The sequence below is a fragment of the Arvicanthis niloticus genome, chromosome 13 (assembly GCF_011762505.2).
Source record: "Arvicanthis niloticus isolate mArvNil1 chromosome 13, mArvNil1.pat.X, whole genome shotgun sequence".
NCBI classification, from domain to species: Eukaryota; Metazoa; Chordata; class Mammalia; order Rodentia; family Muridae; genus Arvicanthis; species Arvicanthis niloticus.
The window spans coordinates 70,560,963-70,838,458 of record NC_047670.1 but is presented as its reverse complement, the minus strand read 5'-3'; the positions used below and the strand labels follow the sequence as shown (position 1 = coordinate 70,838,458).

Sequence of the window (277,496 nt, the reverse complement as noted above, 5' to 3'; positions counted from 1 at the left end):
TAAATTTTTAGTTTTAAAAGACAAATGAGTTACCTTGAAGACTAAATATTCTCTCTCTCTTTAAAGACAAAGGCACAGAGTAAGTTCCTTAGGAATGACGTAAGATCCAGTTAGCTAAATAAAGTGATTTTCCTTTCTGTTCTGGATTGAGATGGCATGTCTTGAAAGACAACACACAAAAAAGATAACACATAAAAGAGAATCTCCTTAGTTTTCTAACCCAGATGTACGACAGGCTTCAAAGGAGGCTTTCCAAAATACGCTCATACTCTGGGGTTCCCAGATCTTAAACTGTATTGCTCAAAACCTTAAATAAATAAATAAATAAATAAATAAATAAATAAATAAATGAATGCAAGCTAGTTTAGCACACATAAAGGGCACACAACAATATTGTGAGTGGGATGTAAATTAAGGGCATCACAGATATAAAATAATGCATCGAATTAAAAGAATGTTCCTGCGAATAAACTCGGATTCCATACGGAAAGGCTTTGCCCTTGTTTTATTAAGGCTGTCTTGTGCTATCAGGGTTATTGAAGAAAATAATGGCTCCAGTGAGTGGGGAGTAATCTGCTGCCACCTACTGGCAACTGAAAGAAAAGACAGCTCAGGACATTTCATTACTGAAAACCTTGTAGAGAGCCTTAGGCACTTAGATGATCTCGTTTGAAACATAGACATTTTGCACCTGAGCGATTCTTCCTCAGGAGTAACATCATCAAACAAGTTGATGGAAAAATAATCTGCCAGCTATCGTGAACCTATTTATGTGCTCTCGGCTTGTAAACTCACAGGAAGTTTAACTAGAGGCTTCATCTGAGGACTGAAGAAACTTCTGATCAGTTCATTAAGAACCAGCAACAAGAGGGCAGGAGCAGTCCCAAGCTGAGGAAGCCAGAGACTCAGTCATTACTACTGTAGAGAGGATCTCTTGTAAGAATCTCCTGTCAATAAAAAAGCCAATGGGCAGTGAGCTAGGGCAAGAAATAGAAGGTGGGAGACTGGCAGGAAGAGAGGATTCTGGGAAATAGTAAGTGTGTAAATGAGAGACTTGAGAGACGTGCAGGGAGTTGGGATATAAACCATCAGGTAGATGAACTCAGGAAGATCCCGAGGGAGATGCAGAGAAGACACAAAGTTGGGACTGAAGGAGAGGTAACTAGCCAAATGGAAGCCATAGTTTGAATGGGTTAAATAAGTTACAAGCTAGTTAGGGGAGGAGCTAAAGTTTATGGCCAAGGTATTTAATAATAAACAGTCTCAGAGTTGGCACTTCGGGAGCCGGAGCTGGGAAAGGAAAACATGGAATTTAATATATACATTTTTAAAAAATAATACTGTCTATGGATGAGGGATGTGGTTTGCATGCTGCTCCTCCCAGGAATAGAGACCTGTTCTGAGGCTCTGTCTCCCGGGCAGCCATTTTTCATGTGGCTACTGAACAGATCCAAGCCTTTGCTTCTTAAACTTGGAGCCTTGATCAGAACCTTGTCTTGGCTTCATCCTTCTATCTCCCCGCCACCCATCCCAGTCTCTTTTTCATTTCCAGTCCCCCATTTGGGTGAACCCAGTTCATCCTTGGCGGCTGACTGGCTACGGCCACACAGACTGGCTGACAACCACATCAGCTCTGGAGGATCTGGTGCTTTTGGCCTCCATTGACACTGGCATACATGTGCACATGCAGCCACATGCATGAATAATAAAATAAATCTTTTTAAAGTTTGATTGGAGGTAACCTTCATGGCGTATCCGTGGACTTTCCACCCCTGCCACTTTGTCCCCAGAATAATGACTGTGAGTCTAATGATTTATTAGTAAATGCTTAGGCCATAAGCTTTGGCTCATTCCCCAATAGCTCATTATGTATATAACCTGTTCAAACTAGTGTTCAAACTAGTCTATGGTTATATGGGATCGTATATGGTTAGCTAGCTCTCCTCAGGTTTATCCGACAGTCTTTTTTTAGAGTTCAAAGTGAATCTCTTCCACACCTGATTCTTTCCCAGAATCCCCCCCCTCCTCTCTCTCTGTCTCTGTCTCTCTGTCTCTGTCTCTCTGTCTCTCTCTGTCTCTCTCTGTCTCTCTCTGTCTCTGTCTCTGTCTCTGTCTGTCTCTGTCTCTCTCTCTCTCTCTCTCTCTCTCTCTCTCTCTGCTGGGTGTCTCACCTTCTAATCCTGCCTCAGTTCTTTGGCTATAGGATTTTTAATTGACAGGTGATGCTTCCACACAGGTCACAAGAGATTCTCTCTACACATGGGTGGATAAGAGTGCTCCCCTCTGTGAATTGTTAGTCAGGGATGATCTCAGAGCCCTCCCCCAACAATACAAGGTGTTTCCATTGCTCATGGTTCCTCACTATGCTAGAGGTGAAGACCTACGGAAAAAAATACAGACCAAGATAAAATACACATGCCTGTCTCCGAGTTATTTCTTTCTCTACCTAGGCCCAACCTCTGAAATCCTCGGGCACCTCCTAAAGTAGTGACAACCATCTAGGGACTCAACTTTAAACACATGAACTGGGGACATGAAGGGGACATTTCCTACGCAAGCCATAACCAGTATGTATGTGGGATTGGAAGATATCGAATGCTTGTGGGCAGGGTGCACTTAACGTGGCTAGTCCAGAACACGTACTATTGAAACAGAGTCAGGAGAGAATTATTTTGTGCCTGAGGAGAGACTCCACATAGCTCTTGCTAGCTCCACCTTAGGATTTTCTTTCCTTCTTCCACGTCAGGGATATAGGTGTGCATCACCATACCCAACTAAACATTATTCTTTTAACTCCCTCATGAATTCTCTCATTTTGCATTTTGTCTTTCATAAAAATTCTCATCCCTGCCAGGCAGTGTTGACACATACCTTTAATCCCAGCACTTGGGAGGCAGAGGCAGGTAGATTTCTGAGTTCGAGTCCAGCCTGGTCTACAGAGTGAGTTCCAGGACAGCCAAGGCTATACAGAGAAACCCTGTCTCGAAAAGCCAAAAAGAAGAAGAAGAAGAAGAAGAAGAAGAAGAAGAAGAAGAAGAAGAAGAAGAAGAAGAAGAAGAAGAAGAAGAAAGAGGAGGAGGAGGAAGAGGAGGAGGAGGAGGAGGAGGAGAAGGAGGAGAAGAAGGAGAAGAAGGAGAAGAAGGAGAAGAGGAGGAGGAGGAAGAAAAAGAAGAAAGAGAAAGAAAGAAAGAAAGAAAGAAAAGAAAGAAAAATTCTCATCCCTAAGTGACATCTAATCTCAATGTATTAGTCCCAACTATATAATGGCTACCTGTTAAGCCACTCGCCCAAATACAGTTAGCATTCCTTATACCCCAACACACATACTCTTATACGCTCATACATACAAACACACATGGACATGCACAGACATACACACACAGATACACACAGACATACTCACACACAAACACACTCTCACATACACATAAACATAAGTACAGACACACACACTCACTTATGCACAGACACACACACTCACATATCCACTCACACATACACTCACACACACACAAACACACACTCTCACAATACTCACAAACACACAGGCATGCACAGACACACATACACACACAACATACTCTCACATACACACAAATTCAATACACACATAAACAAAAACACAACCACACATACTTATGCACAGACACACACACACACACACACACTTAATGCACAGACACACTCATACACACTTATGCACTCACACACAGAGACATACTTACACAAACACATATTCTCACATACTCACAAACACACATGCACATGCAGACAGACACACATACACACACAACACACTCTCACATACACACAAATACAATGCACACAGACACACACAACCACACACTCTCACAGCCACACTAACACACACAAACTCATACACACACACACACACACACACACACACACACACTTTTTGCCCTCTCAGAACAAAAGCTATTGACCTCCCCCCTGGAGGAAAGCCTCTAATGACTGTGCATGAGGCAGCTGGCTACTGGGCCAGCTCCCTCTCCACAAGCCTACAACACACTGTAAGCAAGTGGGTTTGGGTTTTCAGTCCGCCTAATTTCATGTGATTGACCCTAAGCCCCCATAAAACATATGATTTCTACTTGCGAGACAGCTCAGTAGGTGCCTCCGTGCCGACCGTGAATTGCTCTGCACTGGGGTGACTGTCGGTTTCCAGGAAAGCCAGAATGCTCCTTCTGTACTCTTCCAGCAGTCATCTGTAATTTGAGGATCGTTTGCAGCCTATATTTTGGTTTTCCTGCCCATTCATTAGCCTGACAAACGCTTGTTATCACCCGAAGTATTTACATTCCAGGCCTACCCTCAGTTTTCAGTGAGCATCTTTCTGCCCTCTGGAACTCACTCCCCCCTGGGTCCTCCTAATGTATTTTTCTAGAAAAAAACAGCACTAGAAAGTATCCAGTTCAGTAGAGTCCCAGGTTCTAATGCAGACTTCAACAACAGCATTGAAGGTGGGCCTTGGCACTTATCCTACACTATACTGTAGGCAATAACGTATGCACTGGGTACCCAGGATGTACCTTGTGCTACAGGCTATGATGTGATTCCAAGTAGACATAAAGACCATCTGTTTTTGTTATTATTGAGGCAAGGTTTCACTATGCAGCTCTGGCTGGCTAAAAGTCTCTATATAGATCAGGCTGGCCTCAAACCCAGAGATCCAGGCTCTGCCTCCGGAGTGCTGAGGTCAAAGGCATGGTGCTCCACTACACTTGGGGTCATCTGTTTTGAGTATTAATATATGGGGCACCTAAGTCTATGATCTGGCTCATAAGAGAACATAAAAACCAATAGATACTATGGACTAAGGCACCAGAGCTGAGAAAGCAAACAGGAGAAGCTACAGAGAATGACTCTGGTTGCATTATGGTTAAGGACATTCTTAGTGGTGGCACCATCCAAGGAGGCTCTGGTCCTGTTTCTCCACCCGCCTGGCCACCCATCTCTCCACTTCTCAACCCTAACCATCTGAACTTACCTGTTGTGTGTAGTTTTGTCTACACCGCTTTAAGTTTCCGGCAAGTCGCACACACGCACCGGCCCAGGATCTATCTCAAGTCTTCGGATGAAAGACACACACACATTAGCTCATTCTTAGGCTAATGTATGGGCTCTGTGGCTGGGCTCTTCTAAGCCTACTGAGGCTATCACGCCCTTACCTTCACTCTTAACACCTCTAACTCTGCCCTCAGCTTAGCTGCCTAGTTACCTTCTGTGCAGCCCACGGGCCGCTTTCCCTTTCTGCTTACATTTTGGAAGATGTCCCCTGCAGCTCCGTCTGAGTCTGTTCCATCTCTCTCCCCTACTATCTCCTCTCCCTCTCCCCCCAGTCTCTTCCTGTCTTTTAGCCAGCGGGAACCTAGAAGTCACGCCTCTTTCCTCCCAGACATTGGCCACTGGAATCTTTATTGAATAGATCAAAAACCAACTGGGGGTGAAAACCTTCAGCATCTGTAAACAGATTCCTGATTCAGCGGTTAAAAGAACTGACTGCTCTTCCAGAGGTCCTGAGTTCAATTCCCAGCAACCACATGGTGGCTCACAACCATCTGTAGTGGAGATCCGATGCCCTCTTCTGGTGTGTCTGAAGACTGGGACAGTGTACTCACATACATTGTGGGGAGCCGACAGAAGGCAGCTATCATCCTTGCAGCCATCTTGAGCCATATACCATGACAAGAGACTTGATTACAATAGCCTACAACAGCTGAGCAAACTCTGATAACATCTTGTTTTAGATACCCAGGATTTTCCCTTGGGTGTGTGAGACTTAAAGGTGTGTGACTTAAGGGCATGACTTAGAGATCAGATTTAGACACAAGACCTAAGGGCATGACTTAAAGTCGTGACTTAGAGGCGTGTCTTAGAAGTGAGACATATAAAAGGCAAGAGGCAGACAGAAGTAATTGTTATTAAGTATTAGGCACTTGGAGTAGGCACTTGAGACTCGAGACAGGAACTAGGAATTAGATACTTGTACTTGGATGAGACATGAGACTAGAACTTGGAACTTGGAACTTGGAGGCACTAGGGACTAGGAACTCAAGACTTGGGATTTGGACTAGGAAGAGAGACTGAAGAATAAACAGGACTGAATCACACTTTGTCTGGTCTCCATTCTTCACGTCCATCCTCACTCTCTCTCTTGCTGAACCCTGACCTGTGGACTGGAGCAGCTTGGGGAAGTGCGGGCTCTAACAGTTTAGCCCCCAAGGCTTTTGGCAGTGCGGGTTCCAACACTGATAGCTCGGTCCCCAACATTTTGGCCCTCAAACGTGGGGCAGAGCAGCTCGAAACAATACATTAAAATAAATAAATAAATAAATAAATAAATAGGCATCTGGGCTCATGGTAGGAGTCCATCATGCCTAGGTGGCAGGCATGGTGGCCAGAGCAGAAAGCTGGGTGCTCATGTCTTCAACCTCAACTCAAAAAGTTCAGAGGAGCTTTCATTAGGTAAAACAAGTCTACAAATTATAATCCAGTTGCTAAGCAGTCTTCATACATATAATGTATATTTTTCCTCTCTTCATGAGAGGACTGTATGCATGTCTACCGTTGTATACTTACTTAGCGTGTCTTTCTTTCTTGGGAGAGTTTTGGTTTCTACCAGCCTCTCAGAAGAATGTTACTCAATCCATGTGTGTTCGAGGCACAACCCAGCAACCCATAAAGCAGTATTTAGTGATGTTTCAAAAGCACCCAACCCTCTCCTCCAAGGGAGCAAGAGGTTGCTTATTTTAGAGCCAAATATGAGTGACTACAGACGGGGAACAGATATTCAGGTTGTTCCAAATACCACATTCCTAGACAGTTACAGTTTAATGATGTTTTATGAAATAAAAAAAAGCAAAAATGATTATAAATCAAGGCTTTTTTTCAAACATATTGGTTACAGCAAAGCATAGATGTCTTTGCTATTAGCTTCAGATGCTGTCCAATGACATTCTTAGCCACTTGAAGCTTAGTGGAAGCAAGGCGTGTGTATATGCATTCAAAGAAACTTTATTCAATATTCATACTTCTGCCAGCACGTAGGTATAAGTTTTTGCAACCTACTTTTAATAAGGGTTCAACCTCTCCTCTAGCCCACCACCTAGCCTAGGTAGTGAAAGAGAAAGGTTATCAGGATGTGGTGAATTGTTCAGCAATAGTTCTTTGGGGGCAAGCTTCATCTTCTTTGACAGCAGTTTAGTCTTGTAGTGAACACCAAATCTGACTCAGCAGCTGCAGACCAGTCCCCTAGGCAGACAGACACGAGACAGGAACCAGCAGCTACAGTCCAGTCCTCTCAGCAAGCAGACACCAGGCAGCTACAGGTCAATCCTGAAGAAACTGGCAGCGGTGAGGACACAAAGGCAGCAAGCTCCTGCAGGAACTTCCCCAGAAGTTCTTAGTCAAGTTTCTCTCAGTGGCGGAGTTAGCACAAGTTGAACTCAACAATGCTATGTAAGGCGAACCAATACATTGTTAGCAAAGAATAGCGAGGCAGAGCAAATCAAACCGAGGCTCAGTGCTCCTCTCCCGCTGTCTGGGGGATCATATTTATATTCCTCCATCAAATGTCCCAGCACTTATGACAGTAGGGCTGGACATAAGGATGAAGACAGTATGGACTGATGTCTTAAAAAAAAAAAACAGATAATAAACAACAACAACAACAACAAAAAAAAAAAAAGGTTAAGAAACTTGACAGTATTCCTCAGTACACCCGCAGCTACACTTTTGTGTGTCTTCCTTCTCTATAAAATTACCTGCATGTCTTATAATTGTATTTATATTTGAGACAGTCTTACATAGCCCAGGCTGACCTTGAACTTGTTTGGTTAAGGATTATCTTGAACTCCTGCCTCCACAGCCTAAGTGCTAGAATTACAGGAGGATGTCAGTGACCTACGAGTCTCTCTCTGTTTTTACTAAATTAAAAACAGTAACAAGAATGGCAGCATTGCTGGTAGATTTAAGAACGTTTTGGTTTTTTTTTTTTTTTCAGTGTTTTAAAGCACATTACATGAAAATGCAAGATTTGGTAAGATGTCCCCTAAGTTGATGTTTGTCTGGAAATACCTCACTTCTGACTCGTGTGTGTGTGTGTGTGTGTGTGTGTGTGTGTGTGTGTGTGTTGTGTACACCATGATACAAGCATAGAGGTCAGAGAACACCTTGTAAGATTCGGGTCTCTTTCCCCCATGTGGGTTCTAGGGATCAAACTCAGCTCATTAAGTTTGGTGGCAACTTTTCTTACTGCTAAGCCATCTCCCCAGCCCCACTATGATCTTTAAGCACACCTTCTTTATTATTATTATTAAACACTTTTTATAAGGTAGTTTATGTTTTGCTGCATAAAAGACGTTCCTTGTTATAGTAGTAACTACTCATTTTCCTCATCTGTCTTTGCATTTTAAACCTTAATTCACCAGTATTTTGGAGGCAAGTAAAGACATCAGGCTAAGAAACAAGGACACTCCCCTCTCTAGACATTTAAGAAACAAGTCAGCATCTGAGGATGAGAGAAAGGGTCAAGAGTGCAGATTCCAGGTGCAGAAATGAAGCAAGAACTAAACATTAAGTCAGTAATTACAGGAGCCTTTCTGAGATGGTCTGGGGACTAGTCATTAGTCAATGACTCTCTCTCTGTCTTCACTCCTCAAGGAATGATTCCTTTGCATCTCTGTGAGCTAGAAATCTCTGCATAAAAATAGGAGTCTCAGAGTTACCTCTAAGTGGAAGTGCACTTTAGAAAGACAGGAAGTAGACAAGGAAGGCTTTTGTCTGGTGACAAGAATATGTCACTGAGATCAAGCACCTGGTCCTACGCCTGCGCAGGCTCAAGACTCTCAGAGCCTAAGAATTCCTGTCTGTGAGGTGGGACCATGGCAAGTGCTTCCCTGTTTGCTTAGCCCACAAAACCACTTTAGACAGACTGTCTCACAGCACAAGCTGCATGTGATTACCTAAGAACAGTCCGAAGTCCAGCCAAAGCTAAACACACACCGCTGAACCCCCAGATGGCTCAACAGATAAAGATGCTCACTGTATAAGCCCGAGTTTGACTCTCTGACCCCATGTACATGTAGATGGGGAGAACAAAGTTGCCTTCTGACGCCCACATGTCACACGCACACGGATATCACACACAGCAACAGCGACAATGAGCCAGATCCCCTTCTGAACTCAGAAAAAGGCTGTGGACTAAGCTCTGTTGGATCCATGGAAGCCATTGTGTTTGGACTCAGCTCTTTCTACTAAATTCCCCCAACAGGCTGGTTTCACAGCGTTACAGCTGTGAAAGAAGTTCTCTGCTTCTGTTGTGTTTTATAAAAAGATACAAGGTGAGAGAATATGTTTGGTGGAAGTGTGGTAAGCTGTGGGGAAAGGTGTAAGACCCCCCCCCCCAAGCCTCAGGAATTCGAGGCCATTCTTGATGCAACAGAAAGAGGTATATTTCGGGGTCAGTCGACTGAGGCCGAAACTCATAACCCACGCGGGGGAGAGGAGTGTTGACCCTGTAGGCTGGGAGTGGAGGGCTTATATAGGAAAGAACCACAAACCAAGGGGGGTGGTGTGAAGGGGTAACCAAGGAAACATAAAAACAGCAGAAAGTCAGCTAGTTTCTGGAACCACCCAGATGACTTGCATCTTTCTTTGTGGTCAGGAATGTGTCTTCCTGCTTTGGGTCTTCCCCACCCGCAGATGGGTTCTCTTCCCTGAGGTCTGAGGAATGCTAATCCAGCAAGTGTCCTCTGACTCAGGAATAATGTACCCCTCTCAGAATGTAGAATGTATCCCGGGCAGCGAAGGCCTAAAATCTTATATCTAGTTCTACATTCTTGGAACTAGTGAACCTGCACTCTTTTGCACAGGTCTAAGGGTCATAAAAACTTTCTATATTTTTCATAAGTTTTCTATATCTTTCAAAAGGTGTGCCTCCTCGGACCAATGCTAAGGCATCCCTTCCCCCTGAAGGACCAGGCACACAGATAGTACAGAATAGAGTTTATTTAGAGCACGGGGAGGGGAGCTGAGAGGGTAATAGAGACAGAGGAAGGGAGAGTAGAGGAGTAGAGGCCGGCAGTGAGCACTTGGAGAGATAGGAAGAAGGGGAATTGGGGGAGGGAAGCAGAGAAAGAGCAAGAGAGGAACAAAAAAGAGAGGGGCCAAGCAGCCCTTTTGCAGTGAGTCAGGCACACCAGGCTGTTGCCAGGTAACTGTGGGGCGGAGCCTAGAAGGAATGCTGACAATTTCAGTCCTCACAGCAGGAAAATGACACCTTGACTTTGGTCCCTCATCTCCTGCTGGTTTTTGACCCTGCAGGGAAAGTGACTTAAGCCAGGCCACGTTCTTGTTTCTGCTTTTTTCATGACCTAAATTACCTCTAAAGCCAACCTATTTGACCTGACTTTTCAGAGCATCCATTTCATTTTATAAAACCAACTGTTGTCCAGTCTAATAATAAAGCTAAAAAACAAACTTTAAACTAAATGGACATGGTGGTATACATCTGTAACCTAGGCATTGGGAGGCTGAGGATGGAGTGTCACTGTGTATTTGAAGTCAGATTGGCCTACCTAGTGCATTCAAGGGTATCCTGGGCTACAGAGTAAAATCCTATCTCAAAAACAAAACAAACAAACAAAACCAAAACAACCTCCCCCCAAAACCAAAAACCAAACAAAAGCAAAACATTTAAAATTCATAAGGATTTTATAATTACTCAATTATGAAAAAAATAAAATAGGAGAAAAAAATTCCAGACTTTACAAAATCTAAATAGAACTTTTATGAATAAAAAATATTTTTATATCTATAATTCATATTTTTACACCTATAATTCATTTTATATCTAAAATTCTACCAAAATGAATGCAAAGAGATAGCAACGTAAGAATTCAAGGCCGAGACAAGGGAAAGAGGATAATACATGCCAGCAAGTCTCTGCAAGCCGGAACTTGGCTCTGCACTTGACACAGTAAGTTGCAGAAAGTGAAAATCCAAGCCTTTGAGTGATAATGAGTAGAAAACTAGTGTTGAATAAAAGAAGCTACAAAGAACTTAGGTAATTGCTTTGGTTTGAATATGAAATTCCCCAGAGGATCAGATGTTGAATATAGGCCTCTGGCTACTAATGCATCTTAGCGTGGTGGAGGTGGGCCTGGTGGAGGCGGGCTTTTGGTAAGGTATTTACCCTGAGCGCAGGCTTCCCCTACAGCTGCTGGATAATGAGAGTCTTTCCTCTAGTGAGATGTTTCTACATTGCCACAGGCTGAAAAGCAGCAAAGCCAGGCAACTATGAGCTGAAAAGCTCATGACCAAGAACCTTGATGGCTTTTGTCTGTAAGCTGATTTGCTCAGTTATGTTGCCACAGTGACCAAAGTGACCAAGAGAATTCAGGCAGCTGGACAGTGTGGATTCCAGGAAGGGAGAGCCCCAGGATCTCAGAAGACAAAAACAGCAGTCAGGATAGAAGAAGGGAAATTATCCCAGAGTAAATTCCAGAAACATGCTTCTAACACCCAGTAACCAACAGGCTTCCCCTATTCCTCCAGAGAGAAGAGTAGTAACTAAACCCAGATGTTACTAAACACAAACAAACAAACAACGGCAAAACATAAGAATTCAAAGAAATTTCACATATCGAACCATTAGATATATCTTCCTTTTAGCCCCGCCCCTTCCCTCAGCCCACTTCCTAGCATCAATGCAATATACGCAGAGAGAGAGAGAGAGAGAGAGAGAGAGAGAGAGAGAGAGAGAGAGAGAGAGAGAGAGAACAATATTTTTCAGTGTCAATGGAATTGAAGGCAAAGGCTCAGGCAGCACGGGCTGGTTCTGAATACATATGCCGGTTAGCTGAAGATAACCTTGAACTCTGGATCATTGTACTCAAGTGCTGGGATTACAAGTATAACAGTCCCTGTTCAAACAAAATCTCTTAACAGAAAAACCAACCAGAAAAATACAGACTACTTATGCAATCAGTCTAAATTCAGAAACTACAGAAGTAAAAGGAAGTCTTTGGAGTTGTGAAAGAAGACCCAGGTTCACACGGCTCCGAATCAATGTTGAAGAGAAATCACAAGAGCTGGACCACGGAATGCTAAAAAGCTTCAGAGATCACGCAAGACAAAGAGTGTGCCCACAGACTTAAAAGCCCCTTGAAACAAGAGTCCTGTAACCTCTCGATTAGCATCTAGAGCCTCTGGACGTAAAGTAATTATTCTGTTGCTTGAGCAGTCCCAGAGACGGCCAGAGTCCACCTTCCGGACAGCAGCAGGAGCTGTAATAAAGCTGTGTGGCTTCCGACTCCATCTTGAAAAACTTTCGCTGTGGCCTTCATCTTAATTTTCCTTCTTATTTCTACACTTAGGAAAAAAAAAAGAATAATCACACATTAGATTGATCTACAGTAATATTCACAGTAAGACAGTCATTCCTGTTTGCAGGGCCCTATCTCCGCGACCTTTTTGGTGCTTCAGCAAGGAAAACCTTTACGAGCTAGGATGGGTCGGTTATTCTGAGCCGAAGTCAGAAGACAAGGAAAGTGACTTAGAAGTGTCCATGGAGAAGAATAGTTATGTGTAATTATCATCCCTTCACTGGGAAGCTAAGCTGCGCGTCAATGGAGAAGAATAGTACGCGTAATTACAGTCTCTTCCCCACTGGGAAGCTAAGCTACTCCAGATAACCACTCTCTAAGTAAGAGGGATTTTGCTAAAGAGCTAGCGAAGGAGATAGTGTAGAAAGCTGGGCGCTGAACCCAAAAGGGTGAGGTGGAAATCAAAATACGATTACAAACAAATTGTTAAACATCTAGCTAACCACAACAGTCACCAACTGCGTACAATACTAATTCGAGAAATATAAAATGGTGAAAATACATTAAAAACCAAAGGGGAGTAATGAAAACCTTCTTATCTCTCCGGGAACTGGATAAACACGCAATTATATCAGACACTACGACAGCATGCTAAAATTTTAGAATTGATTAACAAAACACTAGATACAGAGTGTAAAACTTCCTTATCAGTGGTGGGGGATGGGCGTCTAGAGGAATGGGAGTTGAAGAAGAGTGGGGGTGGAGTCAGTGATGTGTGATGGAGCCAGGGATGTGTGGTGGAGCCAGGGATGTGGGGTGGAGCCAGGGATGTGGGGTGGAGTCAGGGATGTGGGGGTGGAGGTCAGGGATGTGGGGTGGAGCCAGGGATGTGGGGGTGGAGCCAGGGATGTGGGAGTGGAGTCAGGGATGTGGGGTGGAGTCAGGGATGTGGGGTGGAGCCAGGGATGTGGGGTGGAGCCAGGGATGTGGGGTGGAGTCAGGGATGTGGGGTGGAGTCAGGGATGTGGGGTGGAGTCAGGGATGTGGGGTGGAGCCAGGGATGTATGGGTGGAGCCAGAGATTTAGGGGTGGAGTCAGGGCAAATAAGGGAACTCATTTCAATAGAGTGATGAAATAATAGAGAAAAGCAAGAAAAAAATCACATATGGGAGGTGAAATTAAGATAGAAGAAATTAAATTCATCTTTCCCATAGTCAAAATAAACACAAATAGACTACACTTTCAATCAAAATATAGATTGTAGCAGTTGATTATAAGAGTATATAGCTATTGAAGGGTAAGGGGGGAGGGTAGCATAGAATTGGCTTATAGTATGTGAGTTAAAGAGAAGAATCAGAAAAAAAAACCAACAGAGTTGAGAGGATGGCTCAGCAGGTAAAGCGCTTACCCTGCAAGTGTAAAGACAGGAGTTCAGGTCCCCAGCACCCATGTACTTGCTGGCTGGGCATGGAGGTCACGGGAGAGTTAGAGACAGGGAATGCCAGAGCAGGTTGACCAGCAAGATAAACTGAAAGGGGACTGTGGGTTCAGGGAGATTTCCTCCTTCAATATGTCAGGAAGAAAGAAATCATGAAAGATACCTGAAGTGAAAATTTCTGAGTTTTTTGGAAAATCAGTTATGTCAAATGATGTTTTACTGGGGCACACAGGTGAAAAGGATGTTTTGTTAAAGCAGACATATAAAAGAATATTTTGTTGAAGCAGACTCAGGTGAAAGGACACGTGATGTTTAGAAGAAATATAAACATAGCCCAACAGACAGTGGGCAGTGCTGGATGGTATTGGTCATCGTTTGTCTGGATGCTATTGGTCATCGTTTGTCATGACTCCATAGAGAGGAATGCATCCAAACACTTCTGGTGGCGTGCTGGTGGCTGCTTGCTGCTTTTTCAGGCGAGCTCGGGCCATTTGGCAGAGTGAAGTGGAGTTTTGCTAAGACAGGTTCAGGAGATGTTTTGCTGAGGCAAGACCTGTGGAGGACAGGTGATGTTTGGAGGGAGTATAAACAGAACTTAACAGACAGTGATGGTGGGCTTCCATAGCTAGCTTTGCGATGCTTTGTTGGTCTTGTGTCTCTGTCTTCACTGATCTTTACTTTGTTGAGAGAGGCATGGCAGAGAACTTTTCCTGGTGTCCCTGATGGTCCTGGTCGCTCCTGCTGACTCATGAGGATTTGATGGAGGCCTGGCTATTTCTGCTGATTCATGTTTATTATCCTAACACTACTGAATCAGACTCCTGGTATCCTGAGGATTGGAGATTTAAATCACCCCAAGGAACTACTACTTTTAAATCCTTACAGCAGAACCCCTTGGCTTCTCTTGGATCATGCTGCTGCTGCTGATTCATATGAACTTGTCCAGTCCAGCTGGATAATCAAGTGGGACCCTCAGAGCCTGTGGAGAGAACTGAGATGTACAAGAAAATAAAAAGGCACAGCAAGTCAAGAAGTCTGATCAAGCTGGCAAAGATTTTATTGTTCACACAGGTTATATACTCTGAAAACGGAATATGGGGAGGGGTAGGAAAGGAAAGAGGGCTTTGCAGGTGGAGGAAGCTAGCTGCAGCTGTGAGGTCTAACTAAGTTATTCTCACAAAGCCTTTCCATTACCAGGGGTTCTAAAAACATCTACCTAGCAGGATGTTGACTAAATCTAGAGATCAGAAGGAAGGGTTTCTAAGGTTGCTATGAGGCCTTGTTTGAAGTGAATCATGGAAGGTAAGCAGAAAGAAGAACAGTAGATAGGAGAGCCAAGGGTGAGTGTTTGCCAAGAGTAAGGCCTTGCCATGGCTTCCCACATGAACTGAACTGCTTATATCCTGACAACAAAGATTGGATTTGCTCCAAAGAACTATTTCTAAACAGGTCCTCGTCCTCTGTATCCTAATAACCTTTCTTTTCCACTCCCTCTGATGGGTGGTGGGTTAGAAGGGGGTTAAAGCATTTAAGAATCCTTATTAAAAATAAGTTTTGAAAATTTTAAGCCCACAGACACCCAACATCAACCTTGGACCTATGTATATACATACACAAACACACAGACATACACACTCACAACTCACACATGCACACTCACATACACACACATGCACAGGCCCATGCACATACACATGCATTTGGAAAAGAGAGAACAATACAAAAAAAAAAAAAAACAGTTAAAGTGAATTGCAGACATAGTTAAAATGCGAAGTGCAGAAGCTTCTAAGGAAAGTATGAGGAAAGCCCTGCAAAATGCTCTCAACAGGACTCTAGCAGCCTGTGGAACACCCACAAAATAACAATGAGATTGCATAAAATCAAGAAGCACAGCAAGATAACAATGGAAGGGCAGGCAACCTGCAGAGGGAGAGAAAATCTTTATTGTCTGTACTTCAGGGGTTAATATCTAGAAGAAGTCTGAGGACCCTGACCACTGCCTGAGTTTAGTATCTGAGATCAGCGAGTTAGAAGGAGAGAACCAACTCCTGCAGGTCGTCCTCTGACCTCCTCATTCTCTCTCTTCTTTCATTTATTTGAATTTGTTTTGGGGGGCCAGAGAGATGCCTCAGTCGCTAAGGACACATATAATTCTTACAGAGGCCCGGAGTTCAAGTCTCAGTGGCCACATGGCAGCTCACTATCGCCTGTAACTCCGGCTCCAGAGGATCTGATGCCTCTGGCCTCCTCAGGCAACTGCATTTATGTGCATATACCTCCACACTGTTATAAATGTACTTAAATACCATTCACCAATATTTAAAAGTAATGAGGTATTTTATGTATTTCGGGTGCCAGGTTTACAATGATTTGGGTGTATCTTATAACGGGAGCACTCAGTGGTCAGCCAGCCATATTTCAGTGGCTCAGTAGTCACATGTAACTGATGTCTCCAGATCATAAAGTGGGGGTCCTGGAGAAATTCTGACACCTATATCAAATGAGAGACAAGATTTGCTGACAGTGTTTCTCTGTGTAGCCCTGGCTGTCCTGGAACTCCCTTTGTAGACCAGACTGGCCTTGAACTCACAGAGATCCATCAGCCTCTGCCTCCTAGTGCTGGAATTAAAGGCATGTGACACCACTGCCTGGATATGAAACATTTTTCCAATAAAGAGAAAATGTCTGATGTTAAAAGGAACAGAAAAACAAACGAAGGCTTCTTTGTGCGGAGTAATACTATCCAAACGTCAAAATGAAAGAACCAATAGCCATGTGTACACATACGGGTAAGTTAGGTTCAGTGTGAGCCACAAATCGTCATATGTATGGATTTAAAACATACAAAACTGTGTGTAACCTGTGCCATCTATGTCTGGGTGAATTTGGCAGCAATGGCCGGGATTGCAGTGCTAATAACTTCAAGATCTTTACGCTGGGGAAGAGAACCAAAAGTCAGGAAAATGTGTTGGAGGACGGAGTACCTCAAATTCAAGGTCGGTGTGGACTACTAAGTGAGACCTTATCAGCAATAAGTAAAGCATGAAAGAAAAAGCCTTGTCGAGCAACGGAACAGCTGCACCGCATAACCATGTGCCTCTAACCCAAATCTTGGTAACAGACAGAGACTTTCTACCCCCTGCACCTTTATATGATAACATTATTTCTCTCAAGGCCATCACCCGAGGCTTGTAAGGGATGGAAAAGGCCAAAGGGACCTTGCCTGTTTCAAGAGCTGGCTTCTAGCCAGTGCTCCAGGCAAGAATAACAGATAATGCCTGGCAGCCTGGTCTACAAAGTGAGTTCCAGGAAAGCTGGAGCTGTTAGCATTCTCTCTAAGCTCCGCCCCACAGTAACCTGGCAACAGCCAGGTAGGCCTGACTCACTATAAAAGGGGCTGTTTAGCTGGGCGGTGGTGGTGCACGCCTTTAATCCCCACTTGGGAGGCAGAGGCAGGTGGATTTCTGAGTTCGAGGCCAGCCTGGTTTACAGAGTGAGTTCCAGGACAGCCAGGACTACACAGAGAAACCCTGTCTCAAAAAAACCAAAAAAAAAAAAAAAAAAAAAAAAAGGGGGGGGGCTGTTTGCCCCCTCCTCCCTCTCTTGCTCCTCTCTTTGCTCTCTTGATCTTTCTCTGCTTTCCTTCCCCCCCCCCATGGCCTGCCTCTACTTCTTGACTCTCTCTCTCCTCTTTCTCCTCTCTCCTCTTTCTCCTCTCTCCTCTCTCCTCTTTCTCCTCTCTCCTCTCTCCTCTCTCCTCTCTCCTCTCTCCTCTCTCCTCTCTCCTCTCTCCTCTCTCCTCTCTCCTCTCTCCTCTCTCCTCTCTCCTCTCTCCCTTTCTCAGCCTCTACTACCCTCTTTTATATTTTTGGTTGTGAGCCTAGCCTTTAACGGCTGAGCCATCTCTCCAGCCCTCTACTACCCTCTTAACTCCCCCTCCCCATGCCCTGAATAAACTCTATTCTATACTATACAGTCCTGTGGCTGGTCCCTTAGGGGGAAGGGATGGCTTCTCATGGGCCCACTGAGGAACCCCCTTCCCCCATACCTCACCACACCCCAATAGAACATATCCCCCCTCTTTATCTTTTTATAAATACCACAGGAGCTACACAGAGAAACCCTGTCTCAAACAAAACCAGACATTCTCTGGCATGTGGGCACAGAACAGCACTTAAACACACTGGATTACAGCTGTGCAAAGCTGAGTTTTTCTTTTCTCTTTTCTGCCCCTTTTTAATATTTATTTATGTGCTTGCTTGTGTGTGGAATGCATGCTGCGGTGCGCATCTGGAAGTCAGGAGACAACTTACAGGAGTGAGTTCTACTATTATGAGTTCTGGAGATTGATTTCCCCGTCTGGCTTGGCCACAAGGGCCTTTACCCACCGAGCCATTCTGCCCTTCTAGAAATTGTGCTTTTCATATTAGAACACTGAAAATGAGTCTCAGGGCCAGTGTTTAGAAAAGTTCAAAACCAGGCACTCAAAAAAAAAAAAAAAAAAAATCTGCCAAACAATTCTACCTGAAGACAATTGCTTATCAGCCAATGCAAAGGAAATCCACACCCTTCTCAACGACAGAGCCGCTGCTTATTAACGAGGAAAAAAAAAAAAAAAAAAAAAAAAAAGGAAGAGACCCCAGGAACCGAGACAAGCGCCATTTTGCAGACAACAATTCAGAGCCATTTGTGTTATGAGGCTCTTAGACCCTGAGCCTCCCACGCTCAGTCCCGCTGTTTGCCTGCAGGGCTCTGGAAGACACGTCCCTGCCACCCTCTGCTCGCGCGAGAGAGTAAAAGTCAGTTTTCCAGTTGCTCAATTATGTATGAGCTCAGCTGCCGTTTGGATATTTTATGGAATATTTTCTAAATAAATATTTTACGAGCGGCCAGAGGCTATTTGGTATTTGGCGCCCTTCAGACAAATCCAGGACGGAGTTTAAAGTGCCGCATATAAAGACAAAAAAAAAAAAAAAAAAAAAAGTCCTTGTTGTCGAAGCAAGCATTGTACACCCTGGATAATTCCTGGATAATTTAGACATCGTTTAAACAGGCTGCTCACCAAACCATGGGTTTGGGATTTAGATAGATTGCCTTTAATAGAGAGATACAACGATGCTGTTTCCCTCTTTGATGAACTGCTTTCAGAGTCAGATGTAGAGCCTGAGTTTTAATATGCATCTTATATTTTCGGGAGTTTGCATTTTAAAAGATATATTTAGTCCTAGTTAATTTGTATAAGTGTTTTGTCCACATGTGTGTCTGTGTGGGGCATGCATACAGTGCCTGGGGAGGCCAGAAGAAGGTATTGGATCCCCTGGACCGAGTTATCTATGGATGGCTACTGGGAACTGAACTGTAATCCTGTGTTAGAACAGCCAATACTCCTAACCACTGGGCCATCTCCTCAGCCCCTGAAGAGGTCAGCTTATAGCCTTTGGAAAATTCCACCAGGCCCCCTCCCCTCCCAGAAGGGAGAAGTCCTTAGAGCACATAGGTACCCCTTACCACCTGGAAGGGAGATGTCTTAGAACACGTAGGCACCTCTCCCCTCTGGAAGGAAGAGGCTGAATTACATCTCTCAGGAAGACCATATGGGGGCGGGGCAGGGAACACTGACCGTTGACCACCTGCAGATAAGGGAAGCCCCAGAGCAGTAGACACATTCCTCAGGGTCAATCAGTTTAAAAGTCACACTGTTCTGCCAATCATAGTGTGCCTCGCTGCACTTTCTCTATTCTGCCCCTGGAAACTGTATAAAAGCTCACTGGGGTCGCCTCTCCTTTTGAATGCCGGATGACCCCAGCATGCTGGAACAGTAAACTCCTCTTGCTTTTGCATTAATTTCTGGGTCCGTGTGGTTCACTCAGGGGGTCCCTGGTAGTTAAGGCTCGTCAGAGTCTTACACCCCTAGTTTGCATGGCTCCCAAAAACCATCAGCGTAGTAGTAATAGTTTTTAGCAATAGTAAGTTGGATATTACTTTCCAAATTCACTCCACTGTTGTGTTTTATAAAAAGATAAGGAGAGAAGGAACATGTTTGGTGGATGTGTAGTCAGGTGTGGGGGAGGGGGTGCCTCTGTGGGCCCATGCTGAGGCATCCCTTCCCCCTGAGGGTCCAGCCATGACCGTATAATATAGAATAGTTTATTCAGGACATGGGGAGGGGTGTAAGACTGTGAAAGGACAGGATGGTTTCTGGTAGAGCGCTGGCTAGAAATCACTGGAGACCCCACGTGGTCCTAAGGGACTGCATGCATTTCTCCACGCTCCCAGACTCCAGGCTCCTGACAGGACGCTGAAGACCTCCATAGAGTGGGGTCCTCAGTCACATAGGACAATGCCCCTAGCCCCTTCACAGGTAGAGGGCATGACTACAGCCCACATTGCCTCAAGACAGATCTCCATATTAATGAGGTACCTAAAGGCCAGAGGGGCGTAGCCAATTAAACTTTCCTTCCCAAACCCCACTCCTTGCAAAAGGTATTTAACCTCAGGCCTGCCCTGAAAATACCAGGGTATCCTTTTCATCCATTTTCCACCATGAAAATAAATATCTTAAGACCATGGGCTGTTTTTCTTCTTTGGGGTCTGCCATGGGGAACAGTGGAGAAGAGCTCAATTCACAGAGCAGGCGTCTAATGTCTCGCTAACGACCTCTCTATGTTCTCAGCCTCGGAGACCACCAGTCACCCAAGCCAAGCGAGCAGTCATGGCCCAGCCAAGAGAGCCGCACCGACCAAGCCCAGAACTCTCATTCCTTTTCCTTCCTGACACAGCCAGAGCTCATCCCTCCCCCTTCTCCCCTTCCGCTGCAGGCCGATCCAGCCTGTATGTCCCCACTTTTCTCTGCCCTTCTACAGCCCCCAGCGGCATATGAGCCGGGGCCCAAGGCCCGAGAGCTAGCCGGTTCCTGGCCACCTTTTGGCTCCGGGACTTCCAAGCCAAGAGCCCTGGCTTCCCACGGGACCTCAGACTGTGCTCCCTCACCCGAGGCACCTGCATGGAAAGAACACAATCAAACTTCCCATGCCTCTGCCTCTCTGAGCCATGGCCCTAGCCCCTTGGTGGGAGGTGGGGATGGAGACACAATTCAACCCAACAACAGGACCCAGGCATACTTACAACCCAACAGAGGGGAATTGAGAGGGTAGGAGAGAGAGAGAGAGAGAGAGAGAGAGAGAGGAGGCTGGTCATGAGCACATGAAGAGAGAGGGGAGAGGGGAATGGGGAGAGAGGGGGAAGGGTCGAGAGGACAGAGCAGGGAAAGCAAGAAGGCAAGAGAGGGCAGAGGGGCCAAGTAGCCCCTTTTATAGTGAGTCAGGCACACCTGGCTGTTGCCAGGTAACTGTGGGGCGGAGCCTAGACAAAAATACTAACATCTACTTTTTTTCAGTTCAAACGGAAAATTTCAGTTATTTTCTGGATATGAATGTGGTGTTTTCTCTCCAAAACGCTGAAGATTCTGAACTTAAGCACCTTTTAAAAGATGACAAAAAAGAGGGACCAGTCAAACCCAAGCGTTCCCTAGCTCTGTGTCGCAGAGTGTCCAGGATAGGCAGAGGTGCCATGAGAGGGAGGAGACAGCAAGGGCAGCTGGAACTTGGACTGCCATGTTCACATTTCCGGTCTACGGAAGTCTCCCTTGTTGCCTATTAGTTACTCAGGATTCAAGGTCTCTGTGATGACCACGGAATTTCCAAGATGACCCAACTGAAGTCTTCCCTGCCTCAATAGCCAAGTCCACAGGACTGTGCTGTGTGTACACTCTGATGTCATACCTCTGTCAATTTATTACCCTGACCTTTAACCTACTGCCCGAGGGATATTCAGATGCAAGTCTCCATGCTCTGGCCTGTTGTCATTTCTGTGGACCCCAGGAAGACTGACCCCTACGGCATACAGTAAGTGCCCCATAAATGCACACTAAAAACCACTTTGTCTCTGAGATGAGTTCTATGTTACTCAGGCTAACCTCAAATTGTTGGACTCCAGTGGTCCTCGAGATTCAGACCTCAGAGCAGCTAGGAGTACCTAAGCCAAAGGATTTCACCACTCAGAGCAAGGTTCTGTAGCAGTGACTAGTCACAGCGTGGTTCTTTAGTACTAACTAGTCACAGAGTGGTTCTGTAGCAGTGACTAGTCACAGCGTGGTTCTGTAGCACTGACTAGTCACAGAGTGGTCCTCTAGCAGTTACTAGTCACAGCGTGATTCTGTAGCAGTGACTAGTCACAGTGTGGTTCTGTAGCAGTGACTAGTCACAGCATGGTTCTGTAGCACTGACTAGTCACAGAGTGGTTCTGTAGCAGTGACTAGTCACAGCGTGGTCCTCTAACACTGACTAGTCACAGTATGGTTCTGTAGCAGTGACTAGTCACAGTGTGGTTCTGTAGCACTGACTAGTCACAGAGTGGTCCTCTAACACTGACTAGTCACAGTATGGTTCTGTAGCAGTGACTAGTCACAGCGTGGTTCTGTAGCACTGACTAGTCACAGCGTGGCTCTCTAGTACTGACTAGTTACATTTGTTCTCTATTAGAATCTGCTCTCTCCTGATATCTCTAGTAGCTTTTCCTACCAATATAATCTGCCTGCCTACATTTTCCCTAACACAGGACCTGAATTCATCAAATTCAAAAAAGTAAGCTGGTGTGCTGGATTCTGGCCAGTTGCAGAGAACCTCTTACCAGCTGCTGGGAGACTCTAGGTGACAGCCTTGTAGCAGCTCTGCTTAACTGGCATCATGCATAAATGGTTTTAAAATCTTGAGTTATTCATGAAACAAGGAAGCAAGTCTTCATCTGCTTCATTGTTACTGTGAAGCTAAAGAAAATAATGTATATGAAAATGATATATATTATATATATATATATGTATATGTGACATGATATTAACATTTCAGCTAAGAGCTCATATTTCAGAAACAGGCAGAAATGTAGGAAATTAGATGGAGTGGTCCGAGATGAAGTCGTGCACATAATCTCCAGAACAGGAGATTGCCATGCCTAGGTCATAAACCTCTTCACTGAAGTTGGGTTGAAAATTTGCATCAAAAAAGCAGTCTGAACACTGCATGGACCTGTAAGGCAGAAGAGCACTGGTAACAGAACTTTCATTGAGTTCTCTTAAGTAACTCACTCCAGGGAAGCAAATGGAATCTGGTCTCTCCAGAGCCTCCCAACATGTCAGAAGTCAATGGTTTTTTATTACATGAGTGGCTTCACTGGCGACCACAGTGTGAAGCCTCAGTGCTTTGTAAACCTGCACCAATGCAACAATGTATTTGGAAGCCAAGAAGAGGAAGATTCAGCCCAGAAAGTGTGCGGTGGGCCCAGCTTGAACTTTCTCTAGCCAACACCACTGAACACCTGTTAGTGATCGTAAAGAACTTAGAGGCGCTAGAATACATTGCACTGCGTCCCAGGCCTGGCGGCTGTGATTTACTTTATGCTTAGCCCCCCGTGGCTGCACATTCTCCACCAGTTAGCCAAGAAAAAGCAGACCTTCCCCCACAGGACTCATAAAGACATTCGGAGTGTCCCAAAATTTGAAAGGAACTAGGTTCAATAAATTAGGGGATATAAAGAGGAAAAAAATGCTTAGGTAGGAACAAAAAGAATAATCTGTGGGCCAGCAAGATGGCTCAGCAGGTAAAGGTGCTTGAGGCTAAGTCCCAGGACCCGAGTTCAATCCCCAAGACCTACAAAGTGGAAGGAGAGCATCAAATGCTCACAGGTTGTCCTCTGACCTCCACAGTGATACTGTGATACACACATGCCCGACCCACCCCCCCAGTTAATAACTGTAATAAAAATGTTTTGCGTGGGAAGAAACATAGTAAGCAAAGTGAAAATAAAATAAGTCATGAGAAAAATATTTGCATCATTTGTCACAATGAAGGAGCTGATGCATAAAGAGATTCGATTCATAAGAGTTTCTAACCACAGGAAGTAAAGGTCTTGTTAGCTACCTGGAAAAAAAATGGGCACAATCAGTAAGAGATTGCAAATTAAAACGTCATCGCAGTACACATCCCACCCTTAGAAAGACAAACCGTGCAAACATCTGGCAAAGGAAATGGGAAGAAACGGTGGATCTTAGCAAAATTATAGATGAACTTTTCCCTCTACTCCGTGACACCAGAGAGGAACCCTGAGATTTCAAACGCTGGAAAAACCAGGAAACCACACACAAAAGATCCGTGATGCCGCTGTTTGAGGTAGAAAAGGGCTGAACCCACGCGGTGTTCACCTGCGAGGTGTGGAATAAGCCACAGCCCGGCGAGACTCAAACATTCAGTCCTTCACCATCACCCGAAACCTTGTTAACGGAGGCGGTGCCTGGGTCCCACGCAGCCATAGATGGCATCCTGCCTGCCTCCGTCTCCCGAGCACTAGGCTGGCAGGTGCGCACCCAGCTTGCACCTTATTTTATAGGTTTAATTTGGAAGAACACAAACATCTTACTTAGTTATAAAGAAAAAAACAACGTAAAAATGGCAGGAATAAACGAAAGCGGCAGAGCCACACGGAGCCACTGCGCCGTGGACGATCTCCAAGCACATTTGGCTGGGACGTCCCAGCAGGGAAGAGCTCACAGAAATGAGGATGAGGAGTAAAAGTCACCCTGAAGCTCTTCCAGCGAGCCTGATGCTGGCAGGGGGCCCGGCTGTGATTCTGTCGTGAGAGATGAACTAAGTGCCGAACTACGAGACAATGGTAATGACCCTCGTGTCAGTGTTTTCACAGTCGTTGGCAAACGAGACCCACGGCACGGGAAAAGAGTGAATAGAACAGAAAGTGAAAGGTTTATGCACAAACACTGTAACCTTGAATTTCAAATATTAAGATGAACTCATAATTAATTTTGTCTTTTTCAGTTTGTTTTGGAACATGACGGTCTCCTGTAGCCTAGGCTGGCATTGAACTTGCTAAATAGCCAAGTATCACCTTACATTTCTGATCCTCCTGCCTCTACCTTCCAAGTGGTGGAATTGGTGGTGTGTACCACTGCGCCAAGATAACTGTCTCTTTTAAAAGAACAGCATAAGATATAACATTTCTTAACTCTGTCTCTGAGAAAGGCCACCCAGATTGTATTCCCTAAATCCTATTTCTAGGAAAACATCTGAAACAAAACAACTCTATGATGTTTTATATTAATAGCAGCTGAGGGCAAACAAGATAGCTCAGCCGGAAAAGGGGCTTGGCACCAAGCCTGGGGACCTGAGTTCAATTCCTGGGCACCATGCTGTGGAAGGAGAGAACAGGGTCCTGCACATTTTCCTCAGATATCTATTCAAAACTTGAATGAGAATATTTATTGAATATTTTAACTCCCCGCACTGGGCGTTTTGTACATATTAGCTGACAGTCTTTTCAATAGCACTGTGGAAGAATCTGCTTTTATCCTCATTTAACAGATTAGAAAACAGGGCAAGGGGACAACACAGGTTAAGACCGTCCCATCAGTAGGCTGGAGAGATGGCTCAGAGAGCGCTGACTGCTCTTCCAGAGGTCCTCAGTTCTAATTCCCAGAAACCACATGGTGGCTCACAACCATCTGCAATGGGATCTGATGCCCTCTTCTGGTGTGTCTGAAGGCAGCGACTGTGTAGTCATAGACATTAGAAAGAAAGACTGCCCCATCAGAAACGCAAGGGTGAGAACTGAACCCTGGCAGTTGGCTGCAGACTTCTGAGTGAGGACAGAGGTTAACAAGTGTCATCATAGCCACTGTGACAGACTGGAGTGAGCCCTGAAGGAGAAGGTGATCCTCTTTCCAAATACCTGTGCCATGCTAGCTGCTCACCAAACCTCCAGGCTCAGGTTGCCTATACAATGTCGATCTCTTTAATTTTTCCACTTTGAAGTTTAACCTAACTGATTTTGGTGAGGGGTGATGTCTTTCTTAGGGATTTGTTGCTATGAAGAGACATCATGACCAGGGAAATTCTTTTAGTTGGGCTGGTATAACTTTAATTTTTTCAAACTTTATTTTTAATGATGGTTCTTTAACGCCTTAATCTCCCTTGTAGCCCACCACTCACCAGAGGTAGTGGGAAAGAAAGGATACAGGGGAAGTGGACCTGTTTAGAAAGGTTCTTTGGAGCAACTCCTGTCTGTGTTGTCTGGAAATCAGCAGTTCAGTTCACAGGTCAGCAGCAGCAGCTCAGTCCACTCATAAACACTTCATGGATACACCAGCAGTCCAGTCCAGTAGAGTCGGATAACAACCATGAATCAGCAGCTGTGGCACTACCTAGCAGAGACAGCCAAGCCTCAGCCTCGGCATGAGTCAGTAGGAGGGACTAGCAGGAATGCCCAGAGAAGTGAAGATTAGCAGACACAGTACCCACAAGTGTTGCACAGGGAGCTCTATGAACAAACCAAGCACAGCTCCCCTCCTCCCGTCATTGTGTGCCAAGCCCTATTTATACTCCCTCCAAACATCACATGTCCTCCACAGGTCTTGCCTCAGCATGTGCACCTGTCTCAGCTGACATCACTCTGCCAATCAGCCCAGAGTTCTCAGAAGCAAAAAGAAATTGCGGCACACCACGAGAAGCCTTTTGGTGCATTTCTCTTTATGGAGTTCTGACAAATGGAGCTCAACTACACAATGTAAGGCGCATGTGTGTCCTTGGCAAAGAATCCTCATCACATGTCCTTTCACATACTTGCTTTAGCAGAATATCCTCTCTCCTGTGTCTTCAGTGAAATGTTCCTTCATGAGTCAGCCTTAGTCTTTCACCTGTGTCTGCTTCAGGAAAACACTCCTTCACTGGTTTGCTCCAGCAAAACACCGTCCAACACAACTGACTCTCCAAAGAACCCTTAAGTTTCCACTTCAGGATGGTTTACAGTTGTAGAGGTTTAGTCCATTATCATTATGGTAGAAAGCATGGCAGCTTGCAGGCAGACTTGGTGCTGTAGGAATCGGGAGAGTTCTACAGGCAGCAGAATAGGACTGTTACCCTCAGGCAGCCAGGAGGAAATTATCTTCTTCACTGGCAGAGCCTGAGCATAGGAGACCCCAAAGCTCACCAACAAGGCCACACCTTCTCCAACACGGCCACACCCCTCCATAAGGCCACACCTCCTCCAACAAGGCCACACCTCCACCATTAAGGCCACACCTCCTAACAGTGCCACACTCTATGGCCAAGCATTCAAACACATGAATCTAGGGGGGCCATTTCTATTCAAACAACCACAGATGACAGTCTGGTTCACAACTTTATTCTCTTACCAGGCTACCAATAGATTTGTCAATTTTGTCTAATGTTTACAGAACCAGATACCTCAGAAGCCACCTGGACCACCTGGACCCTGTGTTCATCACGATTTATTTCCCTGTTTTTTTTTTTCCCCAAAATATTCATCTTCAATCCCATATCTTTTATATTTATTATCAGATTGCTATCAAAATAAATATTTGGTGTGTGCGTGTAGCCACTTCAGTAGGGAAGAGCACTCTTTGCACAAGTATGAGGACTGGAGTTGGAATTCCCATCACCTACATAAGACGTGAAGTATAGCCTCCTGCACGCCTGTAATCAGCACTGCAGGAGCAGAGAGAGAAGGATTGTCAGGGCTAGCTAACTGCCAGCCTAGCTCCAGGTTCAGTGACTCTGCCTCAATGGAACAAGCTGAGAGCGACAGAGCAGGACGGTCTACTGGAGCACGGGCGCACTCTCAGGAGCCACTTGACTGAGGAAAACTGACTCTGCCTCCTCCAGCAGCGAGCGACCAATTGGCAATCGCTCCTCAGGTGGGCTGGATCTTCACAAAGCCCTCCCCTGTCTAAGCTGGGATTTTATATGGCTTGGATTTTGTACAGGTGTCATGCATGCAGATGCAGCTGCTGTAAGCTCAAGGATGCAATGGCCCTGCCCTGCAAGAAAACACTATTTCTCTGCAGTCAACCACTACCTCTGGCTCTTAAAAGTCTTTCTGTCCCTTCTTCCTGGACAATCCCTGAACCTCTGTTGACATGAGCATGACCATGTCAAGGATCTAATGCTTCAGACCCACGGGACCTTGCAAAGCTGTCAGCATATAGGTCAGTCATGGAATGGCAAAACCTTCCTCTGGTCCAAGTGTGAATGTTGACAGCGTATGCAAACAACCACAGCTCAGGATGCTTACAGCCTGAGACTGCTCGTCTACAAATATCTCCTGCCAAGACTAGCTACCTCCATCCCTCTGTGTTGTACATAATAAACTCACTGACTTTTGGGTCATTTCACAGTTGGTGTGGCTCCATCAGGGTGTGCACAGCCCGCCTCAAAGAGCATCAGTTTTATCTTCATTTTTCTTCGTTCCTTGTCACCTCCAGTCAGGTCAGGTTCCGGCCATCCTGGAGGCAGCATGCTTTAAAAATCACCATCTATTGCAAGAAGAGGCTTCAAAAGTGAGGGTTGAGACATGCACTAGTCTATGTGCGTAGCGAGCAGCCTACAGGAATTGGTTTAATACAATGCACATTTGGCTGAATAGTAATATGATATAGCCAGCCATGGGTTTTTGGTCTAGTTAACCAGGCATAACTTCCATTTGTAAATTCTATTAGAAAGTGGTTGGTTAGTTCCATAATACCCCTACCACTATTGTGCAGGGACAGTCCTTTCTCTTCTGGTTCATGGTTCTCAAGGTTGATAGATAGGTAAGTCTATTGATTACTTTTACTCCCTGGTAGAATGTGTAGAAACTTCTATGAATGGTAGCCAATAGGGATGTCTTGGTAAGGGTTTACTGCTGTGAACAGACACCATAACCAAGGCAACTCTTATAAAGGACAACATTTAATTGTGGCTGGTTTATAGATTCAGACATTCAGTCCATTATCATCAAGGCAGGAGCATGGCAGCATCCAGGCAGATGTAGAGCTGGAGGAACTGAGAATTCTATATCTTTATCCAAAGATATAGATAAAGATATAGATATAAAGATAAAGCTGGCTCCAGGCAGCTAGGATGAGGGTCTTAAAGCCCATGGTCACAGTGACACACCTCCAACAAGGCCACACCTCCAAATAGTACCATCCCCTGGGCCAAGCATGTTCAAACTACCACAAGGGATACAATTCAGTTTGATTTCTCCAAGTCCAATGACTCAGGTATGTGTGGTCTTCAGCAATAGGGTCTTACATCCATTGATCTCTGGATGATAATCAAGAAAAATATCCATCATGATCCAGCTATACCACTCTTGAGTATATTTGCAAAATATATATATATATATATATATATATATATATATATATATATTTAGTACAGAGATACATGCTTGTCCATGTTTGCTTCTGCTTTATTCAAATCACCAAGATATAGAAATCACCTAGACACTCATCAACTGATGGATAACGGTGAAAAATGTGATACACTTGCACAGTGGAATATTACTCTATTTAGGAAAAGCGAAACTATGAAAATTACAGGTAAATTACAGAGCTGAAAATAGTCATTCTGAGTGAGGTAAGTCAGACCCAGAAGACAGACGTGACATACTCTCTCTCAGATGCAGATGTTCGATTTGAATCATTAAGTGTGCATGTTTAAAGTGGAGATCTCATAGTGTACTGGCTGGTTGTATGTCAACTTGACACATACTGGAGTCATCAGAGAGGAGGTAGCCTCAGTTAGAAAATGCCTCCAGAAGGCCAGGCTGTAGTCAAGCGAGTAGGGCATTTTCTTAATTAGTACTTGATGGGGAAGGGTTCAGCCATTGTGGGTGGTCCTGGGTTCTAGAAGAAAACAGGCTGAGCAAGCTATGGGGAGCAAGCCAGTAAGCAGCACCGCTTCAAGGCCTCTGCATCAGTTCTTGCCTCCAGGTTCTTGCCCTGCTTGAGTTCCTGTCCTGACCTCCTTTGAAGATAAACAGTGGTGCAGAAGTGTAAGTGGAATAAGCCCTTTCCTCCCCGAGCTTCTTTGGTTGTGGTGTTTCATCCCAGCAATGGTAAACCAAACTAAGACAACCATGGGAACTAGTAAGGCTCTGTAGGGGAAGGTTTGAGGGAAGGATATGAAAAGATAGGGGCGTAGACCACAATGGAGGAGGAGAAGGAGAAAATAATGGAACAGAAAGGGTTAAATAGGGTAGGGGGATGGGAAAGAAAGACAGAGGAGTGGGTATGGAGAGAGATAAATAATGTTTAAGACATTGGAATGGGGCTGGAGAGATGGCTCAGAGGGTAAGAGCACTGGCTGCTCTTCCAGAGGTCCTGAGTTTAATTTCTAGCAACTACATGGTGGCTCATAACTCTTCTGTAATGAGATCTGGTGCCCTCTTCTGGGCTGCAGGCACACACACAGGCAGAGCACTGTATAAATAATAAATAAATCAATCTTTAAAAACCCACACAATTAAAAAAAAAAGACATTAGAAAAACTGAACGGTGCCAAACATAGTGGTGCATGCATTTAATTCACGCACTTGGGAAGTGGAGACAGATGACGGATCTCTGCAAGTTTGAAGTTATCCTGGTCTACACAGTGAGTTCCAGGACAGCCAGAGCTGCACAGTGAGGCTCTGTCTCAGAAAAAAAGAAGAGGAAGAGGAGGGAGATGGGGAGGGGGGGGAAGAGGGAGAGGGAGAGGGGAGGGAGAAGGGGAGGGGAGGAGAGAGAATGTAATGGAAAGCTTCTACTATAGACGCTTACACACACACCACACACACACACACACACACACACACACACACACACACACAGAGAGAGAGAGAGAGAGAGAGAGAGAGAGAGAGAGAGAGAGAGAGAGAGTTATAACAAAGAGACTATGCCTTTCCTAGGCACCATATTTATTATCAAATAAAAAACCCCAAGGCCAGGTATGGGCTACCTCTTTTTGAGGTTTTAATCAGAGAGGTAACGTAGGCCCCCAAATTACAGGTTGTTGCCACTCTGTACTTTTATAGTGGATTCCCTAGTCCACTGTATTATATAATGAGGAGTTTGAATGTGGAGAGCAGCCCAGTCGCGCTCCAGTCGGAGTGTCACATGTCACCAACAGGTCCTCTACATCTGCAGATCCTCAGCCGGTTTTCACTGAACTGTTTGTGGCTGGTGCTAAAGTCCAATCTGAATTCTTTAAAGTCGCATGAGAGACTGGCCAATGATGCGATGGTGTTCAAACCTAACTGCTATCCCACAAAGGAGCGATTTCATAATTCTGTAAAAAAAAAACCACACACACACAATTGGTTTTGTCAGAAGCCTTTTTTTTTTTTTTTTTAATAGACACACTGCCTGTTTCAGATTACAATTCCCTTAGCCTTTTGATGTTTGTGTTCCCCATGTCTCTGGCACTGTCACGACACAGAAGTTAGATGACTCATTGTGGCTATCCATCAAGGCCACCAACAAAGGTCCAGCAATGACACCCTCCTCCTCTGTGTGTGAGAACAGCCGGAAGCCTAAAGGTACCGTCACTGTCCTTGTGAATGTTACATTAGAGGGTGTTTGTAAAGTATGTCTCCGCAGCCACTAGCATTTGGATGTGTGGTTTTCTCTGGAAGCTTCCTGGAGTTGACACAGAACTTGAGTCTAATCTCCAACTGTAGAAACAACGCAGTCTGTTGCTTTGGTTACTAGTAATAATCCACCAGGCTTTGATGCCCATAATGCTCTGCCTCCTGGGCCACGTGGTCTCCAGTGCTGTAATCCTGGGTGCCTCCTGTCATGTGACCTCAGCGCTGTAACCATGGGTACTGCCTGTCACCTGAACTCACTATTGTAACCATGGGTACCTCCTGTCACCTGAACTTATTATTGTAACCATGGGTGCCTCCTGTCACCTGACCTCACTGCTGTAACCATGGGTGCCTCCTGTCACCTGACCTCACTGCTGTAACCATGGGTGCCTCCTGTCACCTGACCTCACTGCTGTAACCATGGGTACCACCTGTCACCTGACCTCACTGCTGTAACCATGGGTGTCTCCTGTCACCTGACCTCACTGCTGTAACCATGGGTGCCTCCTGTCACCTGACCTCACTGCTGTAACTATGGGTGCCTCCTGTCACCTGACCTCACTGCTGTAACCATGAGTGCCTCCTGTCACCTGAACTCACTGCTGTAACCATGGGTACCACCTGTCACCTGACCTCACTGCTGTAACCATGGATGCCTCCTGTCACCTGACCTCACTGCCGTGACCATGGGTGCCTCCTGTCAGTCACCTGACCTCACTGCTGTAACCATGGATGCCTCCTGTCACCTGACCTCACTGCCGTGACCATGGGTGCCTCCTGTCAGTCACCTGACCTCACTGCTGTGACCATGGGTGCCTCCTGTCACCTGACCTCACTGCTGTGACCATGGGTGCCTCCTGTCAGTCACCTGACCTCACTGCTGTGACCATGGATGCCTCCTGTCACTTGACCTCACTGCTGTAACCATGGGTGCCTCCTGTCATTAGAATTGCTGCTGCAGTTGCTGTTCTGTCTTCACAGTTGTTCCCACTAAGAAAGGTACATGATATCTAAATTGTCTTTAAGTGTCTTTTTTTTTTTTTTTTTTTTTTTTTTTTTTTTTTTTTTTTTTTTTTTTTTGGTCCTGGTGTTTAGAGGCCCAGTTCTGTGTAGCAATAAACATTCCAAACTCTCTTTTACTTAGTCCCTCCCTCCCTCTCTTCCTCCCTCCCTCCCTTCTTCCCTCCCTCCCTCCCTCCCTCCCTCCCTCCCTCCCTCCCTCCCTCCCTCCTTCCCTCTGCTCTCTTCATTCTCTGTCTCAGGGCCAGGGCTTGAGAATGCACAGCTCCACAGGCTGCAGATTCTTGGATCTGACACTCCTAGTCAGCCCTCTGCCCTCTGCCGAGGAGCAGTTTGGGGGTTTCTCAGGGACAGTTCCAGTGGACTCCTACCTCTCTAATGGTCCTTTGCCCTCTGACCTCAGCCTTTGTTCCAGGGGATTACATGAATAGGAGCCATCATCTCTGCTGGAGACTCGTGGAGAACAGACTTTTTTTAAACCTCAGGCTAGCTCCCTTGGCCCATCACCATATAAAGCGGTTCAATTTCTATACATAAGAAGCAGACACGTCAGGGCTGCAGAGATGGCTCATGGTTTAAAGCACCGGTTACTTTTCCCGATGTCCTGAGTTCCATTCTCAACACCCACATGGTGGCTCACAACCATCTCTACCTGTAGTCTCATGGGATCCAATGACTTTTTCTGACGTACAGAGAGCAAACACACAAAACATCCATGTATATAACACGCACAGATAAGCCATAAGAAGTGCGCACATTGCCTCTCTGCCTGTACCACCTGCTGTAGCTTCTCTAAGCGCCTCTCTCTCAACCTGGTTGCTTTAAGCTAATCTGGCCAAGGCTTTTCACAATAGCACATGGACTCCCCTGATTCCAGAGATGCCAGTCAAGCTCTCCACACAGAGCTCTATTTGCCCAGCAAAGGAAAGTCCTCAGGAAGTATGAGAGAGGGCACGGCACTTCAAGGAACTCATCGGTGCCGTGTGCCAGTCTCCTATACCAACTTTGAGACTGGAGCGACTGTATCAGAATATCCCGCTGGGGGCATCCGGACTGCTGTCACAGAATGTCATAGGCCGGATCCCTTATAAAGAACAGAAATGTAATTGGCTCGTGGTTCTGAAGGCTGGAAAGTCCACGATTCTTGAATCAGCATTTGGCTGGGGTCTTCTTCCAGCTTTAACCCTGGTGAAGGGCAGAGAGCGAATGAGAGAAGCAAATTCACAGGACCCTCCCCCACAAACCACGCCCACACAAACCACACCCCACGCAACAAGCCACGCCCACAAATAAAGCCACGCCCACGATGGCAACCTTAATTCACTCCTGAGGGAGATGCCTCATGGCCTGATCAAACTCTTCAGGGCCTACTTCTTAATACTGTACATGGCCAATTCGGTGTCAGCATGAGGTGTGTGTAAGCGCAGCTTTAAGACCATAGCAACTGGGCATCGAGTACACACTGAATTGATTTTAGCATTTAGGCCTCAGTCGAACTGAGAAATGCCTGTCGCATCTGCAAGGCCACTCTTGCTTTGTGCCCTCAGTACACTTAGACATAGCTTTCCTTACCTCCATACTGTTTGCTCTATGATGTCCCTGTTACAGACAGTTGGCTTTGTTGCTGCTGTTGCTTTGTTTTTTTTGTTTTTTTTTTTTTTTTTTTTTTTTTTTTTTTTTTTTTTTTTTTTTTTTTTTTGCTACAGGGTTTCTTTGTGTAGCCCTGGCTGCCCTGGAGCTCGCTTGGTACACCAGGCTGGCCTCAAACACAGAGATCCATCTACCCCTGCCTATCGAGTGCTGGGATTAAAGATGTGCACCAACCTAAGCTAGCCCTCAGCATCCGTATTTCAATAGGGTGCATTTAACTCACGTGTCACTACAGAGACGTTCCCTTGACACCGTATTTTCTGTTCCCTTGCTTTGTCACTATTCCCCTCCTCCTCTCTCCGTAGCCCTTCTCTCCCTCCCTATCTCCCTCCCATCTCCATCTCGATCTCTCTCTCAATCTCTCCGTCCTCCATTCTTTCCTCTTGTCTTTGATGAACTCTTTGAAATGAGTTTCTTTTTAATTTTTTTAAATATTTATTTTCTTTTAATGTTTTCTATTTTTTTTTTTTTAAAAAAAGATATTCCTCTGAATCACGATTTAAAAAAAAAAGATTTATTATGTATACAGTGTTCTGCATGCAGGCCAGAAGAGGGCGCCAGATCTCATTATAGATGCTTGTGAGCCACCATGTGGTTGGGGGGAATTGAACTCAGGACCTCTGGAAGAGCAATCAGTGCTCTTAAGCACTGAGCCCCTGGAATGGGTTTTTCAAAGTTTTTTCTTAACACAATTTGAAAACTGTGTACCTTGTTTATTCATATATCGATATCTATATCATCTGTATCTAATGCAGGATCTCACTGTGTGGCTCTGGATGCTCTGAAACTCACTAAATAGACCACGCTGGCCTTGAAATTGCAGAGATATGCCTGTCTCTGTCTCCTGAGTGCTGAAATTAAATGCGTACACTACCACATGCCTGCTCAGTCATGATTTTTGTTGTTGTTTTGTTCTAATTCAAATCTAAAAGCATCATCTATGTGCTCTAAATAATTTACAAACTGCAACAAGATTTCACTCTTTTCTGTACTCAAAAAGTCTCCCATCACACATATGCATGTAAATTTTCTTGGATTGTTATATGGCTTTAATAACCCAATGTCAGCTTCCAGGCTATCAGATCAATTTTATAATAGTGTTTTCACACGACGATTCTGAGTATTCAGGCATCTTCTTTTGTACTCCACATGCTTCCTCTTCACATGCCCCACAACTAAGCCTTAGCTGCCCACCCATCATTCTCTCCATGCTATGCTTGGAAGGACATTTTTTCACCTCCCCTTGTTTCTAGAGCTGCTCTTCTCATCTGACAATGCTCCTGACCACTTTCTTTCTTTCTTTCTTTCTTTCTTTTTTTTTTTTTTTTTTTTTGGTTTTTCGAGACATGGTTTCTCTATGTAGCCCTGGCTGTCCTGGAACTCACTCTGTAGACCAGGCTGGCCTTGAACTCAGAAATCCGCCTGCCTCTGCCTCCCAAGTGCTGGGATTAAAGGCGTGCGCCACCACTGCCCGGCTCCTGACCACTTTCTTGAAGGCCCTACACCTCTCCTTCGAAGCTTACTACTTTACTGCTCAGTGCTTCTTGTTACTTATCTATCTAATAGTCAGTTGAGGTTCCTGAAAGCAGAAAGTCTATTTGTTTCATAGTTATCCATTAAGCAGTTTCCTCTCTGAACAGTCCTGAGCCCCAAGACTCAGTCATTGTCCCCGAATCAAGTAGGGAGTCACTTCGCCATTATACTCCCAGGCTGCTTGTCCCTACTCCATGACCAGTCAAGAGAGGTTCCATGTAGCCTGTTACCCATCCATGGCAGGCTATAGAAGATGGTCTTTTTGGGTTCGCCAACCTCGTGCTCTGGCACCCTCTAGTGGCGATTGTCAGACGTGCATTGTCAGCACTGAGTTCTACACCCTAAAGTGTATTATGGGCTGGAGAAGTCTGAGGGACTCAGCAGCTCCAAGGGAAGCCATCCTACATGCAGGCTGACGACTCTCCAGCGAGGCTGTTTTGGGGGTCATCTACATGTAGGTGTAGTAACCCCTCATCTACACTCTAAGTAATTCCAATAAATCCATTGGTTCTCCAGGGGGAGCTTTGTTGGAATCACTTTGCTTCTCATTGGAACCTTGAAAGAAGGCAGTAGCCATTGCCTAGTGCCCTGAAGCCTGAGAGAACATTCTACCAATAACATCACACTTTCCACAGAGACCACGGAGAGCTGGGATCTCAGAACGGCTCTTGAGCTGCATAGCGGAGCCAAGGAGTTTCCGTTTGAGGCTCTAAACAGGAAAGGTTCTAGTGAAAGGTTACTGTAGATCAGAAAGTGAAAAATATGTAATATTTTGGGCTACCTTGAGGGTACTGTAGAGACCCAATTCTACTGCAGAAGTGTAAGGTGGGAGAGCCTGTGGGTTCTGACGGGAGTGTCTGAACCTCTGCACGTACTAGCTATCTGAGCGAATAAGTATGCAGAAAGCTCCAGAAGGGTGAGGTTGAAAGAGAGAAAAAGAATGGTGCGGAGAAGGGCGTGGAGCGGGAAGGAAGGCAGCAAGGAGAAGTAGGAAAGCCACGGAGGGAGAGAGCTGGGAGTGAGAGACTGAGAGAAATCCGGAGAAGCTACGATGGCTTGTCAGAAAGCCATGCAAATGCCTTCGGGCATCGATGCTCGCAGCTGTTTCCTGTTTGTGTCTGGTTGGTTATTAATAGCGAAATCTCTAAACCTTGACCCACCGTGCTCGCTCCTCTCACCCAGTGGTCAGCAACTCTTCTGAGCTACCAGAGCCCAGACCCACAGAGGCCCCCAGAGGGTCTATCTCCTTCACCTACATCACTGTGACCGCTTGGGCCCCTAGGTGAGAAGTAAGTTCCGTCTTTAGAAATAGCTTCTTTTGGCACACTTTGAGATTTTTAGAACGTTTGCAAATCAGTACTGTCCCACACACGTTTGTGGCCAGCCTCCCTTTCGCTAACATTACACATTTGCATAGTGCACCTGGTCATAACTGGTGAACAACTACTGATATAGACTTTATAGTTAGAGTATATGAGAGTTTACATTATAATATATAAAACCTATACTAGATTGTGTAACATAGTATCTATATAACACCAGTGTGTAAATGATATATGTGTCATATATTATATAATAGTTTAAAGTACAGGGATCTATTAGAGTCTGCAGACAGAAAACCTTTCTCGGCATAGCTTACTTCACTTAACATGGTCATCCAATTTCACCTTCTTCCTGCAAGTGATATAATTTCATTCTTCTTTGTGGCTGACTAAAACTCCATTGTGTGCACACACCCTGTTCTCTTTATCTGTTCATTGGCTGACAGATGTGTTGGTTGTGCCGTATCTTGAGCTAGCTTCAGTAGTGCTGCATTAACATGGGTGTGCGAGCGTCTCTGTGCTGTGGACTTAGATTGCACCAGGAGTTTGAGGGATTTCTCGTATCTCTCGACTGTGAGAGCATGCTGTATTCTATGCTGGTTTCTTGGGAGGACTCACTCAGTGTTCACTGCAGTTAGGAGACCTCTGAGACAGTGGGACATCTGTATAAATTGTGGGCAATCTCTTTGCACAAGAAATGTGTGCATTCCCCCCAATTTACCTAATTATTCACCTTTTTATACTGGTGGATATTTGTTTTACACTTTGGGTTATCACTCAGTACAATGCTATCTATTCTGCTCCACTGTTCTAACTAGGACCGCTGAAAACTCTATCTCTTGGACCTGCTATTCCCTGACACACTCCATTATAGTCTTTATTGAAGACTATAACCTTACCTTCTGGAACCACCAGATGCTGCTGCATGTGTCCTTTAGAACCAACGGTTTCTACAAGGAACCCTAGCTCCTTCAATCAGAGAGTGACTGTCCTTAGGAACTAAGATCTGCTGTCAGGTATGCTAAGCTGTGAGGTTTTCTTCACCTCTCCGTCTTTTCTGTTGAGTGGGCGAGGAAATATCTGGGTGTGTTCCCACCGGCTCGCATGCACATACTTGTGAATATTTCCACAGGCATCCACCCGTGTGTGCATTAGCTGAAATATGAGCCCATGCAGGTGCCCCTAGCTCTCTATGGACATCTAGTGTTGCCTGCTAGTGGCTTCTACCTCCCTTTTCAACAGTAAGAAACCTGCTTCCCAGGGCTGAACATCCATTTACTTAATTCTAGGATAGATCTGAACCAATATGGGAGTTGTTTCCATAGCAGCATGAGAGGAAGCTACCAATGCGGTTACTTCTAGTCTCACTCTTCACTCATTCCAAAGTCAGGTCAATGCCTCCTTTCTCCCCGTCCCCCAAAATGTACTATACTCAGTTCTCACAGCCTGCCTTCCATCATATACCTTTCTTCTCTCCAAACCACCTTAAGTGAGTTTTAAAATTATGTCTTTTAGATTTTGAGGTCATAATCATTTGCCCTTCCCTCCTCTCCCTCCAAATTCTCACATACTCCTCCTTGCTTGCTTTCAAATTCATGGCCTTTCCCCCACTCATTGCTTTTACATATATACATATGTAAAATATATACGTATGTATATATTCCTAAATATAACCTGATAAATATAATCTGTATAAGGTTACTTGTGTGTACGTTTTCAAGGCTGACCACTTGATTTTGGATAACCAATTCGTGTGCTCTTTCCTGGCGTGAAGGTTTGTATATGTTTGGCCCAGGGAGTGGCACTATTAGAAGGGGTAGCCCTGTTGGAATAGGTGTGTCACTGTGGCTGTGGTCTATAAGACCCTATCCTAGGTTTCTGGAAGCCAGTATTCTGCTAGCAGTCTTCAGATGAAGATGTAGAACTCTCAGCTCCTCCTGCACCATGGATGCTGCCGTGCTTCCACCTTGATGATGATGGACTGAACTTCTGAACCTGTAAGCCAGCCCCAATTAAATGTTGTCCTTATAAGAGCTGCCTTGGTCATGATATCTGTCCACAGCAGTAAAACCCTAACTAAGACACCCGGGGAAGAGTATATGGTTTTAAAAATTGCTACAATAACATTCACTCTTTGCTCTAACTTTTTTTTTTTTTTTTTTTTTTTTTTTTATAATTGATTTACAGGGAGGCTAGAGAGATGGCTCAGCGGTTAAGAGCACTGACTACTTTTCCAAAGATCCTGAGTTCAATTCCCAGGAACCACATGGTGGCTCACAACCATCTGTAAAGGGATCTAATGCCCTCTTCTAGTGTGTCTGAAGATAGCTACAGTGTACTCATACATAAAATAAATAAATCTTAAAAAAAAAAAAAAGAATTGATTTACGTATGTGGTGGGGGTCAGTGTGGGCGCCCACAGAGGCCAGAGGAAGGTTTTGAATCTCCTGGAGATGGGGCTACAGGCAGCCGTGATGTGTATGGCATGTGTGTTGAGAACCTTTGGTCCTCTGAGAAGCAGCAAGGCCCGTCAGCCTCTCAGCCACGCCTCCAGGTCCGAGTCCTGTCAATTTTAAAGGACATAAAATCACACATTCAGTTATTGTTACACATATAATCATCACCGCTTTAAAAAAAAAATCCGTTATGTTTTGATTATTCAGCCCTAACTACTCCAAATCCTGTGGCAACCACTGGCCAGATCACCATCATACAGGTTCACCTTTTCAGAATGCCAGGCAGATGAACTACACATAGCGTAGTATTTTTCAAAGTTGTAACAGTGACGGTTCTTGGTAACATACATTTAAAATTTACCAGGTTTGATTAATTGATAGCACATTCATTCTGATGGTGGAAGAGCACCCCAGCACATGGATATACTATAAGTTTGTCTATGTGTCCATCTATTGAGGGACATAGTCATTGATTACACTGCTTGAAAGTTACAAAAAAAGCTGCTGTGCATAGATTTTTAGGTTCTGTGTGGACACAGGATTTCAAACCAAGATGACACACACTTAGAAAGAAGCACAGCTGCTGAACCGAATGGCAAGATCACCCTCACCTTTCCTTCTCACGACATTTTTAAAAGAAGGAAGTGTTAACCTTAGGACTGACAGGTGACAGGGACTACTCCAGGGGGGCGCCATGAATGTCAGGGAGAGGGGAGAGAGTCACGGAGAAAGAGCTTCAAAACTGACAGGAGAAAAGGAAGGTCTCCTGAGGAGAGAAGAGGGAAGGCCAGAGACACAGGCACTGGGGAAGAGACAGCAGCTACTTTCAAAATATAAGCCCCCGGGATAAGCCCAGAGGCCTTGAGGTTTTGGTGAGCCAGTGATTCTTCTCCCAGATAGGTCATCGGTGGAGATAAATCCGTGTGACTCCAAGGGCCAGGTTTCACCCTGAGAGAGAAGCTGGTGTTGCAGTCTTAGCTATCTTGGAGGCCTGAAATCACGGAGCAACCACAGATCAAGCCCCAAGCCCCAGATCAGGTTGCCACAGCTCCAGTGTGAAGGAAGGCCAGCGGGGAGGGCACCACAGAGAGCCAAGCACTCTCAGGCCAAAGGTTTGAACAGCAGAAGGCTCCAATGGAGCAAGAGTGTGGGAAGACAAGGCCCCCTGCCAGCTGGGACATACCTGGCCAACTGATAATCACTATGGAGTCTGACCACACTGAGCCTAAGAGCGCAGAGTAAATCAACCTCAGTGTTAGTCACTGACAGAGCCTAAGGGCTCCTATGCTGTAGTGGTGGAGCAACGGGTCCACCATCCCTTCATGATAAAATCCCTAAGGAAACTTGGAAGAGAAAGACATACCTCATCACAACAAAGGTGATGTGTGTGAGCTGGAGAGATGGCTCAGCGGTTAAGAGCACTGGGTGTTCTTCCAAGAGGTCCTGAGTTCAATTCCCAAAAACCACACGGTGGCTCACAACCATCTGTAATGGGATCTGATACCTTCTCCTAGCATTCCAGTGCAAATTCAGACAGAGCATTCAGATGAATTAACACATCCATATTTTAAAAAATAAAGGCTATGTTTGAATGATCCATAGCCACTGGTATTCTAAATGGTGAAATCACTGAGAGAATTGTTTCCAAAATCTAGAACAAGGCAAGGGAGCCCAATCTCTCCAGTCTTACGCAATATCATACTCAAAGTCTCAGCGAGAGCAATGAAATGAGAGAAAGAAAGGAAAGGGAGAAGCAGGAAGAGAAGAAGTCACACTATCCCTAGTTACAGGCTACACGATCCTATGCTTGACTAAAGCAGAATACTATTGGACCTGAAAACATTCTCAGAATCAGAGTAGGGTATACATTAAAATTCATAAAGGTGTGCTAACATTGCTGTCAAAAAATCAGGAGTGTGAATAACATTCATTATAACATTAATTAATTAATTAATTAATCGATTAATTAAAATACCTAGGATTCACTATCACCAAGGCAGTTAAAGAACTCAACAGCGAAATCTTCAAGGCACTGAAGAAATTGGAGAGAGCATTAGAGATGGAAAGACCTCCCACGCTCCTGGGTTGGCAGTGTTAATATCGTGGAGATGGCTACAGCCCTGAAAGCAATCTACAGATTACAGCACCATCTCCACCAAAATTCCAGTGACCTGTTTTCACTGAGATAGAGAACCGGAGTTAGAAGAACACTCTAGAATGTATATGGAAGCACAGGAAGATCCCCAAGAATCAAGGCTACGTGTAGCAAAATCAGTGTGGTGGAAGGAAGGGTCACAAGACCCATTCTCAGACTGTTTTACAGAGCCACAGTGCAAGCACAGAGTCATACACACGCCACGATAGACGCAAGAAGACCTAGAAACAGCACACAGCTACCACCCCAATACACACACACACACACACACACACACACACACACACACACGCAGGCACGCATGTGCGAGCGTTCAATGTTGGTAGTTTTTGACACAGAGTCTGTCACTGAACTTGGAACTCATTGATTTAGCTAGGCTGGCTGTCAGCAAGCGTCAGGAATCCTTTTTCTCTGCCTCCTCAGTGCTGGATTTTATATGTGACTGTTGTGGATCCAAACTAAGGTCCAGGATGGCCTAGAACTCACAGAGATCCACCTGCCTCTGTCTCTAGTGTTGATATTAAAGGTGTGTACAACCAAACTGGCCTTACAGCCACCAGTTTTTGACAAAGGTCTCAGAAACCTTTATCAGAGAAAAGACACTTCTTCAGCACAATAGTGGGGAAACTGGATTCCCACATTTAGAAGAATGGAAATGATCTGTTTCTTCCACAGAAAACAAAAATTGATACCCTGGGAACCTCCGTGACTATGTTATGTCACTCAGCACACAGCATTTCAAGGTTCGCCCATTCCAAATCATTCCTTCGTATGGCTGGGAGATTCCGCCACATCTGAACATATCACAGTGTGCCTGTCCGCTGGGGTGGCTGCTCTCGCCTGCCAACTTAACTACATCTGAAATTAAATAAAACCCAAATGTCTGGGCACCACTGTGACTGATTTTTTTTTTTTTTCATTAAATCGTTTTAAGTGGGAAGACCCACTACCCACTTGTAATCTGGATCTTTAAGGTGGGAAGATCTCTAGCTTTCTCTCCGCTATCCTGTTCCCATTCATTGGTGTATCTGTTCTTTCAGCAATAGCACACTGGTTGAGCCCTATAGCTTCTGGATTAGTCTCACAGAGAGAAGCCTCCTGTTGTGTTCACTCTTTCAGTTTTGTGAAGGTTATTTGATGTCTTGGTTCATATCTTGAACATTCTTTTGTGCAGACATACCAGAATAGAGCAGCTGCCAAGCATGGTAGACTCTAAACTATGAAAAATTAATTAGATGTGTTTCAGAAAGAGAACTGAAGACCCAATAGCTGATGAAACATGAAAAGCACTAGAAAGCTTTGTTAAAGACAGGAGAAGTGACAGAAAGCTGAAGAGGCCTCCCAGTCTATACGGTGAGTGGCCGGAAACATAACACTATTGATACTGTCTGTGAACCACTGGGCCTATACCGATACATAGTTGCCATCCCCAAAACTGGGTCAGCTACATGCTGACTAATAAAACTATTAGCTAGGCCTCTTACAATCCTCTCTCATGGCAGAGTTCTAACTTCCCTGAAATTAACACACAAACCCTTCCAAATGAGCACATTCTTCACAAATAGAATAACTTAACATATAGGATGTCAACTCAGCAATAATGTTTGTGACAAGAATCACCACGCAACAGTTTGCTTCCTTCCCCATTAGTTTCACCAGCTGAAATTTACTTAGTTGTAACGAAAAACAAAATCATGCAGTTTTCAGGAAAAAGGGATTGATCTGGAGAGTTGAATACATTTTACAATGCACTTGTTTCTAAATTGGCACTGATGTGACTGAAGGAATGTTACTTTGTCTTGATCCTACCCTGACTCCATCTGTGCCTGCTCCGTGCTTTTCAGCCTTTACTCCCTGAACAGTAGCCACCTCGGCAACACTCTCCAGACTTTTGGTGACCCTGACCAGGTGCACAGTCAAAACAATCTGCTGACTCTGTAGTCAAAGCAAATATGTTACCAGTTTCTCCTCACACCTGACATTGTGGTTTTGTGGTTCTTGTCTTTATAAACATTGTAACAATGAACTTCAATGCCAAGGGTTTTTCTGAGGCCTGCTCTTGGTCACTGGCTTATATAAAAGACCCTACTTTGGCCTTATACATATGGTGGTCTATAACTTTCTTGCCTGGATATATTGAGACCCCAGTGAGATTATCCCGTACATATATGGCACTCAGAACTCCCTGGCCAGTGGGGAAGTTGTAGGGGAGATAGCCCCTGAAAACATTCCGGGGTCCCATGCCTACCACTGAGCCCAGAGATTCTGCCATATCCTGGACACTAAAATGGAAAAATGGAAAATCCTTCTGACATTCCTAGAAGGTAAGTCTGTGTATACTGAAGTCAGTTCTTGTTAAAAGGGATTAGCCTCCCCAGCACACATGTAGCAAAGGGCTGCCTGGTCTGGCTCAGTGGGAGAGGATGAATCTAATCCTGCAGAGACTTGATCCCCAGGGAAGGGGGTTGGGGTGGGAGTGTCCTCTCAGAGGCAAAGGGGAGGAGGAGGGAGGATGAACTCTTCAAGGGGGACCAGAAGGAAGACAACATTTGGGATGTAAATAAATAAATAAATATTGGCTTCTTGAGGAAGAGGGTTTTTTGTTTGTTTGTTTTTTGTTTTTGTTTTTGTTTTTTTTTTGTTTTTTGGTGTAAGGAGGATAGGTCTCTTGAGAAGCCCTCTTAAGGTTTGGAAAGGAAACGCCTGACAAGTTGCCTTCTCATTCTACACTGGGATGCTGATAGCAGAGAGTCCAGTTGTCTGATTCTGCCTCCCAAGACTACCAAGACCAGGGTTTGAGTGGCTGGGTGGTGTTAGTAATGAATGTGGTCTGGACAGAATCTGACAGGAGAGTATCGGCTTTTGTTATTGGTGCCTTGGTCTCACCTTGTCTCAAGGAAAGGAAAGCTGGTTGTTCTCTAAGGGCTTTCTGATTTAGTGCTAACTAGAAGCCAACCCAGGGTATGCACCTCACCCTTGAGGGAGAAACACACTTCTCCTGTGTCCCATGAGTGGTGCTGATTTGGTTCTGGGATTGTACTAGGAATTCCAGTAAACTCTGATTCTGTCTGGTTTCTGTTTGTCTTTCATCTACAGATGCCACAGTTGCCTCTTCCATTTCCTGAAGTGGAAACTTAAGGGTTCTTTGGAGAGTCTGTTGCGTTGGATGGTGTTTTGCTGGGGCAAACACGTGAAGGAGTGTTTTCCTGAAGTGGACACAGGTGAAAGGCTAAGGCAGACTTGTGTGGGAATGTTTGGCTGAAGCAGACACAGGAGAACAGATGTTCTGCTAAAGCAAGCATGTGAAAGGACACGTGATGAAGGATTCTTCACTAACAACGCACTTGTATTGGTCCGCCTTGCACAGTTGAGCTGCATTTTTCAGAACTCCATAAAGAGAGATGTGCCAAAAACCTTCTGGTGATGTGCTGAGGCTTGCTGCAGCTATTTTGCCACTTCCTCAGACTGGGGCTGGTTGGCAGAGTGATGTCAGCTGAGACAGACTCACATGGAGTTTTGCTAAGTTAGATTCACATGCTGAGAGGCAAGACACATGCTGAGGCAAGACCCACGGAAGACATGTGATGTTTGGAAGGAGTATAAAAAGGACTCAAAAGGACAGTGACAGAGGCTGAGCGTGGCTTGCTAGTATAATCGCTGAAAGGGGCACAGCCGAGAACTTTTCCTAATGTTCCTGCTGGTCCCCTCCTGTTGACTTGAGCCAAGGCTGAGGCCTGCCTGTCTCTGCTAGGTAGTGCCACAGCTGCCGATTGGAGGTTGCTATCCGACTCTACCAAACTGGACTGCTGGTGTATCGGTGAAGTGTTTGTGAGTGGACCGAGCCGCTGCTGCTGACCTATGAACTGAACTGCTGATTTCCTGACAATGTAGATAGGATTTGTTCCAAAGAACCTTTCTAAACAGGTCTACTTCCCCTGTATCCTTTCTTTCTCTGGTGGGTGGTGGGATAGAAAGGAGGTTAATATACATTTAAGAACCATCATTAAAAATAGACCTTAAAGCTGGGCAGTAGTGGTGCACGCCTTTAATCCCAGCACTTGGGAGGCAGAGGCAGGCAGATTTCTGAGTTCGAGGTCATCCTGGTCTACAGAGTGAGTTCCAGGACAGCCAGGGCTACACAGAGAAACCCTGTCTGGGAAAAAAAAAATTCTGTTTCTCCCTAGGTCTCTGCCCTTCAGAGTCTCAGTCTCAACTCCTTTTATCCCTGCTGACAGTTCCACTTAGAGTCTCTCACAGAAGCTGAATCTAGTCAACTCCTGATCGTCTTCTCCCAAAGGGCTCCTCTATCTGATTGGAAGTGAGCCATAAAGGGTTTTTTGTTGTTGTTGTTGTTGTTGTTTTTGTTTTGTTTCAAGACAGGGTTTCTCTGTATAGCCCTGGCTGTCCTGGAACTTCCTCTGAAGACCAGGCTGGCTTAGAACACAGATCTGCCTGCTTTTGCCTCCCAAGTTCTGGAATTAAAGGAGTGCATGTGCTACCACTGCTTGGCTAAGCTATAAAGTCTTACCCGGCTGAGCCTTGCATGTTACTGGGCTGAGGCGTGCAGAATGAGGTCCCAGCCAGGTAGGATGGCCTGTGGCAAAGGGCTCACAATGGCCATGGAAGTCACCAGAGTAGGATCTGCAAGGTGGACAGGAGTGGAACAGCCCCTCCCTTTCTTTATCTCCACCAAAACCCCAGGTAATATAGCAGCCTTGAGGACTGGTGAGTCCAGAGACCCACCTCAAAGTGACTGAAGGGTTTGTGCCCAGAGTTTTGTACAGAAAAGTCTCTTTGTTGCACAGCCTGGGCAGGGGACTGAAGATAAAAGGTATGCAGACCTTTCTTTTGAGTTTTCATGCCTGCTTCCTCTGACTGAGATGAGATATTCTTTCTGTTCTTGGTACTACCTTATGCTATACCTGTTGTTTGAATAGATTTAGCCCCCATAAATTTATGTGTTTGAATGCTTGGCCTTAGGGAGTGGCACCATTAGGATGTGTGGTCTTACTGGAGGAGGTGTGGCCGTGTTGGAGGGTGTTAATGAATATGTGGCCTTTGAGGACTCCTATGCTCAGACTCTGCCCAGTGTAGAAGAGAGCCCCTCCTCCTGGCTGTCTGAGGAAGATGGTCGCCCCCTGGCTGCCTTTGGATGAGGATGTAGAACCCTTGGCTCCTCCAGCACCATGTCTGCCTGGACACTGCCATGCTTCCCGCCATAATGATAATGGGCTGAACCTCTGAAACTATAAGCTCGCCTCAATTAAATGTTGTCCTTTACAAGAGTCGCTGCGGTCATGATGTCTCTTCGCAGCAATAAAACCCAAACTAAGGCACCACTGAAGTTCAACTTGGTGAAGGAGTGTGTTGCATTGGGGTAATTTGCAGAAATATGGGTGGTTTACAGGAACAGAAATATTCAAAGATAGCTATGCCATCAAAGCCCACCATAATGATAACAGACGGAACCTCTGAAATTGTAAGCCACCCCTAGTTAAATGTTTTCCTTTATCAGAGTTGCCTTGGTTATGGTGTCTCTTCACAGCAATGCCACCCTACCTAAGACACCTGTGTTCTACCTTTGTTTCTGACTCACCAAGTCTGGATACTCTAGATTCTGCTTCTATTTTTCAGTTATAGAGTGTGATGGTTTGTACATGCGTGGCCCAGGGAGTGGCACTATTAGAAGGTGTGGCCTTTTTGGAGTAGGTGCAACACTATAGGTGTGGGCTTTAAGACCCTCATCCTAGCTGCCTGGGAGTCAGTCTTCCACTAGCAGCCTTCAGATGAAGATGTAGAACTCTCAGTTCCTCCTGCAGCATGCCTGCCTGGATGCTGCCATGTTCCCACCTTGATGATAATAGACTGAACCTCTGAACCGGTAAGCCAGCCCCAATTAAATGTTGTCCTTTGTAAGATTTGTCTTGGTCATGGTGTCTGTTCATAGCAGTAAACCCTCACTAGGGCATAGAGAAACAAATGCCTTTGGGGTATGGATAATATTAAAAATATATTGCCACATGAAAACCTGCTAGATATCTAGAGATAAGGTTTGGTCTTCCCACTTCGTACCCAAGCATGTTTATCTCAAAGTTTCCTCCAGATCCCCTATTCTGACTAGAATGTGGCCAGGTGTAGAGAAGGTCATACGGCTGTGGAGAAGAGTGTTCATTCCATATTTGTTGAAGAGTCTGTACATATTTGTTGAGTCCATTTGATGTATGATATAGTTTAACCTAGTAGTGTTTTTTTTTAGAAGATGCTCCATTTAGATGAATGACCTATATAAAGACGCAGATATGTATATTAAATACCTTTATGGAAATGTCATTGCCATTATCAAACGTGTGGCAAGGGTAACTTCAGGAAGAAGGGGTTTATTTAGGAATGTTGTTGAAAGAGGTATAGTTCATCATGGAGAAAGAGGGAGACAGCTGGTACATTACATCAACACTGAGCAGACAGATATGAAAACTGGTCATCTGCTCGATTTAGGACTTCAGCCCATGAAATGGTGCTTTACACATTTAGGAAGAATCTTCCCACCTTGGTTAGCCCAATTAGAACCTCCCTCATACACAAGCCCAGAGTGATTCTATGTCTGTCAAGTTGACAGTCACAATGGGGGCCTAGAATCACCTACTATCAATACACCACAATTTAGCTTTTATGTCCATTAGTGTTTGTTTTATGAAATAAGGAGCTCCAATGTTTGGTACATATATGTATTTAACACCATTGTCTTGATGAACTGTTCACTTTATTAATATGCAACAGCCAGTTTTTTCTTCAAATTTTGGTTTAAAGTTACCATAACAATTATGCCAACTTTTTAGTGTCCATTCACTTGGTAGACTGTTTCCTGCCCTTTGACACTAAGTCTGTAGGTGTTTTTTGATAGTGAGGTGTGTTTCTTGGAGACAAAAAATGGTTGCATCTAGTTTTTAAATCTAGTCTGTCTGTCTGTCTGTCTGTCTGTCTGCAGCTCTTTATAAGAATTAGAAAATATCTCTCTAAAATAACATGAAATATTCATGGCCTCAACTCACCAGTAAAGAGCTGCAGTGTCTCCTGTCCTCCATTTGTCTATTGTACGAAAATGTGCTTGCCTGAAGGTTATTATATCACTCTGTCCCTGTGTGTCTGTCCCTAACAAAGGGCTTTGCTCTGTCTTTATTGAATATTGTTATTCAGACAATGATTTCCAGACAAGGCCTGTCCTTGTGATTGTATACAGCTCGAACTCAAGTGACCTTTGCTTACGACCTTGCTTAACCCTCAGAATATATATATATATATATATATATATATATATTGTCTGTTGCTCTGAATAAAGTTGGCTATTGCATGGGACTTTAGTCCACCTCGAGGTCATGGTGCTGAGACTAAGTGGCTGTCCAGTGCTCAGCCTTAAGCAGGATACCCACATCACCCCCTGAAGGGTTTAGTGAACACTGCAGATGCAGGGGGTAGAAAGAATGTGTCAGGTGTGAAATGCTTACGTATGTGCATGTGTATGGCCTATGATATGCATGAATTCCCAAGAGCTATGGCTGCTCGCATAGATCCTGCACATGTTGAGCCTTGGGAAGCTAATGGCGGTGGAGGGCTACTGGAGAAGAAAAAGTCATTATCTTCAGTGATGCGATCACTAGCAAGATGGTTAGCTCCGTGGAGAGCATTAAACCCATGTCCGTGTGATGGCCCTGTGGGTCACAAAGAAAAAATAAAAACAAAACAAAAAGCCATGAAGTGGGGTAGCATCTGGGAAACAGGAGGTGAGGGATGATGGGAGTCCAGCAGAAGTAATAATTGTGACCAGAATGTGCTATACACATGCATCAAAAAGTTTAATAAATTGAAAAATAACACATGAACAGGCTAACTAACATCTCTCTTGCTCCTGTGAGACTGGGGGCCAGGAGTGGTGTCTGCAGTCCCAGATATCATGACTAGGAGTGACTTAAGCCACTGTGAGGCTCCCTTAGGTGAATAGTTTCATAAACTTATGGAAAGAAAGGACTTCGAGACATGAGTTGATATTATTTCCATTACATTTCTTTCCCAGATTTGCAGAAAAATGAAACTCTGGATCAACTGACTTGTCTGAGTGGAGCCAATCAGCCCAGGCATCTTCTGCCATAACCTGATGTTTTCCTCAGACTCCTTTCCTTGGAGTTCAGTTTCTATGTGTTAAAATGTCTCGCTCCTCAGATTGTGCTCATGTGCTGACTTGCCTCAAGGCCAGTGACGCGTGTCTGCACTGGAGGTGCGACAGAGTGCAGGTAGACATTTTTGTGGAAGGGCATTTCGTTCAGGATGTTTTGTACCCAAAGAGGTTTATCTGAAGGCTATTTTGAGAATGAAGCAACTGGAGGATTTAAAACCTTGGAAATCTTACCATTAACTGGACACAGTACCAGAGTAGACACTTTGATACAAAGGTGGACTTCTCTGTACTGGGTCAGGTGACTTGTCTGCCAAGCCCTGAGGTGGAAGCACAGGGAGATAATTTGCAGCATACAGGCCCACACTTGGATACAGTGAAATCTGATGGAAGCTTGTGTTAGGCAACGTTGGACAACACTGGCCTGCTGAGATGGAATTCTGGGAAGGACCCAGCATTTCCAGGGACACATGGGAATGGGAGGCAGTGTTTAACATGGACTGCAACAATGAACTGGCTATCTAGGTGAGTGACTATGCAAACTTGGCACATGGACTGGGTCACCAAGGTGGTTTTGAGGAGGTGTAGTCTTTCTTGCATCATCTAGAGAATATATGTCTCCCAGAGTGTGGAAAATATGATTAAAATTTGTCTAGTTGACAAAGAAATCAACTACCAATGCTGAAAGACTTTGTCTCTGAGGACAGAAGCGTCTGCCTGCAGCCAAGATTTCATTCTGATGCCAAATGCACCGTCTGTAGTTCAGTAGTCGGTCACTAACAGTGGAGTGTTGGTTGTTATATTCACAGGGTAATCAAGATATTCGACATAGCAAGCTGGCCTTGCTTGCCTTTGGAGATGTCTCTGCCCTGCTGTTTGACAACTGTTATCTGTACATCATAGACTAACTCACAGAACCCAGTTATTGCTAGCTTCTGTCAGAGGGTAGGACATCAAAGAGAGTACAACTTTCTGGCAGGTGATGCATCTTGCTTGGATAAATGGTAGCACAGGTGAAATGACACAGGCTTGATCATGTCAGCCATGGCTGGCCATAGTATTTGTTTGGTGTATGGGGCTGTTGGCAGGATTGACCAGCACTGATTTACAATGCAGAGCGCTAACGGGGCACACCACTGACTCCATCTGTACTTGGTTATGTTGATCACTGTTAAGAGACTGTATTTGGAAGTTCTTCTTTCTTGAGTGGAATATTGGTTTTAATAAAGCTATATTATTTTGTGAAAATTCCTGTGAAATAATTTTTCCTTGTAGCATTTATTTTTCATTCCTTATATGGACATTGCATATTTGACCACATTTTGTTCATGAGTCTTAACTGCATACCTTTTGACTTTGTAAGTTTTTATTGATGTAAACACACTATACAGATTAAATTGAAAGACCTCCTCTGTTATATAAAAACGGAAGATAAAAACATGGAGTTATTTGTTCAAAACTGCCAAGGGGTTAATTAACCCAAGGTCTTTATACCATGATTTCTTCTTCTCTTAATGTAAATTTTGTTTTGTATTTTATTCATAAAAGACAGATGATAGCAATTATTTCTGATGAACCCAAAAAGTTCTATACATTGATCACCTTTCCTTTTCAAAGCTGTCATTAGGGATGACACCGTGAAAGGATAGTTGCCTGGGAAACAGCAACACAATTGTGAGTTTTGAGGAAGGTATTTTTACATGCATCATTTGTAGATCTCAGCAAATCTCTCTGGGTTGGCGGTTTGCTGGAGAGATAACTCAGGCCAATTATTAGCATTTCTCTTCCAGAAGAGCTGGGTTTGAGTACCAGCAGCAACATGCTGGCTCATAACCACCTTCAAGTCCAGCCCCAGGGACTCTGTCTCCCTCTTCTGGCCTCCACGGATACTGCAAGAATGTGGTGCAGACATACATGCAAGCAAAATGCCGATATACATGAAAAATAAACTAAAAACTTGTTCGTACGTACATGTTTGTTCATGGGACACTTCTCTGTGTGAGTGAAAGTGTATGTGTCCCACAGTGCACATGTGGCGTCAGAGGACAACCTTGGGTATTGATTCTTGCCTTCTACACTCTACAGGTAGGGTCTGTTGTCATGCAGGCTGGTTGACATGCTACCTTCTGAGGTCTCTCCTATTGGCACCTCTCATTTCTCTTTGGGAGCACTAGAATTACAGATGCCTGCTATGGTGCCCACCTTTACATGGGTTCTGGGGTCAACCTCGGACCCTCATGCTTGTGTGGTGAGCCATCTCCCCAGCCTTCATTTGCTTATAAGTGAGTCTAAAAAGTAACAAGACATCTACTTTATCCATTCATGTTATAGTTACCCTCTCTTATAAATTAAAAAAATGGAAACAAAACACATTTTTATCATGAAAACACAGTAGAAAGGAAATTACTATATATAGAAATAGACAGGGTCTCTCTCCCGGGGAACAAGAGCCAGCCTATTACAATGCACCTTCTTTTCTATTAAGAGTATTGTGTGGGTGGGAGGTGGATGGGGAGGGGAGAAGATGGTCGAAGGCACGGTTTTAGTTAGGCAGGAGTCGTTTCTGGTGCTCTGTTACCCAGCACGACGGTTACAGAGTGGATTTTAAATGTTATAAACACAAAAAGTAGAGCAATACATTTTAAGTAGATCTGGAGTTTGAGGATTGGTCTGCATAGTGAGATTCTGCATTAAAAAATTAAAAAATATATACAACACATACGAAAGAATATTGCATTGTACATTTTCACCTGGAACTGCTCTTACTGATAAATTCTCTAGGGTGAATTCTGGAGCCCGAGTGTACAGAGGGAAGCTAAACTTCATCTCTGCTGGACAGTTAACAGCGCCTTTGATTTGATTCTGTCACACAACAGTTTCAACAGGTTTTTAGGTTCTCCTAATTACCAGCTTCAGTAGTCATCATTACAAGGGAAAGATCCCTCAGAAAGTCGTTTCATCAGAACAAAGTATTTTAACACTTCTAAATCACTGCAAAATACCTGCATACAGCAATACCATCAAGTTTCCAAGCCTATGAAGATAACGCACTGCAAAGCAGCCAACTTTGCGAGAGACAAGGGTGCCATTCATGCATTTCTAAAACAGTTATTTACCCAGTCCCTTGCTGGCGCTCGGCTCTGTCAAGAGCTTGGTGAGACACCATCCCAATCTTTGGTGTGATGTGACGGGCCTTGAACAGCCAAGCAGCACAGGATGAAGGTGCCAGGGAAGCGACAAGATCAGAGAGGAGGGCAGGGCAGGTTGCAGCCTGCAGGCAGGGAGAACGCGGGGATATCAGTGACCCGCTGGTCTCCAAGTGGGGAGGGAACAACCCGGGCTGTGATGGCCAGATGACAGCAAGAGGACAACTAGGAAAGGCGGGAGCCTGGGGCAGGGGGTGCACAAGCCAGCGCCTGACGAAAAGCCTGTAAAGACACCTCCGAGTTGAAACAAAAGATCCGAGGGCGCTGCAGGGCAGGACATCGCGGAGTGATTGGAAGTGGAAGCACTTAAAGCCAGCCATGCTCGGCTAGCCTGGGTGATGTGGCTTAGGGCGTGGGAGGGTGTCCGGGGCTGGCGGGCCCCCGCGCACGTGCGCCTAGGCAACTGGCTGAGTACTTCATCCGTGCCAACAACGCACGAGCTCTTCTCAGGACCGCAGCCTCTCCAAAACATCTTTATTGTCCCCACGGACCCTGCCAGGAGAAAGGCCACCAGAGAGAGCGGAGGGGCAGGTTTGAGCGTCGCGCGTGCGCGTAGCGCTCCGAGTGGCAGGAGGGCGGGGCGAGAAGAACGTTTCCCAGAAGCCCCGGCCACTCGCAGCCGCCGGAGCTCCCGCTCTCCGGCCAGGCGGCGTGCCCCGCCCACCACGTCCGTCCGTCCGTCGCAGCTTGCCGGCGCCCCCTGGAGGTCCGGTGGAGCACTGCGGCGGCCGCGAGCAGGCAGCGTGCGGCGGGTCCAGCCGCCCGCCCGCCCGCCCGCCCGCCCGCCCGCGTCGTCACCATAGCGCGCCGACCTGTGGCGGCGCGGCTGAGCCCCGCGGAGGGAGGGAGAAAGGGAGGGAGCCGCCAGACACGGCGGGGGAGGGGAGCGGCGGTGGCGCAAGCCGCGCGGAGCAGCGCTGCCCCGGTCTACTGCTGCGTGGCTGCGTGCTCCCGACCCGGCCGTCCGAGCCCGCGGGCCGCGCGCGCGCTTCCGAGCGGCCCGAGGAGTCCATGGTGCCGAACTTAGCGGCGGACTGACGGAGACCGGGCCTCCTGCGCTGGCGCGGCCGCCGGAACGACGCCCGGACCTCGGCCTGAGGTAAACACGCCCGGCCGGGGAGAGCGGACGGGCCGCCCGGGGCGCAGCGCGGCGCGGCGCGGCGGGGGCGCGGGCCTGGCGGGCAAAGTTTGGGGCTCGCGCGCGGCTCGGGCGGCGTCTTTCGCTGCGAGCAAAGTTGGAGCGGCGGCCCCGGGCGGCGCGGGGCGGAGGTCCGGTTTCGGCGCGCGCGGGGCCTAGGAGCGGGGCGGCGCGGGCTGCGGGGCCTCGGCCGAGGCAGGAAGGGGCTCCAGGCCCGGCCCGCAGCTCCCCCACCCTCAGTGGAAACGTGTCGGCCGGGCTTCCGGGCGCTCCCAGGCGCTCCCAGGCTGGCTGCTTTCCCCTGGAGTTCGCGTTCGGCTCCGAGCCTCCCGGCCCCGCTGGTGAAACCAAACTTCACTAGGCTGTGACCTCTCCAGCGCCTGATTGAGGAAGCCGGCGCCTGGCCTCGGTCGGCCTTTCCCTCGGCGGCCGCCTCCCCACCCCCGCCTCATTTTTTAAAACCCGCTGTCTGGGCTGACAACGGTCTAACCGGTCAGGAGACCGACCGAAACTCAGGCCGAGACCCGGGGATTGTGTACCATTTAGAAGGTTTACAGATACATGCTCGTCTTGCACGGATCTCGAAGAATTAATTTAAAAGACATCTGCTTGCAATTTGAGGGAAAGGTTCCCAGATTGAAACGGTGAACTACAGTCCCCTTGCGTTAATATGTATAATACCGTATTACAGCAGGGCACTCAATCATCTTCATGTGCGATATAGTAAACAATACGTAGTGTGAGTTTTACATGCTGGTTGTACTATGTAAAAGTACCGTCTTACAGTGTTGATCACTGCTTTTTTTTTTTTTTTTTCATTCATTTTGATACCGTTTTTATACTAGCAGCGAACTAGCGTATTTAGGCAAAACTGACCAAAAAAGTTTTTAGTGTGCCTTGACTAATAAATGGTAGTAGTAAAATTTCCCCCAGTTTGGGCAGTTTTCTCTGAATTTTGGGAAAACCATATCAATAAATTCGTTTTCTCATTTCCAAGGAAAAGATAACTCATGTTGATTTATTTGCCGCAGCTTCATAACAGTGAAGGCAATAGATTCTTAGCCCTTGTATTTAACCAATATTTTTTAGTAAAATTTTATTGTGTAATCCTGTCTCACGACACCATGTTTCCCCCCCACCCCCTTAGCCATTTTACTATTATTTAAAAACCAGAAGGAAAGGGTTGGTAGGGTTTTGTTGTTGCTTACCCAATTAGACAGAAAAAAACAAAATTTTAAAATATCTTTAGATGTGAATTAATTTGCGTTTTGTTTATGCAGTCATTTTTTTTTTCTTTATTGTTTTTTAAGACAGGGTTTATCTCTGTAGCCCTATCCATCCTGGAATCCGCTCTGTAGAACAGGCTGGCCTCTGCCTCTAGAGTGCTGGCATTAAAGGCGTACACCACCATTGCCCCACTTGTGGTCAGTTTGTCAAAGCTTAGCAGTTCTTACTGTAGCTTCACTTTAGTAATAGTTTTTTCTTCTCCCGGTGCTTGTAAATAGTAAACAAATATTCAGTTTTACTATAGTGGAGTTTACCTTTCAAATTGAAGCACATTTTAAGGTTTTTGGTTGGGTTAAACTTGAATGCTGCTGCTCTTCTGTAAATACACTTAAAAGGCAGTCTTCAGTATGACAAAGGAGAAAAATAACAAAAGAAACTAAATTAGGTTACTTAAAAGTGTGATACAAAGAAAATTTTAAGAATTTTCTTCCTGGAATTCCTTCATGTAGTTATGGGTCTTTTATTAGATATTCTCAATTTTTCCATCTGCCTTAGAGCACTGATCAGTTTATGAGCTGTTTTCATGGAAACATACCTAACATGTTGTCAGATTATCATTGGCAGATACCTTTAGTAATGAGGTATAATGGTAACTACCCATCAGCCTAGTGACTGCGAATTTTAGGTACTTCAATGCAAGATAGTAAAACCACCATTCTTAAGAGGGCAATGTGCCTCAAAGTAGTAAAAGCTAGTTATAAAATTATGTGCACTGTGTATCCCAGCATCTGCTCTTGCCCTTTAGATGTAAATGGTGTTTTGCCTTAACTTGCCTACTGAAAATCAGATGAGTTTTATATATCATATAGCTCATGGTGGCCTTGAACTTCTGATCCTCCTGCCTCCACCTCCTAAGTGCTGGGAATTACAGTTGTACTAGCTTTAAAACCCAGGTCATTTGTTTTTTTTAAACATTTACTTTATTATTTACTTATATATGTCCATGGAGGTTAGAAAAAGGTGTGTGATCTCCTGGAGCTAGAGTTACAGATAGTTGTGAACCACCAGATACGGGTATTGGGAACTGAATTCCGATTCTCTCGAAGAGCAGCAAGTGTTCTTCTTAATTGCTGAGCCATCTTTCTAGTCTCCAAACCTAAATTCTTAAACTTCTGTTCCTCACTTTGCACTTTGTTTCACATCTGAGCAGTGGTGACTGTAGCAATCGGAAGAACCTAGAGTTAAAGTAGCCAGTATCATGGTCTCGTAGTAGGGGCTTTTGTGGTCCTGAGATGATTCACTGGGTAAAGGCCTCCTGAGTGTCCAGTCCTGGAACTCATACAAAGATGAAAGTTGTTCTCTGGTCTCACTATGTATGCCATGTTGTACACCCCTACCACTAGCACAATAGTAATAAATTAATTGAAAAATATATCTTGAATTTTATTCCTAAGAATTACCTTTGAATTTTGTCCTTTTTAAAAATTAAAATCATGGCACAATAAAATTTCAATGTGAGAATTTTAAAGCACTATTCTCTCTTGCTTAGAAAATAACTTCCTAAAAAGACAAACATGACAACACCATTTTTTTTTTTTTTCTTTCTCAAGACAGGGTTTCTCTGAGTAGCCCTGGCTGTCCTGGAACTCACTCTGTAGACCAGGCTGGCCTGGAACTCAGAAATCTGCCTGCCTCTGCCTCCCAAGTGCTGGGATTAAAGGCGTGCGCCACCACTGCCCAGCGCCATTTGTCTTTGTTAACTTTTAACACTCTCCAGCCAGAATGAGCTGATTATGTTAGATTATGTTACTTACCTTCTCAAATGGCTTTCTTTCTCAGTCCCAGTAAATCCATAGTTCTCACTGTGGCCTTTACAGAACTCTGAAGTTACTTAGGTTTCTTCTCTGACTCCATCTTTTTACCTTTTCTCTGACCATATTTCTCCAGTGCTACCGATGTGTTCTCTAACTGTTGCATCTGAAACAGCATCCCTGTCTTCCACTCTCCTATTCCATTTTATGTCAGTTTTTTTCCCCACAGCATTTTATTTCTAACATACTACTGTTAATCTAACAAGTTTATTATGTTTCTTCAGTCTAATGCAACTTCCATGAGAACAGGTTTTGTCCTAGTTTTTTCTTTCTTATTACATTTACTTATATTGCAAGCGTATGTGCATGTGTACATACAACACATGAATGGAGTTCAGAGGACAGCTTGGGGAAGTGGGTTCTCTTATGGACGTTAGGGATCAGACTAAATCACCAGACTTTGTATCAAGTGCCTTTACCTGCTGAGTCATCTCACTGGCCCAAGGTTTGTCATTTTGTCAATGTTTTACTCCTAAAAATGTGAACAATGCATAGCATTGTAGTAGGTAAATGACAACTATTTCATGGATTCATATGCTTTCTGTTGTAACTATTAAAGCTAGTATTATAGTTTTTTAAAGTTTATTATAGGTTTTTAAAGTTGAATAATCCAACTCTTGAATAATTTGCTAAATTATTTAAATTCATGCATATAGACCATGTTCAAAGAGAGTCCACATTTTTTTTATGTGTGCACACATGTATGTGTTTCTTGAGTATCTGTTCACATGTGCATTTGGGTGCTTGCAGAGGCCAAAACTTGCAATTACAGCTGTTTGTGAACCACTTGACTGTTGGGATTCAAACTCTGGTCCTCAGGTCCTCATTATTGAACAGCAAGGGGGTTTTTTTTTTTGTTTGTTTGTTTGTTTGTTTGTCTTTTTTTTTTTCTCTGCTGTGCTACCTACCCCTCTAGCCCAGGAGTCCTTTTAAAAGGAAGAGTGGCAGTTTATGGCCTTAAATCTGTCATTTGTCAAAACATAGAAATCCAGGAAGTACTGAGCTAAAAGCAAACCTTTTTGTTTTTAAAACCTGTCTTTTTGTTTTTAAAAAAGTTCCTTTAGAAGCTGTGTTGGGCTGGGCAGTGGTAGCACACGCCTTTAGTGCCAGCCCTTGGGAGGTAGAGGCAGGTGGATTTCTGAGTTTGAGGCCAGCCTGGTCTACAGAGTGAGTTCTAGGACAGCCAGGGCTACACAGAGAAACCCTGTCTCAAAAAGTGTGTGTGTGTGTGTGTGTGTGTGTGTGTGTGTGTAACTGTGTTGGATGTATTTTTGGTAGTTTGGTAGGATAGATAGAACTGACTGGCATTATGGTGCTAGGTCTTGAAGGAGAGGCAGCACTAGTGCATATGGGAAGATGTGTGTGGAGGCTTTTAGCAGTAGTCAGGGGAGATGCAAAACATTGAATAGGTAATTGAAACAATAGATATAGGTGAAATTGCCCTGGGAGGGAATATAACTAGGAAGAAAAATAGAGATGATGCCTTAGAATGGAAACACAGTGGCCTTAAAAGGTTTACTGGAAGAATGTGAGCTCCCAGAGAACACTGTGAAGGTCAGAGAAGTTGAATGTGTTGTTACAGAAGCCACAAAGTGTCTCAAGGGGAGTGTAGTTAGTAAGGTCGAATGTGGGTGAATATTGGATAAGAATTACAGTTTTGTTAGATATAACAGTAAAACACATTGGCTTATTGAACAAGTAGGACCTAATTTTTTTTTTTAAATTGGTGTTTGTGTAATTGCTTGACTAGTTCTAAAAGTGCTGAAATCAGTTTAAGAAATTATTAACCCAGAGTATAGAAGACACCTAATGTTAATTAATAATTACTGCTAGCTAATCTGCTGTAGATATTTACCTTTTACTTGCAACAGCTTTGTAATATTAGATATATGCTTTACAGAAATGACTTGAGCCTTTAGAGCGATTAAATGATTTAAGTGTTAGAGTTTCTGCTGCATATCTATATGTAGGGTTATCTGATGTTGGCTTATAGATAGGCCTTACATCAGTTGTCCTTCCAACCTTTACATCATTGCTGTCCAGTAGACATTTCTGTGATGTAAATACCGTGTGTCTATCTCCCTTTCTGATAACAACAAGAAATCTGGCTGGTGTAATTGGGGAACTGGAGAGTGTGGTTACCTATGGTTGGTTACATGACTGAACCGTGGTGGTTATAGAATAGAAGTCATTGAGGATCTCCTAAACATGAAAAATCTTATAAAAACTAGAAGTGAAGGAGTTTGTGATTTAGTTCAGTGGTGGAACATTGTTTAACAGGTACAGGGATTCTATCTCTAATCCTCCCAAAAGGGAAAATGTTCACTTTAAAACAGTTTTTTTTTTTTGTTTGTTTGTTGTTTGTTTTTTTGCCATCCTAATGCTGTGACCTTTAATATAGTTTCTCATGTTGTGGTGACCCCAAACTATAAAATTGTTTTTGTTACTACTGTTATGAATTGTAATGTATGGTTTTTTTGGAGTTAGAAGTTTGCTGTAAGGGTCATGACCCAGAGGTTGAGAACCACTGCTCTAAACATGCGGCTTTGATTATATATGACTTTTAGGTGTTGTAAGTTTTGTAGGTTGCAAACTTTTGAAGAGTTGTAAGTCTAAGCATTTTTTAAAATCCCTAAGTATTTGATTCAGTTGTAGATGCAGTCTTAATAATTTTAAATGAGTATATTTCTGTTCTGTTGTTGTTTTTTCAACACAGGGTCTTACTGTGTAGCTCTGGTTATCCTGGAACTCACTATGTAGATCAGACTCAAACTCACAGAAATCCATCTGCCTCTGCCTCCCAAGTGCTGGGATTAATGGCATACAGTTCTGTTATGTAATTATAGTGTAAGTATCAAGGTCAAATAATTAATCTTGGTATAGTACCACTATCTAACCTCAGACCTCATAGTGTTGTCAATTTCCTTAGTAATTTTGTAACAAAGCATTCTGGTTTACATTTCATTCTAATGTTTCTTTAGACTGTTAACCTGGAAAAATCTTAAGGTCTTAGTAACTAATAGGAAGTATTCTGAGATTAAAGGCCCATTTGTTAATGAACTTGAAACTTATTTATCTTCACTTGTCCAGATTTGGTCAGTGAAAGAGTCCTTTAGTGAAGTTTCTGTTAGGCCTTTCTTTTCAGTTGCTTTGAATATGTTGAGAACTTAATTTTTGGGGAGTAGGTTGAGATGAGTGGGTGTTGAATGTGAGATAGAGAATAAGAGCAAAAAAAGTTGGGGATCTTGCATACCAGGAACTAGCTCCACAAGTTGTCTTTCCCCCCAACAGTGAGGTTAGACTTTTATTGTCTTTTATTTAGTACTTTTAGTGTTATTTAGTGTCTTTTATTTTAAAAGTATTTTATTGTATATGTTCTGAACTTTCAACTGTGAGCAAACAAAACTTAAGGACTTACCATATGGGAAAGGGTGTTGTGTTTGTGTTTAATACCAGGGGAAAGAATCCTCAGAAACATTCAAACAGTTCTTGCTTAATGCAATTCATTCACTCAGCATACAAATCTGAGAATCAAACTCAGGTTGCTTGTAAGGCAAGTACTTTGACAGTTCAGACATCTTATTGCTCATTGCAGCTGTTTTCAACCTGTGGGTCATGCTTCTTGGTGGGGGGTCATATATCAGATATCCTGCACATCAGATATTTTACATTACAATTTATAATAGCAAAGTTACAGTTGTGATGTAGTAATGAAGTAATTTTATGATTGGAGGGTTACCACAACATGAAGTGCATCAAAGGGTTCCAGCAGTGGTTGAGAACCAGTGCATTCATTAATGCAGTCTCTTAAAGACCGGTGGTGGTACTATTTGTATTGACTATTAGGTATAGGACAAAGCATGATTCTTAGATTATTAAATGGAGCTTAGTTTTAATCAGGATCTCTTACTGACATCCAGAAACTAGTACTCTTCATTATCTCTCTTTTTTTCTGGCCCAGACCTTCTGCCTTCTTAGCAAATTTGAATTAGCCTTGAAAATGTTTTTAAACAGTTTTTTTCTTTACTGTAAGTAGCAGTAGTTATCCCTTCTGAATTTCTTAGACACTCCTTACCTGTATCAAACATTTGTCTTTTTGTATGTCCAGTTTTGTTCATTTTTTATCTTATTTCTCTAACTATGTATATGAAAGGATACAATATCTTTTTTTACAATCAGTGAAACTTACATTAAATATTGTAGAAAAACAAAAGTAATTTTAACTTGACAATTGAAAGAGCTTTAATACATGTGCTAACATCTGTTTGAAATTCAGATCCTGTCCCAACTTTATCTCTTGCTAACATAACATCATAGAGAACTGCAGCTAACTTCCAAATATGTCTAGAACCAGACTTCCAAATGAAAACTGTTATTTCCAATATTGGATTGATTTCTAGATCAGTACATGATTGAGTCCAATAACTGGTCACATTTAAGAACAATACAAGCATCATTATAACTTCTCGTTTTGATTCTCTGTCCCACAAGGTCTAAAAACTTGAGGCAAGACAGCTTGTCTCATCAGGGATATAGGCAAGCAAAAGTAGGTCAGGAACATATGTCCAATACAGCTTCCCAGTCACCATTGTCAGGGCACTCAGCAAGCTCACAGGTCAACATCATTCTTTGTCCTGGCATCAGCATGTCTCACCCATCACTCTGGCCTCCACCATGCTCCTTCAGCATCCTGCAGAAAAAGCTTAAACATTCCCTCTTCCCCATATTAAATACTTGATTGGGATCATGCCTTCTGCCAGTGGATCCTTCCCTTTCACCTATGCATAAGTATGCCTAGTTGTAGAATACCATAGACACTCAGCAGAAAGTTCCTTGGCATTCCAATTTTTTTTAATTAATTTTTAAATTTATTGGATATTTTATTTACATTTCAGATGTTATCCCCTTTCCCCATTTCCCCCCCACCCAGGAACCCTCTATTTTATCTCCCCTCCTCCTGCTTCTATGAGGGTGTGCCTCCACCTACCCACCCACTCCCACCTCAGGTTACAATATTTTAATTTACATTGTCTTTATATTCCTATGTCAAGCCCCATAACACAGTAGTTATTCAACAGTATAAAATAAATGAAAACATTAAGACAACATGTACTTTTGAAAATTCCTAGAGCAATGTATCTTTCAAATTATATATGGTATTCTATTGTATTCCTGATAACCTGTAAGAAAACATTCTGTAATGCTAGTGCTCTATTGGAGAATAATTAATAATGATGTTATTAACTTAAAGAAAAATTGTAAGCTATCATTCACTTGAAAGCCTGATTATGAAAGAACTTTTTAGGTAGGGTGACTTCAGTGTAATACTGTATTTTTGTAGGAACAGTTAATTAGACAATAACATAAGAATGATATATATGAAACAGTAATTGTCTTTATTGCTTCAGAACTGCTACAAATGATAGGAGAGATGACTGAGCTCTTAAGGCCACAGGCTGCTTTTTCAGAGGACCTGGGTTCAATTCTCAGCACCCACATGTGAATCACAGCCAGCTATAACTCCAGTTCCAGGGGTGCTTGTGGGCACTAGGCATATGATAACACAGACTTGTTATGTGATATGATAACTAGGCATATGTGATAACACAGACTTAAACAAGACAAAACATCCATACATATTTTAAAAGTCTTAAACTGCCACAAAAGTCATAAAGTTGAAATTATTGGGGAAGCCAATATAAGTAAGCTTTAAAGTAAGTTTAAAATATATTTCATATTAACAACATAGCTATTCCAGCTTTCTTGATTATTTGTGTGGCATGTTTTTCCCTATTTTATAAAAAGAGACCTATACTTTTATGTTGGTACATAAGTCAGTTTCTGTGTGTGTGTGTGTGTGTGTGCGCGCGCGCGCGCGTGGGCATATATATGCCACAGCATGTATAGAGGTCAGAGGGCAATCTCTGATTTTGGTCTTCACTTTTTCCTGTGTTTGAGACAGATAGGGGAATGGGGAGATGAGAGGTGAAGGAGAAGGAACACCATGATGACATCTTCAGGGGTCATGGGTAGGAAAGAACACCAGGGAAACTGTTCAACATCTCTTATAGGGTGATAGAAATATTTTTAAACTTGAAGTGGAAACTTAAGGGTTCTTTGGAAAGTCATTTGTGTTGGGTGCTGTTTTGTTGGGGTAAACATGTGAAAGAGTGTTTTTCTGGGGCAGACACAGGAGAAAGGATGTTGTGCTAAAGTGAGCATGTGAAAGGACACGATGCTAACGACACACTTGTATTGGTTTGCCTTACATTGCATAGTTGAGCTCCATTTGTCAGGACTCCATAGAGAGGAACTCACCAAGAAACTTCTGGTGTTGTGCCTCGGCTCCTTGCTTCCGTGGACTCAAGCTTATTGGCAGAGTGATGTCAGCTGAGACAGATGCACATGCTAGGCATGTGGAGGACTTGTGATGGTTGGAGAGTATAAAAAGGACTTGATGGACAGTGATGGAGGTTGAGGTTGGCTTCTAGAGCTAGCTGTGCAATGCTTGTGGGTCTTGCATCTTTGCTGATCTTCACTTTGCTGAGAGAGGCACAGCTGAAAACTTCTGGCATTTCTCTGGGTCCCTCCTGCTGACTCGTGCTGAGGCTGAGGCCTAGCTATGTCTGCTAGGTAGTGACATGGCTGCTGATTTCTATTTGCTATCCCAACTCTACCAAACTGGATTTCGGCTGTATCTGTGAAGTGTTTGCAAATGGATCAAGCTGACTACATGCTAACCTGTGAACTGAACTGCTGATTTCCAGACAACACAGATGGGAGTTACTCCAAAAACCATTTCTAAACAGGTTCACTTGCCTGTATCCTTTCTTTTCTGCTACTTCTGGTGGGTGGTAGGCCACAAGGGAGATTAAAGCATTTAAGAGCCATCATTAAAATAAGTTTGGAAAAATTAAAGTTACACTTAATAGAGATATGTTCCTTTTTATTTTATATATTGCTGGGCTTGGAAATAATCTTATTTTTTAAGGTTACATACAAAATACTATGTTTTATCGTGGCACGTGTGGCATGTGTTTGTCTGTCTTATACCTTGTTCTCACTGATTACTCTTTGTAACATTTTTCTCTTACCTGGTTCCCTTTCTTCTATAGGTTTCCTTTTGTTTTCCTGTCACATCTTTTTTATTACCTTATTTCCTGCTTCCTTGAGATCTCCTTTCTCAGTAAATAAGAGATCTGCTTTTTCTGAAACCTGGCCAGTGTTTGTTATTTATTTCCAAAATGACATTTTGTTTTGATTGCCAAGGATAGCAGACACTTTCTCAAGCATTCATTGGTCACTTGGGTTTCTTTTAAGAACTGTCTTATTTATTATTTGTTTCTTGTCCCATTAGGTTGATTTGGATGTTTTGGTGTTTTAAACTTTGCAGTTTTTTTATGTATCCTGGATATAATCCACCATGTAGTTGGCCAAGATTTTCCCCTCTTTTCTGGAGGCTTTCTTTTTATTTCAGTGATTGTTTCATTTGCTGTGCAGACACTTCTTTCAGGTGACCCTGTTTACCAAATTTATTTCTAGTGCTGTTGGAGGCATTTTCAGAGCAATCCTGGCCCATGCCTGTGTTTTGACATATGTTTTCCTGAAGCACAGTGGTTCTCAACCTGTGGGTCACAACCCCATTGGGAGTCAGATGACCCTTTTACAGGGGTTGCATATCAGATATCTTGCATATTAGATACAAAGTAGCAACAAAAATAATTTTATGATTGAGTGTCACTGCAAGATGAGGAAACTATATTAAAGGGTTGCAGCATTAGGAAGGTTGAGACCCACTTGTATTAAGGTCCGTTTTGATTCTTTGATCCATTTTGAGATGATTTTGTAAAGGGTAAAAGATCTAGTTTTTTTTTTTTTTTTACACATGCAAAACTAGTTTTTTTAGTTTCATTGGTTGAAAAGGTTAACATAGCAAAGCCCCATCTCAATATAAAATACATATATATATATACATATATATATGAAAGGTACTTCTGATTTGTGGGGTATGGATTTCTGAACATTAAGGGACTATTTATTTAGGGTTTGCTTTGATACACCTTTAAGGTACTTGAATTAATATATGGGCTATTATTTTAACATAGATTTGTAGAATGTTGTGTGAATAATCCCATTATTTAGAATATTTTGTTCTAGAAATGAATTCATTCAGCTTTTACTATTCTCTCCTGTTCCTTTTGCTACTAACATATTTTATTGACATATCTTACAATGTCAACTATTACATATCACTTTTTACTGAAGGCTATAGGAGTCATAATGAATATAGCAGACTGTCTGACTAGTTAGAGATTCAATTTGAGAACCCCTTTTACAATTTGTAATATTGATAGTAAGATTACATTTAGTAGAGAATCTCAATATTTTGTGATTTCTAAAAACTTTATGATCTGTATTGGACTTTTCAAAAAATAAACTATTAGTATATTTTAGGATTACCCAAGTTGGTCTTGAACTTGTTATGTAACTGAGGGTAACCTGGAACTTAGATTTTTCTGCCTTTACCTCTCAAGTGCTAAGATTACAGGCATGCAGTACTGTGCATAGTATGTGGTTTTGGGAAGGGAACCCAGGGCTCCATGCATGCTAGGCAAGCACCCTACTAAAAAAAACTGTATCCCTAGTCAAGTATATAATTTATTCATTTTGTTAATTTATAAATGACTGAGCCAGGGCTAGGGGAGAGGAGAGGCTTAATGGATGCCAAGACCTTATTAGACTTGCAGCACACCTTCCAAACCAGAACATAAGACACCCCTCCCCCATTACCATCTTTCATCCCCCTCCCCCATGGCTTTTGTGAGCCCTGGATTGGTGGCCCTCTCACTTCATCCTGCCAGTGCTGGGATATTAGAGACATATTCCACCCAACTTGGTGCTTTTTTTTTTTAAATTAAAAATTTTTTTCTATGTCAAAGATATATTGCAAACTAAACTTTTCTCTTCCACTTTACTCCCTCTTTGTTCTCTCTGCATGCTAAGCAGGTACTAGAGTAGACCAACCACCTAACTTCATTGTAGCCCAGTACCTGGGATTTTATCATTATTGATTCAGTTTGTTCTGTTGTGGTTTGAGGGATGAAAATACTTGTACTATGCTGGAATTTGGTGGAAAAGGACTGTTTTGACTCAAGTTATTGTATTTTCAGAATATTTTTGAACTAAAAGGGTTTGAAGTCAACAAAATAAAACTAAGGGAATGGGATAAGAGACAGAATTAGCTATTATAATCATCATTGTATTAATTTAATATACGTATGTGAAATGGTGGTTTAATATAGGTACCTAAATGCTATAAAGAGTATTATTCTGAGTTGCTGGATATTTATTAGTTCATCTTCTGTTACTATAATGAAATACCTGAGCTGGGTACTTAATTAACAAAAAAAATTTACTTAGTTCACAGCTAGTTTTCTGTATCTTTGACATAGAAAAATGTTTTCAATAATAATAATAAAAAGCCAAGTTTGGTAGACCATGTCTATAATATCCCAGCATGGGGAGGCTGTTCAAAGACATGGTACTAACATCTGATCTGCTTTGTTAGTTACTTAATCTCATGTACAGTGGAGATGCCTTCTTGACAGTATCTATATATGACTAGTACTAATGTTTTAAGTGGTTGTTTTTTTTGTTTATGTAGTATGCAATATAATTATATCTGGGTTAGAATAATTATATTTTCTAGTATTGTCAGATACTATTGTCAAATGCTTATTTAAGAAATGTGAAATATTGATTTAAGGGCAATTTATTTAATCAGAAATAAAATACATTTAGTTTGAGATAACTAGGAAGAGGAATTCACCATAGCCTACAAAGAAGTGCAAGTCTTATTTACACTGTACAATAAGATGACTGTTTCTAAAACATTGTAGCAATGTGTATTAAATTGTAAGGGATTGCTACAAAGGTGATTATGTGTCAAGAGAACTTACAAAAATAACTTTGTTTAAAAAGAGAGTTGCAAGCAAAAGGAAATTATAACATAGTATAACAAAAGTTATATTTTATCATGCTTAGGGTGATATACAAGGCTCACACACTATATGCCTAACTGCAGTCCAAAGCCTGTCTCCCCAAAGCTGCTTACCTGTGCTATGTATCTTAATTGAAGATCAGGTCCAGGTCCAGTCTCGAACAGAAGTTTCTTATTTGAAGGTCAGGATCCTGGAGGAGACTGTCCGGCTGCAGGGCAGATCAAGGTGGCATCGTTCTAGAAGTGCAGAGCTGAGTGGTACTCTGGATTGTGTCTGGTTATCTTGAGTGAGTGATTTCACTGAGTTCTGATTATCAGGTGCAGCCTTGGGTGTAGTGGGAATCCTGACTAAGATATTTTTTTACATGTCTAAAAGACATTTTTACCATGGTCATTACCGAGAAAGACTAATTCTGGAATTAAAACTCAAAGATTTAAAAGTTGTTTGAAAAGAATAAAGTGCAATTCAGAAACATGTTGAACATTTTCTTTTTCCTCCTTACTGTAGATAAAGTCTATTCTCTTTCTTTATAATAATTGTATTTGATCATTTGTTTTCATTAATTTTAACCTTGAACTCTTGGATTTAGTTATAGTTTAAATATGTGTGTTCCTTCAGATTTCATGTTGAATCTTTTGTTCCTAGTGTAGTGAGGTGGACACTTGGGGAGGTTAGTCTGCGTGTGCTCTGCCCTTTGGATCGGTTTAGTCACTTCCTTTTAAGGGCAGTAGGGGCCTGACAAGCTGGGCCACTTTCCCCTCTGTCCATTAGGCATGTGAGGTCACTACAATAAAGCACCCTCTTAGAAAGCAGAGACCAGTCCTTCACTAACTAAAGCCTGTCAGTGCGGTACTGTGAAGAGTCGTCTCAGTTATTCATGGAGAACACAGTGTCAAGTATTTTGCAGCACAAATGAAATAAGACAGAGTTGTTTATTTTCTTTGCCTTTTTTTCTATTCTTTTGAAGGTTGGTGTAGTGGGAGGAATTGTTCAGTGTCCTGTTTTGGTTAGGAGAGAAGGATTTAACAACAGCAACAACAACAAAAATAATCAAATCTACACCTATACTTGTAACTAATTTTTCCCAAACTTATTTTAATGATAGTTCTAAAATGCTTTAACCTCCCTTGTAGCTCACCACCCACCAAAGGTAGTGGAAAAGAAACGATGGGGGTGGGGGAAGTGGACCTGTTCAGAAAGGTTCTTTGCAGCAGCTCCCATCTGTGTTGTCTGGAAATCAGCAGTTCAGTTCACAGGTCAGCAGTGGCAGCTCAGTCTACTCGCAAACACTTCATGGATACAACTTCAGTCTAGTTTGGTAAAGTCAGGAGAGCAAACATGAGTCAGCAGCAATGGTGCTACCTAGCCAAGACAGCCAGGCCTCAGCAGGAGTCAGCAGGACAGACCAGCAGGAACACCAGGAGAAGTTCTCAGCTGTGCCTATCTCAGCAAAGCAAAGATCAGCAAAGATCCGAGACCAACAAGAGTTACACAGCTAGTTGTACCAGCAAGCCAAGCTCTGTCTCCATTCTCTCCGTGGAGTCTGATTTATCCCCTTCAAACATCATCTACAGGTCTTGCTCACCAAGTGTCTTGCCTCAACACTGGAGTTGGACTTAGCAAAACTCCACTGAGTTTGTCTCAGCTGACAGTACTCTGCCAATTGGCCTGAGTCTACCACCAGAAGCTTTTTGGCGCCTTTCTCTCTGTGGAGTCCTGACAAATGGAGCTCAACTACACAATGTAAGGCGCAATACATGGGTGTCATTAACAAAGAATACTTCATCACATGTCCTTTCATGTACTTGCTTTAGCAGAACATCCTCTTTCCCATGTCTGCTTCAGTAAAACATTCCTTCACAAGTCTGCCTTAGCCTTTCACCTGTGTCTGCTTCAGGAAACCACTCCTCCACTGGTTTGCTCCAGCAAAACACCGTCCAACACAACAAAGAACCCTTAAGTTTCCACTTAATATACTGCTATTCATAATTCCTTCTTTGAGTTCTTTTGCTTGCCAGATGTGAGGGTATACTGCTCCTGATTTGTGTTTTGTGGGCCTGTAGGTTGTATGTGTGGGTGTAGTGTAGTTGTGCTGTGTGTGGTGTTTGGTTAGGAAATAAGCTTGTAACATCTCAATGGTCTTTTTGTTTGTTTTTAATAGACATAAGGCTTAATCTGCTAACTGTAAATTCTTTTCTATACATATAGTTTTTCTCTTCAGGTAATATAATAAGCATTATGGAATTACTGATTTAAAAAAATACAATTTAAGGCTTTTAGATTTGATTGTCATTTAGGTGATGGTAACAAAAAAATGAAATTATGGCATTTTCAGGAAAAATGGATGGAACTAGAAGTCATGTTAACTGAGAAAAGCCAGGTTCAGGCAAGTGTCACGTTTTCATTTATCTGTGTTTAGAAAAGGTGGTGGTGGGGGGAGCAGATATAAAGCCAGAAGGAGACTATTAGAGAGATCATAGGGGTTAGTGGGAAGATCCAGGGCAGAATGGAGGAGGATGGATATGATCATGATCATGGTTTTAAATAGGCATATAGGAATATACCACATCAAAACTTGGTGTTTCATACAAGTAATATATGCTAAGAAAAAGAGAACCTCAGTGCATGTGTTACTACAAGAAACAATTGAAAAAAAAAGGATATAAGCTATGATTCTAACCAGATAATGTTCTCGAAAGGGCAGAACTCTGGGGACAGCTAAGATGATGAATAGTTGTCAGGGATTTGGTATAAGAAAGCAGGAATAGGCAGAACACAGATGGGTTGTAGGACATTGAAGCTATTTAGACACAGCAGCTGTAAATGGTTACTAGAAGTCTTATATTTGTCAAAACACTCGGAGTGTACAACACCCAGAGTGTACGCTATAGAAACTATGGACTTTGATAATACTCTGTGAAACTTACAAGGTTCATTGATTGGGACAAATACACTGTCTGGTTGTGGGCAGTGGGCTGTGAGAGGCAGCTGGGTGCCTGGTCAAGTAGGCCTTGAACCCCAGAGACACTCCAGGGATGGTAAGCCTTGCTCCTAGTTCCTTTCACATAGCTACAGCCCCTCCCACAGAGAGGTTTGTGGCCATAAGTCAGTAGCACAGGTAGAGGGTGTCACTACAGGCCACAGAGCCTCAAGACAGATCTCCATATTCATGAGATTAGGCCAGAAGGTGTAGCCAATTAAGCATTCCTTCCCAGACCCTCTTTCTTGCAAAAGGTATTTAACCTCAGACCTGCTCTGAGAATGTGGGATATAGCTTCATCCATTTTCTGCCATGATAATAAAGATCTTAAGACCTGGACTACCTCTCTTCTTTGGGGCCCTCTGTGGGGAACTGTGGAGAAGGTCTTCAACTACTGAGCCATAGTTTAATCTCCTGCTGATGACTTCCAACGTTTCCAGCCACCCAGCCACGGAGGCCACCAACTCAAGCAAGCAAACTGAGCCAGCCGTGACCCAGCCAAGCAACTCACCATGACCAGGAGTCTCATCTCTCCTCAGGCACAGCTGGAGCTTTACCTTCCTCACCCTGCTTCGGCTGCGGGTCGATCCAGCCCGTATGCCCCCGTATACCCCCGTATACCCCCAGTGTCTCCGTCTTTCCGCGGCTTCTCGCCAGCGCCTGGGAGCCCAAGGGCTGAGAACCAGTCGGTTCTGGCCGCCTTGGCCCGTTGACACCCAAACCAAGAGCTCTGGTCCCTGTGGGACCTCAGACTATGTTCACTCCACCCACGAAAGGGAGCCCTGCGGCTTCTCACAGCCCAATATCCGCCTGGTGCAGCGTGGAGTGAACACAGTCAAATTCCCGTGTCTCTGCTTCCTTGAGCAGTTGCCCCAGCCCCTTGGGCCAACAGATCCGGGACACACAACCCACAGGACCCACGCCCACATGCGTATGCCACAGCCCAGCATCTGGTGTGGGATGATGATAGCAGGGGAGGTTGAATGTGGTTAGAGATGTCACATGGGCATTTTCTGTGAACCTCTCCATATTTTGTTGTTTCTTGAATATTTTAAGTTCTACATATAACCTCATAATTATTTACCAAATAATTTCATTTGAAGTTGATCTCTTTTCCATAGCCTTAGGTCTGTGTTGTGGAATTTATCATTTAACTTGCTAATTAATAATTAATAAAGCTTCTTATATTAGTTACATACTTTTCTTGTTTTTGTTAAAAAAAAAATCTGAGAAGAAGCAATTGAAGGAAGGGGTTATTTTGCCTTAGAATTCAAAGGGATAATATGATCATGGTGGGGAAGGTTAAGTGGCAGGAAAAATCTGAGAAGAAGCAATTGAAGGAAGGGGTTATTTTGCCTTAGAATTCAAAGGGATAATATGATCATGGTGGGGAAGGTTAAGGAGGCCAGCTGCTCACATTGATTCCACAGTCAGGAGGCAGGAATCAGCGCATCCTCTTTTATGTAATTCAGAGCATGCTACTGCACGCATTTATTTAGGGTGATCTTCCCACTTTAAGCTAATCTAGATAATCCTTGTCAGACATACCTAGAGATTTGTTTCCAAGGTGATTCTAGGTCTTGTCAATTAGGCAACTCTTTGTTTCTTGATGTGTAAGTACTATGAAAGAGTACTGGATTATTGAGGAGAGGAGGTGGCTTAATCAAATAAAGGCATGGCAGCAAGCTAGCTACCTGAATTTAATCCCCAGAACCCATCTACTTGTTCTCTGCCAGCTGCGTGAACTGTGATGCTCACCCCTCCACACACATGATAATAATAGATAAATAAATTTTAATAAGAGACTGAGATGTCTACAAACTGGTTTGGTTCATTCTTTATAGTTTTTTATGGTTCAAAACTTTAAAAAATTCATATGATCAGGAGAGGGCAAGCATAAACATTCTCTTATGATTTATCCTATAGGAAACTCCTTCACAAGGAGAGATGAAGAAGAAATCTGTACATCATCAGAATGTGGGTGATCAGGAGTCTGAAGATATGGAAGGTAACTGGGTATAAAGCTTATTTGGAAATCAATTAGTGTCATTAGACTTTAAAATTAAGGATTCTACAATTTTGTCATTTTTTTTTAATATCCTGAAACAAATGACATAAGAATTAAGAATTGCACACTTTTTCTTCTCATGTTTTCATTGAGCATTTTTACTTGAATTGCTAATTTTTTTGTTTTATTTTTTGTTGTTGGAATTTCTGGGTTAGTTGTGTGTGTTCCTGTGTAGGTATGTAGGTGTGTGTGTATATGTGTGTGGGGGGGGGCACATGCGTACATGTGCATGTATGTATGTGGAGGCCAGAGGACAAGCTTGGTTGGGTGTTTGGGGTGTTGTTCCTCAGGCACCATTCACTTCTTTTTGTTTTTGAGACAAGGTCTCTTACTGGCTGGGAATTTCCAAGTTGGCTGGCTAGCAAGCCTCAGCAGTTGGCCTGTCTCTGTCTCCTCAGCCCAGGAATCACATGTGTGCACTACTTAGCTAGCCTTTACATGTGTTTTCTGGGAATTAGCAAGCCCATTATTGACTGATCATTCTTCCTTTTTAAAATTATAATAGTGTTAATATTTTCTTCTCCCTGTAAGGTTAATGGTTTTTATTTGCTCATTTTATTTATATGGGTATTTTACCTCCACTGTGTGTCTGTGTGCCATGTGTGTATCTAATATTAGTTTGTATTTGTTAAGTTTAATCTGAAACCCTAAATGCCTAATTCAGGTATTCTTTATAGAATTTGTATTTCCTTCATTCCAAACTCATACTGGAACCATGTGAGCTCTATTTGAGTGTTTTGGCTTAATACTGATCTCTTAGATTAATGTGTCCCCCTAGCTGGGAAGGTTCCAGGTTGTATTGAATTACAGTTCTTATTGCTTGCTTACACGATTTTGTGTAAGTTGATTACTGTTAGGAATTTAAGTTGGTACAGAGACACATTTGGCATATCTATTCCTGTGTTATGAATATACATATTGACCCTGCATTGCTCCTGTTGTTGGTTTTTTGAAACAGGGTTTCTCTGTGTAGCCTTGGCTGTCCTGGAACTTGCTCTGTAGAGGCTGGTCTCGCCTGCCTCTGCCATCCAAGTGCTGGAATTAGGGCATGCACCACCACCACCTGTAGATAAACTTTGTGAAATGTGAGATAATTATGTTGTGACATTAGCTCATTGACAGAGTATTTATTGCCTAACATGTGGAACTCTAGGTTCTATCCTCAGCCTTTGTTGTCATAGCCAATGGCTGAAAACACATGAATATCCATCAATAAGTTGTTTTAAGAAGCAGATATGGAAGAATGTATATTTGGGTTTATCCTGGCTTGTTGGCTCACCCCTGTGCTCCTAGTACCTGGGAGGCTGAGATAGAAATATCCTGAGTTTAAAGCCAACCTACTTAATAGAGAAACAAAATAATTCTTTGAGATTCTCTTTTTATCCCTGGCTGTCCTGGAATGCACTCTGTAGAACAAGCTGGTCTTGAACTGAGACATCTACCTGCCTCTGCCTCCCAAATGCTGGTATTAAAGGAGTGCACCATTACCACCTGGCTGAGAAACCTTGTTTTAACTGAGGGGAGGTCAATGCTTTTCTATGCATTCAAAAATAATGGTGTAACAAAAGAAACTTAAGTTATTGTTGGATATTGTAGAAGTAAATGGGTATATGGCTAGGTTTGTCACTATAGTCATTTCTACTTAAAAATTTTGAACCAGGTAAATAACATTTAAAATTAAATCATGCTCCATGTGTGTCCTCCTTCCCTACTGAAATATATAAAAATTTGATTGAGAATGTAGCTAAGTGGTAGGGCATGTGTGTAGTATATACAAGGTCTGGGTTCCTAGACTCTCACTACACACTCACACACATATACACACACCACCTATCCACACATACAGCACATATACAAAGACACAGACAGATACACAGATCACCCACATACTATCCACACACACACACAGCACACACACAGACACACAGAGTACACGAATAGTAAATGCTGGTGCTGTTGAAATAAAAAGTGTGTTTGTCATTTGACATCCAAGATCTAGTTGCAAAGAAGCAGGGCTGGCCCTTTGAGGGCGTAGGCAGCGATATTGCTTAAGCATAAATCATTGGTTTTGGGGCCTTTGAAAACATGACTGTCATTTTTTTTTGCAGGTGAAGAAAACAGAAATAATGCTGATACCTCTGGCTTACTGTACAGTGAAGCAGACAGATGTCCAATATGTCTTAGTTGCCTTTTAGGGAAAGAAGTTGGTTTTCCAGAAAGTTGTAATCATGTCTTCTGTATGGCCTGTATTCTTAAATGGGCAGAGGTAAGTCTGAGAATGAGCATTAACCATAGGTAATACATTTCTGCATTTAATTTCCTATTATTTTATTTCACTTATTCTTACTGCCTTTTATAAATTATTTCATACTAAGTTCTTTCTCTTCTGCTTTAATCAGATTTTCGTTTGAGTTCTATCTGCATATTTTCTTCCAGTTGTTTTTTTTACTCAGTCTTTTTATCCTTTTATAGTTAATTTTAATTTATACTTTGAAGAAAACCTTATAGAAGAGCAGGCCAAACAGTCTTTTGACCCTTACAGGATATTATCTGCTTGCTACTAATAACATCCCTGTCTGCTTTTTATATAAATGTTTTTCAGAGCATTTTCACACAGGTTATTTGATTTCTTTCTGTCAACCTCTGGGATAATCACAATAGTGTTTTTTCACTTTAAAGTTTAGGGATCTTTAGTGTAAACTAATTTCAGAGTCTGAGTTAGAGATTTTACTTAAGATTTTTTATAAAAATAATTAAGAAGCTATTTGGGCTTTGACTATATTATAGTGAGTTAATTTGGACCAAATAAATAGAAGTATATATTAACCTTAAGCCCTGTTATTATAAATTATAAAATCAAGCATTTACTGCTTTTTATATTATGTTTTCTGATTTACTATTTTGTCAGTGTATATAAATTAGTAAAGAGTTAGGTGTATCTCAGAGTTATTTTTTTCTTGTATTTATATTATGTTTCTTAATATTGTTGAAAGAACTAACTTTGTATATAGTGAATGCTGTCTTTATGGTTAACTTTGGTAAGAGATTTGTTATGCTTGTTGAATTAATAAGAGTACAAGAAGAAACATAATTTAGATTAAAAACCTAATTAATCTTTAACAAAAAGAGACTAAGGATAGGTGAAAATGTATTTTGAGAAAAATATTGTGAGTTTGGGCAGAATACTGTTTGTAAATCTCCATATGTAACTGTAGTACAGATTAATGCCATTTTGTCTTTCATTCAACTATAGATCTAGTGCATCTGTGATATGTATGTATAATATATCATGTGTCAAACCCTGTTTCTGCATGAGTTGGAGGTTTTGGTCTTTTCCTGATTGTATTCAGTGACTACATAATTATGAACTTCAAACAAAATAAGATGTGTGTGTGTATTTTTTTTAAAGACAATTATAATGTGTAGACATTCTTCTTCCTTACCACCTCAAGGGTATTTTTCAACATGAGCTTTATCATGATGTAAATGAAACAGGTTTCTTTGGTGTACATCTTTGAGAAGTAATTGCTAGATTATAGACTGTACATATTTAATGCATAAACAGTTGTAAACTTAACTATATTTTAGCTCATTTATTTTAAATTTGAAAATACCTGGCAGTATATATAAAAGTCAACACATTTTTTTTACATACACTGTATTCCTTGTTTTTTGTTACTTTATAAGAAATACTTGTGTGTGTGTGTGTGTGTGAGAGAGAGAGAGAGAGAGAGAGAGACAGAGAGAGACAGACAGACAGAGACAGACAGACAGACAGACAGACACACACACACACACACTATGACTATGTGCCTACAAAGACCAGCAGAGGATGTCTGAGCCCTTAGAGTTGGAATTACAGGCTCTTATGCGCTGCCAACATGGGTGCTGGGAACCAAACTTGAATCCTCTCCAAGAGAGCAGTACAGGTTTCTAATTGCTCAGCCATCTCTCCAACCCCTAATGTTCTTTTGAAAATAAATAATTTATTGAAGTAAAATTGTTTTGCTTTTCAAAAGCAAGTTCTGTGTACTATTGTTTGTACTGCTGTCTTAAGTTGTGATTACAGGGTAATGTGGAGTCATTGTTCAATGAAGTAATTAACCTTGAAAGGGGAGAAGAGAGAATATTTGGAACTATTTCATTGTTTCTAGTGGAGATAGTAGCCATCAGTAAGTCATTAAGTCGTCAGCTTTCAACATACGGATTATGACAGAAGTCATCAAAGACCACCTGAAAACACAGATATTTACATTATGATTCGTAACATTAGCAAAATTTGAGCTATAAAGAAGCAGTGAAAATAATTCTCATGTCACCACAAGATGAGAAATGAACTAGATTAAAGGGTTGCAACATTAGGAAGGTTGACAACCTTTGCATTAAGTTGACCAGTAGCAATGGGACACTCATATTGTTCATTATAAATCATGAATAAATGTATGCTTACAGAGTTACTTAGGTTTCTCAGTTTTCATTCAGTCTTGTTGTGATAATAGCTAGATGGTTTAGAGTATATAAATGCTTTGGAAAATAGAGTCAGATGTCAATGTCTTTTTTTTTTTTTTTCATTGTCATCATTAGAAGAATTGCTCTCCTTCTTTTCACCTCCTGTTAAAGAGGTGTGCAGTTTCAGATTCAGTACTAGAAATAATTGTGTATATGTAGAGACTCTTGGCAGGTTATAGTCAACATTCTTTCATTTAATCCACTATTTTAATGTTTATTTGATGTACAAAATAAGGGCTCTGAATTCTAGTAGTAATTCCAGATATTTCAAGAGTAGCCTAAAGTTAAAATAAATTTAAGACTACAGTTTAAAAGTTTACTGATACCCATTTCTAGGAGTGTAGGGATCAAAGAGAGATTTTACTTGTAAATCTATATAATAAGAAAAAGTATAGACTGAATTCTGGATCATTTTTCTAGATTTTTTTGTCTTTCAGAGATTTAGCTCTGCTGCAATTTGTACTTGAGGTTCACTAAAGTATGATTAAAAAAGGATGTCAAGCACAGCCTCTCCTTGCCTTCTTATTTTAGTCATTGAAGAAATTTTATCACAAGAAACTGGTGTTTCAAAGGTTTGAATGCACTTTAGTCTGGTGACTTTATATTGCACACACTCCTGAAAATTTTCATGTCCCCAAAGTACCTATTCCTCAAATAAAAATTAGTTTGAATTTCTCCATGCTCTAAGGTCTTGTTTCTGTAGTTTTTTTTTTTTTTTTTTTTTTAAACAAATAAGCAAATTTGAAGTGTTAAAGTAAATGACCATCTGGTCTCTAGATATGTCATAGAATCCACTTTACTTAGGAAAAAGCTTTCAGCATGATATTCTGTATACCAATGTTGGCGGCTCCAGAACCTAATGTCCCACCATAAGTACACTAGAACACATTGAGTCTCTTATAACGGTCGTCAGTTACAAGATTCATAGGTGGCTAGCTTCTTAGCTTAAAAGTATGGCCAGAATATATAGAGTTCTGAAAAGCCAGTATGGTGCTGTACACCTGCAATCTCGATACATATGAAGCTGAGACAGGAGGATTTTAGAAGGTAGGCAGCTTGGGCTACATAGCCAGTACCAGGCTAGCTAGGTCTGTGTACCAGGATTCTGCCTGAAATAAAAGAGGAATGGGGAATAGAAGAAAGACATAGGATATTTAACAAAAATGTAATTGGCAGGAATGCCCTGTTGACAATTTTATTAAGCCATTACTATTGGAGCTAAGAATCTTGAAATTGAGAAGGCCTTTCTTTCTTTGTACTGCTAAGTATACTAGAGGCAGTGTGCTAACGTTCACCACACTAAGGGATTTCTTTATCTCACACAGTGCACTTCTGAGCTAGAAATATGGCTCAGTAATTATGAACATTGGCCATTGTTGCAGAGAACCTGGTTCACTTCCCAGCATCCACACGGTGGCTCACAATAGTCTATAATTCCAGATCCATGGGATCTGACAGCGTTTTTAGACTTCTGGGACTCCTGCACTGACATGATGCACAGATATACTCTTATGTACATGTGTCTGAAGGCTAGAAAAGTCTGATGCATCAATAGAAATAGGACACCTTGTCATATTTATGATCCTCTACAGGCAAAATATCCCACCTGTATGTACTGAATATGAGAATAGTTTTATTTTTTACCTTGGCACAGTCACCAGAAGCTAGTTAAAAGTTTGGTGTTTAGAGAGTTATGACTTGAGAATTTAGAAGCATTCCATGTTTAAAGGATCTAATAGTTGTTACTATATTTTTGGTGCTGAGGATTAAGCTAAGACCTCAAGTGTTGAATATGCTGAGCACATGCTCAGATGTGCTGCATTACAGGGCATGCACTGTTTATGCTGTGCAGAACTACTACAGTCTTGTACTGAGGTCCTTCACTTTATTTTTTTAAACATTTATTTATTATGTACAATATCCTGCTTGCATGCATACCTGCATGCCAGAAGAGGCTCTAGATCTCATTACAGATGGTTGTGAGGCACTGTGTGGTTGCTGGGAATTGAAATCAGGACCTCTGGAAGAGCAGTCAGTGCACTCAATCTCTGAACCATCTCTCCAGCCCCGATTCTTCTTGCATACTTCTTTTAAAGTATTTTCAGCACTTAAAAAATGTAATTTGTTTCTCTACATAAAGTGATCGACCTTCCTTTATACCTATGGAATGCTGACAGCTTCAGCCTGAGAATGAGATGTTAATGAAGTCAGACTGGACAGTTAGCAAAGGCAGTCTCCTGAGAAGAGAAATGAAGATGTTCACAAGGTGACCTAGAGCTCCTGAAGGGCAGTGTTGAGTACAGGCAGGTGCAGGTATGTTTTTACATGGATTAAACAGCAAAGGTCAAAATCTCAGAGCAGTTGACATTTGTTATCTAAAGAATATAAGAATACTTGAGAGGATCTTTAACATTTTTTTCACCCATCAGGTAAATTAAAATACACACACACACACACACACACACACACACACACACACACACACACACACACACACACGTACGTTTCTATATAGGCCAGTAGTAAATGTCAGAATATTTAAAATTATTTATACAGGTAATTTCCTGAATTTTCTGTTTGTATAGTAAGAAAAAAGCCTTAATCATTAGATGTCAGAAGACATTAAGAGAACATGTAAGTCTACCCTAGTGTTACAGTATATTTTGGGAAATATGAAAACATTCCTTTTGAGTGGGTATACTGAATATATTCTTAGTGTTAGTTTTATCACTGACAGCTGTTAATGTTATGGATATGCTTTTGAAAGCTGCTGTAAAGAACCACATGTGCATTAACAAAGGCTGTTTGGAATGAATGTTTAGAAGTGGTAGGGAACATGTAGCTTGTTTCCAGGCAAGCCCTTTGGAGAGTCATGGCTAGCTGTGTTGGAACTATAACTGAGGAAGGGATAATGGTCAACAGTTTTAAAGTAAGCACCGACCTCCAATGGTTTGCATCCCTAAATAATCTTTGATTTTGAGCTCTAAGTTTGTGCATAATATGCTTTATTTCTTAGTGGTAGAGATAGGTGGTGTAGATCCCCGTGAATAGGAACACTTACCTGTAAGCATAGGTGTTGAAACACTTCCTTTAACACTTGCTTCTCTCTCTCTAGGAGGGGCTTTCTGTAGGCAGCCTTTGTGATTGAGGATAGAGCAGCATCAGGAAGCAAGAAATATTAGAAACCAAGAATCCTGAATTCTCAAATAAGGAAGGTTTCCTGTTCTTATATTTAAATATGAGTTTGTCTGAACTGGGAATTTACAACGCTTCAGAATACTAGGGTATGTTTTACTGAAATCATTAGGAAAGTTTTTTTCTATCAAATTTTTCTCCTTACATAACAGTAACAGTAGTACAGAGCACTTGCTGTAAGGTATTTGCTCTGTTTTTAATATACATTATACGTACAACAGCGAGCAAGTTCTGTTAACTTTGTAGTTGTATCATAAAGTTGAATGGTGTTCTTAGATACTTTGATTATGGAACTAATAGATATCTTTAAATCTTAAAAATAACTTAAGTCACATTACTTAAAGTCACATTAAACAGGTGAATAATGATATTTTTGTGTATAAGTAATCAAAATGATGAACATTAAAAATAAAAAAGTTTGATAGTCTTTAAAGCTAAACTCATTTAAAATATTAAATTTTCTCTACATTAGCTTTAAGTAGGAGCTCTTAAAACTTTGCAGCTTAAAAATTCAGTCAGTATTTCTAGCCAAACAAACTTTATTTTGGGATTGTCTCACTATCTGCTAAATGTAGGGATGAGAATCCCCTGTAAATGCCTTAAAATAGCCAATCTAAGCCATTTCAAAACAAAACAAAGCAAAAAAAAAAAAAAAAAAAAAAAAAAAAAAAGAAAATCACATTTGTAAAGTTTTCTGCATGATGTGTGTATTGATGTTTGTACATATTAATGAACTTTGATGCATAAAGGGTACATTAAGGAAAATTGTATTTCTTAATTTTAAAAACATGTTTTGATTTTTCCATTGACTTCTGTAATTACTTTATACTATGAAAATAGAGAATAATGGGTTTCTGTTTCCTCTTTGATATATTCTTCTACAATATATGTTTTTAAAATTACATATGGGCAGCATTGTTTCTTAGCACCAGTGAAGGCATTTTATCTACTTCTCTGGGTTTATTTCTTTATTTAAACTTTTCATACCCGGAGAAGAAAATGTAATTTTAGGATATTTCTTTTTTTCTACTTGGTAAGATTGGTTGGGTTAAAGTAAATTAGATTATTTTCTAATGTTAATTCAGTCATCGTTATGAGGGTTGTTAAGTGTATCTAGATTATAATACTTAGAGTTTCTCATTACTGCCAACTTGTCCTCCTGTTTTGCTTTGTTTGTATGTATGTTTTTGTTATAGCAGTGGAGATCCTGATTCACTGAGCCTAGTCAGACACAAACCAGGTAATCATAGTGGGGGAAAAAGATGGAGGTCCTGCCCAGAACCCACATGTTTGGAACGTGTCAAAGCACGAAGTACCAGGTTAAAATTTTGGTACTTTAAAAAGTACAAAGAAAGAAATGATGGCTAGTTGATGTCAAGAGGAAATTTAATAAGAAACACAATGAGACTATATAACTTCAGGTACCAGCTGATTTGATATATCTATTTCTTTGGGTCATAAGTTTATTATAGGTAGTCCAATAAAGTAAGGACCTGCGTTTCATATATCACATTGTAGATTGTCTTTTTGTTGATGTTTTTGTCAGTGTAGTTAAACTGGATCTTATGTAGGAACTAGTATATACTACATGTTCCTCTAAGAATTGCTAACAGTTACCATAAATTAACCTTAAAGTTCTTATTCCTGTTTTCACAAATTAAGTAAATGAAGCACAAAGAGTTTATGTAACAGGGCCAGAGTTTGGACAAAGAGAACATGTGAAAGACAGTGAAGACAGAACTGCCGTGCATTGTAGTTTTCAACACAGGTTGAAAACCTAATTTTAATTTTTTAACTGTTTAACCTTTAAAAATTACCTTTAAAATGTAAATAAATATATTTGAAAACTTTGGGAAAATAGAAACTACTTTAGATATTTTCAACATGAGTGTAAAACTGTAACCTCTAAGAAAGTTTATAGTTTTGCTGACTAGCAGTTTCATTGTTAGGACATCCAGTTAGTTAAATTAAAATTGCCATTTGAAATGCTTTATGGGTAAGATGTAAAGTACTTTGTTTTTGCTCTTTTAAAACACATTTTTGGTAGCAAATTTATAGCATCCTAAATCCTGAGAATTTGGAAGTACATTAAGGTATTGTCTTGTCTGTACTGATTTATTGTAGTAACCCCTCATCTTCTCTTTTCCCAGTGGTAAAACATTTTCATGGCAGAACCTACTTACTAACAATAAGAAAGTACACATTTTACTCAAGTAGTAGAAAGTAACTCAGTTTATATTTTAGTTGGTTTTTAAGAATTCCATGAGTTTTGTAGAAATGTGTTATATAATGAGGTCCCACACAGAGTCTGTTCTATAAACATATTTAAATATGGGCAAAAATTACAACATTTTCCAGGAAGGAATAGTATAAAGTGAATTACCTAAAATTCCAGAACTTATCTTCAATCTTTCAGATGATTGCTATTAAGTTGCTAGTATTCTTTTTTTTTAAATTTGTGCCACTATAGGGATTAGTAATGTCATTAAATTGCGGTCTTTCCTCCTATTCTAGTACAAAACAGTCTATCTTCAATGACTTAAAAATTTAAATGCATTCTAAATACATTTAATAATAAAATTATATTTGATACATATAAAGTTTTGAAAGCACAGGTACATATATCAAAATTAGGTTGATTTATAATTGTAAAATAATTGAAGAAAATTTCCTTATAAAGAACACATAATTCAATTTGAAAAAAGTAGAAACATAATAAAATTAGGTAAACAGTATAGATGAATAAAAAGAAACTTTTGAGTATGTTCTTAAAAATATGCTCACCCTTACAAGTCTTTTAAAGAAAATGAAAACTAAAAATACTGTGACCTGCCCTGCTGTTAGGAAAAGTTATTGTGAACCAACATGATCATTAATTTACAAGACAAAATAAAAATGGAATCAGCATATGAATTGTAATATTAAAAAGATAAGTGTAGGTAGCTGCAAAAGGTCCAAGGGCACTGGACGAATGCTTCATATTTTAAATATAGTTTCATTGCTAACACAGCTGTTCAGTCAAAATAATTACTAGTGCAGTAATGTTCAGTCATAGAGTACTAAACTATGGAGGTGGCTGGCTCCAGCACTGTTTTTTATAGCAGTAGAGCCAGCTGTACATGACAGCAGGAGGTGTGAGGCTCAGCCTTGGTTTTCCCAGGAGTTCTCACTGGAGCAGCATGTCCTCATGGGGTCTGAGGAGTGAGTGCTTCCCTTATGTTCACTGCACTCCAGATCAGTGAACAATCGAAAGAATCATGCAGACTTAAGGTGTCTTTTCCTTTGTGGTATGGTACAGTTTGAGAGTATTTCCTCTCCTTCATTTTGAAATTAGAAAAATATATTTCTATGGTAATAGGAAATTAATGATTGTATTTGTGTAGCTTAATTGCGATCTCTTCTAAAGACACATTTGTAATTATTTCTCAGATATTGGCTTCTTGTCCAATCGATCGGAAACCTTTTCAGGCAGTGTTTGAACTCAGTGCATTTGAAGGTTGTGCTAAGGTAAGCCTTTGATTTCACTTTGAGTTTATGACTCAAGATATTAACTGCAGCTTCTTTGTTTCCATAGATTTCTAGCTAATGTGATTTTAAAAATTATTCACTTTTAGGTTTAATTTGTGTCATCAGTTCCTTTGACCATGGCAAGCTCACAGCTTTTAGTGCCAGTAACTAATACTGGACAGCTTTCCCTTGTCTTCTAAAGCAGGCATACTATAGTGGTCACCTAATATTGTACAGATATAATAGATTAATGATATTATCAGCATGATTGTATTTCAAAACATCTTAGTTGGACAATACTTTGAATATAATTTTTCATCAAAATGTTTTAATTGAAGTATTGGATTCAAAGATGAACTTTTATAAAACTTAAGCTTCAAATATCTAAAAATTGTTTTTATGGGTGCTGGAGAGATGGCTTAGGTCTGGTCTAGCACTGGCTGGTCTTCCAGAGGTTCTGAGTTCAGTTCCCAGCAACTGCATGGTGGCTCACCACCATCTGTAATGAGATTTAGCGCCCTCTTTTGGCCTGCAGGTGTACATTCAGGCAGTATTATGTATACATACTAAATAAGTAAATCTTTAAAAACTGTTATAAAAACATAATTTGGAGATTAGATAAAATAAAACTAAACAAAAATTGACATCTTTGTTTTTACATGGTGTTGATGTTATTTAGTCTGAATCATGATTATAATTTTAAAACATTTTAATTTTTCAGATTAAAATAAAATTAGATCATTTTACCCATTCCTCCTTCCAGGTATTTCTCTTGTCTTCCTAGCTTTCAAATTTATGGCCTCTGGCCTCTTTCTTTAAAATTATTGTTACATAGGTAGTGTGTTTGTGTGTGCATGTGTGTGTGTGTTCCTAAATGTAAAAACAGTTTACTCAGTCTGTATAATGTTACTTGTACGTATGATTTCGGGGCTGACCCCTTGGTATTGGATAGCCAACTTGGGGGCTGTTTCGTAGGGAACACCATCTCTTAGATGGCTGTAGTTCTTCATTTAGGGTTTAAGGCCCATGAGATTACCCATCTCCACGTTAGAATGTTTGATGGTGTCGTCTTTGCTCAGGTCTTGTTTAAGTAGCCATGCTGATCAGTGAGCCTCTGACATTTCTAGGTGATTTGATCTCATAGCACACATCCTGTTCTCTGGCCCTTACAAATGATTAATATTTTATTGTTGATTTTTTTGCTTGTTAAAAAGAAGAAAATAAATAGAAACGTTGCTGAGTTCATAAGCAAAAGAGGAAGATAGGACAGTAGTGAGTAAGTAAGATATATGAAAAACAACAAATACGTGAAAATAAATGATAAATAGCTTAAGAACAATGACAGACAACACATATGCATGTGTATACATGGTACCTCTAAGGGAGGCATTGACTTAAGTCTGTGACCGCTTGCTTGTAGAAAAACAAAAACTAAAAACGTTTTAGTTTTCAGTTTAGGCATTCTAACTTGCTTTGATTTTTTTTTTTTTTCTTTTTCTGTGAGTCCTGATATAAAGTACAGTGTTGCTCAGTGAAGTATTTGCCACAGAAGCATGAGTCCTTGAGGTCCATCCCTGTGTTTACAGAATAGCTGGAATAAAAGGTCTCACTGGCCAGCAGTGTAGCTTAGTTACTACTTTCAGGGCAAACAAAAATGTGGATGGTGCCTGAGGAAAACCGCCAGAAGTCTTCCTCTGGCCTACACAAGCACGCCCATGCTTGGACATGAACATGTGCACACAAAACAAAAGGATCTGCCTGTCATGATTGCCTGTCTTCAGCACCTATGTGAATTATCATATATTTGACAAAATATACTTAGATGTTAATACAATAAAAGTCAAAATAGATTCTCTGGAAGACAAACTATTTTCCAACTATCTTTATAAAATTATATTGTTAAAGGTCTTCTGCCTTGGCTATCTTGAATTCTTGATTGCATTTTGAGTTTTGAGTGCTGTGATTAAAAGTGTACACCATAGTGTCAGGCTGAGACTCCACTTTTCAGTTTTATTAAAAGCTATTTTCAGTGTTGGTATACTTATTTAACAGATAGTTTTGCTTTTCTTATAGATTCAAGTAAAAAGATGGCTGAGAGAAATAGACAACAAGGAAAATGAAAGGTCTTTTAAGAAACAACTTTTTTATCATGACAGTTCCAAAAGCGACAAAAGGTTAGTGATTAACTTTACAGTGGGATTCAGTGTGACCATACATAAGTGTGAAAAGTAATGTGGGGGCGTTCCTGCAGATGGGTAGGATATTGGGATGAGACTATCCCTCCCCACTCCTAAGGAAAGGATTGCAGCTCTGTTGTTGCATATATAAAGCTCCTGTTGAAGTCATTAGAGGGGAGAAGGCTAAATGGATGACAAGTGGCTCGTGCATACCTTATTTTGCTAGATGTTTCCAATCTCTCCTTTAAACAAGTAATAACCTCTGTTCTGCATGTCTCAGTAGCCAGTCATGGAAGCCAGTAAGATTATTGTTTAAATACTAACATACATAATAGAATTCATTGTATATTAAAACCTAGTTTAGCCTATTATTATTTGATCTGAGTATATGAGAATATTTCATGTGATGGCCAGTGGATTAAAAAAAACTGAACAGAATTTTAGTTTTTTAAATTTTTTTAAACTCTTATTCATATTTACAGAAAAAGAAACACCATAAGAGAAGATCTATCATGTGAAAGGTCTGATGACTTGAAGGTGTTGTATAGTAAGTAACTCTGCTTGTGTGTCCTTTTTGTTTGTGTTGTAACTCAGTGTTAGTGCCATATTTCTTAGTAATATTTTTATTTTGAAAATAGTTGATAATGGGACTTCTTAGATCTCTCCACAATATACTATATGTGCTACATTGGTTTGCTTACATTGAGGTCACTTTTACTGTTCCCTGTTCCTTTTTTTTTTTCTCGAGACAGGGTCTCTCTGTGTAGCTCTGGCTGTCCTGGAACTCACTCTGTAGACCAGGCTGGCCTCGAACTCAGAAATCCGCCTGCCTCTGCCTACCAAGTGCTGGGATTAAAGGCGTGCGCCACCACTGCCCGGTCTGTTCCCTGTTCTTTTTTTAGCTTGAAGGGAGAAGGAAGGAAAGGAAGTATGTGTTGAGAGAAAGAACATTTTCTGATTACTTGGTGTTAAGTAGCCTGTATTGTAGCTTCATTACACATATCTTCATTACACATATCTTCATTACACATATCTTCATTACACATATCTTCATTACACATATCTTCATTACACATATCTTGGAGGTGATAGAGTATCTGGGTCTCAGACATTTTGGGTTTGGAAGATTGGCTAAGCATCGTCTCAGAGATGTTCCCTGTATTTTGTCTTTAAGGTTGAACTTTGGTTTGTGTTTATTTATAGTAAATTCAGTCTACAAAAAAGTCTTTCAGGTATCTCCCTTTTCCTTTTGGGGGGAGAATATATGTATATGGCACATGCATGAGGGGGAGAGGAAAGGGAAGAGATAGCATGTGTTTCAGAGTACCTTTAAAAAGAAAAGGTTAAATAAACTAAAACTTCCCCAGCTGTTGATTTATTAATAAAATGAGAAATAAGATTTAATACCAAGAGTGATAGTCACGTGATTCTGTTTCTGACACTGAGAGGATCATGCTGATACACATTAGGGTTTTATACTAATCGGTTACAAATGTGCCTGTATGTGTATTTGTCCTTGCACTTGGAGGCTAGAGGTTGATGTTGGGTGTCTTCTTTAATCACTCCCAACCTTAGTTTTTGAGATAGGGTTTCTCAGTAAACCTGTAGCTTGATTATCAGTTCAGTTCCACTGGCCAGCTGCTAATCCCTCGGGCTCCTCCTCTCTACCTTCTCAGCTCTGGAATTACAGTCATCTACTCCCATACTCACTTTTTATGGGGGTTCTAGGGATTCAAATGCGAGTCCCTGTGCTTGCCCAGCAGACACTTTACTGCCTGAGCCGTCTCTGCTACTTCTTTCAGATGTTTCTTAAAGGCATGCTACCTCTATTTAATTACAAATTTGTTGTTTGGTATTAGTCAGACTTTGAATGCCTGCTTAGCGTTAAGCTCAGAGTATTTATTATCTAAATTTATACTGTACACAAGAATTTTTTCTACATTTGCCCAGAAGTGCTTGGGATTGAACCCCAGGAAGTCCTATAGTCTGGGTGAGAACTTTACCACTGAGCTCTACCCTAGTCTATAGAAAGATGTTTTCACAAAATGTCTTCCGGCTCACTGAAATGTGCCTGAGAGATATAATGGGACTATCTCTGTCCCGCCAGTGATGCAAATAATGACACTGAGGCTTATTAGTATTTTAAAGCTTAGGCCTCTCATTGGGCTGTCTGCTGACTGCTCTAACCTTACTGATTCTGCACTATGTCCTGCTACGTGGCCAGGTCTACCTCTCTCTGCTTTCATCTTGTCTGTACATTCACTCCTGTGTTTACTGGTTCCCTAGTTTGTTTCTGTAGAAGTTGGGTATGGTTTGTCCTCCTAGCTGCATGGTCTCAAAATACTCAAGACTCGAAATATATTTATAAATACATTGGCCATATAGCTAGACTCTTCTGACTAGATCATAACTTAGATAACCTAAGTATTTTAACCTACCTTCTGCCATGTGGCTGGTTGCTTGTGTTCAGGTACCATATGTTCATCTCCTCACATCTCCCAGTCTGATCTTCCCCTCCCGGATGTCTCGTCTTCTATTTCCTGCCTAAACCATAGGCTGTCAGATTTATTATTGACAGATGCTACATCTATACAGACACAGATACTCTGTCTACACATTTCTTCTCCCATAGTCCCCTCTCTACCCTAAAGATCTGCCTTTCACTTCCTACCCAGATATTGGCCATCAGCTCTTTATTAAAGCCACTTAGATACAACTCAAGATTGCTTTAGGCAGAGACGGAAGAATGAATATTTACAAACTGTGAGAACTGGGACGGGCCTTTAGCTCTCTTCCGTAATTAACAGCTGAATATGCAGAGACACACCTTCACACTGTGTACCCTAACAGGGAAATACTGAAATAAAAACAAGCCATGCTTCCAGCTTAGCATAGCTGATTGAGCACTTATTTAAGCCATACAGAGAAGTAGGAAAGGAAGAGCACAAGAAGAGATGACCTTAAAATAGAAGCTTGAACATGGTTTTCTAAGAGGGATGGAAAATCATCTTAGCAGAAGCTTTAGCCTTTCATAGGGACAGTGGAGTTAACAGTGAGAGTCAGTTCACAGGTGTAGAGGCCTCTGTTGTATCTGAGGACAGATAAGAGGTGTAGTAACAAACACTTTTGTTTTGCTTTTTTGTTTGTTTTGTTTGAGATAAGGCTTCTCTTGTAGCTATGGCTATCTTGGAACTCATTTTGTAGACCAGGCTAGCCTCAAACTCAGAGATGCACCTGTTTCTGCCTCAAAAGGGCTGCGATTAAAGGCCTCTGCTATATCACTGCCTGGCTGAAGAAGAAACAGTTTTTTACGTTATTTTATTATTATTATTATTATTATTTTTTAAAAAAACAAAACAGTCTCATTAGGTAGTCCTAGCTGTCCTGAGCTCATTTTGTAGAGCTGTCTGGTCTGGAACTCAGAGAGACCTAGTTGTCACTGCTTCCCAAGTGTTGGTGTCAGGTGAGTGCCATTATGCTTTGCTTGTTGAATAGATTTTAAAGGTACAGTTCCTCCAGTAGATTCTTCTCTCGACAGAGTAGAGAAAGGGGATTATCCAGTTAGACTGTGGAATTTCTAGGTGAAATTCTAGACAGAAAGAGACAGAGGAAATAGTGGTAAAGAAGGAAATTTAAATCAAATGTTGACGTGACTGGTCATCTTCTATCTATGATCATTTTTAAAGTGTTGATTCTTTTTTTTATATTACTCAGAATAGGAGATAGGAAGCATCCGTGGACATGTGTTCAGGGTTGATGGCTTTTAGGAGTCTTCCAGTGAACAGCTGCCTCTCTTTCTTTTTTTCAAGGTCTGATTATTTCTTGACACAGCTGACTGCCTAGGAGGCGTCACAAAACAGAGCGCTGCCTCTCTTTCTCTTTGGATGAAACACTAGGCCACAGTCCCCTGTGCCCTAATCACTATTTTCTGTTCATATTTTAGTGTCCCAGAAACACTTGAGGATTTCCACATTATTGAGGGAAATAAAAGTACACAAATAAGAATAGACATGATCAGAGAGAGAGACTCAATATTGGGAGTTGAAAAACTTTAGAAATTAATATTCTGAAAGATGAAGCCACCAATCTCTTAAGAAGAAAGAAGGGTGGAGACCAAGGCCAGGGTCTTATCCCTGCTAGGTACATAAACTACCACTGACTTAGATCCCAACCTGAAGATTAAAAACGTTTAGAGATTTAAATTTTCAATAAGGAGAGACAGTAAATATCTAAGAGAGTGGACTCAATAGTCAGAGGTAGTGTTTATGTAGGAGATTAAATACTAGATAATAAAGCTCCACAGAGGAACTCCAAAAAAGTAAAATGCTAAACGTTATTTTTTAAAGTTATTCAAAAGGAAATTTCTTATACACATGGACATACACACGTGCATACACACATAAACACACACAAACACACACATAAACACACACCCTAGAATAAGGAAAAAACTGTGTATACAAGTGTTTTTAAAAATATTACCTGTCTTAAGTAAGGAGAAAAAGACAGCAGGTCACATGTAAAACGTTAGTGGTAGGAGTATCAGTAATGATTAGAGTGATGGAGGTATACCTCGAAAATACTGAGGAAAAGAATTAGTTGTTTAGTGGTTATTTGTAAGCTGCAGCTGAATATTTAATTAGAATTTTTACTGTTGGCTTTTAAAGAAACTTAAAAATCATTGTTTCAGCTGGACAATGATGGCATATTCCTTTAATCCTACCACTCTGGAGGTGAAGGCAGAGGCAGGTGGATCTTTGAGTTGGAGGCTAGCCTATTCTACAGAGCAAGTTCCAGGAAAGGACAGCCATGGCTACACAGTAAAACACTGACTTGGGGGGAAAAAAAGATAAAAATAAAAATCATTATTTCATCTTTAGCTATATATCACAGTGCATAACAACAGTAAGTTGCCAAATCTTAGTCAGCTCCCTTGGTCCCATCTCCATATTATATTTGTTATACCATTAGTATTATGGCATGTTGGCAGCAATCAAAAAGGAAATTATTATGCTATTAAGTAGAAAATATGCTTTAATCAGCAGTATTAACATAAGAAAACTGAGGATATATGGCTTTGAGTAACAGGAAAGATGTCTCCTATTTTGTGTGCTTTTGTTTGCTTGTTTTTGTTTTTTAGTGATGGGATGATCAGTAGATCTTTTGTGAAGCAAGCAAACCTGAGACTGCAGTTGCTGTTTGCAATGTTGATGTTTCCTAGAACTATTAGGAAATACCACTGATTATATCAGCAACAGTTTATGATAAACCATAAATACATTGATTGACCTCTTGGGATGGGGAGATAGCTCAGTGGGTCAGATACTTGCTGTGCAAATGAGGAAACCTGAGTTTGTGTGTCCAGCACCCATGTAAGTTCAATAATACAAGTAGTGCCACTTGTATTCCTGGTTGTGTGGGTAGATATAGGTGAGTCCTGGGAAGTCTTCATGGTCACTGAGTGATCCTGATTCAAGGGAAGAAGTGGGAGAGGAAGACACCTGATCTGCTTCTCTAGTCTCTCCATGCATGATGCACATGTTCATGAACATGTGCACACACGCACACATATGTGAAGCTAAGTAGTAAACAGAAACTTAGTAAGCTATAAAGATGTTAATATAATTTATCTTTCTAGGAGAATTTATCTTTTTTTTTAAAAGGTTTATTTATTATTTTATATATATATGAGTACACCATAGCCTCTTCAGGCACACCAGAAGAGGGCGCTGGATCCTACTACAGATGGTTGTGAGCCACCATGTGGTTGCTGGGAATTGAACTCAGGACCCCTGGAAGAGCAGTCAATGCTCTTAACCGCTGAGACATCTCCAGCCCTGAATTTATCTTTTATAAAGGACTAAAGAGATGGTTCAGCAGTTCAGATCATGCAGAGGACCAGCTCACTGCCTGTGTAATTCTGGCTCTGGGGAGTCTGATGCCTCTGGACTCCGGCACCAGCACTCACATACAGACACTCCACCCATACGTATTTAAAAATAATAAAACAAATCTTTAAACAACAAGAATGTATATGCTTTACATTACCAAATTTGAAATTACACAGAAAGAATTTCCTGATAAGATTAACCAAAAAGAAAAAGAACAGAAAAGGAAAGGTGATAAGCAACACGCAGCATGGCTGCAGCAGATGCACCAGTCAGCACCTTGTGTTCAGTAAGGGTTGAAGAATGAGGTGCTTGCTCTGAAGGCGTAGTGGCTGAAGGTGACCTGACTCAGCAGGCCCTCAGGAAGCTCCTACTTGAGGTGATCTTGTAACTAACTATCTTAAGTAATAGGTATATAAGAAACCCTAAATGTAATTAATTGCACTTACAGTTTAAAGACTTGTATGTCACATTTTTTGCTTAAGGTGATAAAAAAATGTTGATTAGAATCATACCCATAATGCTGTGGGTATAATGGTTCTGTTTATTGTAACTGTATTTTCCTTTTGTGTGAGTTCTCATAAGATGTGACTAATATTTGCAAAGTTTTTAATACAAATATTATCAGAGATTCAATACATGTAGACACTTTGACATTCTTTATCAATGTCAATGGTGTACAGACTTCTGAAATAAAATTTGAGGCGAGTAACCAGGTTCTGTTTTCTTTGTTTGCTTGTTTTATAGGAAACTTTTCAAACAGTAAAATGGGTGGAAAGAAAAATGCTACAGCAAAGACAAATAAGGTTTGTTGAAAGAAAGGAAAAGTTTTTTCTTCATAGTAGTTATTTAGTAAGTTAGTGCTTAAGGTGCATACAAATCCTTTTTTTTTTTCTGGTTTCATTAATAACTTGTTATATTTTTAGGTTCAAAGATCAAATCAGTGTACAGAGTCTTGTATCAAAAATGACATGTCCGGTGTGTTTTCATGTGGCAGCCACAGTTGGGGACCTCACACCGACAGAGCTTCCTGGTTAGTGCTTGCTGTCCTTGGTTTGTAGTTATTACACATTGTGTTTTAGTCATTGACTTTTGGTAGAAATTTAAACTGGGCTCAATAAAAGTGCTGGAACTCAAAATTTTGTTATTGTTCCTTTTAGAAAACAAACTAGTACTAGCAAAGTGAGAGCTTGCTATTTTTGTGAGTTATTCAGTGTTGGACAGTGTTTGCCTACGTTAGTAAATTGTTGAGTATAGTTTTGATATATGCTGGGGAATCAAGGCATGTGTGCAGTCATTAGTGTAGCACCTATTAAAACAACTGTGTTAGAGCTGACTCTGTAATCTTTGGATATATAGTGATATATAGTGACAGGTAGATGTTGGGTATATATTTGTGTGATTTAAATACTGAAGTTTTAAAATCACACAAACTTAATTGAGCCAATAAAGTAGAACAGAATTGTGATATTTTTAGGACTTGGCTGAGTACACTAGAAACAATTACATCTGATTCCCTTTATGAAAAGTGGAGTTAAATCTATTTTTGATCAAGATAACGACACCCATTTGTATTTTCTTCTTTTGGGCTAGAGTAGACCATGATTGTCCCAGCTAAGTGTTTTCTCTGAGCAGTTGGAGTTAATGTCTGATGTGAAGTTTGTCTGAATAACTCCTTGATCAAGTGCCCAGGCTGCCCTGCTGCTTGTGGCTTTCTGTCAGTCCTCGTCAGAACTAGTACATGATGGAAGTTTGAGGCCAGCCTAGACTTTGTATCTAGGCAGACTCTCAAAGGCAGACAACATCCTGCCTTTCATACAGAATTCTCAGCAGTTCTTTGTTGTATGCATTTAAATACAGTTTTGTATCGTAAAGTAAAAGTTCTGCTTATGGAAGGGTTGTTCTTATTCTGGAAGTGTCTATCTATGATGCTGGCTGTGGAAACTATTACTATTTGTGTCATAATTCAGTTTTTTCTCTAAACTTTTTAATTTGGGGAATTCTAATGAAACTTTAAATTTTTCTTTTTTTTTTTTTTTTTTAGTACAGAATCTATAGAAGTCAATGAAATCAGTGCATTGATGAGGCAGAAACGACAGGAACTGGAGTTGTCATGGTTTCCTAATACATTACCTGGAAATGGAAGGTAAAAATTATTCACTAAAATTTATATCTAATACAAATACCAAAATAACATAAAACTCTTCAGTATAGGTTCCATCTGTGCTTCTTAAGGAGGGTCTGTATAAATTAAACTTGGTGTTATAAATACCTAATAAAGATCACCTATGTGCTATCTGCTGAAGCATTGTTTCTGTATTTCTGTTTTCAAACATATTCTAAATAATGATTTGGTCCTGTGCTTGCTCTGCCCTTGCCTTCAGGACTTTCTATAATCCAGTTTTTCCTTTTAATAGTCCCAGAGCTGGTACAAGTCCAAATACACACTGCTGAGTTACGCTCCTGCCTGCATTGATGGGATTCCTGAGCTTTATACTCACTCCTTACATTACAGATTTTATCTGTAACTGTGATGGAGTTCTGTATGTAATTACCTCATGCAGTAGAAATGGTGGAATGTAAATATAAATGAGCTTGATTTACAGATACTTATAGTTTGAACCATTTTTTACAGTTGTCTGGTTTTGTACTTACACAAGTTAAATATTCTTTTTTTTTTTTTTGGTTTTTCGAGACAGGGTTTCTCTGTGTAGCTCTGGCTGTCCTGGCACTCACTCTGTAGACCAGGCTGGCCTCGAACTCAGAAATCCACCTGCCTCTGCCTCCCAAGTGCTGGGATTAAAGGCGTGCGCCACCACCGCCCGGCCAAGTTAAATATTCTTTTTCAAGTCTTATTTCTTCTAGAATCTCATCTGGTACTGACTGAAGTGGTCTTTTGTTAGGAGACATAAGTTTATTTAGAAAATGCTTGAGAAGTGAGTTGGACTTGAGGGGACTTTACTTGCTCGACACCATTCCTCAGAACTGAAAAGACATCACTCTCAGTCTAAGGACTTTTAAAGCATAAACTTAGTATAAAGAATCCTTTAGTAGTTGACCTAATGGAGAGAGAAGGGTTCAAAAAAGTGAGTGAGAGGAAGCTTATTGAGAAACGAAAATGTTCTGGATGTGGTGTGTGTGTGTGTGTTTAAAAGTCATCAAATTAGCCGGGCGGGCCTGCCTGGTCTACAGAGTGAGTTCCAGGACAGCCAAGGCTACACAGAGAAACCCTGTCTCAAAAAAACAAAAACAAAACCCAAAATAAACAAACAAACAAAAAAAGTCATCAAATTATATACTTAAATGAACTTATATTTTACATCAACTATACCTCAGAGTTGGTGTTTTTTATAGTAGCAGAAAAGAATAAAAGTTAAAACAATATCTGTTTTTAAAGACTGAATTATTTTTTTTGACGATATATTATTATGGTCTAAGTATGTGTGTGTCTATGTGTGAGTATATGCACATTTGTATAAGTGCATTTGGAGGCCTGGAGAGGGCATCAGTCTCCTGAATCTGGAGTTACAGGCAGCTGTGAGCCACACAGTCTGGATGCTGGGAACTGAAAGAGTAGTAAGGCTCTGAACCATTAAGCCATCATTCCACTCCCCCCTCCCCCTCCCCCACCCCAGGCCCCGGGGAAAAAAAAATCTGTGTAAAATATGTCATTATTTAAAAGAGAAATGTTTGCTTTTATTTTAACACAAAGATACACCTTTAAAGTTTGTTTTTGTTTTGTTTCTTTACTTGCAAACAGTTTGTAGCCATGTTTGGGTAATGAATAACCTTGAGCTTACATGTTTAGTTAGTGGGCCAGAAAAGTGTAAGGACTTTTTTTTAATGTTACTAACTAATCTAATTTGGAGAATGTAGTAATTTTTAATTCCTAGCTCAGGGTTTTAGACCACATAACTAAAGAAATCTTTGCTTACATTTTTCAGAATTGGCTCTGTACCTTTGAGTGTGGAGACAGCAGTTCTTCCTCTGGTTTCCTCAGTGTTGCCAAGGATGATTTTTCCAGCAAGTACCATGTCACTAGAAAATTTTGGTAAAGTTTGTGAATTTACTTTTTTGTTATAATATTATTAGCTCCATTCACAAACACATGAGTGTCGACGATTTAGAATAACTGAAAGAGTGACTTTTGGGAAGTTCTTTAACTATTTGGGCAGTGTGTAACTTTAAAATCATTACAACCAGAGTACATTTGCACAATGGATTATTTATAGTCATTTAAAAGAAGGGAATCCCATCCATTGAAATGGATGAACCTGGGAATGTTATGGTGAGTGATATAATCGTGCCATGAAATGACAAGAAACCTAAGTACACTCATGTGGAATTGAGATTACTATGGTAGTTACCATGAAGTGCAGTGGGTTGTGGTTGAGTAAGGATAAGGATAAGGGATCTAGTGTTACAAGTGGTGTTTATAGTTAATAATATTATCTTGTGAAATGTCCACACTATACATACAAAGATAACTGTGGATTGGAGTGTATGTTAATTAGATAGATTTTGTTGTTTCACAGTGTGTTCTTTAAAACATGATGTACAATGGCAAATACATACAGCTTCATGAGTTACTTTAATTTTCTAACTAGAAAGTCTGTTCTACATTTTTAAGACTTAGAGAAACTGACTAGAAATCTTTTTTTGTTTAGGGTTCTAATGTCTAAATCATAGCTCTTTAGAAATAACATCTCTGAGTTCAGTGTAGACAAGTAGTCTTTATACTCACGCATGGGTAGCATTTCCTGTTTCCTTTTGTCTAGAAAATGAGAGTTTATAAATAATTTGTACCTAAGGAAGTACATCTGTCTGTACCCTTATGTTAGTAACATTAGAAAGATACTGGTGGTGACCAGCTAGATGTGATGTGGCACATGTCTGTGATCCCAGTACTTGGGAGGTTGGAGGTAAGAGGATCCAGGAGCTCAAAGGCATCCGTGACTAAATAATGAATATAAGGCTACCCTGGGATACAAGAGAGATTCTCAATCTCTTGTCCCCTAGATATTGATGAAATCTCCTGTTACTCATTTGTTAGAGATACACTTAACAGTTTGATTAACAAGTATATTTTTTAATTGATTTTAGTTACTTATTATTCTGAAACTAACTATAGTCAAATTGTATGTTGAAACACATTTAGAAATCCCTTTTATTTTTCTACATTGTCAGGAACTTCTCATAAGGGATATGCATTAGCACATACCCAAGGAGGAGGAGAAAAAAAGCAAACTTCAGGCACATCAAACACCAGAGGATCAAGACGAAAACCTGCAGCAACTGCTCCTACAAGGAGGTCCACACGAAACACACGAGCTGAGACAGTCAGTCAGTCCCAGAAGTCCCCAGTGTCAAACTACTCTGAGTGTGATGCCCCAGGAAATAGTAATTCCTCTGTAAGTATTTCCTCTCCAGCTGAACCAGAAAAGCAAACAAGACAGGCTCCAAAACGAAAGTCCGTAAGGAGAGGAAGAAAACCACCTTTACTGAAAAAGAAACTTCGAAAATCTGTACCTCCTGCTGAAAAAACAACATCTAGTGATTCCGTAGAGGAAGAGACTGTGGACTCTGACACTCCACCTGTGTTGGAGAAAGAGCAACAGTCGTGTGTAGAAAGTAGTAGCATTTGCTCTGTGCAGACAGATGAAGAGAATCATTTGGCTCAGTGCAGTGAACAAACACAAGAAAATGAACAAACCAAGAATCATGAGATCGAGGAACAAACAGAAATTTTAAATTCTGAATCTTGCACTCAGTATCCTCCTGTGCTTGTTGGAGAGGATACAGGGATAGAGGCTAAGGAGTTATGTATAGACCGTGATATTTCTACTGATGCTTCTCTAAGAGGAAAGGATCCATTAGAAAATCAAGAGCAGGTGTCTGGAGGCTCAGAGTCAGAGGTACAGGCACTTGCATGTACAGAGAGTCCTCCTGAAGATTTTCCTACATGTCCACCTTCTGACATTGAAGAACACCAACCAGTGTCCAGTCCCTTGGGTGAAGTATCTGATAACACTGCACCAGTTGTTAGTGATGAAAGAACAGAGGAGAGTCTCATAGTAGAAAGTACTGATTTGAATAATTCTGCAGTAAACACAGAAGCATTTGTAGAGAGCCCCAAAATGGAATCTTCTGAAGGTGAAATTCCACACAGACTGGACAGACATTGTGTTCCCAGCTCAGACGCTGAGTTGCCTGAGCATATTCAAACAGAAAATACAGAAATAATTCCAACATGTGGCACTTCAGAAAATGAAAGTTCTGGTGTTGTTCAAGATTGTAAAGATAACTTACTAATACATAATCTTGACAATTCCCAATTGGATAAATCCTTAGAAGAAAAGACAGACTCTCTGGTTGAACATCCCATTCATGCAGAGTTACCTCACAAAGAGGTTGAACGGAGTGAGAAACATTTCAGTGAAGATAATAATGAAACAGTACCTATGGAGTGCGATTCCTTCTGTAGTGACCAGAATGAGTCTGAAGTAGAGTCATCAGCAAATACTGACTCTAAACAATTGAGTGAAAATTCTGTGACGCACAGTTCTGACAACAAGCTGTCTTCTGATCCTGTTATTGAGAAGACTGAGAGTGTAGCTCAACCAGCTGAGAACCTAGTGGATAAAGCCCCAAAGCCTCGAACTCGAAGATCTAGATTCCATTCTCCATCTACAACTTGGTCTCCCAATAAAGATGCTGCACAGGAAAAGAGGCGTGCTCAGTCTCCATCTCCAAAAAGAGAGACTGCAACAGAAGGTAAGAATTCTCAGTCACCATCACCCAAGAGAGAGTCTGCCAGAGGACGGAGAAAATCTCGTTCTCTCTCGCCGAAAAAAGATGTAGCAAGAGAAAGGAGGCAGTCTCGGTCTCCAAAAAGAGAGAATGCCAGGGAAGCTAAAAGGTCTGAGTCAGGCTCCCCAAGAAGAGATACTTCTAGAGAGAACCAGAGGTCTCAGTCCAGAGTGAAAGATTCTTCCTCAAGAGAAAAATCTAGGTCCCGGAGCAGAGAAAGAGAGAGTGATAGAGAGGCTCAGAGGAGAGATCGAGACAGAGAGAGGAGAGCCAGAAGATGGTCTCGGTCCAGATCTCGCTCCCGATCGCCATCAAGAGGGAGAACAAAAAGTAAAAGTTCATCATTTGGTAGAAATGAAAGAGATAATTACTCTCCTCGGTGGAAGGAAAGGTGGACAAATGATGGTTGGAGGTGTCCCAGAGGAAATGACCGGTACCGGAGGAATGATTCAGAGAAACAGAATGAAAATACAAGAAATGAAAAAAATGACATCACTGCAGATACTAATGATCCAAGTTCCACAGACAAGCATAGAAATGACTGTCCCAGTTGGGTAACAGAAAAAATAAACTCTGGGCCAGATCCAAGGACCAGAAATCCAGAAAAGTTAAAAGATTCCCACTGGGAAGAAAATAGAAATGAAAATTCAGGGAATTCTTGGACTAAAAACTTCGGCTCAGGCTGGATGCCCAGCCGTGGTCGAGGTAGCCGTGGGAAAGGTGCTTACAGAGGTAATTTTGCCTGTAGTGACCAGAGTGAGAACAGGTGGCAAAGCCGTACACCCCTCTCAGGGAGCGACTCTTTCAAGTCTGTGGAGCAGCAGCCCTCTAAGCGGAAAAGTGAGCAAGAACTGTCCTTTGGCACGCCAGCAGACCGGTCAGGGTGGACGTCTGCATCTAGTTGGGCAGTAAGAAAAACTCTGCCAGCAGATGTGCAGAACTATTACTCTCGGCGTGGCAGGAATTCTTCAGGTCCACAGTCTGCGTGGATGAGGCAGGAAGAGGAAACACCTGAGCAGGGTAACAGTCTTTGCTCATTCTTAATGTCTAACTTGGGGGGAAAGACACTTAACCTAACAACCTGAATCAAATGATCTTTAACTCAGTATTTGCTAAAATTATACCCAATTCCAGTTTTTGTAAGTCACTTTTAATTATATAAATACCTAATAAATCAACATTTATTTTTTATGTGTGTGTGTGTATGTGTGTATGTGTGTATGTATATTTTAAAGACAGGGTTTCATGGTGTAGCTAGCCTGGAACTGGCTATAAGAGACCATATTAGAGGAGTTTGGGGGTGTTATTATACATAATTTAACTTGTGTTTCATTTGTTCCTAAAAAACCTAGTCTTTTGAATTAGTAATTTTTAATTTTTTTTTCCCTTTTTTTAAAAAAGACAGTGTCTCCTTATGTAGACCTTGCTATGATTTTCTAAGTAGAACAGGGTGACCTCAAAACTCAGAGACCTGAGTGCTGGGATTAAAAAGTATGAGCCACCCCTTAGCTTTCTTTGCTAATTTTGATGTATGGTATATAAACTGACAGTAATTATGAGCATTTTTTGTTGTTAAAAATTGATTGCATATTTAAAATGATAAGATTAAATAAGTAGCTTTTGGCTTTGTTGTCCTGAGCCTTTTGCTCTTTGATTCTGTGTTTATAAGTATAATGTCATTTTTTGTTGTTGTTACCAAGCCTTTTTTTTTTTTTTTGACAGATTCTAACTTAAAAGACCAAACAAACCAAGTTGATGGTTCTCAGCTGCCTGTAAATATGATGCAGCCACACATGAGCGTAATACAGCCTCCAGTGAATGCCCAGCATCAGCCAATGGGTATCTTCCCATACCCAGTGGGTGTTCACGCTCCTATGATGAACATGCAGCGGAACCCATTTACCATGCACCCTCCAATGCCCCTGCATCTCCACACAGGAGTACCTCTCATGCAGGTAGCAGCCCCTGCAAGTATACCTCAGGGACCGCCACCACCACCTCCTCCGCCGCCATCCCAGCAGGTCAGCTACATCGCATCACAACCAGATGGGAAACAAGTGCAGGTATGTTTTTAGCTTGAGTTAAGTCAATAGTCCTTAGAGGAACTAGGGACAGACGTTTTAAGAAAGGGATTCCTTGCATGTAGAAACAGTGGTATATTTGGTTATATTCTGGTGAATTACTCATCATAACCCCTTTTCATTATCCTCTGCTAATCCCCATTCCCATCCCCAGAAAACTGGCCAGGACCATACAAGCTACACACTTGCCATTATTTGTATCCAAACACATCTCTGTTTTTGTTGTTTGGCTTGATCAAATTAGTGAATTCTAGTTATCAAGTTTGAGCTCACTTTAAAAATTTTCCTTCCAATTTTAAAGGCTTTTGCGAGCAAGGTGGTGAATGCTCTTGGTTAAACTTTGGATAAAGACATTATCCATTATCTGGATAAAGACATTATCCATTATCGTCTGCTGTATTTTCATTGTGAGTTTACTGCACTAAGAGAAGAGTCGCTGTGGGAGACAGATGCAGATACTTGGCAAACGTTTTGGTGCTTGTAATTTTATTGATACTGATTTTTCTACTGATTTTATTTTCTATTGCTGTATGTGTGTGAGTGTGGACATGGTGCATACTATCACGTGAAGATGTGGGTGTCAGAGGATAACTTTTAGGAACCGATTCTCTCCCTATCATGTGGGTCCCAGGGATTGAACTCAGGTCCTCAGGCTTGTGTGGCAAGCACTTTTTCTCTCTGGACCATTTTGCTGTCTCTGTCTACATAATTTAAAGGACATTTGACATTGAAATAAAGGCTGTGTTTAAGACTACATTCGATCTTCTTCAACTGGCCCTTTATGTATACATTTCCTAGAATAAGTACTTCTCTTAAGAATAAGGTTGAATCACTTTGTTTTTCTATCATTACTGATTCATGTCATAAATATTTCTTTAAATACAGTACTCTGTTGACAGATATTTAACTCTTTAAAACAGGGCCTTCCAAGTGCTTCTCATGTAAGTAATAACATGAATACACAAGTGTTGCCTGCTCCATCAGCAGCCCCAGCAAACATGGGATCAATTCAGGGACCAAGTTCTGGTAATACTTCGTCATCAAGTCACGTCCAAGCCTCTAACGCTGCTGTAAAATTGGCAGAAAGCAAAGTAAGTGTTACAGTGGAAGCCAGCGCAGATAGCTCGAGGACAGACAAGGCAAGTTCAAGGTTGAGAGCAACCACACAATTCTGTATATAGTAAAGATGGACAAACAACAGCTTGGATTTTATGAGAGGTGGAGGGGATTTGTTATTGGGAGTTTGGAATTCAAATGTTGGATTTTGTCTAGATGGTGTTGATGCTTGGTGAGTTAATTGATAATATTGCATAATCATGTTTAGAAATGTTCGATATGTGTATGCATCGTTTATGTCATTTGAAAAGTTCCTTACAGTGTCTAAGTGCATTGTTTTCAATTTCATAAATTTCTAGAAAGCATTTGAGAGTCTAAGACTGGCAGATAATAATTACACATTTTCTTCTCATTAGAAATTGCAAATTCAAGAGAAAGCAGCACAGGAGGTGAAACTGGCTATTAAGCCATTTTATCAGAATAAAGACATCACTAAGGAAGAGTACAAAGAGATCGTGCGGAAGGCAGTGGACAAAGTAAGTGTAGCTACAGCGTGGAGCATTGTAACCACCTCTGCTGTAATAAAGAACTCCTGTTCTCTGTCCCTTTACTTTGAGTCGTGAGAGGTGTGCACATGAAGACAAGCTGCTTGTCTGTCGGGTTTTCATAGTGCCATCCTTTTGGCATTGAGTGTGAAAAACATTTCCCCCTTGTCTTTTAGGTTTGTCATAGTAAGAGCGGAGAAGTCAATTCTACTAAAGTGGCAAATCTGGTTAAAGCATACGTAGACAAGTACAAATACTCACGGAAGGGAAGCCAGAAGAAAACTCTGGAAGAACCTGTGTCTACTGAAAAAAATATAGGCTGACAGGAGGAGCACTGTCAAGGACACTGTCAAGGACACTGTCGAGATGTCTGTAAAGTGCAATTCAGCGTGTACCTTACTGAGATTATACACAACTGTGATGGAGATCTGGTTTTGATAAAATTATTTTTTTTATTGTAGGATATGTTTTGTTCAAAATACAGCTGTGCACTGCAACTTCTATATCTAACCCCAAACCCCAATAAAACAAATTCAAGGGAAAACCAAGGCTGTAATGGAATGTGCGTTTTTATCAGGAGTATGCTCTGATGTGGGTACTGAAAGATGGATAGCTTTTTAGGAGAACAGTGGAAAACATAAACCAGAAACTTGTAGAAGTGATGGTTTTGGAAGAGATGTCTCTATCTCTGTATAATCTATTCTGTCAGGCTGAAACAGTGTGATGTCTAGGACCTCTTCTAACTGTAGACAGTTAAATAGTGTATAACTATAAATACATCTGATACTAACAGAACATGCTATAGTCCCAGATACGTTTCTGTGAAGCACATATCTGAGTGAGTGGCTTAGATACAAAGCAGATCATCACGAGTAGGAATTAGCCTCAGACCTGCAGGTGCTCCTTGCCTTCTTACCACCAGATAAAAGGCCACACTGTGTTGCTTTTGTGCTCTTCTCTCTTAATCTAGGAAAACAGTTAGTGGTTTGATTTGCTACATTACAACTTTGCCAGTTCAAAGCTTTGTTGAATTTAGAAGACTAATTTGGGAAAAAGCCAGTGTTTGTTTTTTTTTTTTTTTTTTTTTTTAAAACTGTGTTCTTTCTGTATACCTTCTACTTATCAGTGATGTTAAATTATTTGTGCCAACTAGAGAAATGCTTCCTTTTTGGGGGACTAGCATAGAATACAAGACCTACTTCCCTGGCTTCAGGTTGCTGCTCCTCTGTCATGGTGTCATAGTGAAATTCTTCTCACACGTAAGAAGTTCCCTAATGGTTTACAGTGAATAAAGTGTTAATCTGTTGAGTGGTAGCCATGCTGCATACTTCTAGATATCCTAACTGTCTGACAGAAAAAAGGAAAATTAAGTAATGCTATTTTTACATAGGTATAAGGGACTAGAGTCTTTTTGTGTTTTTTTTAAAGCATTGAGATATGTTAATATGTTGATGTTTATGAAAAGTAGGTTCACAGTGCTTATGGCACTGTTACTTTCATTGACATCTAGAAAGAAAAATCTGTCTATGATAAACTTTGCAGTTACAATTTTCAGTAGATATTAAATAGCTGAGATGCCGTCCCAGTAATACGGTGATGGATCAGGATAAACTCAGTGAGGCCTTCAATTCTCCAACTAGGACAGCAGTCTCTGTGAGACTGTCCTTTCCTAGTGTACAGGCAAAACTGGCTCTCAGTTCTACATAATGCTTTCCATCTAGCTTTGAAAGGAAGGCTAATTTTGAGATTTTAGCCCATAGTGAGTACACTAGGAATAAGCTTTGTTAGGTTATGGTTACAGTCCTGAGACATTTCTAAAAGGTTTTGATCTTCATTTCTACATTTCTGGGCATTAATGATGTAACATTTTACATTTTTACTTAAAGTTTGTGTTTAGATTATGATGGCAGAAGAAGTTTGGAAGACAGTTCCAATCACCAGTGGCATGCCGTGTTCTTTCAGTTCAGGGTCCCTGGACAGTGGTGCAAACTTCTGCTCCTGCTTGGAAATTTGTGTGGCAGCGCTGTCTGTCCTCATTGGTGATGCAGCACATGCTCTCCCTGCATTGTTCTACTGACACCTGGGGTTAAATAGCAACTTAAGTTTTGTTTTATACCATTTAGCTCTTGCAAAACATGTTTTAAAGTATAGGAGAAAAGTAGATGATTTGTGCAGTACTAAGGTCCCATGCTTTGGTAGAGCGCCACTATTGTTGAAATTAAACAGGTGTGTGTTCTGTATCTGGTAGGGCACTTCAGAATGGTTATTCAGAATAGTTAGCTATTCAGAATAGCTTATTATTTCTAATATATTCTAACACTAGAATATATTCTGACTGGATTAGAAATATATTAGAAATATATTCAGGCTGAAGTAGAAAATGCATGCTTTGTGTTAAAAAATAGCATTACTTTTGCATTCTTGGGCTCTCTTTTTCTCTCTCAGAAATCCACATTTGTTTTGCACGTATATGACTTAACACAGTTTGGGGGATTGCAGGTTCCTCTTGGTCGTTACTCAGTATTGACTTGGCCTTTGGAGCTGTGGACTCTAACTTGGTAGTCACATTGATCCATGTGTCAGGCTGTAGAAATGCCAGTAGTATGCACTCATCATTTAACATTCCAAAGGTTTTGTGATTGTTTGTTGCTATTCTGGTAACAACCGCTATATCTTCTCCACTATCTGCCTTCAAATGGCCATGGTGTGTTCTGCTGACCATTCCACCCAGAGACAGGGCTTCAAGCACAGTGGCTGCCCTGAGTTTGAGACAGTATGACTTGCAGTGTTGTCTGCTGAAACACTCTAAAGCCAGATTGTGGTCTGTAATATATTCTAATACTTTTTTTTTTTTTTTTGCTAAACAAAGTAGAGTCTTTAAAATTTTATTAAGTTTTCTGGGAAATGATGACTTTTATATCAACTTAAACCATTTCCAATGTGTTGAATTATTTCTTGGATTTTTACCAAAGTAATGAGCATCATGATTACATTAATATCTAGGCAATAAAAAAAGGTCAGAGTTAGCTATAAACATATATTTTAATAGTTTTCCTAATTAATCACTGTAGGAAATTTAAAACATTGAGTAATTTCTAAAGATGGAAGAGACTGGAAAGCAAAAGAAAAAAGTTATCTGTAATTCTACCAAAGTTAACTTCTTCCAAGCCTGGCTTCAATGCACATTATATGTTATGACCTATTCTTTTCAATTAATGTATTGAGAATATTCCATTTTAATAAAAATTCATTTGACAGCATGACTACTGGTGACTGTATAGTATTATGTTACACAGATGTACTTTGAAAATAGTCCCTTGATATTGGATATTTGTTTGTTTGATGTTTTGCTTTGTTTTTGTTTGTTTGTTTGTTTTGAGACAGGGTCTTACTATATAGTCCTGCCCAGCCTTGAGCTCACTTACATAGATGAGGCTGGCCTCAAAACTCACAGAGATCCTGCCTTGCCTCCAGAGTTCTGGGATTAAAGGTATACACTACATGCTTAATGTTATTTTTACAAATATTATTACATAAATTAGTGCAGTACAAAGTTTTACTTAAAAATGTTTGTGTCCAGGTGTAGGGCATGGATCTTTGATCTCAGGATTTGGGAGGCAGAGGAAGAATGGTCAGGAACTCAAGATCATCAGATAAGTTTGATGTCAGCCTGGGTTGCAAAATAATCTCAAAAACAACCCAAAGCTGTTTATAGGAGAACATTTTTGTAGATAATTTTTATATCAAATTTGCATTGTTATTTATGAATAATTTCTTGAAGAATTGACTATTCATTAATTTTTGCTAAAGATTGACAGATTTTAAATTTGTATGTTTTTATTACTAGTATTGTTTACTTAAGGTGATTTTTTTTTTTTTTTTCCCTCTTTTGGTCTGTAGAGAGACACTCGAAAAAATGTTTCTTTCCATTGTCAATCTGGTTTTATGAAGCTGTGGCAGAGTGCATTTCATATCCCTTTTCTTGGTGTGAACACTGTTCTGGATTGCTCTGTGCTTGCCTGCCTGCCTTGTAGGACAAAGATACATCTTGCAGTCAGTATGTGTATACACTATATGTTCTCTATAAGCCTGTCAGGTCACGTGTGGTTGGTTTTTAACTGTCCTAGCAAGCTCCCTTTGTGATTAACCATTATACCTTCTATTTTTGTGTACGCTGGTACATTGAATTTCAGAATATTCATATTTTAAATCTGGATAATTCATTCTCAGAGGAGTTTAATTTATTTGAACCTACCCTGTGTCTGTGTTTATAGCCTTTGTTTTTGTGCACCAATGCCGATGCTGACACAGGAAGAGAGCATCATGTTCCCCAGAACTGGAGTTACAGGGCTTGTCAACTGCCTATGGGTGCTAAGATCCCAACCCCAGTCCTGAAAGCATCTACTGCTGAGCCATCTCTCTAGCTCCTAATTCTGCTTTTGATGTTGATGATTAAGACTTCTTCATAGGGTCTTTACGAATATTCATATGTTCATCATCACATACACACCTCTTGTGTGTCAGAATTTGATTCTTCACGTTGTTAAATTTGACATTGCCATAGAACAGTAACAGCATATTTATTGACTTTTATGTTAACCTGCACCATTTGTGTTCCTTGTTTTAATTTTAAAGCCAATTCTAGTATTTTTATGAAAATTGAGGCGTATAAAGATGAACCATCATCTAATTTCATGGTTACTTGGTGATGGCACCAAATTCAGAGTTTAGACACCTGCGCCTGTGCTTGACTGGTATGTAAATCTCAAGGCAGGAAAAGGCAGAGCAGCTGAAACAAGTGAAGGAATGGAGGATGATGCAGCTCGTGTGGCACAGGTGAGTGAGTAAGGTGAGCCTGGTCTAATTGTGCCCCTTCACTTTTTCCCTTGGGTAATGTTGGACATTTAACTCAGAGCTTTGAACATATGTGCTAGGGAAGTTGTAGGCCAAGAAGCCACATCCTTTTTTTCTTTTTCCTTTTTATTAATACTCTCAGAGTATGAAACATTCAATTTTGAAGCCATTGGTTTTTTCTTTTTAAAAGCTGTAACATTTCTTTTAAAAATGTATATGAGGTACTGGAGAAATGGCTCAGCAGTTAAGGTATGTCCCACTTGAACACAAGACCTGAGTTCAGATCCCAGAATTCACATCATGAAGCTCACACCAATGTGTAACTGGCACTCACATACCCACTCTCAGAAACATGTGGAAAATTAAGAATGAGAACTTTTTTTTAAAGTTTATATGAATATCGAGTCAAAACTAACAAGTTGCCTTCCTGAAATCAACGTCTGCATGGATGCGCAGTGTACTGCTCGGCTATGCAGGTTGTCTTGTAGTCGTCTTAAAGAGTGTCTCTTACTTACCGGGTAGCACAGACACATCTGCATTTTAAGAAAGGAAAGAGAAACGGACAGAACTTCTCTAACTTATTTCTTTTTGACTACAGTGTTCTTTGTGCTTCTTTCTCCAGGTTTTAAAACCCCACCTCCCTCTTATGTTTGGCCAAACCCAGGATAACTTCATTTTCATCCAATTAACCAGTTTCCATAGTGGCTTTGGAATACCCTCTCCATTAAGGACAGCTTGTGCATAGGGCTCTTGGTTTACGTGACTGAAACTGGTTTCAGTCCTCTCAAGTGGCTGTCTCTGTGCCAAGAGTGCTGCAACAGTCCAGTTCCTTTAATGACCAGCAGCATCACCACACCTAACAGTGCTATTACAAGCTTCCCAAAGGAACTTTAAAAAAAGAAATGGGTCTGTTCGGGAGGGCAAGGACTGCCCTGCCATTAGCGATCATAACCTAGACTCCAGTTTGGATCCTGATGTGTAAGTTACCATAAACTCCTCCATGACAGTAACTTTCTATACAATAACCTCAAGTCCATTTCCAGCTACACAGTAGGAACACACGCTCAAGCACACAGGAGACAGCATGTACAGGGTCATTTATAATAGACAAAACCACCCTAAACTCCGAGTGTGTACTGTTCAGCTGTGTTAGTGTAGCCACATCAGTAGTGCCAGTGAATCACACTACTGTCTTTAAACTCAAAAAACATAGTATTTAGAGATGAATATTTAAGCTGCCCAAGCAACTGCCTTGGGGGTAGTTGTTTCTGAGGCAGAGAAGAGATATGAAACCTTGGGGGATTGCCATCCTCTATCTGAGCAGTGCTTGAATTAAGGTTTGCTGTAGAGTAGCAATACTGTATTGCATGATTTTTGTTGTGTCCTAGTTCATCTAAAATATTGATTGTAGCTGAAAACCTATAGCTGTGGCCTTAGGAAGCCGATTCCAAGTATCTGAGTGCATGAGTTTAGTCAAGTGCAGTATGAGAGTGGTTAACTAACAGCAGCTGGCTATAAATGATGCCTTCTTACTGTGTGGGAAGAGAACCAGGAACAGTGTGAGGTGGCCTGTGTAGCTCATCTTGAAGCTTTGCTTATTTCTGAGCAGCTACTCCTTTGGGGAAGAGCTTCACATTTTGTCTTCAGTACTTTAGTTATAAGATCAGGACAGAAGTCACTTATCCAAAACACTCATTTCAAAAATCAGTTTTATTGTCATTTTCTGGTTTAAAAAACATACATGGCATGGCTATAAAGTAATGAGACAAGTTTTCATGTGTGGCTTGGTTTATTGAGTCTCATTAATATATAGTCATATCCTGTCTCAAGTCGGGAGAAAAATATGCCTTCACTATATGATCATCAGTTTTGTTACTTAAAATTTATTAAGTGCCAACAGAGCACTAGGCACATATATAACACAGAATTGTACAGTCTCTATGTTGTTGACTATTATTTACATAGATTTCTCAAAGATAACATTAAAGCTTGTATTTACACAACTTTAGACAAAAATAACAATACTGGAAGTCAGCAAGTTTCTGTCTAGCAAGGAGCACCTTTTCATGACTGCGAGGGTTCTGCAGGGCCTGGACTGCAAGAGCACTTCAGCTGCATCACCCACCAAGTCCATGGTATCCATTAGTCAGGTAAAGCTGTCGGAGGGGAAGCCTAAGGGAAGCTAGAAATTGGTTTCATTAGGTCAAATACATTTAGAAAATTCTGCTGAGACCATTGCTTAAAAGCACTAAAGACACATTTATACATTTTAACACAAAATCTACAACTACAGGATGCAATTCAGTGAGGTGACAGGATGGTGACTATGGAAGTCACATTCGTAAACCCGTCGTTTCTGCTACTAAAAGTTAACCACCATGGTAATTTCCTGCTTTGAAAGGAAAAAGGTACCTTGAAGACAAGCAAACAGTGATGTTACAAAAATTATTTCAGGAAACCTCAGATTTTTAGATAAACACAGTGAATATAAATTTCTATAACTGTCTGCCCTTAGGAACCTCTAGTCTGGTAATATTTGAGGGATACAGTAAGGTATCCGGACTCAGGGTGTCTGCTGGGCAGCTCTAGTCTAAGGCCACCAACCTGAGAATACCAAGTTTAGGGTGTCAGCACACATTTTTTACAGATAGAGCTGAATGTACAGGCAGAGATGCCCCCTTGGGGAGAAATTACTTTTTTGGTACTAATTAGTGAATCAAGATATTTAAATGTATGTCCAGACTGAAGCTCTTAGCAAAAAAAAAAAAAATCTGTCGCTGAATTTAATCAAAATTGATGTTCAGACTGAAGCTCACTGCAAACAATCTGCCCCTGAATTCAAGTTAAACTGAAACCTACAGTCGAATGGTAAACAAAAGCTTTCAGTCTGATGCATGACACACAGTAAGGCAACTGAGCTCTTAACTGTCTACCACTTTCTGGGCTTACTGTTCATAATATTGTAAACAAAAAACTTGGTCTCCTGGTCTCCTTCCTACCATGACCATGGTTTCTGTCATGTGATGCACCTTCCTATTCTCTACAATATTATCACAAAGTATAAAGTAAGTAGGTGACCGTTTGACCTTGCCTTCAGCTAGACTTTAAATTTTAGAATGTCTTAAGCATACTCAGAAATAAAGGACTCAAGAAAATGTTCAGTCTTTTATTTAAAAACTATAAACAGTCACCAAAGTAAATAAAGCCATTCTATAACATAAACTGTCAGGTCTATATTTTTACTGCACATCCTAAGGACACAGCAGAAATGGTTGTTGGGAGGCCTTCCACATTTTTGGATGCTAATAGAACAGGCAATAGGCAGTTATAAGTGGATACATTTCACGCTTGGGGGGAAAAAGACAATTTAAGGAAGTGAGCAGTTTCTGAGCAGGAATGTGGTACAGTATTAAGAATGGAAGAATAATACAATAAAATTCCACACTATATTAAGATAGAAAAAGTAGTGAAGAAAATATCATACCTGCACATAATGCATATATAACACAGGAGAAAACCTGTATAAAATTCCATGTATTTAAACCAATTTACAAATACAAAAAATTATGTACAAGCTCTGAGCTTGCACATGACAAATGCTTACAGTGGATACATGTTAGGGAAAAAAAAATTCAAATAGTTTTTCTTCTACAAAAATGACATGAGATATATTATTCCATACTCTTTCAGCCAGCAAAATGAGTTCTACAAGGTGTATAATACAAAACAAAACAAAAAACCAAAAAAAACCCCCCACCAAACCCAAGGGGGGGGGGGTTCCAAGGAAACCAAAAGGGGGGGGGGGAATCACAGTTCCACAAAACTGTTTTGACTTTACAGCATCAGTACCTTTGCAGAAGTATTTACACAAATTTAAAGAATATTCATCCACTGCGTAGAATATATCACAATTACTTACAGTTGACAGGAAAGTCTAGAAAACTTTAGAGCCTACCAATAATGCTTCTAGGACACCACAGAATGTATTTCCAGTGGCTGCAGTGGTACGAACGGTGTTCATTCTATTCACAAATATTTACAAGATCTATTCAGACTGGTAAATTTTTATGATAATAAATAAGTGAAAATATATTGGCTCAAGTAAGAAAACCAAGCTACTGATTCTAAACAAAACACACAATCCACAGCTAGATACTGGTGGCCCCTCTGAAGCTGGGGGATAGGTGTGCTCAAACTTTGTCGTTATTCAAACCAGCTTAAATGGTTCTGTAAATATAAAAATGTGCTCCTTTTTGGATATAGATAAAAATATTTAATGCTTCTATTTCATCTGCTCACGTAGGTTTTACACTATTCCATGTATATTCCAATGTGGATGGTACAGAATTCTGATCACACCAGTTTCCATCAGGATTGGCAGATCCGAGACATCCTGCAGACAAGCTGGCGGACAATCCCACAGCAGTTTTGTTTTTTTTTTTTTTCCTTTTTAGATTTTTTTTTTTTTTTAACAGAAAAGAAAGGGATTCGTTCAGAGATCAGAATACGAAGCTTCCTCTCAGCATCATGGGAGGACACAAAATAATTCATTCTATGGTCTCTGCTCCATTAAGACTTGGTGCTTTCTTCAGTAACAGTATGTGAAATGTATTTGACTTTGAGCCCCCACTGTTTCAGTGGGGTAGGATTCACTACAGCATTTCTGAGTCTTTTTCTTGTTCTTTACTCTGAACTGTAAAATTAAGTTCATAAAGGCATTTGGCAAGGGTAGAGGAAGCTTCCATGTTACTAATGGCTAGCACTGATAAGTTGTTTTCATGTCTCTTTAACAATCTAGAAAACAAAACGAAATACAGATTGTCAGTCTCCAGGATCATAGTTAAGATTCCTTATCACAGATTATACAACTAAAATAAAAATATCCTACATTCTCACACTCAAGCCAACGTTCATACAGCTTTGTAGAAAGAGGCTCAAGCTACTAATGATGATTCACTCATAAGTAAAATAAGACCAACTGCTGCACCTCTAACTCAGGTGACACTTTAGCTGGTCAGGGTTTGTACCCATAGAATGTTACACAGCGGATTTCTGTATCTTCATTTGGGATTTTACGAATTTCACAAGTCAGAAAATTGTTGGCAAGCAACAAACACATTTATGAACTTGAATGTTCTACCACAAAGGTCACAGTCGATGTGGTTATGACTATGACAGTGGGAGTGAGTGTCACTAGTAAAGAGGTGCCGGCTGAGGAGGACAAGGAGGAACCAGCGGGATGGAAGAGAGAACACAGAAGGACAGGAGGGTAAGGCAAGAACACTCAACTGTCAATACTAAAGCTATGCAATGACACAGAATGTTCACTTTACAATTACTTCAAGTTGGACTTAAATGTGATAACTTTCATTTTTAACATCTGCTAAGACAAGTCACACAACAATGAGAATACCCAAGAACTTCACTATTTTCATTAAAGTCCTGAAAAAAGAAACCAGAGAAGGGTTCATTCAGTCAGATCATTCAGTGGTTAACAGCCTGATCTTGCCAAGGACCCATGTTTGGTTCCGATTACCCATGTCAAGTGGTTCACAGTTTTCTATAACTAGTCCTGGGGAATATGACCCTTTCTGACTTCTCTGTGGCATATATACATAAATGTAGGTGAAACTAAGATGATAAAAAATACCTTAGAAAAGGAACAAAAACAGGAGGAAAAGAGGTGAAGATATTACTCAAAGAAAAAAAAAAACTTGTAGAGAAGTCAATCATGGAATTCTGACTTAACACTTAATGTGGAAGGCTGGGGATAGCTTGGTGGTGGAATGCTTACACAGAATGCACAAGGGCCCCAGTTCACTCTACATGACTAGGAACAAAATGTGGATACCAAAGGAACAAACCAGTAATCCTAACTCTGTAACCCAGTAATATGAACACAGCATTGCTGCATGCAACCCCAGAAATCTCACAATTCCTGTTGTGAAAACCCCACTGTCTGATCTGACTTCTATCAAGTTAAAGTCACTTAAAATAACCTGATTAGGACAATTGTAGGTTGGGGGAGACAAGAAGGGGAAGGAAGAGGCTGGCTGGTAAGGGCGGGGCAGGGTTCTGTGGGACTAGTAGGACTTTACTGTTGTGTCTGAGGGTTACTACTTTTCAAAAACTGAAAATTTTGCTTTGTGGACTCTTTAAACATGACTTCTCAAAATTTTATTTAACAGACTTTAATATCAACTGAGAATGATATGATGTTTCTATAAAAACAAACCAAAAACCCCCCAGACTTAGCTCAGCTGAGAAGCATGTGCCTTTAATGCCACTTGGGAGGTAGAGGTAGAGGCCAGTTCTAAGTTCAAGACCAGAATGATCTATGTAGAGTTCTAGGCTAGCCAGGGTTATATAGAGAGCGACTGGTCTCAAAACACTGGGGGGTGGGGTGGGGGGCGTGGGGGTGGGGGCGGGGGGAGAACAGGGTTGTGCTGGAGATTATACTTAGGGCCCCATACATGCTTTACCTCTGGACACAGCTGTATCCAGAGCCTTCTCTTTCTATTGTATTTATATCTTAAGGTTAAAAAAATAACTATTTTTCTTAAGGTTAAAAAAATAACTCTTTTTTTTCTGGAATTTCCAATTTCACTGTTGGTCTAAGTTGTATTAACAGAAACATTTTAAAGATACAAATTACCTTTTAGGAAAACCAAACAATTTGAAAAGTTTATATCCTACTAAAAAAAGGACCAAAATTCAATAAATTTATTTTCTTGCAAAACAAAACATACAGGTTTTCGAAATGGGCAGTGGAGGAGAGTCAGTAGAAAACAGGCATAAGTGACACGAGGGACCTTCTTCCCTCTCATTTCATGGTAACTGTCCTAAAAACTGCCTTCCTATAAAAGGTGAGAAAGTCAGAGTTTCTTCATGGAGAAAACAAAAACGAACCTCCCTACAGAACTGGCTTTGGGGGACTGCTTATAAACAAGGCAGTTCACTGGAGATCACTTAAAGAGCAACCATCAGAAGCAGCGAGCCAGAACTCGGCACTCTGACACACTTTCTTTACTGCATTTTGAGAACAGGGCCTTGAAGCAGGCCCACACTGACCTCTAACCACTGACCTATTATTCTGTTACAGGTGTCTGCCACCTATAACAGAACGTTGTATTCTATCTTACATACTTTATTTATTTTTTTCGAGACAGGGTCTCTCTGTGTAGCCCTGGCTGTCCTGGAACTCACTCTGTAGACCAGACTGTCCTGGAACTCAGAAATCCGACTGTCTCTCTCAGCCTCCCTAGTGCTGGGATTAAAGGTGTGAGAAACCACTTCCCTGCTTTATTCTTAAAATAACAACTGTATAAAAGAGCAGGAAAAACTGAAAACACACAAGTATTAACATCCTCCAAAGATGACAAGACAGCTAATTAAATAGCTGGTAGCAGGTCTGCATATTGAATAAAAAAATTTTCTGAAGAGACTGGAAAAAAAAAACCCAAAGAAAGGAAAGAAACATGAAAACTTGTCATTATCAAAGTGTATGGATCCATATTCAATACACAGATTCAACTAAAATGCTCACTGAAATAAAACCCCAGAACAGGCATCCAGAACAGCACAGTACTGACACAGACATAGAAACAGAAGAACTAAAGGAACATGTGCATCACCAGCCACCCAAAGAAGATTGGAAAACAGAAACAGGAGATGGTCCACAAGTAGACTGTCAACAATCAAAACAAATTCAACTCAGCTGTAAGGTATTAAACTGTCAAGAAAAACAACAACAACAAAAAAACCCAGCACAATGCCCTGGGCTATGGGAATGGGCTTTAGGGCAAATTCCAAAAGGCACAGGAAACTAACAGCTAACCAGCTAGCTAGCTAACTACTAACTGACAAGTTTCTGACTAGCAATGTAAACAACTCTCGAGGTTGAGAAGCTAGTTGTAGAATGTGCAGCTGACAGAGGATTAATATTCAGGACATCTTGGACACCAGAATCTCAACAAGCAAAATCCAAATAACCAATTCAGGAATGGGTGACTGACCTAAACAGACATAAAAATGGCTGAGAGGTATATGGTACAGCATCATTAGTCACCAGAGAAATGCAAAAGGAAACCATGATACCCATTCACTCTAACCATGATGACTTACTACCAAAAGACAAAACCATGGAAACTGCTGGTGGGAATATAAATCACTACACATCAGAGAAACAGTACAGATACCTCAAAAAATTAAAAGCAAAACCCCTATATACTTCTCAGTACACAGAAAAGGCAACTCTTTGGTCTAGATCTCAAGAGGTATTTAAATTCTGTTTTGTGGAGGCTTTGGGAAAGTAGTTCACTTCATCAATACACTGACACTCGGATAATGTGTGTGTGTGTGTGTGTGTTTGTGTGTGTGTACTCACATATGGACACAAGGGTTGGGTGGTGTGCCCTAAGCTGGAGAAAATAAGGTCAGAAGATGAGCCAGCCTCCTGTCAAATGCTCCCAATGAGAAGATGCTTACTTCGGTTTTTCTTTCTTTTTTTTTTTTTTTTTTTGGAATTATTTTTATTTAATCTGCATCAATGTTTTACCAGCATGTATATCTCTGTGATGGTAATAGATGCCATGTAACTCCAATAGAACTGGAGTTACAGACAGTTGTGAGCTGCCATGTGGATGCTGGGAATTGAACCCATGTCCTTTGGGAATAATCTTACACTGCTGAGCTGTCTGTCCAGCCCCATTTACTACACACTAAAGGCAATCTTTTCCTTTTCCACCTGCTCCTCTTTTCTCCAAGGTCTCTGGCACTGCTTGAAACTTGTTCTATACATCTGCACTCATGAAAAGCTAACAAAATAAAACCACTCTGCCATGTTTACTACAGTACCATTCCTAAAAGCTAGAACTGGAAACATCTTAAGTGCCCATCAACTAATGAATGAATAAGACAATATGGTACACACATAAACAAAATCAAGTTCAGCAGATGGTACTTAGAGACACCAAAGGAGCATAGGGGAAGGAAAACTGGAGAAAGGTTCATATGTTGGGACAGAGGCTCTGCTGTGCTGCTGCATGGAAAGTAAGGCACACATTTCAAAGAGGTAGAAGAAAGGAATCTGAATTTTTTTTTACCATAAAGAAATAAAAAAGGATGAAGATAGGCCTTACACATTATGTAATGTGTGTATGTATCAAAACATCACAGAATACCCCATTTATATGTACAATTTTGGGGTAGCAGTTAAAATAACCTATAAAGTATCACAGTTATTAAACTTTAGAAAGCCAGAAATACATTAGAATTCTGAGTGGAAAAATAAGATCACATGTAAAAATATTTGACCCAAAATGCCACTGGACTTAGAAGCCCAGCTGGAGAAGATACCGCAGCAAAACCACTTCCTAAATTGGAATTCTTTACCTAGACAACACAGATTGGGGAATAAGAGCACAGATATATGTATCTTTAAATATTTTTATGTGTTAGAATCTTTTGACTGCATGTTTGTTTGTGTACCATGTGAATGAATGCCTGGTGACCTGATATCTCTGGGACCAGAAGAAGGTATCAGATCTCCTGGGACTAGAGTTATAGATGTTTAGGAATCACCATCTGGGTACGGGGAATTGAACCTCGATCCTCTGGAAGAGCAGCCAGCATCTTTACCACTAAGCCATCTCTCGAGCCTCACACAGGCATATTCTTAAACATTACATACCAGAAGAATCTACTCAAACTCATGAAGCTACTGGGTAGAGGCAAGAAAGGGGCATGTGACTGCCTCCATGATGGTCTCCTCAATTCTACTGAAATGCAGTTTACTGTGACATGACTTTACACACTAAAACCAACATTCATTGGTAATTGTGCAAGCATGGCTACAGTTACTTTTGAATATTTCCTTCATTCCAAATAGAAACCCAAGCACAGTAGCTGTCACCTCCCAAGACTCTCTGTTCCCAAGACTCTCTTCTTGTTTTTCATACCTTTTATGAAAATGTAACATGAAATTTCCCAACTCAATAATGTAAGTACACTGATCATACAGTGTAACTGCTGTCTCTATCTCCTGCCCTTGTCTTTATTTCAAATAGACCATTCTGTATCTATGAAACAGCAGTTTCTCACTCCTCTCTCCTACTTAATGCAGTGCTTCCCAACCTTCCTCATGCAGAGACCCCTTAATGCAGTTAGTTTTTCATGTTGTGCAGCCCCCCAACCATAACGCTTTTGTTGATATTCCACACCTCTAACTTTGCTACCATTATGAACTTTAATATTTTTTTAGAGACAGCGATTTGTCTAAAGTGTCTCAATCCACAGGTTGAGAATCACGGTTTTGATCAGTCTGTCTGTGCTTGTTCTGGTAGTAATCATATAGAAAGAACTGAGACCTGGCCCTCTCTGTGCCTGCTCTACTTTAGAGGACGTCCTCAAGGTTCATGGCCGTGGCATGCATGCATGCATCAGCACGTTTCCTTTTTAAGGCTTCGTAATGCCCCACTTTTATACTACAACTGTTTTCTCTCCTTAAGGAGCTAGCTGTTGCAGGCTTCCTCAGCAGTTAGGACTTTTGTATACAGTCTCAAGATTAACCCCTTACTAAATATGTGACTTTTCAATTACTTTTTCTCACTCAACAGGGTTGCCATTTACTGTTGGCAATGTCTTTTCATATGCATGTTTTAGTTCCGATGCAGTCCTGTTTTGCTGCATTCTGTTGGCTCTGCTTCTGATTTGGTAGAACCAAGAATCGCTGTTAAGTCCAGTGACAGGAAGCCTCTGCCTCATGCCTTCTAACTGGCTAGTAGTTTTAGCTCATTTATTGCTAAAACTCATTGATCTATTTTGAGCTAAGATATATATGGCAATAGCAGCTGTTCAGTTTCTTTCACACATACAAGTCTCGTTTTCCCATCATCATTTGCCGGAGAGACAGCTAGAGACTGAGAGGCTAGCTCCCTTATTAAATAAAGATCCCTCAGCTGTGTGGGGTGTATTCTGGGGTCTCTCTTCTGCTCTATTGGTCTGCCAGCCCAACTTTAGACCAGTGGATAGGTATGTAGCTCACAACAATGGAGGGGACCCGATGTTCTTTTCTGACCTCCACTGGCTCCAGGCATACAAATGGTGAACACAGCTGAAGGCAAAACACCCATACATATAAAATATAACAAAAATTTAAAAGAATTTTTTTAAAAAGCACTATTTGATTTTCAAATAAGATCCAAGTGTATAGTTAGCAAAAGAAGACAAATCTTGAGACTTCTCCAGAGCTGAAACTTAATCAGAAGGCATTACTTATACTGATTCTGACATCCAAACAAAACACCTTCACAAAACCCCTAGTATCCTCCATCGTGCAGGGAACTATGTGGAGGAGTAAAGGGAAGCTACTATCTACCTCTTAGCCTCATGCTATGAAAACAGAAGGATGTTTTAGTATTATTCCACTGGCAAATGGATTCCTTGCGTGCTCCTTCACATGCAGAGCTCTCCCAGATGCTCAGTGCTCTCACGCAACACACGGAATGTTCACCTGAGGGACACACATGTCTCACCAGGCATCCCAGGCTGACTTCAAACTTTCAATCCCTGTGATGTGCCCTCCACAGTCTCACCTGATGGTGGCTGACACTTTTAGGGTCCAACTATTCTAGTACCCTAAGCACTGATATGCCAGAGGACATCTGGAAGACAAGAGTTCGCACAATACAAAGTTAATCAGAGCACAAGCACAGCAGAGGATGTCTGGCTCAGTGCTTCATGGTCAGGGAAACAGGCTCTGCCATCTGAGCCCCTACCATGCAATCAAGATGTTAGGAGCAGCTCTAAGGGAAAGTTCTTTGGGAATTCTAATTCAGCGCACAAATTCCAATTAGATCTGTAGGAAAAAAGGGACTTGCTAGTCTCCTTCTGTCTGTCACACACTCACTAGGTGAGCATCATTTTCACATATATGTCTTGTGCTGAAAAGCAACAATTTAAATAAATACCTAATCTCTACCTTTAAAGAGCTCCACATGCAGTGGGGCAGTGTTCTCTGGAGCAGACGAAGGCATGGGGAAGACACCAGGAACCAGTGTGGTAACCTCAGGTGCACAATTCCTAGTCTGCATTTGGAAAGTACTCTAGTGTTCATCCTGGAGGTGGTGCAGTCTGAACATGGCTTCATAGAGAAAGATGTTAAAACTGTTTACAGAACAGACAGCCTAGAGAAACAGAACAACAACAGCAACAACAACAACAACAAATTTAAATGCCTCATGAGGAAGAACATGGACCTGGGGAGCAGGCTGAGTGGGGAAGCACACTGGCTGCTCTTCCAGAGGACCTGGATTTAATTCCCAGCAACCACACAGCACCTCACAGCTATTCTAACTCCAGTTCTAGATAGTCCAGCCCCGCCCTTCCCTTCAGGCTTCTATAGGCACACACATGATACATAGACATCCCTATAGCAAAACTACACACAAAGAGGACATGTAAAAAGGGGGAGAAGGAGGAGGAGGAAAGACAGAGAAAAGAAAAAAGAAAGAAAGGCTAGAGAAAGCAGTGCTCATTTGAGCAGAACCAGAGACAGAGAAACCCAGAAGGACACACTGACAGGAGGACAGCAGAACCCTGGAACAAAGTTCAAAGGAAGATGAAAGAGCCTAATGTGAGTAGGAGCTTGTAGACTACAATGCACATGAGACTGAGGAAGGAGGAGGAACATGTTGTGATGTACAAAAGACACCGGTTTGCTGAGGCCTGTTCTAGCCTAGCATGTTTGGGTGTTGGATCAGTCTCTAGCACCCAAAGCAAATCAAACCACCACACTCCCAACACAAAACCAACAACTTGGTATTTTTCATGTTACACATTAACAAAAAATGATTCCAGAGATATTTGCTTCCTGGGTCTGTTACCACATTCAACATACTTTCTAGTTCCAGCCACTGATCTGCTATACATGTTAATAGTATCCACAGTGAAGACCACGTTTGTTTCCTCTTGTCGCCTGAAGACATTCAGGCTGTTTCCCTTTTCTAGCTATTGTGATAGGCAGAACAGCAGTGACAAGGCAGAGGAGTGTCTGGAGTACAATCTGTAGTCCTTTGGGTGTGTGCCCAGGGCGGACAGGATGATCCATTTATTTTTAGCCTTTTGAATTTTACACACTTATTTCCAGAGGGCCTTAGCAGTCTGCAATCCCACCAATAGTGAAAGAGGCCCCTCCCCCATACCCTCTCCAGCATTTGTTGTCTGCTGTTTTGTTTGATGTCTGCCATTCTTATTGGGGTGAGAAGAAACCTCAAAATTATTTGATTTGCTTTTCTCTAATTGACAGGGCAATCAACATTTTTATGAGATTTATTTAGCTATTTTTATTTTTTCTTTTGAGAAATGTATGCAGACCTACAGTTCAATTTTTAAATGGATCATTTGTTTTAGTGACTCTACAATTTTATTTTTTTGGTGAATTATTGTGAGGTTTGAGAAAATTCTTTCCTGTTCTGTAGGAGTCCTCTTCACTGGATTGCTTGTTTCTTTAGCTGTAAAGAAGCTTCTTAGTTTTATAAAGTACCACTTGTCAATTGTTGGACTTAACTCCTGAGCATACGGGGGTCCTATTTTTAAAAAGTCTTTTTCTACATTTGTATCTTATAGATTACTGTGTGTGTTTTTATTCTAACACTCACTTTGATCCACTTGGAGGTAGTTTTTATGTAAAGTGATGGATACAGGTCCAATTTCGTTCTTTGGCCTGGGACACTCAGTTTCCCCGCCACCATTGATCACACATATTTCTGTTCTCCAATGTCTTTTGGCTTCTCTGTAGTTGCATGTGCTTATGCTCGGGTCTTCCATTTTGCTTCCGTAGTCTAAATGTATGATTTGGTCCCATTACTATAAACTGCTTGTGGCTTTATTATTATAGCTCTGCAATGCATCCTGAAATCTGGAATTATAATCCCTTTAGCACTATTCTTTTGGTTCAGGTTTCTTGGGCTATCCAGGGTGCTTTGTGAGTCCATATGAATTTTAGGATAGTTTTTTTTTACTTTTGTGAAAAATGACATGAAGAATTTTGATTGGACTTGAAGATCTGAACTGGATCTGACCTAAAAGTCTCCTCCCCGGGGACTAAATTTCATAATAGCAGTAGAAGGTGCTGTGTGAGGTTACAAGACAGGGAAGCAATCCACAGTGCTCCGTGGCTGCAATGCCTATGAGCCACATAACACTGCAGCGACCAACAGCTATCTAATTAGACTTAAGGCCTACTCAAGAGAAGGAAAGCATTCCTGGTGTTGGAAACATCACAAGCTACCTGGGGCTACAGAGCTCATAGATCTTAGAAGAGGGCTACTACTGAGACTAAAACATGATTTCTAACTGTTAAATTTACAATGTTTATGCTTAACCCACAGATAAGTGTAGCTCTAGTTCCTTAGCCAAGAAATTTACCTTTGCAACAGACAGTAACCACCACAGAAAACCACAACTAATCCAAAGGTAGAGAAAAAGTGACTGTGTGTTTGTTACCAACCCAACAGATACACACATACAACACACCCCTGCAGCTAAGGCTCAGAAACACAGAAGAGGGCAGAGATATTTTAAGAGCCAGGAAATTTGCTATGAGATTGTGTCTCTGAGAAATGACAGGGAAACTATATCCATGAAGCCTAACCACAGCTGCCTAAGTAAGACCTGTACAGGCACAATACCAGTGGGCATGCTAACGTGGTAGGGAGTCCTACCACCAAACAACTACAGACAAGTTCACTTGCTGAGAGAAGAAAAAAAATTGTCTTCCCTGGGGATGAACCTCTTAACTGGTTAACTAATCCCAAGTCAACAGCCCTGAAATCATGTATACACAAGTAATGTGTGTGTGTTTGTGTGTGTCTGTGCACGTGCGTATCCACACGCATGCGCGTGAAGATGAGGCCATAAGTAGGTGAGGGAGCAGGGCTGGGGAGACGCTAGAGGAGCTGGAGGAAATAGGAGGGAGAAATGATGCAGTTGTATGTTAATTTCAAATACCATCACTCGGAAATCTAAAAGCTGATACAGTACAACTAACCTTCTTTAGTAATTAATTCCAGTTTTTATGCTTTGAAAAAATTCGACTTTAAGTATTCTAATCCCTAAAACGATGCGACTGGTATAGACAGAGGGCACTGGGTGAGATGGGTCTATTAAGTAAGAGGCACTGACAGCTTGCGGGCTGCTTAGCTGAGAGTGTGGGGGACCAAACAGGAGATGGGCTGAGGGGAGACCCTGTAGATTAGCGGTTCTCAGCCTGGGGGCTATGACCCCCCACTTGTCTATCTCCAAAACTATTTACATCAAGCTTCATAACATTAGCAAAATCACAGTTATCAAGTAGCAACGAACATAATGATGGTTGCAAGTCGCCATGACATGAGGAGCTGCACTAAAGGACTGCAGCATTCGGGAGCTGAGAGCCACGGCTGCAGAGGACAAGGGCAGGCAGATTGTCTCAAGGATAAAGACTCATTCCTTGCTTCCCAAATATATTTACAAATCACACTCTTTTTCAAGTCCACTAGAAAGAAATGATAAAACATCAACAGTATTACAGTGACACCTAATATTCACAGCTCTGACAGGCTTATATAAACACCAGCTGTCAAAGGGAGCTGGAGTGACTGCACATGACGCCAACGGCCAATCCCTCTTACGTTTCTTCCTTAGAAGAACTTTTTTTTCCGCCTGTAGATGTTAAGGGCAGGGAGAAAACTGACAATAAAACAAGTTAAAGACCTGTTTTCTGTTTTTGGCGTTGAAGAGATCATGACGGCCCAGCCTTAGCATAAGTTTTTGGACACATTCGCAAACCCACGAGGATAAACAGCAAGTGAGAGAGGCGACGTTACTCACGCACGTATGAAAATAATCAGTTTGCTTTGGTTATGGAGATGGATTACTCACCTGCGCCCACACTCTGAGTATTTACCAATATTTTTTAATATTAAGGCAGCTGTTAGTCGGATGTGTTTAGTTATTGGTCCCTCTTTTTCATCCTTAAAAAGAATGGAAAATAAACAGAAAAAGAATAAAGATCTCCATCACACAGGGCCACACCTCCATGGAGAAGGGTTTTAAGGCCACTTACTGTAAAGTCCCGGAAGACAAGGCTCCTTGAGCCTCTACGCAGAGCCATGAGCGCAGCACTGGGGTGGCTTGCAATGGCCTTCTGGGCTCTTGGAGCAGAGCCTGGGCCCCCCACAGCAGGCTGCCTAAATTATCAGACAGACAGTGTTAGCTGCACACACAGACAACTGCGCCCCACCCCCGCCCACACAAACGGCTGTTCTAGGGCTTGTGTTTTCTAGCCTAGCCCTTTTCTTTCACACAGGGTCTTAACTACAGAGCTCAGGCAGGCCTTGCCTTGTCTGCCCTACGACTGGCATTACAGGACACAGTGCTGCATACCACTCAGTCTGTCAGTTTCAGAGCAAACAATAGGTGCCCTGCATGGTCCATCTCTGATACTATGAGAGGTAAGGAGGCAATAACTGTAGCATAACACAGCATCAAAGGTGTAGAGCTCTCATCTTTGACAGTAATATGAAGAAGCAATTTTAGATCAGGAAGAAAGCTGCCCTGTGTATCAGAACCTAGACTAAGGACAGCAATCAATATTGCTTTCTTATACAGTCTTCCTTTCAACCTGTTACTGCAACAGAAAGGAGTCATAAGAAAAAGTGCCATCGTTCCCATGGAAGACACAGGACGACAGACTGCATGGATACTACAGTCCAGAACCCCAATCTCTGGCCAAGTGGACAGGCTGCATGGCCTGCTGTGCTGGAAGGTTGCGGTGGACACTGCACTGGTGTGCACATTCTAACAATTTGGGCTTCTTTTGAAATTTGTGAACCAGAGATATTTCTGATTATTTTAGACATAAATTCTGAATATTAAAAATATAATATAGAAATAATCTTCATATGTAATCCAGGATATGACTTGTCTCCAAAGTTTGGGTTTCCCTACAGATCACACAGTACAGCTGCTATGAAACAGATCCCTATGGAGAGTTATCTCTAGAGAGCAGTTATGCACTTTGGCCGAATTGCATGCTGGGTTAATACAGGCTTGGCTTTCCCATACACCGTTTCTGTGTGCTGCTCTGAGTCTCCCTCGTTTTCTACTTTTGTTTTCAATGCCAAAAACGGAAGACAGGCTCTGACCAATCCAGGGGCTATTTGTCCTTATGTGCATTAGTAAGTAAATTAATTTTCTTTACTTGGTAGAAGATTTTTGATTTGCCACTTGTCCTGGTTCATCTTGTTTTAATCCTGCAAGCAGAGCATCCTTTGAACAGTGCTTATCCTTAAGGAGAAAAAAATAAAAGATACACATCATGATCTTGCCTCTGAGCACATGAGTTACTAAGCAAGCAGCCCCCTGAGAGCGCACCTGTAAGTGGGTAATGAAGGAGAATCTCTGCCGCTGGAAAGGCTCACAGCCTTCCCAAAGACACTGCCCCGGATACACATCTTTTCCTCCATGCTCAGTAGCTGCATGATAGAACACTTGCGAGGGTGTCTGAAACCACCTACAAAAACAAAAGATAAATAGTTTGAAACTTAGATAAGTTCTTTAAATCACATTGATATAATAGATTAAAAAAAATCTTGGCTATAGCTTTTTTACAAGTAAAGATTATATTTTGATTGTGTATAAATGTGTGTGTGTGTGCAGGCACACAAGTGCATACATGAAAGTACTTTCAGAGTCCAGCAAATGACACTGGATTCTATTTTTTATGATTTTTATGTATGTCTATATTTAAACCAATTAAAATATTTTAAAGACTGGATTATTTTTCTGTGTATGAGTATTTTACCTGTACACATGCATATGTATCACCTGTGTGCCTGGTACCCCCAAAGGTCAGCAAAGGGTGTTGGATGCCATGACACTGAAGTTACATATGACTGGGAGCTGCTGGGAAGAGAGCCCGAGACTTCTGCAAAAGCAGCAAATGTTCTTAAGTGTTGAGCATCTTTCTAGACCCCAAACCAACTTTTAATGTGAATCACACATACAGTATCTCAAATCAGTATCAGCTTAGGAAATGTTGGATGTAATGAAGAATGTAATTACTGAATTATAAAAGATAATCCTAAAAAGTCACAGATTACAAATTTTATTTCTATTCATATTTATCTATATAAATACCAAGAACACTTATGAAATCTAAAATCAGGATATCCCTTTTTAATTTTAAGTACTCCAAATAATATTTCACTCACATGAAACAAAACAACTGAAATGCTATTATATACACTGTTACTATGAGGAAGATTTCTTATTCTGTTGAAATTTCACTGAGATTCTGTTACTAATTAAAAAGAATTTAGGTGTTGTACAACAATGTTTTAGTCAATGACAAATGACACACATGGCTGGATATACGGCCGGTAAAATTATGATGTGAATAAAAGCTTCCTACAACCCTAAGTGAGTAGCCAACTTGGTGCAGTAACCAGTGTAAACAAATGCAGCCAGCCACACAAAGGACAGTAGCCAATGTATAAAATAAGATACTTGGTAATGATGACATATGTGACTGCTTTATCTATTCAAATTTTCCCTTCTACTTGAAGATTTCTTGTGTAGCAGGCTCTCTATGTAGGCTTTTGTAAATATAGGCTCTATAATATCTACACAATGAAAACATCGCCTAAGTACCCAACGTGTCAGCATGTATCTTCGATAAAGGATGCTGTTTGTATGTACCTTAAATACAAATGCACCACTGATGATTTGTCAGAAAGAACTGGTAATGTCAAGCATTTTGCAGAATACAACATTAGTCAACTTTGTGATACATGAAGTTGGCATTTTGCTAATGATGGGAAAAAAAGATGGCTAATTTTTTACTTTTTCAAGACAGGTTTTCTCTGTGTAATAGCCCTTCCTATCCTGGACTTGGCTGTCCTTGAACTCACAGCCTGCCTCTGCCTAAGTGCTAGCATTAAAGGCATGTGTCACCACATCCAGCAATGCTAGCCCAAATGATTATCCTCATGCCTGTACTGTTTAGTGCTGGAGTAAAGGCACATACCACGCCTAGCCAGACAGTGCTTCCTTATATCAATCTGGCTACTCAGATATATACAATTGTTTGTCACTGGTTTGTCAGTGTTCATCACTCTGCCTGTCTGTCACTATATGTTCCTTTCTCCAGTCCATTACCTTTGACCTCCTCTCAAATCTCTTTCCTTTGTTCTTTTCTGACTAGTCTGTCCATATTAGCCACTCCTCCGCTGTGGTAGCTCAGGATGCAGTTCTAAAGTGTCTGTGCATGCAGCTGGTTTCAACAATCATTGTGCCCTCCCCCCAGCCTTGAGCAGGCCTGAAGGAGTCGTTTGCCAAAGTAGACCAAAACAATAGGGCCCAAGAGGCATTTCCAGCCTTGGTGGCCATCAGTCTGCTACAAGAGCTGAGAAGAACAGACTGCCTGCTAAGCTTGCCTTGACACCTCCAGGCTGCTATCCCCTCACCCACACTGGCTGAAGAGACTGGAGTTCTGGGGGGCGGGGGGGGGGGGGAGGGTGAGGCTTCCCCTTTATATGTGAAAGCAAAATATTAAACTTTGGGCCTTGATCATTATACGTTGTCTTGGCCCCATGTTTTCTCTCACCCTCAATTCCCCTTTCATTCCCAGCCTTCCTTTCAGGTGAATCTGGTTAACGTAGCCACAGGTGGCTACAGATCAGTGCCCAACGTGAGGCCTGAAAACGGAAGACCAGCTGAGGAACATTGTCTTGGGTGGAGCTCCACGGAAAATGGAAAAAGAAGAGTATCCCAAGCACTTGGTGAGCAACAAACAGCATTGATGCTAGCTAAGTTATGGCTGTGTTTGCAGGAAGTGTGTTTAAGGTGGATATGGTCTAGGTTGAGTAAGTGTTCACCCAACATGAGCTCACCTAGGAGGTGACAGCGAATTTTGGGATAGGAGAATACTAATAGGCATTTGCCCCTAGCCTAAGAGCTGCCTCAGGTAAAAGGAGCAGGGTTAGAAAGAATTGGAAAACTGAAAAAAGCAGGGCACTGAGTAGTAAATATCAGTAGCCACCGCCGCTACATCTCCTAAAAAAAAAGACAAATAGTCAGATCTTGAATATGAGATAAAAAGGGCTTCAGAAAAGCAGTTGTCCTCTCTGGGCTGTGTTAGCAAAAACAGAATTAAAAGGCTGTTTCAGAGCTCTCCTAGGAACAGGAGGAAATTCAAGAAACATTTTGCAATTTTCTCTGCCTTTTACATGAGAAATCCATAATTCTGCCTTCTTTGTTTATTGTTTGTCCTTGGTGCACCAATGTCCATGTGTGCCAATTGTCTTTTTTTTGATTTGTTGTCTGAATGAATGATGTTGTTTCATGTTCAAAAGACAAAAAAGGTTAAAGCTACTATGCATCCACCCCTTGATCTAGTTTAACTTGGTTTTAAAGGCAGTCTTAATGTGCATAGATAAGTTACCTTACACCTGTAGCTGAGAGTCCAGCTGAGCTAGAAAAGTACTTCCAAAAACCAACTGTCGATATAAGATGCTTTTAAAGAAACCAGCAGATTTTTGGATTCTATAAGGAAGCTAAGAGTTGTTTGTCCTAGAAAAATCTCTGTGACAAGGTGCTTTTATCTTGAAATTACAGCCAGAAAAATTTGTTTCTGATTGGTTTTAAAGGTATAAGTATGTTCTGCATGTCTTGGTTGTAGATTGCCAGCCTATAAGTTATTGGGTATGATTACAAATTTGCAGCCTTGGTGAATTCTGGTTATACTCTAATGTTGGAAAAGAAACTTAAAAATATAGTTAAACTGCCACTTTTCCATTGGCTGCAGTTGGCAGTTCAATCGTGAGTTTGAGATTTTTTTGACTTACCCATGTTTATAGGGAAAAAGATACAGCAGGTAGAGTTAAATTACAGCTAGAAAAACAAAAACAAAAAACAACAACAACAAAAAACCTGTGACAAAATATAGGCCTACAAATGATAATCTTTGGGCCAGGCCTCAGGAAACAGGCCAAGATTAAGAACATTTACATCTGGATTAAGACAATGCAGTCTGAGCTCAGCAGAAGCTTGGGTGACAAACATTCCTTTTGTCTTGGTCTCTAAGACCCCACCTCCAAGAAAGGTGTTTTAGGGAATTTGTTTTTTGCCTTGCTTGTTTCTTGCAGGGGAGGGGTGAATCTAAGACCCAAAGACATTCACAACAGTCTATGGGCCAAGAGTTATGATGATTATACTGGAGAAATTTAAATAATGGCTGCTTCCCCCATGGCATGGTAACTGTACCTGATGGCAAAAGAATTGTTCAACTTGTTTTGTTTCCTTTGCATCTGCTTCCTTCCAAATTTGTTAAGAATGAGGAAGGACAAGAGGGCTTTGGTTCCTCTAATGTATATTGGGTTCAATCTATTACTAGCAAGAGACCTAATCTTAAGTTATGTAACAATTATTAGAGGACAAGGTTGCCTTTGGCTTGGCTTTTATCTGATACTCTCACTCAGCTAAAAGATTGGTTATTCAATTAATCTGAAAGAAAGTTCAAACTTAAAATTTAAGAAACTAATGGAGCATTACAGCCTGACTTGCCTACTCCAGCTGCCATTCCAGCAAATGCATATAGAATTATTATATATCTAGAAGATTGTCTTTATACCATTCCTTTACATTTCTGGTAAAGGTGGGTGGTTTTGCATTCAGTAAATTTGTTCATAATTTTTGAGAACCCATGGAGCAATATCATTGGAAAGGTTTGCCTCAAAGAATGGTTAATTACTTTATATTATATAAAAAAAATTGTTGCTTTAATACAAGAAATTAAGAGTTTGAATCTTTTAGTGTATATTATTCATTGTATGATATTTTATTAGCTGATCTCTCTGAAGGAGTTTTTCTACAAGCCTTTGCTCTAATATAACGAGCTTTAAAATTTTGGAGTTCTTGTTGCTCCAGAAAAGATTCAAAGGCAATATCTTTTCAATATTTGACACCTCAGTTATATCCTAAGCAGATTGTGGCACAAAAAAATCCAATAATAGATAGTTGGGGCTAAAGAGGTGGCTCAGCCGTTAAATGCTAGACTCATAACTAAAAATTTAAGAGTTGAATTCCCAGCAACCACATGGTGGCTCACAACCATTTGTGGTGGGATCTAGTCCCCTCTTCTGGCTTGTAAGTAGGTGTACATGCAAAAAGAAAATGGTTTGCTTTTAACTTGACTTGTGTTTAATGATTTTCAAAAGTTGTTGAGATATTAATTGGCTAAAACCTTATCTTAAGCTTACCATAAGAGAATTCGAACCTCTGTTTGATATTCTCAAGGTGGATGCAAGTCCTAATTCCACTTGACAAATAACTAATAAAAGAGAGATAGCTTTGCTAAAAGTAGAGTAAGCTGTTAGTTATTAATAGATAAATTATATAAACTATGATAAATTGTTGGCTGTTTGTGTTATTACTACTTATATGCCCACAGCAGCCCTTTGGCAAAAGAAACCATTAATGTAGATTCATCCTTCTTCATCTACAAGTAAAGTATGAATATCCTATTATAACATTATTATTGTGTTAATATAAGATTGTAAGATAGAATCCTAAAAACATTTTGGATAAAATGTTTATTCCTTATTCCAAATAGCAATTAAATTGGTTATTGAAAAATAATATTTACCATATTACATGGCAAACTTTTTAGGCAAATTTTATGATCATTATCCAAAAGACAAGTTGTTACAGTTTTTCTCTATGCATGCTTTTATATTTCCTGAAATTTACTACACATGCAGCTCATACAAAAGATGTTTGCTGTATTTACTGTAAGTACAGATGCCTCATCTATCTTTTCAATAGATGGTATATGTAATTAGATCAGTATATATAATTAGATCACATGTTTATTTTCTTGAGTTTCCTCTGCTTTAGCACAAATTATATGGCTCATGATTTATAATTGCTTAAAATTGTTCCTTTTTTAGATATTGCTAATTCTCAAATTTTATAATTATTTATAAAAATACAGCTTAATTTAAGAAACATGTAGTGTTTCTTAATTTTATAAGACATTTAAAAACTCATATTGGATTGCCCAAACCCCAGGGCAATGCCAGAGCAGATTTGTATACTAGGCAGATTATAGGCCTTTCAAAAATAATTGGCCATACAATCTTATTCTTTACAACATCAAAATAGTAATAGCTTGAGACAATAATTTGACATTTCTAGAAAGTATGCAAGTTAAATTGCAAAAACTTGTTCTCAGTATCTTCAATTTTTTCATAATGGTGTTATAAGCCTTGAGGACTTATACACAATTTTGGCAAGTAGATGTTACTAATTTTTGATTTTAAAAATTAAAATATGTACATGTGATTTGATACCTTTTAGGCTTTCTAGTTATAACACTTTAACAAGAGAAGCAACTAAAATATAATTAGTTATTGCCTATATTATTTTCCTGTGCTTGGTGTTCCATATCAGACTAAGATAGGTAATGGAACTGGCTATTGCAGTTATTTGATTACAGTCAAACATTTGAGATGTCTTGTTGATATTTTAATATTACTGAGATTCCTTATTATCCCCAAGGACAAAAAATGAGAGAGAGAGAGATTATAAAACTTTAAAATATAATCTTCATAACTTTCTGAGTATGGGAAAAGCAACTACTGGTGCTTCTTCCCTGGTTTTACAAGGAACTCTGAAAAATTGGCTTTTTAAACTAAAAAGGGGAATTATACATCCCAAGGTCACCAAAAGCACACCTTGCTTTTTTTTTTTTTTTTTTTTTTTTTGCAAACTGATGCTAAAGGTCAGTCTGCAGTGGATTGACACTGGCATCCAGTCACTTCCAGCTCATTTGCCAGGGTCACGTGGAGAGACCCCTTAACTAATACTTGGTGTGGTCCTGATCCTGTTTTAATTTGGAGTCATTGGTCAGTCTGCATTTTTTCAGAAAAAGAAAATGGAGCACGATGGCTGCCTGAAAGACTGGTCCGTCAAGTGGACATAGATCTTGAGCCTAATAATTATGAGTCTAATGATGAAATCAGCTCAAAATCAGTCAGCTGATTTAACCTGGCATATAGTCTCTGCTCTTACTGAAGAGTGTTTTTTATCATTACTTAAAGCCACCCACTATATACCTGGTGGCCATACTTGTGTCTGATCCCTGCTAATTAACAGTTGGATTAGATACTGGAACATTTCCACTCTCAACCTTATTTTCTACATTGTGTGGATAATCATGTTGCTTTTAACCTTTGCACTTTGTATTTTAAGCAGATTTATTGCCCTCATACAGGATCGCTCTCAGCAAGCTCAGCTGTTCATCATGGCAGCTACACATCACTGTGAAAAACTGCATTTACTACTACATGTACATAGGTCCTTTGGTCTGAATGTGGTTTTGGTCTATATGGGAAAGAGTGTGCCAATGATGGCCAGTTAGTCAAAGATGGGTAAGAGTGTTCTTGAGCTCCTATAAACCTAAGGCAGAGGCATACATCAATATGCTATGTATATTTTCCTCAAAGACTGGTAATATAGGAGGAGTAATATAGACACCGACCTAAGCCAGGCACAGTTGCCCGGCCACTGGAGACACTAGACAGAATGAAATTTTGTGCCCCATCCAGATATTGGCACTGCCATCTTTAAAAAAAATTAAGGGGAGGCTGGGCAGTGGTGGCGCACGCCTTTAATCCCAGCACTTGGGAGGCAGAGGCAGGCGGATTTCTGAGTTCGAGGCCAGCCTGGTCTACCGAGTGAGTTCCAGGACAGCCAGGGCTACACAGAGAAACCCTGTCTCGGGGGAAAAAAAAAAAAAAAAAAAAAAGGGGGGAGAACTGTGCCCTCCCCCCAGCCTTGAATAGGCCTGAAGGAGTCATTTACCACAGTAGACCAAAACAATAGGGCCTTGGTGGTCTTCAGTCTGCTACAGGAGCTGAGAAGAATGGAGTGCCTGCTGAGCTTGCCTTGATACCTCTATGCTGCTGTCCCCTAACCCATGCTGGCTGAAGAGACTGGAGTTCTGGGGTTGGGGCTTCCTCTTTATATGTGAAAGCAAAATATTAAACTTTGGGCCTTGATCATTATACGTTGTCTTGGCCCCAGATTTTCTCTCGCCCTCCATTCCCCTTTCATTCGCAGCCTTCCTTTCAGGTAAACCTGGTTACCCATAGCCACAGGAAATCATGTGGGTGTGTAAACCAGTGGAGGCTTTTAAACTAATATGATAAAAGATCTGAATTTTCCAAAGATAATACTGGAGGGAGAACTGGGTGGTGCAGACTTGTAAGGCTGAGGTTCGAGGTTGCCAAACTAAGCTACTTATCAAGCTGCTGCCTCAACATGCCCTCCACCCTCCCAAATAACTAGCTGAGCAAGCAAAGAAACACGTGGGGATTCTAGCTGTTTGAGGAGGGGTCACTAAGTAGGCTGGCTGCCATTATTGCTTACTGGAAGAATTCTCACTACTTTCTTTCTAGTAATCATCTAGTCCACTCCCCAATATCACAAACGCACACTCATTTACATGTTAATAAACTTGAAAATTAAAGAGCAATCAAAGAGAAATAACACTTTCCTGTGATCTGATTTCAAGTAGCACTAAAGCCATGGGGTACTTCCTCTCAGAGTTCCTTCTTTGTATTTTTGAGAACAAGTGGAAGTGTTGCTGACTGGATGCTGGACATGGCCTACCATTCCCGAAATAGTTAACCTTGATTCAAATTGTATTAGTGTTTTCCTTAGCATAGCTCACTGCCTTCTGCAGAAAACTGTTAGTCAGCACACGTGTGAACGTGCTCCTCCTGATGGGCTTACAAGGTGACTCTTCTGGGCAGAAAACACTTTGAAAATTTCATTTACTGGAAACATAGTTTTAATGTTATTTGTAAAGTCACCTGGTGGCCATAAATAAGTGTGAGCTGTAATCATTGAGAGCACTGTGTTTGCTGATATCAGTAGTGACAGAAGCCTCTTGTATGCTCATCTGCCCATTTTGTTAACAAGGCCTTGCTGTGTAGCTCTGGCTAGCCTTGAATTCTTCAAAGTGTTGGGATTAAACACATACATCATGGCCCAGACTATCTTGCTAACCCTTAATTCTGAGATAGACTCAGGTTTCCAAGCTGACAGGCCCTATATCAGTGCCTCCATTATCATGTGATTCTCAGCAGTCACCACTCATCAGGACCAGTCAAGTCTTCTCCTGTGGAGTAGGAGTCTGAACACAGATACAATGTTCCAGTTTTACCTTTCTCTCTAAATTAGACAGTTACCCTTACTGAAAGAATGTGCAGTCTCAGTTCTTCCTCTGTGTTTGCTTTCTATCCAGACTGTCATCACCTATCCTTCCCCTTGAGTCTTAGCTGCTGTGCCCAGACTGTCCTATGATCTACTCGCTGAGTTCTATGTTGTTCCTTCAACAATAATTACCTTCTTTGTACCTTCTATCTTTGCCTTCCTACTTAGTACAATGTTTAAGAATATAGATGTGAAGGCCTGTGAGTAAAGAAAGCGCTTGTCAGCAGGCCTGATGACCCAAGTTTGAATGCTAGGACCCATGCATCATATGGTGGACTGAGAAAAGCAGACTCCCACAAGTATGCTCCTATGGCCTGGCTCCCCTCTCACCAGCTAAGATAGAAGCACATTTCCCCTCCATGCTGCTACTCTCAATATATAGGAATTAGAATTTACCAATATTTGGCAAAGCATTATAAAATTTAACATTTGATAATTTTTAGTGTATTAACCGTATCTGCTATTTTTCTCAGTCACTGGTAACTGTCAAAAGGTACACACAGTTTTCAAAAATAACAGTACAGGAGGAAACCCCAAGTCCTCTGCTCGTTAACTAAACAACTGAGAACCATCAGTTCAGGGCACACTCCTCTCCAGAGCAGTTTCCCTTTAGTTACGTTTTTCTTTCTTACCTACAGTAGACTTTGGTTCTAGTGGATATAATTAATATAACACTAAGTAAGCTTCCTAATTCCAGCGGCCCTGGTCACTAAGCAAAATACTCAAATTAGAAGAACAAAACAAAACAAGCAAACAAACAAACAAACAAACAAACAAAAAACATACCCAACAACAAAATGAAAGAAGAACAAAGCATTTAAATCTGGCTTAAACCCAGGCAGTGGGCCATCACAGCGGGTCCTAGCAGCAGCTGCCCCAGGACAAGACAAGCACACTCCCATTTCCTCAGTTTCATCCTTTAGAAGCTTGCAGTCTATTCAAAGGCCACACAGAGACACATCAATAATACATAATGTAGCATTATGTTTTAACAAACCCACCATATTCAAAAGATCAATTTTAAAAGCAAACACTGCAGTTATAAGGCACATCTCAAAGACTGAAACAACAGCTTCACTCAGATTCACTTCCTTGTCTTAGTTCTTGGTAGCCTTTTTTCTCTTAATGGTCTAAAAGTATTCCATGTCTTAATAGCCCCCCTGCTGCAAAACAAAATAACAAAATCTTCCACTTCATTTGTATGAAATATACATGCGATTTCTTCTGTAGGAAAATTCCACTATACAACACGTATGCATGAATGTAAAAAAAGCATTTAAGAGCATACATAAAAACCTACACCAAATTATTGTGGTAAAACAATTTAATTTTTACTTCAACCCTTGACATCTATTTCTTTTACATACTACTTTATAGCAAAAGAAACACCACAGTTATGCATTATTTTATAACCAAATGAGACTGCATAACTAGCTGCTAAAAACCAAGGGGTATCAATCACCTTGGTAGAGGATTACCAGGTTACATTATATTCAGATGAAAGAGTTTAAGTTAAGATAAACACTTCTAGTTTCATTATTAAAATTCCTAATTCAGAATCTGAAGAGATGGCCCATTGGTTAAGAGGACACACTACTGTGGACAAGAGTTTCAGTTCCCAGCACCCATGACAGATGGCTGACAACTGTCTACCTTCAGCCACAGGAGAATATAATGCTCCTGTCCTTGACAGGCACTTGTAGTGAAGGGCACATACCCACATACAGTATATACACTAGTACAGAATTAATCTTTCTGAAATTACAAAATTCAAGGCAGATTTATGCAAGTGGTATATACAGTGAGCAAGTTCTAGGCCAGTCATGGGTATGTAGTAGGACCCGGTCTCAAACAAACATTTAGAAACATTAAGGTATGCTTTGAAAATGTGTACCTTTCAAAAAATATTAATAGTAGGTTGAAATAATAATCCACATCTGAGAAGTACCACTGGAACAATGTGTGTATAATGTAAGTGCCAACTTATTTGTATACTGTTCACAGATTTTAAGGGGTAGATCTGTGTGCATGCTCTTAAAAAAAAAAAGCATTATTCTTTTTGAGATTGTACTATAATGATATCATTTTGCCTTTCCCGCCCTTGCTCTCTTTCAAATTCAAAGTCTCTTTTTTCATTAATAGCTTTTGTATGCCTACATGTATGTAACTATTGTCTTAGGGTTTCTATTGCTGTGATAAAACACCCTGACTGAGGAACTTGGAGGAAAGGGTTTATTTCAGCTCACACTTCTAGGTGACAGTCCATCCCATCAAAGCAGGACCTCACACAGGGAGGGATCCTGAAGGCAGGAGCTGATGCAGGCATGGAGGGACGCTGCTTACTGGCTTTCTGGTCATACCTTGCTCACCCTGCTTTCTTATAAACCCCAGGACCATCAGCCCAGGGGATGGTACCACCTGCAGTGGACTGGCTCGTCCCTCAACACTAATTACAAAAATGCTCTGCAGGCTTGTCTGTAGCCGGATCTTATGGAGGCATTTTCTTAATTGACATTCCCTCTTCTCTGATGACTTTAGTTTGTGTCCAGTTGACACAACTGACCCCTTGTTAATGTGACAAACAAACAGATCACTGTTAAACCACCTCTCCTTTCAAATCCCTAAGATCTCACATAAAAACATAAATAACTTTAAAAGTCCAATAATCTTTATAAATTCAAACACATTAAAAATTCAGTCCTGAAAACACATCCGGTCTCTTTAAAAATCCAGTCTCTTTTAAAAGTTCTAAATCTCTTAACTCTGGGTTCCTGTAAAAATAAATAAATAAATAAAAATAAAATTAAATAATCCCATATTTTAAGAGGGAAGAACTAGGGCATAGTAAAGTAACTCAATGTCCAGTGTTTGGAATCCACTCATGATTTTCTGGGCTCCTCCAAAGGGCTCTGTCATCTGCAGCACACACAGCTTGTCTTCTAAGCTTAGGCAGGCTCCACTTCACTGTTGTCCTTGGTGATCATCTCATGGGACTGACAGCTCCAAAATGTTGGGCTGCATTTTCATCAATAGCCTCTCATAGGCTCTCTTCATGGTGCCAAGGCTCAACTTCTCTGCATGACCCCTTCAAATCCCAGGCCTTCAACTGCTACTGAAGCTGTAATGTCACCAATAGTTTCTCCCAATGCCAAGCCTCAGTTGCTCTCTATGACCCCTTCATGCCTTCAAACCAGCAACACCTGGGTGACTCTTACACATTACCAAGTCCAGCTGCCAGTGTGAGGTAAAATGGTGGCTGCCTCTGGAACATAGCTTGTGAGTGCTCTCAGGCATCACTTCCCAGAAGATGTCACCTCAATGATGCTGGTCTCTTCTTAATCACCACTAATTTCACAGCCCCAGCTGACTCTGCATTCACTGTCCCAGCAAGGCAAAGGCTTCCCTTTAGTGGTTCTGGTCTCTTGTTAACACAGCTGATTCTTCATCTCCAGTTGGCCAGAGACCACAGAATCTTCACACAAATGTCCCCGAAGAGCCTTTCCTTCCGTCTGAAACTTCACAGCCAGGCCTCCATCTGCACTGCTCTCAACAGTGTCATCTTCCAAGTTCCCACAGAACCACTCACTGAGCTCTCAAGTCTCAATGGCTTTTCTAGCCCAAAGTTCCAAAGTCCTTCCACAATCCTTCCAAAGACAACATGGTCAAGTTTGCCACAGCAGTACCTCACTATCCTGGTACCAACTTGTTCGGATTTCTAGTGTTGTGATAAAACACCTTGACCAAAGCAATCTGGTGAGGAGTCAAATCAAGAAATTTCCAATACAAGTACAAGTACACGTATATATTCCTAAATATGACCAGTTTAGTCCATATTATGCTACACACACACACACACACACACACACACACACACACACTATTTGTCACTGGATAACCAAAGCTCTTCTCTGGGGAGGACGAGTTCTCTCCCTGTCAGCATCCTTAGTTGCCTATAGTTCTCTGTGTAGGGTGGAGGCCTCATGGGCTTCTTTCCTGTCCACTTTGGCATGCCTAGCATGTTCAGTTCATGTTCACATAGTCTTGTTGGGAATTTATACATGTAGCTCCCAACATTATGAAGAGACACAATTTCACAGCAAACTCTTGGGTCTTTCTGCCCCATCTTTGGCACTGTGCTCTGAGCCTTAGGTGCAGGGAGCTGTGAGCATATTAATAATGGGAAAAATGGGGCATTGAGGTGAATCTGAGTGAAATCCTAGCATGGACACTCACTTGGCTTCCCAGAAAGATCTGGCACTGTGCACATCATACTGTCCTTGAAAAATCCTCACAGGATAGAGGACTGAACATTGCTCAGTACACACAAGCACCAGGCACACTTGCAACCCCACTTTATACTAAAAATGGGCTTTCAGAAGTGCAGAGCTAAGTAGCAGATCTCAAACTAGGTCTACATGTCTGACACTAGGTCTACATGTCTGACACTAGGTCTACATGTCTGACACTAGGCGTACATGTCTGACACTAGGTGTACATGTCTGACACTAGGTGTACATGTCTGACACTAGGTGTACATGTCTGACACTAGGTGTACATGTCTGACACTAGGTGTACATGTCTGACACTAGGTGTACATGTCTGACACTAGGTGTACATGTCTGACACTAGGTGTACATGTCTGACACTAGGTCTACATGTCTGACACTAGGTGTATATGTCTGACACTAGGTGTACATGTCTGACACTAGGTCTACATGTCTGACACTAGGTCTACATGTCTGACACTAGGTCTACATGTCTGACACTAGGTCTACATGTCTGACACTAGGTCTACATGTCTGACACTAGGTCTACATGTCTGACACTAGGTGTACATGTCTGACACTAGGTCTACATGTCTGACACTAGGTCTACATGTCTGACACTAGGCGTACATGTCTGACACTAGGGCTGATGGTCTCCCCTAACATACCTTAATATGCAGAAATATATTACACGGTAAAAACTAAGGCATATTTTTATATTCAGTACTTCTAATTTTGTCATGCTGGCAAAAATTTTGAAAACAAACTAGGGTTAAGAGATTAGTAATAGCCAGACATGGTGGAGAATCCTTTAATCCCAGCAGCCGGGAGGCAGACCCAGAGCCAGTCAACAAATTAATAGCCACACAGAGAAACAAACAAACAAACAAACAAACAAAGACATAGTAATGGTTGACAATTGTCTGTAGTCTATGCATAATCTTCCAACGAATAAGTATTAGTAAATTACACCATGCTAGATTTCCAACCTCTGAAATGATCTTTTTAAACATGTTAAATATTTGATACTAAAAGGCATATTAACCTCATCAACTTATGTTATATGAATAGTCTGATATTGGTTAAATCTTAAAGTAATGGCTCTTTGGAACTCAATGTGATAGAATGGTCTTTCATCCCTTGCACATATGCAGCAATGTGCAGCTTGGTCTTCTCGTGAGTCCCTCAACAACTGGAGCAGGAGCTGTCCCTGACTGTGGTGCTTGCCTCTGGATCCCATTCTCCTAACTGAGCTGCCTTGTCTGTCCTCAGTATCCTGGAAGAGGATGCATCTAATACTGCCGTGACTTGATGTGCCAGGGTGGAGTGAGACCCAGGGTGGGCTGCCCCCTTCTTGGAGCTGTGTGTGGTGGTGGGGACTGAGAAAGGCTGATATTGGGATGTAAAGAGAATAATTAAATTAATGAAAAAAATTAATGAAAAAAAAAAAAAAAAGAACCAAACTAACCAACCAGTTAGCCAATGCGCACTGGTACCTGTGATAGTAGAGAAAGCTTCTCTTAGAAACTTTTTTCTACATGCAGAGCTAGTGAAGGATTGGGGAGTATATACTTCTCAAACTAACGCTACTCACAGTAGTAGCATCATATGAAGTCAGTCTTGCCCTCAGGAAACGAGACTAGTTCTAATTATCAGTAAACTATTAGCAAAATGTCCAGTTATTTTTACTGTTACAGATTCTTGCTTAGGCTTAGAAGCAGCACCATTTAATGAGTATTACTATAGTGAGTGATGCTAGGAAGTGTAGCTCAGAATTGCTGAGTTCAAATCAAGCCAGAGAGTCTCCTGCAGCTCAGTCAGGACGTGTGATGAAGCTTAACAGACGGTAAAACCCAAATACTTGGAGACTGAATGACATGCTTCAATATTTTGAACTAAATGAAAATACAATTTCAAAATTTGAGAAATACAGCAAAAGTAAAATTTAGAAAAACCAAATGAACTTACTTACTGATCTAAGAATCAGTAAGTTAAGCATTCATGCCAACAAACTAGAAAAACCAAATAGAAGGGGGAAAAAAAACCTCCGGAGAAAGAAATGAAATGGAACAAAGTTAGTTACAGCAAAGAGTGGCTAGAACAAGGGCTTGCTACCACCTGCAGTTTCTACTTACTGAAAAGACTAACAATTACATAAACCTCAACCAAAATAAGTAATAAAAAAGAAGATATAAACCACTAATATCAGAAATGACATTATAAAGAAGGGCCAATGAGACCGCTCAGTGGGTAAGCACTCTTGCTGCCAAGACTGAGGTCCTAAGTTCAATGCCCCAAACTGACATGATGGAGAGAACTGGCTCTTGTTAAGCTGCATTCTCGTCTCCATACTTGCTTCGTGGCATATGTGTATATGTATACACACACACACACACACACACACACACACACGTAACACGAGTATAACAAAGAATATTCTATTTCTACGCTCACAAATTGACAAATAGTTATCATTAAAGACAAACTGCCACAATTCACAGGAGGAGAAACAGCTGACCTGAATAGGCCTCTAACTACTAAAGAAACTGAGTCAATAACCAGCAAAGCAAAACCAATTAGGACAAGAGAAGCAGTTTCACTAGAGGATTCTACTATCTATCTAGCACTGCTCTATGAGCAGCAGTGCCATGGGTATCATAGTAATAACCAACCCTTTCTGCTTCAGTTTAGGTTGTGTTCCCCAGGATGAAACCTACACTGGCATCATTGTTGGCTACGAGCCTGTGGTTGGACAGGGCACAAGCTCTCGGGGAGACTATTACTAGCGGACATAGTATTTAACCGATTTCTCAATGTCTTCTCATTCCACCCACAGACTAGGGTGTCTCTAAACCCTCATCATTGAAGCTTGTACTTCTTCTTCTTCTTTTTTTTTTAATATTTATTTATTTATTTATTTAATGTATATGAGTACACTGTCACTGTCTTCAGAAACCAGAAGAGGGCATCGGATCCCATTACAAATGCTTGTGAGCCACCATGTGGTTGCTGGGAATTGAACTCAGGACCTCTGGAAGAGTAGTCAATGCTCTTAACCGCTGAGCCATCTCTCCAGCCCAAGCTTGTACTTCAATAGATGGGGATTAACACGGAGACTCCCAAACTGGCCAAAGTGCAGAGAACAAGAGACTGTGATGACTGATTCTAACTGGGACATCTGTACAATATCCTCTACTCCCATGGTTCAGGGATCATTACAGAAGATGGGCACAAATATTCTAAGAGCCAGAGGTGAGGGATGACTGCAGGGCAGTCACACCTCCAGACACACCAGGGCAGCTGAGCACATGAACCCACAGTGACTGTGATGGCATACAGAAGCCCCATGCAGTCTCAAGCAAGACCAAATCTCACCATGGAAAAGGGAGATAAGCATCTAGTTCCACCTCTAGCTGAGAGCTGCTGGGAGATGAAGAGCCAGTTGTTGCTGTTGTAAAGAATGTTGATTCCAAGTGTGAAGAGATGACTCAGTGGCTAAGAGCATTTCCTCTGTCTCAGAGGACTTGGCTTTGATTCTCAGCACCCACATGGTAGCCCAGAGTTGTCTTTACCTCCGTTTCCAGAGCATCTGATGCCCTTTTGGACACTTTGCATGCACATGCTAGACACGTCATTAATGTAAGTAAACTCTCATATGTTAAAAAAAGTTAAAAAGAATGTTGACCCTGATAAGCTGACCACACTCCGGTGGAATGCCATATCCAAGAACATATGACACAACAGAGATGCGCTGCCACACAAATCAAATGCACAACCACAATCACTTTAATCCCATAAAGGGTTGTGACTACACAGGCATCTCAACCGAAAATACTGGGCATTTACAACAATAAACCATGAACTTCAGAATTTTGGTTCTAAATACAGAAGTCTGAAAAAACAAACAAACAAACCAAAAAAAAAAAAAAAACAAAAAAAAAAAAAAAAAAACAACAACAACAAAAAACAAACCTTCTCTCCTTTCCTCCTGGCTCCCTTTTCTCCCAGCTCTTCCCAGTCTGCTCCTTCTGTAATTCCTGAGACTGCATGTCATTCATTCTGACAAAGGCAAGTCTATTCTTCAAAACCCACTAAAATACACAGTGTAATGTAAAACTTCCTAATAGTCCTTTGGCTACAGTCCCTGCCCATGAGCGGTGATGTTAACAGAACTAGAATGATCTCTTCATGGAACTTACTTAAACAATAACTTATTTGTTTTGGGGTATATATCGCCTCCAGGATTGGAAATATCTTCGTACTTATAGTCCTTACAACATGAACCCTATATTAAAATAGCTGATAAGTATTTGTAGAATCAAGTTGAACATATTATTGGGAAGTTGCAAAAAAAAAAAAAAAAGACAGCCAGAAAAATGACAAACTTTAAGAAGCATTTTTGAATATGTCTTAATTAGAACGAATACCATATATTAAAATTATGTAACATGGATCCTATTAACTAGATGAGAAGTGGGGCATAGACAGGCTCATTAAATTCTCCAGTATCTTCTGCTGTGGTGGTTGACACATTCTAAGCACTTCTTCGAAAGCAGTTACTTTTAAACCTCTTTTATTCCCCCCCCCCCCCAAGTTAAGGACTGAGCCCCAGGCCTAACACTCATTATCACCGAGTCCCGCTCTTAAATTCTTAAAAAGTCAACAAATAGCTTTAATAGACTACCTACTTTGTCAGCTACTCCTCACCACTAGAAAACAGAAAAACACAAACAAAAACTACAACAAATCAATATATAGACTTTCCAAATTAACTTACAACACAAACTAAAATAATAACAATAACAATAGAAAGAAAAGGAAGGAAGGAAGGTAGGTCGGTTGTTCTGGTGGGATAGCCCAGAGGCAGAGTCCTTCTTTTCTTTAGCCCTGACTCCCATCTCTATCTCAGCCAAAGAAACAGACAAAGAAAGATGGTCACTGTTAATAAATAAAAGAAATAATCGATCTAAAAAGTTTCTCTGGGATTTTAATTATGATCAAGTACATACACATGTACTACAGATACACAGAAGTAGAAAGAATACTTACCCTTACTAACATGGATGAATCTGTATTTTATTCATTTTTCTCATAGAAAAGAACAAAAACAAAAAAACAAAAACAAAAAAACAAAGCCACCGGTCAAGATACATGAGTTGAGATGTAAGTCTGATAAGCACTGGCTTTGCATGCTATTAACAATCCCAGCTATGAAGAAGGCTCACAATCATACCAAAACCCTGTATATGAAATTAACAAGTACAATTATCTCTAATAAAATAAAAAGCTGATGTAATTATTCTAAGGCATGAAAATGGGATCTCTGTTCTCTAAGAAATGAGAACTACTTGTTTATTAAAACCAGTGCCCAAGGCTGCGAGCTCTCAGTGACTGAAGGCAATGGGTTTGGCTCAGCTTTGTGGATGGAAAGAAACTTTTAATTCTGTCCAATATCTATAAATCAGTCCCAGCACTTGCTCAGCAAATGGAAGCCCTATGCTCCACTCAGCATCACAAAGGAACAAAGGGAATTAGTCCGGGGCTAGAAGATGGCGCAGTGTGCTAAGTGCTTGTGCTAAGTGCTTGTGGCACAGACACAAGGAGATGGACCAACCCACATAAGAGCCAGATGTAGGCCTGTATCCTCACAAGACAGCTGGCTCTCCAGGAGCTCTCTGTCAGCTAGCTTAACCCATATGGCAAGTTCCTGGTACACACATATGAACGCGTTCACACACACACACACACACACACACACACACACACACGTGTGCACGCAATAGTAAGTTCATTTCTATTTGCTATTTTTATTACTTACTAAATTATGAAATGGCATGACTTCAAGAACAATTTTCAAAATTAAGACAAAATTCATTTTCTAAATATTACTTCTAAATAATTTTACTGATTACTTAATAATTACTAAATTAGTTAAAAAAAAGTAATTGCTTTTCCAGAAATTTTACAGCTGTCACTATATTAACCTTAAAAACTATGTAATCAAATTTGGTTTTTCTTTTCTTTGAGATAGAACTCCCACTATAGAACAGGCTGGCCTCAAACCCTTGGCAATTCTACTGCCTCAGCCCTGAGTGCTGGGATTATAGGCAGGAGCGACCTCATACTGCACTCTGTAATGACCCCCTTCTCTCTTTAAAAGACAGTTTCATTATGCAGCTGTGGTTGGCCTGGAACTTGCTGTGTAGACCAGGTTGGCATCAAAGGCAGAGATCTGCCTGTTTCTGCTTCCTGAATGTTGGGATTAAGTTGTACCAGTATGCCTGGATTAAAACCAGGTTCTTAATTGATTAAAGTTCCTTACTAGCTTTAAGCAAGAGTCCTTCTGACTACTGATACAGACCTTTTAGCTGAAGCATGTTTCTTGTTCCATGTAAGTATAATTCTCAATGTAAAAGACTTTCCATTAAAAGTTACTTGTTTCAGAAAACCAAATGTTATAAACTATACACGACAGAAATTTAAATATGAAACCACTCTAAAACCAAGTACACTTTTGTATAACTAATAAAACAGCCATTTACTTTTTACAAGACTGCCACAGACACATGAAGTTCTGCCCAGGTTTTCTCACTGGATCTGCATGCTGACTGGATGCACTGACTGGAGAAGGCTGAGAACTGCCAGGCTGGCTCTGAGCTTGTACAGCTGGTGAAGGTGGCATAGGAGTGTTCTGTGGAAAAGCACAAACAGAGGTTGTAACATGACACCAGAAAACAGCACTCTATACTTTGTAAGGTCATTAATGACAGGTACACATTTTTAACAGACATCTTCTACAGTTTGTAATTTCAAGTTAATGATTAGATTTAAAAAGATGATTTTTATTAAAAAGTTAAGAAGCATGCTCTTTTTAAAATATATACGCACAGAAACAATATTATTCATTATGTTATCTCTTTACATCTGTGTGGGCTTGGTTCTAGACTTCCCAGGGATATCAAGATCTGTGTGCATTTATATAAATGGAAAGTGACTTGTCTCCAAGTGTGCATGTCTTCCTGTATATAATAATTCAAACACTGCAAGTGCATATGAATGCAAACAGCTGCTGCACTGCACTGTCCAATTCATGTTCAGTAAAGAACATTGTTTTTCTCCTATTTTTGATTCAAGTTATAAATTTATGAACATGGAACTGGCAGCCATGGACAACAGACTATATTATTCAAATTAAGAATTTTAGTAAGAAGCAACTCAATTATAGTTTGAAATGAAAACAAAGCCATATGATTTACTTGCCCCTTCAAGACAGATCAGCTGCAAATTATTGCTTTGAATAACTCTTTCCCCTTAGATTTCATCAGTGATACAGCATGAATCATCACAAACCTCAGGTCAGAGTTAGTAATGAACACAACCATGTAAGGAGAATATCAGAAACAGTGAATGATTTGGAGTAATGTGTCTACCAACTTAATCTTTGAGGATGTTGATTTATGTAAATGATCATATATTACAGTTTGCCCTGGGGATCCAAGCCAGAACTTTTCCCATGCTAGGCCAGGTCTTGTTATGCTGCTCAGGCTGGCTGGCCTTCAACTGCCATGTAGCCCAGGATAGCTTGGAACACAATCATGCTGACAGTACCTCTCAGACCACCATGCCTGGCATAGTTACAGCTTTGATGGTAACAGTCCCAATAAAGTAGACATACAGTCTTTTAATATATAACCCCTGTTATGTTCTATATCATATGCCTTTTACTTTAAAAAACACTAAAAAAGTATCCTTAAAATTTTTAGGTCATTCATTTTCTTGAAATATCTGAAAAGAAAACATGTTAAAGTTTTTACAAAAGTCAAGAACTATTTAAAAATTCGGTAAGATGAAGAATGTATTTGTTCACTTCTTGGTGACATCAGCACAGAATGGCAAGTGCTAAAACCAAATTCTTCTAAGCCAAACCAAAAACATACGAGGCTATATAATGGTAAACAAAAAATAAAAACAGAAATGAGAAGTCATGAGTTGAGTCCTGGAGCTGAGGCTGGAGCTCAGTTGGCAGAGTGCCTGACTTCACACAGGAAGCCAGGGGTGGCAGTGTGCTACCCTGGAAGGTTAGGGCTCTAACCTAGGGTATTTCCCAAGCTAGCAGTCCTCTACCATTGGGATTACATGCCTTTAACCCTAGCACTTGGGAGTAGAGGCAGCTTATCAGAAATTCAAGGTCATCTTTAGCTATGAGTTGGAGGCCAGTATGGGATACAGAAAAACTTGTCCTTAAAGACAAGAAAGAAAAAGGAAGCAAGCAGAAATGCTGCGTTCTAAGCTCAGGAGGCTTACTCTGGAATGTAGCGCAAGTTGCTTCTGTAATGAGTTATTGTCTCTGAAACGTGAGAGTGAGCAGCACAGTGACGCTGGTGTCATAGAAAGGGACAGACAGAGTTTCTCTGTGTAGCCCTGGCTGTCGTGGAACTCACTCTGTAGACCAGGCTGGCTTCGAACTCAGAAATCCGCCTGCCTCTGCCTCCCAAGTGCTGGGATTAAAGACGTGCACCACCACCGCCCGTGAAAGGGACTTTCTAGCTCAACATATCAGGACAGGACAGCAACTCTTCAGTCTGCTTTTTAAACAAAAGTTCACCAATTGTGTGTGTGTGTGCGTGCGTGCGCGTGTGTGCGTGCGCGTAGGGCAGTGCGTGTAAGGCAGTGGACAACTTGAGGGAGTCAGCTCTCTTTTCCTACCATGGGTTTCAGAAATGGTATTATGTGCTGAGGCACCCTGCCAGTCCTTAACCTTAATGTGCCCTTTTCAACAGGTTGTGTGACCTGGGCAGCCTCACTTTTCTTGGTCCTTGGTTTTCTCCCTTTGTAAGTATAGGAAATACAATCTGACTGATGAAATGAAACCATACACGAGGCGCCTAGAGTCTCATTGCATTATAAATGTTACTATTACCATTATAATAGAAAATCCAGAAGAAAAACAGTTTTTGAGCTCAGAGGTAAGATGAACCTATACATGTCTCTCAATGGGTTAACAACATAGGGTCAAATCGTTTCCTTAAAACAAGAGCTCCAAATAGGAAATTGTGAATTCAATAATTGAAAAGTAAGAAAACCTTGCCAAGTACAAATCTCAAGAGAGAAATTACAATACTAAGATTTTACTTAGAGGAAGCACCTGATGAGGTTAACGAGTTTCCCTGACTTGGATGCGACCGCCATTTAAATTGTGAGCTTTACTGACTGTCCAGTGTGTGTATAAAGGCTTATTTGACTTTCACGAATGCCAGGATTTTTATCTTTTTGATGATTCTGAAAGTCTTACTGGGTCACCAAGAACTGAGTAACAACAATCATGTGACAACAATCTCAAATGTTAATGGAAAGGATGACTAAAGTAAGTGTAAGCTGTGAATTAAGAATGAATAAAAAACATATTAATCAAATGAAGTGTGAACATTTCAGGATCCTAATTCAAACAAACTTAAGCAAAACGCATTCTCTCTTTAAAAAGAAAACTGGGGAAACCTGGACTATAAACTGGCTTGAGGGAGCATGCAGAAACCACTGCACCCTGTCAAGCACGATTTGGTATTAAAGTTTCATGTATCCATTTAAAATGATACAACTCAAATGTAGTGAACCGAAATGTTTGTTTTAAAGGGAGGGGCAGGTAGAAAAAAACAGAGGAATTCAAAATAGCAAAACATGACTGCAGCTGAACGTGGCTGGCTCTGTCTTTGCAGAAATACACACACACACACACACACACACACACACACACACACACACGTAAAGTAAATTAATGTTTTAAGAATTAGGTCTTAGGGGGTGGAGAGATGCTCTTCCAGAAGAGCAGGGTTCAATCTCTAGCATCCACAAGAAAGCTCACAACCATTCTATCTGCAGTTCCAGGGGAGCCAATATCCTCTTATGGCTTCCACGGGCACCCGGCAGAATCATGGTGCATAGACACACATGCAGGTTTTCCTCCACTTTTATAAAATAGTTAATAGTAATACTAATACTAAAATGGCTTTTGCACAAGAATGCAGAACTGGTTTCCTCTCATTTCCAGTAAACATGAAAGACTAGCCACAGCCAGGACTCAGACGCAGATGCAAGAAGGTTCAGTTAGCTCTGGTTAGCTCTGGAGGAATATTGTGTTATTATTCATTCTTGAGACAAACTAGGGTTTTTTTTTTCTTTCAAATTATGCGTTTTAAAATCAATGTGGAAAAAGCTTAGCTTGAACAACCAAGTAGCAAAATTAATACAACACAAAGAATGTAAAAAACATTGTAATTTGCTTCATAATATAAAATTAACAAAAATGTTCATGAATATGGCAGTTTTATTTCTAGAAAAAATACCTTTCACTTCATTAAACTATAATTTTGCTTCCTTTATTGTCTGCTCAAGAGCAAACTATGGCTAACAACTGTAGATACCATTGGTAATACTTTGATGTGATATTCTTAAATCCCTTCCTAATATTATTAAAACCCTTTGAGTAAGACTGACACTGAAACGTTTAATCTATGTTATAATGGAGGTGAGCAGGGTTGGCAAGAACTGAACGTGTGACAACTGAACTCTAGTGACTGCTGAAGCACACAAATGCACATGCGTGTGTGCGTGCGTGCATGTGACATATGTGTACATATAAGATGCATAAAAGGGAAATGTATTTTGTGTTTCTATTTGGTTCCTCAGGATATCTCATACATTTTTAAACTATTTCAAAATTAAAGAAGAAAAAATATGAAGTCTGTAAATGGTCTAAAGCACCTTAGATGAGGGCTTCAGCTTCCACTAAACTTTTTACGCTTAGTAAGTATAAGTCTGTATAATACCCATCAGCCCTGTGTTGTAAGAACATGTAGACAACAAAAACAAAGTGTAGGCTTCCTGGTAGAGCCTTTCTTCGTCACAGCAAATCTACACTACAAATCTGAACAAGAGTTTAACACAAACAAACATGAAAATGACATTCTGTGGCTCGTTGAAATGATTTTCTACAGTAACACTAAATGTGCTGCCCTAAAGGCTAAAGCTTACCCCTTTTAATGGGATGAGGTAACTTCTCAAGCTCCTCAGAGGAAGCAACAAGTTGAGCCTGGTAGTTTAGATTTATAAACCCCATCTATCAGGAACTTGGACAACAGGGTTCTGAGGCCAACTGAGGCTATACAGTAAGATACTGTCTCAGAAACTAAACCAAACCAAACCAAACCAAACCAGGAAGGGGCCAAAACGGTAAAGAAGTAAAAAACACTGCACTCTACCACATTAAAAATGTGCCCTGTGAGAATACGAAACTAGGACCCACACATGAGAAAGACACAAAACATGTGAAAGGCACAAAATTGTAAACTATTTTTATCTAAATCAATTTAACAAGTTACTGAAAGCTGGGCACAATGGCACACACTTCCCTGTAGGAGGGAGAAGCAAGGTAGTTACCTATGAGTTCAAAGCCAGCTTGATCTAGATAGTGAGTTCTGAGCCAGTCAGGGCTACATAGTGAGACCTTGTCTTAAAAAATAAAAACAAAACAAATAAACAAAATACAAGCTATCAGATCACAGGATTAACAGATATAGAATGAACATACAACATGTTTTGCATGATGCCAAAAAAAACCCAATATTTTTAAGTTTCTAATCTTTAGGTCATTTTTACTTGTAAATTTGTTAATATGGGTTTGTTTGTTTTGCTTCTAACAGACTTCAGTTCATAGAGAATGTAGAGGGTAGGCCATCTGGAAATAATACTCTATAAGCTGCATTTGGAACTTGCAAATATTACAGATTTTAAAAGAGCAGCTATAAATAAAGAACTCTGCCTTAAAGCAGGTACAAGTTTAAAAATTCTCTCTACATTTCCAGTTAAATATCATGTAGAAATAATCAAAGAGAAAATAAAAATGCTATTAAAAACACTCTATCTTAGACCCCTGTAGACTATTAAAAACACTCTATCTTGGACCCTGCAGACTACCATTCAAAGAGTGAACAAAGTGGCATCAAACCAAGGCCTCCTTCTAAATGCAACTACCATTGTAAATGGGGGTAAAGAACCTGGGCAAGAGGGAGTGCTTCCCTAGAAACGCGCAGACTCTTAAGATGACCCAACAACTAGAGCTACCTTCATCCCTGGCCTTTCTTGGTAAGTTTCTCCCAGATCCCTAGCCTCTGCAGGTGCTTCATCTTCTCTGTGGTGCTCAAGCAGACCTGCGCCGTTAATCTGCCCATCTGTGGCAGGCACCATGTTAACCACATGCACCGGAACCCAGTTGTAGCTGTAAGTTTGTCTTTGTATTTTCCATGTTCATAGATCTTTTGCACATTTCACCTGTTTCCTTGCAACCAAATGTCAACTTTGGAGATACGAGATGTAGCTCTGGAGCTGGGGCACTGAGAACTGAACCAGGGATTTATACAGGCAAAGCCAGCCACTCCATCCCTCTGTTATACTCTCAGCTCAGAATACAGATTGTTTCTTTTTTTTAAATGAGCTGTGTTCTCAAAGAAAATTAGTGTCAGGTTAGCACATAATTTTTCAGATTGGTACCAAAATGTATGATTTTAACCAAGCCACCTGTGTATAACTAATATATTTAGAGTTTTTGTATTTGTGCCCTTAAAATCATTTAATAACACTAACATCTTATAAACAATTGTTCTAATAATTACAATGTAAGATAAAAGACAAATTTCTAGAATTATACGGAGAAACTGATTACAACAGGAGAGCAAAGCTCACAAATTAAGAGCCAGCTTCAGATTGAACCAGGCTCCATTCTTGGCACCACCTCACGGGCGCCGATGACCCTTCAGCACAGGGTTAGCAGGCTCGTGCTGACAGGATGGATTAGTTAGGACTCAGTGAGGAGGCTTCAGTGTAGAGTCCTAACGCCAGCCACCATCACTGATCTTCTTGGCCAGCGGCTGAGCTCTCCTATGGATGCCACCCAAATGCATGATTAAGAATATATAAGCTGAGGAGAAATGAAAGAACTCCGTAACATTAGAGTTCTTCTTGAATGTAGTTTGGTTCACTATCATTTTATTTAGATTTCTAACAGACTCCAAGAGGAAAAATCAATCATACATACATAATTAAGAAGAACTGCTCGGTTCACATGTAGTAAAAATTTAAAAATTTAACTTATTGAAGGTCTACTTGTATTCATCGTTATATCATTTAAGTGAAAATGTCAAAATGTGGAAATAAAAAATGACTGGGCATTTCAGCCTGGGACATAACATCTGCTATGGAAGGTGAAACTGCATATGCAAAGCTGAAAGAACTCTTCCCCTGAACGCTAGAGCTGAAAAGTGTTTCACAGACAAAGAGCAGCAAACTCTCGAGTACCCATGGCCTGACAACACAACTGCGTAGGCTGAGACATAAACAAGCCCTTCAGCCCTCTGTCCGTGACTCACCTGTGGGCCCGCACTCTGGACATAGCTCGGTGGGTGGTGGTGGTGGTGGTGCTGCTGCTGCTGCTGCTGCTGCTGCTGCTGCTGCTGCTGCTTTTGCTGAGCAGCACTTTCTATTGCTACTTTAGCTACAGTGCTTGGATCCGCTCCTGCTGGGACCGCAACCATGGTTGCGCTACAGCCAGCATTGTTGGGGTCACTGATTGTAACAATTCTAACCCCTACTTTATTTGGAATTCCCGGGACGGTGTCCCTATCATTATCCTCTGCCGGCCTCTTTACAGTTTTGCACTCGGCTGTGCCGTTTGTAGACCGAGCATCAGATGATAGAGCAGAAGGGGTCACTCTAGGTCCTGAGTGGGGAACTGCTATGACTTGATGCCCCTGTATGACAGGGGCTGTAGAATGTGGTGAGACAACTACACTTGGGCGTTGCTGAGGCACATCTGAATTCAAACTTGAAGCTAGAGGTCCATTAGGCAAGTCAGTACCACTGAACGGCTGTATTGCCACACTCGAAGCTTCTTGCATACTGCTTGTGGTCGGTGACCCACCCAGAGTTAACACAGGTCCATTAGAAACTCTTTCTAGTTGGTCACCTTTGGCAGTATCTTGCTGAGTGGCATCCGAAGTCCCTTGCGGTTCTCCTGGAGATATCTCACCGTTTCCTACATGATTAGAAGTTTTGTGATTTGGAATGTTTTTGCTTAAATGAGAACCATCTCCTTTATCAAAATCACAGATTCCATTAACGAGGGTTTTTTTCAGATCACTTTTGATATCCTGCATGTCCACTGGTTCTGAGTTCTGTTTTCCAGATGCTCCATTCTCACCTAATTCCAACGATGGCCCATTGCTGATTAGTGAGCACTGGTTAGTCTCACTCTGAGTTTTCCCTGAGTTTGAAGGAGGTAGACTTGAGTCACTATACTTTCTCCCATTTAAAAGACTCCCCACCTGGACTTCACTTTCACTTGTGTCCCCATTGCTGGTGTTTGTGGTTCCTCGTCGGCAGGAAGGATTCTCCATGACCTCAATTTTCCGTTCATGAACATGTAGACCTGTTGCTTCCTTTGCTTCCTCCTCCTTTTGGCAAATTATCTTATCGCCTTTGAATGGGGGGGTAGCAGTGGTACACGCTGATTGTCCGGCTGGAAGCGTCTGCACCTGAAGTCCAGCTCCTGCCTGAGCTCCACTCATGCTAATACCGGCTGGAGCAATGAGCTGAGCTGCGTTTCCCTGACTCACAGTCGCAGTTGCAAAACTGGTATTTGGCACAACTGTTATAGTTACCTGGTTGCCAGAAGTCCCTTGGAAAATGGTTGCTGGGCTATTTGAGATCAGTGGACCTGGCAATATTTGTAAGTTCGAAATGGGCACGGTTTGCACTCCCCCGGTGGGTGGCATTGCACTTTGGACCAACTGAACATTTTGCTGCCCAACCAATAGCTGCTGAGCTGGAGTTTGCCCCTGCACTCCAAAACCAGCTGCTTGGTTATTGGCCACCTGATAGACCACCTGAGGGCTAGGAGCTCTTGCATTGTTAGGGGGAGGAATCTGTGGGGCTGGGAGGATAAGCTTACCCCCTGGGGTTGAAGGACCCCGCTTTGGAAGCAGCAGCTGTTTTATCAGACTAGACTCGTTGGAAGCAGGCTGAGCAACCCCTGCACTTGTCTGCTGAGGCTGAACCTGTACCTGTACTTGCTGTGGCTGCTGAACTTGTACCTGGACCTGCTGTGCTGCTGGCGGTGCTGGTGAATGCTGCTGCTGCTGCTGCCTCTTCACAGACAGCATCTGACTGACAGTAGGAGGTGGTCCCTGTGACTGAAGGGTGGAAGAAGATGACATGGCAGTAGGGACTTGGTTATTAGTAGCCGGGACAGGTGATGGCGAAGAAGATGGAGTTATATTTGGTTGTCCAGTTAGCTGAACTGTCTGACCAGCTGGGAGAGCTGCCGGGTTAGCAAGAACGATTTGGTGGATGGCTGGTGCATAAGTCTGCCCTTGTTGAGCTGGCTGGCTCACAATCACTACACTCTGCTGGGCTGGCGGCTGTGGCTGTTGAATAGGCTGCTGTCCCACTGCTGCTGACACTTGCTGAGAGGGCAGCGGCTTGGGTGCAATGTTCTGGAATCCTACCCGGGAGGGCTGTGGACTTGGAACACCAGCTATGGTAACCACCTGCCCAGCAGCTACCTGGAAATTCTGTACTGAAGTTGCTGAGACGATATTAGATGCAGAAGTTGTTACGTACTGTGGGGGGGCTATGATAACAGTGTCTTGGGGCTGGCTACCAGCTGCTGTCTGTTGAGATGAAGTGTGCATAGGTTGTGGTGATGTGGTGATTAACTGTTGACCCTGTGAAACTGTGGACGTACATGCTGGTATGTTCTGTACTCGTCCAAATATATGACTCTGTGGTACAGTCTGCTGGATCACCGTGACAGGAGTGCCTGAAGGGATCTGTCCTGGCACCACTGTGTGTAGTGGAGATGGCTGTGTCATCACAGAGGGATGGTGAAGCAATGTCTGAGAATTTACAACTGTAACAGGCTGTGGCCCTGCGCCGTGATTCTGAACCACAGAACTCTGTGCAGGTCCTCCTCCAACAGCAATACTCACAGGAACTGCTGTTTGGGGCACAGAGTTCTGGATTACTGTTGCCTTAACGACTTCACAAGGAATTGGAGCTTTATTCTGAATGACAGTCACTGGAGAATTTTGTTGCTGGTGGGTATGAACTGAAGGATTTGGTGGAATTCTAGAAACAGTCTGTGCCACAGTATGAACGCCTTGTACTGGAAAAGACATTTGTGTTGCAGTCAAATTTGAAGACTGATTGGTGACAGGAGTTCTCTGAAAATGATTTCCTACAGCTTGTGATCCGTGAGGGATTCCTGCACATATGGGAAAAGGAAAATTCCAAGTGAAATGATTGTAAGACACCGGATGTCTTATTAATTATCTTATTTAATACAAGAGAAGAGTATAAGGAAATTAATGCCAAGAAAGAAGAGACATACAAGTACTAAGTCAGCCATGAGAAACGATGTAGAAAGGACAGAACCAGGTTATCACTTAAATAGACATAAAGATTATGACAAGATTTAAAACATTGGAAAACTTGGGTATGTGGTCATTTGCCTGTAATTCTGGCTTTCAGGAGGATCCCAAGTTTGAAGCCAACATGGAGTGGTACAGCCAAGACTTGCCTCTGAATAAAATAAATGACTATTAAAATGTAAAATGAATACCTGCAGGTGAAGGAGTTGGAGACACGTCAGCGACAGCATCAACACGGACAACAGGCGTGGACAGCGGCTGCTGCTGATAGTACATCTGGATGGGGAGCGGGAGTGCCCTCCGCTTCACTCCTATGACATGGATATGTGCCTGCCCACTGTTATTGGAATCTTCCACTCTCTTCACTGTGTGATTTGGAAAAACTGTTCTGTAAAATAACACATACTCAATTATGAAAACCAGCACAAGAACACCACCCACTTCCAGGACTGCTTAGAGCACGGCTGCTGCTGCTTATGCACAGACCACTCTGCTTCACTGTCACCTTCTGTAAAAGTGAAACGCAAAATATAAGACTAATTCTCTAATTAAAAAAAACATTACTTATTACTAATATTGAGTTTTAAGAATTCCATACATAACCAGTTTAAAAGCATTTATGTATGAATTTATCAGAGTATCAAAAAGTTTTATCTTTGGCCAGGTACTTATTAATTATGCAATGGTATTCAAGACTTAAAAAAGAACATCTTCAACATGTCAAAGTAGACAGGAGGAAAAGGAGAATTTAATTTCTTACTTTTATTTCTTTGACAAACCTCAACATGCGTCCACACAGTGACTTATAAGTAGCTTTTAACCTAAGCCTCCACTGCACTAATGCCAACATGTGGGAATGGTCAAGCATTAGAGATGCAAATACCAGAAGCCTTGTGGTGTTTTCTCTAGTGTGCAAGAGCAGCTAACATAACGATTTAGACTTTGAAGAGCTATTTAATACAAGTTACCTAAGACACTTGTAAAACCCAGTTGATGTGAGGATACCACCACGAGCTAATTTACTACAAGTTGAGAGATATTCTGAATACATCTCTGCCCGAGAGACTGAACAATCTGGATTTACTTCAAAATGAGCATTTAGCCTAAAAGAGAGAGAGAAACAAAGTCATTATAGACCATAGAAAACTCTATGTTTAGCTATATTAAAAGATAATGTGTTATACTAATAATTACTTTAACTAATCAAGTTTCAGTACCTCTTATGTCAGTACAAAAAATACACAATAAGTTTTAGGCAGATTTAATGAAATAGAACAATTATTTACCAGACTTATTACAGTATTATAAACAAAGGTACAGTCACGTCTCAGAGAGAGGAAGGATTGTCTGTTAGCAGCACGTGCTCCTTCTTTCCCTGAGTGGCTGTTGCTGGTGCACCTGTCTTGCAGTAACTCCTAATCACAGGCACTGTAATGGGTACCAAAGTCAAGGAAATAATGGAAAACTAAACTCCAGCTTGGGTTGTTTGTTTGTTTGTTTGCCCTTGGATCAAATTCCCTCAGCAAGAATCACTGAATCTTTCCATTGTGCCATCAATTGATGACACACCCCACTCCACCACTCCTCTTCACAACAAACAACACATATTTCTTGTTAGAGCAACTTAGCCTTGTAAAATCTCTATTCAGAACTCATACAAAATAGGCTACCTTGGCTATTTCCTTGCACATTTAATCACAGTAACAATAAAAAATAATTTCCTTTTCTCCTTGTCAAAAGTGGCTGGAATATACTGGAATGTGAAGAAGTGTGAGCACGTGCGCACACACTCACATTTTTCATGTGGTGGCAACTTTCATAATTCTCTATATAGTCTCAGAGTTCAATAGTAGATAAAAGTATCTCATTTAAGTTGCAATGCAGGAGGCTAACAAGTCCAAGCAGCATTAGAAGAAGAGACTCGAGGACAAGGGGACGTGTAAAAGCAGAGAAGGTGAAGGAAAGCATGTCAAGATGCTTAAAGCCAGAACCTGCTCAGAGCAAAGCACAGGAGTCTGCGACACAGACGCTCTCACAGAAACAAGGCTTGGAGACAACAGACTACAGAGCAGAGTGACAGGACTCCAGCTGGGGACAATGCTGGAGACTGCAGAGGCTGCCACTGGCTTTTCAGGTGGTCTCATAGACAACACCTGCACAGAACCTCCCCAGCTCTGCAATTGCTTTGCTCACAGAGTAGCAGAGGTTTGACCACACAGTCTTCTCGAAGAAACAGTCCACTGTCCATGTGTTCATCTTCAGGTAGACATGCTGGGCTCATCTATCACATGATTCAATTTCCCTCCCTAACCATGGAGAAGAAAGCTGAACTACCTTTGAATCAAACGTTCTGCTTTAAGGCAGGTGTGCTGCTGTCTGCCTGTAGCATCTGTACTTGAGAGGCTCTGTTCCAGGCCAGCCTGGGCTACATACATAGCAAGGACCAGCCTCAAACACAAAGCCAAAAACCAAACAAAGAAAACTTTTTGCTTTAAACAGAAAATATTTTACAACAACAACAACAACAAAAAAATCCTGGTTTTACTTTCTCAACACAAGTTCAATTCAGTCTTAACAAATTTAACAGACTTTGCAAGCTGACAAATATTAATTTCTATAAAGCAAAAGATGATTTTTTTAACACAAATGTTATTCCAGAGGCATTAAATGGCATAATTTAATGACATCCAGTTAGGCTGTTTTAATTTAGAAAACTTTGATGAATTCTTTTCTTTCAAATCATGACTAATTGACACAACTCAGATCTACTCTTACTAAAGCCTCAGGGTGACTGCTCAATCTGGTTCTGCTCTTTAAAGCCTTAATAGAAACAAGGCACTTACCACTGACAAGCGAACTTCTCACTGTCTATTTCCACGATTCCTGGAGGGGGAGCAGCATGCTGTGCTACAACTGCTCTGGAAGCTGAAGAAGAAGGCACATTAGCCAGAGTACTGAGGAAACATAGTAACGGCATGCTACCTTCACGGGCCCTGAACCATTTCTTATTTATAAAGACTGCCTTCTACAAAGGCATGGGAGCACATGAGAATACACTAAGGAGAGAAAGAAGGCAAAGTGACCAGGCGCTATGTTTCACAGTCTTCCTATTTTGCTTAGCCTCATAATAATTCAATAACAATAAAATGGATAATTTATCTACTAACAATATAAGCTATTTGTCCCATCTTTAGAAATTGATTGAATACTTTATATATTTGTTGTTATTTATTTATTATTTTCCCCAATTCTTTAGTGGGTAAGCACGGGTAAAAAAAAAAGCAAGCTATATAAATTGGTCAAAACAGAGGCTGATCTGTGGAAAGCACATTTCCGTGAGAGCTCTTACGGGCTAGCGTGCTGCCTAACTAACTTAGGTGCTAGGCCTTCCATTCAACCCCACCACTGCAACCAAGAAATAAACAAGTGCAGAAACAAACAGGCTAACATCAGCTCAGTTACACAATGCACTGGAAGTAATACATTCATTTTTAAGCTTAAAAGATTAACAGTAACTCTATAGACTTTCTACATAAAATGAACAAAAAGCAGGAGGATTACCAATTCGAGGCTAGCCTTGGCCTTATGAAAAGAACCTGTCTCAAAACTAATAAATAATAAAAATTAGCTTTACAGGGTTGGCACATTCAAGGTCTGTGCTTCAGCCCTAACACCAAGCAGCATTCTCTACCCCAGCTTTATTGGTTTGGGTTTAAGGCAGACATTCTCATGTATTAAAGGAAGTAAATCTGTACCAATAAGATTTTTCTCAAGAATGATACCCATGGATGAGACACACAATACAAAGCACTTTCTAAGTAGCAGAAGCAGTGCACTGGAATCCAATACCGCTCAATACTGAGTACTACTTCAGTTCTGAGCCCAGTGCTTGTGACCAATAGCATCAGCATCTCAGGAACTTGCTCTAAATGGAAGGTCTCAGGTCCCACCTGAGTAGAAATTCAGAACACGGAACTCAGAAATCTGTGCTATTAAGTATGGCATCAGATGTCTCTGCCTCATTCCCAAGTCTCTGAACCACTATGTTAAGTAGCAAGGATGATTTATAACAGTACCTTGTAAATACCTTTTCAGAAATAATACCTACCATAAAGTGAGGCAACAAGTCAAGTATTTTATGATTCTTTGATTTTAACCAATAGGAAAGAAGAGAACAGCAGCGAGCTCTAGCTGCCACATGAGCCATAGAGACAAATTCACTGCCTAGCCGCTGCAGTGCCAACACAGGCAGCCCTCACTAGTCTACATCAAACAAAACCAAGTCTCTGAATTGGAAAAGGACTGTGGGTGAGGAGAGGGGCTGAAGGATTGGAGGGAGAAAAAAAGGGGAGGAGGAAATAATGGCAATACACTGTAGATATGGAGAAAATTGTCATCCGTTAAAAAGAGGATAGGATCAGTACTGGTTCCAGCCTAGCAATAAATAGCATGTGCTCACACATACACTATATTAATGGCTCCTGGACACTGAACATACTTCCAAGCACTTTGCTTTGTACATAGTGATTATTTAGAAGAACCCATATTTATTCTTGTCTGGTGTACTACTTATTACTAAAACTTGTAAAGATAAACCAAACTTTTAAACAGAGCATTATAAAGAAGCAAGGAGACTTCCGGTGTTTATTTTATGGCTGACAAGTACTGGTAGAGAGAAGAGGAAGGGTTTTAAGCATGGATGTATTACCTATGGTTAAGTTTTGTAAAGCTGCTGGGGTGAGGCTAAGCAAAGGGCTTTATACAGTCTCCCACACTGTGGGGTTTGGCAGGGTTGGCAGCTGGGTCTGGGGCTGTGCATGTCATTGAATGTGTTTTAACACTGACCCCAGTTTTAGTCCACATCCATTTCAAAAATGCATTATGACATAGAAATTCTACTAACTATAAAGAACATGGTATTTTTTTAAATCAGTTGAATAGTCATTAAGAAAACATACTCTTTGCAACCATTTAAATTATGATGAAATTCAGATGCTGACCTAAAAACAGATAAAAGTGTTTGTTCATAAATGAGGAAGGGAAGAACAAGGTTTAGAGCTGGTCACTCCATAAAAGAGCAGCATTAAACTCTCAGCAGAAAGAAAACGCCATCTACAAACAATAACTAGTTGAATGCTCTTCAGCTCAAAACAAGTTTGTTGGGTGTCTAGAGGCCTATATCTACCTTTGTTACTAAGACACTACCTAAGTGAAAAGCCCAGGGGTTATACTCAACTGTATCCATAGACAAATGAAAACCAAAGCCTACATCAGGGGTTAAGTTCATCTGCTGAGGTTAAAGGGAACGCTAAGGTCATTAAAGCGACTCTTGAATATACTGGGACTGCCCATGGACTTAGCGGCTCTACCACTCTTTGTTAGACAGTACCTCTCCATATGCTCACTTAAGCCTCAGTCTCTCCCTTGAGGATAAAAAGACACTCTCTTCGCCCATATAAGTGGCAATATTATTTGTTTCTTTTGATAAACTGTTAGACACTGACTAAAGCTTTCTCAATTAAACTATAAGGGGCCTGTTTATCTAGAGACTAGGCCTCACTAAGTAGCCTAGGCTAGCCTTGATTCAACAGTTTCCTGCTTCTGCCTCCCTAGTGCTGGGATGACAGGAGTCAATATACCCCATACCTCACTTGCTGTTTAATAATTACTCCCCATGGATATGGCAACACTTCCTATTACTGCCTTTTATAGCACACCTGTTCAGTTCTGGGAAAGCGCACAGAGTACGACACTACCAGACATGGAGAACACAGTGAACAATGGAATATGTAACATGTGCTATGTACTTCTCACAGACGGAATGGAGAGACAGAGACCACGACTGAATGTGAGGAGTACCAAGTCTTCAGCACTAAGGCCATCATATTTGGGAAGATGATTTAATGAACAGGTGATAACATTAACAAAACTGAGGTGCTTCTCCCACCCCATCCACACTTGGAAGCAGAATCTTACTATGTTTTGGCTGTTCTGAAACTCATTTGGTAAAATAGCCAGACTGTCCTTGAACTCACAGAGGAGACCTGCCTGCCACCATGCCTGGCCCTGAGGTGTTTTTTTTTTTCGGGGGGGGGGGGGGGGTGGGTTAGGAGAGATGAGGGAGGGTGAGAATAGAACGAAGAAGGACAAGAGACTGAAGGAACGAGAAGGAAAGAGGTTGCTATCCAGAGCACGTCAAGGGTCAGCAGCTCTCTGACAAAGAACAGGTATGCTGATGAGTTTGTAAGCAAAGAACTAAGAAAAACAGAGGACGGACAGCCACTCTGCACACCTCCACGCTAACTGTACAGATGACTATCTCTAGTCAAAAAATGGGAGAAAGGAGGAACTACCTTGGAGACAATGAGCAGACGGCAGGAAAATGGGAAATGGATATGTTGGGACAAATGAAGAGAGAGGATTGACAAAAAAAAAAAACAAAAAAAAAAAAAAAAAAAAAAAAAAAAACAAAACAAAAAACAAACAAAAACAAAACAAAAAAAACCCCCAAAACCAAACAAACAAAAAACAAAACAAAACAAAAAAACCAAAATGCAAGCTGAATGTGCTAAAATAAAAAGTGATGACTAAAATAAACCAAAAGAAAAAAGTCTAAGAGAGAAGGCTAGTTATTAGGTCTGTTTATATTAAATATATCCAAATTAAACAGAACTGACCCATGGAATGCCAAGAATGCCCACATACATGCATGTATGCTTCTGTGTACGTTCATGTGTACATACTGCACATGTGTCTATTACTGAGCTCTGTCTGATCCCATGGCCTTAGAACTGACATTTAAAAATAATGGGGGAGGAAGACTAGAAAGATGGGTCAGCATGAGTTGCTCTTCTGGAGGATTCAGGTTCAGTTCCCAGAAACCACATGATGGCTTACAAATATATGTAACTCCAGTAAAAGGGGCATTCTTTTGGCTTCTGCAATCACATGGTACATAAACATATATGCATGCAAAACACTCATACACATAAAATAGCCCATTTCTCAGAATATTAGGGGTACCAAGTACATACACCCTGATCACACAAGAGAACTAGAAGCTAATACACAATTAACATGCTTAGGTATGTAGAGGTCTCGAACTACATCAGAGTAAGCACTGACTACTTGCACATCCCTCAGATTTCTTTAATTGTATTGAACTTCATTTGTCTGCTTCATCTAATCCTCCCTGTGCTTACCTCCATCTTGGTGTATTTACAGTGTAGCCTGGCTGTGAAACCAGAAGTACAAGGCTGCTTTAGCCAAATCATCTGTAAAACATTACTTCTCGCACGGCACATCTGAACTGACCCTGCATTAAGACTTCCACATCCTTAATCATGTAGGAAAAGAACATGTGAAAACACTAACCTGGACCAGATGCTGCGTGGGTCTGGGTTTGGACCTGCTCTATAGCTTGTGGCCTAATTTCAGATAAAACTTGGTGACTGGAGCTTGGATGTTCCACAAGCTTCACTGCAGCTAGTGCGTCAGGGCCGAACATCTGAATGTCCATAGAGACCAGACACACCAGCATGTCTGAAAGGTAAGAAGAGGTGTTAGTGTCACAGCATTCAGAGTATTACAGAGCAATGCCAGGCTGGGAAACACGGTACATCAGGATTATCTGGGAGGTGGAGACTAGATGTCTCTATTTTTAAATGTTTCCAAAGCAATTCTGGTATGCATTCAGATTTGGGGATTGTTGATATGAAAAGTGACCTTTTAATTTCCCAATAACAAAATTTCCTGCTAAATCTTTATTACCTTTGATTGTAGTATTTATACATAAGAAAGGCACCACTTTAGCTGCTGAACAAAACACTAACATGACATGCTTCGGTGAGTGTACCTAAACTAGAAAGGCTATAGGGGTGACTTTTAAGGCTGTGTTACAGTAAGAATGTGTAGAGCCAGAAGGTAGCATCTCAGAAGGCTTCAGCCACTTAAGACTGACCATTTGAAAAGGAAAAGTTCCGAGAGCCAGGCACAATAGTGCTGCCAGCCTAGATCTGAAATATACCAAGAAATATGGAGAGGAACATGGACTGTGGACAGCTACAAAATCATGTGTATTACACAAGAGATGTTTCTTATCTTTAAGGATAATACAAAATTTTATGTCTGAAGGAATAGTAACTCTTTAACACCACACAAGAAAACCAAAGTTTTCACATAGTACAAAATCAGTTTTCCTCACTAACACTTGGGTGGAACATGTAGCTCAGTTGGTACAGTGTGCTTATTTGGCATGCACAAAGCCCTGGGTTCGAGCCCTGGCACTGAACCAAACAGGTGGTAGTTCCCACCTGTGATCAAAGCATTCAGGAGATGGTGGGGATGGCGGAGACTATCTTTGAATATATAGTGAATTTAAAGCCAGACCAGGTTACATAAGACCCTGTCACAAAAAAGAAACTAAAATAAAAAAAAAAAAAAACAACAACCAACCAACCAACCAAACTCGTAGAAAATGCTGCCTCTGTCTTACCTATGCTCTTTTCTACTTTTGCAATCTTGGTGCAGGCGACGTCGCCCATCTCGGTGAGCATGTACAGCACCTCTAGTGTCGAGGTTACAAGCAGCACGTCGGGCAAAGTGAGGTGACAAATGATTTCTCTGTATGAATCCTGATCCACATATTCACAAATCAAAACACCATTATCCTCTGCTTTGCAAAGATTTCCCAAAATTTCCATGCCTGCAAAAACATATATATTTTTGTGGTTGAAAGAAATGATAGTTTGTTCACATGCAATAACAAAGTATTTGAGTTCTTACCCCTCATCTTTAAAAACCTATCCCTTGACATCAGGCATTTTGTAACAGTATGAAACATTAGATGAGTGGTCTTGAAATCAACAGGGTCCAGTAAAAGCTGGAAGGAAGGAAGGAAGGAAGAAGACGGTCACTGCTTTGTGCTCTGCCAAGCCCTGCATTTCACACTTCATAGAAATGAACAAGACAATGTTGTGTTATTGGGAACAATTAACATTAAACTTGAACTATCATTTCAAATTGTTTTTCCATAAAAATATGCTTCTGCCCCACCTTTCAGCTACTATATCTAACCATTTAAAATCTGGCAAATACAGGCAGATACAGGATGCAACACTTTAAAATCACAGTAGAAAATTTTCAAGTAAATGTGCATAAAAAGAAAAGCCATGTTAAGGATCTGTCACGTGCTTACCTCAGCTGCAATATTTCCTAACGTGTCAAGGCCTAATTGCCTTAATGAAATAAAATGACTATGTGCAGAGAGTAACAGGAAACGAAGACAGGTGCGATTAGCTGCCAAGAGCTTAACATTGCTCTCTTCAAAGGAAAGGTTTCGCAAAATCACTGCAATCTGAAGAACCCGCTGTCCTTCGATGTCATTAATGCCCAGCTTTCGAGGTGGATGAAATAAAGATTCCCAAATCCATTCTCCTGGTGTATCTTCTACAACAGAAAATACAAATTTCCCTTAACTTACTAATTCATTATTCCTGTTCCTTTAAGGGTGTGCACTACAATGGCTCACACTTAACTTACCATGAGCTTTGTTTCTGTCAGAAATGAGGTCTCGCACTTCATTGTCATCAACAATGTCTTTCCAAAACTGTAATGAGAAATAACTTAAATGTCGGTAAGTAAAACAAATATCATATTACTTTGATAATCATACATTATATAAAAGTATATTTCTATGCTGTCTGTCTCAGTTTCTGGGAATATTGTTACATCTATGGTTTAAGGCTTTGGCATAATCACTCACTATTCACATGGCTTAACATAAAATTTTTATAGACAAAGGTTTTTAATCTGGGTTCGAAGAACCTTGTAAGGTACTGTGGAAATTTGGATGGGAAGAAAAATGACATCTTTATATTCATTAAATTAAGTGGAGTCAAGAATTTCCTTAGCAGTCTCACCACCGGTAGGCAGGTCGGTATTACAGATCAGGCCACAGTGAGATCGGAAGCACCTGTGATTTGTTCCCCACAGCAATCACACATATTCTCAGATTGTTTTACAACTATGGAAACTATTGTTTATGCAAACCACACATGTAAACCATGGGAGGTGCTGATCACACCTATGAATTCTATATAATCACAGTGTCTCTCTGCACAGGGATTTCTGACACACTTATATTGGTGAGGCAGATGTTTAAGTTGCTTTCCAGTATCACCCAATTGTCTTTGAACCATAAGCAAAAATTTACAAACTGTCGAAGTCTTTTTTTTTTTAAGGCTAAGAACTAAGCTTTACCCTGCTGTCTATTACAAAACTCTAGTTTGTCAATGCCTGTGATTGGAACTTAAGCATAACAGTGGGAGTGGGTCATACTTCCACTAACAGAATGAGATGCACACATCAAGATAACTGGGTTTTAGAGACAAAATTCTTTTGAATTTGGAGCTATTAGTATAAACAAATGTTTCCAGGCTGCACTAAGCCACTGAGCGTCTATTACACACACACAAAGTCCTACAGTATTTGCAAAAAACGAAAAAATTAAGTTTTAAAACAAATACAATGTCCAACAGCCAATGGGAAAAAAAGGACACAAGTACAGTAAATAATAGAGATCAGATGTGGAAGTCAGACTGATCAAGGGTAGGAGGCTGAAGAGATAAAAAACTGGACATTTTGGCAAAGAAATGGAAAACTAAAAGAAATTCTAGAACTGAAAAAAACTGAGTTTAAAGATTCAAGGGATGGGTTTAACAACTAACAATAGTCAAAATAAAAAATGGCAAGTCTGAAGTACAAAGAAACAAAAAGAGCAGGAAGCAGCATTGCGGTGGGGGCAAGGGAAATCCTAACGGGCTGCTGATCAGGGCAGAGGGCTTTCTAAATAAATTACCTGCAAACCCACAGAATTAAGAATCAAGAAACTAAATAAATGTGTAGGAACATTACAATAAAATTCATTGAAGAAAGACAAAGAGAAAAGCCATAAACAGATAGAAAAAAAGGATAGAGAATCCTAAAGTGACAGCTCACTGGAAAGAACACTGGCTGCTCTTCCAGAAGACTAAGGTTCAATTCCCAGCACCAACATGGTGGCTCACAACCATAACTTTGGTCCCAGGTCTGGCGCCTTCTCCTGGCCTTCACAGGCACTGCACAAACAGGTGTGTGTGTGACACACAGACACACAGACACACACACACACACACACACACACACACACAGAGTGAAGACATAACATTCAAGCAAATACTCATATCCATAACAATAAATCTTAATTAAAAATTTAAACTTAAAAAATCTAACTACAAATAAAAAAATCAAAAGATTGTTTCATCTTGAGAAGATAAAAATTGACAAAAATACCATCTGTAATGAAGTACACAAGGGAAAAAATTTAAAAACCAGAAGAGAACATTAGTGATGTGTGGCATTATTGTTTACTATATGTATAAATGTAGTTCAGTAAAATTGGAAGAAAATTAAAATACTTTGATAAATGAAAATAATTGTCAAACACTTTTCAAATGTCATATTCTACCATCAAACTACAGATTCAAAGCTAAATGAGCAACAGGGAAGGCATGTAATAAAAAATACAACACACATCATAACTAGACTAAAACATTAACAAACAACACATCTCTAAGGTAGACAAGGCTGACCAACTTCTCAAGGAATGTCAAAAATAAAGTGATTATCTTCAAGTCCTGAGACAAGACCCCAAAGTCTACAATCTTCATGTGTACGCACACACACAAATCTCTTAAACATGGAGGCACAATCAAAATTTTAATAAAATAAGACTTGGGAGGTCAAATGCTACTACATCATTAATTTCACAAAATGTATAGCTGAAATATGCTGATTTAAGGACAAAACTTACATTCTGTGAAGAGGAAAAAACAAGATCCAACCACAAGCTATCAAAAAGAAACACTGAATATAAGGAAGATAACTATGGTACAATGCCCTCAGGCATGGGAAAGCTGCTGTTGCTAAACTAGTACCAGACAGTGTCAACGTCAAGGCAATAGAGAGCAGCAGCAGTGCTGGGAAATACTTCCTGCTGACACAAGTGTCTTCCAGGAAAAGAGCGATCTCAAATATGGATGTGATTAATAATACAAGCTCAAATATATGAAGCAAAAGCTGACAGAAATGAAAATGGATATATCATAGTTCGCAATTTCATTACTTCATTTTTCACCAAAAACAGTTATTAATAGATACCATGTCCAACGTAGCAACATAAAAACTCTTTCAAGGCTCACAGGAACCACTAATGAACAAAGACCGTATACTGGACCATAAAAGAAATCTTTATAAATTTGAAAGGAAGCCATTGACATGCTTTGGGGACAAAGCCTAGGCTGCCCAGGCTAGCTTGCAAGCCCCAGGGGATTCTGTCTTAGCCTACTCAAGCACAGAGATTACAATAGTATACTACTAGACATCTGGCACTTTGACATGAGTTCTGAGGATTAAATCAAGTCCTCTTGCAAGTATTTTACTGATTGAGCCAAACTCCATCCCAACCCTACGTATTAGTTTAAAAATTAAATATAATCATACAATGTTTAAAGTCTGTATTCTATAACTTAATGACATGACAGATTATTTACTCAGATGATAAATAAGTATGCTATTATTTGTGTGTTGCTTTTCTTTTTTCTAAATGTCTTATCAGGGAGTCCAGGGTATTCTGGAACTTGCTCTCTGTACCCTTGGCTAGTGTCAAACTCACAGTAAACCTCATGCTTCAGTTTCTAGAGAACCTGGATGCAGGCGTGTGCTAACATCCCCGGTAGTGGTAACAACGCTGGCCTGGCAGCACAGACTCCAAGGGTCAGCATTTCGGTTTGTGAATTACCTTAACAAAGTCTCTATCAGTCTTCTCTCGCCATTCTTCTCCAAAGACAGTAGAGAATGATCCTAAAGCTAAAAGAACAAATAGCAGAAATGCAATTAATGAACCCTTAATCCTTAATATTATGTAGCTTTGAAAAATAATAAAACTACACTTCAATATATCGTGTTTGATTAAAAAGTGTTTCATATAAATCACAGTACTAGATGCTAGTAGTAAATAACAATCTTTTTAACTGAGCTTCAATCATTCTGTGTATCCTCATCAAAAATACACAACTCTAGCTAGAGATTATTTTACTGGTAAGAGCACATATGAAGCCTTAAGTTTGACACCCTAGCAACACAAAACCGAAACTTATTTTTTGGCAGCTGAAAAGAAGGCTTAGATGACAAGACAGTATCCTCCAGAGGACCCAGTTTTGGGCTCGAGTCCCCAGGCCAGGAGATCTGACTTCCTCTTGTGGGCTCTGTGGGCTCTGCTCGTGTGTGCACAGGAGCGCATGCACACACACACACACACACACACAGAGCTAAAAATAAATCTTTAAAAACATGCCCAATTTTAAAAGTTATATACATAGTTAAGAAAAAAAAATGTCCCTACACAAGCTTCCTTTTGTAGGGAAAAAACACAGTCAAGAGCTAAACAAGATGGCGGCACTATAGAGTGCCAGGCTGCCAACACAATCCCATCCTGACTTCAAAAATAACTATGTGACTAATACTTTAAAGAACAGAGCAGGACATTTGTTGTAAACAATGCTAGTAAATAAAATCCCCATAAGGAAAATTCTCCACAAGATAACTACTTAAACAAACAAACAAACAAACAAACAAACAAATCAAGTAAGCAGACTGAACCACCACTGAGTTCTGTGTGTGAGAGTAGAGTGTGTCCACACTGTGTGGCAGTCAGAGGCCAACCTTGGGGGTCATTCCCACCTTCCACTCTGGAAAACCTTTCAGTCAGGTGTGGCAGGGACCTCCAGGTTCTTCTGTCTCTGCCACAGGAGGACTGGATGGCGATGTATACTATCACACTCCAGCCTTAGGTGGGTACTGAAGGTCCTAGCTCAGGCCGTGTGCTTGGCAAGTACTGAGCCCACTGAGACACCTCCCAAGCCCTAAAGCCACTGGGGTTCTTGGTGCTCATTTTTTATTTTCACTTTTGGACACAGAGATTCATCACCATGCTGCTATTAGCTAGCCTTAAGATGAGAGAGCCACCTGCCTCTGCCTCCTCCTCAGGAGTGCCATGACATCCAGAAAAACTGTTGAGATGACAGGGTTTCATAAACATAACATTCTAGATTGCAGTACTACAAGAACAGTATGTCTAAGAAATGTGAGAGGTACACAGGACATGAGAGCACTATCAAAACAAATCAACTTACTTCTACGCTACGTATTACGAGTCATTATTTACACACCGTCCCACTCAATGGCCAGAGAGCAAGACTTCATTAATACTATTCTGATGTGAAAACAAAGTTTCCTTACAAATTCCATTCTATATTAAGTGCTCAGTTTTATTTGAAGGATCAAAACACCACACAAAAACACCCAATGAGTATGTGTAGAGAGAACCTCTTATAAGCAACAGTTGCCAATAAAATGTCAGTGGCCGATGGAGTGAGGCAAGAGATAGGAAGTAGGAGACTGGCAGGAAGAGAGAGAGGATTCTGGGAAAATATGAGAAAATAAAAGGAGAGAGATGCAGGGAGAGATTCAGGAGAGCCAGGAGGAGATGGACATAAACTGGCAAGTAGCTGAACTCAGGATAGGTCACAGAGAGATGGAGAGATGCTGAGGGGATGTGAAGGAAGAGGCTGGCTGGGACTCAGGGAGCGGGAACTGAGCATGAGTAGTGTGAATGGTTAATAAGTTATGAGTTACTCAGGGAATGAACCAAAGCTAATGGCCTAGGCATTTAATAATCAATAATTAGTCTCAGGGTTGTCATTCCAGGAGGAGGACTGGAAAGGAAAAATAGTTTAATAATTTTTTTATAAATCTGAGATAGAAATCTAACAAATTTCTACATTGAAAGTTACAACAAAACCAGAAATAACTGTCACTGTTCCTTCCTCACAGTCAGAAGTAGTTTAGGCGAGAAAGAAACTAATTTTTATGTATTCTTACACTATCCTTATTTATTTTTGTAAAAAGTCTATGACAAATTCTCAATACTCTTTGCTAGATAATCCCAAATGCAACAGTTTGTAAAGTTAACAATTTCATACAAATAGAATCAAAATATGTTAAAATGAATTCATTTGCAAATAATTGGCTTTTAAAGGTAAAAAGAAAAAAACCCTACAAACCTCTAAAATACTACAATAAACTCATACACTGTGTGCTATGAAGATTTTCCTTCTTTAAAAACCATGAAACCTTTGCTTTTGGAGTTTGCTCAAACTTACTGTCGTCAAATACCCCTGCATTAGCGAGTAACAACGTGATGATTTTGGGGTCTTTTTCCAGCTGCATGACGTGCTTGCTTTCGTTTGACAGGAGAGTGCACACATTAATAGCGAAGTCCACTTCGTTTGGGAGTCCAGACAACAGTGAAAGCACCAGTTTATTATAATCATTTGGCGAATTAAAATCCATAGATAACCCATAACTTTGACGTAGATAATCTAATAAAAGAAAAAAAAACAAAACACAAAACAACATACTGCAAGTTAATCACAGAGGAATGACTATGGTTACTCTCTGCTAAACAGACAACAGACCATGCTTTCACCTTCCACTTCTCTTTCTTCAGCGTAGACTGTAAGCTGATTAAAACTTTCCAATTTTCTCAATTTTTCTGGCTTACTAGTAGTTAAAAAATATATTTTTAAATATTAAAATACACTTACCTTCTTGGATTTCACCGATGAAGCCATAGCAAATCACTATTTCATTGGATTTACTGATAGCAGTAAAAGCCATAGTTTTTAGCATTAGAATCCTAAAAATTTTAAAAATACATACAGCTTTCTAACCACAGCCACAGTGATCCTGCTCCTTTGCTGCAATCCCACCCCCTCCCTCCCTATTGCGCTCTGCTCCTCGCTTGCTTTCTTTTGAAATATCAGATAGGTAAAATTACACAATACATCTTTCACTTAACAAAATACTTTTGAGGTCCATATTGACACCTGAATGAGCAATCCATTCCTTTCTAGACACAGTTCATCACGTCCCAGATGAAGGGATTTCCACTGCTTCTAGCTCTACCTATAAACATGACTTTAAAAACATCCCCGTGTAGGATTTTTGGGGGATACCCCCATTTTTCTTGGTTAAATATCTAGAAGTCAAAGTCCTGGGTCATATACAAATTGAATGCTTAACTTTCCAAGAAACTGTAAACACACTTTTCAAAATGGCTGCAGCATGTTCCCTCCTCTGCAGTGCACTTGAGCCCCTGCTCACACCCCGGCCAGTCTTAGCATCAGTGCTAAGTACCTTGACTGACAATCATTTATTCAACTCACTTATTCAATTCATTTTTTCCAAAACTTCCCAGTCAGTAGTTTGTATTCTTATTGTTTCAAAGAGAATTTTTGCTCACATTCCTACAATTGATTGAGGCCCCCAGATTCTAGAATTATAGGTTTGCTACCATCTGTGGCTCCACATCAGCATCTGAATAGACAGCTCTTCCATTCTAAAATACTCTAGGACACCACTAATCATGGTGGGGTACATAAGAGTGTCACAAATGACTGAGATACTGATTCTTTGCAACATTTAACACAAAACAATACTACGTGGCAGAGCTCAGTCAGGGGTTGGCTTGGCTGGTAAATGCTTATGGCACAGACATGAGGAGGGCCTCATTTCAAATCCCCAGCATCAGAACAATATAGTCATGATGTCATGGGACTGTGCTTCCAGCACTGGGAAGGCACAGACAAGAGTATCATATCATGGAGCTTGCTGGCCAACTAGTCTTGCCCACTATGAACTCAGGTTCAGTCAGAAATCCTGTCTCACCAAAAAGACGGAAAATGACTGAGGAGAACACCCAGGGCTGAACTCTGCTACACAAACAAAAGAATATACAGATTACGTTCATGATTTTGATAAATGAAAATTTTCAAATATCTAAAAAAAGCAGACAAATATCTAGGGATATGGGAACAGATTTTGATGTTTCTACATTGTAACAGTAACTGATGATGAGAAGTCAAGTCTTACCAATAGTTAAGTTTTTAGGTGTCTTTACCCAACCCTCCTGGACTGAAATAAATCTGGAACTTTAACTCCTCAAGCTAATAAGATCTTGGAATTTCTTAATCTGTTACTGAAGAATAGGAATCTCTCTATATATGTATTCTTACCAATAAGCTTTGTTACCATACAAACAACAAATACAAAGTATCTTTAATCATATTATCATATTAGGTTTTGGAAAGATTCCTAGAGAGAGTGTATGAGAAAATATAGGACATTAAGATCCAGATACAGACTGGAAAGATGACTTGGGTTTTCATTACTGGATTGCACATGATAGAGAAAACTGACTTTTTCAATTTATAATCTAATCCCCACATTTTCCATGACAGACCCCTTTCAAAGACAGTCAGATAAAATGAGTGGTGTGTACCCATAACCCCAAGTACTTGGAACACCAGAGACAGGAGGCTCATTTCATCACGTGTTTCAGATCAAGCTGGACAACTACTATACTGTAGGGTCATTATCAATTATACGCACAGGTCTTAAAGTCTTCCTTCTCCATGCCCAGAGACTATTTCAAGATAAAATCAGCAGTTTATTTTTAAGAATCTTGATTTAAAGTTTACTGAGGTGCATCAGTGTTAACATATTAAATTTGAGGCAACTATTTCTTTCCATTTTCAATTTAAAAAAAAAGAGAGGATTCCTTGGGACAGTCTTTCTATTAATATTGGCAATGACTGTAATTGCCATCCAAATATCTTGTTAGATTATGGAACATTTAGTCAACCATCAGTCTAACAGTGACTAGCTCTAAAACAGTAGAGTTCTATTAATGTTAATGAGTTGTCTCACATAGGTTTTCACACACATACGGTTAGGAACGATCTGGGTGTGCAGTCACTTAACACTTGTCTAACATGCACTAAGCCCTGGCCACATTTGTTCATCAGCAACCTTCACCCACTTATATAAACCCTTAAAATCTATGCATAATTCAAACAAACATATTGGTATCAGTGTTGAATAATCCATGCTCAAAACAGAAACTTCTCAACATTGTCTGCTATTTAAAGTCACCTGGGAAAAGAGTCAATACTCTTGGAAAAATTCAGACACCCATAGTCTCAATGTATGATAGTGATGTGTTTGTGTGCATGTAGTATTTGAAGGCCTCAGGGAGGTGGTAAAAATCACTCTCCTCATTCCTAACCACTTAGTCAGCCTAGTCACTGACAGATGTAACTTTAATTTTTTTCAAAAGTTACTTTTAATGATAATACTTTAACCTCCCTTGTAGCTCACCACCCACCAGAGGTAGTGGGAAAGAGAGGATACAGTGTATGAATATGGGGGGAGGGGTGCGGGGGAAGGAGGTTACAGGGCGAAGTGGGCCTGTTTAGAAAGTTCTTTGGAGCAACTCCCGTCTGTGTTGTCTGGGAATCAGCAGTTCAGTTCACAGGTCAGCATGCAGTGGCAGCTCGATCCACTCGCAAACACTTCATGGATACACCAGCAGTCCAGTTTGGTAGAGCTGGGTTAGTTAACACAAATCAGCAGCAGTGGCAGGACCTAGCAGAGATAGCCAGGCCTCAGCACAAGTCAGCAGGAGGCACCATGTCCAGCAGGAACATCAGGAAAAGCTCTTGGCTGTGCCTCAGGGAAACGAAGATTATCAAAGACACATGTGAGACCCAGGCGTTGCACAGCTAGCTCTATAAGCAAGCCAAGCCCAGCCTCCTTCACTGTCTGTTGAGTCCTTTTTATACTCCCTCCACGCATCTCCTCCACGGGGTCTTGTGTAAGCTTGTGTGTGTGTGTCAGCTGACATCATCCTGCCAATCAGCCCAAGTCCACAAAAGCTGCAAGGAGCCGAGGCACACCACCAGAAGTTTCTTGGTGAGTTCCTCTCTATGGAGTCCTGACAAATGGAGCTCAACTATGCAGTGTAAGGCAAACCAATACAAGTGTGTCGTTAGCAAAGAATCCTTCACTGCGTGTCCTTTCAAGTGTTTGCTTTAGCAGAACATCGTCTCTCCTGTGTCTGCTTCAGTGGAATGTTCCTTCACGAATCTGTCTTAGCCTTTTTCACCTGTGTCCACTTCAGGAAAACACTCCTTCATGTGAATTTTGACCCAGCCAAAGACCATCTGACACAACTGACTTTCCAAAGAACCCTTAAGTTTTCACTTCAGAAAGAGTCTTTCAATGAAACCCAGAGTTTATCTATACGCCTAGAGAACCCATTTGTCTCCTGGGGCTGGACTGCCATGTCTTTATGTGGGTTTCTGGGGAATCTAAGCTCTGGCCTTCATGGTTGAATGGCAAGCACTTTAACCACTGAGTTATCTTCCTGGTCCCTGACTTTTTTATTTTTAAGATAAGACCTTGTTCTGTATCACAGACAGGCTCCAAGCTCAGGGTCACCCTGACTTAGCCTGCTGGCGTTCTGGTATATGCTCCCACATCTGGGACTGATTATGTGTGTGATACTAGAAAAGGAGCCCAGGTCTTCCCCTGTGCCAAGCAATGACTCTGACCTTGAATTCTTTATTTAGGCCTCATCCCTAAATAAAATTTTTGAAATGAATCATTAGGTAATTTTTATTTTGACATAGATTTTACACACACACACACCCCAAAATAAAACACACCAGAGTTTCCTCAACTTTCCTACTGACAACTTAGAGAGTTATCAGGGAAGGGCTTTCATATTGGCGATGGCCACGATCATTGGTACAATAGTGTCATCAAGCTGCAATATATCTTGTCCTATAAAAATAAAAAGCACTTCAAAATTCCTAAACATTGCTCTGAAACACCATCTCTTTTCAGTGTGAACCACATATTCTGCAATCTGAGGAGAAAGCTGCTAGTTGCTTCTTCTCTAAGTAACCGTTGTATCGACTTTTTCAAACATGATACATTTAAGACAACTGTCTAGATTCCCATCATAATAAAGCAGATACTTTACATCAAAAATGGGATGTTCTAACAGGTTGATGGATGAGCCTTTGGCTTCTACAACACGTAGCTCTCAACCATTTTTGCTATAGGCTTCTGAGTGTATCCACCAGAATTTCAGCACAGGCTTCCAAAAATACTAAGAAAGCAGGTCATTCAAAGCCAAAATGTTTTAGTTAGACAAAGTTAATCCATGTTAATTAGACAGATCTAGGGAATATAATTTGTACAAGGAAACAGCAAGGTGTGGTGACACAATGCTATAACCTCACACCTGGGAGACTGAGGTAGGAAGAGAATAACTTTGAGTTAAGCAGGGCTGCAGAGCAAAACCCTGTCTCAAAACCAAAGCAATAAAGAGCCTTAGCTTGCTTTCCATTACTATGATAAAATTCCATGACCAAAAGCAATTTGAGAAGGAAAGGGTTTACTTCAGCTTACAGCTTGTAGCTCATCATCCAGGGAAGCCAAGGCAGGAAGCTGAAGGCAGCACTAAAGCACATTTAAAGGCTAGCTTTGCACTCACTGCTCCCGCCTCACCACAGTCAGAGTGCATTCATTCTTTGCTATATTGCTGACTCCTATCTGATTATATTTATTAAACATTTCTGTATATATGTTCACTTGAACATATATAAATATTATGTTGATGAAAATGAAAAAATAAAGATGTTAAGAAATTTTATATTTTAAAATTTTAAATAATTTATAAATTGAACAGATCTATAGAAAACTTACAGCCTTCAGGACACATAAACATTTGAAAATGTAATTATGAATGTTTAGATTTTGTACTTCTTTACAAATTTCAAAGTTATTATTTTAGAAGCTACATTTTATAAGATAATGAATTTTAAATAAATAACTTAACATGATCAATTATTACTAAAGTTATCTACCTGTAAAATAATAAAAATTCTCAAGTAATCATTGAATAAATTGTGAAATTAAAAATAAATAAATAAATAAAAAGGCATGTCATGAAGCCTCTCCAAATGGAAATCGTCGTTATTGAAGAGCCTCTATTTCTTCAGTTATTGAATCATTGTGGAAGAAACAGAGGCAAATCTAACCTGAATGAAGCTTTGGAAATAGACATGAGAATAAGAGAGAAGACACTGCACTGCTCAAGTGGAACGGCCACCACTAGAGCGCGGTACCAGGACCTATGACCACCTACAGAAATGCATCAACCACTGCAGTTCTGTAAATGCTTACAAGGTTCATAAGCATCTCCTGCTCTGAGTAGGCCAAATGCTAAAGGCGCTACACATGTAGCGCTGGCTCATCTTCCCACAGCGCTTGGGAACTAGAACCTCCAGCAGCTCTACTCCAATCTCTTTACCAGAGTTTCAAGTTCATTATTTCCTAATCTAAATTATTTCTTTACATCTACAAAATTTCTATAATGCCACTTGATTGAAACAATTCTTTTACTATCATGTTAGGAATGTCAGAATTCGGAACATTTCTGACATTCTTTTCATACTGCAGTGGTGACTTTAGGAAATGTAGCAGACTCCATGTGAAGGCTTGTGGCTTCCCTAATACTCTGTCCCTCTGAGTCCAGGGTTTCTTAATGTAGTTTATAGTCAGCTTCTCTAATCTTAAATAGACCTTCCCTCTTCTCATTTATTGGCTATTCAGAATAAACTTACTGATGATTGACTAATAGGGAAAATCAGTAAGAAATTTTACTTTAAAAAAATTCCAAATGTTCCTTCTATAATCTGTGGTGCAAAGAGCTCTAAGTGCAAGTAAAGCCAAGCTGTGAAGGCTAAGGCCTGAAGCATGCTCAAGTGCACAGCAGGGACGAACTCCCTGGATGATGGCTACTTCCCACTTCAACCCTATGGGCCTATGCCCAGCCAATCTCAAGTGGTATTTACCTGACACACTGTGTTGCTGGTAATTGTAGGAAGATGGAATTGCACCAATAGGAAGCTGTGGCTTTGGATTGCCTGGTGGTACCTCATCATCATCTTCCCCAAAATGATGAACTTTCTCGTACTTTTCTAGATAACTGAAAGAGAAAAACAGCACAGCAAAAAAATGTTTAAATATGTACACATGTTACTTTTAAACTTCTACCACATATTTCTTTTCTGGATACCCAAGAATCAGAGTACTACTCATAATCAGGACGAAGCAGAACACAAGCTTATGCCAGTAAGACAGTGACTTCAGCTCACTAGGAACACTGCTGTAAACTCAATGTCAGTTAAAATAGTCTTTCTCTTTACAGAAAGATCTTACAATTCCAGAAAAAATATTATTTATATTATAGCAAAATAAAAGTGCCTGTTGGTAAATAACAATACACTTATGTACTGTTTTTTTTTTTTTCCAAGCAAATTATACAGTTGCTCCAACAGCTGCTCTCAGTTGTAAGGTGACCATGAGCCAGGATGGTGGCACAGGTTGGCTGGAAGACTAATGGGCTGGCTAGTTTTATGTCACCTTGACACAAGCTAAAGTCATCTGAGATGGGGTGTTCTCAATTAAGAAAATGCCTCTATAAGATCAGGTTATAGGAAGCCTATAGAGCATCTTCTTAATTAGTGATTGATGGGGGAGTACCCAACCAATTGTGGATGGGGCCATTTTTGGGTTAGGCAGGTTGAGCAAGCCAAGAGAAGAAAGCCAGTAAGCAGCACCCCACCATAACCTCTGCAACAGCTCTTGCCTCAAGCTTTCTGCCCTGTTTGAGTTTCTGTCCCGAGAGTGATGAAGAAATATAAACCAAATAAAGCCTTTCCTCATCCCAACATCTCCCCAGAAAAAGAAAAAAAAATCAGAGCAATTAAAAGACAAGAATTAGGAGTTAGCAGTTATAGACATGCTAAGCCCAAACTGCATCACTTATGACAAAAAAAAAAAATCAACTAAGTTTCAGTGACCTAGTCTGAAGCCCCAGCCAGTACTAAAATTTACCTGATGAGACTGTGCTATACAAGGCTGTCAGCTCACCGCCATAGGCAATGATTGGGGCAGACTCACATGGTAGTAATGAAGTGTTTGTTGTAGGAGCAATAACTATACTCATACCAAAAAGGCTTGTGATAGTTCCAATGGCCAAATGAAAAAATTGTGGACATTGTTGTCCTATATGAAGATAACTCTGTAAGTTCTATTTTCTGCAACGATACAATGGGTTCCTATTAATAATTATGAGACTGATTTTTGATTATTTTACAACTTAACTTTTGTATTTGAAGTTAAGTCACGAGACTTTTCAACTAACTGTTAAGTTTACCAACTTTTTAGAGAAACTATGATGTAATTGGAAAGGTATTTTAGCAAGGAAATGTGGTAACCTTGACCTGGACTATATCCTTGATTCAAAGTAAGTTTTTCTATTATTGTTAAAATAAAACAAAAAAAGAGCTATTAAGTTACTATAAGCACAAATGAAAAGACAATTTCCTGACCTTGAAACGTATACACAGGTTGACTGCATACTTTAATGTTTCTGTGAATATTTTTTTTACCAACCTATGATAGTAATGGGCTATTTTACCCAATTGATAGTAATTCAGTTCTTCAGTGACACATAAGCTACTTTGTTTTACAGTTGCTATCACAAATCATGCTGCATCAACCTATTTATCTATGCATCTATCATATTATTCTAGCTATCATCTATTTCATTTATTTCTTTTATTTGTAGAGGTTCATGACCATCTGTAGACACATATGTGGTGGATAAACATGCATGCAGGCAACACACACACATAACATACAGTAAATAAACTTTAAAAAAAAAAAAACTTTTAAGAATTAACTACAAGGAAAATCATCACTAGTTCCCAGTCTCCTTCTAAGTCTTTCTGAAAGTGAGGGTGGTGCTTTCATGGGATCAGCTGGTGTGTGAGGAAGATGCTCTACCACCGTGACACACTCCCCACATGGTAAGTGACTTACATCTCACAACAGTCTCATGTTTTTAAAGTTTTTCCCATGTAATCTTGCCACACTTCTGAAATTGTGCAAAAAGGCAGAAGCAATACATAATAAAGTGTGAAACTTTAATAAAACTGTGCCATTTTATTTCAGTGAACTGTTTTTCCTTGTTATATTCCTGCATCTGAATGAAAAAAAAAAATTTAAAATGGCTGCAAAAGCAATACTAATTTATTGCCTAGAGACGGAAAAGAATTAAATGATGTCCTTTCCTTTCTCCCAAGTTCTCCATTTAAGCTCAATTGGATCAGGAAAGTCCCTAGCTTGCAACACATCTTACTGCTGTAGATTCTGCACCAAAGCTAAGATATGCAAAACCAGAACATTTCAATTTGATCCGTGGCTGTCCCAAGCAAGCAGTCTATAGTCTAAAGGAAGGAAGACTATCTGAAAATAAATAGTCCCTTTGTAGTTAAGTCCACAAAGGATTTAAGAGGCACATAAATCAAGCCTATTCTTGATCTCAGTGCAGCTACCGCAGAAGAAAGAATATACATAAATTTAGACATAACCTAGGTAGTGTGGTTAAACAAACAAACAAACAAACAAACAAACAAATAAAGGCCCCAGCTGCCGTAGCAGGAGACGGCAGAGTCATTTTTGACTAGGTTTTAGCTATTAATCAGGCTTCACAGCTAAAAGTGAACTGAGGCAAAGTAGAATATTGTCAAATGACCATTCTATCAAAAGCCACTTATAGACTCACTACAATCTAATCAAAATCCCAACCTCATTTTTCACAGAAATAGGACAAAAAGACCATTCTAAAATTGACATGGAACCACAAAAGATCCTGGACAAAGTAGACCTGGGCAAAAGGAGGAGTGCTGAGGTGAATTGCATTCCATACTTCAAAATATATTACAAAGCCACAATAATAAAACCATTATGGTACTGACACATACAAAAACAGATATACAGACTAATGGGACAAAATAGAAAACCCAGACACGAATACATGCACCTACATCCATCTGGCATTTCAAAGATGCTAAAAACATACACTGGAGAAAAGATAGCATCGTCAGCAAATGCTGCTGGGAAAACAGAATGTCCATACATAAAAGAATGAAATTAGACTTATATCTAATGTACTGCACAGAAACTAACTCCAGATGAACCAAGACCTTAATATGAAACACTGAAAGTTCTACAAAAATCCTGCCGCCCTGCCCATGTCCACTTCCCAGGGGTAGCAAGGTTCATTGCACACCAGCTGGGCCAGAGGAAGGAAAGCTTACTGGGCATGGGTGAGTGTAGTGCAGGATCTCAGTAAGTGATAAGTGGGTGGGAAAAAGAAAAGAGGGAGGGAGGGAGGGAGGGAGGGAAGGAGGGAGGGAGGGAGGGAGGGAGGGAGGGAGGGAGGGAAGGAAGGAAGGAAGGAAGGAAGGAAGGAAGGAAGGAAGGAAGGAAGGAAGGAAGGGGGAAAAAAGGAAAGGAAAAAACCTACCAGGGAACAGCTTCAGAGAACTGGTTTGTTTTAGGGAGGGGTGGGTATTTATGCCCCTGGGGAGGTGGCCAGGGTCTCTGCAGCAAGGTTTGCATGGCTGTGTACCAATGGCAGGACAGCTGTGTTGGAAGACCTTCATCTTCATACTCAAGGGCTGTAAAGTGGTGGGGAGAGGGGTATGATCTTTTAAGGTCGGACAAGGAGAGAAGGCTGACAACTGTCAGGGTAACACATTCTTACTAGAGTTGATGGTCTGGGAGCCAGTTTTAGGGCAGCAGGTTGGGATGAGGGAAGTTAGCCAACTCCTGCCATCCTCATCTGAGGTATCATTCCAGGTTGACACCCCTTGACCCTTGGTAATCCTGAGCCGTGACAGTCCCCCAACTATCAGAGGCAATACTCTATAAATTACAGGTATAGGAAAGGAGTTTCCAAATAAGACCCCATCTGCCCAATAATTAAGGCCAACAATTGACATGTGGGGCTTTATAAAACTAAACAGCTGCTGCACAGCTAAAGAAAGGAGCAATTGTGTAAAGAGGAAGCTAATCAAAATCCCAACCTCATTTTTCACAGAAATAGGATAAAAAGACCATTCTAAAATTGACATGGAACCACAAAAGATCCTGGACAAAGCAGACCTGGGCAGAAGGAGGAGTGCTGAGGTGAGCTGAATGAAGGAAGAGAATCTTTGCTAGCTATACATCTAACAGAAGATTAGTATCTGGAATACATAAGAACTCAAGAAAGCAAAAACAAACAACAAAAACCCCAATAACCCACTTAAAAGGAGGGGTGGGATCTGCACAGAGTTCTCAAAAGAAAAAAATCTCTAAGATATATCACAAAAAATGCACATCATCCTTAGCAATGAGAGAAATACAAACCCAAACAATGTTGAGCATGCTCTTACCCCAGTCAGAGTGGCAACCAGCAACACAAAGTGGACAGTATGGGAAAGGATGAGGAAGGGAAGACCTCATTCACTGCTGCTGGGATTGCAAACTAGTCCAGCTCCTCAGGAAACAAGTGTGAAAAAAATCTCAAAAAGCTAAAAATAAATCTACCATATGACCCTTCTAGACCATTCCTTGGCATATGCTCAAAGGACTTGACATCAAACTCCACAGATAGATTTTCACAGCCATATTCATTCACAATAGATAGGAAATAGAAAGAACATAAAATGCCTTCAACAGACTCATAGACAACGAAATGTGGTACATACAACACCATGGGATACCTTTATACAGTTATAAAGTAGATACAGTTAAAAAGAAAATAAATATATAATTGTATATATATATATATTATATATAACAAATTTATTACATATTATATAATATAATTATTTATTATATATTATATAATAAACTTATTATATTATATTATTATTTATTATCTTATATAATTATAAATACAGTTATAAAGAAAAGTACAGTCACAAAATCTGCAGGCAAATGGATAGAACTAAAAAAGATCATATTGAGTCAGATATTCCAGACCCAGAAACACAAATATCCCATGTTCTCTCTCACTTTTGGTTCCTAGCTCCAAATCCTCAGGTGAGCATGCAACTTGGAATAACCACAGAAACTGAATGTATAAAGTTGGGTTGGTCAGGTTTTTCTGACTTCCAAAACATTACAGGTGACTACCATTGCCCTTAGTTGCCTCCCAGAGACTGAAAGTCACTAATGCTGAAGACAGAATGTCTTTGAACACAGGACCTGGAAAATCTAAGCTGGATCTGCTCTAAAAGCCTCCTTTCTGTTGTCTAACTTTCATAGTATCAGAAGGCGCCATGCAAACTTCAAAGGAGGGAAACAACCAATAGCCATGTCTAGCTACAACAGTGGCATGTGAGTCTTGGAGGTAACCAGCAGCTCTTTGCTTGTGGCATATTTCTCTCTATGTCACAAAAACACCTCATTAATGAAAATAAATTCTACCACACACTTCAGACACAGGTTTTAGTGGAATTGAGCTGGTACTAACATGGAAGCCTCCTCCCTCAGGGTTAACTTTTATCAGAAGGTGCCATGCAAGGAATATGAAGGAAAGAAGATAAGAAACGGGAGGAGCAACGAGAACAGACAAGAGTGAGGAAGGCAGATGAGAGGAACTGCGAGTGTAGAAGAGGAAGTAGGAAAAAGGAAGGAGGGAGGAAGGAAGGAAGGAAGGCAGGCAGGCAGGCAGGCAGGCAGGCAGGCAGGCAGGTGAGTGTAGTAGAGGCATGAGGCTGACACTATATGTGAAGCCTTGTTGGAAATGCAGTAGGGAACTCTGGCAGTGCTGCAGTTAGCTGCAAGTAACAGCTGCATGAGTACAGGAGCAGGCAGGAGGTAGGGCGGTATGCAGCCAGGTGCTCTTTATAGGGCCTTTATGGAATTTTGACACTGGTATGGAAAGTGCATGAGAGAGAACTCTACAATAAAATGTACCCTGCACAAAGGTATGATTTATTTCTCAATTATTACAATGATAAAATTTGCTTACATTTCTTAAAAAAAAAAAAAAAAAAAACCCAAGAATCTAAAAAATATGTAGTAATACATTTAAAACACAAGGGAAAAAGAAAGACAGGGTAAGAACTCACAAGACAGTACATGTATGAGGGAAATGGTAAGAATGGCACTTGTAGTAACAGACTCTGGAACACCAAGCGGAGACAGGGAAATAGCACAGACAGTGGCTAAGGAAGCAGAGCGTTAGGAATCCATTTCCATCACACATGCACATTAAGTCATGACTTACCACTTTGCTTTCCGACCTAGCCAGTCAAAGTGAAGGATGGGATCAAATGCAGATAACCCTCACTGGGGAGCTGGGCTTGCTCAACTAAAGCAGACAAGACAGCACATCCACAAATGCACACAACCGCAACAACAACAAGCAAGGGTGACAGCAGCTTCTGCAACGCTATGCTTCCTAATTATTTGTTCCCTTTTTCAAATCTGCTCTACATCATCAAATAAAAATATCTTATTTATTAATATGTTAAAAATAATTTTTAACAAATAAGAAGCAAACTATAGAAGTACAACAGTGCTAAATACAAAAGTATTCTCCCATGCACATAAAATGTAACAGATTAACCAGGGACTACATGGTCAGCAAAATCTATCTAGGAAAAAAAATCACTTTTAGACTTTACTATCATATCATGTAGCTACCCTCATGATGCTTTCCTCTTGTTCTGATCTATAAACTGCTACAACTATTCCATTGCTTTAATCATATTTTGTTACACTTACTTCTGTTTTTAAGAAATCATCATATTAAGACACTTTCCAAAATCTATGTACCCAGCATGAAGTGAAAAGTAACAAGATTTCTTCAAAAGTACAATGTGAAAATTACCAAGACTATCTTTAATTTAGAAAATAACTGACAGTTATATTGGAAAGAAAAAAATGGTAGTTTTGGTTGTAATATTCAGAATGTACAATACAGAGTGAGCCATAAAACCTCAAGAACCTGGAATTTGAGTTTGTCTAAATGACTGAGCATTACAGCAGACACATGTTTAATGAACATGGTTCATGGGGAAACAAATATGATCAGACTGCTTTTGTAAACAGTTGCTGGTTCATGTGTTAGTAGCAGGAACAAAGGACACTCTTCAAGGTTATTGTTTTAGCTCCAACAGTTTGTCAAGAAACTGAATTTTTATGAGGTAACTGTTGGTCCTCTTTAAAACCAGCAGTTCCTTCTCATGCAAAACTTCCCCAAAGAGTTACTTGTTGAGAGCCTATCTAAAAGTATTTATAATATAGTACTCTACATATTGCCTAGTGATATGAAAATTTTAAAGTAAAGGGATAGTGCATTATCCAGTCATGTTTCTAAATTTTTTATTTCATTAAGCACTTGTTCCTCTTAGAGCAGAATAAAACTTACCCATGCAGAATCCTTTGCTAGAAAGTATAGATTGTAAGAGGTAAAAGAAACTGTACACATTCTACTGTATCTCCCTCGAGACTCAGGCTACCTTTGTAGAATAACGTGGAGTTTTGCAGAACAGTCTAAACTCATTATGACTTAAAAGACTTAGATATTTGGAGTGTGTGGTGAGTGGCCCAGGGAGTGGCACTATTAGGAGGTGTGGCCTTATTGGAGTAGGTGTGGCCTTGCTGGAAAAGGTATGTATGGGTGTGGGCTTTAATACCCTAGCCCTAGCTGCCAGGAAGCCAGTCTTCTGATGAAGATGTACAACTCTCAGCTCCTCCTGCACCATGCCTGCCTGGACGCTGCCATGTTCCCCCACCTTGATGATAATGGACTGAACCTCTGAACCTGTAAGCCAGCCCCAATGAGATGTTGTCTTTATGAGAGTTGCCTTGGTCATGGTGTCTGTTCACAGCAGTAAAACCCTAACTAACATAGCGAGTGAGAGATGGTTTGGTAAGTAAAGGCACACAATGCTGTGGCAGAGGACCTGAGTGTGTGTGTGTGTGTGTGTGTGTGTGTGTGTGTGTGTGTGTGTGTGTGATATATATATATATCACACAATTAAAAAACAAACACTTTAAATTTTTGAAAAAGAATGAGCCACTTAAAGCTGATCCTTGACAACTCACCTTAACACATAACCAACAGAACAAATCAGAGTTGAAGGTGACAATGGTGGAGAAGGAAGGAAAGAGCTATTCACATTCACTGATTTCCACTCCAAACACAGTGACTAAGCAGATTCATAAGCAGATCTTGGGGATGCAGAACATGCTCCAATACATGGCAAACAACTGTAAGATCTCAAGTGCCAATATTAACTGGCCAGAAAAATCAGAAGCAAAAGTAAAGGAGGTATTTCCAGTAAGGTGAGAAACATCCAATGAATATTTTATTCATTAATACTCTTTTTAAACAAAGGAAACAAAAACTCAAGAGTACAGATGCCCTGTCACCAATGAAAATAAATGTTCTAGCAAAATCAAATCATACCATGTAGAATGTGACTATATATTCTTTTATACAGATTAACATGATATAGCTACCTGAATATGTCTCTTACCCAATCCATTTACCAAACAAACAAGGCAACAAAACCAAACAAAAAAGACAAAAACCAACCAATAAACAAACAAACAAAAAAACCCAAGCCAAACCAAACAAAACAAAGAATGGAAAGGGAAAGACATTAGCTGGGAAAAATTTAAAATACTTTTAGCATTGGAGAGAATATTATTGCCATCTTGTAATTTATCACAAGGTAAATAAAAGTGGACAGCAGAGACCACCCTAGGGATTGGAGTGGCATTTCTATCAGAAACTTCATCTTCATTCCAAGCAAGCTGTAAGTAATGTCACCAAAGTTGACTTATGAATTGACTGCTGTCTACCACAGCCGAAAGAAATGACTCTGACTTTACAATGATAATCATATCTTTACGTCTAAGTCTTGAGACAGAGCCAACAGTTACCACATGCTACTCTAAATGAGGCTATCTTATTCAACTGAATGTGTACTTAAATAATTAAACAAACATTTTGAATATATTAAAAATATCATTAACTACTGATTATGTGGCTACAAAGTAGTAAAAAATTAAATGCACAGCTGGAGAGAGGGCTGAGCCATTAAGAGCTCTTGTACTCTTCCAGGATATTTTTGTTCCTAACATCATAGAGGGCAGTTGATAATCACCTATAACTCTAGTTCCAAGGGACCTAATACCCTCTCTTTTGGGACTTCAGCAGGCACCCACACATACGTAGTAAATACACACACACACGCACACGCACACGCACAAATAGTCGAAATAAATCTTGGGGCTAGAGTCTTGGTGTGGTGATTAAGGTCACTTATAATTCTTACAAAGGATCAAAGTTCAGTTGTTAGCACCCACATGGCAATTACAGTGGATTCAGCACTGTATTCTGGCCTCCACAGGCACCAAGGACATATGCAGCGCAGACAGATAAAAGGAATGAACTATCAACATTTATTTAATATACTTAAAATAATCAGAAAAGACTGTACATTGCCAGAAAACTATAAATTTCTATATCATACTGGTAAATTAATACACAATTATCTTTGTAAAAAAAGATTATTTATTTTATGTATGTGAGTACACCTTCAATGTCTTCAGACACACCAGAAAAGGGCACTGGATCCCATTATAGATGGTTGTGAACCACCATGTGGTTGCTGGAAACTTTGGAAGAGCAGTCAAGTGCTCTCAACCACTGACCCATCCTTCCAGCCCCACAATTGTCTTTAAGTATAGAAATCTAACAAGAACAAAGCAAACATACAAATCTATATGTGCACCTTCCCACCAGTGTCCTCAATTTAGGTTTTCAAGAGTGTGTAAAAGAGCAAATTCGACACCGAGTCTGGACTGCGCTCTAGTAACAGTGGGGGGTGGGGGGTGCTTACTGGAAGGACAGATGAAAAGGCATGGAAGATTTTTTTTAAGCAAGCATAAGGTCTAAAATGAATATTTTTATTTCAAGAGATGGTAGAGTAGGTCATTTCCATCTTCTTATTGGACAAAGCTAGAAATACTCATCAAATGGGTAAAACAAAAGAACTGAAATGTTTTAGTTTTGTTTTTGTTTTTTGTTGTTTGAGAGACAAATTCTCATGTAGCCCTGTTTGGCCTTGGATTATCTCTCTCTGCTAAAGATAACACTGAACTCAGTCCTTCTGCTTCTATTTTCCAAGCGTTGAGATTATTATAGCCAAGGCTTATAATGACAGTTGTCAAAAGTACTAGTGTGTCTGTGTGTATGTGTGTATGTGTCTGCCTTTCAAGAACAATATATCTTCAGGGATTTATATGCAGATAAAAATAAAGACACTTGTGACATCTATGATCTATAAGTCAGAGGCAGGGACTGTTACAAGAGTCTCAGTCTTTCAGTTCATGAAACAGGACAGAAGCACCAAGCATTTGACTTTAATAAGGATGAGTTCTATTATAATAAATTACAAACATATACTCAAGCATGGTAGAAATAAATCTCCATTTAATTTAACTGAGGCAAAGAGAGAAAAGAGAGATAAAAATTCAAAATAAAATATTAAATTTAAACCTAAATATATATTGCTAGTTGTATTAAGTATAGACTAAACTCTAGTTAAAGAACACAAATTTCCCAATTACATATTACATATGAACTGCATATTAACTATTTAGTTATATGCTATGTACCCAGGGGAGTACATTGAATAACCAAAGAAAGCTGAGAGAATTATGTTAATAGAAAACAAAGCAAAACAAAGCAGATATTAGCAAAAAGCATAATATCTGAGATAAAGTAAACTTCATAATGGTATTGTTCATATATCAACCAAAAAGATCAATGTCCTAGAAGATACAGCTGTAACTTTCACCTAACAAGAGCTTCAAAATGGAAAAAAAAAAAAAACCTGACAGAATTAAATAAGATAGAAACATAATAAAATATTTCACTGATGTCTATACTGTTAATAAAGCTGCCTACACACATGCTGTAAATATATGCTCAGTATTTAATGTAGAACATATTTAAAGTATATATACAACATATTATTCTTCCCAGACAATGGCTATTTTCTTCAAACTTAATACACTTTTAAATTAGCCTGAAAACAAACAAAAAATGTAATGCAAGAAAAAAAATGCTTTCAACTCAGTAAGAGAAAAGAGTGAAATTTTGTGAGTACCAACTAGAAGCTGCATTTAACAAATGCATAGTTTGAAAATCAAGGCTATGCTGAGGAGAAGGCTCAGTTTGTAAAATGGTTAGCATACAAACACAAGAACATGAGTTCAGATCCAAGCATCCATGTACAAGCTGGGCATACGGGCATGTACATCTGTACCCACAGTACTCAAGGGGGATGGGAAGTAGTGAGCAGAGCTCATTAGGAGGCAGCCTACATGAATTCATGAGCTCCACAGCAAGAGTGACCAAGGAAAACCTCTGATAGTTTCCTCTGGCTTCCATGTACACATATACAAAAAAGACTAAATATACTAGAAGGGAAAAAAAGAGATAAAAATGAAATACAAAACTATATATAGAAAGAAGATGAACACAGTCCAAAGTGTTTCTCAGTAAACATTTAACAAAACTGACTACTTTCTGGTAAAACCAATGGCTGGATAAACAGAGTACTGATAAGCAATATTGAAAAGGGTGCATCCGTTATAGCTCCTGTAGCCACAGTACCTGGCAACCACAACTATTTTAAAAATCTATAATTATAAGCCTCCCCACCAAGAAAATAAATTGTGTATGTTACAAATCTTTGCCAGTGAAAATCTATCTAATATATATATACATATATATTAGATAGATATATTATACATATATTTTGTATATATAATATATATTTATAAATATAAATTTATTTATTTATTTATTTATTTATTTATTTATAAAAGAGAGCATAAGAGCTCACCATAACCCTATACTTAGAGGGGAAAGGCCAAATTATCTGTAACATAAAAGTAAATAAGCTACCGACAAAAAGTGAGGACAAACACACACGCACATACGCATGAACGCACGCACACACATTAAAACAGCATGAAACTATGTGTCTAGGTGTAAACCTGAGTTTTCCTCAAATTTAATTCAGATTAAAAAGTCCAATGGGTTTGAAACCATTTTAAGAACAACGGAAGTTGAATTCATCCCATACAAAATAGTCTAATACAGCAATGAGTCCCAGAAGCACAAGGCAGGAGAAGTCCAGACGCAGTGACTTAGCTCCACCTCTACAGCAATGATGGTGGTCAGCTCAGTCATTTATCATCAGTCTTTTTCAGTCAGTAATTTCTCCAGTCAACTTTTGCCACCAAGGTTTGCAGTCTATTGATACTCTTGAGAAAAGGCAAGAAGGAACATAAATCAAATACTGAGTGAATGACATTTATTCTCTGTGTTTAGAACTTTCTCATTTGCTAAGGATGTAGCTCAGCTATGAAGTACTTGCTGAGCATGCACAATGCATACATGGATTGGGTGTAATGGTGCACAACTATAATCCCAGCATTTGAGATGTGGTAGAAAGATTAGAGGTTCAAGGCCAGCCTAAGACACAGTCTTTGACTTGTCTAGTTTCTCCTTATAAGTCATGTTATCTGAGTTTTGACTCATATGAAGTAAAATTTAAATTTTTAACATTTTAATTTGCCTCATTTTGACAATGTAGGGAGATCTGAGTTTAACTCATTGATGAGTAACAAAGGATACATTCACTTTAACTTTTGGTATTTCATTCTTCATTGAAAATTAATACTATATAGAAATCCAATATTTCTACAGGCAAAAACGTCAGAGAAATTCACTGCCTACAGATAAAATAATTAGATAAAAATGCAATGATAGTGGTTTTAAAAATTATGAATGTTTACATTTTTAAATATATTTTGAGCTTTGATTTGTCTAAGTATTGATAGCTTATACTCTCAAAATCAACAAAGGTCAAATTAAACAATAGAATATTTGAATATACTTAGTTGTTTTACAACGGAGGAATTTCCTATTAAATAATGAAACTGAACATTTGGATTAAAGTATAGCCTAATGACCGAGCACTAACCTAGCATGTACAAATACTGGATTCAATCCCATACACACTTTAAAAAAAATATCTGTATGCCCCATGAATGAGGGCTGACAGACTTCTCCCTTATGCCAGGCTACCCTATGCAGGGAATTTATAGCTACCATCACTTCAAGGAAACTCCACTCCAGCTGCAAAGACAGAGCAACAGCTGCTACCTCAGGAGGTTTTGCTCCAGGAAAGATCACTCCAGGCAACTTGGAAGAGCTTTGGATGATTCAGGCAACACAGCATCAGTGAACTCTGGGTGACCCTGTTCCCCTTGAAACTATTCTTAGGACAAATGTCTGAGGGGGTACATCTTCTCAGTGAATCAGCAAACAGCTCAAGATTGGTACAGTGTGAGACTCATGACTGGCTTATCAGCAAAGCTTGAGTGGTACATCTGAAAGGTTTTCAGTGGGGAGCAGGAGGAACTGTCAGCCATGCACATGCAGGGCTGATGGGCAGAATTACATCAGCACTGTGCTTCAGTCCCTTTCTAGCTATATAAGAAGGTGGTTACTATTCTGTGTTGGGTTTGTCTGAGATGCTCCTTTGCCCACCATGTCACAGTGTTAGGCTCAATAAGGCCCCTGACTGGTCTTTAGCTGCCTACTTGTCTTTTTCCCAGGGTGGGTGAGGTGGCAACACTGAGAGAAAACCCTGGGCTTACAGGCCCAGTCAGAAGCAGCCTCTAGAAGGCAGTTGAAAAGTGACTACCAAGACTAAATGACCACAGGACTCCAAAGGCTCGTGTGCCCTCAGCTCAGTCAGGATTAAGGGTTCCACAGAGCTTCCAGGATCAGAGTCTATACAAGCACCTAGACAGTGAGAGGTGACAGAGAGTTAATCTAAGGAAGGCAAGTGTCTGTGATGAGCCCAGCCACTGAAGAGTCCTCAGACAGCCACCAAGCAGACACAGCAAGGATCACAGCATCTGAAGCTTACAGCTACCAAACCCAGCTCCATATGTAGAGCTGTGAACTTCCAAGAGCCAAATTTGCTCTGACTCGCACAGATAGAGCTCCATAACTTTTAGAGCAGAGTGATAAGCCTTGAGCCTCCATGCTTATAAAGCCTAGCCTCTGGCCCTCAGGACGTCAGGATGACAACACTGACAACAGCTTCTTGTCTATTTGCAACTTCTAGTAGAACAGAGCAAAAGGATTTTCAGTCAGACACAAAAACAGCCCATAAGCTTTGCACATATCCATTTCCCAAAATGGAGGCAAGAGGAAGACTTAGGAGTGGAGAAGGCCAAGGCAGAAAGTTAACATGGACTCATACTGTAAAACCTGGTCTGCTTGCAATTCTTATTTTAATGGGGGTGGGAGGGTGGGGGAGGGGGAGGGGGAGGATGGTGGGGAGGGACAGAGACAGAGAGAAGAGAAATCCCAGTTTTATGGATGTTTCCTCTCCCTTTGAAGACAAACCACACCATGTGGGTAAATGGCCTCACTATTTCCTTCTCAGCACCCTGCTTTTTAAAGGTTCTCTCCTTTTCTGGTGGGCATTATTATTAGTGTGTTCTTTATATCTTAAATGATACTTAAGAATTAAGAAATCTGCCATAAAGAAGAACACAAAGAAAGCCAGAATACAGATGATTTGTAAAGCAACTGAATCTTCCTAGTAAGCTCAACTTTTTTCCTGTGCCCATGCCACCAGAATAAAAACTAAATTTAAACCTCACAAGCTCTTTGTGTGTTAAGTGTGGCCATATGACTACCTTCTGAGCACCAGTCAGTGGCAGGAACCTGCTTGTGAGATGGCTTACATCTTCCTGGATCTTGTCTTTCTCACACCACCCTCAGCGAAGCTGATAGGCACACTAAAACAGCCGTCCAAGGTTGCTTGGCAGCCTTGGCAATGGTAATATCCACAGCACAGGCTTGAGACAACGTAGCATGGACCTTGAGCATTGTACCCTTACAGCAGGACTTAGAGTCTGGAGGTCACACAGGGCCTTCCCTATGAAATGTGGAATGTGGACAAGTCACAACAAGACGTGGTTGAGTGGAGCCGGGAGACAGTGAGCTGAGCACTCACACTCCCAGGCTGAGTCACCATCAGTTCCTCAAAAGAGCCACACAGTTGCTACAGGTTGAAAAGAGAATATGAAATTTCTAAATTTGGGGACATAAAATTCAGATTTTTACTGAAATTTTATTATGTTATGGATTCAAAAGTTGAATGTTATAGTACAAAGACATTTAAGTCTATTCAGATTTTAAGAATTCACGACTGCTTAATTAAATTTGTGCCTTTTCATCATTCCCATGGTGTTTCATCATAGTCCCGATTCACAAAATTGATAATGTTATCCAGTGAAATAGAAAAATGATCCTGAAAATGGTACCAAAACTGGCCTTTCCGAGTAAGACAGCCCTGAAAGTCAAATGATTGCAGTAACAAGGAGCGTGAATACTGCTGAGGTAAACATATCTGTGGGATGATGTCACATACATCAAAAATGGAAAATGCATGTAGAAATCAAGTGTAATTATTTTCATGTATGAGGTCATCAAAACTACGCTCCATCTTGAGTACCCACTGTGTGACTGTAGTAGGTACTGACACTAAGCAGCCCCCAGTGCCACTGTGTGGCACCACAGCATGCACCATCACTTAAACAAGCTCTGACTTTTTTAAAGTCATCTTCGGAAAAGTCCTTCTTTGAAAAGTCTTATGAATTTAACAGCATTCCACCCCTTAATCCTTTATATATGAAAATAAGCACATTTTATTCAAAAGCTGAGATGAAACAAAAATACAAACGATTTCAAGTTAAACCTATTACAAAGAAGGAGGTTCTGTTTACTTAATTGCCAGAATGCTTATGAGCTATTAACAGTCTCTTAACAAATACAATGGTTGGAAGCTGCTATTGGCAACAGCCCACCTATCAAATGACATACAGTGCCCCAGAGTATCAGTTAGTGACAACTAACTAGAGGTCCAGCTTCATTAGTGCTGAACAGAACACTAATGTACAAAGCATAAGTCAGTCCACAAACATTGGCAACTATGTATGAGAGATACTAGCTCCCAGCTACTGAATTAACTCACATGACTTTGGTTACAGTGTTAGTCGAAGGACACCAAGAAGACAACACCCAAGCGCAATTCCACAATCTTCTCCCATAGGATCAAATGGAGGGAACCGATACATCACCCTTCTTTTGACCAACGTAAAATCACCTATCAGAGTATTCCCTCCTAAGAAGACAACTCAGTGGCATTTGAAACACCACTGTCTCTATCTTCGTACTATTTCCTCTCGCCCAAAGTGAAACTTTATCGTCATTAAGCAATGACTCCAACCACTGATCAGTTATACCCTGAAGAGTTTTTTCTTTTATTGATATTTAATATAAATATCAACCCCTTTTCTATGTGTGTGTGTGGTACTTAGCCTCTTTTACTTAGCATATGAGGTTTGTACATTCTGTTTTATGACTAAATAACATCCTATCGTACGTACATAGCACATTTTGGTTATTCATTCTTAAGCTGATGAGCATATGATTTAATGCTACCTTTGGCTACTGATGAACAGTCTATTTAGCATCATTTTTCAATTCTTTTGAGTACTATCTAAAAGTAGAATTAGTAGGTCACATGGCAATTCTTTTTTGGAAAGCAGTTAAAGAGTATTTTTTAAAATCATACATCACTATTGGTGAAAAAAGAAAATCTGACCAAACAGTATTAATAAAAACATCATTGTTGCTTAAAAAAGACACAAAGAAATGAAAAGTGCCATCTCTTTTGAGAAGACTCTTGCATTCTTGTCATTTCTTGTATTAGAATATACATTTCAAAGCTCAGTTAGAGACTGTGCTCAAGAACTCCTCGTCTGTACTCCTCTTCCCATGAACCCTTCTCAAGGACTCCTAAGAACAGGCAAGATTTGTCCCTTTACCAAAACTACCAAATGTACTTATTATCTTGTGTTTTCTCTAGTAATCAATTAGGAATAGAAAGCTGTATCTAGTATAGAAAAAACAAGGACATTTATAAGCATGAATTATGATAATACATAACATACTTAGGTTTTTCGAGACAGCGTTCTCCATATAGCCCTGGCTGTCCTGGAACTCACTCTGTAGACCAGGCTGGCCTCGAGCTCAGAAATCCACCTGCCTCTGACTCCCAAGTGCTGGGATTAAAGGTGTGCGCTACCACTGCCCAGCCGGATAATACATACTTAGAAAAATTATAAATTTAAGAATTTTCTAACATTCTTTCACAGAGCTATACAGCATTTGGCATTTAAAAAAGTAGGCTACAGGGCTGGAGAGATGGCTCAATGGTTAAAAACACTGACTGGCTCTTCCTGAGGTCCTGAGTTCAATTCAATTCCCAGCAACCACATGGTGGCTCACAACCATGGGTGGGAATCTGAGGCCCTCTTCTCGTGTGTCTGAAGAGAGCTACAGTGTACTCACATATATAAAATAAATAAATAAATCTTTAAAAATAAAATAAAAAGGTTACAAATAACTTTTCTTTTTACATTCTTGCATTCTTTTATTGGATCTTTACATTAGGGTATTTAAAGATAGTAAAATAAGAGGCATAGGTACCAGTAAATTATGTTAGTCTTCCTACCCACCATGCCAAGGCTCTTCTATTTAAACCATGTCAATCAGTCAGTATTCTTTCTGTTACCCGTGTTAATCTCTCTCCGTAGGTTACACAAGTTCCTATTGGCTTATCTCTCAGTTATCTTTTTCATTCATCCTTTAGTGCCACCTTCAGACTTAATGGTTCCTCCTGAGTGCCTAGGAGACAAGCAGTGAGTGAGGTGCTGTCCTACTCTCCCGGTGAGTAAGTGCTGCTGTCTGCTGAGTGGCAGCTTCTCTAAGTACACACCAAAGTCACTGCACACTTCTGCAATGCCCTTTCTCAGTCATTCACTTCCACACTCACACACGTGCACATTTATCTAGTGTGTTAACACTGAACAGATACATGGTACTGACAGCTGTCTCACTTTACTGTATAATTCACTTTTATACATGTGCATTAATTTAGCAAACACTATACAACATGTGATGGTGATAGAGTTCCTTATTCTTTTTACTTGGACCATAGTATTCTAAATCATTTTAGACATTTAAGCTACTTCTTGAGATTTTTAAAAATAACAAAACTGTCATAAATATCTATACACCTATATCTTTAGATATTTTCTACAATTTCTTTGGAGTAAATTTCCATTCTTTAATTTAAAAAGCAACTTAGTAACCTTTATGTGGACAGCACCCTTTCTATATTTACAAAAGAGTAAAGCAGCTCAGAAACTGCTAAGAAATTCTGATAGGAATTATTTTAAATGTATGAATTAAGCAAAACAACCATTATTAAAAATACTAGAACATTATAAAGTGAGTTCAAATCTAGCCTGAACTATGTAAGGAGATTTGTTCCAAAACTCCAAGGAGGGGTCAGGAGGATCTCTGTGAGTTAGAGAGCAGCCTAGTCTAGTCTACATGTCAAGTTCCAGGCTAGTCGGAGTTACAGAAAGAATCTAGGTCTCAAGAACAGAAGAACTGGGGTACAGTTCAGTGGCAGAGTCCTGGGCAAGCATGTGTAAAACCCTGAATTGATTCCCTGCCTAGAAACAGTGGGAAAACCAATGAACCTGAAAGAATTCTATAAAGTACACAGAAATAAAGGAGACAGCTTTATGTTTTATCAGAACACCCTAATCTTGCACAATGAACTCCCACTGTTATAAATGTACCTAATGTATCTTGATCATGTCCACACCCTGCTCCACATTACCCTCTTCTGCTTTTTATCTATGCTAAAACTATGATTTTTCTTTTGTACAAAAAGGATTCCATGGTCAATTAACATTGACATATACTGGTTTTCAAAGGTACCTTCAAATAGGAATTTTTGAATTTCTTAATGTACACAGTGAGTCTCTGACTACAATATGATAGCAGCTTTTCTCATATTCATAAATAGATTCTCCTGAAATTTTCTGCTCTCCCCATCTGTGAAATTCTGTGTTTAGAAATAGAAGATTTGAACAGATCAATCATCAATAAGCCTACATTATTTAATCCCCATCCCAACATAACTGTGATCTCTTTTAAATCAAGCAAAGGTCTAAAAAGCACTTCTCAGAAAACATGGCTTAGAGCAGCTGAGGTCAACGCCCTTTGTTTAAAAATAAATCTCATTATACTCTGCACTGTACTGTAATCTAGCTCTACTCTGCACTGTACTGTAATCTAGCTCTACTCTGCACTGTACGGTAATCTAGCTCTACTCTGCACTGTACTGTAATCTAGCTCTACTCTGCACTGTACAGTAATCTAGCTCTACTCTGCACTGTACAGTAATCTAGCTCTACTCTGCACTGTACGGTAATCTAGCTCTACTCTGCATTGGTAGAGACTGGTGACAATATGATATTTATTTTTAAATGTCACAACTTGTAATTTTAAGGCTTACCTATACTGAGCAAAGTGTTGACATCTCATATATTTTTCTTATAAATTTACAAATATATTCTTACATAATATATGTGCCAGTCCTTTCCTATGGACTAAGTCCTTCTATAGAAGTAGCACAAGTTAAGCTCTAATGCACTAAGAGATGCATAGAAGATGTACTGAAAATTTGAAAAATGTATAATTACACTAAAAAAATACAAAATATGGGGGACAAAGGTATCTTTACTACTGAAATTCTGTCAATGAGTTTTCTGTCATCTGATACAGACCACTTCCTCTAAAATGAGCATAATGTAGTAGTAAGTCCAGGATTCCTTCAGTTAGTAGGTTCTTGAGATTGTGCATGTGTGCACACATGTGCATGTGTATATGAATATACAAGCATCTATATTTATGGCATATGAACTATATAACTCATAAGCCCTCCCCAAGGGTCCATGTGCTAAAAGGAAGGTAGGTAGCATTATGTAAAACATAAATTTTGTTTCTGCTGATCATTTAGTTTCCAACAATAACAACTCTGAGATTAATTATTTATTAATAAATGCCTAGGCCATAACTTTGTGTTCATTCTCTGACTAGCTTGTAACTTATTTAACCCATTCAAACTATTCATGTTTTCTACATGGTTATTTACCTCTCCAACAGTCCTGGTCTGCTTATTTCTTAGTGTCTTCCTCTGTAGCTGGAAGTATTCAAAAAGAATGGCCGCTGGCTCCCAGCTGGCCCAGGGCCCATTAGACATTGGTGTGGCTGCTGGCTCCACTGGCCAGCTCCATGGCCTCCACGGCTCTAGACATGGCCCCTGAGCCAACCCTGCCACCCCCACGGCGCTCCGCTTAACCCCAGACAATAACCGCCATCCTCACAGTGGTAGATACCACAATACCCAGTACCCAGTAGAAGTAACTTAATGTTTAACCAATGGGTTTATATATCAGTAAAAACTCAAATCACAAGATGTCTACACAATTTAGATGGTTATCCCACTATTCCTAACCTTTAGATTTCATATCTACCAAATTAATTGATGCCATGGAGTCCACGGCCACAGCCATTTTACTCTCTCCCCTTGTCTCTCTGCATATTCATATTCTCTCTCTCTCTCTCTCTCTCTCTCTCTCTCTCTCTCTCTCTCTCTCCCTCCCTCCCTCCCTCCCTCCCTTCCTCCCTCCCTCCCTGTCCCACCTTTAGCTCCACCTCCCTTTTCCCCAGTCCAATCATAGGCCTCTTGCTGCAAATAGTCTCAGTGACTAGCCCTCATATCTCCCCAAGGCTCCTATTTCTGTCACTCTTCCTAGCAGTGTCCCAGCTCCTATTTCCTGGCTTAGTTCACTGGCTATCGGCTTTTTAAATGCTTATAAGAGATCCTTCTCTGCAGCAGCATGAAATAGTTGAAGCTTTAAGTGTCAGGCCTAGTGGCAAGTCTTATATTGTATTCACCCTTTTGTTTGTGATAATACAATGCCGAGGTGTGAGAGAAAGTGAGGTGAGCAATGTGAAACTGCACCACGACATTACATTAGGCTACTGTACAAGGGCTCCTGGAATACAAGCACAGCAATAGACAATACTTAGTCTGATAATTAAGGTGACTACTCTATGACTAACACTATGAATTAAGCTAGATAAAGAAATAATTCCTGTCTCTAGTGGGACAGGTACAGAACAGCACAAGACTCATGCTACTGAGAATGACCTACAACTTAAGATATACAAATGGCATATTTTACAGAATTTGCCATTTTATCTTTTGAGAGCATGGCTGAGGGCAGTTAACTCAAACTGCAGAATGGGACCCATGAACAAGAAGGAAGTCCTAAACTCCTTAGAGAACTGAAGGGTACAGGTACTAATGGCCCACAGGTTGCTCATTAAGTGTCGCAGTCCATCATTGTCCAGACAGCTCTCTTGAGCTCCGTGCAAAATGGAGGACTCCTTTACAAGCCGGGCATCTCCTTCTTTTACCTTGGCTAGGGATTGTGACCCCCAACACACTCTACCTGGGGAAGGTAAAGCAGTCTTTGCCAGACCTCCAAATTCAACTTCCTCTCTTTCCCATACTAACCAGACCCGGCAAAACAAATACCTGGGATTTCTAGAATGCTTCTCCATACAAATGAGGTAAAAGTCCACCCCAAATAAAGGTATGTGCACAAGCTAAGACTGAAGTGGAAACTTAAGGGTTCTTTGGAAAGTCAGTTGGATGGTGTTTTGCTGGTGAAACATGAAGTAATATTTCATTGAAGTGGACACAGGCTAAGGCAGACATGCAAAAAAATGTTTCGCTGAAGCAGACACAGGAGAGCAGATGTTCTGCTACAGCAAACACGTGAAAGGACACGAGATGAAGGATTCTTTGCTGACAACACACATGTATTGGTCCACCTTACATTGAGCTGTTGAGCTGCATTTGTACAGACTCCTTGGACTCAGGCTGACTGGGTGCACGTGCTGAGGCAAGGCACGTGGAGGACACGTGATAGAAATTAAACAGGATTCCCAGAGTGACAGAGACAGAGCATGGTTTGCTGATACAGCTAGCATTGCAATGTTTGTGGGTCTCCCTGATCTTCACTTCCCTGAGAGAGGCGCAACCAAGAACTTCTCCTGGGGTTTCTCCTCATCCCTCCTGCTGACTGGAGCCAAGGCTGAGGCCTGGCTATCTCTGCTAACCATTGCTAACCTGACTCTACTGAACTGGACTGCTGGTGAATCCATGAAGTGTTCGCGGGTGGATCAAGCTGCCACTGCATGCTGACCTGTGAACTGAACTGCAGATTTCTAGATAACTCAGATGGTAGTTGCTACTAAGAACCTTTCTTAAGGAAGTCCACTTCCCTCGAATCCTTTCTTTTCCACTACCTCTGGTGGGTTACAAGAAAGGTTAAAGTATTTAAGAAGCATCATTAAAGTAGGATTTTTAAAAATTAAAGTTACATAAGACCTTCCGAGTCTAAGAGCTGCTTCCTTGAAATCTGCCGGAGCTGCTTCATAAAGACTGTTGCAGAAGCTCTTCATAGAGAAAGAGCACTAAGATCCTCCAACAAGGTGTGTTCCTTTCTCCCTCCCTCCTTCCCTCCTTCCCTCCTTCCCTCCCTCCCTCCCTCCCTCCATGTGTCTGTCTGTCTGTCTATCTCCCTCCCCCCCAGCACCTGCTCCCAGGTGGACTAGAATCCTGCCTACTCCAGACCCCATTTCATCCTTTCAGCCCAGTGTATGGCGGTGTCTGGACACCCTGAATGGGAGAAAATAGAGGATGCGAAACCACAGCTGGATCCCACCACGCATATAACAGGAAACCATTATTTGAGAAACAGACTTTCACTTGCATTTCAACTGTCATATATTTGATATGACACTGGTTATCAGAGTTCAACTCTTTAGTTTTGCTATTGTCTTTACTTTTACTAAATCATCAAGATTTAATATACTGTTTCAACTATAAAATTAATATCAAAATAATGACCTAAAATAAGGTCAAATATATACTTAGATTATACTTTTTACTGTAGAAAAATAAGAGGCTTCATATTTTATCAAGTTTTAGGAGTAGCCATCCCAGCATCAACATCTTAGAATGCTATTTTGATATTACTCTTTAGTCTCCAAGATTATGCTTTTTGCAAAATGTTACAATAGACAAACTTCTAATTTAGCTGTTTCCTTATCTGCTAAATGAATATTAAAAAGGCTAGTTGGACGACTCAGTGGATAAAGGCACTTGCCAACAATCCAATGACCCGAGTTCAATCCTTAGCACCCATAGCAGGTTGGAAGGAGTGGACAACCAGCTCTCACACATTAGCTGTTGACCTCAAAATGAGTGCTCCGCTCCTCAAATAACTAAGTAAATGTAATTTAAAATTTTTTAATAAAAACTTTTTTTTTAAACAGCAAACACTTCCAAGGTGATTATTTTCTTTTTTCTTGTCCCCTCCTCTCCCTACTCAAGTCTTTCCCACATGCTGGAATTATAGGCATGTGCTGGCAGGCCTGGGATATGAGATGCTGGACACCGAACCCAGGGCTTTGTGCATGACAGGCAAGGAGTCTACTAGATGAGCCACATCCCTGGCCTCAAGTTGATAATCTCATAAATTATATTCTAATTTAAGGTGATGGAATCTAAAGATAATGTTTTAAAGTACAATCTATTTTAAGCTGTAATTATTACAACAAAATTTTTAATATTGACAATATTTGATATATAAAATACAGGGTAGTTTTTTCCCCGCTCAATTGTAAAAACCTTTTTAAATTTTCTTGTTCTAAAATATTGATAAAGAGCACTAACAAGGACAACACTTATACACATCTCACAGACGACCAAAAATAGTCAGTTGGAACAGTGTGTTGAACTGTTGTTGGTGATATACATTAACAATTATGAGAATTATGCTCTCTGAATCAGTAATATTCCCAACTATGAGTCTAAAAGGAAAAAAATCATTAAATAAAAACTTACAGATATACAAAAAAATGACATTAAAGCACATGGTAATTTAAATAGTTGATGACAGAAAAAGTGGTATAAATATAGAGATTAAGTTAGTTTAAAAGCTAGTTAATGATATGGAAAGGTTCCTGAGTATATATTAAAAAAACCCAAGTAATTCTTATCTTAAAACGTGTACTTTGAAAATGTCTAGGGGGTGGAGAGCATGCCACATTAAGCATGATTATTTCAGATTTAGAGAAGCACATGTAATTTGTAGTCTCTTCAGATTTTCCCAGGTTCTCTATAACTAACAAATACCAGCTCTATTAAGAAAAAAAATCCATTACTCCGAAGGGGTTAAATCCACGTGACCGAATAAAATATTATTTGAGAGTCAGTGCTGAAATATGAACTATGTAAATAATCATTTATCCAACTTTAAGATAATTCAAATAAAAATGCATTACATAGAATCCCAAAACAACCGATTTTTTTCACTGAGATAAACAACTACACTGAGCAATAAACTTTATACACTATAACTCCAGAGTAGTTACTAATCAATTAGGTCCTACAGGGCATTATTATTACTACTCTGATTACTGTGCACTCACCTCATAAACATATACTACTAAATAGCCCTAGTAAACCTTCAATTTATGCGTATCCTTTACTTTTTTTTTTTTTAACATAGAATGGGTTCTCTACTGAAAACTATGAGAGTATAGTGAGACGGGGAATTAACAAGTGATCCTCACTTGGCCATCGATCGATAGTCAGTCTATAAAGCATCCTCTTTAAAAGAGTGTAAACTGCCAGGCTTGGTGGTGCACACCTTTAGTGTGCCAGGCTTGGTGACGCACACCTTTAGCCCCAGTACTCAGGAGGCAAAAGCAGGAGGATCTCTGTGACTTTGAGGCCAGCCTGGTCTACAGAGTGAGTTGTAGGACAGCCAGGGTTTCACAGAGAAACCCTGTCTCATGAAATGAAACACAAAACAAACCAACCAACTAACAAACAAAAAAGGTGTTAAAGTTTTAAAAGGTCTGAGGTTTTAATCAGTGCTATTAAAAAAAAAACCACAAAATATACTATTTCAAAACCTTACTTATAAAATATCAAAACACATTTCAACATTTCATGTATATATATACACACATACATACATTATTACACACACACAAACACACACACACACATTTCATCCATCAAAGTGAATAACACATGTAAACACCTGTATTGAAAGAGAATTTGGGATCAGCTTCAAGAGTTTAGAAGAACACAGCTTGATACAAAAAACCTGTAACTCACAGGCAGAAATACTTCAATAATAATATGCTGCTTGTGTATTATGAAGCAAGTTTGGAATATAATTGCATTGTATATTTAATATTATTGTGTCTCCTATGTGTTATATATATTAAACCATTATAGATAACATTAGTCAGAGTATTAATACTTGTTACACCATAAAACAAAACAACCCTCAAATAGTCTAGTAACACTACACTAGGCATCAGATTTGAGATTCCTTTTCATTACTATTTAAATCAGTTATCTCTAGCAATCTCCACCATGAACTTTTTAGAGTACCATTTGTTACTTTTTACGATTACAAGTTTTAGCATACTTCTTAATTTTTTTGTGTGTATAGGCACACTGCACTAATACCTTCTTAATTCCAGTCAAGCCCTTTCTAGAGAAGAGCTTTCCGCATCAGAATCCGTGGCTAAGCAGTCTGCTCAGCCTTAGCCTGAGAATCCCATCTAGTATGTATACCTGAAGATCTGCATTCTAACAAACGTCAAGAAAACGCTAAAATGCTAATTCTGCTGGCAGAGGGACATCAATTAGAAAAATGCTGCTATAAAATCAACAACCACAGAGGAGCTATTCTGATGGGAGGGGGTGTTAAGTTCAAAATAAAATATATATTTACATATTCAAATATTTGTAAATAAATCCCTTTTGTCTACCAAAATATTAGTCATTGGAAGTAACTTATGAGAAAGATAGTAGGAACAGATTTTTTTTAAAAAAAGAATTTACTAACAATATTGGTTAACAGCATCCTTTTAAAGGTTAAGCCTGTCTGCTAGAAGTCAATAAAATGTCACTCAAAACAGAAAGATCACTGAGGAAGCTCTATCCTCAACCTCCTGTCCTTCTCTCTTTTTTATTATATTAATCCTGGCTTGGATCTTTAAAGAGAGACTTGGGACTAGCTATAGCCTTCAAAGTCACCCACTCCCCTAGTTATTTCAGAGTCCGTACCAACTAAAGTTTTTACCACTTTCCAAATAGTGTTGATAGCCAAGGTCTAAGAAGTTAACACATAAGCCAATGGTGGACTTATATACTCAAACAAAACGGAAAAATTAATACAGGAAAAAAAATCTCAAACCGACTATGATTCCATTTACATGGCACCTTGAAGGCAAACATGAGAGGATATAAAAAAGATGGCTGTAGACAGGCAATTAAAGCTCTGGCTGCCTGCAAGGGATAAGGGGAAATTAGAAGTCCTGGAACTTCATCTCTTCCTTCTTATGGTATTTACATGACTGAGTTTGTCAAAACTCACAGAGCAAAGCTGAAACAGTTTAAAGTGTCTAATTTGCACATAAGAAGTAAAAGTAGATTACATTGCTTAAATAAAAGGGGGAGACAAAAAACAAACAAAAACCCACCTCACTATAGGGCCAGAAAGACGGCTCAGCAGGTGAAGGCATTTGCTGCCAAGCCTGATGACCTCAGCTTGAACCCCGGGACCCACACTGCAGGAGAGGCAACTCTTTCAAGCTGTCCTCTGACCACCACATGCAAGCACACATATATACGCACATTCACATAATGTAAGTAATTTCTTTAATATCAGTTCTTCATAAAACACTGAGTATAAAGCTCACAACGACAAGGTTGGGGGATCATTTCTACTTGCTATTTTGATCTAAAACTTTGATCTATTTGCAAAATGATTTAAAATGAAATAATTCCATACAATCATCCTTTTAAAAACTATGAAAACTATAAGAGGCTCAAATTCTTTAAGAATTAACCATTTCAATATAGCATACTCCAAGTTTCCTTTTTCAATCGTTCCCTTTTTCTATAGGCAAATATTTTATGATTTTTAGGGATTTTAGTATTAAACATTTTAGATAGAAATTTTATCTGAAAGAGCCAACAGTAACCCACAACTTAAAAACCGATTAAGTAAAGCTGTCTCATGGGAGAAATCATCTTGGTCTTACCTCAGCAGGGTACTGAGGACACTGCAGACAGTAAATGGTATGTCTTACTGATCCCAATACCTTAAAAGCTAGTTACATTCCTGTCATAAAAGGTTTTCAAATACACTGTAACCTGAAGAGTAAGGTTCTGCACAAGACAAAAGGGAATGAATTGTTAAAGACGAACTGGTTTCTTCTTGCTAATGTAGCCCCAGCTGGCCTCAGGCTTTTACAGGTACACACTCTGGTGCTGGACACACAGGCACACAGCACATGCCTGGCTTACAAGAAATGTAATCATCACTACAACGACTAACTGTAAAAGTAAGGATTGTAGAACTTGAAAAGGTAAAAGAGGAGCACCATCTGCTGGTTACTGAAAATCTGCTACCAAGATGTCATTTGCAACACGGCTAGTCCTCAGTAACACTGCAGAACAGGTAACAGTCGTGTGTAGGAAGCAGATAGCACACAAATGCTACAGCTCATGTCTAGGGAGAATCGATTCAGGGATTCTAGTGGTGAGGACCTCAGTAGTCTAAACTCTCATATGCAGGCAACTGTCTTAAAGAGCAGCAGCAACAGCCTGATGCCAGCATCAAAACAGAAGTGAGGAGATGACCTACCAAAGTAAACACCATCCTAAGAAACAGCCATAGGGGAACAAACTATCCAGGAGAGGTGGGTGCAAATACAAATGAGCTCTCTATCTGGGTGATGTCTTACCCAGGATTAAAAGATGAAGGCAAAAGCAAACATGAATACACAAGAAACAGCCAATTAAAGAAGCAGTATAGAGGAAATAATTTTTATAAATTCTTATAGAAACAAGAAAAAAATAGAAACATGAAGCAAGAATAAGTAGTTAAGACTAGAATAGACAAAAACAAAAGAGAAGATCCTTCTTCCAAACCGACAGCGACCCAATGAATGGCTGAGGAGATGGCTCTGTGGGTAAAGTGCTTGCTGTAAGGACCTGAGGTCAGATTTCCTGAATCCACATAACAAGTCTAGAGAGGCTTTATCCACCTATAGTCTATGCTGTTACAGGCAGGGACAGGAGGATCATGGTCAGATCCCAAGGCCTCTCTGGACATAGAAAAGCAATTGAGGAAGACATCCTATAATCAACCGCTGTCCTCCACATACTGGCAGGAAAGCATTTGTGCACAGCATACACAAGTGTACTCACAAATTGTAACACACAAAAAGAGACAGAGGAAGGAAGAGTAAAAGAAAGCAGGTTAAGGTGATATGGATAAAGTTATACATGTTAATACCTACTCAAAAATTCTATAAGCAAAGAAAGAAATAGATTATGGAGTAGAATTAATAAAATTTCACATACGTTAACATATAAAATCAGAAGTTGAAATAACTTAAAGTACCAAGAAAATAAAAAGTACATACCTAAACAAAAGTAAAATGTAAGCTTTTTGATGAATAGAATTTAAAAGCTCTAACCAAGAAAAGGAGAAAGATCACCCATAAACAAAGAAACAAGGAAACAAACAAAATCAAGTTGTTGTCAGAGCAATCAAGAGCAACACCAGAGCAGCAAGAGAACTATGTGATCTTATCTGCAAAGTATTCAGAAGGAAAGCATGCTTATAATTTTACATTGTAGTTATTAACACATTAAATGTGAATTATTCGTATTGGAATACAGTATCTCAAAAGTTCACCACAAAAAGAACCAAATGTTTAAAAATGAACATGATATTGAAAAAAATAAAGAATATATTATCTTTCTGTTTAACTGGCCACATAATAGACTGCAGAAAAAGATCAAAGTTGGATATGGTGCCATACACTAGTAATCCCAGATTTTGTGAGGCTGAAGCAGGAAGACTGACTCAGGTTCAACCCTATCTCCCAACAAAAACAAGGAGCAGAGAGCAGATAGTGCAGTAATCCTAAAGATGATGCAGCTGAGACAATACTTACCCGATATACACAAAGGCTAGAGTTCATATCACAGCACTATCACCTCCAACAGAACTTATAAAAATAGACATCAATAAACACTCCACAAAAATCACCGAACACAGACGGTGTTCACAAAGTAAACAGAAATAGATGTAAAATCAGTAGTTGGGGCTGGGAGGAGGCTCAGCAGTTAGAACACAGCTAGTCCACCAAAGGGTCTGGGCTCAGTTACTAGAATCCAACAGCAGCTCACAGCCAGCTGTAACTCCAGATCCAGGGCATCCAACGCTCTCTTCTAGCTGCCATGGACACTGGGCAAACACTCAGATACATATCTGTGTTGTGTGTGACCAACACAGTGGTGTACACACAACAATTTTGCTACTTGAGAAGCTGAGGGAGCAGAGCATGTCTTCAACACTAGAGTTTAAGCGCCAGCCTGGACCTCCTGTGATACACCATCTCTTAAAAACCAAAACCCAAGGAGACTAGAGGTGGCTCAACAGTTACAACTCCTTGCTCTTGCAGCATATCTGAGCTCAGTTCCAGCACCACACTGTAGCTCAAAACCACCTACATCTCCAGTCCTAGTCAACCTGAGGCCCTCTTCTGACATTTGTGTGCACCAGGCATTCACACATGCTACACTTATATCATGCAGGGAAAACTCATAAAATTTGAAGGTAAATCTTTACAAAATAACAAAATAAATACAAAACTCAAAAATCTTGTACGTGAAAATTAACCTGTGGATTATAAAGCAAATTTTAAATATAATACCTAGAATTGAAGGACAAAGAAAATTAACTTCTACATATATAAATTCTAGCTAAGACCTAAAAAGAAATTTCTTTGAAAATATTTATCAAAAAATAAATAGCATTGTAAACAAACTTAGAATCTATCAAAAAATAACTACATAAAGAATATGTGTTACACTATAAATAAAACCCCTCAAATGTAAGTGTTATTTTTAAATGTTGTTAAAGCTGGGTATAGTGGCTTATACCTTTAATAAAAGCATAAGGAGAAGCACAGGTATTGTGCTTTAAGATGACCCTGAGCTACACAGAAATCCTCCCCTTTGAATAGGAGGACCATGTCTGTCGAGGAATTCAGAGCAACAATTGCCAAGTGGGACTTCATAAAACTAAAGTTTCTTCACAGCAGGGAAACAGGCAATGAGGGGGAGAGAAAGGTCCATAGAATGGGAGGGAGGGTGTGTGTGTGTGTGTGTGTGTGTGTGTGTGTGTCTGACAGAAGATTAATATCCACTCTATATAAAGAATTGAAAAAGCAAAACAAAATCAATAGCCCATTCAAAAATTGGGCTTGGGATCTAATCAGAACTCTCAAAAGAAATTACCAAACAGCTAAGAAATATCTTTTAACAAAATGTTCATTCTCCTAACATTAGTGAAATGTACGTGGAAACATCTTTGAGATTTGACCTTCCCCCAGTTAACATGGCCAAGATCAACAAAATAACAGACAACAAATGCTGGAGAGGATGCTGGGAAAGGAAGCCCTCATTCACTGTTGGTAGGACTGCAAATTCATGTAGCCAATTTGGAAATCAGTATGAAAAACCCTCAAATAGCTAAAAATAAATCTACCATGTGATCCAGCTATACCCACCACTGCTTGGCACATGTCCAAAGAGCTCAGACACTTGTCACCCATGCTCACTGCCACTCCAGTCATAGTGGCTAGGGAATGGAGACAAGCTGTGTCACTCAGCTGAGGAATGGGTAATGGAAATGCAGGTAAAGTAGATGGAACTAGAAAAGATCACACTGAGTGAGGCAACCCCGTCCCCAAAAGACAAACGTTGCATGTTCTCCACTATCTGCTATTAATAGCTACAAATCTTCAAATAATCACTAAACCCAGTAAAGTAAAAAGGGACGACGGGGAAGCAACAGAGGGTGAGATGGCATTAGTTACAAAGGGGAGAGGACCAGAAAACCAAAGAAGAGTAAGAAAACAGGAGACTAAAAGAGTCATAAGAAATCATATTATCTCTACACACACACACACACACACACACCACTAATTAAGATCTATGTCTACACATAGATGATCTATGTCTACACATAGATCTTAGGGAAAACAAGTATTTCATACATTAAATTTTGTTTACTTGCAGAGAATTTAAAAATACTATACATGTACATATGCACACATAATTGTAACGTTTTTGTACATAATGTACATGTTAATTTTTTATTAAGAGAAAAATTTTAAAAAAGAATATACTACACTTAACAGACTTTCTACCACACACCATTAATCCCTTTTATGGTAGTTCAGGGTGAACTTCAATACTGGGAAGAGACACCAGAATGATGGATGACAAAAACTGATAACTACTTGCCCATAAACTCCTGCCCCAGATATCATTGCAACGCATATATGTGTATGTCTTCTACCATGATAGTAGACATATCTATATGTGACTTCTGGAGAATTCTTTGGGGCTTATTACATGATCAGTTTTTCTGAGTGTTCCATGACATCCCAGACTCCAATTGTCAGTCTCCTGTTTGTGAGGTGACAAGGTTCTATTTGGTGGCATGGAAAAGGTCAAGGCATATACAGCTGTCATGTCTGTCTTTAACACAGAAAAAGAGCCTCTTCTCTTAGTTTCTCCCATTGGCTGAAAGGAGGGTAAGGTGGCAGGCAGTAAATCAAGTCAAGAGATGCCCACCTTGTACAGTAAGGTCCAAGGACGACTCAGAGCTATGGCAGGTCTGGGACAATTTATGAAAACATAAAATGTTAAGATAAAGAACTCTGCTGTCCTTAAGCCACTGTATTTTAGTGTCTAACAGTAGTGAAGCCAGTGTCCTACTTCAGTTTACAATAGTTCCTGTACAGGATAGCACACAGGTAAGAAGTTATGACAATTAACATAATCTCAATGGTTTTTCTTCCATATTAAAAATCATCCCGTACAGACCCCATTATTTATGTTTTTCTCAAAAAGGGGGGGAAGGAGCATGTGTTATTGCCTTTATACATCTGGTTTATTTAGATTCCTAAGAAACAATGTTATACATCTTGTTAAAGACAGTTCTTCACCAGGAATTACTCGGTGACGTTTGAAATCTCACAGTCATTTACAGGGATATTGGGAAGACACTGGAGAGCAAGCCTAGCAGCACAGCACCATAGTGCAAGAACACTAGAGCAGTAATGGACAACAGATGTAGTTCATGGGTTTAGAAAAAATTAGAGCTAATTGAATCATGTTTGCATTTTACATTTAAGGGACAAAAGCAGGAACTTACACTCAAGTGTTGAAACCTAATCCTAGCCATCAAAGACCAAGGTTCCTAAAAGTGTTTTACCAGACATCTCAAGTCATCCTGTTCTGACTAGTTCAGTAATGAGATGTGGCCAGCTTTGCTCTCCTGGTTTCATTAATCAGCAAATAACAATTTGGCTTTTCTTGCCAATAAAGCATTCTGTGATCAATCATGCTTTCCATGAACTCCAGAACTGGAAAAGCTTTTCCATGTACCTCAGTAAGCTAAGCATTTTTCAAGACTATCTCAGTTGCATACATTTTTACCTACCAAGTTTGTCTGCTGACAAAGTATTTCCTATTCACAGTAATCCTGTGAGTAGATTAATTCTAAGGGCTAGTGAGGCCAGGAGAGAGATCAGGTAATGTCTACTCCAATGTAGATGGTCAAGACACACTGCAAGCATACTATTCTCAGGAGAGGGCGCACAAAAGAACCATGTTTAACTCATATAACAACATGTTTAAATTCCAACTCAACACAAACCACTTTTTTTCCTATAGTCCAACCATTTAACAATGTGAAGATTCTGGTCCAAGGACCATTGTGAAGACAACCCAGCCAGTCAACCATCACAAATGATGCAACAAAAGAGGACTTGCTATTTCAGGAGAAGTTTAAATGTCTTTTCCTTGTAATGATCCAATACAAAGAACAGATTGAGTTTTTCTTCATTCAGAATGCACCTTGTTAAACAGCAGAAAATACAATTACACCCCTACTATCCATACAGACTTGTTTCCATGACAGCCACAAACCTAAAAACCCACAGATGCTCAAGCCCCTGACATGAAACCGCACATTATTTTTGTATGATCTCAGCACGCCCTTCCATGCATTCTAACACAACCTGTAGACTACTTAATAGCATTTAACATATGGATCCTATATAAACTCTTTATTATGATACCAAATTGTGGTGTGTCCAAAAATATCCAAGGTTTAAAAACATTATTAGAAAAGTTTACAGCTAAATATGAACATTTCTCTTTATTTAGTTCAGCCCATTTTCTATTGAGTATATACAAGTGTTCACACCGACTATCTCGTGTAGTTTTAGAATATACATGGAAAGACTGCAACATCATCTACAGTGAAATGCTGAATTCCAGAGTTTTTTTTTTTTTTTTAAAGTGGACTCAGTGAAGCTGTACAAAGTGCCTTTCAGTAGTGGACATAAAACAGTTTACCTATAATCCACAGCTTATATGGCTATAAACTCATGATGGTGAACCTACACACAAATAAATAAAAGGCACAGAAAAGAGGGTCTTATTGAACTTTCTAGGAGGCAGATAACTTTTTGACTGGCTCTTTTGTAAAACTGACATTGCAACGACAACTGGAGTTTGTGACAACTATAAGCACACTACTTTAGCACTACTAAATATGACTCCCCAGTCTAATTGTTAGTAGGTGGTAGTTGCATTTACCTTAATACTCAGTGAAATTACACAGTATTCTCTTACCAAACCAAGCAGATTTCATACGCTATCACTATTTTCTCCTACCTTAAGCCTATCCCACAAAAGTCTACTGAGATTAATGTTTCAAAACATAATTTTCCCTCAGATGTTTTGCTAAAGAACAAATACAGGCAGTTTGACATCAAGCCTCATTATACTTAAATACTTTGACTTGGTTTTTCAAAAGAAAATCTTTCACCATCTGGTACCAATCTTTACACCTGGTCTCCGGTCCACAGAGCACATGTTCACACCCACAGCCATGCTCACGTATCCTCAAAACGCAGTGTAAACATCCTCACTTCCTCCTTCCATCCACCTTTCCTTTTTCTACCTAGATCCAGTGTGCTTTCAACACCAAGCTGAGCTCAGGGGCCCCATCCATACGCTGCTGCCTTTTACTCTGAAACTAAAGTGAGTCCTCTTTTTTTTTTTTTTTTTTTTTTAAAGTTCAAATGACTTTCCAAGCATTCGTGTTGTCTCCATTAGACACAGGTCAAACAACTCCTTCAGTAATCAGAACTGCAGGAATGAATATTCTGGTGCTACAAACATACTTACAACTTAGGTCCCAACCTTTGGGCTCACCAGGTATGAAAAAGGTGGCTAATTTACAGTAATGTCTCTGCAGTGGAAATAGGAAGAGGGCAAAGTGGCCTGTGTGGAAAAAAGATCACTTGGACCAACTGGGAAAGATGGGGCTTTATACATTACAATGAGGACCTTAAGTTTAAAGATGGGTCAAGAACACCTCAAGCACAGAATGGAAAGACTCCAGGCAAGGAAAAACAGCACGTGCAAAGGCAGTGAAAGGAGACAACTGGCGTCCAGAGAACCACCACTGTCAAACAGATCAGCACAGCTAGAGCACAGAGCAGCAACCCTTAAGATAGACACATGGATCTATCCTCCAAGGACCAGCATGGACACACAGTAAAAAGTACTGAAAGTACTATCAATTTGTCTCCTTTGTGATTTCACATGCATCAGGTTTCCTTGCTTCTAATCTTGACCCAACACTACACTTGAATTTATACTTCACAAAGTGCCCAAAAATCCAACTAATGAAAATAAACTCAAAAATCCCCAACAGCTCCAGTAAGAGCCACAGACCTTCACAACCCATCCCAGAACCAACCCAGGCACAGCATGCGCCTGTCTTCCTTTGCTCTGGTTGCTGTGAGGAGACACTAAGCTAACAGTTCACAAGGATCAAAGTTATCAAAGGCAGGCAGCCAGGGCAGAGCAGCTCAAGCAGGAACCTGGAGAGAGCAGGAACTGAAGCAGAGAGGAACCAGGCTTACTGGCTCACTCCCCAAGACTTGCTTAGCCTGCTCTCTTATACAACCCAGGACCTAGGGATAGCATTATACAGTGGACTCAGTCCTCCTCCATTAATCATTAACCAAGAATATGCCCTACAGACATGCCCTCAGACGACTCTGATGGAGGCCATTCTTATATTAAGGTTCAGTCTTCCCAGGTGAGCATAGTTTCTGTCAAGTTGACAAAAACTAACCAACACAATCTCCCTAATTTTCCTAGAACACAGCATGCATGCCTCTTGCTGTCTACATTCCTAACAAGGGCATCCACCTGGACTGCTCCTTCGTCTTTTCTGTCTTTATTCAAATGATACCCCTTGGTAAGGCTTTACCTATTTAAAGATGAAACTCTCTCATCCAAAGGCTATGTCCCTTCTCTGTTTTTTTCTTCTTCCTTGTCCTATTACTTCATATAGCTGTTTTACTTTGTTTTTTCACTAATTCTAAAGATTATTGATCCATGGTCAGTGGATAGGCTAGCGCACAGCCTGTAACAGAAACCATAAACTGGCTCTCTGTCTCACCAACTAAAACCTTGGTTTCTGTACAGTAACAACTGTGCCTTTTCTTCTCTATTAGTCATTCATTCTATGACTGACTAAATAAAGAGCAATATTTTACATGGCTATTAAAAGTTTGGTCCCTGGAAGCAGACCAGCTCACTGCTTTGTATTTGTGTGCCCTTGTGTAAACTACTGACCCTTTGCTTAAACCTTAGTTTCCTATTATTGTAATAAAATAGGCTTCGATCTCATAAGATAGTGTTAAGAATTTAAATAACGCAGATGAGCACAGTACCCCATCCAGGCAAAGATCAACTGTTAGCTTGCTCTGGAGTGAAGGCAGGGAACGCTCTACCTCACAAACTGTGTCCACTAGGCTATCACATCATTCCTAGTATCCACTTCTTCTCAAAAATAGCTATTTTCAGAAAAATCCTGGATCTGCATATGCCAGGTTAACACAGTCAGCATCACTATATGCCAAATCGGATCTACATAAAATTTTATTTTCATGCTGTTAAGTTATAAACCAGACAGGGAAACATTAATGTATGTAGTTTTGCTTAACTATTTTTGAAGGCTAGGAATGTAGCTGAGTTGTACAGAGCCTGCCCTACACACACCATACCCTGGGTTTAAGCCACTCCCACCTCAGCTGGGCATGGCAGTACTTGCACTCTCTAAGGTGCTCCTGGAGAAAGCAGGACCATCTGGAGGGCAAGGTCATTCTTGGCTACGAAGAGTTCAAGCCCAGGCCTGACCACAAGATATCCCATCCCACCCTCTTAAAGGAGAGAAAAGAAAATAAATTAAGTGATAAAATTATAAAAGCCATACTTATCACATATATTAATTTATTTTCTTTGATAAAACTGAGTCTTGATGTCTGCTTCATAAAACCGCATGAAAAGGATTAATCTTAGGTCCAAATCACTAAATAAAACGTAATACTTCTAATTCTGGATTATAGTTTTGAATTCTTTAGGACTATACCAAATTAGATTTGAAAGAGCCACCATAATGACTTACATGAGTCCCTAAGAAACTGGCCAGTGACAGGATAGTCTAACAGAGTTAAGCTACAGTATACCAGGAAGTGACAGCAGAGTCTAAGAGTTAAGCTACAGTGTACCAGGAAGTGACAGCAGAGTCTAACAGAGTTAAGCTACAGTGTATCAGGAAGTGACAGGATAGTCTAACAGTTAAGCTACATTGTATCAGGAAGTGAGAGGATGGTCTAATAGTTAACTTACAGTGTACCAGGAAGTTACAGGATAGTCTAACAGTTAAGCTATATTGTATCAGGAAGTTGGGGGAGGGCTTTAAAAACATAAATACTTTTGTTTGAGAATTACTTTTGTTTGGAAAGTCCTTGACCTAAGGTTTCTGTACAAAACCAAACAAGACTAGTATACTGTAACCCATTAAGCTAAGCATCAACCCTACCTTCACAATGGTACCTGAATGCACTGTGGCACTCATCTGTAACCCCAGTGCTTGGGAGACAGGAGGACCTGGAGTTCTGGTCAATTTTTAAAGAGCTTTCTTCAGTGATCTAGAAAATAGGATAGGTCCTATCTTGTAGAGTAACTGTGGAGCTCCAGAAAGATAAACATAAGGTCAAATGTTGGGCAGCACACCCATGTTACTGAAAAGAGATGCAGTGAAACATTAGAAAACTACCAGCTCATAACCCCACAGAGACCCCAACCTCTTTACTCTCTCTGCTTATTGCTTTCAAACCAATTATTATCACATGTGTTTGGTAACAAATGCTGTGTGTGTGCACAATGCCTTATGAGTGTGTAAATGCAGGTGTGCAGATGCTGTGGCATGTATAAAAGTCAGAAAACGACTTTGGGTGGGCTTTCTACCTTGAGACTAGGTGTACTGTTTTCCAATGTTTTTGCTCAGATAGTTGGCCTGCATGCTTAAGCTTCCCCTAGTTCTGCTGCCCAGCTCCCTGTCAGGTCACCAAGATTACAGACAATCGTGCAACACATCTGGCATTTCCATTGGTGTTGGGGATCTCAACTCAGGTCCTCATGCTTATACAGTAGGTCCTTGTACATACTGAGCATCTCCCCAACTCTAGAAAACCATTATAAATGCCCAACTTCTGTGTGACCTTGAACATTTTTAAGATCCTTTGTCCTGTTTCTGGACTTACAACATCATAATAGGTTTGTTCAAAGTGGGGTATGAAGGAGAATGAGTTCATGTAAACCACTCAGGACAGAAGTTTAAACGATGCAAATTCAATGAGTTAGGTAATACACAGTCCAATGTGATATCTTAAGCCAGAAATATGCTACTGTTATAAAAACATATTTTAAAAAACCTTTCTTGAATTGAGTTTTTAAAATAAACCTTCCCACCATTCCTTTGTTTTGCTATACTATAATTTCCTATTAAAAAGAAAGAATAAAAAGAAATTGGTGGCCAGATTTAAAAAAAAAGTTTAAGATTTTCTAAACAAAGCATTTTAAGTAACTGATTAAGACTTTCCCCAGCGATTGTGTTTTCACACCTGTGTTACAAATAAAATCCTTTAGTTATAAGAAAGCAAAAAGACAATACTAAAGTGACCTGTCACCCATATGGCCACTAAAACAATGCCTATGCATAACTTCATGAGATCATCTTAGCATCAAGATAAAGCCCATGTCTTTAATAACAAAGAACTCTCTAACAATCTCCTTCCAGTAGTTCCTTAAAAAAGAATGAAGTGACTACTAAGAAACAGGCAGTTCTGAACTGTATCTTCTTGTCCCCCCACCATTCAGTAGTTAACTTCATTTAGGCACACCAGGAAGAACAGTTTGCTTCTATCACACAGCCATGAAACTGACAGTACTGTGAATTAGTAGATTCAGAAGCCATACTCAACTGCAACTATCTATATACTTCTTGCTTACATCGTTAGGACACTGAAATTTCAGACTCTGTTAGCTATTTCACTAAGGCTGCTATAAAATACTAAATGTGTATACAGCATCTAATATCCATTCCAATGCAACCCTTTAAACCAAAACTTGGTAAATTCCTACAAGTTCTACAAGTTTGATTACAATGAGTTGATCAAGAGATTACCAAGTGACCAACATGCTAGATACACACACACACACACACACACACACACGAGACAGGGTTTAGAAAGCTAAAGAAATGTTCAAGCAACTCTCAGGATAGCAACACTTTTAGATTACCAAATCCCGCCCCCTCAGGATAGCAACACTTTTGAATTACCAAATCAGGACATAATGGTGAGGGTCAAATACACAAAGTAAACAACAGCATTTAACTTAGTGATGATGAATCAAATAGATGCGCTCAAATATATAATTGATCTAGAACTGGTGAGATCAACCTGCTCCTCCGGCCTATGAGGTAGACACCTACAGTGAAACTTTTAAAATTAAAATTACCCTTGACCTTTAGCATATGAATGTCATGTAATGAGTTCCATTGCCTTATTTTGTGTATCAAGTATGGCACTGACCAACAAAGATAAAAGCAGTGAAGTTTGTTTTCTTTTTTCCATGCTGGAGATTTAAAAACCAAGGCCCTTGAGCATGCCAGCCAACTGTCTACCAATTCAGTCATTCCCAGACCTGAGGATTTTGTTTAAAAAGAATTTTTTTTTTTTAATGTGTGTAGGTTTTTTTGCTTGCCAGAAGAGGGCATCAGATTGCCTGAAACTGGAGTTACAGGTAGTTTCCAGTCCCTATGTGGGTTCTAGGAACCCAGATCTTCTGGAAGAGTAGTCAATACTCTTAATCACTGAGTCACTTCCCTGAAGACTTTTTAATGTAAATATGGAGTAAGAAAATTGTTGGAATAATCTTTTGTGTACTGTTTAAAGACTGCCTTTGTATTATTCAAATGTTGATTTTTGTACTGCAGAGACTAGAGTACAGGCTGGACTTTGGTATTCTTATTTTTATGAAGCTTCACCTATCTCAGTGTTTTGTAAACATTTTCCCCCGTCTTCTGATTGGTTTCATAAAGAGCTGAATGGCCTATAGCAAAGCAGCAGATGATAGGCAGAACTTCTAGGCAGAGATAGGACCTCTGAGAAAGAGTCAGGGGTGGGAGGATTCCCCATCCAGGTGTTTAGAAGCAGGTATCCATACTGAGGAAAGTTAATGAGCCGCATGGCAGAACATAGAATAGAATAAGAGGGTTATTATAAGTTATACAAGTTAGTTGGCAACAAGCCAGGAAAGGTTTTCATAATTAATAAAACGTCTCTGTGTCAATATATCGGAAGCTGGTAGGTTGAGACAGCCTGGCAACAGAAAATGTTCTCCAAAGTTACTGTTTAGCTGATTTTTATTTACACATTAACTTTCTAAAACATGACCAATTCAAATATAGGCTGTAAGCTGGGGTTTAATAAATATGTATCAGCTCCTCAATTTAAAAATAATAATGACTGGGTGGTCCACTCCTTTAATCCTAGATCTCAGGAAGCAGAGGCAGGTAGATCTCCAAGTTTGAGGCCAGTCTGGTCTACAGAGTGAGTTCCAGGACAGCCAGGGCTACATAGAAAAATTAAAAAAAAAAAAAAAAAAAAAAAAAAAAAAAAAAAAAAAAGTTTATGTGTACAAAAGAGTGTGTGTGTGTGTGTGTGTGTGTGTGTGTGTGTCTATCTGTCTGTCTGTGTATTTGTGTGTAAGCATGAAGGTTGGTATCAGGTATCCGCACTTTTTTTTTTATTTGAGACAAGATTTCTCACTAAATCTGGAGCTCACACTTTTTTGCCAGACAGACTAATCAACAAACTTCTAAGACCTTCCTGTCTCCCTGACTTCTTGAGCCCCATGGTGATGAATTTACAGGCCACACTACCACACTGGCTTTTACATAGATGTTGGGGATTCAAGCCTAGGTCCTTATGCTTGCCTAGCAGGTACTTTATCCACTTAGCATCTCTCCAGTCCCAACTAAAAGCAAACTCTAGGAGATAAAGTATATATAACATATCACTAAAGCTGAGTTCTAAACCCAGTACTGTTGCTCAGTCAATAAATGTACTTGTATTTTCACATGTCATGAGATGATTACATGAGGATTGCACCAAGAATACACAGCAGAAAGTAGCTTCGTGGTGAAATGCTCAGCACAGCAAGACAAAGTCAGAACTGGGGCAAGGAAGGCTCTGCTATCTCCCTACTACTTAGACTATATTGGCCAAATCAATTACAGAAAAGAAAGCAATTAAAGACATGAAAAGTAGAAAAGTAAAGTATATATTTCCAGAAGACATGCTAGTGAGAAAATCCCAAGAAGAACATTAGCAATGGTGAAACAAAGCCACAAAATATGACACTAAGACACTAAGTAAGCCTGTGGGTGGGGACACAGGAGAGTAACAAAGGTACCTCCGAAGAGCTAGGACTGTTTAAATCACATGGGAAACCCTAGCACTCTGAGCAGCACAAACAATGTCCTTGAGGGATGGACTTTCCAGGATCTAAAATAAACAGTCCTCAAATTAACATGGAAGGACAAACACAAAGAAACACAGACAAGAAAGCCTTCCACATAGTTCTTTGCATGGTCTTTCGCTGGGTCAAAATTCACATGAAGGAGTGTTTTCCTGAAGTGGACACAGGTGAAAAAGGCTAAGACAGATTCGTGAAGGAACATTCCACTGAAGCAGACACAGGAGAGACGATGTTCTGCTAAAGCAAACACTTGAAAGGACACGCAGTGAAGGATTCTTTGCTAACGACACACTTGTATTGGTTTGCCTTACACTGCATAGTTGAGCTCCATTTGTCAGGACTCCATAGAGAGGAACTCACCAAGAAACTTCTGGTGGTGTGCCTCGGCTCCTTGCAGCTTTTGTGGACTCGGGCTGATTGGCAGGATGATGTCAGCTGACACACACACACAAGCTTACACAAGACCCCGTGGAGGAGATGCGTGGAGGGAGTATAAAAAGGACTCAACAGACAGTGAAGGAGGCTGGGCTTGGCTTGCTTATAGAGCTAGCTGTGCAACGCCTGGGTCTCACATGTGTCTTTGATAATCTTCGTTTCCCTGAGGCACAGCCAAGAGCTTTTCCTGATGTTCCTGCTGGACATGGTGCCTCCTGCTGACTTGTGCTGAGGCCTGGCTGTCTCTGCTAGGTCCTGCCACTGCTGCTGATTTGTGTTAACTAACCCAGCTCTACCAAACTGGACTGCTGGTGTATCCATGAAGTGTTTGCGAGTGGATCGAGCTGCCACTGCATGCTGACCTGTGAACTGAACTGCTGATTCCCAGACAACACAGACGGGAGTTGCTCCAAAGAACTTTCTAAACAGGCCCACTTCCCCCATATCCTTTCTTTTCAACTACCTCTGGTGGATGGTGGGCTAAAAAGGAGATTAAAGTGTTAAAAAAATTGAAGTTACAGACAGGAGCAGCACCACCAAATATTACCAGACTTTGGACTATGACAGGTGAAGCACAGTGAGACGCCATTTCTTAGTCTTTCAGACTGGTGAACTGGGAAGTCTAAGAACATACGGCAGGGATATGAGAAGAATACACTTTCATCTTTTAAAAGTTCTTCTCTATTCCAAAGAGAATTAGGCAATATTTAAGAAAACTATGTACCAACTTCTGCTCTGAAGACAGCTCTACAGTACCCAGCCAGTGGGCGTGGCAAAAGACTGCACATACAGATAATAATGCAAGGACTATTACATAAGGTATTTGTTTAATAAGCCAGGACACAGTGAAACACAATGGAACACAATGCTGGTGAAAAGAAAAAACTTACTTATAAGTAATTTTCAAGATACGTATGTGTGGGGGTGTGATTTCTACATTTAAAAGAGAATTTAAAACACACAAACATATGTTCTTATTTTCACAAAAACATCAAAGATAACCTGAGCTAAGGAAACAAGTTCCAAATAAAGCATGAGAATGAGCTAGAAGATATACGAAACTCAAGTATACATGTCTCCTAAACCTTGACTTCAGAATTCTACTAGAACTGAGCAGTGAAGATGGGAGACAAGCACAGACATGGATAAGACAGGGAAACAGGAATTTTGTTATATTTCAAGTAAGTAGTAAACACCCAGAAAAAAACAGGGTTCTCATTTTGTTGCTCAGGATAGTCTACATTAACAGACTCAAATGATCTAAACTGCCTCACCTCAAAGTAGTTGGGACTGTGGGCATGTGGGACTACATCATCCCCAGTCTCATGGTGCATGCTTTAACCTAGAACTCAATAACATATCTTCAGAAAACAAAATGCATCTCTATATTGAAAAACACAAACCCCATCCTTTCACATGATAGATTTGTTTTTGTGGTATAACAGGTACAGTAGGAGGTAATATTATAATAAATGAGTCCCCACTGCCGTAGATTAAGAGATATATGGAATGAAAGAAGACAAGAAGAAATGTGTGAAGACCATAACTGCAGGTGTCAGGATAACCCCAAACCTCATGATTTATATACACATATATGTCATCATAAAGTTAGACACATGCTTTTATGTAGTTCCAGATACACAAGTGTATGTGCATATATATGTATATGTATGAAGATGTATGTGTGTGTATATATTCAGATCTCATTTCCTACATGCTACTGGACACCAGGAATTTCTCTCTAAAGGGAAAACATTGTTCTAGAGCTGAGTAAACAACATTAGGTTGGATCTAGTTGATGATTGTTGGTCAGAAAGAAAGGAAGGGTTAAATAACCTGAGACATGAAAAAGTCAAGGAACCAGCTTGAAAGGGCTCCCACTGGCTAAATCCAAGCAGCAAAAAGCACGAGAACAGATTTTGTATGAAATAAAAATCTCAAAAAAAAATTAAAAAATAGAAAAGAAAACACAAAACTTCCTTTACCCAGTGACTTATCAACACAGCTGGAATGACTGAATCACAAACTGTATATATGTATGTATCGTAGCAATAATTCAAGCTAGAACCACCAATAGTCATTAAACTCATCGGGTAAAAGGAAGACAGTGAGCAAGATCTTACATGGTCTCAAAATACGTCTCACGGGTTCCTTCATTACAAATGACAAAATACAGTGCAAAAACCAGGACACCTTAACCAAAATTAACTTCAGCAATAAAGGCTCAAAGTGACATCTAATGCCTCCTGCCCAAAATGCCTAACCTAAATCTGATCCTGAAAAACGAACACAAACCAACTTTAGAGCACATCTGGCCTACACTCTGGTTGCTGTTGTTATTTGGGGTTATTCATTTATTTGAAGCATGGCCTCACAGTATTTCTCAGGCTGACCTCAATGTGCTATGTCTACGTAGCCCAAACTGGTCTTGGCTTATGACAAGTTAGGCTTACAAGCCTGCACCAATATGCCTAGCCTTGACAGCACTATTTAAAGTGGTAATATCCTAAAAAAATGTAGAAGGGCTGAAACTGGAAAAGGGAGCGGTAAATGCAACACATGGCCACAGAGAGCAGGTACCAACGGTAACGTCTGAGTTAAGGTCACAGCACACAACAGAACCTGGGTCAAATTCTCTCTTAAATCTCTATCAAGGTGGTTGGGTTGTAATTTGTGTGCATGAAAGAGCATACATGTGACACGAATGAACATGAGACCCTCAATACCATCCACCTCCTCTGAGACCCTGCCTGCTGCTTACCAGTTAGGCTGGCAGCCAGTAGGTCCTCCATCCTGGCCTCTCCAGCACTGTCATTCCAAGCATGCACCCCTACCGCAGCTCGCATTTCTCCACCGGTTCTGGGGATCGAACACAAGTTCTTGTGTTTGAAGGGAAACTGCTTTACTACTGAACCATCTATTCTGAGACAAGCTCTCCCTCAGCAGATTAGCTGTCTCAGAACTCACTGCACTTTACACTGGTCTCAGGTCCTCTTGCCTTAGCTCCCCACATGCTGAGGTTGCAGGTGTGAACTCCAAGCCCCAGCAAGAAGACTTGTATTCTTAGGTAACATATGCTTACGTAACATAAAGAGTAAACACAGGCACTATTCCTGTCAAGACACCAAGTGATTAGACAGTAACCAGTACAATGCACAATGTATACACGCACCATCAGATGTAAAATGAAAATTATGAAGAAAATAACTAATAACCAATCTAGATAAAGTGTAAATAAGAATTTACATATTAGTAGCAAAGCACTTTAACTTTCAAAAGAGAAAGCATAGCAAAAAAAAGAAAATCAATTCACTATTTTTCAACCAGGTTACCCTAAAACCATAGACCCTTTGGTTTAATTAATGTGTACCAACATGGGGTTTCCTGGAAAGGGGAGTCAGAAATGTGATTCTCTAATGATGTAAACTAAAAAGAATATACCCAATTTCTTCATGAACACTCTTGACCAGCCATTCATTTTTAAAGAACATACCTAGGAAACACAGGCTACACAGGTACTAACTTCAATTAAAAATAATCTCAGTGGTTACAGAGACAGCTCAGTAGTTAAGAGACTTTCGGTTCTTGGAGAAGACATGAGCTGACCTCCCAGTGCCCATCTTGGGCAGCTCACAACTACCTGTAACTCCAGCTTGAGAGGATTCAACATCTTTGACCTCTGGGAGCATCTTGTACTCACGGGCATGCACAACACACACACAATTAAAAATGATAAGTCTGTTTTTTAAGTTTTAAATTTAAAAAAGCACAAGCTTAAGCATATGGAAAATCAACTTAATCCAAATTAATCAAGAAAAAAATTATCAACCCCAGGATGACTAAGACAAAACAAGTTCAACCCTTCCTCTGCAGTGCCAGGAGTCCGGCAATGGTTACATAAGGACCCCAAATCTATGTTCTCTGACATTTATTTATCTATTTGATATGTGGTGCTGGAGATAGAACCCAGGGCCTCAAGAGTGCATTTTAACAGAATGTTCCTCCTAACCTTATGCATAATTATATTAACATTTTACTTATTGAATTACTGGACTAAAAGAGGGACAAAATAGAATTTGACCCAAAAAGATTTCCTCATAAAAGGTATGCTATAATTACATGATAAGCAGTATCATTGCAAAGCAACTGGTCACCCGATACACTAAACACACATTACATATAATGGGAAGAACTCAGAAACCATCATTATGAATATTCGCCATTCTTAACAATAAGATGAACATCCAAACGACAGATTATGACACAACGTTGTTCAAACTCTGCTTCATAAGAAAACTTTCCAGCTAAGCCCCCTCCCAAGTACATGGTAATGAAATTTACTGATAAACTAAATTTAAACCTGGAACATGGGCTTGAACTATTTAGCAATAGTATAGAATGGAAAGAATGGAGAGTTATGGATAATGTTCTGTAAACGTAAAGCAGGCCCATTACTAAGGAAGGGAATAGGACAACGGGCAAAAGGGACCAAGTGTGTTCAGAACACACGTGAAATAGATTTCCTAACTGGCAATTACGGCCAGCATGTATATAATACTGGGAGCTGAGGCTGCGGAATATCACTCTATAGTAGAGTGCTTGCCTAGCAGGTGCTAAATCTTCAATTCAATCCCCAGTAAGTAAGTTACTTACTCACTACTTAAGTAACCTTCTAGCCTCTAAAAGAAAAGTCTCAGAAATATAAAAAAAAAATTTCTGATTGTTTTTTCTAAGATTAAATAACAACAATTGTTTCTAAAATTGGAAATAAATTTTGCATGTGAGCAAAGCTTTGAAAACTTGAAATACTGGGGTTTGGGAGATAAGCTCAGTCAGTGAGGTCCTCGCTGTGAAACATGAGGACATGAATTTAGATCCCGGGAATTCCTATAAAAATCAGGACACAGGATGAGAGATGGCCCAGTGGTTAAGAGCACTGGTTGTTCCACTAGAGCTCACAACCATGTGTAACTCTAGTTCTAGAGGATCCAACACCCTCTTCTGGCCTTTGTGGGCACCAGGCATGCACGCAAGTGGTACACAGACAAACATGCAGGCAAAATCACTCATATGTAGTAAAAACTGAAACAAAGCAAGCAGGATGTGGTATGCAACTGTAACCCCGATGCTGACGGGGTAGAGACTGGGGAATCCATAAAACCCATGGGCTAGTCAGCCAACCTAAATGTATGAGGTCCAAGTTTAATCACAGAGCCTCACGTCAAAGAAGAATGCAGAGAGTATACATGATGGCATCCAAAGTCAATCTATCTCAGACACCAGTGCACACTGACCACAGATGCATGCAAACATACACAGACAAGTACATTACACGTGTGGGGTACACACACACACACACACAGGAGGAAGTGGAAATACTGCATTAAACAAATATCACCTCAGTGCAGCTCCTGTTTTGTATTGGCGCTGGGATGAGGTCTCCGTGACACACACCCTGCCCTGACTTGGTAGCACTATTACTCTCACCAGTTTACACGGGAACTCTCCTGAGTGAGCAGGGAAAGAGAATATTCCTCACTAAGATGAGAAGTGCCGAGTATATTCAATAAAAGTAATCCTTTCTCACTTGGAAAGAAGAATGTGAAGTCCACACAGGAAACAACAACGACAAATACATATTAAGAAAATTCTCAAGTTAGAAAAAAAGTTGAAGGAACCCTTATTTTGGGTTGTTTAATTAAACTAAACCCAAGTTAAACAGCTGCAGTTAGGATGACAGGATCCAGCGGCTCACTGTTTCGTGCCTTCTCCCCAGTGAAGTAGAGCTCTTACCTTCTCTGAAACTCAAAGACAAAGTGCAGGGTGTGTCCAAGCTCTGCTTGGTGACAGGTGCAGCTTTAGCAGGTGCCCAGAGCAGATGTCACTTAGAGCTTTGTTCTGGATGTAACCCTGGCCAGCACGTTGGTGCCAAGTTAAGCCAGTTATCTCAGCAGCTAAATTGGTTTCACTGGCACTCAGATCAACTGTCCTCAAACTTCGGCCTACTAGCAACCTCCTGGGGCATGCTTTTTAACACCACAGTTTCAGCCTACTACTGTCAAATCCACAGTCAGTCTGAACAAAATGAACAACTAAGGACCAGGCTACCTCAGGCAGTAGAGCACCACTTACGAAGCACTCCTACACACTAAAGCTGTGTGCTGTCAACTTTTAGATCCAGCTGTTTTCAGGATAACAGGATGATGGGAGAACCAGTTAACTGACTTTAGAAGTAATCAACCAAAGCCAGAAGTTAGGACTTTCTAAAGGACAAATTAACCTCCTTACTTTAATAAAAGTACGGCATATGGGAAAAAGAAGGAAACCGACTGTTAAGAGGTAAGACCCAGCAGCTAAGACATCAAAAACATCACTTTTTTGGGGTTTTTTTTTGTTTTGTTTGGTTTGGTTTTTTTTTTTTTTTTTCCCCGAGACAGGTTTTCTCTGTGTAGTCCTGGCTGTCCTGGAACTCACTCTGTAGACCAGGCTGGCCTCGAACTCAGAAATCCGCCTGCCTCTGCCTCCCAAGTGCTGGGATTAAAGGCGTGCGCCACCACCACCCGGCAAACATCACCTTTTCAAGTCCCATCACAGCAGACTATGGGGTAAGTAAGTCGAGTCCTGCATACACTGATCCCATGTTCACACATCTACAGTTCTGTCACTGGACAACAACCCTGAATGAGGCAACTATTCCTAGACATCACCAAGAGTTTTCAGTCCCAACAACAGCTTATCACAACACACTTAGTCAAAAGAGCATGCATTTTGTAAAAAAACAAATTACCTCAATTTACAACATATTGTTTTTGCAAAAACAATAGCCTAGTGGTACCTCTATTTTGTAGCAGGAAAAAAAAAAATACACAGTTGACTTTGTTTCTTGAAAAGCAGAATGATCCCATTAACAGATAATCTAAGGCTGATAAATCCAAACACATATGGAACATGAAACATATCTGAGGATATTTAGTAACTGTAAATAATGGAGAATTATTTACGATAATGATTTGTAAAACATAAAAGGGTTAAGCTGTGTTTTGAAAAACATAAAATTTATTTCTAAACTGGCAATTATAGCAGTTACTTAAGACTGAGGGTGAAAATGTACACCTAGCTCTGTATTATAGGACACCACAAAGCTTTCTCTCTTATACGAATACACTGATAGATAGATCTTATCGAGGTACCCGGAACTCCATTTTTATTTTATTTTAACCAAATGAAATTGTCAATATCTTAGCTCAACTATGCATAAATACAATATTATACTGTTTATATAATAAATACATATATTTATTTCTTAGCTCAACAGAAACAATGTTATATCATATAATAAATACACATATTTATTTTCATTTCAAAAGCCAGTAATTTTTTATTTTTATCAAATGTGCACACAGCGTGCTGTTGAGATGGCTGAAGAGGTAAAAGCATTAGCCAACAAGCCAGATGACCCTTTGATCCCTAAAGCCCACACCAAGGGCAGACAGGACTCTCAAAAGTTGTCCTCTGACCTCAACACATTTGTTGTAACACACAACGAATACATATATACATATACACATACATATATAGATATACACATACATAGAATTTTAAATACACATAACTTCACGACATAAACTAACTAGAGATAGCTTCAATCCAAACATCTTCCTTTTAAGTTCAATAAAGTCTGGCCCTTAATCCAGTATCTACTGCTAACAGCTTTCCCCAATATTATAATTCAGGATATGACTTCCTCAGTTTTCAAAGTCACAGAACTAAACAAAACATAATATTTTGTTTAAGCAGAGCTAGTATCAAATTCAACACAAGTACTAGTCTACAAGCAGTTAACTACCACAGTTGTCCAAAGAAACTTTGTACAAATTTTTTAAAACTCAAATATACAACATATTTGTATTCAATACAAATATAACATTTTTTTCTTAAAAGGCAGTCTCTAATTAGAATAAGCAGGACTTGACTTGTAGGGACAGCTAGCTCAAATAAGAACCTAAGTATGAAGACCCAACAAAATCAAAGTTATTATAAAATCTTTTAGAAAGATGAACACAAAAATAAAATGTGTCTGAGACTCAATTTATGTGCATTATCTATTTATTTTGTATTTGTGGGTATGGATACCATAGCCATAGCACACATGGAGATTGGAGGACAACTTGTAGAAGATGATTCTCACCTTCTACCATGTAAATCCCAGGGAGAAAATCCAGGCGTGTGTGCGTGTGTGCGTGCGTGTGAATCTAAGCCAGAAGCAGTGTGTGTGTGTGTGTGTGTGAATCTAAGCCAGAAGCAGTGTGTGTGTGTGTGTGTGTGTGTGTGTGTGAATCTAAGCCAGAAGCAGTGTGTGTGTGTGTGTGTGTGTGTGTGTGTGTGTGTGTGAATCTAAGCCAGAAGCAGTGTGTGTGTGTGTGTATGAATCTAAGCCAGAAGCATTGACACACACCTGTAGTTCTATCATTCAAGAAGCTGAGGCAGGGGAATCATGAGCTATGGGCCAGTTTGAGCTACACAGTGAAACTCTGTCCCAATTTTTTTTAAGTTATATATATATAGAAACTATGTGAGTGTGTAATAGTCCACATTTTACCTGCTTGGTTTTTTTTTTTTTTTTTCCCTTCCTAATCTCATTGCTTTTAGTTCAGATTTCCCAAATTGTGTTCTAGGAAATTTAGTAAGTTTTCCTCAAACATGACGTTTCATACCATATAGCACTACTGAGGGGCTTGGAATAAGGAGAAAGGTGAGAGTGAACTTCCGCAGTGCTGGAGTTGCACACTTGCACTACAATCCCAGCCCCACGGTAAGTAGCCGGCTTCTCATCTATGACTCACAACCACCTGACCTTCTCTAAAGGCACACACTACATCTCAGGGAAACTGGTGTTTTATACAGCACAAATACAAGTGTCTGCTTTGACCATGAGTATCAGAGAGCATCAGAATGGAAGTGGAGCAGAGAGGAAATCCACCCGCCCTCACCTTATCAGGCCACAGGTCCCCTCTTAACTCCGACAAACCCATTTGATCAGTAATTTCTAGTAGGCCTGAGCAAGAGACAATAAATAGCCTTTACAAAAGAAAACACTCTTCCCGAATACTTTACTTAACACCCCTGTCAGCTGTCTGGGTGCTGATGAGCTGAGGTGTCCTTCCAGGTTCATTTAGTCTGAGCCTAGAGCAGAGCTTACAGAGCTGCAGGCTTCTCTCCATGGCATGCATCATAGTGGACCTCACAGAGAGTCACTGGGAAAATGCCTATCCTCAAGAGCAGAGGGGCTTTTACTTATACATGGTGCTTCTAATCAGAAAGGAAAGATCTGTAGTTCATAGCTGAGGCATAAGATTTAAATGGAAAAGGCGACGATGCATTTTAAATGGGCTGAGGGTGGAGCACAGTGGGAGAGTCCTCAACAAGCAGGAGGCAGGGTTGGGGGGGGGGGGGTATCATAAAATTCTCTAGCTGTGTTACCTGGGTCTGCTGTCTGTCTAGGAAAGTAAATTGATTTCTAGTTTGAGCAATGCACAATGCTTACAAATATGGATTTTAAGACCTAACCCCAAGCTGACTCTGGTTTAAACTTCCTTTATCCACTTTGTACTTTACTTTTAGTAAGTGTACAAACTCTTCAGAAATGTAACATTGGCATAAACTATCAACCAAAGGCTACACCTTATAAAATTAAAGTTACAATCTTCACATGCGTAACTCCCTAAGATGCACTCACTCCTTCTCCCTGTCCCTATTGACTTTATTTTCACTTCTTGACTAGGAGTTATTGGCTGCTTTAGCTCTGTTTAGCAATGTACAGGCTCAGCATGTTACTCTATTTACCTACTGAATAGTACAGATGAATCCTTTCACCTCACCTCAAGCCATTCAGAAAAGGCCTCCTCACTGACCTACACGGTAGCCACTAGCTCACAATCCCTAAATGCATTCATGTCATTTAACTGATCAAAGTTAACTGCTAGTAACACAAACCACTCATGTAACTAAAGGGCTTTACCTAACAAGAAAAAAAAAGTAACGCAATTCACAATGTGACTGCAAAGTCACTACTGTGAATACTTTACTCAAGTCCCTGAAGACCCCGAAAGTGAATGCAAAAAAAAAAAAAAAAAAAAAAAAAAAAAGCACTGGGGGCTTCAGATACAAGAAACACAGCACCATAGAAGCTTGAGTACAGTTTCAATGTCCAGGTTTTCTAAAGAGCACACCAAGTTGCCCTACAGCTGTAACTATGGCTAGAGTAACTATGTTCCTGCTGTCTATAGATGAAATACTGTCACATTAAATACTTCCCTAAACCTTAGAGCGAAAACTAATTTTATTTATTTTTGTTTATAGGAGATTTTTCTTGAGAAAGGTTTTTTTCTGTGTAGCCCCAACTGCCCTAGAACTTACTCTGTAAACCAGGCTGGCCTTGAGCTCAAGAGATTTGCCTGCCTTTCCCTCCCAACTGCTGGGATTAAAGGCATATATGACAATGCCCAGCTAAAACTTCAAATTTTTGTTTGTTTGTTTGTTTCTTTGTTTGGTTTTTCAAGACAGGGTTTCTCCATATAGCCCTGACTGTCCTGGAACTCACTCTGTAGACCAGGCTGGCCTCGAACTCAGAAATCCGCCTGCCTCTGCCTCCCAAGTGCTGGGATTAAAGGCGTGCGCCACCACTGCCTGGCAAGATTTCAAATTCTTAAATTCTTAACCCAAGTAATAACAAACTATCTAATTCTTAGTACAAAAGTAAGGCAATAAATAAATAAAATTTACCAAGTAAATAACGCATTGGTCGTAGATATACTTGGACATAGAATTAACCATGTGCAACTTCCAATTACACTTTATTAAAATCACTTGTGAAACCATAATATAGTAAATTTTATCAAGCACATTCAACAAACCCAACTTTTTGGTACTTGAGTTTCTTCATAAACAGAATGTGGGAAGCTACACTTTATCTTCCTTCCCTTTCTTAGACAGTCTGACAACAGCCACTGTGGCTGAGATGAATACGCCAAGAACGATGCTAGACAAAAAAAGATAAGCATTCAAGAGCTAATTAAAACGTAATGTTTTATTTTACGTATTTATTATTGGAGACAGTGTTTCTCTGTGTAACAGCCCTGGTTGTCCTGGAATCACTCTGTAGACCAGGCTGACCTCCAACTCAAGAGATTAAATTTGCCTCTGCCTCTCAAGTGCTGGGATTAAAGGCAGGTGCCTTCACCACCCAGTTTAAAATACAATTTTTTATAAATGATTTACTTTTGGAAACTGTCAGCAGGCACTTACATTTTTAAAAATTAAATACCAGGGGCCTGCAGAAGTGGCTTGGCAGTGGAGAGCACTGGCTGCACTACCAAAGGACCCAGGTTCAATTCCTAGCACCCACATGGCAATCACAACTGTCTGTAACTGCAGCTCCAAGGGATTCAACACCCACCCACAGACACACATGCAGACAAAACATCAACGTACATAAAATAAAAAATAAATCATTTAAAAATAAAACATGAAATACCAGTGTTGAATAATCAACTGGATACTCAATTTTGGGCTGAAAATTATTGTTGTAGATAATCTATAGTTGAATGAATGTATATTTGATACATTTAACCTAACTTCTGGCAGGCTACAATGTCTCTATACTTAATGACTATATTTATACCAAGAAGAACGCAGAACTGTTAAAACATGCGCATAGCTACTGTTCTTACTTGCCTGTATGTATGGTATGTAGCTATATAAAATGGTGCTAGTCTAAGAGCTGTTCATTCGATTCACTGTGTAACTACAGGGGAATGTAGACAAGTATGAAACTTGGACAGAGAGCTAACAAGAGCAATGACAGTCTTATAATATGTCCCATGAAAAAGCAGCTCACATTAAATACATTTGTGTATACATGGTCAACATGTGACTTAGAATTGATACTGCAAAGCAAAGGCAGAGTGGCACAAGCTTAGACTATCAGAACTGAGATGCTGAGGTAGGAGGATTGCCCCTTGAGCCACACTGACAGAGATTCTATCTAAACAATCAAGAAACAACAAATAACAAAACCCCACTCAATCAAAAAATACCTACCAAAATACAATGCATCAACTGCTTTATCAGAGACTATGGCATTATTAAATCTGATCTAGCAGAGAGTTAACTCACCAAGTCACTTCATTCCCACACCTTACTGAGAAGGCATTAGTTGTTGTGGCTAACTAATAAATTTACTGTTAAAAAGTTTGGCATCTGGCTTGCCAATTAGTTTTATATATATATATATATATATATATATATATATATATATATATATATATATATATATTCCCAACATAATATGTATTCTCTAACTGCAGTATGCCATCAAGGAAAATTCTATCAAGGTTGGTAATACTCAATATTTGACCATCCTATTTCTTTGCAAGCCATGCAAATCTTCACATGGTTTTATTTTCCCAAACAAATACTTCCACTCTTTCTCAGTAGCCTAGCTACAGCCATACAAAAGCAAACCAGGAGAGTGACATATGGGGAGAAAACAAGTTTAGCTAAGGACATAGTTCAAAACAGCTCTAATAAGAACATAAGGCCCAAGTTGACCCAAGAACAATGTAAATACTTAAGACAATTTTGAAAGCATCCGGTTAAAAGGAGGAGCCATCAGTACAAGTAATGTGTGACATAATCCTAAGACTGAAATGACAACAGGAAACACAATACTTAAAATTACACTTGTAAAAGAAAAGAAGTCCAGGTATTTCATTAATTATGTGAAGATTGTTAAGATGAATGCAAATTTTACAGAAAAAATATACATCTCATCAGCTATATGTACCATTTAGCACTGAACACAGATTTTTAATCTATACATTTAATGAACACTAAGCATAACTTTAAAATATACAATTAAAACATACAAAATACTACAAATATTTGTGAATGATTAGTACAAAGCCCTAACATGTATTAGCACAACCCTCTCAAATTCTCTCAGTATCCGAAATAGAAATAATCAAGTGATTATCACTTGATTGGTATTAAGCTTTTCTATTACTAACTCAACATCTTGAGAATGTTTTTTTATTTTACCTTTATATTTAAAAAGGTACTCTGACACATATGCTATCACAGACACTCACCCTGGTGTATTCTAGAGTTCCTATGGAATTCACTAACTGCCAAGTTCTGTGAATTCTTCAGCAAGAAGTCTGAAGTCAATCTAAGGCAGCCAATAGGAAGTACACCTGTGCAATTACCCTGTTTCCTATTTCAGAATCCTGATTGCTATACAGAGTGACTAGTGCATTTGAAGCAATATGAAATTCAAATTATACAGAAACTACATTACAAATATAAAACAGGCTATCTTGTAATGTCACCATTACCAAAATTTATTAAAAATATTAAGATCATTATTTTCATTTTAAGTAACTAAGGTTACTGTGGGTAATCAAAGAAAAATAAAGGTTCCCTTCAAAAAAAAAGTACAACATGTAAGTATAGAAGAAAATCTAAGAAAATAACCACTAGGTTACAAAATATATTATCTAGACTAAATCATATAAACAAAATAAGAAATTTATTTTCTTGAGTAAGGAGTCAAAACATAAAGAAATGAAAAAAATTCCAACCATAGTACCTGGTTTCAAACCATCCCCATATTCCTAAAGATACTGAATATTTTTAAGTTTCTCAAAAATTCAATTAACAACAAAAGAGTTTAAAACATCAATTCTGGTCAGCCAAGGTACCTACATTAGATTATTTATGTAAAAATATCCCATTGAAAACGCACTGAGTAACAATTCCAAGCAATAAATTTCTTGAAACAAACAAACAAACAAACAAACAACACAAAACCCAAGAAAGCCAGAATTGTGGGCGGTTAAGGAGTTTCCAAATAAAGAAGGGGGAAAAAAAAAAAATCTTCCCATAGGTTACAAAGTTTCATTAAGTATCCTAAGCCACCTTCTCTTCTGGCCCTCAGTGGCTATTGAGCAGCAATAACAATGTCACAAAAGAATGTTTACAAGATAGGATGTGGGGTGTCACCTGTAATGACTTTGTTTGAAAAATACAAATGACTGTATTTTAACCTGAGGAAAATTTCAGCCTCCTGCCATCTCACTTTATTGACAGCAAATGCTTCTCAGACTGAAATGAACAAGGGACTGGAAACTGTTCAGAGCGCAGATTTTGTTGTTGTTTAATCGCCCCTAAGTCCCTCCTTTCCAAATACTGTGGAAAAGTCACCACTACTCACCGCAAGTAATACTGTTTTAAAGCAAAGGCCGCGTTAGAACAACTTCTGGGAAAGTTGAAGTCTTCAACAATCTCTCCCCACTGATTCTTCTCAGAAACCTGTTAAAAACACAGGCACACTTGTCTGAAAGTGCCCAATCCAAGAAAAACCTACCCTAACTTGGAAGCTAAAAGCCCCTTCTGCAGAGATCTGTAATACCTAAGGATCAGTGGGTGTCTGGGCTCGATCCACAAGAGTTACTAAGCCAGGGCTGCTTGAATCACTGTGTTTTCACCAGAGAGCCCTGTATTTAGCAGCACTTGTTTTGTTTTGGGGGGGTTGGTGGGTTTGTTTTGTTTTTGAAGCCCGGACAATAACCAATCGCAAGTCCCTCTGTCGCCCCCTTTTAAATCTCAACGCGGTCCGTTTGCACTAAAGAAAAAAAAAAAAAGTTCAAAAGGATCAATACTGCTCCGGACAGCGACGTCCGCGGGCTCTGGGGGGGGCCGGGGCCGGGGCCGACTCGGATCCCTCTCCCAGATCTATCCATCTCCATAGGCCCTTCTTTGAGGCCTACAGCTTCTGCCTAGCCTTGAAGCCTAAGATGGCTATTTGCAGACAGGTCCTGCTTTCTTTTGTTAGCTGTAGAAAGCCAGGGCGAGCGGGCCGAGGCTGTGCCCCCGGCCGCCGGGATCATTTCGCAGCCGATTATCGATGTTAAACCTGCCCGCGCTAATTTTGAGTTGCACGAAAACTGCTCAGAGTCTGTGTGTCTCTGTGTCTCCGCCTGTGCTAGAGCGGCAGCCGCGGCGGCGGCGGCGGCGCTGAGTCGCGGGCGGGCGGGCGGCGCGGGGCGGGCGGGCGCGGGGCTCGGCGGGCGGGCGGGCGAGCACTCCACTCGCCCGCGCTCCCCGCCGCGCCGCTCAGACCCCGCGGGGCCGGCCGGACACCGGGCAGGGCGCTCCCCGCCGCCGGGCCGCACCGCCCGCCCAGCCCCGCGCCCGCCGCGCGCACGCGAGCCACCAGGCCGAAAACAGCCCCGCCGCCGGCCGCCTCCGTGCCACCGGCTGCGAGCGCCGAGAACGCCGTGTGCCCCGCCGACCGCCCCCCTGGCCCCGGGCGCCGGCTCCCGGGCCGGAGCAGACTTTTCCGAGCAGGCCAGCGAGAGGGAAATACAAATTAAAACTTCCACTCACCTTCGCGAATCCGCCTAAAGTAGTGACTCTGGTGTAGAGCCCGTGAAGATCCAGCTCCTTCCCACCCACCGCAGGGATCTTCTTAAACGGCGACCTGCGGGCGACAGAAAGCCCCGCACTTGTCACCGGGACCCCGCGCCCGCCGCGGGCCCCGTTCGCCCCGGCTCGCCCCGGCGCTGCCCCCCCGGTCCTGCTCTCACCCTCTGCTGTGGTGGAACTGCCGCAGCTCGTCCAGGAAAGCCAGTCCCTTCCTCCGCTCGTCCGGAGGCGCCTTCCCCGTCGAGTTTGCCATTATTTTGCCAAAGGAGGTCTCCCGAAAACCCAGATCGCGGTTCAAACGCGGCCCCCGCTCCCCGCGCTCCCTACCAGCGCCCGGAGCCCATTCCTCGGCCGGCGGTGGCGGGGCTCAGTCATGGGCCGGCGGTGGCGGCGGCGGCGGCGGCGGCGGCGGCGCAGGGAGGGAGGAGGGAGGGGGAGGAGGCGAGGAGGAGGGGAAGGAGGGAGCGGGAGGCCAGGGGGAGCGCAGGGCCGGAGGGAGGGGAATTTCTAAAAAAGTTTAAAGAAACGGGAGCGAAACTAGAGGGGCAGGCGACGGGCGGCCGGGCGCGGAGCCGCGGGGCGAACGCGGCCCCCACCCTGCCTCGCCGCCTCCCGCGGCCCGGCTCTGGCCGCCTCTCAGCGCCGCCGGCCCTGGCGGCTCGGCCCGGGGACGCGATTCAACATGGTGCTGCGGCCGAGGGCGCACGAGCCGGCCGGGGGCCGGGCGAGCGGAGGCGAGGGGCCCGGGCGGCCGCAGGCCTGGGAGTTTCGGCGGCGGCGGCGGCGGCGGCGGCGGCGGCGGCGCGGCGGGGCCGGGGCAGGCGGGGCCGCGTGGGGAGGGGGAGGTCTGTGTGGTGGCTTGTGGAGAGCGGGGTGACAGCGTGGATCCGGGCCGCGGCTCCGCGGGGCCCTCGCACACATTCACGCGCGGCGGCGGCGGCGGCGGCCCGGGCGTCCCCGGGCACAGGCTCCGGCGGCAGCCGAGCCGCTGCGCGCCGCCCGCCGGCCTGCCTGCCTGCCCGCCAGCCTCCCTTCTCTGCCGCCGCCACGGCCGGGCCGCCAGCGCCGCACAGCGCCCCCCGAGGGCCGGCCGCGGCACTGCGCCTGGCTCCACACGGTCGCGGCGGCTCCTCGCGGGGAACAATAGACTCGGCTCGCCCGGCTTAGGGTTCATCTGCAATGTGCAGCACATTTCACACGCACACAAAGCGGGCGGAAAGGGGGGCGGCGCGGGGAAACGGCCACTACCGGTTGTTCCGGGGTTAGGGGTGGAGGCGATGTTCGTGTCCCCGGCGGCGCCCGCCGGGCCTCCCGCCACACGGAGGCTCGCCCGGCGCAGCCCCGGCGGCCGGGGAGAAGTCCGCTCGCCCCCTCTGGAGACGTTTCTAGCGGGAGGCGTCGGCCTCCGGGCTTCATGCTAGAATGAAGCCGGATGAGCACATGGTCCGTGATGGGGCCGTAAACTCACTTCGCCGAACTGTGGGATCAAATACGCTGGGAACTGCCTGCCCTACTTTTGTGGAGATAGAGTAAGGCTTTTAATTCGTCCCCCCTTCTTTGGTCGGTTTGGTGCACCGACCCGGAGGTATGCAAACGGTAATCGCTCCTTTTGAGAAATAACCTCCCAACTTTGAGAATAACATTGCTTAATATTTTTCTGCACTAGTATCTGAAAAAGAGGGCAAAATGTTTCCCCTTTCAGTTTTTCTGTGGTGATGCTTTTAAAAAAAAAATGTGAAAATGGGGAATTCAATTTTTTTATATTAAAAAAGAGGTACCGCTTAAATTTGCATTTACCGGGGTGTTGGAGCCCTCCCCGATCTACAAACGTTGAGCATCACGCTTCTCCTCGGGTGTATTAAGATTCCCATTTTAGAGACAGCCACTACTGGCAAAGTCACGAGCCCAAGGTCACAGGATAGTAAGAGTCTGGATGGGTTATTTCAGGTAGTCTTTCCGATGGGAGCACCTATCGGGTGACGGGGAGGGAAAAGAAAAAAAAAAAAAAAGAATTATGTAATACAGCAGAGCGTGCTTCCGGTACTCACTCTAGGAAACGGATTTATTTCCCAAGTAAAGTTTATGTCTTCAATGGGGTCGGGGATAAGGTGTGGCTAGGAAATTCCTGGCACCCGAGGACCAGTGAGTGCCTCGCAAGCCTGTGAGGGGCGGAGACCCTGGCCGTGGAGGAGGAGAAGCCGGGTGGCCCGGCCTGAGGCGAGGCGCGCGGGTGGGGAGGGCCGGGCTGGGCCAGCAGCCCCTTCCCCCGCCGCCTCAAGGGCAGTGGCGAGCGCGGCTGGCCGACCGGCCGGGCTGTGCGGGTTCCCTGCGCGCCGCACTTGCGCACGGCCCCTTGCGTAACCGTCAGCGCCGGGGATTCCCTAGAGGGGGGTCACTCTCTTCAACCATTACACACAGCCGAGCTCCGCCGCGCCTCACAAAATGGCGGCGCCCATGGATCCCGCGGCGGCCGCTCCCCCGGCCCCATTTTGTGCGAGGCGAGAGATCTGTCAACATGGAATATACCTCCGCCGAGGATGCATCTGACCAGGGAAGCCCGGCGTCAGGGAGCGGAGCCCGCGGGGACCGCGTGGCTCGACGTCGGCGACTGCCCGCCACCCTCGGGCGCTCCGTCCTCTTCCGTCTTCTCTGGGCGCGACGGGAAGGGTAGCGGAAGGCAGAGGCGGGCTGCGGCCGGCCGCTCCGGGCACTGGCGGCGGGGTGACAGCGGGCCGGGATCCGGACGGACGAGGACCGGGAGGCCGCTGTCGTCCAGCGTGAGCCGGCCTGTCGCCCTCGCGCGTGCCCGCCGATGGCCGCCGAGGCTTCGGCTCCCGGAACGCGGAGTCGCGATGCCGGCGGTGGCGGTCCAGGCGACCCGGCAGACCCGCTCTGCAGCCGCGGGCACCGCGGGGACGGAGGCGGCACGAGCCCTGACTTTTAAGTCGTCGGAGCCCAACCTGGGACTGTATGTTGTTAATGTCTCTAGGTGGACATCGGAACGACCTTCCGTCCCACCCTTGCACTGGGCAGGCCTGCTTGGCTTTAATTTTCAGGTCCAGGAGCAGATTGGAGGGATGACATGTTGGCACTTTACGAGGGCCAGGTTGACACTTCGAAGGCAGCGAGTGCTATGAAGTGTGTACGTATCCACACACGTACCTACCAGCAAATTTGGTTTTCAGAGCAAGTATCAAAGGCTAAGGGCTTGGAGGGGATCTAACCTTTTAAAGCTTTTTCAGGAATTTTAGGATCGCTTTCTGTAGAAGAGGTGTAATCCTCAAAATGGAGGTCTAAGTATACTGATGGATAGAACTTAAATTCTTAACACTTTGACTATATACCCTGTTTAAAGTGAAAACAAACCTAAAAGTTGATGTTATCAGACCACTCAGCAGTTCAGTTTTCCTGAGATCACAGGGGAAAATATGAGACAAAAGTTAACTATCAGTGGTTATTTGCTTGAAAAGGAAAGACTTAAGGGAAGAGGGGAATTTTCTGGGTTTCTGTGTCATCTTCCAGTTGCATCAGCCATTGTGCTTGCATGGTTCTGTGGCTCGTTGAGATATTATGGTGGCACCTGCGTATTTCCGTCTGAGTACAGAACAGTAGCCTTCTTCTGCACACTGCTCCTCACTGAAATTCCACACCCCATCTTCTGCCCCGCCCCATTACTGCTGCTGTCCCATGGAACACCAACATAGTTCTTGGTCCCGTCTCTTCCTACTGATGTCTTTCATCATATTTAATAAGTTTAGTTACTACTGATCTGTCTTCATCTCTTGCAAGGATGGCCTAATCTTAGCATTCACCCAAGCAGCAGGAGAATATTTTTATGCTTTTGTACTAAAAGGAACCCCAGTGGATAGTATCACATTTCTTATTACCATACTACATTCCCAATAGTGGGCAGCATAGAGCAGGTGGAGCCTACAGACATGTTAGAGATGTGCTGACAGTTTTACAATAGCTATTCTCTAACTAATTTGATGTAAAGTACAATATAGCTCATAGCTTTCAAGCATTAATGAAAATCATTCCCTTAAACATTACAGCAAGAGCGAACATTGTCCAAACCTTAGTATAGCTTACTGTTCTGATGAGAAATGTGACAGAGACTTTATGCTAGGAGGAATGTAAAGTGTGGTTTTTAATCGTGACTGCAAGTTCTAGTCAGAGATTCCTGCTATGTGGATCTTTGTCCCATATCATCCGTTTGCTTCATCAAGAATTATAAAAATTTCTTTTTCTATGACATGTCAAAAAAAACCATACCCAATTTTAAATTAAGCATGTCAGGGTTGTGATTTCAAGGGGCAAATTAACTTTAAGTGAGGAATTGGGCATGTCGACTCAATTTTAGATTTTTGATTTCTTTAAGGTCTACAGAAATGATTTGGTTGGGTGAACAAGGCTTTTGCAGTGAAATTGGCATTTCTTTGAAGATGACATTAAGAACTCTTAGTGAGCCCTGAGAATGCTTTTGTGGCTGGCTGCTTTTGTTGGAATCTGCAGCGGTTGTACCTGTGTGCCAAGTTGTCTCTGAAAATTTGATTACAACTTCCAATAATAGAGATGTCCTTTTCCTTCTGATGGTGGGTCTTGGCAGAATTAATAACAGTTTTTTAAAGGTGAGGAAAGGTTTTATTCTACAGAGTATGACAGTTTTAATGTAGATAGACGCTCTTGAATCTTCAGTTGACATGTTTCCCAGATGATTTGACACAAAAGGCTCTGGTAAGCTCCGGGAGAATTTTGCTCATTGTCACTAACTATTAGAAGTTAGTCTTTATACAAAAACAGTGTGATTTTATTTAAAAATAAATGATCGTTTTCAATTTGGAAAATTGTAATGATTTAATTAGAATATTAAACTGTATGCATTTATAATAATACACCCTGGAGGTAGCATTCTCTTGGGCTTTGGCAGAGGGTATTGGCCTTAGATGTTTAAGTCACTTTTCTAATCCTAAATAGTTTAATGTGATACATTTATATGCATTCTTAAATATTTCTCTTTGGGTCATTGAAACTACTTAGTATGCAGTTTAGCATGTTAATACTTTGTTTAGTAATAACATCTACATTTGGGAGGGCATGTATACTAGCCAAGTAGCTCTTTATTGTCAGTGTAGATTACAAACCCACTAAGTAAACAGCTATCTAATGCCTTACTTGGTCAGGAGGTGGAGAGGGAAGAACAAGCTGACCCTCCAGAAGCCAGTGTTCCGGCACTGGGTGCTTCCTAACTGGCAGCTTTGGAGGACTGTAATGAAATATTTACACAATAGGGTTCCTAATTTTCGATACTTAAGCAGAATCTTTTAACACCGAGTTACATTCAGAATTCAGTTTCAGGCAGTGTTGGAGCTCTCAGCTGAGATCTCAGCCTAGTTCACTGAGATAGGATTGTGAGTTCCTTGACAGCCAGAGCTACATTGTGAGGCCCTGTCACAGATGGGGTAAATCAAAGATATTTTTAGGGGCAATTAGATATAATTCTGTATAAAAAAGCATCAAGGCATCATATCAACAGAGGGATCACAGTTGGGGTTAGTGTTTACTCAAATGTAATGTTCATAATAAGCACTTAAATCATACTCTTTGAAAACACAGATCCATGAGTCTAATAATTAACTTTATTTAAGGGAGCGGCGGGAACGAGTGTTCAGTGACTGTTTTACTTACACACACACTACTGAGCATTGTTCCAATGAATTTTCATCTTCTGTTTCAATTTTTTGGTACATTGACTCCCCTCTACATCGCACTTTGCTATTAATTTAAAAAATTAAATCCAAAGACATATTAATTTTGTATTTAATGCAGACTTAATTCTTGACTAGCTGTAAAGCTTAAGGAATTGGCAGTCCTGTTGGCAGAACAATAAAACAGGAATTAGGCTGAAGTGCAGAGCTGTGTAATAGGTGTCATGAAGCCTGTAGTTTTTCTTTCACTACATGAGTTAGAGTGGTGTTGACTGATAATTGAATCTTTTTAACTCTTCTGTTTCTTGGAGACCTTGATTACCTGTTCATCTGTAGCATCAAAATGGAAGCTTAGTGAAGTCTTCTGTAAACAGAAATTCAGATGTCATAGTAAGATAGCTTTTTGGTTTTTTGTTTTTGTTTGTTTGTTTGTTTGTTTTTTGAGACAGGGTTTCTCTGTGTAGCCCTGGCTGTCCTGGAACTCACTCTGTAGACCAGGCTGGCCTTGAACTCAGAAATCCGCCTGCCTCTGCCTCCCAAGTGCTGGGATTAAAGGCATGCGCCACCACCACCACCGGGCCAGACTTCCTTTTATTATCAATGTTGATAATAGTATCAGGTAGTGTTGTGTTTTATAAAAAGAAAGAAAAGCCAGGGATGTGTTTGGTGGAGGCATGCATGGTATGGTGTGGGGGAAGGGGATGCCTCAGCGGGCCCATGCTGGGGCATCCCTTCCTCCCTGAGGGACCAGCCACAGGACAGTAATAATATAGAATAGAGTTTATTCAGGGCAGGGGAAAGGGAGTTAAGAGGAAGGCAGAGCGGGGTGGTGGGAGAGAGAAGAGGAGTAGAGGCCCGGCCATAAGCATGTGTAGAGGGGGAAGAAGGTAAGAGAGCAGGAACAAGAGGAGAAAAGCAAGAGAGTGAGGAGGGGCCAAGCAGCCCCTTTTATAGTGAGTCAGGCACACCTGGCTGTTGCCAGGTAACTGTGGGGCGGAGCCTAGGCTAAATGCCAACAGGTAGCATCAGTAATTGTTGATGGGTTTTGTTCCTAGCATCTGTTCCTGCCCTATTTAAAGGCATTTTTACTCAGTCATTGGGGTTAATAAGTTGAACGATAACCCCCTTTTTCTGGAAATTAAAGAAGCTTCCCTTTCATTGGAGTATTTGAGACTTCCCTCTATTCCCATGGAAGTGACTCTGCCTTTAACAGTGACATTAGCTAATCCTGGTTGTCTTTCTGCTCTGATGAGCTCAGGCCACCAGAACTAGTAGGAGCGCCATGACTACAGCCATTGGGTCAGATTTACTACACCTAGCTCCGTCCCTCCCCAGCTCTGTTCTGTGTGGATTTCTAAAGACTTGAAAGAGCAGTATCTTCCCAGCTAACTAAGAGATTGGACGTTCGGTCTGTGTCTAAGTCGGAGGTGTGCTCCAGCCTGTGAAACAAGGTGTGGCCATTTAGAGGGCACTATAGTTAGTATGCATAAAGTTCAAGCTACTTGCTAAAGACATAAGAAGCTTAGGAGATCACTCAAGATTCTTTCTGTTAAAATGGTGTTGACCCCTGCAAAAAAAAAAAAAAAAAAAAAAAAAAAAAAAAAAGCAGTTTGAAGCTTTAGCTAAGGAAAACCACTTAGTTTACCAAGTTGAAATAATTAAAACTAGCAGACGTGTATTTGTGTGATAGTCTTGAAAGTTCATGTTAAAGGAACCTAGCTATTATTTTGGTTGTTATCTGTCTGGAAAATACATGTATAAAGGATTGCATTAATGAAAAGTGCATTTCACATTTCATTCCTTGCCTCATATGAATGTAATAACATGAGATTTTTTTTTCAAGGACAATGTATGGGTGACATTCAACAAAGTGCTCCGATCGATGCTTTGTGGCGAGTGCTGCCGCTGTTTGCTGCAGAATCTGAGGGTCATGGCACAGCATTAGCCCAGATTTGCTTCTGTAGATTTATTCACAAAATACTTTTATCTTTCAGGTTTTTGTGACTTGTCTGTGGCCCAGTGTATAGTTGAAGCCTTTTTTTTTTTTTTTTAGCATGGTCTCATATTATGTAATTCAGGCTGGCCTTGAACTCTATGATGTCATCTCAACTGCTCAATTGCTGGATTACGGGGGCATGTCCGCACAGCTGGCCGTAATTGGCAGTATAGCTGAAGTGGAGATTTCAGGGTTCTTTGGAAAGTCTATTGGTTGAGTAGGGCAAATAGTTGAAGGAAAGCTTAGTAGAAGTGGACACAGGTGAAAGACTAAGGCAGACTCGTGAAGGAACGTTTGGTTGAAGCAGACACAGGTGAGAGGATGTTCTGCTAAAACAAGCAAGGGAAAGGACATGTGATGAAGGATTCTTTGCCGACAACACGAATGTAGTGGTCCGCCTTAGTGCATAGTGGGCCTGCATTTGTCAGAACTCCATAGAGGAACACACCAAAAAAACCCTTCGGGTGGCGTGCTGCAATTTCTGGCTGCTTCCTTGGACTCTGGCTGATTGGCAGAGTGATGTCAGCTGAGACAGGTGCACATGCTGAGACAAGGCACGTGCTGAGGCAAGACCGGTGGAAGACATGTGATGTTTGAAGAGAATGTAAAAAGGGCTCCATGGACTGACAGAGACAGAGCTCGGCTTGCTGGTACAGATAGCTGTGCAACGCTTGTGGGTCTCATGTCTTCACCAATCTTCAGTTCCCTGAGAGAGACACAGCCAAGAACTTCTCCTGTTGTTCCTTTAGGTCCCTCCTGCTGACTGGAGCCGAGGCTGAGGCCTTAGCTGTCTCTGCTCAGTTGTTTCATTGCTGTCGCTATCCCGGCTCTACCAAACTGGACTGCTGGTGCACTCATGAAGTGTTTACAAATGGAACGAGCTGCTGCCTGCTGACCTGTGAACCGAACTGCTGACTTCCAGACAACACAGACAGCATCTGCTCCAAAGAATCTTTCTAAACAGGTCCACTTCCCCCGTATCCTTTCCTTTTCACTACCTCTGGTGGGTGGTGGCCTAAAGGGAGGTTAAAGCGTTTAAGAACCATCATTAAAAATAGGATTTGAAAAAAATTGAAGTTACATGTAGCTCTAGTGATGGTAGTTTGTAAAGGGACTGTTTTAGGTGTGTTTGGGGCATATGTGTTCACAAGGCTTTTTGATGCGTGACTTTGCCACTTTTGTTTTCTGTGCCACTGGGGCTTGAACTCAGAGCTTTCTGCCTGGTAGCCAAGCACTCTGCACTAATCTACAACCCTAGTGGTTTTTGTTTGGTTGGTTTTTGAGACAATTTATTTATGAATTAACACCTAGACCTTAAGCTAGGCTTGTTCCACAACTAGCCCATAACTCAATTGACCCATTTCTACTGTTCTGTGTCTGCCACATATGGTTACCTCTTCTCAGGTTCATACTGAGTGCAAGTAGTAAATCTTCCTGCACCCCACACCCCACTCTTATTCAGAGTTCCTATATTTCTGCCAGATGTTCCGCCTACCAGATGTTCCTGCCTTTGCTATAGGCCACTCAGCTCTTTATTGACAGGTGATACTTTTACGCAATGCACAAGAGATAATTATCCCTGCAGTGCTAGGCTTACAGGTGTGCACCACCATGCCATTAAAACATGCTCAAGTTCAAGTGTGTAAATTTGATATACCCTTTGGGAGTATTTAGATCCTTACATGAATAATTCTTGATGCTTAAAATCAACAACTCCATGCACGTATGGATACAGGTGGGTAGCATCTACATAGCTTATATATAGCATTAAGGTTTTCTCCTTTGACGCCAGGCAGTCTTGGTGCATGCCTTTGATGCCAGCCCTCTGGAGGCAGAGGCAGGCAGATCTCTGAGTCTGAGGCCAGCCTGCTCTGCAGATCACGTTCCAGGATGGCCAGGGTTACACAGAGAACCCCTATCTTGAAAAAACAGGAAAAAAAAAAATGTCTCCCTTGGTGCACTTCCTGCTGCAGAAAGAAAAGGGCATATTTAGAAGTAAGCATGTCCTTTTTCCCAACAATAATACTTAGACTCACACATTTGACTTAACTTAGACTTTGGGCTCATGTATAAAATGTAAATAGTTCCTAAACTAATGCTTTTTCTACTAAAGGTTCCTTCTGTCTAACTGATAAAAATCTGGTTTCTAAAATTAGATTAGCTGATAAGTAAATGTGTGTCAGTGATATATTTATCTAAAACATTTGTAATTAAAGAAAAGTGTATAAATGTTTAAGCAGAATCATCGATCCATGAAAGTGACAGAAAATTACCAAATAAACATGGGATTATGGAAAAATAGACTAAAAGATCTTTAAGGACTTATTGAATAATTTTAAAATTATTAGCTGTACAGTGCAGGATTTCTTAGCTGACAGTTTATCTTAGAATCCACATGGACATTGTTTATTAAGACTTTCTTTTCCAGTGTTCCAGAAACAACCATGCATTTTCATACTATGACTGCCACGTCCGTGCAGGTTAGCATCGTGTGCCTCTCTACAGTCCCACGCACAGTTTATAACTGCTGAGTAGTCAAAAGACAGCAGCCCATAGACCTTAAGGTCATAGCTGTAGTCCAGTGTAAGTTGAGAAAAAAAATTCAGTGGTTTGTTTGTTTGGGTTTGGTTTTGATCTTGTAGTAATTAGGGGCCTTAGCCCTTGCCTTGAGTATGTCTCCTTCCATAGCTGGCTGCACTAAAGTCTGTAAGATGGTAGTGAATTGGCTGTCCTCTCAGGAGTCAGCAGATCTAGAGAAAACAACCATATCAATCCTTTTGTTGCCTTAACTAATGTTGTTTCTTCTAACCTCGCCATAAAATGCCGATCCATGGAGCTTCCTGATCCCTACTCCCAAAGATGGCACAAAGGCCAAATGTATATTGGCTACAGTGAGCATGGACTTAGCAGTGAGATAGATAGATAGCTTTGTAAGTTACACTGCTCTGTGTCTCAGAAGACTGGAGCTGGAGTGTCACATGAGATCAGACTGCCAGCCTACTGTAGGCCGCTGAGCTCCCATGTGCACCGGACAAGAATTCAGAGACACCAAGTGCTCAGTGTAAGGCAGGTCCTTTTCATGGTTCCTATAAACATTATCTTGAGAAGCTGGTGCCGTATTCTGAGTATAAAGATTTATTCGCAGCTACTGAAGCATGACACCTGTTGAGGAAAGGCGCTGGTATGGTACCGGTTTCTCCTTTGATGGTTATTGTTTTCTGGTAAGTGATAGCAAGCCCAGCATTTACAGGACTATTGTTTTAACTTGAGATTCTGTAGCCAATAGTATAAGCAACATTTAGGTAGATAATCCTTTATGTATGTATTTATTATTTTTAATAAAGTCAGTTTCAGCCTTACTGATGCATACTAACAAGCCCAGTATGCTCAGGAAGGCCAGGGTGATGCTGTGCTCTGAATGTTTGTGTGTCCGTTCCTCCCCTGAGTCTAGATAAACTAGAGGTGATGTTATTAGGAGGCATGTAAATGTCCTGGGAGAATTTAGTTACAGGAGCAGAGCTCTCGTGACTAGTGCCTTGTCCAAGAGCCCCTGTGATGATGTTTCACCCCTGCCCTCATGAGTTACACAGCACAAAGATTCTGCCTGGTAAACTTTCTCCCTGGATGTAAGTCTATCGCTGTCCTGATCTTGGACTGGTGAGCCTCGAGCACTGGGAAGAACAAATTTCTGTTGTTTGTAAGTCTGCGGTCATTTTGTCAGAGCAGCTCCAGTAGTCTAAGGTAGGTGGCAAGAAGAAGCCTCTGTGTTTGCACAGTGCCCGTGCATGGTGGTCTACTGGTGATTGTTTGCCAGGCTCCTTCTATGAAAGAGAGCTATGGTCCTGCTTTCTCTTGTACAGTGACAGATCTCAAAAGAATTTATTTTTCAAGAAGAAAGCAACTAAGTTCTTGCAGAAAGTACTTGGTTCAGAAGGAGCCAGCCTCAGGAGTGGGTTACACTTAGTAAGAACTGTCAAATATGGCGGAGACAAGACGTTCCTGCTGAAGTTAGGCAAGTTAAAGTCCAGTCTAATTACTGAAGATGTGAATGTATGGCATGTGTGCAGTGTGTGCGTGCGTGCGTGTGTGTGGGGGGGAGGGGGGTGCGCATGTGTGCAGTAAACAATTTTTTCATTTAAAAATATCCTATTTCCATCAACTTTGGAGAAAAATAGTAGGAAAACACATTATTTAATTATAATTAATTTCAATTTCAGTAGAATCCCAACTAGATGTTACAATTTATAGCTTTTTAGACAGAGACGTGGTAAAAGCTTTGAATAAATCTGTAAGACTTCATAATCTCTTCAAACTATATTCCTGATTCTCAATAACAAAATGCTATTCCAAGCCTATAATAAAAACTTTGCCAATATCCTTGGTCAGAATCCAAGTTTGTTTCTGCCATCCTATGAAAGTACACAGGGCTACCAAAATTTCTTCTTATTAACAGTACTTAAGACATTTAAGCTGGATCTTTATGGGGGGAGGGAGCAAGTAAGGTGATTTTTATATGCTCACTGTCCTCTAGTGTTTAGCTTGGAGCCTAATTTGGAAAAAGCGTTCTATGTGGATGAGTTAGCAGAGGAAGCCAGTTGGTTAATAGAGATAAGGGCAACAACTCTGGGTTAAACAAAACATTGCTACAGCCTTAGTAAGAATAACAGTGTTGCGTAATAGAACACAGGGTATGCTAAGGATACACTGTCAGACATTTTAGCTCCTCCAAAAGTGAGTATTATTCCAGTTGCTTTTGACCAAGAACTAACCAACAGCCTGAGGAGACTCATGTGGTTTTGTGTAGGAGACAAGAATTCGTAAGTGAACACAGCAATTTCTACTGCTGAGGAAGAACAAGAAGGCTCCCTCTCACAAAGTGGTTCTCAGTCTTCCTAATGCTGCAACCCTTTCAGTTCCTAAGGTTGTGGTGACCCCCAACCATAAATTTTTCATTGCTTCTTCATGACTGTAATTTTGCTACTATTATGAATTGTAATGTAAATATCTGAAATGCAGGCTCTGAGATACAATTCCTATGAAAGGGTCTTTCAACCCCTGAAAAGGGTCATAACTCATGGGTTGAGAACCACTGCTCAATGGGTCACACATATTTTGCTTTTTTTTTTTTTATCAAAGCAGTTATTATTATCTTAAATGAGATGGTATAGTGCATAAATAAAATGGAATATTACTCAACTTTAAAGAAAAATGAAGTCACAAAATTTGCTGGGAAATGCACAGACTTACAATGTATGTTATGCAAGAACACCCAGTCTCAGAAAGAAAACCACATGTTCTGCCTCATATACGGATGCTAGCCTATAACAGATGCATGTGCACTAATGGTGGGTGTGTGTAGTGAGGAAAAGGAGGCCAGGTGTGTTAAGTGACAAGGACAGAACACAGGTAAGTGACACATGGGTTGTGCAAGAGTACAGAGCTGATTCTTTTATCTAGATGTTGCCCTGTCATGAATTTGGGGTGGTGGTTGCTTTTTCTTTGTGATGGATAAGTTCATAAAAATGTAGTCTATAGCGTAAAACTCCAAAGTAGAGTTCCACAGCTTCTGAATGCTGTTCTAACTGTATAAAAGCTCACTGAGATGCATAAACTTTGGGTTTGAACAAGTGCTTGTTTGAATGTCTGTGTTACTGTAGCTAAATGATGCCTTTTATTTGCAAGTTCTTTATAATAAAGTGATTTATAAAAAAAGAGAGATGAAATAGTCTTACGTCTTTAAATAAGAAAAAATAGAGCCAAAAATGTATGCATGTATGATCATGTATTTGTAAGAAAAGATGTATGCCGACTTTTTTCTTTCTTATTAATAAATAAGTTTGTCAAAGACACTTTCAGAAATAAGTTGATTATATTATATATCAGCATGGCCACAGAGCTGCTAAGGCAACAACCAGCATTGCAGACCTTTAAATCGTGTTATTTTCATAGGATATAACAACACCCAAATTCAGGTATTTGACAAGACTTCTTGGTTTGAAAGACTGTAGGAAGGGCTATCTTAAAGAAAATGAGCCTGTCTGCTCTTTTTGTATCTATAGGGAAATGGGAATATTCACTGTTTTTATCTTGCTTCCCCCCACACACACACACCTTTTTGTTATCAGTTTGGGTGCATAAAAATGGAGTTCTATTAGTTAGCATTAAGAGGAAAGACGAGGTGCTGTCTTAAATTTCAGTTGGCAGAAGGATGGTGTTGGCAGGGGTGGAAGGGCTTGCAGTGCTTCCTTGTAAGTAAGCAACATTTACCCAAGGCTGAGATGTCTACCCAGAGAAAGCAGATCTTAGTGAAAGAGGTTTTGAGTCATCTATGTTTAGATTTGGGGACAATTCTTCATCTTCAGAGGCCTAATTTACAGTTACATGTACTTGTGACTTTGGAACTCTTCTGTCCTTAACCCCCACACCTCAAATTATTCTTCAAGAACTTACAAATTCAGTCTTTCATATGTTTTCTAAAAATGTGAAAGTGTTAGAAGTTGTTTTCAGCGCCATGGGACATATGTGAGAGTGTTTCTTAACAGGTCGGTGTTTCTCATCTGTTTATTAGTGTTAAAGGAAGATTAGGTAACTTTGGAAAATACTAAGTAAAACTCCACTTATTTTCTACAAAACTTATCAGGACATTTAATATTCTCTTACTGTAACTTTTAAATATGCTCGTCATTATAGGACGTGCATTCCTGGGGAGAGCTGGCCCTGAATATTACTGAAAATTAAACACATCAAAAACAAAAACTCACACACACACACACCCCCTTTACTGGAATGGCCTCTGCTCACCACTTATCACTGCAGTTAGCCACTGTGACTCTAAACACATTCATAACCTTAAATGGGTTAATACACACCTAATCATCCTTGGATGTCCAACTCTCAGAGCTAAGAAGCTTCTGTTTCTGAAATTAGCTATTATGGAAAACCATGCATTTTATACTTAATAGGGTAAGGTTTTTATTTATACTTATGTGTGTATAGTATTTTGCCTGCACATATGTCTGCACCTTTCTCTTCCTGATACCCAGGGAAGACAGAAGATGGTGTCAGATTCTCTGGAACTGGAGTTAGAGATGGTTGTGAGCCACCATGTGGGTCCTGGAAATGTAGCCCAGGTCCTCTGGAAGAGCTGCCAGTGTTCTTAACCACTGAGCCAGCCATCTCTCCAGCCCTCCATGATCAGGGTATTTAGTTTTTCATTGATGATCATTTGTTCTTAGCTGTTACACTGTAAACTGACACAGAATGGATCTGTCAACCACTGACTGACACATTGAATCACAAGTGAGTGATTGAACCACTGAATCACAAGATTCAGAAATAAGAAATGCCTGGTTTGTTATAGTTCACTCTTAAATGCTTTTTTTTTTTTTTTTAATGTTTTTTCATTCTTACCTGTTTATTAAACTGTTGTGATCTCAGTCTTCTCAGCCCACAAAGTCTCAGGAATACCCTTGTACGCCCATCCCTACCTTGTCACGGTAAAGGAAAATCACTAAGTCCATCTCTGGTGAAGGGACTCGCCTGTGGCAGGCCTCTGAAGAGCGCTGACTCAGTGCTACGTGTGCTGTGCACACAGAGGGCACAGAGAGCTTTGCCACCTCTCCTACTAAGGTAAAAGGGAGACATAGGGGCCCTTAGGATAATCGCATGGTTTTGAATATCCCAGTTAGGCAATCAGGTCAATATTGAAGACCTTAAACTATTAAAAAAAAAAAATACTAGGGGAATAAAAAAGCAGAGAAAGAGAAATTATGAGTGAATTCTTGAATTGCAGAAAAAAATATAAGCAGGAAGGAATACTATCATTAAGTCAGTTCAGAGATGGACACGTAAACTAATGTACATGAGAGACGGCTGGCTCAGTGGGTAAGAACACTAGCAGCTCTTCCAGAGGACTTGGGATCAATTTCCAGGACCCACATGATGGCTCACAACCATCTCTAACTCTGGTTCCAGGTACCTGAATTATACTACTTTTTGGATGGCCCTTAATAGAAAGTATGAAAATGTTATTAAGATATCCTTTTTTTTTTCTTCAAAATTTTATGAGACTTCCCCATGTAAAAGAGAAGTTTGAACAAAGTCTGGTAGATTTAAAGGTTTTTTTTTTTTTTTTAATAGAAATTGTAATGTCCCTGCTTGAAGGCATTTTAAGATAGATAGGAGATATTCACAGTAAGTGAATCACCCAGTCAACAACCACATGTTTTCTTACAATATGAAAGGGCTTGACATGGTGGTAGGATGCCCAATCTATGTGAGCCCATTTGGTAAGGATAAAGAGAAGCCAGAAAACTTTATTAGACCTTGTCTGAGACTTGCCCTCTTTCCCTAATGGGTGATAGTCTCGGCATTTCCTGTTGCTGTCCAAAGGATAACTACACACACAGATCTGTTCTACTAATACTTGGAGACCCCTTCCACAGCTCCTGTTCTCAGCCTCCTCCTTCCCCCACTCTTCTCTCACATGACACACACACACACACACACACACACACACACACACACACACACACACGCTTTTAATCCTTTAAGTTGCTTTGAAACTAAGATCAAGAGAGGTTAATATGGTTGTCTTGACAACATCAGGTTAGACCTGGAAAGTGAGTTGGCTCTGTGCCAGTGCCTTATGTTCTCGTGCCTCATGTTACAGCAGAGCCATCTAATTTATGGCACATGAATTGCATGGGTATACTTCTCTAATAGAAAGTTCAACATAAATATTTCAAGGTCTCTGGCCCCTCCCAGCAATGGTAGAATCCACGGACCAGTTGTTGTATATTCCCTTGGCCTCTTTTTCTTTTGCTTGTGTAATTTCTAGTGTGTGTGCACATACCCATACCATCATTGTGTGAGTACATGTATGTGTATGCTATGTAGATCATTTTTGAGTGATTTTTTTTAATATACCTGGTTTGTGTAAACACGAGTAGATTACTTTTTACAGACGTGTACCTTACACTCGCCTGCTGCCTACCCTCCTCTTGTAGCTTCATCTGATACTTTTCCATTATGTAGTCACTGCCCATTGCAGGCTACCTTCAAGACATTTCTATTCAAAAATTAAAAGTGTACAAAAATAATTTCAAGCTATTTATTGAAAATGTGTAAAGGAGTCTTTGTGTGATTATATTGCATTAGCTGAAAGAGCTGGATTGCATGAGAAAGGATTTTAGATACAGTAGACAAAGCTCTTCAGTGTCATTTGTTAACTTGCATATTAGTTTATGTTAAAGGTGTTTTGGTTTTGCTCCTGTTGCCCCTAACTGGACTAGTACGTCACTAAGATCTCAAGTGTTTTTAAACTTAAATAAGGGTAAGGCTTCCCTTGAAATTTAGACATTAGTCTGTAACACTTTCCCTGTGGATTTAAAGCCAGCTCTGAAGGAATCTTGTGCGTGCAGAAATAAACCACAGCTGTCAGTCATCCATGACTTTTTTAAGTGTAAGAAAAAACATGTATTTGTTTTATAGTTGGCATGGATACAACCAGTAATGAGAAATGTCAAGAATTCAAGGTATTTATGATTAGTTAGTTGACTCTAAGCACCTCTAGAGTCAGTCATGGATCATGTGACTTTTCTATTAAAAAAAAAAAAAATCAAACCTAGGTTCTGACTAGCCGAGTGCACAGAGTAATAGCTACCCCTGCCAGGCAGTTGTGATGCTAGTGTCCAGAGTAATGCCTACCTCATGCCTGGCCGTCACATATGGTAGTTATGTCAGTCATTCACACGTTTCTCATTTGGTCTGGTGGACAATGAGCAAGTTTAGATTTTTTAAAAATATGATCAAACCCTGGTGCTGAAGTGTTTTATAATTACTGCTTTATATTTATACTTTTATCTAATTAATATCTAAATGTACAAGAATTATTTAAAAATAAAAGTTCTTAATCTTGTTAACTCTAATACTGGCTTACTTTGAAATGTTGAATGAGCAGTTTTATATTCTAGCCTTATTTCTCCAAAAGTAGGATAAGATTTTTTCATATATAATATTAAGCAGTTTGAAAACCCTAGGTATAGCATGCTATATTGTTTGAAGTGGTAACTATTCAAAGTATATCCTAGAATGAAATGATTTAAATGGAAAGAAGTAGTTTAGAATTTAAAAATATCTTTTTTCTATAAATGATATGACTGTAAGAGCAATCTTTTCAAAACTATAAGTCTTCATGTTTCTTGGAGAAAAAGAAAACTACACATAGATATTTGTTATTCCGGTATTTTGAGTCCACAGTGGCAAACAATGACCTCGTTGTTTAGATCTGAGCCTACCAAAACATTAAATATTAGGGCCAAGGTGATTTCTCAGTAGGTAAAGTTCTTGGAGTGTGAGGTGGGTGTGGCAGTGTCTCTGTGATCCCAACCTTCCAGAGTGGGAGAGCAATCTGCTACCTAGACTAACCAGATGGGGTGAGCTCTGGGTTCATTGAGGGAGCTACCCTGCCTCAGTAAATAAGGAGGAAAGTGATCAAGAAGGTCACGTGACATCAACCTCTGATCTCTATACACGTGCCTTTGCATCCGCACGTGTACACACTCCATGCATGAACATGCTTGACTGCATGGCCCACAGTTATGAAACTTTGGGAAGGATTAGGAAGTATGACCTCATGGGAGAAGGTGTGTTACTGGGGACAGGGCTTGAGATTTCAAAGGACTTGTGCCTTCTCTGCCCCGGTTTTTGGATTAAGATGTGATGCTCTCCCCATGCTCCCTGCCACAGTGGTGATGGACTCCCATCCCTCTGGAACCCTCCTTCTGTAAGCTGCCTTGGTCATGTGCTTTATCACACAACAAAGAAGCAACTGACACAGACCCTTACTGGAAATGAAGTATGCGGCGGTAGACATTTCACCTCAGAGGGAAAAACAATTCATGGAGTAAGAGGAGAGTCGGGGAGTTTTAAATGAAATGAAACCAGGTGAACATGGAGACTTATAAATTATTAAAGAAACTAAAACAGAAAAGGGGGTAAAGAGAAAAGGGAAGGAAAGAAAACAAGTCCACAAGCAGCCATCCCGTGGCCCAGTATCGGAGAGCTGGCCTAACGTGGGAGGCCATAGGTTCTATCCCCAGCACTGCACCAGGGGTTGGGGAGGGGTGGGAGGATGGCTTGAGAGGTCAAGAAAATTAGATGGGTCCTAGCAAATTGTCATGCTGCTTCACAGGTTTGTTGGAGATTTTTTTTTTTTTTTTTAATGTTTACTGTTCTGGTCACTGTAAAAGCCAGTGAAGAAGCAGGAGCAGTTAGAAGCAATTTATATGGAGAGCTAAGTATATAGAGAGTTCAGAGAAGAACAGGTTTTTGTTTTGCTTTTTGTTTTGTTTGCTTGAGAGCAGGGTGTCAGTGGGTAATCTAGCGTGGCTTGGAGCTCACCATGTGGCCCAGAGTGACCTCAGACCCTTGACACACTGTTCTTCACTCAGCATCTCAATTGCTGGGTGACAAGTGTGAGCCAGCACACTCGGTACAGAACAAATCTTTAAAGTATTAAGTAGTTAGAATCAAAACTTGCTCACAGGACTGGACGTGACACCCTCTTCCCTCTGCAGGCACCAGTCACGTATGTAGAGAACATGCATCCATGTGGGCACATACACACAAAAAATAAAAATAGTTTTAATTGCTCAAGACCCCCAAGGAGTGCCAATAGCCCAGCACCTCGATGTGACCACTATAAATGTCCTTTCAGTTTTGCTCTGTCCTGTCCTTGCCACAGGCTCTCTGGACATCTGTCTAAAATGTGTTGTAGCTCATCCACTGCCCATTGGAATGGAAGCTTCTTGAGGTTAAAAAAAAAAAGGGAGGGAATGAAGGGAGGGGCAGACGGAAGGAAGGAGAAGGGCCGTTGTCTCTTTTATAGCTGGATCACCAGTGCTAAAGCTACTGGTATGGAGTAAACGGATCCTTAGAGGCTCAGGCTAGTGCAGACTACACAGTGAGTTTGAGGCCAGCTTGGGCTATCTCAAAACCACCAAATGTAAAGTTTAGGGTCAGCTAACAGGGATCAGCTTGACAGGGCCTCAGAGACCATTCTGCCCACTGCTGCTTCACTACCTGTTGGTACTTTGAGAAGATTTTTACTGTTCTAGCCTTACTTGGCCTTGGGAATGGCAGCTGAGATTTAATGTTTTTCTCTCCTTTTAATTTTGGAACCCAAAGTATATAATTTCACTTGTTCTTCAGTGTAACAATACAGGTCAGGTCCAGTCTCCTACTGAATGTAATAGTTCTTTCTAGGGTCTGTGGCTCATCTAGGAGCGAGAACACACTCCTGGCATATGTCTTTGTGAGTTATCCAGTAGCTGTTTCCTAACTGGCCACTGTGTGTGAGGCTGAGGATTCCAGTGATTAAACGGGACATTTCCTGCTACACAGGATTTGTAGCCTGGTAAAATTTTACTTGTAGCAGATGAAGTCTCTAAACTCTCCCGGATTCTGCTTCTCAAAGCTCTTTGGAAAGAAAAGTCAGACTCATTGGAAGAAAGAACAAAGAGAGTTAAGCTGCCACTAAAATAAAAATTAAGAAAGAAAAAAGAAAAACCAAGAGTTTAGTTTGTAGGTTTTAAAATTCAATTTGATGTAGTTCAGCAAACACTTGCAGAAGGTCTGTACCCCCTGGATGGATTCTGAGGATGAAAGGTAAGAAACTTGAAGGAGCATGCAACTGTGTAAATACTGCCATGCAGGAAGTGCTGTGTGGCTCCAAGACTCCCCAGGGACATCGAAAGGAACACGCACAGAACCCCTCCGGATTGCCCTCATAGCTGTATGCCTCGCACCAAATGCATATAAACAGTTACACCCGTGTTGCAAAGGGTGTAGAATAGAAAACAACCGTTCCAGTACAGAAGTCTTTTTTTTTTCCATTCACAAGTTGTTACTTTAACGTGTGGAACTGGAAGATTCTGAGGGCTGGGGGTGAGCTAGGCCAAAAGCTGCTGCTGTTAAATGTGTCAGGCTTCTGTTACCTTTAAACAAACCAGACACCTGTCCTTTGACCTTGACTCTCTGCCTCTCATTCTTCACAGCCTCTGGGAAGGCAGTCTTCAGGCACGTCTTCCTCAGTGGCTTCCCCAGCACTCCACAATCTCTTGCAATCTAGATTCTAGTGCTTTTACTTCCTCAAGAGCTCTTACTCAATGATTTCCTACTTGCTAAATCTAAAGGACAATTTTCCTCTATTCTCTTCAAACATATGTGATGGCTAACTTAAACTCTCCACACCTCCTCCTCTTCTCCATTGCTAACATAATGGCACATTCTCTTTTGACAGACCTTGTGAGTTATTCAATTATCCCATGATGCTAATTTTCCTCCACAGTTTGCATGGTGGTTCAAACCAACACCTGTCAGTAAATCTAAATCTGAAGCACTATACCAAGTTTAAGTTTCCTGATTCTTTCTCAGCATGTGTGTACCCATGTGTGTAAGGGTACTCAACCTGCAAAGACCATCTCTTTCCATGAACTAACGTCAGCCCTTTCATTCACTGACTCAGGGCAATAACTTACAAATTATCTGAGATGCTTCCTTTCCTCCCACAGCACCTGAATGCACATGAAGTCTGGGTTCTTTTCTTCCATTCAGCCTCCAACTTCACTACCTCACAGCTGTAGTGTAGGGCACTTCTAGTAGGATGCCTCTGAGAGTGACATGGAGAGTGGTAATGGAATTGATGTTTCCCTTCAATTGTTTATCCTCTTGTTGAAATGTAGGCTGAGATTTTTCAAAGCCTGCTTTATTTAGGGTTCTTGAACACTTCAACGTCCCTTCTAGCCCACTGACCAAAGGTATGGGAGAAAGACGGTTAATAGGACAAGTATGTTGTGGACCTGCTTAGAAGTAGTTCTTTGGAATGATTCCAATCTTCAATGTCAGGAGACCAGCATTCCAGTCCAATAGCAAACACCAAACACAAATCATAGCGCCAGACCAGTAGCAAACCCCAAACATGGATCCGTAGCAGCTGCTCGATCCAGCAGAAACCACAAGGCTCCACCGAATCTGCATGAGTCAGCAGAAGCAGCAAGCAGCAGCGGAATTCCATGAGAAGTTCTTTGTCCGATTTATCTCTATGAAGTCAGGACAGGAGAAGATCAGCAAAGTGTTGCAAGGTGTAGCGCGATGCAGGAGCATCCTCTCTCTCTCTTTAGGGTTCTACTTAGACTCCTTAAATACATCATGCACGTTCTCAAGTATCTGCACCAACAAAACATCCTCTCACAAGACAGCTTCCAGAAAAACATCACATGGCACAACTTAGTTTCCAAAGAAACCAGAAGTTTCTACTCCATTGAAAGTTTATGTTTTTATCAGTGTAGACTTTGATTTGAATGGGCTCTCTTAAAAAGAGATCTCTCTACTGAAATACTAAAAACATGCACTCGTTCAAGAAGCCAAGGTTGAAGGGAAATTGGGGTCAGCAATAGCTACTGCTCAGAAGAATGAGATACTCCAAAAGTCAAGGATTGAAAACGTGCTAGAATTTCATTGGGACGTTTTCTAAGTAAGTTCAATGCAGTAGATTTTGTTCTGAGAAGCTGTCAATATTATTTTCTCACACATTACCAAATTTCTGGGCAGGAGGAAGCTAATGTTAGCACCCTACTCCTTGAGGCTATTTGAATTTGTCACCTTTTGCCTTCTTTTGCCAAATCTACCATTCAACAGAGTCAGCCAAAATGACAACCAATCACACTCATAAAAGCTGGGGTGGGTTGTTTGTTTTTAATCTTGCTCGGGTATGCAATTAATGGCTTGCCTTGAGAGGTCCACTGCTAAAACCATCTTCGTGACTGAAATTGCTAGAAGCAGGGTTAGATTCGGGGAAGACATTTCCAGTTTATAACTTTTCCCATCACAGCCTCAGTGGCTCACCTTTCCTCTGAAGGTCACGTTCCTTTTATGACCAAGAAGCTGTCTTCATTACACAGCACTTCTTTATGAGGTATTGTGGGAGAAACTTCTCTTCCGATCATGAGATCTCCTTTGGGTGACTGGGTTGTTTTCATTACATACACATTCCTGCTCAGGCTTCCCCTTGTAAGCTGTGTCTGGAAAGCTTCGTTCCGAACATGCCAGCTGCCTTAAAGCAAGTACGCACAGCCCAGCATTTACCGTTTCATCTCACTCTCTCGTCATTTCCCTTTGTTCCTTTCCTCCCCCACCCATTTCTAATTGATTTCTTGATTTTTTTATGCATACTTATCAGGAGTCTTAAATTCTCTTAGAAATAAGGACTGAACAGAGATACCCATAACATTCTGCTTCCAGAATCTATCTGATGACCCTGGGTGACTGAAGAGGAGCTCTTTTTCAGGTTGACTGTTTCCTGTTCCCATTTTTCATTGTTTCTTTGATCCATGGTAACTTTGTTGAATTACTGAGGTTATGAAGGTGATCATGGCTCTGACCAGTCAGTTTTAAATATAACTAACATCAAGAGGATAGAGTGTTGGATTAGTGGTTAAGAAAATTTGATTTTGTGAAGGACTTAAGCTCAATTCCCAGCACCCACGTGGAAGCTTCCACTTCCTCAGGCACCAGGCATGCATGTGGTGTACAGACACGTGCAGGCAAAGGACTGATAGTAATAAATATGTAAAATATGTAAAAAGCAGATCTAGCTGACGTCACTTTTCAGAGCTTGAGTGTGGTGAAAAGAATCTGGAAACAGACACACCCATCTCTGCCCCTGTATGGCCTGGGGAAGATGGTTCACTTTCTCCGGCTATCTCCTCTGTAGCTTTGATGTCATAGCCAGTGAGATGCTATACATAATGTGCCTGGCCCTCCGTTGGAGATCCAGGACCTTTTCTCTCATGATTAGTCACTTGACAATGAACAAATCACCATTAAGGATTTTGCACTTGGCAAAGACTCTGTATTTTCCTCTTTGAAATGAAATGATAAAGGACTTCTGCTCTGCCAGTGTAACCAGCTGGGTAGTGTGACTCCCACGTCAGAGCTTTTAAATCAAGATAAGCTACAATAAACAAGTGTGCTTTTCAGTGTATAATGGAACTTTCAAGACAACACACACACACACACACACACACACACACACACACCCCTTCACCACCTTCCTGAAAAAAAAAGAAACTGGAAGCTGAAATTAAAGAGATTTGACCATGTTGAGGATTCATACTGAGATCAGGAACCTCAAGTTCCAGATACGATACAGACTTCAGAGGCTAAAGAAATCACCAGCCAAGGCCTGAGAACATGAATGGAGCTAATTCTGAGACACCTGTAGAGGCCCTGGCCTCAGCAAGTGAATAACTGAAGAATCAACCTGCCATAGTCAGAGTACATAAGGAAGCCTGTTTATCCTTATCAAAGCTTTAAGAGGAAAAGCAGACTCTATAATGTGTTCTAGGGTTGAAGTATATTCCCTGTGGCCAGGACAAGAAGTTAAACGATGCCCAGCGGATGTAATCAGATATCTTTTCTGTATGAAAGCACTCTTTAAGCCCTTTGGGGTTTTCTCAAATTCAGCCAAATATGAATGCACAATAAAAGATTAGTGTTGGGCCAGCAAGAAGGCTCTGAGGGTAAGGGTGCTTGCTTCCAGGCTTGTTGACCTCAGTCCAGTCCCTGTTATTTTTATCCACATGGTAGAAGGAAAGAACCAGCTCTTACATTACACTGTGATATACAAAATGTAAAATAACAAAGTTTGAAATACTTAGGTAAAAGAAGGAATTGAAAAAATGAACTAAAAAAAAAAAAAACCTACATTACACAAATAGACCAAAAAGAGCCAAATATCACAAAAAGTAAAACATTGGGTGAACAGCAAACTATAATTGAAGTGACAATTCATAAATTGGAAGAAATTCTTAAGATAAAGATGAAGCATAATCTTTAAACAAGAGAGGAAATATTTCTTTATCAAGAGAACAAAGAAAATGAGACAAGAAGCCTTTAAAAACTACATGATCCAAGTAGAATTTTTATTTTAATATGTGGGGGCCTGTGTAGGGTTAGTGGGTTCCTGCATCCACCCCAAACCAGGGTTCGGGCCACTCAAGGAGCACCGTGCTCCATATATATGTGTATGTGTGTGTATGTATGTATATACACATATATGTGTATGTGTGTGTGTGTATTTATACACACACACACACACACACACACACACACACACACACACACACACACATATATATATATATATATATATATATATATATATATATATATATATATATATATATATATATTTGGGCTCCCTCCTGGCTTCCCTAACACTACTAATTCTGGCCTTTCTGCCACATGGCCAGGTGGACCTCACACTGTGATTTGGTTATCCACCCTCAAGTCTGCTGGCTGAATCCTTCTTGGTTTCTTCTCCAAGGAACCCTCTCTGCATGCAGGTACTGCTTTCCACTTCCTGCTCAACTATTGGCTATCAAATCCTTATTAAAGCTAGTCAGCAAGATCGCAAGGATGAATAGTTACAAACTATGAGGTAGTGATGGAGCATAGGAATAACAATACCGAGATCTGACCAGTACTCAGCTCTCTCAAGGTTGGCAATCAACAATTGAATATACAGAAACAACCTTCACACAATGTACAAAAGGGTTCCTCCACAAAACATACTGATGGGAGCCCAAAGAAAAGAGGATCACTTTTAAAAAGGAAGGAAGGAACAAAGGAAGGAAGGAAGATAGGCTCACTATTTAGCCCTGGATGTCCTGGAACTAATTATGTAAACTAAACTAGCCACCACCTCACAGAGATCCTCCTGCCTATGCCTCTTGAGTGGCTGGGATAGTAATTAGACCAGCAGCCTTCTTAACAATAGTAAAAAGTCAGGGTTACTGTGACAGTGTTTGGAAGTCCTCCTGCCAGAGCCTCCTCCCCTGCAGAACACAACCACCTGTGTGAGAAAAGACCTGAACCAGTCCAGTTTAGACTGTACCTGAACACATTTCCTTAAGAATCAACTGAGGTCTTGAAACAAACTACACAAAAAGATCACGTGGTTATAGTAACACTGGAACAGTCAAATGTCCCAGAAATGATAAAACTTGGTGACAAGAGGAAGAAAACTGAGGTACCATCTGTCACTTACTCTGGAGCTGGTGTTATTTCTGTTATTTGGAGTTGGCCTAGAGGAATTTTGGGCAACCGCAATTTCTTTCTGCATGCCACTGAATGCATGAGTATGGTTGTCTCCAGGTTCCCACCTATTATGATCATAACACACTATAAACACTTATTTTTTTAGAACAAATTTTATAGTGGAAAATTTAGAAAAAAATTTTGGAAAAAAAATCTGGAAAATTTTATAAGCCATCATGTCTTTGAAACCTACTTTTCTTCCTTTCCTTCTTCCTTTCCTTCTTCCTTTCCTTCTTTCTTTCTTTCTTTCTTTCTTTCTTTCTTTCTTTCTTTCTTTCTTTTAAGCAAAACTTCATCTGTCATTCTGGTATTTCTAGTGAACCGCTGTAACCCACACAATAATCTCTATACAGTAATGATAGGCCAGAGAGGGGACTTATAGGAGAGACCATGTTGGTCTAGTCTCTGCAAAAGCTAGAACATTCTCCTCAAGTCAACTGCGGTATTCACCAGAGAAGGAAACTGTGCACATCTGAGTCCTGTTTTCAGCCTCCTCGATCACAGTCTTGGCCAACAGTTTTGAAGAAACAAGACGCTTCCCTGGACAGATATCATCAACTTCTCCCAAAGGAAATCTTGAATCGTCTGAATTTTAGCCAAACATCCTATTTTTGTGACTGTTCATCAAAAGAGAATTATTTTTTTTAGACATTTCTAAGAACACAGTGACAAGAAAACTATTTATGGCTTTTTTTGATAAATAACAGAGGTAAATTTTTGGTGCTTAATACTATAGGAGGTGAGGTTTGAAAGGAATGAACAGGTTGTCTGTCTGAGATGGAGGTTGCACTTCCTAACGGCACTGTGAAGCTCCACCACTCAGTCTGACTTGATAAGGCTCTACCTGTTTGTCTGTGGCTAGAGATTCACAAAAATTAATTGAAGATGCTACAGGTGACATGCATGTCACCCTTGCAAAGATGACCTCCCAAGGTCAGGTCTTTATTGATGAAATTTTCTTTTGAGCAGAAACAAAGGCAGCTTTTTGTTTTCTCTATCCAATTAGCTATGCTCGTTTTTGTATTTTTTTAAAGAAGAGATGTGACTCTTAGTCAAGAGATTGTGTGTGTGTGTGTGTGTGTGTGTGTGTGTTCATTTGAGTGTGAGTGCATGTACATGCATATGTGTACACATTCATTTGAAGGCCAGGAGACAACTGTGAGTGTCATTGCATGGGTGACATCTACCATGTTTCTTGAGACAATCACTTGTGGGCCTGGAACTTGCTGAGTAGAGTAGACTGACTGGCTGCATTGTAAGCCCCATGGGTCCATTTGCATCCCAAGTACTGTGATCACAAGTACATAATACCATATATAATAATACATAATACCACACCTGGACTTAAAAATAAATAAGTAAGACATGGGCTCAGCATGGGACTTGAGCTGCTGAGCCATATCTAGAGCCTTCCTTAGCCAAGAATTTCAAAAATATGTTATATAAGGAAAATTGATCTTTCTAGCAAAAACAATCTTTAAAAATCATATGGAAGCACACACAACTATGGATAACCGAAGAAATCTTGAGGAAAAAAAAATAGTACTGAAGAAGATGTCACCATGCCTGATTTCAAACTATACTACAGAGCCATAGTGACAACATGATGCTGGCACTAACAGGGACACACAAAGCCAAGGATACAATAGAGAGCTCAGATATAAAGCCAAAGAGCTACACCTACCTGATTTTTTTAAAAAGATGCCATAAATATACACTTGGAGACCATGCCTGATTTCAAACTATACTACAGAGCCATAGTGACAACATGATGCTGGCACTAACAGGGACACACAAAGCCAAGGATACAATAGAGAGCTCAGATATAAAGCCAAAGAGCTACACCTACCTGATTTTTAAAAAAAGATGCCATAAATATACACTTGGAGAAAATATACTCCCTTCAGCAAGTGGTGCTAGAAAACTATTATCTATATGTAAAAGGATGAAACTAGATCCTTCCCTCTCGGTCTGCATACAAGTTAACTCCAGTGGATCAAAGAGTTCAATGTAAAACCTGAACTCTAAAACGGTTACCAGAAAAAGTATGGAAAACACTTCAAGATATAGGCATTGGCAAGGAGCTTCTGAGCAGAAATCCTGTCTCTCAGGAAGCAGCGCCGACAACAGAGCGGACCTCATGCAATTACAAAGCTTTTGGACAGCAATAGAAATAGTTACTCAAGTGGAGCAACAGTTTATAGAATTAGGGGATCTATGCTACCTCTATGTGGGACAGAGGATTTGTATCTTGACTACACAAAGAAGACAAAAAAACAAGAAAGCAAACAATCCCATCAGTACAGGGAACACAGGGTTTTCAAAAGACAAAACACGAATGGCAGGCAAGCATGTGAAAAAGTTCAACCTCACTAACCAACAGAGAAATTCAAATTAAAGCTGGGATGAAATTCCACTTGAATTGAAATTCAGAATGGCAGGAAATGTGGAAAGCACCTCACAAAATGCGGGAGAGGGTGTGAACAAAAGGGAACACTCGTACACTGATGGTGGGATTATAAATTGTCACAACACCATAGAAATCAGCATGGAAGATCTTCAAACAAACAAACAACCTAAAAATCAGTCTGCTGTATGACCCAGCTCTGCCACTGGGTATTCACCCAGAAGACTCCAAGTCAACAGACCACAGATGCTTCAAATCAGTGTTACAGCAGCACTGTTCACAGCAGTTAAGTTTTGGAACCAGCCTAGGTGTTGAACAATGAGAGGATGGATAAAGAAAATTTTACACACACACACACACACACTCACACACACACACACACACACACACACACACACACAGAAATGTTTTCAGCATGAAGAAGAAAAAAATCATGCCATTTACAGGAAAACAAATGCAAGTAGAGATAATCATGCAAGTGAATTTGTGAAAGATAACGTATTTCCCTGTCATAAGTACTTACTAGATTTTACACAAATATAAAGTTATGCCTATGTATATAAGACACAAAAGCAGAAGCAAGCATGTCTGAAAGAGTAAAGGAGTAACATGAAGAGGCACGGGGCATGCGTGAGGAACATGTCTCAATGTGTGATACATGCTTGTATACATGTCTTCTGTGGGCTCGCAGGGAGACAGTGGTTAAGAGCATTTGCTCTTCTTTTGGGAGATCTGTGGGAAGCGGGTCCGCCCTCGCTATTACAAGGTGGTGCTTGGCATAGGCATTGCTTGAGAGAAAAGACAACTCCATATATGGAGTTGTATGCGCTGAGAGGTGTGGTTCGATCACCCCATCTGGAATCATTGAGAATGACCAATCTCCAGTGACTTCGTGACAGTTGCTGATAGGATTAAGGCAATGCTTATAAGGGGCTGTGGGAGCTGGGGAGAAGAGAGAGAAGAAAGAGAAGAAGCTCGCTGTACAGGGATAGCCGAATAAACCGCTTGAAGAAGAACACAGTTGCCGTTGCCTTATTCCACTGGTCAGACGTGGGTAGCAACAGAGATCTGAGTTTGTTTCCCAGGACCAACTACACACACACACACACACACACACACACACACACACACACACACCTACAGCACACAGAGGTGCAGGAGGGAAGGGGAGAGGGAGAATATACCTACATAGACACATACACATGTATAAATAAAAAATTGGAAATCTTTTGAAATAGTTTCTAAAGGTCCTTATGTGAAAAGATGCCATATACAGTGAATACATGCAATGAAGGTTTTTTAAAGTAAAAAATAAAAAGCTGTAAATCATATGGAAATCTGTTTTCAATGCAATGAAACTAACTGTGCATAAACACGGTGCATACTGTATGCATAAATGTGTTGGTACATACTGTTTGCCCAGTCTTATGGAGGGAGGTCTCTTAGCTTTCCTTTGATTCACAAGTGAGTTCCCCCTGTACCTGTATCCATTGTCCACCTCACTGCTCATGCATTACTCATGGAGACTGTAGAATACCATTCTGGTCATACAACCCTCCCTCTGAACCCTCAGTAACCTGCTTGTTAGCAGCACACTTTGAATAGTGCATGTCCTTTGTAGGTTTATGTGTTAACCTGGAATTGTGCATCTGAAGACTGGGAAGATGCCTTGTCTCCTTATTCAACTGGCTGCACACAGTACATGTTTTATGCTAGTTTAATTTTTAAAGAGTTTGAAAAAAAGTGATTTAATGTGTGTGTGTGTGTGCATGTGTGCATGTGTGTGTACATGTCCCATTGGACCCAAGTGGAGGTCAGAAGACAAAATAACTCATTACACTTTGCTGAGGTCTTCTGCTGCTGTGCTGTGTATTTTAGGCAAGTTGGTCCCCAAGCTTCCAGTCTCTGAGATTTTGCGCAAATTTTCCCCTGGGATGTTTCTTGGCATGATTAAGTTAATAAGCACTTGTTGAATATGCTGTGTAAACTATTCCTGGGCAGACAGTGACGGATGTCTGTTCACCAATGACCAAAGTAACAGTCCCACCCAAATCTAGCTTGCTTACAAGAGCACAGTGGCCCCACTGGACATGAAAACTCATGCCAGCATGGATGACCACTTCCCCATAGAATCTATGGCAGAGATGCACAGCTGGGTCTCATCTTCTCAAACACTTGTACCTGGGGAAGAATTACATACAGCTAAGAGGCGGACAAAAGGGAATGGTTGAAATCTTAAATGAGGAACTAATGACCCTTCTTCCTACCACCTCCTTTTATGAAGGACCATCAATGGGCTGGACGTTGCAAAAGGTCCTTTGAGACCCACGGCTGCTCTGCTGGACAGCAATAAGTTACAGAATATTTAGACACACTGTGAACCCTGAGATTGTGTTATTTACTGAAAACAAAACCCAAAAAACAAACAAACAAACAAAAAAACCCCAAATCCTGTTTCTAGTTGTGGTGTGACTCAGCCCTTAGCAAACCTTTAATCCCAAAACAATGAAGGTAGCCTTCGTTTGTAGCAGGAAGCATCCCTGTTTGAAAGTGATGTCTAATTGAGTGCCAGACAAGTGGTGAATCAGAGAAAGATTTGACAGAATGGGATGTGTCCAACTCTCACAAGAGAAGGAAGGGAAGCTACTTAAGGGAGCAATGCAGAGAGAAAGGGAGAAAGGAAGGAGGCAGTTTTACTGGGACAGTGATAAGACAGTTGCTGAGAGAAAACAGCTAGACACAGGTGAAGATAGAACAAGCCAGAGAATGAGAAGGAGCCAGAAGATTACAACAGATTGCCAGAATTAGTTTGAGGTCAAGCAGAGCAATTCAGTCAGAAATTGAGAGAAGCCAGACTGAATCAGTCAGCTTGGAGAGGAGGTTGAAACAGAAAAGCTGATTTGAACCAGCCAGCCAGAGCTCAAAAAGAACTAGAAGGAGTGAGCTTATTCATCAGTAAGTCTCAGATGAAAAAACCATGCTAGGCCTAGATTAGATTGTATGGAGGCTAGAAGTTTCCAGGATTAGGCCTAGGTTGGAAGATGGGGGCAATAAGCCTCCAAGATGACAATTACATCAGAATAACAGTTACCTTCTAGCAATGTCTGTTATGCTCTAAGGATGGGTCCATAATAACAGTAGCTGTAGTGATTTTCTGAAGAGCTACTCAAAGCATATAACACTATTTGCCTCCTTCTGTGCAGTATAGTTGTAAGGATGGGATGAAGAAGGCATAACATTGGTTCTGCTGTTGACTTACTGTCCTTTGTTGTTTCTTCTTCCTGCTCACAGTCCTACTGCCTATATCCCAGTCCAAGGACATAAAATAAGAAATAACACAAATAACAAGAATCTGTGTTTCTGTTGATGCTATAAGGATGTTGGTATTTCTACACCCAAACTCTTTTTTTTTTTTTTTTTTTTTTTACATTAAAGTGACTTTGCATTTTCCCACCAAGGCTGACCAGCTCACCTCAGCTCAGAGTTAATGTCCATTGCATACTTACCACAGGCAGCAATCTGTGAGCTGCTTCCCGTGAGTCTTACAGCATACAAAGGGGAAAGAAGAATAGAACAGGATGTATTAAATGGATGAGGGACAGAAGTGTAGTGAAGAGGACAGAATAAGGGGAAGAATAGCCATCACTAAGGACTTCCCAAAAGTCATATGGAAATCCACTACTGTAGATATTTCTAAAATATACATACATAAGAAGCATTTAAATGGAGTGACCTTATAACAATGGCGATAACACCTAAACTAAATACTACATGCTAGCCGATAAAACCCCAGCAACAAGAATGGGTTACCTTTCTTGAGTTGTTGGCCAGTGGGATCCCACAGATCTTCAGACATCACAGGTTACCACCATCGTTCTTGTTTATGCTTCAGAACCTGACAATAAGATCCTATTGTTAAAGACACCACATATATGAGTCACAAAACACGGAGAAACCATGTGGGTACTGGTCTGGAAGCTTCATCTCTCCAGGGTAGCTTTCATAGTAGTGCTGGAAGGTCCTATGCAGTTATCAACCTCATTCAGCTACAAACACTATGAGCTACGAGAATGACTACCCTGGCAAGATACGCTCATGGAAGTGGGCCTTGAATTCAATCAGAAAGAACTCCATGAGATGGAGCCCATACCTGGTAGTTACTGGGACCAAAAATCTGTGACTAGACAGGTTGTAGGCTCTAGGAAAGAACCACTTACTATTATTCTACTAAATGGACATAGTATTAAAATATCTCCTAATGTCTTCTTACTATAACCACAAATCCCTCAACCCTCATCAGAGAAGCTTCTGCTTGCAGTAGACAGCAAGCAACATGCCGAGATTCAAGAGACTTTGAAGTTCCGAACCCTAAATGGAACATCTGTATCACAGGTCGGGCATCAGTGAAGAAGAGAGTGAGAAGATTTTAGAAGCCAGGGATGGTGGATGTTTTCTGGACACAAAGCAGTGTGTACACAAACTCTCAGTGATTGTGACAGTCACAAACTCTCAGTGATTGTGACAGGCACAAACTCTCAGTGATTGTGACAGTCACAAACTCTCAGTGATTGTGACAGTATGCATAAGATAAGCACAAGCTGAAGTCAAACAAAATCTCAGCTTGGAGGGGGAAAGGGAAGAAAGGCAGGAAGTCCCACCCCTCACTGAGGAGCTTCCAGCAGGTAATAGTTGCTGGGAGAGGGAGTCAATGTACGAGTGTGACACCTGAGAGGCTGACCACGCTGCAGGGCAGGTCTCACATGCAAGAGTATTTGGAAAACACAAAATGGATTGGGTGGATATTTTAAAAAGGAAACAAGGGTAGAGTTGGGTGGGAGAGAGGTATGTGTGGATCTAGGAGTTAGGGGGAGATGAGGGCGAACATGACCGGAAGGCACGCACTAAGAATTTCTCAGAGGACTAATGTAAGTAGTATTTTAAAAACCCTATGATAGACATACTACAATTTTCTCCACCTTATACATGGAGTGTAGACTTAGATATGGTTTTATATTCTACACGATGTCATACCCTTAATGGTAATGAAACTCGAACTATATTCTGGCAGTCTAGGTACAGAGCCAACACTAATGGCCGCGTCAGGTCCTTTCATCGAAAGTTGAAGCATGACAGCAGCAAGTTATCTTTTATAGCCCTGTCAGCATTTTAAACTGGCTAGAAAGAATTTCAGCAGTTTTATGACTTGCTTTCCTTCAGTCGAGAGAGAGAGAGAGAGAGAGAGAGAGAGAGAGAGAGAGAGAGAGAGAGAGTGTGTTTAAGGCAGCTTCCTGTTAGGTCTCAAACCCAGGACAAAAGACTGAGGTGACTATTTAGCATATCAAAGCCAGCCTGGTTGCCAGGTTCTCGAAGCTTCTCTCAGTCCCAATCTGCAGGAAGTGGCTGGCATACCCTGCCCCTGCCCCTAAACTTCTCCAGTCCAGGGACTGAGCTGCCCTTCCCCCAGCTTTCCTACCCTATATAACCCAGCTCTTTCCTCTTTGTCTAGCCTTTACCTGGTCACCCCTCTTCTCACATGGCCTGACCCTGCCTACGCTCTCACTTTTATCTAGTGTAAACCTTCTCTTCCACCATCCATACCTAGGAACAGGCCTGACTTTCATGTTTGTTTGTTTGTTTTGTGACAGGGTTTCTCTGTGTAGCTAGGGCTGTCCTAGAGCTCACTCTGTAGACCAGGCTGGCCTCACGCTCGCTCACAAAGATCCACCTGCCTCTGCCTTCCGAGGGCTGGGATTAAAGGAGTGCGCTGCCACTGCCCGGCATGGCCTTCCCTTTTACTCCTTTTTTTCTTTTATGTCTCAACTTCAGCTTTGGCTGGAACTTAAAGTGACCCCCCTGCCTCAGCTCCCTAGTTAGTGCTGGGATTATAGTAAGGGCAACTGCAGCCAGCTGATTTTTTTTTCATTCTTGTATGTAAGTTTAATTTTATAGTTCTGTCTCGTACTTCAGTGCATGCATGGAGTTCTTAATGAAATGCAGTCCAGTATTTGAGTAAAAGTACTACACAGTGTCAGCTTTAATTTTTATTTTTCTCTTAAATAGCATAGGTTTCAATATACTTTAGAATTGCTATTAGAGGTTTTTTTTTAAGTTATTGATTTTTATTTAAATATTTACTTTTTATTTTATGTGTGTATTTGACGTGTATGAGTATTTTTGCCTACGTGACCATATATGCACAACGTGTGTGAAGAGTTATGGAAGCCAAAAGAAGGTACTGGATTCCCTGGAGTGCCTGGGGGATCTGAGCTGCAGTGTGGGTGAGCAGAGCCAAATTCAGGTCCTATGCTCTTAACCACCAAACCATCCCTTCAGCCTTCTAGTGACCACCCTCCTTTGTGACTTTCTTTTTTTGAGACAGGATCTTACTACATATCCCTGGCTAGCCCGAAACTCCCAGTATAGACCAGGTTGGCCTCAAACTCACAGAGATCCACCTGCCTCTTTGAGCAAACACTCGTGTGTGCCCACAGGCTCGCGCGTGTGCACACACACACACACACACACACACACACACACACCAGTGCTGTGTGCTACTGCCATCATGGGCCCTCCTTGTGACAGTTGAAGTGTCACCGTCAAGCAGTATTGTTTGCCAGCTGGGGTTTTCTAGAATCAGCATCACTGAGAAGGTTTCTCACTTCCCCAGGAGTGAGGATGCTAGCCTCCCAACAGGCAACAGGGTTTTTATTTCTTCCATATATATATGATATATATATGGAAGAAATAAAAACCCTGTTGGGTTTTTATTTATATTTATATATGTATATTTTATATATATATATATATATGTATATATATACATATATATATCAGATATTTACATTACAATCCATAATAGTAGGAAAATTATAGTTATGAGGTAGCAACAAAGATAATTTTGTGGTTGGGGGGTCACCACAGCATGAGGAACTTCGTTAAAGGGTCTCTTGAGGAAGGTTGGGAGCCACTGATGTAGATCTCAGTACTATCACTGCACAGATTTCTCTTATACACATATTACACATGCACACATACGGATGTAAAGACACATTCCAACCCCACAACATGGTGTTTGTTTGAACATAATTTTCTATGTAGAACTCTACATATAAAAGTTAAATGCTGATAAAAGTTAGTAATTTGCATTTTTTGAGACAGGTTTCTCTGTGTAGCCCTGGCTATCTTTGAACTCACTCTGTAGACCAGGCTGACCTCAAACTCAGAGATCTGCCTACTCTGCCTTCCAAGTGTGGGAATTAAAGTCGTGTGATATCACCGCCCATCCAGAATATTAGTGTTTTTAAGATTTATTTTAAAATTTTAATTGTGAGCGCATGTGTGTGTTTGTGTGTGTGAAGGTGCCTTCTGAGTCCAGAAGAGGGTGTTGGATGCCATGGTGCTAAAATTATGGGCAGTTGTAACCTATGCGATAAGGGCTGAACTTGAGTCTTCTGGAACAGAAGCAATTTTCTTAACCGCAGAGCCTCTCTCAGCCTCATAAAACGTTAATGTTAGAATCACCCATTACTTGGGACCTTAATCTTAGGAGTTTGTGTTAGTCATCCTGCCTGCTTGGTTGGCTTGAGGTAGCATTTTGTTTAAATCACAAGGAAAACCAAGGATGTTCAAAAGAACTCAGTCAGTTCTGTTTCACTCTTAATAAAATATAAAAATGCCTATTAAAGAGGGCTCAAAGTGTTCTTCCAAAAGACAAAAACAAAACAAAACAAAAACAAAAGCAAAAAACCCTGAAATGTAGCCTAAATCCATTTGCCTTTATCTTGTCCTCGTGGGTACAGCTCGTTCTTTCTCACTGTTGAGTGGCTGCCAGAAAGCTTGCTTTCAAGTGACTATGACTTGATTGTGCAAAAAGCATTTGTACCTTCCTGCACAGCTGCAAACCCATTTAAGTGTGTGGAGTTATTCTTTTCTCATAGATCTAGGAAAGATTGGGGGTAGGGGGTCACTGAAAATGCCCGTTAGTGCCCCAAGGTCATTAACTACAGTTGAATCTATTCCCTTTCCTCTCAGAGTCCCTTGAACTGTGTCAAGTCTAAAACACATGAGACCTCTGAGATTTGAGCAGGAGCTAAGGAAATCGTTAAGTTATATTTTACTTAACATGCAGCCAAGTGCAAACTGCTTACATGTTTAATAATAGGATTTAAAATGTAACTCACAGTTGGATTTTAAGAGAAAGAACATATTTTTGTTTTAATTACAAAAATTGTATGTGTATGGTTGTTTTGCTTGCATGTATGTCCATGTGTCATGCACAAGCCTAGAGCCTGTGGAGGTCTGAAGAGGCATCAGAGCTCCTGGAACTGGAGTTACAGATGGTTGGTATGATCCTGTGGGTGCTGGGAATCGAACCTGAGTCCTCCAATTGAGTGGCCAGTGCTCTTAGCTGTTGAACCATCTCTCTAGCCTTACTCTTCTTTTTTTTTTTTTATTTTTTGTTCCTGCCACCTCTGGAGATTGAAAAAAAAATGCACAAAAATATAGTATTTGACATTGGCATTAAAATACATGTGGACAAAAGGTATCCATTAGCAGTTGATTTAAAAGAAAAACCTGGCATGCTCATCTGGTTTCGGAAAGATCTGAAAAGTAGATTTCACTGATACTGCCCCCAACACAGCAGCCCCAGGGCTCATGGATTTTAAGATGGAGAATATGTATGTCCTTCCCAGCCCCCAGCCTGACGTTGCATGTGGAGGGCGGGGCACTTGCCCTGTAATAAATACTTAAACTGGCAGAGCTATGGGGGTGCTGCAGTCATCGGCTGCGGGTCTTTTATTACTTGGCAAGTTTAGAATAACATTTTCAAAACATTCAACCTCAAACGTCAAAGTCCTCATGAGATGATACAATCCGTGGATCTCAAGTACATCTATGTTTCCCAGAGGCCTGTGGGGGTAAGTCAGTCTGCTCCCAGAGTGTCACTCGCCTTCCTCCTGACAAAGACAAACAAACAAACAAAAACAAAACAAACAACAAAAAAACCAACAACCAAAAAAACCCAACCAAACCAAAAAAAAAAAAAAAAAAAAAAAGATAAAAGAAAACAAAACAAAAAACTTTGAGCAAACTTAATATTCAGATGGGGACAGAGCTGTTTAAATGCTTTCAGTTTTCTTGCTTTGTTGCCCTTTCTCTTCGTGAATTTGAGAACTTGGACGCCAAGAACCCTTAGAGCATGTGTGCCTCTTAGGTTTCCTTCTTCCGGTGGCTTCTGCAGTCGTTGCTTTCTTTGTGCTATGGGGATAAAAAAATGTCTCACAAAAGAACTTGAGGAAGAGTTTATTTTGGCTCACTGGACAGCCAGAGCAGCGCATCCTGTCAGGAAGTCCCCAGCAGGAGCCGGAGGCAGCTTGTCACTTTGTATCAAGAAAAGAGGGCTGAACCTTGGTGCTCCGCTCACTTTCTCCTCTTTATTCTGCTGGCCTCCACATGGTGCCCTCTGCCTTCAAACTGGGTCTTCCCACCCTTCTGAAATGCCCTCCCTCTTAGACACACTCAGGTGTGTTTCTCTGTCAACTTGACAAAGATTAATCATTAGAGTGTTCCTCTCTCTCCTCTCTCTCTCTCTCTCTCTCTCTCTCTCTCTCTCTCTCTCTCTCTCTCTCTCTCTCTCTCTCTCTCTCTCTCTGACAGCCAATGGAGAATGTACCCACTCAGCTATTCCATTAAGCAGCTGGAGCTTCACTCCACAGGGAAACTGGGCAGTAGTTAAAAACAGATGACTCAGAATCCCAAGAAGGCCTGGAGACACTGTGGTGTTTGTATACCAGTCCCTGAGATCCATCTGTAGGTGGCAGCTGCTGGACAGTTGGAATCAAAGAACCTGTTTTGTGAGGTTCTAAGGCTGGGACAGGATGAAAAGCAGAGGGAATCAGTCTACTCTGGCAGTAGCCAGGGCGCAGTGAAAGGCTAGACACTTTGAAGTTGGCTATGACCCTCCAGAATTGTATAGATGCATCACTCATTGGGTAGGGGTCAGTATCTGCTCAAGACACCACAAGATCATGTTCTCAACACAAAGGAGACATATTTGCTCCAGAAGGTCAAAAGAGCAGAAGAAAGATTATTGGTCCTGGAAGGGGGCCACACAAGGTACTGTCTCTGGATAAACAGGAGACAGGTGTGGCCCATAGGCAAATGACAGTTTATAAAGGTCAAAGGGGAAACCCCATGTTAGGTTGAGGTATTTAATTTTGGTTGGACAGGTTAATTAGGTGAGCCAAAGGGGGCTTTAGATTGATGGACCTCAATACTTTGATAGCTGGACTTTGATAGTCACCCTCAGGAGGAGGAAGTGGCCAAATAGGGAAATAGGCCTTGGTGGCTAGCTTCAGGAATGTAATCTAATGATGTTTTAGCAAGGCAGAGGGAATGGGGGAGAAGGGCAGGGGCTGCCGGAGCCATGTTTGCCATACCCGGGCTGGCTAGAGTTCTTCCCAATGTATTTTAATTTCCTATCATTGTTATGCTTTCTCCTTTATGTTGCTTTTTACTCTGTATGTCGGCTGCTGTGGCTTCCTTTGGTCTTAGGGGCTGTGGTCATCATGGTTGGGGCTCATAGAGGTAAAGCCAAAGATACAGAGTAGAACCTTTTTACAAGTCCCAAGAGGAAATCTACCTGTTTTCCCTGCCTGTTTTAGGGTTTTACTGTTGTGAACAGATACCATGACCAAGGCAAGTCTTATAAAGGACAACATTTAATTGGGGCTGGCTTACAGGTTCAGAGGTTCAGTCCATTATCATCAAGGCAGGAGTATGGCAGCATCCAGGCAGGCATGGTGCAGGAGGAGCTGAGAGTTCTACATCTTCATCTGAAGGCTGCTAGCAGAATACTGGCTTCCAGGCAACTGGGATGAAAGTCTTAAAGCCCACACTTATAGTGACACACCTGCTCCAACAAGCCCACACCTTCTAATAGAGCCACTCCCTGGACCCAGAATATATAAACCATCACACTGCCCATTAAGGAGACTAAGATTATTGACTTTTTCCTGGGCCCATAAAGGATGAGGTTCTAAAGATCATGTTGGTGTAGAAGCAGACTGGAGCTGGCCAGTTGACCCAGGTCAAGGCTTTTGCTGCTATTGGGGACTACAATGGTAACATTGGTCTTGGTGTTAAGTGCTCCAAGGAAGTTGCCACAGCCATCTGAGGGGCCATCATTTTGGCCAAGCTTTTTTTTTTTCCCCCAAGCCCTGATTTTTATTATTTAAAAAAATTGCATATTTATTTTGCTTTCTGACTCTGTGCTTGTGCCTTCAACACTTTCACAAATGATTTTCTGCTCCTCAATAAGCCCGCTTGATCCTGTCTCGGACACACTTGGCACACATGGACCCACCATAGGCCCTGCTGACATGCTTCTTTGTCTTAGACAATCTCATAAGGACTTTGGGTCTCACAGCATGAACCCCTTGCAGTCTGCCTGGGCACACACCACATGCGGATTTAGGAGCTTTCCCAACCTTCTTGGTGTAAAGGTAAACAATCCTGTTGCCAGGGGTTCGAGACAGCCTAGTTTTGTTAGAGGCTGTGTTGTAGGAAAGCCTACGACGGCATGTCAAATGCTGGACCATCTTGAGTGCCTCTAAGCACCGTCCCTGGAAAAGGAAAAGGTTGGCCAAGCTTTCTATCATCGTCCCCATATGGAGAGGCTACTGGAGGGACAAGATTCCCAAGTCCTACACTGTTCTGAGCAAGGTGACAGGCCGCTGTGGCTCTGTGCTGGTGTGTCTCATCCCTGCCTGCAGAGGCATTGGTATCCTCTCTGCTCTTGTGCCAAAGAAGCTACTGATGATGGCTGGTACTGATGACTGCATGCATTAGCTGGTGGCTGCACTGCTACCCTGAGCAACTTAGCCAATGCCATTTTTGATGCCATTTCCAAACCTACAGCTACCTGACCCTCCTCCCCCTGCCCCCCGACCTCTGGAAAGAGACTATGTTCACCAAGTCTCCTCATCAAGAATTTATTGACCATCATGTGAAAACCCATACAGAGATGGGTCCAGATGTGACTACCACATAAGGCGCTTTAGGCAAGGTAAGTAAAGCGAATTAAGCCCGTGGAAAAAATGTTAAGCAAAGAATTTCATTTATGATGGGATAAGGAGAGACTGGGAGTAGAGTGCATTAGGAAGGATTTCCTTGCAAGAAGCAACATCAAAGGCACAGCCATGGAGCTAGGAAGCCCCATGTAGCAAGTAGAGAAACAAACAAACAGATAACAATAAGTGAACACATGTCAGAAGCAATAAGGAAAGGCAAATAAAGACAAAGTCAGACAAACAGTAGGACTACCTGGTGGGCAGGGAGACTCAGAAGCCTCTGTGGTTCAGGCCTGAGCTGATGAAGGTCTGGGTCAAGAGAGGTGTCCTCAAACAGGAAACAGTTTAAGATAGAGGAATTAGTGAACAATTCCATGAAGAATAGAGGGAAAGGGAGGATTATCAACCTCAAAGAAATGACTAAGTTAAACAAGTCCAGAAAGGGGTCTGGTTTGGCAATAAAACGAAGCATTTGACTTTTCCAGTGGTTTGATAAGATCACAGAGAGTTAGGCAGCATCGGGACCATGTTGGAAACCAAATGAAGATAAACGCATTCTTTTACAAACTCAGTCACCATCGTTGGGTTCAACCTAGAAAGATCGACATGGTTTTTCCCTGATGAGCTTTGTCCTAATTACAAAATAGAGGTTAACGCAGAACCAAAAAGAAACCCACATAAAGTTAAAGAAAAAATAACCCACACTAAAAGTATACTGTCCAACATCTACAATTCATCCATAAAAGTGTGCCGAGCAGCACATCTTTGGGAGAATTTCCGTGTGTTGATGCTGTTGTGTTGTAGATATTATTGTCTTGCAATTAGAGGTCGTTTCTTACTGTTGTTAACCTTAGATTTTAAAATGTGGTTTAAATATGGAGAGCAAAGTGTTTGTTTCCAAAACATTAAAAAAGCTCAGAAATATATGAATTTACCTAGAATCTTCCAATTCTAACCCTCCTTCAGTTATGTCCATCTTTGTCTTTTATAGGATCCATTCCTAAGAGGTTTTAGCATATTTTTGGTGCATGCTTCCACAAATACCTATTTTTAATGTACAGAATACTATGTATGTACGAGTTCTTCATCTCTCTATCTAATCTATTGACCTGTCTATCCCCTATTACTATATTGTAATGCTACATGGTGTTCATATCATACATGTGTCATAACTTAATAGTCAGTTGTTGACCATCACATCTGTTTGGTTTTTTTTTTTTTCTAACAAAACTGTTGTAAAAGAACAGCTTTGTCTTAATTCTGAGATTTTTGGGACTACGTTTTATGTTTCATGTTAAATGTGCTTGCCTAGGTAGTATTTTTTGTCATGGTAGAGGGGACTCTGTTCCTAGTTTATTAAGATGTTTTTCTTTACCTATACATAATACAAAGTTATAGAAAATGCTTTTTGTTTCTATTGAGTTAATATTACTTTCTAACCTAGTAATGTGATGAATCTGAATCTTATTTATGTGATAATGACTAGTCCTCACTGCCTGCCTGGTTAAGCCTTCTTGGGTAATTAGTCTTTTAAGAATAAACAATTGAATTCTATTTGCACACCTTTTAGTTAGAATTTTATTTCTATATTCTTTTGTTGACATTTTTAACCTGACTTGGAACTGTTTCCTGGATGTTTAAAGACTGTGTCATTTCAAATATCAGGGGCTTGAAAATAGACATATACCCAGTGGCCTAAAAATCTGGGATGCCTTCCATACAACAACTGTAATGAGCAACTGTCTTAGTCGTTTTTAAAAATAGACGACTAAGAGTCCCCATCCCTCCTGTCCTAAGTTATAGAACTGCTTCCTTGGGCCTCCAGATGGGAAGATGGAAACTGGAGAAAGCCTGATCAGCTATGGTGCCCTTCCATCCAATCCAAGAGCCTAGACCAGTGCTTCTCAACCCTACTAATGCTGTGACCCTTTAACACAGTTCCTCATGTTGTGGCAACCCCCAACCATAAAATTATTTTCCTTGCTTCTTCATAACTGTAAGTTTGCTACTGTTATGAATCACAATGTAAATATCTGATATGCAAATGGTCCTAGGTGACCCCAGTGTAGGGGGGGGTTCGATCCCCTAAGGCATGGTTGAGAACTCCTGGCCTAGACCTTTTCAGGGGCGTTTTTTGCTCTTTTTAAAAAAGTGACTGGGAACAAGCCACTGACATTTTGAAGAGAAGTAGGAAATAAACAAATTAGATTTAAATTAATACCTGGGCTTAGGATATTCTTGTCGGTAAATTGCTTGACATTCTAACATGAGGAATCGGTAGCCTCATTTGTCATGTACAATTCTGGGTGTGCACTGGCCACCTGTACACTAAGACCTGGGGAAGCAGAAACAGCAAAATCCATAGGAATTGCTGGCCAGCTGGTCCGCCTGCTCACTGAGCTCCAGGTTTATCAGGCGAGGATCTCAAAAAATAAGGTTAAGCAAGATACCCAACACCAACAAATGGCTTTATGTGCATTCTCAATACAGTTGTGCACACACACACACACACACACACACACACACACACCATCCAATTTATTTGAATATCTTATATTCTGAGTACCTTTTTTTTTTTTAATAGAAAACTTAAGATGATTCTTATTGGCACTTTAGTTTTTAAAGTTAACTGGGTACATGCCTTTAATCCCAGAACTCTGGAGGCAGAGACAGGCAGCTCTCTGTGACTTCTAGGACAGCCTATTTATAAAACAAGTTCTAAGAATGCCAGGGCTACGCAGAGAAACCTGGTCTCAAAAAACCAACCAAGCAAACAAACAACCAACAAAACAACCCCCCCCAAAAAAAAAACAAAAACAAAAAAACAATAACTAAAATTAATTAGTGTGAAGGTATGTTCTTTCTTACACCCGTTTTCCCATGGTAGTACAGAAAAGTAGAATTCTTCATTCTCTGCCCCTTGCTGTACAGATAACACATTCAGTGTCTGTCTGTCTGTCTGTCTGTCTGTCTGTCTGTCTATCTATGGATTCCTTCTGCCAAGTAGAATTTGTGGTGAGGATTAAATTAATTAGTATATTAAGATGTTTTGACTGTTATTTATTATGTTATTTATACAATGCTGTTATTACCAGAGTGGGAAGCTTCAGGCTTGCTTGCTACTGATAACAGAATGTGGCAAGAGTGAAGAGAGAGATGTCACCATGTGATGACAGTGCGGTTGGTGGTGACTCCCATTTTGCTGGACTCTTATTTCTTTCCTAGCTTTCCCATGGGGCGAAATGCCAAGATAGAGCACATGGTACAGAATTAAGGTTACTTCCTGTCCACGGGCTGCAAGGAACTGTGTCCTATCATCAACCCCGTGAGAAAGCTTGGAGGTGGGTTCTTCCCAGTCAAACCTCGAGATGCCTCCAGCATAGAGAATCCCTTCGCTGCTGCTTAGCAACTTTCTGGGTCAGAAAAACCAGCCACGATATGCTCAAATTCCTGACCACAGAAACTGGTGTTAAGCCACTGAGTTTGGGAATCATTTGTTGTGCAACTGTAGATGATAATAATAAGTGGTAGTTGCAATATGACAGAGTTAAGTCTATATATACGCTCTGGAACTAGGTGGTCTGAGTTTGAATGCATGTCATTCATCAGCTGTTTGGCTTCATATAAATTGATAGGTGGTTACCTGGTTGAAGTACACACTTCTAATGCCAGAAATCTGAAGGCAGAGGCAAGCTGATCTCTGTGAGTTCTAGGCTAGCCAGGGCTACATTATAAGAACCAGTGTAAAGGAATTTAAATTACAGATCCTCCTTAGTTTATGATGGCTAAGTCCCAGTCAATTCATTGCAAGTTAAAAATGTCCTAAATAAAAAACTGCACATAGGGCTGGAGAGATGGCTCAGTGGTTAAGAGCACTGACTGCTTTTCCAGAGGTCCTGAGTTCAATTCCCAGCAACCACATGGTGGCTCACAACCATCTGCAATTAGATCTGACGCTCTCTTCTGGCTTGCCTGAAGACAACTACAGTGTACTCATATATGTAAAATAAATAAATAAAATCTTAAAAAAAAAACCTGCACATAATATATTATACCTAACCCACTGAGCCTGGTAGCTGAGCAATGACAGCACACCATGGGGGTATCTATTGCTTGCTTTCATTATTGCATAGATGATTGACAGCTCACATCTATCATCCAGTACACTAATCGAACTATAACAGAGCATCACCTGTGCAGGAGAAGATCAAAATTCAAAGCGTGGCTTTGGCTGCATTACCATGGCTTTCAAACCATCCAAAGTCAACCTATTCTAAGTCAAGGACTGTCTGTACTCTCATGTGGATGACGAGGATAAAATAGCTGTGAAGAGTCAAGTGAATTAATGCACAGAACAGCCCCACACGTGAGCACAGGCCTCTTGGCTGCCGTTACCATTTTACTCAGAGGCAA

The 277,496-nt window shown here is 40.8% G+C and overlaps 4 protein-coding genes, 2 long non-coding RNA genes and 1 pseudogene across 8 annotated transcripts; 5 read left to right on the top strand and 2 right to left on the bottom strand.

The window, feature by feature from the left end:
* The first annotated feature begins 21,589 nt into the window (after nt 1-21,589).
* Nucleotides 21,590-28,009, top strand: LOC143434241 (uncharacterized). Its single transcript, XR_013103585.1, has 3 exons — nt 21,590-21,689; nt 26,255-26,409; nt 27,080-28,009. It is a non-coding gene; the product is annotated as an uncharacterized LOC143434241 (long non-coding RNA).
* A 15,415-nt stretch (nt 28,010-43,424) lies between these two features.
* Nucleotides 43,425-50,759, top strand: LOC143434152 (uncharacterized). The gene is made up of 3 exons (XR_013103442.1): nt 43,425-43,717; nt 44,490-47,274; nt 49,462-50,759. It is a non-coding gene; the product is annotated as an uncharacterized LOC143434152 (long non-coding RNA).
* A 2,738-nt stretch (nt 50,760-53,497) lies between these two features.
* On the top strand, nt 53,498-105,082 carry Scaf11 (SR-related CTD associated factor 11). 3 transcript variants are annotated; one of them, XM_034516291.2, is made up of 15 exons: nt 53,498-53,865; nt 71,910-71,991; nt 74,160-74,317; nt 83,185-83,262; nt 85,336-85,436; nt 85,922-85,986; nt 92,075-92,133; nt 92,254-92,360; nt 93,372-93,473; nt 95,272-95,378; nt 96,515-99,157; nt 99,860-100,200; nt 101,139-101,309; nt 101,691-101,810; nt 101,996-105,082. In XM_034516291.2, exons 2-15 carry the CDS (start codon nt 71,931-71,933, stop codon nt 102,140-102,142), a joined length of 4,260 nt encoding a protein of 1,419 aa, XP_034372182.1. In that variant the 5' UTR covers nt 53,498-53,865; nt 71,910-71,930; the 3' UTR covers nt 102,143-105,082. The 3 variants fall into 3 exon arrangements, with proteins under 3 accessions (XP_034372182.1, XP_034372181.1, XP_076768069.1); XM_034516290.2 differs by having other exon boundaries at nt 53,600-53,865; nt 101,139-101,357; XM_076911954.1 differs by lacking the exons at nt 53,498-53,865; nt 71,910-71,991; nt 74,160-74,317 and adding an exon at nt 79,704-79,844 and having other exon boundaries at nt 101,139-101,357.
* Nucleotides 105,083-108,364: 3,282 nt separating this feature from the next.
* Arid2 (AT-rich interaction domain 2) lies at nt 108,365-233,355 on the bottom strand. The gene is made up of 21 exons (XM_034516309.2): nt 232,901-233,355; nt 232,701-232,794; nt 231,526-231,623; nt 175,605-175,738; nt 168,999-169,217; nt 166,577-166,644; nt 163,279-163,345; nt 162,935-163,185; nt 162,523-162,619; nt 162,233-162,442; nt 161,113-161,280; nt 156,582-156,663; nt 154,707-154,841; nt 153,930-154,126; nt 150,679-153,572; nt 143,803-143,951; nt 124,089-124,227; nt 123,916-124,001; nt 122,779-122,902; nt 122,595-122,686; nt 108,365-111,467 (listed from the first exon to the last, which is right to left on the bottom strand). Exons 1-21 carry the CDS (start codon nt 232,990-232,992, stop codon nt 111,326-111,328), a joined length of 5,538 nt encoding a protein of 1,845 aa, XP_034372200.1. The 5' UTR covers nt 232,993-233,355; the 3' UTR covers nt 108,365-111,325.
* Nucleotides 233,113-250,372, top strand: LOC143434253 (uncharacterized). Its single transcript, XM_076912316.1, has 3 exons — nt 233,113-233,123; nt 233,263-234,268; nt 241,193-250,372. The coding sequence occupies exons 1-2, from the start codon at nt 233,113-233,115 to the stop codon at nt 234,158-234,160; spliced, it is 909 nt and encodes a 302-aa protein (XP_076768431.1). The 3' UTR covers nt 234,161-234,268; nt 241,193-250,372.
* On the top strand, nt 234,266-246,292 carry LOC143434151 (uncharacterized). Its single transcript, XM_076911955.1, has 2 exons — nt 234,266-235,881; nt 240,501-246,292. Exon 1 carries the CDS (start codon nt 235,277-235,279, stop codon nt 235,874-235,876), a length of 600 nt encoding a protein of 199 aa, XP_076768070.1. The 5' UTR covers nt 234,266-235,276; the 3' UTR covers nt 235,877-235,881; nt 240,501-246,292.
* A 21,952-nt stretch (nt 250,373-272,324) lies between the features above and the next one.
* Nucleotides 272,325-272,631, bottom strand: LOC117719101 (large ribosomal subunit protein eL34 pseudogene; annotated as a pseudogene).
* Between the last annotated feature and the right edge of the window lie 4,865 nt (nt 272,632-277,496).

Bases quoted from the DNA above. Each gene is read 5' to 3' on its own strand.
- Scaf11 (XM_034516290.2), top strand. From the start codon at position 71,931: ATGAAGAAGAAATCTGTACATCATCAGAATGTGGGTGATCAGGAGTCT. The intron at 83,263-85,335 runs GTAAGCCTTTGA...CTTTTCTTATAG, and splicing joins CATTTGAAGGTTGTGCTAAG to ATTCAAGTAAAAAGATGGCT. The intron at 99,158-99,859 runs GTAACAGTCTTT...TTTTTTTGACAG, and splicing joins AGAGGAAACACCTGAGCAGG to ATTCTAACTTAAAAGACCAA.
- Arid2 (XM_034516309.2), bottom strand. From the start codon at position 232,992: ATGGCAAACTCGACGGGGAAGGCGCCTCCGGACGAGCGGAGGAAGGGA. The intron at 153,573-153,929 runs GTATTCATTTTA...CCATATGTGCAG, and splicing joins TCCAACTCCTTCACCTGCAG to GAATCCCTCACGGATCACAA. The intron at 111,468-122,594 runs GTGAGTAATCCA...TTTGTTTTCTAG, and splicing joins TACTCAGAGTGTGGGCGCAG to ATTGTTAAAGAGACATGAAA.
- LOC143434151 (XM_076911955.1), top strand. From the start codon at position 235,277: ATGCATCTGACCAGGGAAGCCCGGCGTCAGGGAGCGGAGCCCGCGGGG.